At 44.6% G+C, this 243793-nt stretch overlaps 4 protein-coding genes and 1 long non-coding RNA gene across 14 annotated transcripts; 3 read left to right on the forward strand and 2 right to left on the reverse strand.

Moving 5' to 3' along the window:
• The first annotated feature begins 1708 nt into the window (after window positions 1–1708).
• Window positions 1709–26026, forward strand: MAP2K7 (mitogen-activated protein kinase kinase 7). 4 transcript variants are annotated; one of them, XM_033924123.1, is made up of 12 exons: window positions 1710–1881; window positions 8105–8152; window positions 13470–13617; window positions 14547–14613; window positions 16675–16788; window positions 17774–17893; window positions 19745–19852; window positions 20558–20737; window positions 21208–21288; window positions 21391–21533; window positions 23059–23104; window positions 23514–26026. In XM_033924123.1, the coding sequence occupies exons 1-12, from the start codon at window positions 1758–1760 to the stop codon at window positions 23649–23651; spliced, it is 1317 nt and encodes a 438-aa protein (XP_033780014.1). In that variant the 5' UTR covers window positions 1710–1757; the 3' UTR covers window positions 23652–26026. The 4 variants fall into 4 exon arrangements, with proteins under 4 accessions (XP_033780013.1, XP_033780014.1, XP_033780015.1 ...); XM_033924125.1 differs by lacking the exon at window positions 1710–1881 and adding an exon at window positions 6154–6217; XM_033924124.1 differs by lacking the exon at window positions 8105–8152 and having other exon boundaries at window positions 1712–1881.
• Window positions 26027–37617: 11591 nt separating this feature from the next.
• On the forward strand, window positions 37618–88448 carry TGFBR3L (transforming growth factor beta receptor 3 like). Of its 3 annotated transcripts, none has more exons than XM_033924980.1 (11): window positions 37618–37719; window positions 44356–44624; window positions 46225–46386; window positions 51499–51600; window positions 52826–52978; window positions 56472–56774; window positions 60611–60764; window positions 84160–84219; window positions 85441–85548; window positions 87511–87628; window positions 88038–88448. In XM_033924980.1, exons 2-11 carry the CDS (start codon window positions 44367–44369, stop codon window positions 88042–88044), a joined length of 1425 nt encoding a protein of 474 aa, XP_033780871.1. In that variant the 5' UTR covers window positions 37618–37719; window positions 44356–44366; the 3' UTR covers window positions 88045–88448. The 3 variants fall into 3 exon arrangements, with proteins under 3 accessions (XP_033780871.1, XP_033780873.1, XP_033780872.1); XM_033924981.1 differs by lacking the exon at window positions 37618–37719 and adding an exon at window positions 38538–38659; XM_033924982.1 differs by lacking the exon at window positions 46225–46386.
• Window positions 88449–101358: 12910 nt separating this feature from the next.
• Window positions 101359–110567, reverse strand: LOC117349823 (zinc finger protein Gfi-1b-like). Its single transcript, XM_033923418.1, has 6 exons — window positions 110429–110567; window positions 108266–108418; window positions 107489–107613; window positions 106958–107098; window positions 104672–104837; window positions 101359–101558 (listed from the first exon to the last, which is right to left on the reverse strand). The coding sequence occupies exons 1-6, from the start codon at window positions 110565–110567 to the stop codon at window positions 101359–101361; spliced, it is 924 nt and encodes a 307-aa protein (XP_033779309.1).
• Window positions 110568–144552: 33985 nt separating this feature from the next.
• Window positions 144553–243270, reverse strand: EVI5L (ecotropic viral integration site 5 like). Of its 3 annotated transcripts, none has more exons than XM_033924460.1 (20): window positions 243069–243270; window positions 209783–210013; window positions 209111–209300; window positions 208672–208896; window positions 207386–207460; window positions 201626–201751; window positions 197746–197889; window positions 195898–195987; window positions 193510–193607; window positions 192706–192766; window positions 191853–191906; window positions 190347–190379; window positions 183706–183846; window positions 171315–171443; window positions 161126–161266; window positions 160409–160570; window positions 157975–158121; window positions 157371–157466; window positions 156646–156741; window positions 144553–149601 (listed from the first exon to the last, which is right to left on the reverse strand). In XM_033924460.1, the coding sequence occupies exons 2-20, from the start codon at window positions 209959–209961 to the stop codon at window positions 149302–149304; spliced, it is 2487 nt and encodes an 828-aa protein (XP_033780351.1). In that variant the 5' UTR covers window positions 209962–210013; window positions 243069–243270; the 3' UTR covers window positions 144553–149301. The 3 variants fall into 3 exon arrangements, with proteins under 3 accessions (XP_033780351.1, XP_033780352.1, XP_033780353.1); XM_033924461.1 differs by lacking the exon at window positions 243069–243270 and adding an exon at window positions 215973–216197; XM_033924462.1 differs by lacking the exon at window positions 190347–190379.
• LOC117350265 lies at window positions 165441–178836 on the forward strand. 3 transcript variants are annotated; one of them, XR_004537263.1, is made up of 4 exons: window positions 165441–165493; window positions 171330–171469; window positions 172541–172710; window positions 178544–178836. It is a non-coding gene; the product is annotated as an uncharacterized LOC117350265 (long non-coding RNA). The 3 variants fall into 3 exon arrangements; XR_004537262.1 differs by having other exon boundaries at window positions 172544–172710; XR_004537264.1 differs by lacking the exon at window positions 172541–172710.
• Window positions 243271–243793: the final 523 nt, after the last annotated feature.

Genomic DNA, 243793 nt, shown 5'->3' on the forward strand with positions numbered 1-243793 from the left:
CATAGAGAGAGTAGAGAGGGACAGAGAGAAAGGGAGAGAGACAGAAATAGAGAGAGATAGATAGAGAAAGATTGGAGAAACTGGGACTCTTTTCCCTGGAGAAGAGGAGACTTAGAGGGGATATGATAGAGACTTACAAGATCATGAAGGGCATAGAGAGAGTAGAGAGGGACAGAAAGACAGAGAGAAAGGGAGAGAGACAGAAATAGAGAGAGATAGATAGAGAAAGATTGGAGAAACTGGGACTCTTTTCCCTGGAGAAGAGGAGACTTAGAGGGGATATGATAGAGACTTACAAGATCATGAAGGGCATAGAGAGAGTAGAGAGGGACAGAAAGACAGAGAGAAAGGGAGAGAGACAGAAATAGAGAGAGATAGATAGAGAAAGATTGGAGAAACTGGGACTCTTTTCCCTGGAGAAGAGGAGACTTAGAGGGGATATGATAGAGACTTACAAGATTATGAGGGGCATAGAGAGAGTAGAGAGGGACAGATTCTTCAAACTTTCAAAAAATAAAGAACAAGAGGTCATTTGGAAAAATTGAAAGGGGACAGATTCAAAATGAATGCTAGGAAGATCTTCTTTACCCAACGTGTGATGGACACCTGGAATGCTTCCAGAGGGCGTAATAGGACAGAGTACAGTATTGGGGTTCAAGAAAGGATTGGACAATTTCCTGCTGGAAAAGGGGATAGAGGGGTATAGATAGAGGATTACTGCACAGGTCCTGGACCTGTTGGGCCGCCACATGAGCAGACTGCTGGGCACGATGGACCTCAGGTCTGACCCAGCGGAGGCATTGCTTATGTTCTTAATATTGATGAGAGAGATTTGCATGCACTGCCTCCACTGCATGTAAATCTCTCTCACATATATTCATTGTGGATTTCCTGAAAACGTGACTGGCTTGGGTGACTCAGGACCAGATTTGGGAACCACTACAGGAGATGGTTGGACCACAGAAGGCTCCTATGTGTCAGTGGTTCCCAACCCTGTCCTGGAGGAGGACCACCAGCCAGTCAGGTTTTCAGGATAGCCCTAATGAATATGCATGGTGCAGATTTGCATGCCTGTCAGCTCCATTATATGCAAATCTCTTTCATGCATATTCATTAGGGTTACCCCAAAAAACAGTCTGGCTGGTTGTCCTCCAGGACAGGGTTGGGAAACACTGTGTTAGACCCTTCCTTCACATATGACTGGGGCTGGAAAAGGGAAGCGAAGGACAGTCCCTAAGAGAGCAACAAAAGTTACGGGTTTCTTTTTAAGGTGTAACTTAGCCTCCCTCCCTAAGCTGCAGGCAAGAGACCGGCTCTAGGGTCCTGTCAGGGGTGTAAACACCAAGCAAATGGAAGAACTTAGGATTAAAAAAAATGGAGACAACAAGCAGATATAAAATTAATCCTGTATAAAATCTGTTATGTTTGTTTGATAAATCTGACATAACAGGAAGCGATGTAAAGTCACTGATTATTCTTTTTCTCTAGCTGTCAGGATCTGCCGTGGAGGAGCGTGGGTTAGAGAAAGAATCGTAAGCTCGTTATCGACGTGCTGCGTAGACGCGCAGCGAGGACCACGGTGGTTGCTTTTTTTTTTTTTAACGTACGCAGGCGCACTCCAAGGAGCCCTTGATTGGTCCGGGCGCCCCGCGCGCAGGCGCTTCTCGGCGTCCTTTCCGGCCCCCGCGCGAGCGGGCTCGGCGTGCGCAGCCGCAGTGCTCTGTTTATTTATTATTAGTGCGGCGGCGGCGGCGAAGATGGCGGCGTCCTCGCTGGAGCAGAAACTCTCCCGCCTGGAGGCGAAACTGAAGCAGGAGAACCGCGAGGCTCGGCGCAGGATCGACCTCAACCTGGAGATCAGCCCGCAGCGACCCCGGCCTAGTAAGGAAGGAGGAGCCGGGAGGCCCCGGGGTGGGAGAGGGGGAAGAGGAAGGAACGTTGGGGGGCTTCGTTTACTTCCTGTTGCGGCGCAGAGGCGTCTGGGGGAGCTCGTAGTGCACCAAGCTGAGCGTTCAGAAGGCCCCTACGTTCTCCTCTCTGCAACTGGGGGGTTTGGGCCTTGCTATAGTCAGAGAAGTGTTTGAATATCTCAACCCCCCTCCCCCGTTGCAAAGATTTCAGAAAGGTGGCTGTATTTTTTTTTTTGGGGGGGGGGCTGGGGATGCTGATTGTGTGGGGTTGGTTTAGGGGTACAATGGGAGGAGGGGGTGCTGATGGGATGAAGTTGGTTTGGGGATGGGGTGCTGATGGGGTAGAGTTGGGTTTGGGTGCAGTGAGGGGGGGTGCTGGTGGGGTTGGTTTAGGGGTGCAGTGGGAGGAGGGGTACTTATGGGATGGGGTTGGTTTGGGGGTGCAGTGGGAGGAGGGGGTGCTGATGGGGTTGGTTTGGGGTGCAGTAGGAGGAGGGGGTGCTGATGGGGATGGTTAGGGGATGCCGGTGGGGTTGGTTTGGGGTGCAGTAGGAGGAGGGGGTGCTGATGGGGTTGGTTTGGGAGTGCAGTGGGAGGAGGAGGTGCTGATGGGTTGGTTAGGGGATGCCGATGGGGTTGGTTTGGGGTGCAGTAGGAGGAGGGGGTGCTGATGGGGATGGTTAGGGGATGCCGGTGGGGTTGGTTTGGGGTGCAGTAGGAGGAGGGGGTGCTGATGGGGTTGGTTTGGGAGTGCAGTGGGAGGAGGAGGTGCTGATGGGTTGGTTAGGGGATGCCGATGGGGTTGGTTTGGGGTGCAGTAGGAGGAGGGGGTGCTGATGGGGTTGGTTAGGGGGTGCAGTGGGAGGAGGGGGTGGGGTTGGGGAGGGGTGAGGGATAGTAGTTAATGGGGATGATGGCTCCTTCCTTTTTGGGACCACACACACACAAAATATTTCTGATGACTGGTGCGGTTCACTTTTGTATAGTGCGATGTCTGTTTTCTGCTCACTTTGATGGTTTTGTGTCTTTGCTTTGGTTATCAATAAAAATTGTTTTGAAGTAAAAAATCCCTTTCTGAAATACGGTCAGTGGGGTAGGTGGTTTCTGGCCATGGATATGTCTAACTGCCAGAAAGAACAGTACACTCAAATATACCTGTCAAATGTGAAACTTCTCCAAGTCCCTAAACATTCCATTCAAATAGCCATCTTGTGATCTTACTGGATAATACCAGAATGCCTCTTTTTGTAATTGCCTAGAATAATAATAATAATAATTTATTTTTTTTATATACCGCCAAAGCCGTGATAGTTCGAGGCGGTTTACAAGAGGTGCTGGACAATCAGCAAAGTAGTTACAATACAAAATCATCAAAGTAATTACAATACAATGTCGAAGAAGTTCCAATGCAAAGTCATCGGAAATAAGGTACAGGTTGGGAGGAGATATACACTAGATTCATAGGTTACAATCAGTTAAACAAATTCGTTTTTATTGATTTTCTAAAATAGAACCGTAAGGTATTGGCAGAATAAGACACCAATGTAATGTAACTGATATGGAAGGGAGCTGTGGAGGAAGAGCCTTATTGTGGGAATTTTAAGTAGTCCTGAGTGGGAATTGCCCTTTACTTTTGGGGTAGTGGTGTCTAGTTTTGTAGTCTTCTATATTTGCTAACCTGCATTTCTGTATTTTAAGAGTCAGTGGCTACTATGAAACTGATTTTGAGCTTTGGGTAGTAGAAGGGGAGATGCCTACTGTCATCAGGAGTTGCCTTATGAAAGCTGATCTCTTCAAGATGAGTCCACAATTTCAGTATGACAACTGATTTCTTACAAATGAGTCTTTCTCCACCCCCCCCCCACCCCCCTTAGATCTCAGCTTGATTTGTAGTGGTCTATATGATGGGATATTGGCATGGAATGTCCTTTAAGAAGGAAGTTGACAGAATGAGAGAACTGTAACCAAAAGCACTGCCCTCTGTATTTAAAATCTAGTTTGTGAGAAGATACTGCTGACTTTTGTGATTAAGCACATGGTATTCCATGTGTAGCAGAAATCTAATTTTAAAAAACTTCCAATTTTTACTTTAAATGTTTTGTGGCATGCTGGGTTTTATGGAGCTTTGTAGATTCACTTAATAGTATGCTTGAATAAATACAAGGTTTTCAGGTGGCATTAAGTAGTTTTTGAAACATGTTCTGAAAATTCATTGTGCTTTAAGTATTTATTTTAAGTCGGTATTTTTATTGAAAAATTCTTATGTATAGATAACAGTGAAGTAAAGGAAACAAGAAAGAAGCATGGATTCTTTATACAGTATCTGAAAAGATGATAAAAAGGACATTATCAAGTTAAATGCAATAAATCAGTTGGTCAAGTTCAAAATTAGGACATAAATTTCTTAAATGAAGTCAATTTTGGGGAATATTCATTGAAATATATACCCATTTGGTTAAGTAGGAATCATATCTGTTAAGATTGACCATGTTCCACCATTTGAAGTATTCAACCAAATGTAGATTCTTCCATGATATTAGAACATTTTTGATTGTGAGAGATAAAGGCCCGGATTCTGTAAACTGCGACCTACAGAGAAAAAAAAAAAAATGCTCCCCAGGCAGGCCGCCTATATTGAAGGAGCCTAGGGAGGCCTGCAAGCCTGTCTAAGCTCGCCTAAGGCTAGGCGGCAGCCTTAGGCGAACCTAGGCAGCCCTACGTGTCTCCCTAGTAGAGCGGGAGACGCTTACAATGTAGGCCAGCAAAATGCTCTTTTTTGAGATCTTTAAGAGACATATTACTTTCCTAGTCTCTGGTTTTATATTGAAAAGTCTGTTCTTGCATCTTAAATAAGTAACTACGAACTGAAAATTGTTCATCTTAAATTTTGAAATAAGAATTTATATCCAGTGGTGGAATTGTAAGATGTAATCAGATGTGTGGGGTGAGTGACTTTCCCCTCCCCCCTTCTACACCCATTGACTGGAGTACTGTTTGTCTTTTGTCTGTAATCTTAATCTTGCTGTATTTAGTGTTTGCTTTTGGATTTAGAGTTATTACCTTTTTTTAAGTAATGAGATTGGTTTCATGAGGGTTGGATCTTTGTCCAGGTTTACTAATCTTAGGTATGGATTTACTGTTAGGCCCTGATGTTTCTATAATAAGGAGCAAAATTATTGTGTTATGACTCTGAAAATTGCTTCATAGCTTATAAACACATTTTGCTAAAACTAGAATTTAAAAAGTGGTTATAGCAGTTTGTTTGTTTTGCTAATATTTTTGACATAGTATTTGTAAACTGAATAAATAATTACACTTTTGAATAATTCCTTCAAGCCATACAACCTTTGTTATGTAAGAATACATATTCCTTCCGCCCCTGTCCAAATTATAACCATCTGAGATATTTGATCTAAACTTTTGGTTTGGTTTGTTCTTGGTTCATGGTAAACTTCATTAAAGAAGAGGAAGTGAATGGCGAGGAAATCCAAGGAGAAGGCATCAGGATGTGAAATGCAGCCTGGAATATGTAGAGGAAACCTGAGAGAATTTCTTTCTTTACTGAAATGGTGGTTGATTTCCTGGAACAGCATACCGACAAAGGTTGCATCAACCAAACTGATGGAATCTGAAATTGCTAGGGAGAGGCGCAGAGCAAGGAAGTAAACTGAAAATATGAAAGAAATAGTAGGGACCTGAGAGGGTGGTAATGGAAGCAGCCTTGAGAGATTAGGGAGGAAGCTTGATGATGGATTACACTAATGGTCAGTTGTGTGCCCAAGCACTCAGGTAGTAGATAGCCAGAAAGAGAATGTCTCAATATGATAAACTGGCTGGGGCAGTTTGGGATTTATCTAATGCTTTATTATAATATACAAAAAAGCAGGTAAAGTGAAAGAAAACCAGGAATCAAGAGGCAAAAGCAGACTGTTTGTATTATAGGTAGTGGTTGACTGAACTTGGAGTCAGCACAGCTGTATCAGGAGTCTGCCTTTGGGCAGAAGGATTGCTGCTGGCAGATAGCAGGTGCCGTTTAATTATTTTCCTCTGGGGTGATGTAAAAATCTCCCAACTAAATTCTTGATTTTATGCACTGCCCTTTGATCATTGGAATAATTTCTAGCAGTAAACTACAGTATAAGGAAGCCAAGTACATAGTTGCATTTCTTAATATAGAAAGGAGGAGGGGAATGGACAGGGAAGTAGCGATCGTGAAGACATAAGCAGTCCAGTGTCTCGAGCTTCTACCCTGCACGTCATGAACAGGTCGAGAAGTAACAGGAACCAGAATAGATCTGCTCAGAAAAGTAAGTTTGAAGGTCTGGTTTAAATGCTGCCGTATCATGTAAACGCAAATCTCTCTGGTGCAGGCGGGAGTATGCTCTCAACAGATAAATGTATATGAAATCAAAGTCCTTGATAAGTATTCAGGGATGCCTCGATAATATACTGTATGCTGTATATTTTAAACTCAGCTGGGTTTGTCAATTAGAGGGCATCACATGGATCACATTTTTGAACTCCATATAATAATTTTGATAGCAGTGCTCAGCCTGGTCCATAAATGCTTCGAGAAGCCAGTTTGATAGCCATTGAGAAGTGAATTACTGTAGTCTAGTTTAGAAAGCCCGGTCAAATGGTGGCACATCTTCCTGGTGCGAGGATGGCCAAAGTTCACAAATATACCGAGGAAAGAGAGCATAATTTCACAATATGAGAACTCTGGGGATTAAAGGTTAACTGCTTATGCTTAGTACCTTTAGGAGTAATAAATGAAATGTGTCATGATGGGCAACCAATTAGGAACATTAGTTCTGAGAATTGAGTCTGGGTGAGTTTTGGGGCCCATGTTCTGTAGAACCCAATAGAGAAGAGAGGTCTCGGACTTATCCCTCCAAGGGCCAGTGTTCCAGGGAAAGAACCTCGTTAGCAATCGACCATTGACAGCAGGAGAGGTACTAGCTTTGAAAGTGAAAAGAAGGAGCCTGACCATCTTATTATGCTCATTTATCAAAAAGCTTGTGGTATCCTTAAGATGTGTTTGAACAGCAGCATTGATTGGGTTTCTTAAAATACGACTGACCTGATTCATCACTATGTTGTCACCTTTTCTAGTTTTAATCCTAGAAATGTGGGTCCCAGACCAGTTCTGACAGAGCCCCAGTTAGTTGGTTTTCAGGGCCTCCATGATGACATTGTATTTAAGGTTTTTTTATGCCAGTGAAAAATCATAAGATGATCTTGAGAACCTTCCTGTACTTGGTGGTAGGCAGGGGGTCCTCCTAGACAGACGTGAGAACTACTTTCTAGAAATGAAGTTGAGACATAGCTTTCTAATTGTCAGTAAAATTTCCCAGTATAATACTGTTTTGGTGTTTTCACCCATCTCCCGTCTATTGTGTGCATGATGATTTCTGCCAGCTATCGGCATTGTGACACTGAGCCAAGAGCACTGGCCCGCAGCCGCGTAACAAGGATAAACAACTTGGGCACGTGTAGAAGACTGGCTCATATGCCCAAGAGGTCGTAGCCAGCGCTTCCCAAAAAATGATTAAATATGGCCCTGTTTTTAGCAATCAAAAATGAATCGCATGCGAAGGGCCCCTTTTACAAAGCCCCAGCAAATGCAAAGCAGCCCAAAGGAATTGAATGAGCTGCATTGCATTTCCCATGGCTTTGTAAAAGTGGCCCGAAATGTCTTAAGAACGTAAGAGAGAGTGCATTCCCCCTGCTCTCAAAGAGAGGAAATAATGGCTGTGACAACATAAGCCAGCTCGGGAGGAAGGGGATGAGGAGACACTGATTTCTGTCCGGCTCAAGCCAATTAGGCCTTTTGTAGGCTGGAGTAGAAATCTGGAAGGGAGGGAGCTGATGGTGTTTCATGACCCCCAGTTTGGAACTGCTTTGCTAACGTGTTGGGTGAATGTATTTAGGAAGTGGGGGAATAAGCTGAGGTTTCCTGAGGTGCTTCAGCATCCTGTCCGTCTTTTCTCTTGTTCCCCTCATCTACCCCTGTTGACTTTCTCCATACTCGTCTTTCCCCTTCATTCCCCCCTCTACCCTTCCCCTCTTATCCTGGTGATATGATTTAAAATTTAAATTTTTTATGATGCAGAGGTTTATGTTATGATTTATCCTGTTCTATTTTCTTTTTGTTTTGTTGTTTTGTTTTTTTTTTTCTTTTCTCAATCCAGTTATTGTGATCACTCTAAGCCCTGCTCCCGCTCCATCTCAACGAGCAGGTACCAGAACATTTTTTTTCTTTTCTTTTGATATTTTTTTTTTAATCCCTGCTGCTTGCATTTCTGCTTCACCCAGTGCTTCCTTCCGTGCATAGTCTCACCACTTCTGTACGCTTTTCTCTTCCTCTTGCTTCTCCAAACCTCCCACCATCACTCTCAAAAGTCTTGTGTTATCCGTGTTGGGGGGCTACCTAACCACAAGAATCAAGGTTGCCATACGAATTGGAAATGTCTATAAAATATATATATAATTTTTTTTTTTTTTGTATCGAGTATTTTTCTTCTCTCCCTTTTCCAAGCGGAAGCAATTTTGCCATATGAAGAGGGAACATGAAAAAGACTCTCTAGATGTCATTAACATGTGTTGACTTGCTTTGAGTGGATCTGATTGACTCCTACTGCTTACGAGGTCACAGGTAACCTCGTGCCCTGATCTGTGTGTGGCAGTGGGTTCTTGGAGCTCCCTAGGATGCACCCTGAAGAGAACAGTTTTGGTTTCTTGATTTTATCTCTTGGTTGCACACTTGGCAGAATTTTTCCCAGTTGGGCTTTGACGTGGCTGCAGCCTGGCTCTTCCAGGTTTGCTGTGTCGTTGGTTCATCACCACTAACTCCTGTGTTTTGGCATTGTGGAAGTTTGGGTGGGGTAGCAGGATAGTGATGGTTTGAACTAGATAACAGATTTCCCACCCCTTTCTAAGTTTCTGCTGCCAAGGCACCTCATGTCCAGGAAGACCAGAAAAGCAGAGTAAATTGAAAATATTGCAGCAAATACAAGTTTGGGGGGGTTTGTTGTTGGAGATCTCGAGTCTTTTTGAGGGTCAGAAGCCTCCTTTTTGCTGTACTTCTTCACGAGACACCTAGTTCATTCTGAAGAGTGACTAGGCATTTCTCTCTCTGTAGGGATCCTTGGACATCCTGCCCTTACAGAAAGATTAGCTAGGATGTGCACTCTCCCCTCTATAACCTGATGACCCTGGGTTCTCCCTGCTTATCTGCTGTTTCAAGTTGGCGATATTGCTCTATGCTCGCCACATCTTTCTGGCTAAGTTCTTAGTGTGGTGCTGAAGGACTCTTCTCTCACATTTTAAAATCCCCATTTCAGTAGTTGAAAAGGGTGCCACTGCCAAACTTCAGTGCACTCCAAGCAAGAGTCGGCTATCTTTATTTGTGTTGGTGTGTGAAATCTCTGAGACCCCTGACGCACTGTGTTGAAAGGGTGGAAGATGTTCAATATTTGTTCCATTCTGATGGTAGAATATCAGGATTATATCATTCAACACCACATAGTTGCTTTAGAGAGGGGAAGTTAACCTAGAAACAGACTTTGCGGCTCTCCAGGTGTCTGAGTTCTTTTGCCTGCTATCTTCTCCTTAATGGTGGACACTTGTACCAGTACTGAATCTGCTGTGTCTACTCACTAAGTAACATTAGTTCTGGAGACTGTGCCTCACCACCAAGTCATGAAACTAGCTAAAGTCCTCTGGCAGTTTGCTTTTGCTGGAGATTTGTCCAAGCCCTGACTCGTGTGGCACTTCATGCTCCGAGATCTGGAAATTTGATTTATTTCATTCTCTGAGAGCAGAGGGCAGTTGGACTGCTTCTGGCATCCCAAGGTAACTTGGAGACTTGACAGCTTTTTCACCATTGAGCCCCACAGGTTGCTGAGGGCCTTTTTGGGGAGGGTCGACTTCTCCTTATCAGCTGATTTCTCCAACAGCGATCATGACATAGGATGGCCAAACTGAAACCTAAGAATAAACAGTTAGAAACATAGAAGATGACGGCAGATAAGGGCCATAGCCCATCAGGTCTGCCCACTCTACTGATCCACCCCCAAGTCTACTATCCTAGGGATCCCACTCCTGGTGACAGGTTCCCTTGGCTTAACCCTCTAAGGGATCCCACATGGGCATCCCATTTGCTCTTAAATTCTTGCACGCTGTTTGCCTCGATCACCTGCACCGGGTGCTCGTTCCAAGGATCAACCACTCTCTCGGTGAAGAAATATTTCCTGGTGGTTGATAGCAGTAACCCCAAAACAGCGGTTTATGGTTGAGAGGTTCACAGCAAAACTTTTTTTTAAAAACCCACTGATATAATGGACATTTGTAAATTCTGTAAGAAAAAACTGGAAAAATTTGTAGCTGGCAGCAAAGTGTGATAGCAGAAAATGTCTATATGTAAATCTGTGCCAAGATGGCATTTATGACCCAAGGAGATTCATGCAGAGTGAAGAGATTATGCTCACCCAGGAGGTCTCAATTCCAAAAGATAAAAATCTGAATGCAAGAAACTGAAACACCAGAACAGCATTAATCATAGAGACATCGGTCCCATGCAATTACTCTGAAATGCTCAGTCCCATGCAATTACTCTGTGAAATGCTTGGAGAGAGCTTGAGCTTCAAGTACCAAGAAATACAGACTGAGAACATGGCGAAAATATACAGAAATATTGCATTATTATGAGTGCCACATGCCTGATTAAAAAGAATTTCCAAGCACACCTACATAAATGTTCTCTCCAGGCTTCCATAGCTGGCTTCATGATTGTTGCAGTTATCTGGTACTTGATATGTCTTGAGTAGTGGAACTGGCATTTCAACTGTTGTGTTGTAGGTTTCTTCAGGTTATGCTGTGAGGTCTGCAGTTTGTCTATATATAGTGGATCCTTAAATCTGATTGGTTTGGGTTTGAGGAGGGTGGTTTCCTCAGGAAGGCAGGAGATATCGGCCAGAAAGTTTGTTGGTCACCAATTTGAATTTTAGAAGGAATTTCCTACTCAAATCTCCCATCTTAAACCCCAACCAAACTGCAGACCTTGCAGCATACCCTGAAGAAAGACCAAACACAATGGCTGAAACGTCGGTTCCAGTTACAGGCAGCGAGTCTTGGAGAACCACAAGTTGACTATACTATATATGAACACTAGATTGAAACTCTCTTTAACACGATGCTTGTGCCAAAAAGAGCTTTGGCTGTAAATTTGAGAGACCGAGATCATACGCCACGTACCTGGTTTAGAAGCGAGATTCATTATTGTCGTGGTATATTCAAAACTAACTTATTTGAGACTTATCCCCAATCATAATATATAAATTCAGGAAGAGAAATCATTGAAAACTGACCACTGCTCATAATCTGTTTTCTATATTGCCTTCCCTATAAAGGTTTCTGAACAGGCTTCCCAAACATATTCCCAGATATAGAACAATTGCAAGACATTTCCGGGAGAGAAAGATGTTAAAGGCACTAGGTTCCTCGATACAGCATGGTTTACGATGGAGGCTTCCAATGAGATTTCTCTCCCGCCTACCATACCCACAGTTTGGTAGAGAAATACATTGAGATGTTGGACATTGTACATGGTGTCAGATCATCGTGCTCAGAAGGGCTAGTCTTTTGGCTTCCACAACCAATTGCGAAGATTTGGAATTTGTGTTGGCTATTAGTGATGCCACTTCAAACCTGCAGATGGGAAGCCTGGGTACTGTGTAAGATGAATCTCAATGGATGTTGTCTTCACGTCAGCTGAGCCCACACAGTGCTCTCTTGCTCAGTTTTCTCATTGGCTTGTGTTGACTCTACCTTTTCTTTGCTCTCTCCTGCTGCCTTTATCATTTTTTTTTTTAATTTTAACGTTAACTCTTTGGTCATATGCTGGAGAAGCTGAGATCTTGCTGCAGCATGGTTTCTCAAATGGTGGTTCGACATGGTATATCGGGGCCGCCAGGTGCATGACCCAGCGTTTGGCTAAAACAGTAACATGCAGGCTTTAGAGTAGGGGTGTCAAAGTCCCTCCTCGAGGGCCGAAATCCAGTCGGGTTTTCAGGATTTCACTGCTTTCATTGTATGCTAATAGATCTCATGCATATTCATTGGGGAAATCCTGAAAAACCCGACTGGATTGCGGCCCTTGAGGAGGGACTTGACACCCCTGCTTTAGAGTGAAGGGACCCAGCGCATGGCTCGTATGTTTATGAAAAGACTAAGGTGGGTTTTTAACAGATCTGTAAGCAAACTTCTTGAATGCTGGTGATTTAAAATATTGCTATGCTTCCCCCCACCCCCTTGCTGACCTCTAGAAGCCTCAAAGAAAATGAGAGGCAACAGTAATGAGAAGGAGATCCCTCTGCAGATCCATGACCATAGGTTACTACTAGGCCATTACATAAACCCCTTAGACTTGGCACCTCTTGGGTGCACCTTTATTTTTCTTCCTCCTGCTACATTCCCAGGTGATCGAAGGTTCCTTTGCTGCCTGAGAGCTGGAAGCAAAGTCTCTCCTGTAATCTCAAGCCCCCATAGCAATAGTCTCGCTTGCCTTCCCCCCTGCCAGTCATCAATTTGCTGGTTATAGAGGTTAATCTCTGAACAATATTCCATTTTCATAGTCTAGTAATCTTTTTCTTTGGGTTTTCAGTTGTGATTCCAGTGAGTATAGTTTGATCAGTGGTCCCTTCTTGATTACTTGGGCTGGTTATACTATCTGAAAACTCTTAATTAGGGCCACTCTTCACTCACACCCAGGCGAATACCTGCGGTAGTTCATCCTTCCATGCACCCAGGCTAAGGTGCTGGGGATAACTCCTTAAGGCTGAAAAGTACGATTAAGCAGGGTGATTTGGGATTTTGCAATCCTTGCCATTGGAATTCTCATTTGCCCTGGAGCTCAGGTGAATGATGAAGAGACAGGGCCCCGTCATGGCCAGGATAGGGTGTAGTGGGACCAGTCCAGCCCCAGGCTGTACATAGATGAGAGAGCCGTGCAGGGCGGTTAGTCCAAATGTGGCCATGGGTCGGACTTTGCAGATGCCCCTAGGGAAAATTAAGAACATTTGCATGGATTTCAGTAAACGTAACTTGGCCAATCCAATTCTGTGCTAATAGGAAAAACCAGACCCATACCTAGTTTTGACGCACCACAGTTGCCAACCTCTTAGCCGATCCCTTCACAGGCCCAGCTGGCTTTCCTAAGGTCTAGTGTATTCCAAGGCTGCTCTTCTAATTAAATGGGCACAATTAACCAGAGCCTGATGTTTGGCAACATTCAGAAACTCACTGTTGCATGTATTTCCTCAACAGCCTTCCTAACTAACAGCAAAACCCGCTCTATATGGTTTGATAAGTTTTGTGCACTGCCCATGATTGTAGCATAACCTTTAATGCTAATGGACTTGACTACGGGCTAGAGGGGGAGGGGGCATTACAGTTTGGCTGCATTTGCAAGGGGCTCTGTGTGTGAAGGGGGGGTTATCCCTAACCTTTTGTATCTGTGGGGTTTTGTTTTGTTTTTTTTTCTTTTATCTTTCATAGCATTGCAGCTTCCATTGGTCAACGATGGTGGGAGCCGATTGCCATCGTTGGAGAACTCTCCCCCGCACCACATGCACCAATCCCGCCCCCGAAATATGCTCAGTCTTCCCCAGCCGCCATCCTTCCTGATGCAGAAAAGCATGGAGAGGTAAGACCCTGGTATCCTGCTCCGGCTGCCATCATCTGATGCAGAACAACTTGGCATGAGCTGAGACGATGCTGGGGAAATGTAAAAGCCCCCAAGTGATCCCCTCCCCAGTATAGCCCATTCCGCAGGCTTCCCTTTACGCACTAGGGAAGGAGGATTGTATTGTGGGTCCTTATGCCCCCCTCACTGCTTATTTTGTGGGCGTCCTTTCAAAAGATTTGAACAGACCTGAGCATGACAGCAAAAGGCCCTAAGCCAGTGGTTCTCGAATATCTCCGGGAATGGGGCAGCCACCAGCCAGTTGGGTTTTCAGGATATCCTCAATAAATATATACGTGTGAGAGAATGACATGGGGACAAATTTTTTCCCATCCCCGCAATTTCTTTTCCTGTCCCTGCCCCATTCCTGCTAGCTCCAGCCTCATCTGCACAATCATAAGTGTTTGAGGCTTGTGCGGTTAAGACAGAGCTTGTAGGAATGGGGCAGGGACAGGGAAAATTTTATCCCTCTGTCATTCTCTAAGCCATTCCCATAGTGGAGGTAGTAGGTATACAAGCCTCTCTCATGCCTACTACCTGAAAATCCAGCTGTCTGGTGGTCCCCCTAGAGTAGGGCTGCCCAAGTCCGGTCCTTGAGATCTACTGGCAGGCCAGGTTTTCTGGATCTCCACAGTGAATATGCATGAGAGAGATTTGCCTGCACTGCCTTCTTGGTATGCAAATCTCTCTCATGCATATTCACTGTGGAGATCCAGAAAACCTGGCCTGCCAGTAGATCTCGAGGACCGGACTTGGGCAGCCCTACCCTAAAGGTTTGAAAACCACTGCCATAGACACCTTGCTATTTTTCTGTGATTTGTGGGGCTGGGGCTTGGAGAAATCTCTAGCTTTTCTCCTCTCATGTTTTCCCTCTTCTTTTTGCTCTACAGTATAGAGATAGACCAGAAGTTACAGGAAATCATGAAGCAGACGGGTTACCTCACTATCGGAGGGCAGGTATGTGGCAGGGAGTTAACACGAAAACTTCTAATGGGGGATTGGGGTACTTGCCTTAATGGCTTCTCTTCGGAGCCACCTTGTCTTGGATTGTCCACCCAAAATGGCCCAGACTCTGGATTTTGAGCTTGTGTGTGGTAGTCAGATGACCTACAGGTTTCAGGTAAAGGGGCTCTCTATTTGGCTTTTTTGCCTCCAGGAGGGGGCAGGAGTCCAAGAGAGACAGATTCAGGTTCACAGCTGGCTAGAGCCCACTCATGGAGAACAACGGAGACTGCAAGCACTGTGGCCCCTTGTGCTAAAAGATGCCAGTACCCTGCAATGAGACCTGGGCTAGCATGTCATGGATAGTAAGCTCTTTTGAGCAGGGACTGTCTCTTGCATGTTTAATGTACAGCGCTGCAGAAATAAAGAATAGTTGCAGTAGATGGTACAGCCATGCCATCGGGATATTCAACAGCTTCTGACTGTGGGTCTGATCAGCATACTGCGGGCTAAATGAAGAAAAGAAGCTTTTGTCAAACACACAAGCCTCACTGACAAACTTCCAGGTGAGGGGAGAGGGGTTCAGAGGACCAGGATTTGACTGCAAGCTTCCTCTAGCACCTAAAAGCAGGTAGAGAAGAGGAAGAAGCCACGTTGAAGCTCTTTACACTAAGGGGGAAGTTATCAGGTCCTGGGAACCAGAGCTGATATTGTGATGTCATAACCTCATCAGTGACCTGGATTTCTGGAAACATTTTTTGTTTTCTTTATTTGAAGGGAGTGGCAATGTTATCAACGTGGGCTACCGTTGTTGGGTTATTTTGCACTGAACCCCAGTTATTAGTTGCATAAAAGGGACCTAGAGATGGTAAACTAACCCCCTCAATGTGGCTGTGGTAACCAGAGCTGATATTGTGATGTCACGATGCCTCATTCCACCAATGAGAGCCAATCTCATTAATGATGTCACAATGGTTGATTGTCTTTTTACTTGGCTCACTTTTATTACATAGAGCGGTGATTTTGAGTGCTAGAGACATTTCTTCTTTTTTTTTTTCTTTAAGGGGGGGGGGATGTTATCGGTGTGGTTGTGTACTAAGTCTCGCTGCATAAAACGGGACCTGTGGTAAAATAGCACATTTTAATGGTAGTCCACATTGATAACGAAGCCCATTAATGAAAAAGAATCTGGATGTATGGGGTTAACACACATTCCAATCCTGGAATCGGGGCTGTTTGTGGCAGTCTGCTAGCTCCTGAACGCAGATCATAGAAAATGAAAGGCGTTCCACCATAGTTCATGTCAATGTTTCTTCCTGGCTGGTTTCCCACACCTACACTAGAGGAAGCTGGGCTGCTATCCTCCAATTTGGAGATCATACCTGTGTTGTGCTTTCATGAGATCATCAAAGGGGGAGGAGAAGAGAAAGGAATAACTATTTATTTTCTTGCATACCACCTACAAGCCTAAAAGCTATAGAAGCATGTACATTCAGCTATAGCAGTGGTCTCAAACTCGAGGCCCAGGGGCCACATGCGGCCCGCCAGGTACTATTTTGAGGCCCTCGGTATGTTTATCATAATCACAAAAGTAAAATAAAACAGTTTCTTGATCATATGGCTCTTTAGCTATAAATTACAATATCATTATTAAGACTTAGCCAAAAGGAAAGATTTATAAACTAGAAAGAGTTTTACCTCATGCAAAATTGTCATTTCTTTAATAAGGCATTAACTATTTTTTTCTGCGGCCCTCCAAGTACCTAGAAATCCAAAATGTGGCCCTGCAAAGGGTTTGAGTTTGAGACCACTGAGCTATAGTGAGTATTTTTCTGTCCCTGAAAGACTCACAATTTGAGCTTACATCTGAGGTAATGAAAGATTAAAAGAGTTTTGCCCAAGATTACAAGGAGCTCCAGTAGGATTTAAATGAGGCTCCATTTTGTTTCTCAGCCAGCTCTTCTAACCCTTTTATTTTTAAAATATTTTACAGATGGGGGTGGGATGGGTTCTGTGGTAAAACGAGCTTGAATGGTCCTAGTAGCTATGGCTGATCTCCTGTGCACTTTTCCACAGCGGCACCAAGCAGAGATCGGCGACCTTGAAAACCTTGAGGAGATTGGTAGCGGCACGTGTGGCCAGGTCTGGAAGATGAGGTTCAAGAAGACCGGCCACGTCATTGCCGTGAAGGTGAGAAGAGCATGTGTGGGAAAGGGGGAGAACCTTTGACAAAGCATCATTCAAAACGAGAGCTGCCAAGCTACTATGGGGTGTTGTCTGTAGTGATAACTCCTTTCCAGGTGATGCAGTTATCAACACAGCTCTCAGGGAAGAGGAGGTTGTGGGGGGGGGGGGGTGAAGAACTTAGACTTTGAGCGCTAAAACCTTTCTGTAGTTAATTGTTCCCCCAAATATGTTTGTTAACTTGAATGTTTTTTATTGATTAATGTACACCGCCTATAAGCCTGATTAGGCAGTATAATACATTTTTAAATAAACTTGAAACTAGACCAGGGTTTCTCAACTTCTTCAAGCCAAGTATCCCCTAAGTCTAACAGTCATTCCCTTCAATCTGTTCCCTTTCCACCACCCTATCCAACATTTCAAGATCCTGAAAGGCATAGAGAAGGTAGAGAGGGACAGATTCTTCAGCCTATTGGGAACCACAAGAACAAGGGGGCACTCGGAGAAATTGAAAGGGGACAGGTTTAGAACCAATGCTAGGAAGTTCTTTTTTCACTCAGAGGGTGGTGGGCACCTGGAATGCGCTTCCGGAGGTTGTGACAGGACAGAGTACACTACGGGGTTTTAAAGAAGGATTGGATAAATTCCTGAAGGATGCGGGGATTGAGGGATACAGGTAGAGATAGGATTATGAAAGGGTATAGATAGAGGGATAAAGGATCACCTTGCAACTCATGGACCTGATGGACCGCCATGGGAGCGGAGGCAACTTCTTATGTTCTCCTTCTGTTCCCCATAGTCTGACATTAATCGTGTTAACCTTTCTGCGGAATGTGTGATTCTGAATGGGTTCTTTCCTGTTTATCTCAATAAATAGTCTGTACACCGCTTCGCCCCGCTCTGTCAACTAAAGCGGCCTAGTAAGTTCTGAGTAAACAAATGTGCTGCTGCACCACGCGGATTCTAAACAGCCTTTCTTGCTTTTCTGTAGCAAATGCGTCGCTCAGGGAACAAGGAGGAGAACAAGCGGATCCTGATGGACCTTGATGTGGTGCTGAAGAGCCACGACTGCCCTTACATCGTGCAGTGCTTCGGCACCTTCATCACAAATGTAAGGCGCTGCGGCGGTGGCTCGCTTTGGGCTCTATGGGTATCGGGCTGACGTGAGCATTTGCTAGAGCTGGTGTTTGTATGCGAGGTATAGAGTGACATGGGGGACAAAGTTGTCCCCATGAGTTTTCGCGCTGTCCCTGCCCCATTCCTGTGAGCTCTGCCTTAACCAATCAAGCCTCAAACACTTATGACTTTAAAGTGAAAAGCTTCAGCTTCTAAAAACCAGAGCTGGTATTGTGACATCATAATGCCTCATTCCACCAATAAGAGCCAACCTCATCAGTGATGTCACACACAAGGCTCGATTGTCCTTTACTTGGCTCACTTTTACTGCATCTTGATTCTAGAGTGCTGCAGTGTAGAGAAGGACGCGGGGACAAATTTAGCCCCATCCCCACAGGAACTCAATTTCCCAAGAAGCCCAAATGGAGTTTTCTCACGGTCCCTGTCCCTTTCCTGTAAGCTCTGCCTTTTTTTTTTATTTTATAATTTCTTTATTCATTTTTAAACTTACATCAAATGTACAGTAAATATCAACCAAATATAATACATTTGAAAAATTTTCAATATCATACACCAAGAAGATTTAACCCCCGCCCCCCTCCCAAATTCATATACCACATAAAAATAATATCTTACGACAATCATCTATATATTCTTAATGGAAAAAACAAGAAATCCCCCCCCCCCAAATCCACATGTGTATTAAGATTGGGAAAAGTGTAACTTATTCATTACTATAATTTAATAAAGGTCCCCACACATCCTTAAATTTATTATAATAACCTTTTTGAACAGCCAACGCTCTTTCCATTTTAAACACATGACAAACTGAAGACCACCAAAAACAATAATTCAGTCTTCTACAGTCCTTCCAATTATATGTTATTTGTTGGATGGCAACTCCTGTTAATATCATCAAAAGCTTGTTATTATTAGCAGATATTTGAGATTTAGCTCTCATAGACATGCCAAAAAAAATTGTGTCATATGACAGTGCTACATGGTTCTCTAACAAACAATTTATTTGATCCCAAATAGACTCCCAAAAAGCCTTAATGGATGGACAATAAAACAGTAAATGATCTAAAGTTCTGCCTTAACTGCACAAGCATCAAAACACTTAGGACTTTAAAGCGTTTGAGACTTATGCAGATGAGGACGGAACTTGCAGGAATGGGGCAGGGACAGGAAAAGAACTCACAGGGACGAGAAAAAATTTGTCCCCGTGTCATTCTCTAATGTGAAGTTCTAGGTCCATCTAGTGAATGTCACAAGAACCCCCCCCCCACCCCCCACCCCAATCTAAGGTTTCTTGTGGCATTGACTGGAGCGGGACTTAGTTGATCCAGAGGTACTGTTTGGAGTGGAGGGCATGGGCTGCCTGAATCCTTAATGGAGCGTAAGGGATTGTGTGTGTGCATGGGAGGAGGTGGGAGGAGGTAGCTGGAGGTAGAAAGGAGAATTTTGATCTGGCTGCTTCCAGGGATTCATGAGGATCAAGCAGCTCTATGGACAGTATATGTTATAGGCTTAAAAAATGAACCCCTGAGTGGGCATATATTGCCTTTCTAATAGATGGGCAGTAGTTACCTGAGGCCTTCACAATGTACAAGGGGGGCTTAATAAGTTAAATATAGAGGTGGTAAGTGTCTGTATCAAATCAATTAAAACAGCTTAATAGCCAGCGTAGGGGTAAGCAGAGGTGGAATTTAGACAGTTAAGAGTACAGGTGAAGTTAGGTCCCTGTGAACCACTGACTTGAGTTGGTGGTGTAATATTTGGGAAGAAGAGGTTCAGAAAGCACAGTCTGTAAAGGGTCTCTGAGCTGCTGCCTTGCCTTCAACAGACAGATGTGTTCATTGCCATGGAGCTGATGGGCACGTGCGCCGAGAAGCTGAAGAAGCGCATTCAGGGGCCTATTCCGGAGAGGATTCTGGGGAAAATGACTGTAGCGGTGAGTCTATTAGGGGGGGGGGGGGTTTCTGTTCATTATTGGAAGCCGATTAAGCTCCCTGACATGCTCACGGTCTCCCAGTAAAAAGGATAGGATCTAAGCACATAAGATACAAACCTTCTTTCTTATGTCGGTGCTTTTCAATCCAGTGCTTAGGGCACATAAAGCCGGTTGGGGTTTCGGGATATCTGTAAGGAATGTGCACAAGAGATTCCCTTGCCCTATCTTGATCATGCTGATCTGTCTGGTGCGTATTTCTTGTGGGTGTCCTGAAAACCCAACTGGCTGTGTGCACACTTAAGGACTGCATTGAGAAGCATTTATATGTGTCGGGTGTGATCTTTCACACACAGCCAGACGTATCGGGTAGCGGCAAGGATCGTTCTTGTTCTTCCACAGTTAAGTCAGCATCTAGACTCTCTCCAAATCTTAGCTCAAGCAGTTGACAGGTTTTTTCAGTCACATTAAGCAGCTTCCCCAGACAACTTACCATCTAAATGTGCACCTGAGGCAACGAGAGAGAAAGCGATGTCCAAAGTCATAAGGTTGGTAAGGACAGCGGGAACGGTACTCTAATGGGCCTGGAATTCAGCCCAGCGTTCTAGTTGCTAGGCCACATCTGCAGATTAGTTATTCCTGTGACGTAGATAAAAGATATTGTAGCATATTCACTTCACTCTCTGCTTTTTTTATGTTTGCTCCCAGATCGTCAAGGCGCTCTTTTACCTGAAAGAGAAACATGGTGTTATTCACCGAGACGTAAAACCATCCAACATCCTGCTGGACGAGAGGGGCCAGATCAAACTCTGCGACTTTGGCATCAGTGGGAGGCTGGTGGACTCCAAGGCCAAGACGCGGAGCGCGGGCTGTGCCGCATATATGGCGGTGAGGAAGAGGGGGGAGGGGTCAGGCTGGCAGTAGGGGGCGCTGGTAGGTGAAGATCACAAAATGAGGCCTGGTCATAAAGATTCATATCATCTATGGCATGATCCGCAGCCATTAAACATAGCATGAAAGGGCAGCTTAAATCTCAAGGGCACTTTCTCTTAGATCCCCCCCAGCTTCGGCTGAATCCAGCAGTAGGTTCGGATAGGATGTTGGTTTCACCTCCAGTGCGTCGTTCCTGTGCGGCTCTTCTTTTCCCTGCATGAATGCTAAACGCAGCCACTTTGTGTACTTGATGTGGTGGGTTTCTGATGGTGGATTCTGTGCCCTCCCAGCTTTTTTCTCTCCTTCTTCCAGTACTGTTTAACTAATCCCTAGTTGTTGTCTAAAACGCAGAATTTTTCTTTAACTTTATCAGTCTCTTTTCCCAAGCCACATTTTCTAACTTTCCGTTTCTTCTCCTCCTTCAGCCGGAAAGGATAGACCCTCCTGATCCAACAAAACCAGACTATGATATCCGAGCAGACGTATGGAGTTTGGGTATCTCGCTGGTAAGGCCAGTGTTTTGGCTCCGTCATGTAAATTCTTCGTTCAGCTTATGTTCATCTAATCTTTCCCCCCCCCCCCCCCCCTGTTTTCTGCTCATCGTCCAGGTGGAACTAGCCACGGGTCAGTTTCCTTACAAGAACTGTAAAACGGACTTTGAGGTGCTCACCAAGGTACTACAGGAAGAGCCGCCTCTCCTCCCAAATAACATGGGGTTCTCCATGCACTTTCAGTCCTTCGTGAAAGACTGGTGAGTACCAGTAGACATACCATGTCCTTCATCCCACAAAGCGGTAGCTTCACAGGTCATCATCTTGCACCATGCATCAGTCACCACCTCTTCACAATTTGGAGTTATATGTATTTAATTATATTTTATTAGCCACTGAGAATTGTAGATTTTGTGGGCTATAATTTTTTTAGAATAATACCGAGTTTTAGAATCTTCAGGAGACTTGTGGAAAAAATGGCTTAAGTCTGAAAGGGCTCGTGTAACTAAAAGTCCAGTGAACTGGGATTAGCCATACTGGATCAGACCGATTTGAGCCATCTAGCTCATTATCCTGCTTCCAACAGTGGCTATTTCAGTTTGGGGAGGGAGGTGCCCCTTAGGGCAGGATACTGGAGACTCTTGGTAAAGATGAAGAGAGCTGCCTGTGGAGCTGAGAGGTACTGTGACCTTGTAAAGGATTCATCCCTACTGTAGAGAATGACAAGGGGACGGGGACAAACCTGAGACTAGTATCGATATGTAAAAACTTAACACATCATAGACAATTGGCAACTGAATTCAATGATTAAAAACCAAACTGCAGAAGCTGCTTTTGGATTTCAGTGACATCATTTGTGTCTTGTCTGCCATCTGCAACGTCCTTCCATCATGTGCCCAGCTGCTCAAGCATCTTACTGTTACTGCAACAGATTCATCCCTCGGTGCTGGCATCAAGGACAATTCCAACATTTAATAGACACTTATTTTCCTGTTCATCCATTACACAGTTTAGGTTCTCTTCTACACCCATGTCTGAAAGACAATCCAATTACCTTCCCAGGGGATGTAAAATCAACTGAATCTTTGGGAAGGTTGTACCAAAAACAGATAGAAACGGAAGGCTCTGTTTTCGATTTATAAACAGTTGTACAGAATATTGTCCCTTTTTTACACTTTAAGAAAAAGATTAAAATATAAAATCGTAATTGTTCGTAGCTTGTGCAAATGAGGATAGAGTCTGCATGGACGGGATGGGGCAAACTTTGTCCCCTTGTCATTCTCTGTGCTATTCAGAGTTCGTGTCTGCTTGAAATGCTTGACCTTTGTTCGAGGTTAAATGAAGGCTGTCCCGCAGATATCTGTGCAGTTTTTTTGGGGTTTTTTAAATTCTTTATTCATTTTTAAAATCTTACAAGTGAATTACACATAATAAAACAATTTTCATATATCACTTGTATTTACATTCAAATATTCCTATATACTATAAAAAATACCCCCCTTTTTTCCAATAATCTTATTCCATATGATAAATATTTCCACCCCACATATACATTACCCATGTGCTAAGATATCTGATCATTAGAGTAATTAGTCAATGGCCCCCATATTTTCTGCATATTGATTCTGCATTGTACCTTTTTAGTGGATTGCATTTGTAGCAGGTACGCTGAGATCTTGGACTATTTCATAGGGCATAAACGCAGACAGCGGAGGCTTGAGTGTTTTGGCTAAATTCAGAATTACAAAGTAGGTTGTTTAAAGAATCTTTTTAATTTTTTTCCAGCCTTACTAAAGATCACAGGAAGAGACCAAAGTACAACAAATTACTTGTAAGTACATGTAAGGGAGGGCCTATGGCTCGGAGATGGAGAGAGGGAGCAAGGAGGGAACAGAGGCATGGGATATCGCTGGGTGGAGGGTGCAGCTTCTCTTTTGGATACTATAGTTAAAAGCAGAGCAGGGCAGGTTTTCTGCACCTTTGGCAAAAAAATTGGAGAATACTGAGCAAAGAGGAATGTGTGATTCGTTGAGGATTAGTAGGGAAAGGGGCTAGTGGCAGCTGCAGCACTTGAAGGAATGAGGCAACAAGCCCCTGCTCTGCCTTCACCCCTGTAGTGTGGGGGTTGCCTGTGCTGCTCAGGCCGGTTTCTATTTGAAGGATACATATTAAAGTGGAACGCACGATTTGCCTGTCCCTACCAGTCTGACCTGCAGTGTCCCTGTGCTTCTCTCCTCCAGGAACACACCTTCATCAGGCATTACGAGACACTGGACGTCGACGTGACCTCCTGGTTCAAGGACGTTATGGCAAAGACGGAGTCTCCACGGACAAGCAGCATCCTCAGCCAGCACCATCTGCCTTTCTTCAGCAGGTAGCCCGGTGGCTCAGAGCAAGAAGAGCCCCCTGTCCCTCCTCATTGCCCCAGGCACGACTGCCGCATCTGGAAAATCGGCTGCTTTTTTTTTTTTTTTTTTCCTCTCCGTGCTATGGCAAGGGAAGTCCAAAAGAAATCATTTTGCTTCATTCTGCATTCTCATTTCTGTACTGCCTCCCCTTCCAGTATTAACTTCTTTTCCACGGTTTCTACTATCGGACAGATTGTGTGGTGGGTTTTTTTTTCCTTTGTTTTGTTAACTTTCCGTTAATGTTGGGAGTCGTGCTGTGTTTTGCATGGGGGGGCAAGTGAAAAAAGGAGCACTGGAAAGGAAGCAGTGAAAACAAATCCACGCCTCGTTCATCAACATAATCAGCCTTGAGGGGTGGAGCCTGCCACGAAAAGCTGAGGAAGGGGCGGAGCCTGGGATAATAAAAACTGGGTCCCCGGCTTTCACTCCAGAAGTGTATAATTTTTGGGACTGCAGAGAGCACCCTCCTTCCTTTCTTCTGTTGTCTTTTTTTTCTCACTGGGGGGCCGATGTAACAGACTACAAGCACTGTGAGCAGAGACGCCGAGAGACATGAAAAGGGAAAACTCCATCTTATTTATTAAAAGTTTTTGGTGGGGTGTTTTCCTTGAACTTTTGAGGGGGTGACGTGCTGGTTTGAATTTCACAGTTGCTGATTTTAGTCAGGTTGGGTGGTGTATTTTTCTGGGGAGCAGGGGCATCCCTAGCCTGCTTGGTTTTCACCTACAACAGCAGTGGTAACAAGTTCTTCGGTATCGACGATCCTCTTTCTTGTTTGTTCCTGCATTTTGGGGTTTGAATTTCTGCTCTTCCCTCCCCCCCCCAAAAAAAAAAATCCTTCATTATCTATTTCTGTCTATAAAGCTTATACATTTTGGGTGCTTTGAGGTGCAGCAGCCTCACCTCTGAGGTCTCCATATGCTTATTGTTATAGCTCATGCTTATGCAGTAAGAGGTGTTGCCAGCTTGCATCTCCACTGCCAAACAGCACCACAGCACCCTGTGCCCATCAAAAGGAGCATAAAGCACCCCTTCTTTCCCCAAGGGCAGGTTAGCACCAGAAAAAGAATACGTTGATACTTTTAAGTCAGTCTGAGCAAACTGTTACAGAGAGACGGAGGTGGTTTCACTGTTGAAAACTTCAGATTTTTTTTCTTCACAGAAAGATGTTCGTCAAAGGGAAGGGTTGGTTTGAAGTGTGTTTTAGAACTCTTAAGAAGAAAAATCAACAACTTGCTTTGATTATCTCAGGGGTTTCTATTGTCTTTGTAGGTGAACTGGCCTTTCTACAGCTTTCTGGGGATTTTTTGTTTTTGTTACCAAAGTAATGTGGGCTGCTAATGTGATGGAAACGTAGGGATTTGGCGTTATTAGGAATCCTTTATTTTCTCTTCTCTGCACCCCTGTAGCAGATGGGGAGGCGGGTGGCATATTAACCCATTGGGCTGCTGGTTGTGTCAAAAGTGCAGCCCCTTATGGTGGGGAAGGGAAGATGTTTGCATTTTCAGCTCTGTTGGAGTCAAGCCTGGGATCTAGTGCCCTGAGCCTGCCTTCTCAGCTACTTGAGATTTTTCCCTTCTTGCATCCAGGCGCAACTCGCTCATCCCAGTCACCGACCTCTGCCTCTCTTAGTATCCCTGGCGCGGAAGGCCTTGCCAGGTCCCTGTTCCTTGGAGCGACAGGTTAAGAGCATTGAACACTTTGAATTGCATTTTGAGCTTCAAGATTTCAAATGCATTTGATGGCATTGCTTTCATACGTACTTTTTTTCTACCCGATTCCCTCCTTTCCTCTGTCCTTGAGGAACTCAATTACCAGCCATTTAGACAGATCACCTTCTCTTTCTGCGTGAGTTCTAATCCCCTGCTCTGCTGGCCTTGATAAGACATCATATATTTGTATCTCCCTGATACATGCAGCTCAAGCGTTAATCCTCTATTCTGCCATAGTCGACCTTGGGTAGCTCGCTTTATTTCTGAGCTGTAGCTGCATCTTGCCTGCTTACCTTCTCCGTTTGCCTTTGGAGGGTTATTTAGAGCAGAAGGTAAATGACTAGAACTGTGTTTTGATTGAAAGTTTGTTGTTTTTTTTAAAGCCCGATTAATCGCATAATTAGAGATATGTTTACTTTTTTCCCCACTGCAGCTCCTTGTGACTTTGGGCAAATAATTTAACCCTCAATTACTCCATCACCAGTTGCAATGGGGGAGAAAAATAAGACACCATTAATCGCGATTACAAATTTTGAATGAAACGCGGCCCTAAAAAAAAAAATCAAAGTATGAAAAGAAACACAAAATGCAAATTGAAAAATTACAAATGAAAATAGCTTTCACAGCCTACTTCACAATAGCAAGCCTGGCGGCGACATATCCCAAGTCATTGTATGTTGTCACCAAAGAAAAGTGAGCAGAAAACCCTCCCACATTACCTCTTTTCCTCATCCCTCACTGTGTTATGGGATGTGATTTGAGGGGTAGGAGAGATAAGACTGGCTGCCTTCCTGGGTCTCTTCCTGTTTGTCGTGGTACCAGCAAGCTTTGGCTCTTTCAAGAACTTGAGAGAGAGACATTCAGGGTGTGTTAACCTTCAAATCAGGTTAAGCAGAGGGGGCACAATTTGATGAGGCAGATGGAGATGTGCATTTCTGTACAAAATTCTACAGAGCCGGGGATCCTATCGGCAGTGGATGCTGTGCTTCTTTTGCCATCTTTTTCTCTCTCAGCACGCGGTTTGAGAGTACCAGGGGAGAGACATATTTCATTCATGATAGAATGGTGTGTAGTGAGGTGCTGTGGATACGAGGGTCTTAGTGATGAAATAGCAGGACTGATGTGCAGTGGGAACCGCATGCTAGAATGGCAGGAGGCGGCTGAGGTTCTGGAACTTCTGATCTCTGCTGGAAATCTGCTCCAGGCATTCACCTGCAAATATATTCCCCCCCCCCCCCCCACATGTGTTTTATGGTTGCCACCTTTCAGTTTCATACAGTGACCCCCACCCCTTTGCTATCTGTTCTTTGGGAAAAAAGCAGCTTTTCAGTGCTTTATTGAATCCTGCTGGATATATGTGTGAGATCTCTTTCGGTGGTAGGTTTTATGTATCAAAGGCCTCATTTGTTTTTGTTGTTTTATCAAAATCACAGTAGGCCCTGGTGTTCATTTGGATACAGCTGAACTGCTGTGAATTTGAGCAGAAGCTTGGAAAATAGATTTGATTGCTTTGTAATACTTTTCCAAGATCTGACCCCTACAGCCCTCAGTAAAGGGCAAAATCCCCGATCCTTCTGGCAACCATGCTAAGCAGTGATAATTCCATACTAAAGGAGTCCCCTTTTAGCCTAGGCCTGTCGAGGAATGTGTTTCCCAGCCGTTCCCAGAGTCAAGATTAAACTGGAACTGGTTAGAGTTTTGCGGGAGAGCTCTCCTCTGTAATGAAATTCTACTATTTGCTGCTGTTGGCTTGTCCACGAGCTTTTATTGGTAGCAGCCACCTCCCTTCAAAGCTGGGAACAGGATTTTTCTTCTGTGCTTCAGACTATTTCCAATGCGTGTGTGTAAGGTTTTTCCTTGGCTTCCAGTCCCGACAAATGGAGAGTTTCAATTGAGCCTAAGACAAAGGACAGACAGCTTTGTGGTAGATAGAATGCCCACCGTTACTTTACTGGTTGATGGCGAGCTTTAGGCAGCGATTATCATCGAAGGGATAAAACGACGACTTGTACCATTGAACATCGCTGGGAGCCAACGTGTTGGTACGTTTTTTGAACATAGCGTCCGCAAGGGGTCCTTTCATAAAAATGCTTGGAGCACAACTGTCCAGTGCCCTATTACTGCACTAGAGAACACTCAAAGGGCCTGGTAATACCAAGATAGCCCGTTTGGAAAGGCGCCCTGTCTAGTCACTGTTCAAAAGAAATTGCAAGCCAGAGATTTCAGGGCTGTCTGTGATCTCCAGTGGTTTAAGGACTCTGTACCAAAGGTCTGTCCTCGGTATCTTGCTAATCAGATTAATTTGTTAGATGGGTTTACACACCTAAAGCTTAAAAATGGATTATAGCATACACGTGACTTAGTGTATTCATAACACGGTTTCCTTTGAGTAGTCTGAAACATTTTGGGCTAAAACTATGAAACAATATCACTGTTCAGAGTTTGTGAGGGCACCAAAGACGATTTTTCAAGCTGCAGTTTTAAAGTGTATATTTTATTTATAAATGCCTTTTATACTGCAAATCTAAATGGTTTACAATATACATAGACTAGATATAACAAAACAAACCGCTTTTCAAGACATACAGAACAATGTCCTAAATTTCTGTCCTAATTCTTAAAAATGCCAGAGAAAACAGATTTCTCTTAAGTTTCTAATGAACTGAAGGACTTTGATCTTTCTCAAGTCCTTTGGAAGGGAGGTCCCCTGCCCCTAAAGCTCGAGTCCCTATACATCTCCAGTCTAATTTGCTTAAAATCTGGAACATCAAGTAGTGCCTCCAGTCTTAACGATCATATAGTGTCCATTTAGTGCGAGTTTACTAGAATTACCCATCGGTGTTGATGTGACCTGCATGGTGAAAGACGAAACTTTATTGAAGGAAGAATTAACGTGAACAGTGTCTGAGAAGATCTTTGACTCGTAACGAGTCCTCGAAAGATGTGGAAGGATTGTAGAGCTTGGAAGCTTATTAAATGAAGTGGGTGGTGTCCTATTCAGAAGGATGGATGTTGAGGAAAGCAAAGGAGCCTCTGGGGCTCGTGTTGACTTAAATACTCAGTGAAGATAAGAAAATGTGAAGATGGTAAGAGAAGGTAAGAAGGCGTGAGATGAGAATGGATATTGTGAAGGAAGAGGTTGCTACTGGCTGGAAAAATATCCCATGTAAGGGGTGTGGTCCATCTGAAATCCTTGCCTTTCTTATTGAGGCTGTTGAGTGTCCTGCATTTGTCCAAACTTAGATGGTAGATTTCCCATTGGGGCAAGGTGCATTGCAGTGAACACTTAGCGATGTGGATGAATTTTGGTGTCCTCCTTTTAAAAACAGAAATTTTGACACAGTAGTGATGTTTCTTTGAGGACTTCAGGCTCCTTAGAGTGAAGGAAAGTAGGTTTTGGTTGAACTGACCTTAAGGATGTTGAGTTCTTGTCTTCCTGAATACCTTGAACTGAAATCCAATGTCTGTAGTTTGTGGGCGTATATCCCACTGCATGCCGTATCCCTTTTCCAGTGGCTGAGAACCTGCACGCTAGAGGTCAGATAAAGACTGTTTAGTCTGGGCATTTAAAAAATAATTTATATTTTTGCTGGGATGTACCTAGATCCAAGGGGTTGAATGCATGATAATCGGAAGCTGAAGACGAGAGCCATGTCCTGTTAGCAAGCTGTGGATCAAACACAGAGGTCAGGCAAGCAGTTAAAAGGCAGCCCAGTATCTTGGTTCTTTGCAGGAATAGAGTGCGCACATAAGGCACAGAAAGTCCAGCTAGTTAAGGGGCTGGACCCACTAGTGTCTCGTGTGGGCAAGAATAGAATTGAAAAGGTAGGGATGAGTTTTTATTAAAAGTCAATAAAACAGTCTCTAAATCAAATATTGATTGCAGACCCGACACGGTCCGTGTTTTGGCTTTTTGAAAGCCTATCTCAGGGGTGGAAAGATATCTAAAAGAACATTCATACACATTGGTAATGTCAAACATGGCGAAATATATAGTATTGAAGCCAGCGATGTCATTAGTGAAATGCATGAGCTTATCCAGAAAAAATTGTGTTCAATTGCAGCCCCACCTTTTCATTCTTTGCAATTTCTTCATGGGTATCTTTCCTTGTTTGATTTTTGCCAAGAATAGAAGGAGTCATTTCATTATTCCAAGGCGATAATTCACGCCAGTAATCTGTGTGATGCCGTTGTCCTGTCGCTCTTTGGAACAGTTCCAGGAGGCTCCGTTACAGATCTGGGGAAACTGTGTTGCTGTCCCTCTTCGGGGGGGGGGGGGTGTCACTTATTGCCACCCATAGGAGCGCCACATTTGTAGACTCAGCCTCGCCATTGCCGCATATTTGCTTGGCTGTGTTCCGATTCACAGCATACCTCGCGCAGTGCCGTCGTCCTGCCACGGACCCTGAACACACAAGTACTTTGAATGTGCTTGAATGTTGTCATAACGCTTGGGAAGGATTGGAGACGGAAAATGCAGTTTAATGCATTTTATTTGTTATGGTTATGTTTTAATTTAGAACAAAATCTGTTAATATTTTTTAATCTCTGTGGTTATGCTCCGTTTTATAGTTTTGAAACTTTATGCTGGCTTTGATTCGTGTGTTCAACGAGAAAGCATTTTTATTTGGGGGGGGGGAAGCCAAATGTACGTGAAGAATAGATTCTTTGTTATTTTAAGACGTGTGTGTGTGTGTGTGTGTTTGTTGGGGGGAGGGGGGTAGCACTTCATTATATGCTATACATATTATATATATATTATATAATAATTATTGTTATTACATGTGTATGTATGTTAAATAGGGGAACCCTTTTATCTATACCGAACAAAGATTTAGCTCATCGCAGTTTGGCTGTGGTGTCCAGACACTTTTTACTGCTTGCTTTTTTTTTTTTTTTTTTTTTTTAATGATCCCCCTTCATCTGCTAGCGAGATTTTTCATTTGGGGAATGGAGTGGTAATCTGACAGAAATTTATTCTTCTCGTGAAATGGTTGAAGCAACGAAAAACAAGAGGACGCTTTTCAATTTGTATATTTCTGTATTTGCCTTGTGTCTGAACACCACCAACAGCTGTAACTAGAGAGACGCTTAGAGCGTGTACGTATGGACGCAGCACCTTTTCAGGGCAGGGGTGAGAGGGTGGGGAGAGTCGCAACTCTCCTGTAACTAATTCACCCTCTTTTTTTTTGTTGTTTTTTTTTTTAATTCAGCTGTACCGAGCTACTGAGGGAAAAACTAGAAGTATTTCCACATGCATGCTCAATGTAGTGCTGACTTCAAAGGGTTGGTAATCCGAAACAGAGGGAAATAGTGACTAGAGAATGACACGGGGACAAATTTTCCCCTGTCCCCGCCCCATACCTGCAAACGCCACCCTCATCTGCGCAACTCTCAAACACTTTAAAATTATAAGCGTTCGAGGCTTGTGCGGTTAAGGCAGAGCTTATAGGTATGGGGCAGGGACAAAACTTGCAAGGATGGGACTGGGACAAATTTATCCCTGTGTCATTCTCTAATAGTGACTTGCCCAGGGTTCCAGCAAATGTTTTTACCTGTCAGTGTGCTTCATTTGGGGCTCTTAACGGCAGTATCTACGACTGCTAAGCTCTCCTTAGCCAAGGTTTTGGTTTCATGTGTGTGTTTGGGTCTGGGTTCTTTTTATTTTTTTTTTTATTTATTTTGTTTTTCCAGATGCTAAGCACATCATGCACAGTTGACAGTATTCCGTTTGTAGAAGGTTCATTACTGGAGCTCAACGAACTAGAAGATGCAGGTTGAATGTTTCGAATGAGCATTTGAGATGCGAGTGGCTCCCTGCACAGCCCTGAGCAAGTCACACTATCCGGGTCTGCCTCTTTGTATACTGTTGGGACATCCAGCCCAGAGGTGGCTGCAATAGCAGAGCTGCAGAGGCTATTTAAATTTCCCTGTGGCACATGCAAAGCAGGAAAGAGCAATACCCAATTGTTGCGGATTTGTCACTTTGCTGCTTAATTTGTTTTTATTAATTATGGGAAAAGGGCCCAATGACCCGGCTGCATATTAGGTTTGGGGGGGTCTTATCTATCCATGCATGGAAGGGGGTAAGTTAAGCCCAAAACCTTCTATTGCTAAGGGTCATATATGCCAGGTAAACTTTTTAAAAAATGTATTTTTGAAGGTAGTCAAGATTTGTGGTTAAATTTTACATTATGACAGAGGATCTACTTATTTTAAAGCAAAAGACAAAATCTTCAGTGAAGATTCTAAACTGTTGTACTTTGGGGGGGGGAAGCTGCCAGCTTTTGAAAATTTAAGGTTCAATCAAGTGGGCGGTCAGGGAAGGTGAAAAACATTTTTATGCATAGCAGGGCACAAGTTATGTGAATATCCATCACCACCACCCCACCATCCTTGTTTATTGTAGCAGCCCAGTAGATATTAGGAAATTGAAGAGGATTTCCGAGACCTCAGTCCTCGCCAAAGCGCATAGCATATGCTGCGCGACTCCCCTCCAGTGGCAAAACTCATTTTGAGAGAACCAGGGTAAACATTTTGCACTGCATGTACCTGCCTTCCAATTTCAAGCAGGCTGACACACATAGGGCACTTGCCTCCCCTTAGTCCACTCAATTTTGATCAAAATTTCACTTGCTTCCTTTTGCCACTGGAGGGCAGTATAAAATAAAAAAGTCTGAAGTGAAAGATAACGTATGACAATGTAGTGCTGGAAATATTTTTGGAAGTAGCCATTTGCCCCTGCCTTCACTCTGATTGGTTGAGCTAATATACATTACGATGTCATAAAAGTTACCTTGACCACTAGCATGGTCTTCAACCTAATGTTAATGATTCTAAATGAGGCTACTTTGCAGTGCATGCTGGGAATGGTTTTCTTTCACAGAATGTGCAATGCTGACATGAGGTTTTCGGTTTTATTTTCTCATAGCAGTATTTTGGGGTGTTTTTCCAAGCACTGTGGTGCCTTTCTGCTTTATTGCTTTTATATAGACATCTATGTAGGTAATAGAGAATGAGACAGGAACAAATTGTCCCGCTGAGTTTTTTCACTGCCCCATTCCTGTAAGCTCTGCCTTAACCACACAAGCCTTGAACACTTATGATTATATAAAGTGTTTTGAGGCTTGTACAGATAAGGACAGAGTTTGCAGGAACAGGGTAAGGATGGGAAAATGAGTTCCCTTGGGGACGGAGAAAATTTTTTCTCCATGTCATTCTCTAGTAGTAAACTTGGGGGATGGATGGAAAAATGCCCCTACCTTGCCTGAGCCTGTTTATTAACCAGTCTGGGCTATGCTCAGGAAGGAGCTGGAGCCTTTTCTGACAGGTTACAACCTTGATCCACATAAGTCTAAATATTATATATTAGTTTTTTCCCGTACATGGTAGCAAAGTGGTCTGCACTTTTGGCAGTGGAAGAAAAGTGAAGCTAGGGATTGTTTTCCCCTTTTGAATGCAAAGGTAGGTTCTTCCAGGACCAAGTGTTAAGGCTGAAAATGTAACTTTCTGGTTATTACCACTATGTGAGTAACTGGAAGGAGTTGCTGGGCTTATTGTATCTAGAGAGCTTTCTTCCCACCCACCCTCCAACAAAAAAAATGAATTAAGGCCATAACTGGAAACAGGAGAACACCTTCAAATATATTTTAGTCCCTTAGTTTTCTGCATGGTAACATGCAGAATATAGAGCTTGAGGTGTAATGTGCCTGGCATGAGCCACAGAACACATCCCAAGCTTTCTATGTCACTTTCTCCCTGTGGTGAGAAGTGACTTTTTAAGAAGCAAAAGTAGAGCTGGGTATCTCAGAGAAGTCACCACAAAACCCTGGTGCCAGATTTCACCTTAACCAAAGGCCTTTACATTAAGTATTAAGGAGTGTGTATCCTGCCCTGTCAAAAAGGTTTTATGTGGACTCTGGTATTGTGGGAATCTCTGATGGCTGCTGCTATGGTTGTGCTTTTTTTGTTTTCATTTCAAATTTATTTGAACTTTTGCCTGTATGCATAAAACAAAATGTGACTTATTTATGTATTTGGATATATTTCAATTTTCCTCTGTCATATTTCCCCTGATAAAACAGAATTATGAACACATCTGAGATGTTGTTTTTATTGATGTGTGTATGGATAGGCTTAACTTCTCTTTTTATATATATAGTGATTTATTAATTCCATGTATAAAGTGGTGTACAACTTTGCACAAAACTTAATTTTGTTAACGGAATAGGAGCAAAATGCCAATGCGATAAACTTGGAGATGGCAAATTGAATCCTGATATAGTAACAGAAATGTGATTGAATTACTTTGCTGTTTACTGATCAACTAAAACAATAACTTAAGAACAGCAAATCACCTGAACCTGATGGTACAAATCCCAAGGTTCTGAAAGAAAGCAAATAAAATTGCATTAAAATCATCTTGAGTAACTGAAGATATAGAAGGTGGCCCTGGTTGGCGACGACACACCTTGGACCAATTTTTGACTGCAATCTTTTTGTTACTCTCTTTTTAGGTGACCAGTCAAATCTCTTCTGCAAAATTTAGCATACAGCTATAATTTTAGTGTATTTAGACTCAAATCGCAATTAATGAAAAACAGCTATTCAAATTTTGTCCTATTGCATAACGGGCCTCTAGACAGCACACAAGCTACGAGAACATCAGAGCAACAAAATGAAACATTCGAACAACAAAAATCTAAGCGATACGTATAATCAAACAAAACACAAACGATTGCTTAACTTTTGATATCAAATCACTAAAAGTCATTCCTAACCACAAAATTACTACACAAATATTAGCAGTAATGTTTATAAATAATCAATGAATGTTTCTAAATATCATACGTTGCAGGATTAAATAAGTAACTGGAGCAATGATTGACTAAGTGTTTCCCAAATTTTGACCACTAGTGTATACAGGCGGTAAAAAAAACAAAACCTCCGGTCCAGGCAATTCCACAAACTAGAATTCCTGAATTACACTTGTCCCCACCCTCAAGAGAAAAGATTTAACTATTGGCATCGTGGTAACATGGCCAGAGAATAATTTCCCTTGAATTAATCGTTTTTGCCATGATTACTTAGGGTTAGGGCATGAGCTCGAATGTTGCTGAAGATGGGATCACCAGCATGCAAATCTCTCATCAAAATCTGCATTATAGAGGTTAATGGAGGTACAAGCGACCTTGCACGAGTCTCGCGGTAAAGGAGGTTATTAATATTCAAGTAACTGTAATAGCAGAAGGGGCTGCAGTGAGGGTCTTGGTACTGGAGTAGCAGGTGCTGTTGCAAGGCAGGCATGAGGTGCATTCCTATGGGGGGAGGGGTAGTCCTGGCACTGCAGAGGGTTCTGCACGCTAGGAGTGAGGTGCATTCACAGAGGTGTGGATAGTGGGTCTCATTGGAATAGCAGGGTTTAAAAAAACAAAAACTTCAAATCTGAAAATCAGCACTTAACCTATAAACATTTTCTTGAAACTAGAATGCCCTATTTTAAATTTCATTACAGTCAAGATCTTGTTTCTCATTTAAAAATTGTATTCCCACCTCTTCCTGAGGCTGCTTACTCAGTTGACGCTATAAAAACCCATCCAGCTCTCAGCATATTCATTTCAGTTCTTTGCTGGTGGAGAGCGAGGTTGCAACACGCCATCGGTAGGTAAGTTTAGACGAGCTCTTGTCTTGCAGGCTGGGAGTGGGACCAGGCAGTGAAAAGAAGCAATGGCTACACAGAAGACCCAAAGCTGGCATGCTCTGGGCACTCAGGCCCCATCAATCCCCTGCAAGCTTGGCCCTCAGCCTGGAAAGTAAATTAACTCTAAAACCAGAAGGGAGGACTGAGTGCCTGTTGGTCCCATGTTTGGGGACCTGTCCCAAGCAATTGCCTGGTCCAGAGCTGGGTGTGATGTAGGAAGTATTGGGGGAGGGGGAGCGGAGACCAGATGTTTCTGTGCTGCTGTATCAGCACCGTTTCTATATAACTTATGGTACACATTATGCCTGTCTGATGGGATAACCCCTCACCTTTGGTTTCACTACTAGAGAAAGGTGACGTGACCTACCCCCCTGCCTTGGAAGGTCCCAGTCAGGATGCTGCTAATGTTGCTCCGCCTACTCCTGCCCCTGGCTGCAGCTTCTGAGACAGCAGGTAGGTGGTGCCAATGGGCCATGGGTGTTAAGGTCATTTTGAAGTGACCTCCCAATTTCTTTCAATTATATAAATACTAGTATTTTAGCCCGTTACATTAACGGGTGCTAGAATATATGTCTGTCCGTCTCTCTCTCTCTGTTCTGCTATCTTTCTGTCTGTCTTTCTCCCTGGCCCCCTTTGTCTGTCTGTCTTTCTGTGTGTCTCCCTGTCCCTTCTTTTCTTTTTGTCTCCCTCCAGCTGGTGGTAGAATATATGTCTGTCTTTCTGTTTCTATCCCTACCCCTGTCTTTTTCTTTCTGTCTCTTCCTCTTTCTATTTCTATCCCTACCCCAGTCTTTCTTTTTCTGTCTCTCTTCCTCTTTCTGTTTCTATCCCTACCCCTGTCTTTTTCTGTCTCTCTTCCTCTTTCTGTTTCTATCCCTACCCCTGTCTTTTTCTTTCTGTCTCTCTCCCTCCCTGGCCCCCTTTGTCTGTCTGCCTTTCTGTCTCTCTCCCTGCCCCTGTCCCTGTGTCTTTCTTCCTATCTCCTTCCCTGTCCAGCAGCCGCAGCATTCCCTCTCCCTCCATTTACCATGAGAGGAGCCTGCACGGACCTAATAGCCCAAGCCCCCAGCAGTGTAACTTCCCGGCGGCTCCTCTCACGATCGCCGCCTTCTCCGATGCAGGAGCGGCTCGTGAGAGGAGCTGCTGCAGTGTCTTTAAAGTTAAAAAATAAACTTTGGCCCGGCTCCATGCTCGGCCGCCGCAGCCTGCAGCTACCGACAGCCACCGTGGCCTACAGCTGCCGACAGCCACCGCAGCCGACATCCGCCTTGAAGAGAGAAAGAGAGATTTGCGTGCATGCGCACTCCTACCTGCGGTGCCCTACAGCGCACGGAAAACGGAACACGCGGTGAGAGTGCATGCGTGGCTTTTATTATATTAGATCATGTCTTCTCTCTCTCCAACTTAGTATTTGTTGAAATATCAATATTGTAATCCATTTAAAGTAGGGTTACCTTATAGCTCCAGAAAAAGGAGAACGGATTCAGACATCCGGGTTTTACTTCCACTGAAAGCCATATTTGGCTGGCTGGAGCCACAAGGTAACCCTAATAAAGTATCACAGAAAAGGTGGACCTGAACTATTTTTATTCAACTTAATCTCATGTTTGTTCCTCTTCCTGAACAGGACACTCAGCTCCCTCCATTCCCATTATCATTTTTTTTTTTTTTTTAATTATCTCTATGCATTTTGGGTCTTGGCTTGGAAGTACCAAATTATCAATCGTATTATGTTTAAACATTTTTAAAATTCAGAATAAAGTAAAAATACATTCATATAATACATAAAAATATTCCAAATGATTTTGCGTTTTAAAGTCCTGGCCATGGAATGAGTCAAATGCTTGTATTTTAGGCCAAGAAAACCCTGGTCTGATACTGGCACTAAGCTAGAGACTCAATTCTACAAACAGCGCGCCTAAGTTTGATTGACGTGCGATAGGCGCCGTTTATAGAATCGGGCCTTACGTGCCATCTGTGAACCTCAAAGATAACCGCTTTGGACATGTTTTCCACAATTACAGCAAGAAAAGAGGCAACTGAAATAAATCTCCAATTAACCTACGAAATACTCGCATTCCAAACAATCATTAAGTTAAAAAATAGGGTATTTATTTCAAGGATTTATAAACCACAGCTCTGAAAATAGTCACTCAAGGTCAACCTTGCAATAACTAACACGAGCCAGGATCAACTTAGAAAAAGGCAAATTAAAACCAGCAACACGAACCCACTCGAGAATATTACAAAAGAGAGAAATAATAGCCAGCGGTAACGATACAGCGTCAACAGCAGCAAAACGAAATGAAACGAATTCATCTATTTCGGAATCGGTTCTCGGCTTTTCCTAACACTTATTCAAGGCACAATGCGTCGTAGCGACCGCTCACCGGGGCAATTGGGCTATCAGTAGTTCAAGCAAAAGATGCATTTGCCTAGGATCCCAAACAGCCCCCGCGGGTCGGAATGCCCTCCCCTTTTCAATCGATTTTCTGGCGCCCCGCCTCTTCCGCGCCCCGCCCCCTCGCACTATTTCTGTCTCCGCTTGGGCGGACCGCGGAAATGTGGCAGAGAAATATTATGTAGAAGAGAAATTGGATTAGTCGCTGCTTTTTGTCTTAAAAAGGTTAGTGGAGAGTTTTTAATTACCAGAAAAGCACTTGGGGAAGATAGACATGAGGGGCTTTTTCCTTAATTTCTGCCCTGGGACTTGTTGTATTCAAATGTTGTATAGTCTAAATAATTGCGTGCCTTCTGCTTCTTCAAAGGCGGTGTGAGTCCAGTTGGAGACCACTTCAATCTCTCCCTAGCCATGTAGTCCTAGGTTCTGTAGGGGGTCTCCCAAAATCGGGTGGCCAAATTGATTGGTTAATGGACTCCAATGACTTAGATTACTTGGGCAGGTGAGTCCAGTTGGAGATCTCTTCAACCCCACCCTATCCACATAGTTCTGGGTTCTGTAGGGGTCTCCCAAAATCGGGTGGCCAAATTGATTGGTTAGTGGACTCCAATGACTTAAATTACTTGGGCTGGTGAGTCCAGTTGGAGACCTCTTCAACCCCACCCTATCAACATAGTTCTGGGTTCTGTAGGGGTCTCCCAAAATCAGGTAGCCAAATTGATTGGTTAATGGACTCCAATGACTTAAATTACTTGGGCAGGTGAGTCCAGTTGGAGACATCTTTAACCCCACCCTATCCACATAGTTCTGGGTTTTGTAGGGGTCTCCCAAAATCAGGTGGCCAAATTGATTGGTTAATGGACTCCAATGACTTAAATTACTTGGGCAGGTGAGTCCAGTTGGTGATCTCTTCAACCCCACCCTATCCACATAGTTTTGGGTTCTGTAGGGGTCTCACAAAATTGGGTGGTCAAATTGGTTAATGGACTCTAATGATTAAAGTTACTAGGGTACCAATCTGAATTGGTGGTATTTGGTAACGATGGGGGGGGGGGCCTAAATTAGATTATGTGGGACAGTTCTTAAGAGTAGCTGTATTGGGTCAGACTAAAGGGCCTCTGGCTCAATCCAGGTCATAAGATTCCAGGCTATTTACTCCCCACAGGTAAGCCGTGTTTTCCCCCAGGGCTTCCTTATAACAAATTATGGATTGTTTTTCTAGAAATGTGTCCACTTTTTTTAATGCTGCCATATTGACTGTCTTAATCCTCTAGGAGCAAGTTCCTGAGCTTATGTACCGAGCGAAATATATTTTCCATTTGTTTTCAATGTATTACTTTGTATCTTCTTGGCATTTCCTTTAATCCAGTACTTTGAACATGGCATCAAGGCTCCCCCTCCCCCCCCCCCCCAGTCAATCAGATAATTAGGAGATTGGCAATTAATATGCATGGAGGAGATCTGCATGTGGCTGGACGACTGGACACAAACACTGACCCTAGTCGCTTTACTTTTCAAAAGTGTAAACAAGTGATTCATCATCTGCCCATTCCACTCCATACCAGATTTTGTAGATCTCTTATCTCCAGTTCTTTAGCTTCCCTCAGATAAGCCTTTCTATCCCCTTCACCCCCCCCCCCCTTCCTAGTTCCCGCTGTCTTTTGGGAGAGGTTTATTTATTTTTATTTATCTAACAGGCTTTTCTATACCGCCTAAAACCTAAGTGGGTTATAAAGTATATACATTAAATGACATTTTAATATTAATGGCATATGCCATCTGCTGCTCGCACCGGCCTTGGCTCCCTTCTGACATCATGTCCAGGTCCTGCAACCAGGAAGTGATATCGGAAGGGAGCCAAGGCCGGTGAAAGAAGCAAGTGGGAGAAGCTGCTCATGCCGGCAAACATTTAAAAGATGTACGTGAGGGAGTGGAGAGGAGGTGAGCCACTAGCACCCCTTACCATGCCACCCTGCAGGGAAATACTTTTAAAACCAATAGGAGGGAATATTTGTTTCACTCGGAGAATAGGTAAGCTCTGGAACACGTTGCCAGATGTTGTGGTAAAAGCGGATAGCGTAACTGGTTTTAAGAAAGGTTTGGATAAATTCCTGGAGGAAAAGTCCATAGTCTGTGGTTAAGATCTGGGGAAGCCTCTGCTTGCTCTGGATTGGTAGCATGGCATGTTGCTACTCTTTGGTGGTCTAGAGTCTTGTTACCCTCTGGGGTTCTGGAATCCTCTTTGAGATTCTGGAATATCCCACTTTTGAGGGGGCGTCTCTGTCAAGATGGTGATCCGGCGGTGGCCATTGTTGCAATGCCTGTGTGCATGGAGCTTGTGCCAAAGTACTGCGGCTTGTTCTTTGAATTAAGCAAGTTTAAGTGTCTTGTGGCTTAAGCTAGTAAACATGTCTGCTTTTTAAATTATGTTCTAGTGCAGCCTTGGATGCCTTGACCCAGCTTAGGGAAACGCTGGCTGGCCACCGTCTGCTTGGGCTCCGCAGGCTTGCCACCTAGGAGCAGTGTGCAGTTGAATTAATAGGAGCTCGGAGGAAGAAAGTAGCTCAAATGTAGAGGAGCGACATTGAAAGATAAGTATTGAGGATGACTCTTCTGTAACATTTCAAACTGGCACGCACCTGTACGCAGTTCTTGTATACTAGCGAGAAGCGATTTTATGGTTGTTCCTGAACACCGCTGTTTAGAATTTTTGGGCTTGAGCAGACTTGCAGTAGTAGTTTAAAACTGGCACGCACCCATACGCACTTAAAAGCGTGCCGTTCTTGTTGTCATCTCCCTCGTGTAACAGTTAGGGTTAACCCTGGCCATTTAAATCCCTCAACTGGGGTTATCCAGCACTCTTAATAGCATGCAACTCTTGTTCTCGTCACTGCCGCTGTCCTCTTGCCAAAGTGATGTAAACAGTCGGGGGCGACGCCTGGCCATTTAGATCCCTCGTCTGGGGCTATCCAGATCACAAAGCATGCCGCTATTGTTCTCGCCTTCACCACCCTCTTGCCAAAGTGGTGTAACGTCAGGGGCGACTCCTGGCCATTTGTTTACATCACTTTGGCAAGAGGGCGGTGATGGTGACGACGAGAACGAGGGCTGCACGCTTTTAAGTGCGCTGGATAGCCCCAGAAGAGGATCTAAATGGCCAGGAGTCGAACCTGACTGTTTGCATCACTTTGGCAAGAGGGCGGTGATGGTGACGACGAGAACGAGGGCTGCACGCTTTTAAGTGCGCTGGATAGCCCCAGAAGAGGATCTAAATGGCGAGGAGTCGAACCTGACTGTTGGCATCACTTTGGCAAGAGGGCGGTGATGGTGACGACGAGAACGAGGGCTGCACGCTTTTAAGTGCGCTGGATAGCCCCAGAAGAGGATCTAAATGGCCAGGAGTCGAACCTGACTGTTTGCATCACTTTGGCAAGAGGGCGGTGATGGTGACGACAAGAACGAGGGCTGCACGCTTTTAAGTGCGCTGGATAGCCCCAGAAGAGGATCTAAATGGCGAGGAGTCGAACCTGACTGTTTGCATCACTTTGGCAAGAGGGCGGTGATGGTGACGACGAGAACGAGGGCTGCACGCTTTTAAGTGCGCTGGATAGCCCCAGAAGAGGATCTAAATGGCCAGGAGTCGAACCTGACTGTTTGCATCACTTTGGCAAGAGGGCGGTGATGGTGACGACGAGAACGAGGGCTGCACGCTTTTAAGTGCGCTGGATAGCCCCAGAAGAGGATCTAAATGGCCAGGAGTCGAACCTGACTGTTTGCATCACTTTGGCAAGAGGGCGGTGATGGTGACGACGAGAACGAGGGCTGCACGCTTTTAAGTGCGCTGGATAGCCCCAGAAGAGGATCTAAATGGCCAGGAGTCGAACCTGACTGTTTGCATCACTTTGGCAAGAGGGCGGTGATGGTGACGACGAGAACAAGAGCTGTGTGACTCTCGATAGCCCCGGCAAGAGATCTATAAGGCCAGGAGTTGTGAGTTTATGGTCGCACCCGAGCATGGCTGTTAGTTTAGAATATTTTGGCTGGGGCTGAGCAGACTTGCTGGAACATTTTCAAACTGGCACGCACCCGGACGCAGTTCTTGTACACCAACGGGAAGCAATTTTAGGGAAGGGGTAAAACGCGGACCTGACGGACCTCGCGGATCTAAACCCCGCACGTCCTTAAAAATCTGAGGTCTGTGCCGTTTGTAGTTAGTTTCTGGCTCCGACAGACCTCGGTGACAATTTAGCGCTGACGGATCCGTCTCGGCATAGGGAGGGAAAAGTATTAGGATCTGTCAGCGCTACAATGTCATTGAGGTCTCTCGGAGCCAATTTACTGGGGCTGCAGGAAACCGGTGACGGGACTAAATCGCGCAAGACAACGGCGCGCCGACAACTTGAGCGCAAGGTTGACGGTGCGCCGAAGAAAACCACTATTTTAAAGGGCTCCGATAGGGGGTGTGGGGGGGAGCCCCCCACTTTACTTAACAGACATTACGCTAGCGTTGTGGGGGGTTTGGGGGGTGGAACCCCCACATTATACTTAAAACTGAACTTTTTCCCTAAAAAACAGGCAAAGTTTGGTTTCAAGTATAATGAGGGGGGTTACAACCCCCCCAACCCCCCCCCCACAACGCCAGCGCGATGTCTGTTAAGTAAAATAGGGGGGTTCCCCACCAACACCCCCGTCAGAACCCTTTAAAATAGTGCTTTTCTTCGGCGCGCCATCAACCTTGCGCTCAGTTGTCTGCGCGATTTTTTCTACGAACCCGGGAAACCAGTTTAAAGGATTCGTTTTAGAGCCGCTCCAGCACTAGTCTCTGGCTCTGAAAGACTCGATGACATCTTAGTGCAGACGGATCCTATGCTGAGACGGATCCGTCGGCACTAAATTGTCACCGAGGTCTGTCGGAGCCAGAAACTAACTACAGATTTTTAAGGACGTGCCATGTTTAGATCCGCGAGGTCCGTGAGGTCCATGTTTTACCCCTTCCCGCAATTTTATGGTCGCTCCTGAAAAGGGCTGTTTAGAATTTTTTGTTTGGCTCGTAATGCACACGCAGTAGGGTTAGTCTGGCTCCTGTATTTATATCTTAAATTCATTAAGAAATTGAAAGAGATTAAATTATTGAAAAATGGGAACGGATGGAGGAGGGGCTTTTGCCCGTGAGGTGGCTGAGTTATACCTGCATGTCCACTAATGAGCAGGCTTGAGTCTGAGAGGCCTTTTTGTCCTCCTGTATAAGATCCTCAGCTTTTGCTGTACTTCTGATGCACTTTTGCATTCAAACACAGTGTTTGAGCCAAACATATATTCTAATAGTGAATAGAATGTATTCCTTTGTTTGGGAACAAGAGAATTTGGTTCAAGGGTATTGGCGTTTTGAATAAGTTGTCCCTTGAGTTTGAATGTGGCGTATTTCATGTGGGCAACTGGATTAAGTGACTTGGCCAGGGTCGCAAGGAGCAGCGTGGGATTTGAACCCACAACCTCAGGGTGCTGAGGCTGTAGTTCTAACCACTGCACCACACTTAAAATCATTCTAGAAGATTTACAGTCCGAATGTACCGTCTGAAAAATCTCACAGATTAGTATGGTGAATCTCACTCTTTGAAATAGTTCACCCTTCACATCTCTGCACGCTGTATTCCTGCTTTCTTTATGGGGCTCTGAAGATCTTCTCTTCTGCCGTCTCTACTATATTTGGATTAAGCTCGCCTCCTTTCTGTCGTATTTCCCGTCTTCCAGAGGGTTTACACACATTTTGTACTTGAGGTAGTGCAGGGTTAAGCGTTTCGCCAATGTCACAAGGCACAACAATGCTGTTTTCTCCCCCAGTTTCACGCCTTCTTACCTGCACATGGTGGACTCCAGGCTGGGCTGGCCTTTCTTTTCCTAACAGTTCCTTGCCTGACTGCAGAAAAAACAGCCTGGGCTTCGGATGCCATTTCTTTCTGCAGTAGCTTAAAAGATTTTTTTTTGGGGGGGAACAAGAGGTGTGACTTGAGCTAGGAATCGGGCATTATTCAGGAGATGAGGTCCCATTTTTGCATGATTGCCTCCCCTCTAAAATTTCGTACCCTGCTAGGGTGATCTCAATGTCTTGGCGTGCATCCATGCTAGAAGACATTTCTAGGAACAGATTTCCAGCTTGTGTGATTCAAGTGAAGTTCACTGAAGTGTGCAGAAAGCCTTCTATAATTACTTCTCAGCTAATCCCTGTATCCTTGGGGGTTGAGTTGGCAAAAAGGAAAGCTAACTCAACCTAGGGCAGGGTCACAGGAATAGTTCAGATTACATTGAGCAGGAGGTGGATGGATGAGTATAAACAAACCATAACAGGTTTATGTAAAGGCAATAGGGGTTTACCTTGCCCCATAAATGCAGAAATTTATGTCCTGTTCTAGAGCCAGAAATAATAGAAAGATGAGCCGAAAGAGCCTGGAAATCACTTAAGTTACAGATAAGGCTGGAAAAGGCAGTCTTGATGGTAGAGCTGAAAGGAAGCTTGGGAGTAAAGAATGACACAGGGACACATCTTTTCCCATCCCTTGGGGACTTGTTTTCCCGTTCCATGACTCCTTTTCCTGTCCCAGCCCTATTCCTGCAAGCTCTGTCCTCATCTGCAGAGTTTACAGGAACTGGACGAGAACAGTAACCAAGCCCAATAGCCCATCCTCATGGTGGCCAAAACCCAGAATAGCAACATTCCAGAATCTCAGAGTGTAAGCGAGATTCCTGAACCCCAAAGAGTAGCAACGAGAGCTATGGCCAGATTGAGGAGTTCAAGATCTTGCAGGCCTGTTTGTCGGATGTCTAACCTACTCTCCTTGAGGTTTTTAATGTTCCCTCTGGCAGGTCTAAAGAAGATGTCGGACTCGTTCCCACCAGTCGTGCACCAGTTCTCCCCCTCCCTCAACTGGCTGAAGCAAGTTGCGAGGCCCCAGTCAGCACCCCAGGACAATGCTGTAGGCTGGCTGGAGGAGGGATGGAGTGAAAGCCATGGGCTGTTGGCCAGCACAGGAAGCTGGGAGGAGCCAGCAGGGGGAAGTAGCCCAGAGAAGGTCATGTCTGTGTCATGTCTGGAGAAGAAGATGCTGGTCCAGGTCCGGAAGGATGTCCTCGAGGTCAGTAGCCCACTGCTGGCTTTAACCCTTTCAGGACCATAAGGATCGTAGGCCAATTTTTGTGGTTTTGATGACATTTTTATGGTAAAAAGGGCTTGCAGATGCCAAAAAATTGATTTTTTTTGTGAAATATCATTATTTTTTTTTTTTTAAATCACACTTCTGGCTTAAGGACAGTGTGGCAAGTGAATCTTCTCGTCAATCTGGCAACGACGCTAATGAATGAATGTCGGAACCAGTTTGTTTACATAAAGGCAGTATCCTATGGAATCCGTACATATCAAATTTAGAACTGTAGACTATCCCAATCAAAATGTATAGGATTTTAAAGTTATGGGACAAATATGTCCCTTGGTCCTGAAAGGGTTAACATCCATCCATCTCTTAACATGATTCTTGGGATCCTTAGCATCCTGGGTGGTTCTAGGTGATTTTCATATTCCCTCTTGTCTCTCCTGTGAACTTTGTGATGTCAGGATAGGGTTACCCTATTTTGAGACATTAAAAACCCAGACATGCCCCGCCCCCACAAACCCTCATCTCTTCTTCCCTGACCTTCAGCCCATGTCTGGAGGGCCTCAAGCATGTGCAGATGTGTGACATCCATGTAGGCTCACAGGCCCTCTAGATGCATCCAGAGATCGTCAGGGCTTTCCAAAACCCAGACAAACTGCTGGGTTTTGGAAAGTCCTTCTGGGCACCTGGACATTCCTCTTAAAAACAGAGCATGTCTGTTTTCCTGGACATCTGGTAACCCTATGTGAGGAGCTATGAAGATTGAGTGGGAGGGGGGCATATTCTAAATACATCCCATTGAGTCATTCTGAGAATGAGCTGATGGTGGTAAGGGGAGCATACAGTTTAGGACAAGGGTCTTGGTGTGAGGCTGAAGGAAGCCCCAGTGGTGAACTCGGAAGCATTTTCTAGACCCAGGGGTAGGCAATTCCGGTCCTCGAGCCACAGGAAGGTCAGGTTTTCAGGATATCCACAATGAATATGTATGAGATGGATTTGCATGCACTACCTCCAGGATATCCGCAAGATAGATTTGCATCTCAAGGAGGTAGTACATGCAAATCCATCTCTTACATATTCATTGTGGATATCCTGAAAACCTGACCTGCCTGTGGCTATTGAGAACTGGAATTGCCTACCCCTGATTTAGACGGAATACTGAATATATGGAAAGATCTGATGCCAGAAAGGAGCTGCCAGTTCTTCATTTATGCCTAAAAGTTACCTAAAGTTTGCAAAATACAAGTCATATTCCTTCAAAGCCCCATGCCAATGAAAGCAAGTGCTATATATTTAAATTAATACATTTCTTGACTTCTGTAATAGGGGGGAAAATGTTATCTGTAGGATAATCCAAGATGGCACATGAATGTGGATGAGTAATAATTCACACATGACAATATGCGAGGTCAGGAGATCCCCTGTGAGCCAGCCTGGGGTCACATTGTTACACAAGGGCTAAATAGGCCACCCAGGCAGGGATTTTAAAAAGATGAGCTGTAACTTTTTTCTCACTGTTTACAGAAAATATTTACGCTTCTTCCCCTCACCATCTTCTTCCCTTCCCACATTAACTGTGGTTTAGCCTCTTGGCTATTCCACTGCCCTTGTCACCTTGCAAGACCCCCAGTGTCGGGCAGAGTCCAATGGCAGCCACTTCCTGCTGGAATCCCCCCTCACTTCCTGTGGCACTCTGGTGGGGACGGATGAAGACTCTACTCCGGGCGCACTTCTCTACCGGAATGCAGTAAGTGGCTCTCTGCAATGGACGAAGACCAAGTAGGTTAGAATGTTTCTGGTTATCCTATTAACACCCAGGTGCATCCCCGAGTCTCGGCTATCTTGTGTTTCAAGGAAGCCTTTACTTCTGTCGTTCCTTCTGGATTCCCATCAAGTACTTGCACTTCCCAGTCAATCAGCGCAGTTTCCACTACCAGGTCCTTTTTTTTACAGCCTATCACTTCCTTTCACTGTCTGGACGGAGTATTTGCTTATAATGCCAGCGGCACTCCGATCTTGCGGTCTTCAGGTTTTTCTTTACCTGTACGACTAGTTTTTGTTTTTTCCTCAGGCATTGGTCCTGTAGAAGTTACAAATCTTTGGGCTTTTTTAAGAACATAAGAATTGCTGCTGCTGGGTCAGACCAGTGGTCCATCGTGCCCAGCAAGTCGGCTCACGCATGGCCCCAAGTCAAAGACCAGCGCTCTAAATAAGTCCAGCCTCACCTGCGTACATTCTTATGTTCTTATATTTTCAAGTCTTTGGGGTTTTTTCCTAGCCTCTACTCTACTGAGAGCATTTCTTCCTCCGGTTCGTCTGCTTGCTCTCCTTTGCCTCTGTATACACGTTTCAAATTCAAACCTTCTCTGCAAGGCACTGGAAGGTTCTAATAAGCCACATAGCATGGACTAGCAAAACTTCATCTTTGTACTCCTCAGTGGGCCCTTGCTTCTCAGCGACAGCATATTTTTCTACCATCCTCTACTCAGCAGTTGCTTAAATGCTGTATGACCTCCTCCATACTCTTCAGGGGTCTCTTTTACACTTCCCATCAAGGGGTGATGTTGATGACCCATCTCCTTATTCTTGGGAAGCACACCTGGATGTCCTAAAACAAGGTTTTTAGTCCATCAAGGATCACACCTTTTCTTAACTTACTGTGTTCAGAATGTCTTATGCTCTTAATGTTTTTTCAACATCTTTTGAACCCCAGAGTCCTCCTTTACATGGACAATCAACTACCCATGTACTCCGTACACATGCAAGGAGCCACAGGATCTCTTATGTCAAGAAGCTCAGAAAATCTGGCTTGGGGCATCTGCTTGCCTCCTTCTCATGACGATTGTCTGTTTTCCAGGGGAGCAGAATTCCCTGCCAGACAAACTCAGCTGAATTCTTCAGTTTGACGAATGGATTTCTAGCTTTGCAGCTCTCCATTCCATCTATGCTTAATGGGGCACTCAACAGGTGAACTTGTTGGCAACTTCCCCAATCACAAGTTGCCCCACTGCTGCTTCAGACTAGACTCATTGCAATGTCTGGGAAGCAGAGGCATTTCTTCTAGATTGGACGAGCATGTTTTTTCTATGCGTCTCCGTCCTCTCCTTTCATGTTGTCTTTTTCAAACTACAGTAGGAAACGGCCACCCTGCTTCTTATAGCTCCTTGGTGGCCCAGATAACATTGGTTCTCCCTTCTACTTCTCTTCAACATAAGGGAGCAAATACTTCTGCTGTTTTTTCCTACTCTGCTTACTCAGTAGCACAGATATCTTCTACAGTCCAACCTGACAAATTGGTTTCTCTCAGGCTGAACCCATCTGATATCGCATCTCTCACAGCCTGTCCACAATATTATTGATGCCTCCTGGAAACCAGCCATGCTTCAATGTAATCATCAAAAGTGGACTAGATTTTCTTCCTGGTGTTTACATGATCCAATTTCCTAGTCAGTCGAAATGGTGTTGGATTATCTACTCCATCTGTCTGACTCTGGACTTTACATCTATTAGAGTCCATCTCGGTGCTATTACAGCTTATCACCTGCCAGTCGAGGGAAAGCCTTTCATGAATCTGGAGATCAAAGGATGAGCAGTAAGAGGCTTTCCCTCTACTGGTAGGTGAAAAGCTGTAATAGCACCGAGATGGACTCTAATAGATATAGACTTGAGGCAAGAGTCGGACAGATGGGGTAGATAATCCAATACCAATTCCACTGACAAGGAAGTTGGATCATGATAATGGAGACACCAGGAAGAAAACCTAGTCCACTTTTGTTGATAACATTGAGTGGTTTCATGTAGGCATCAATATTGCATACAGGCTGAGATGTAATTCAGATGGATTCAGCCCGAGAGACACCAAGCTGTCAAGTGTAATGAGTACAGGTTGGGATGTAGAAAAGATCCCTGATGCTGAGTAAGAGTAGGAAAGAATTGCAGCGGTATTGGCTCCCTGGAGCTGAATTGAAGTAGAAGGGAGAACTAATTCCTGGGCCACCGAGGAGCAATTGGAATCATGGTGGCTGACTCTGAGTTTGAGCAGTTTTAATGAGTGGACAGAAATGCATAGAGAAACATGTTTTTCCAATCCAGAAGAAAGGCATCTGCTTCCAGACGGAGAGGAGAGTAAAGTCTGGAGCAAAACAGGGGTAACTTGTGATTGTGGGGAGCCACAAATAAGTCCACTTGTGGAGTGCCCCATTGAAGAAAGATGGGATGGAGAGCTGCAGAACAGAGTCCATTCATGAGGTTGAAGAATTCTTCTGAGGTTGTCTGCTAGGGAATTCTTTTTCTCTTGAATATAGACAGACTTTAAGAAAATGTGGCGAGCTGTCACCCAAATCCAAATTTTCTGGGCTTCCTGGTGTAACAGGAGAGATCCTGTATTCGCCTTGCTTGTTTGTGTAGTACATTGCTACTTGATTGTATGAAGGAGGACTTGAGGGCTTAAGCAATGCTGAAAAAGCCTTGAGGGCATAAACTTCTGCTCCCTTGCTGACCAATGACACTGGGTTTGAAGGCCATCCAGGTGCACTCCCCCAGGCGTAAGGAGATGCATCAGTCATTAGCACCCTTTGAGGCAAGTGGAAAGTAGACCTCTGGATAAATTGGAAGTTATCCACCATTGAAGCCACTGCTGAAGAGATGATGTAACAGATATGCTGTGATAGACTGCCACTTCAAACCACTGAGAAGCAAGAGTCCACTGAGTGCGAAGATGTAGCCTTGCCAGTGGTGTCACCTGCACTGTGGAAGCCATGTGGCCAAGAACATCATGCATCTCGCAGGGATGGTCTGAACAGTGAACATTTGACAGAGGCTGAAGAGAGCATGTAGGTGATCTGGAGGGAGAAATGCTCTCGTGAGAAGTGTCTAGGATAGTCCAAATGAACTAAAGGCGTTGAGACAGAATGAGGTTGGATTTTGGGGAAATTGACTTCGAATCACAAAGCTTGGAGAAAAGCAATGGTCTGAGATGTTGCCAGAGCCACATCCTGAGCTGAAGAAGCTTTGATCAACCAGTCCAGGTAAGGAAAGACTTTAAAGACCGTGGGATCGGAGAGATACGGCCACTGCAATCGGGCACTTCGTGAAGACTCTGTGAGAAGATTCCAGGCCAGAAGGAAGGACCTTGTAGTGATAATGCTGATTCACTTGAAAACAAGAGTTTTCCTGGAAGCCAGATGGATTGGAATGAGTATAGGCTTCCCTGGGACCCAGAGAGCATAGCCAGTCATTATTATTATTAGGTTTTTTTATATACCGCCTATCAAGGTTATCTAAGCGGTTTAACAATCAGGTACTCAAGCATTTTCCCTATGTCTCGGTGGGCTCACAATCTATCTAATCCAGAAGTAGATAAAGCAGGATAAGGGAGAGCATCTGAAATTTCTTTGACTGAGATCCAAGTTTCAAGTTTATTAATTTTTAATATACCGACCATCAACAGGTATCTAGCCGGTTTACAATAAAATATTAAAATAGGGATAAAAAGTTATGCTTATAAAAGTAAAGTTTAATTAGAGAGGGGAAGTGTACAATAAGGACATGGACAAGACAAACTTGAAAAGTGATGATTAAGAGGAAGGGGAGGGGTAAAGTTGCATAATTAGAAAAGGAAGAAAAAAAAGGGGGGGAGGGTTTGAAAGGAAATGGAGGGAGAAATACCATTGTGCTTCCCTAAAGCATGCATGATGTATTATAATCAAAATTTTGTACTCTAACAAAATTCAACAGACAACCAATGTAGTTTCAATACTGGGGATGAGGGGAGGTAGTGATTTTCGCCAAGCGAGAGAGAGAGACCTCGGAGCAATCCTATCCGATGACCCAGATGGTAGAAAGATGGTGCAAAATAGCAGTAACCAGAGTCAGAGGGTGCTCAGTGAGAGGCTAAGGGAGGTGATGTCTCGGTACAGGTCTTTGGTGCGATCTCACCTGGAGTGTTGTGCCCATTTCTAAGGGTTTACCTCCCCCCCAAAAAAAAAAAAAAATAGATGGGGATGGAGGTGTGTGGAAGCAATTGAAGTGACCAAAATGGTAATAGGGACTGTATGAAACTATGCTCGAGAGGGTAGCCAGGGGATGAGATGGAGGCAGTTGGTCACTTCCAAAATATATGAGGAACACGCAAGAAATGTATCTCCCATCAGTGGAAAGAGGGCTGTACAAGAGGATAAAATAAGATGAAGAGGTGACGGGTTTAATATTAGGAAATATTTCTTCACCGATAGGGTGGTGGAGGTAAAATCAGCACAGTGGCAATGTCTCGGTGGGGGCACAGTACCTCTCCACCCCCTCCGTATGCCACGCTAGCACCCTCCTTCCCCCTTCCCCCTTTAAATCTTTGCCAGTGACATGCAACTTCTCTGGCCTACGACTCTCGCCGGCCTAGCTCCCCTCTGAAATCACTTCTGGGTTGTGGGGCCAGGAAGTGACTGAGGGGAAAGCCAGAAGCTGTTGGCGCTGATGAAGATTTAAAGAGATACAGGGGGAAAGGAGAGTGCAAGTATCATGGGGGGGGGGGGGGTGCCTCCTACCCTCGCTACGCCACTACAACAGCACTAGAATTTAAGAAACCTCAGATCTTTAGTTGAGTATCTGTGGGGAGTTTGCCCATATTCTCTTGCTGTTTGAATAGCAAAGGCCGGGTAATGCTTTTGTGCTCTTAGTATATCAAGATTTACTATTCTGTGCTTCACCACCCCATCTGCTATTCGATGGATCCACCTTTCCTCTGAAATGGTCCTTTTATTAGTCTTCTAAACCTCCAGTCCAGGCTTCCATACTTTCTCAGTGTGTTCAATTGACAGATTAGAGTTATACAGTAGCATCCTGACTGTTTGCATCTTCCTTTCAGGTTCTGTTGAGGAGAGATCCTGGATTATCCATCTCCAGCAATGGATCAGAGACATCACTTGCCACTGGGGAACAGACTGAGCAGATCATGCAAAGGTTTGAGGTAAAAGATGGATAAAAGCGGGAAACACAAATATTCACTTTGGAACGCATTGTTGGGAGGATGCGCTAAGAGCAGATAGCGTAGCTGGTTTTAAGAAAGGTTTGGACAAGTTCCTGGAGGAAAAGTCCATAGTCTTCTTTATTGAAAAAGACATGGGGGAAGCCACTGCTTGCCCTGGATTGGTAGCATGGAATGTTGCTACTCTTTGGGGTTCCAGATTCTGCATGGAATCTTGTTGCTCTTTGGGGTTCTAGAACCTTTTTGTTCTTTGGGATTCTGGAATGTTGCTACTCCTTGGGCTTTGGCCAAGTACTAAGGATCTGGACTGGCCACCGTGAGAACAGACTGGGCTTGATGGACCTTAGGTCTGACCCAGTGAGGCTATTATCCTCTGGGTTCTCCACTGCTCTCCTCTTCTCTACCTAGTTCACGCATGCATTATTTTTGGATAACAGTTTTTTCAAAACACTACCTGTGTTAATCTGGTTATTTGAAAATTCCTTCCCTGCTATTCCTACCCCTAAAAATGGTTCCATTGGATGTCTAGCAGACATAATGGACATGCTAGGGTCAGGAGAGCAAATGTTTGATATTTCCTTAGACTTTTCCAAGTGCTATGCATTAGTAATCTAAAATCCCATTGATTTTAATAAGTTTGGCAGGCTTTTATCCCAATAAGGAAGAGTTAAACTGCATCCAAGAAATAAGCAGGTCCCTCTCTCAGTATTCATATAGATCAGTGGTTCCCAAACCTGTCCTGGGGGACCCCCAGCCAGTCAGGTTTTCAAAATATCCCTAATGAATATGCATGAGAGAGATTTGCATATAACCTGACTGGCTGGGGGTCCCACAGGACAGGTTTGGGAGACACTGATATAGATCTATCTCTAAGGCTCTGAAGTCGCAGTATCTCCTCGGGCTGCTTCATATATGCCCTCTCCCCCCCACTGATCAGCTGCTGCCCCCTCCCCTGGCACTAAAGGCTTTTTCCCCTTGGACGGCCCAGACTTCTGCAGCATCCCATGGTGCCAATTGAAGATAACTATTAGCAACTCAAAGACAGATGAGCCATTCACAGATCACGTAAATCTAGAATAACAGTGCAATAACTTTCATCCAAAAGATTAGTAATTGTTCCTAGTCCAAGTGTAAGAGAGATTCTAGTTGTAATGCTAATATTTCAAAACTTCTGCCTTTTTGACATCTCTTCTCTTCCTACTTGCAGTTTACTTGTATGTATGTAGCCCAACCCAGTCCTCTAAGAACACCACCAGCCTTTAACCGGGCCTTGGTTCGCCTCAAGGCCTACACCTCGGATAGCTTTCTACAGCAGTGCAGACCCTGCATTGTCCCTACCAACAGCTGGGTTTTCGTAGAGGTGAGTACCCCCCTGTTTCAGGTACACCACTAGGACGAGGTATATTTGAACCTAGTTCATCACTTAACAACTTTTTGCCCCCGATTTGAGACTAGGGAATCTTTCTCTGCAATATTTTCTCATAATTCTGACTTGGTGGTTAAATTTTCTTGTAACTTTTTCATATTACTTGTGATCAGGTAGTCACTATCTTACGTTAATCTTTTTCCTTTATACTCTCTATCCCAGTGTTTTTCAACCTTTTTTGGGCAAAGGCACACTTGTTTCATGAAAAAAATCACGAGGCACACCACCTTTAGAAAATGTTAAAAAATTTAACTCTGTGCCTATATTGACTATATATAAAGTAATTCTCTTGAATAGGAATCAAATAAACACCAAGAAAGTATTTTATAATTACTTTATTATGAAATATTAAGTAAACAGAATAGTGAAAAATTATAAAATACTTTATTCAGTGCGAAACCTGGGCCTGTTTGGCTGATATTCTGGCTGGAATCGAAGAAAGACACACACGTAGCTCTTCGTCAACAGCTCTCAGTCTCTCTCTGTATTTGGTTTTTATAGCATACAAAAATAGACAAATATACCCTCCATCCTTTTTATTAAACCACAATAGCAGTTTTTAGCGCAGGGAGCTGCGCTGAATGTCCAGCGCTGCTCTTGACGCTCATAGGCTCCCTGCGCTAAAAACCACTATTGCGGTTTAGTAAAAGGTGACCATATTGTAAAATATAGACAGCAGATATAAATTCAGAACTGTGCATAGTAAGTGAAGGGAAGTTTTCATCTCTGGGAATTTACCCAGTTAACTATTAAGTTATTTGGGCAAATTCCTTTGAAAACTGTGGTAATACTGCCTCCACTTTGCTAAATTTAAAATAAAATCATTTTTCCTACCTTGTCTGGTGATTTCTGGTTGCACTTTCTTCTTCTGACTGTGCATCCAATCTTTCTTCCCTTCTATCAGCCTGTATGCTTTCTCTCCTCCACACCTCACTCCCTCCCCCAACTTTTTCTTCCTCTCTCCCTGACCTTTCTTTTTTTCTGTTTCTCTTCTTTCCTTCTGTTTCCCTGCCTGCCCCCTTTCTTTCTTTCTCCCTGCCGTTCCCCAAGCCACTGCCGCTGCCATCGGGGAACAGGACCCACCAATGGATAGCAGGCCCCAAAGCCGACGCCGACGTCGACGCATGCTCTCCCTGCTTCGGGCCGATCAGTCTTCCTCTCCCCGATCTCAATTCTGCAATCGGAGAGGAAGTTCCGCCCAGCCAGGCAGCGATTGGCTGGCCCGAACTTCCTCTCCGACTGCAGAATTGACGTCGGGGAGAAGAAGACTTATCGGCTCGATAGATTAGATCGCCAAGACAAAGTGAGTCCTGGGTGATCGACTCACTTTGCCTTGGCGAGCTACTGGTGCCCCTGCCTTAGAACACTGCCTAGGACCCTGGGGGAGCCCGGGCCCCCTGTCAGCTCCGGGCCCCTGATTGCAGGACTGGTAGTACTGCCCTGATGGCGGCCCTGCGGCACACCAGGCAACATCTCGCGGCACACTAGACACTGCTCTATCCGACCCTCTTCCTATCCTGCTTTTCCTTAAGAGATTGTAAACCTTTCCTGCCCTTTTGTCCTTTCATGTCTAGTTTGGTTAATTTGTTTGTACTTCTATGTTTTTATTTTAAGTATTGCCCACTTTTTATTGTACACCGCTTTGATTTGACTCTTGTTAATGACGGTATATCAAATAAAATAATTGGAAGGCATGGGGTCGGTGGTGTAATGAGGCACCCCTCCCCATCCTCCTCTTCTCCATATATTAACCTATAAACTCTATAAATTAATCTTTAATGACCACATTAGTAGTATTGTTAAATAAACATTTTTCAGACTTCGTCAAATCCGTTCAGTTTCGAAATTTTTATGCCCAAAATCTCCTAACATTTTAATTCATTCCTTGGTAATTTCTAAAATTGATTATTGCAATGCTCTATTCAAGGGAATAGCCCAAAATGAAATCAGACGTTTACAGATGATCCAAAATGCTTCTATTAAACTGATAACGAAAGCTAAGAAATTCAATCACGTGACGCCTCTCCTTAAAGCGCAGTTCATAGACAACTCCGCGAAAGACAAAGGCGCGCGCCGACCACTGAGCGCAAGATGGAGGTGCGCGCTGAAGAAAATTAGTTAGGGGCTCCGGGGGTTGTTGTTGGGGAGCCTCCCCCCCAGTTTACTTAATAGAGATTGCGCCGGCGTTGTGGGGGCTTTGGGGGGTTGTAACCCTCCACATTTTACTGTAAACTTAACTTTTTCCCTAAAAACAGGGAAAAAGTGAAGTTTTCAGTAAAATGTGGGGGGTTACAACCCCCCAAACCCCCCACAACGCGGCGCGATCTCTAAGTAAAGTGGGGGGTTCCCTCCCACGCCCCCCCCCCCCGTCGGAGCCCTAAAAACAGTAACTTTCTGCAGCGCGCACCTCCGCGCTGTGCTCAATTGTCTGCGCGTGCCTTTGTCCCGGCGCACTTTTTGACCTGACACCGAAAGCGCATTGGCTCCCAGTATAAACTAAGTCTGCTTACTTTCAAATCTTTGCTATATGAAACTCCTGCTTTCATTTATAAATTACTGATTCCCTACACCTCAAATAGATTGAGATCTAACGATCAACATTTATTAATTCTCTCACTTAAAATTATAAATACACGGCGGCAATTCATTTTTTCTGTCACAGCCCCCCAAACACGGAACTCACTCCCTATCAATTTAAGGGAAGAGCGTGACTTGGGACAGATTTAAGAGCAAATTAATCCTCTCTTTTTAAGGATGCATTTGATAATTAGAAAACTAATATTAAACATATTAAAAAGAAAGTAAAGGTAAGAGAAATACAAGTTTGATAGTAAAGACATGGAAAACTACACTGGGAAGGGAGAGATCATGTACTTCAGAGAAGTAAAGAAATGCAATTGAAATAAGGCTTATGTCTTACAAGATTTAGTTTATCTGTTTTGTTCCCTAAATTTTGTTTTACTAATTTGTACATCGCTTAGAATTTTGATTAATATAAATTTGATCGCTTAAACTTGAAACTTGATCCACACACTCCTTCCCCACGTGTACACACTTCCCTTCTCCAATACCTCTGCAATGTTCCTGGTGAGAGCAGTAACCCCCCAACGTTGGCTTTACCTCTGACATCACTTCCTAGGTGTGCAGGTCCAGGAAGTGACAGGAAGAGCCGATGATGGGCACGACAAGCAGGTTGGGGGTTGCTGTTCGTGCCAGAAACGTTACTGAGGTAAAGGGAAGCAGTGAGCATATCTGATTAGGGGAGCACAGAGTAGGACAGGTGCCTGTGCCCTCACCAAGATGGTGCCCAGGGCAGACCCCCTCCCCCTAACTATACTACTGCATGGGGTTATCTCAGTTAATAGATACCCAACTCAAACACTTTCAGATATACTAATAATGTCTCTTTGGTCTTTCTCCTTTTTAGGCTGTTCTCCAACAATCCAATCCACAAATTAGTTTCTCCATCCAGCTCTGCCGTATTTCACCATCTTCGGACCCTATGGTGGAGTCTAACTTCATTGTGGTGCGTGATACCTGCCCAGTGGACCCCAGTGTGACTTTCTTTAGGAACCAGCTAATGGAAGACCACCAAGTGCAGGAGGTCCAGCGCTTCGCTTTCCAGCTGCGCCCGGCCTACAATGAGTCCATTCAGTTCCTACACTGCCAGTTAGCTCTCTGCTTTAAGGAGGGCCTTGGAACCCTCAAGAGACCCTGGGATGCACCCAAGGTGAGGCTGGTGCCGTATGTGGATATCTGAAAACGCAAGGCTTCCCTTCATGCTCCAGTTCTGCCCCGGAGAACATCTTTCTGTTCCAGTTCTGTGATGTTTTCCCCAATGTACACAATTCTCTTCAATTCGCCACAACCCTTCTGTTAGTTCTAACACCCCCACCCCCACCTGATTTCCAAGTGCAGGAGGCATGTAACCGATGCAGGTACTGGGTTACTGTGGACAATGGAGTAGGTTAGATGGGCAAACCAAAACGAAGAAAAAGGCAGGAGATGTCATATTAAACCAGAATGCAACCTTTAACGTCCCAACAAGGATCCAAGTTTTGGCAGCAAAAATGCCTTTATCAGGGGACGATGTAGAGTTTGTGGCAGACGAAAACATGATGTGCATAGAACCGGGTTTGATGGCTACCAACACCGGCAAAAGTTCCAGCTAAACTTGTTGGGACTTATTTATAATAAGGGTTGCATTCTGGTTGATTGGGACATCTTTTATTTACTTCAGTATTTAGGCTTGAGTATCTGAACCATTTAACATAAGAATATAAGAATTGCCACTGCTGGGTCAGACCAGTGGTCCATCATGTCCAGCAGTCCGCTCACGTGGCGGCCCTCTGGTCTAAGACCAGCGCCCTAACTGAGACTAGCCCTACCAGCGCACATTCTTGTTCAACAGGAACTTGTCTAACTTTGTCTTGAATCCTTGGAGCGTGTTTTCCCCTATAACAGCCTCTGGAAGGGTGTTCCAGCTTTCTACCACTCTCTGGGTGAAGAAGAACTTTCTTACGTTTGTACAGAATCTATCCCCTTTCAACTTTACAGAGTGCCCTCTCGTTCTCCCTACCTTGGAGAGGGTGAACAACCTGTCCTTATCTACTAAGTCTATCCCCTTCAGTACCTTGAATGTTTCGATCTTGTCCCCTCTCAATCTCCTCTGTTCGAGAGAGGAGACCCAGTTTCTCTATCTTTTGCTGTACGACAGCTCTTCCAGCCCCTTAATCATCTTAGTCGCTCTTCTCTGGACCCTTTCGAGTAGTACCATGTCCTTCTTCAGGTACGGCGACCAGTGCTGGACGCAATAGTCCAGGTGAGGGCGTACCATGGCCCCTGTACAGTGGCATGATAACCTTCTCTGATCTGTTCGTGATCCCCTTCTTTAGCATTCCTAGCATTCTGTTTGCCCTTTTTGCTGCTGCCGCACATTGTGTGGACGGCTTCATCAACTTGTCGATCAGAACTCCCAAGTCCCTTTCCTGGGAGGTCTCTCCAAGTACCGCCTCAGACATCCTGTATTCGTGCATGAGATTTTTGTTACTGACATGCATCACTTTACACTTATCCACGTTGAACCTCATCTGCCATGTCGATGCCCATTCCTCGAGCTTGATTATGTCACGTTGCAGATCTTCGCAATCCCCCTGCGTCTTTACTACTCTGAATAACTTCGTTATCATCCGCAAATTTAATCACCTATAAGAGGTATATAAATATTGACATCTCTTGCCTTTTTTCTTTGTTTTGGTTTTACTTGCCTTTCGCAAGGGCAAGTACTCTCTGCTTGTAGGTTAGATGGGGCCAGCGTCTACACCTCCCTGGTGAGGAGGTCCTATGAGGCTGAATGACTGGGTACTGGTTTCACTAGTTTTTAGAGCTGGTGTCTAGATTATGGGAAAGTGGGCTTGGATTTGAAATGTGTTTATTATACATCCATAGGATAATAGACTCCCACCTTCTTCCCGCCACACAGAAACTATCTGTTCTCAAATTCTCTTGAATTCACCAATGATCTTCCATCGTAACCCACTATTTATAACTTTTGTAATCCGCCTTGAACTGCGCAAGGTAATGATGGAATAGAAATCTCGTAATGTAACTCTAGAGAAATAACTACCGTATTTTCATGCATATATCGCGCATACGCGTATAGCGCGCAGGAACAAAGCATTGCTGTAAAAAAAATCTATATAGCACGCACGTGTATACCACTTATGCTGCTATAACCTCCTCCTGCCACCCCCGCTTACTCCCTCTTCTGGCCTGCGATCCTAAATCCCCCCCCCCCAGCACCGCAAAGACATTGCTTACCCGATTGGGCACCAGCACCAATGCACAGGACGTGCCAGTGCCCGAAGATCCTCCCTCGCCTGGGCTGGGCGGTGCGAGGGAGATCCTCCCTCTTCCCTGTGCTGGGCTGGTCTGGGCTTTGAGCATTTGCGCATGCTCAAAGCCTGGTCTCGCGCTCTCCGAGATTCTGAATCTGAGAATCTGGGAGAGAGCGAGATCAGAAGGCTTTGAGCATGCGCAAATGCTCAAAGCCCAGACCAGCCCAGCACAGGGAAGAGGGAGGATCTCCCTTGCACCGCCCAGCCCAGCCCAGGCGAGGGAGGATCTTCTGGCACTGGCACGTCCTGTGCATTGGTGCTGGTGCCGGTGCCCAATCGGGTAAGCGATGTCTTTGCGGTGCGGGGGGGAGGGAGGATGCCGGATCGCAATGAGAAAAAAATTGTATAACGCGCTCACACATAACGCACATGGTTATACTCAGTTTGTAAAATCGTGTATAACGCGCGTGTTATATGCGTGAAAATACGGTAAGCTTGGACTGTCTTGCAGACTAGTTTCAGTTAGACCTGGGGGGTCTCCAAACTTTTTGCCACAAGGGCCACATTGGGCACTTCAGCACATTTCAGCAGGCTGTAGTAAATTTTATTGAAAGCAGAAAATTTTATAAACTAGAGTATGAGATTAAATTATCGTATATTAAAGATTTAACCCTGGCAGCAAATTCTCAAATTTTCATCACAAATTAAAATTAAACCATTAATGTGAATGGTGGAACTGTTTTTGTGTTTAAAAATCTTAAACTGCGCTTTATATTTTGAAACTTTAAAATGTCCGTCAGATAAATTTGCCCCGTATTTCGACTTGATATATTTCATTTGGGAAAAAAGTTAGTTCGCAAAGACGCTGTCCCAAAAATAGAGAAATTTACAAGCAAATGTCTTCAAATTTGGAAAGTGCTTGGAGTTCAAAAATTTATAAAAATTGATCAAGTTTCCTTCCTTTTATATATCTTAAGTTTTATTTGCCTGACTTGGACGTCGGCAACATCACAGTCAAACGGATTTTGAAACAATCTAATTTCCCTAGCACTGGCATCCAAATCGGCAGAACTCCGTGCAAGCAAATATGTGAGTAAGTGAACACGCGCCGTTAAAATAAAAATTTCTGCACTTACAAATGGAGTATTACATTCACCGCTGCAAGTATTCTTATGGACAATTAACCATAATTAGTAACGAACTTCCAGATTAAATGTAAAGATAATTCACAGCATTGTAGGTAGGTCCAGCGTATGACTAGACGCTGTCGCTCGAGGCCGAACTAGAACGAAGAAATACTGCACAGTATACAATTACAATCCGTTATTATTCACAATGCGGAATATCAATATACTTTAAACACAATTTTAATTAATGAATTTGAAATCTATTAACACCCGGTGGTTAGGGTTTTTTTTGCAGATTCTCCTTGGAAAATTAGTCTCATTGGTGCATTTCCACACAATTCTTCCGTGGGCCATACTTTGGAGACCCCTGAGCTAGATGAAAGCAGATTAACTGGGCCTGATGGATGTCCTGTTTGGCTTTTTCTTTGTCCACACCGGTGCTGTCTGGATCATTCCTGTGGGGTTTAACTAAATCTCCCTTTAGGACCTGGGTCCTGGCAGCATGAGTAGGATGCCTTTATTGAGATTGACTTTTCTCTAATGGTCATATCTTTAGCAACATAGTCCAATATCTTGTTTTCCTCTCCTTCCCACCCATTTAGTGTCTCCCTCAGGATTCTGCATGCACCGGCAGTGCAGGTGGTATCGAGCCAGTGAACGGGAGCTTTCTCCGCATCATCTCCAAGCCAATGATAGTCACCATGGGAGGGGTGATGGAGTCTGTATCCCGCGTCCAGGACTCCAGTCTCATTACAGGTGAGAAGCCATCTGCTGGGATCTATTGGACACCCCCTTACTGTCCGTACTCCAGCACCCCCATGTACTTAAATGTGGTAGCTTTTCTGACATCTTTGTATTTCTCCAGCTAGGGTCAAGTCTGTAGAAATAAAAATAGTTTCTTCAGCCAGGCCCGGCACTTTGACATGAAAGATTTGCAAGGCAGGAAAGAAGTCTGTATGGTATGATAATTGATCCTGTGATGGAAAGCCAAATGAACCTTTATTTGGGGCTGTGGCAGGCCTTAATGTCTGGGGCATCATCGCTGACTGGTAAGTTAACCAGACACTGGCTGATTGGAGCCCAGTTAACTCATTGCATAAACCCCTCTTTTTGCAAAACCATGAGCAGTTATTAGCACCAGCCAGCGTGCTAAATGCTGCACCCCTGATGCTCACAGGAACTCATGAGTCGCAAGCAACGCGAATCATGCATCACCAGCTAAAAACCACCATTGCAGTTGCCTACCATCAGGCAAAGTTAGGACAACTGGTTTTGCAGTCGTTATAGCTGGTTAGCAGACTGTAGGATTAAATGGTCCATGTTCTCAATGGAGAAAGATAGTGGAGGGTGCTCATACCTCGGCTTATTAACATACTAGTCGGCAAATGTAATTCTCGCTAGTTATTTCCATTGCTAGATCACTGCTAAAGTTGCATCGCAAGAGGATTGTGAAAAATTGCATGAGCTCTATGCGAGACCGGGGCATCCTTGCAGTTGCTCACATTTTAAACTTCAACTGCCAAGTGATGTCTAGGGAGTGGGTGGGGAAGACACCCAAACTTTAGGTATATGATGCAAGGTTCCACATTAGGAGTCGCTACTCGCGCAAAAAGCACCTAGGTGTCGTTGATATTCTGCTTGCTATGCAGCGGCAGCTAAAAGCAAAAAGGTTTTCCATTCCTTCCCTAAATCCATAGAATTCCAAAATGAATGTTATGCCTTTGTATTGCTCCACAGTGGGACTGCGTCTCAAAAGAGTGCAAATAGAAGCGACCGGAATAGCGCATTTGCACTACTTAAAATGCAAAGATACGGCGAACAACAGAGTGACGAAAATGATCAAAAGGAAGGGACAACTTTCCTATTGAGGAAAGCTAAAGCAGCCAGTGCTCGACTGTTTACATCACTTTGGCAAGAGGGTGATGACAAGACCAAGAGCGGCACGCTTTAAAGAGTGCAGGATAGCACCAGACGAGGGATCTAAAGGACCAGTGTCAACCCTTACTGTTTACATCACATTTGCAAGAGTCAGTAACAAGATCTAAATGGTCAGCGCACTTAAAAGCGTGCAAATCTTTCTGGTGTCATCACCATCGCTGCCCTCTTCTAAAGTGATGTGAACAGGGTCGACCCTAGCTATTTAGATCCCTCATCTGGTGCTCTCCAGCGCTCACAAGTGTGCAGCTCTTGTTCTCGTAGGTACCGCTCTCTTGCCAAACTGATGTAAACAGTCAGGGTCAACCCTGGCCATATAGATCCCTCGTCTGGTGCTCTTCAGCGCTCACAAGCGTGCAGCTCTTGTTCTCGTAGGTACAGCTCTCTTGCTAAAGTGATATAAACAGTCAGGGTCAACCCTGGCCATTTAGATCCCTCGTCTGGTGCTCTCCAGCGCTCACAAGCGTGCAGCTCTTGTTCTCGTAGGTACCGCTCTCTTGCCAAAATGATGTAAACAGTCAGGGTCTACCCTGGCCATTTACGTGTCTAGTCTGGTGCTCTCCAGCGCTCACAAGCATACAGCTCTTGTTCTTCTCAATCTCTTGCCAAAGTGATGTAAACAGTCAGGGTCGACCCTAGCCATTTACGTGCCTCATCTGGTGCTTTCTAGTGCATTTAAAGCATGCAGCTCTTGTTCTTGTCAATTTCTTGCCAAAGTGATGTAAACTGTCAGGGTCGACCCTGGCCATTTAGATTCCTCATAGTGCTATCCAGTGCTTTTAAGGCATACAGCTCTTGTTCTTGTCAATTTCTTGCTAAAGTGATGTAAACAGTTAGGGTCGACTCTGGCCATTTACGTGTCTCGTCTGGTGCTCTCCAGCGCTTAGAAGCGTGCAGCTCTTGTTATCGTAGGTACTGCTCTCTTGCCAAAGTGATGTAAACAGTCAGGGTCAACCCTGGCAATATAGATCCCTCGTCTTGTGCTCTCCAGCGCTCACAAGCGTGCAGCTCTTGTTCTCGTAGGTACCGCTCTCTTGCCAAACTGATGTAAACAGTCAGGGTCAACCCTGGCCATATAGATCCCTCGTCTGGTGCTCTCCAGCGCTCACAAGCGTGCAGCTCTTGTTCTCGTAGGTACCGCTCTCTTGCCAAAATGATGTAAACAGTCAGGGTCTACCCTGGCCATTTACGTGTCTAGTCTGGTGCTCTCCAGCGCTCACAAGCATACAGCTCTTGTTCTTGTCAATCTCTTGCCAAAGTGATGTAAACAGTCAGGGTCGACCCTAGCCATTTACGTGCCTCATCTGGTGCTTTCTAGTGCATTTAAAGCATGCAGCTCTTGTTCTTGTCAATTTCTTGCCAAAGTGATGTAAACTGTCAGGGTCGACCCTGGCCATTTAGATTCCTCATAGTGCTATCCAGTGCTTTTAAGGCATACAGCTCTTGTTCTTGTCAATCTCTTGCCAAAGTGATGTAAACAGTTAGGGTCGACTCTGGCTATTTACGTGTCTCGTCTGGTGCTCTCCAGCGCTTAGAAGCGTGCAGCGCTTGTTATCGTAGGTACTGCTCTCTTGCCAAAGTGATGTAAACAGTCAGGGTCAACCCTGGCAATATAGATCCCTCGTCTGGTGCTCTCCAGCGCTCACAAGCGTGCAGCTCTTGTTCTCGTAGGTACCGCTCTCTTGCCAAAGTGATGTAAACAGTCAGGGTCAACCCTGGCCATATAGATCCCTCGTCTGGTGCTCTTCAGCGCTCACAAGCGTGCAGCTCTTGTTCTCGTAGGTACAGCTCTCTTGCTAAAGTGATATAAACAGTCAGGGTCAACCCTGGCCATTTAGATCCCTCGTCTGGTGCTCTCCAGCGCTCACAAGCGTGCAGCTCTTGTTCTCGTAGGTACCGCTCTCTTGCCAAAATGATGTAAACAGTCAGGGTCTACCCTGGCCATTTACGTGTCTAGTCTGGTGCTCTCCAGCGCTCACAAGCATACAGCTCTTGTTCTTGTCAATCTCTTGCCAAAGTGATGTAAACAGTGAGGGTCGACCCTAGCCATTTACGTGCCTCATCTGGTGCTTTCTAGTGCATTTAAAGCATGCAGCTCTTGTTCTTGTCAATTTCTTGCCAAAGTGATGTAAACTGTCAGGGTCGACCCTGGCCATTTAGATTCCTCATAGTGCTATCCAGTGCATTTAAGGCATACAGCTCTTGTTCTTGTCAATCTCTTGCCAAAGTGATGTAAACAGTTAGGGTCGACTCTGGCCATTTACGTGTCTCGTCTGGTGCTCTCCAGCGCTTAGAAGCGTGCAGCTCTTGTTATCGTAGGTACTGCTCTCTTGCCAAAGTGATGTAAACAGTCAGGGTCAATCCTGGCAATATAGATCCCTCGTCTGGTGCTCTCCAGCGCTCACAAGCGTGCAGCTCTTGTTCTCGTAGGTACCGCTCTCTTGCCAAACTGATGTAAACAGTCAGGGTCAACCCTGGCCATATAGATCCCTCGTCTGGTGCTCTTCAGCGCTCACAAGCGTGCAGCTCTTGTTCTCGTAGGTACAGCTCTCTTGCTAAATTGATATAAACAGTCAGGGTCAACCCTGGCCATTTAGATCCCTCGTCTGGTGCTCTCCAGCGCTCACAAGCGTGCAGCTCTTGTTCTCGTAGGTACCGCTCTCTTGCCAAAATGATGTAAACAGTCAGGGTCTACCCTGGCCATTTACGTGTCTAGTCTGGTGCTCTCCAGCGCTCACAAGCATACAGCTCTTGTTCTTGTCAATCTCTTGCCAAAGTGATGTAAACAGTGAGGGTCGACCCTAGCCATTTACGTGCCTCATCTGGTGCTTTCTAGTGCATTTAAAGCATGCAGCTCTTGTTCTTGTCAATTTCTTGCCAAAGTGATGTAAACTGTCAGGGTCGACCCTGGCCATTTAGATTCCTCATAGTGCTATCCAGTGCATTTAAGGCATACAGCTCTTGTTCTTGTCAATCTCTTGCCAAAGTGATGTAAACAGTTAGGGTCGACTCTGGCCATTTACGTGTCTCGTCTGGTGCTCTCCAGCGCTTAGAAGCGTGCAGCTCTTGTTATCGTAGGTACTGCTCTCTTGCCAAAGTGATGTAAACAGTCAGGGTCAATCCTGGCAATATAGATCCCTCGTCTGGTGCTCTCCAGCGCTCACAAGCGTGCAGCTCTTGTTCTCGTAGGTACCGCTCTCTTGCCAAACTGATGTAAACAGTCAGGGTCAACCCTGGCCATATAGATCCCTCGTCTGGTGCTCTTCAGCGCTCACAAGCGTGCAGCTCTTGTTCTCGTAGGTACAGCTCTCTTGCTAAATTGATATAAACAGTCAGGGTCAACCCTGGCCATTTAGATCCCTCGTCTGGTGCTCTCCAGCGCTCACAAGCGTGCAGCTCTTGTTCTCGTAGGTACCGCTCTCTTGCCAAAATGATGTAAACAGTCAGGGTCGACCCTAGCCATTTACGTGCCTCATCTGGTGCTTTCTAGTGCTTTTAAAGCATGTAGCTCTTGTTCTCATAGGTACCACTCTCTTGCCAAAGTGATATAAACAGTCAGGGTCGTCCCTGGCCATTTAGATCCCTCATCTGATGCTCTCCAGTGCATTTAAGGCATAAAGCTCTTGCTCTTGTCAATCTCTTGCCAAAGTGATATAAACGATAAGGGTGGACCCTGGCCATTTACATGCTGTATCTGGTGCATTTCAAGCATACAGCTCTTGTTCTCGTAGGTACCGCTCTCTTGCAAAAGTGATGTAAACAGTCGGGGTTGATCCTATCCATTTACGTGCTTCATCTGGTGCTTTCTAGTGCATTTAAAGCATGTAGCTTTTGTTCTCGTAGGTACCGCTCTCTTGTCAAAGTGATGTAAACAATCAGGGTCGACCCTGGCCATTTACATGTCTCGTCTGGTGCTCTCCAGAGCTCACATGCATAAAGCTCTTGTTCTCGTAGGTACCGCTCTCTTGCCAAAGTGATGTAAACAGTCAGGGTTGACCCTGGCCATTTACGTGCCTCGTCTGGTGCTCTACAGCGCTCACAAGCGTATAGCTCTTGTTCTCGTAGGTACCGCTCTCTTGCCAAAGTGTAAACAGTCAGGGTCGACCCTGGCCATTTAGAATCCTCATAGTGCTTTCTAGTGCATTTAAGGAATACAGCTCTTGTTCTTGTCAATCTTTTGCCAAAGTGATGTAAACAGTTAGGGTCAACCCAAGCGATTTACATGCCTCGTCTGGTGCTCTCCTGCACTCATAAGTGTGTAGCTCTTTGTTTCGTAGGTACCGCTCTCTTGCCAAAGTGATGTAAACAGTCAGGGTTGACCCTGGCCATTTACGTGCCTCGTCTGGTGCTCTACAGCGCTCACAAGCGTATAGCTCTTGTTCTCGTAGGTACCGCTCTCTTGCCAAAGTGATGTAAACAGTCGGGGTCGATCCTAGCCATTTACGTGCTTCATCTCGTGCTTTCTAATGCATTTAAAGCATGTAGCTTTTGTTCTCGTAGGTACCGCTCTCTTGCCAAAGTGATGTAAACAGTCAGGGTTGACCCTGGCCATTTACGTGCCTCGTCTGGTGCTCTACAGCGCTCACAAGTGTATAGCTCTTGTTCTCGTAGGTACCGCTCTCTTGCCAAAGTGATGTAAACTGTCAGGGTCGACCCTGGCCATTTAGAATCCTCATAGTGCTTTCCAGTGCATTTAAGGCATACAGCTCTTCTTGTCAATCTCTTGCTAAAGTGATGTAAACAGTCAGGGTCAACCCTGGCCATATAGATCCCTCGTCTGGTGCTCTTCAGCGCTCACAAGCGTGCAGCTCTTGTTCTCGTAGGTACAGCTCTCTTGCTAAAGTGATATAAACAGTCAGGGTCAACCCTGGCCATTTAGATCCCTCGTCTGGTGCTCTCCAGTGCTCACAAGCGTGCAGCTCTTGTTCTCGTAGGTACCGCTCTCTTGCCAAAATGATGTAAACAGTCAGGGTCTACCCTGGCCATTTACGTGTCTAGTCTGGTGCTCTCCAGCGCTCACAAGCGTACAGCTCTTGTTCTCGTAGGTACCGCTCTCTTGCCAAACTGATGTAAACAGTCAGGGTCAACCCTGGCCATATAGATCCCTCGTCTGGTGCTCTTCAGTGCTCACAAGCGTGCAGCTCTTGTTCTCGTTGGTACAGCTCTCTTGCCAAAGTGATATAAAGAGTCAGGGTCAACCCTGGCCATTTACGTGTCTCATCTGGTGCTCTCCAGCGCTTAGAAGCGTGCAGCTCTTGTTCTCGTAGGTACCGCTCTCTTGCCAAACTGATGTAAACAGTCAGGGTCATCCCTGGCAATAGAGATCCCTCGTCTGGTGCTCTCCAGCGCTCACAAGCGTGCAGCTCTTGTTCTCGTAGGTACAGCTCTCTTGCTAAAGTGATATAAACAGTCAGGGTCAACCCTGGCCATTTAGATCCCTCGTCTGGTGCTCTCCAGCGCTCACAAGCGTGCAGCTCTTGTTCTCGTAGGTACCGCTCTCTTGCCAAAATGATGTAAACAGTCAGGGTCTACCCTGGCCATTTACGTGTCTAGTCTGGTGCTCTCCAGCGCTCACAAGCATACAGCTCTTGTTCTTGTCAATCTCTTGCCAAAGTGATGTAAACAGTTAGGGTCGACTCTGGCCATTTACGTGTCTCGTCTGGTGCTCTCCAGCGCTTAGAAGCGTGCAGCTCTTGTTATCGTAGGTACTGCTCTCTTGCCAAAGTGATGTAAACAGTCAGGGTCAATCCTGGCAATATAGATCCCTCGTCTGGTGCTCTCCAGCGCTCACAAGCGTGCAGCTCTTGTTCTCGTAGGTACCGCTCTCTTGCCAAACTGATGTAAACAGTCAGGGTCAACCCTGGCCATATAGATCCCTCGTCTGGTGCTCTTCAGCGCTCACAAGCGTGCAGCTCTTGTTCTCGTAGGTACAGCTCTCTTGCTAAATTGATATAAACAGTCAGGGTCAACCCTGGCCATTTAGATCCCTCGTCTGGTGCTCTCCAGCGCTCACAAGCGTGCAGCTCTTGTTCTCGTAGGTACCGCTCTCTTGCCAAAATGATGTAAACAGTCAGGGTCTACCCTGGCCATTTACGTGTCTAGTCTGGTGCTCTCCAGCGCTCACAAGCATACAGCTCTTGTTCTTGTCAATCTCTTGCCAAAGTGATGTAAACAGTCAGGGTCGACCCTAGCCATTTACGTGCCTCATCTGGTGCTTTCTAGTGCTTTTAAAGCATGTAGCTCTTGTTCTCATAGGTACCACTCTCTTGCCAAAGTGATATAAACAGTCAGGGTCGTCCCTGGCCATTTAGATCCCTCATCTGATGCTCTCCAGCGCTCACAAGCGTGCAGTTCTTATAGGTAGCGCTCTCATGCTAAAGTGATGTAAACAGTCAGGGTCAACCCTGCCATTTAGATTCCTCATAGTGCTCTCCAGTGCATTTAAGGCATAAAGCTCTTGCTCTTGTCAATCTCTTGCCAAAGTGATATAAACGATAAGGGTGGACCCTGGCCATTTACATGCTGTATCTGGTGCATTTCAAGCATACAGCTCTTGTTCTCGTAGGTACCGCTCTCTTGAAAAAGTGATGTAAACAGTCGGGGTTGATCCTATCCATTTACTTGCTTCATCTGGTGCTTTCTAGTGCATTTAAAGCATGTAGCTTTTGTTCTCGTAGGTACCGCTCTCTTGTCAAAGTGATGTAAACAATCAGGGTCGACCCTGGCCATTTACATGTCTCGTCTGGTGCTCTCCAGAGCTCACATGCATAAAGCTCTTGTTCTCGTAGGTACCGCTCTCTTGCCAAAGTGATGTAAACAGTCAGGGTTGACCCTGGCCATTTACGTGCCTCGTCTGGTGCTCTACAGCGCTCACAAGCGTATAGCTCTTGTTCTCGTAGGTACCGCTCTCTTGCCAAAGTGTAAACAGTCAGGGTCGACCCTGGCCATTTAGAATCCTCATAGTGCTTTCTAGTGCATTTAAGGAATACAGCTCTTGTTCTTGTCAATCTTTTGCCAAAGTGATGTAAACAGTTAGGGTCAACCCAAGCGATTTACATGCCTCGTCTGGTGCTCTCCTGCACTCATAAGTGTGTAGCTCTTTGTTTCGTAGGTACCGCTCTCTTGCCAAAGTGATGTAAACAGTTAGGGTTGACCCTGGCCATTTACGTGCCTCGTCTGGTGCTCTACAGCGCTCACAAGCGTATAGCTCTTGTTCTCGTAGGTACCGCTCTCTTGCCAAAGTGATGTAAACACTCGGGGTCGATCCTAGCCATTTACGTGCTTCATCTCGTGCTTTCTAATGCATTTAAAGCATGTAGCTTTTGTTCTCGTAGGTACTGCTCTCTTGCCAAAGTGATGTAAACAGTCAGGGTCGACCCTGGCCATTTAGAATCCTCATAGTACTTTCCAGTGCATTTAAGTAATACAGCTCTTGTTCTTGTCAATCTTTTGCCAAAGTGATGTAAACAGTTAGGGTCGACCCAAGCGATTTACATGCCTCGTCTGGTGCTCTCCTGCACTCATAAGTGTGTAGCTCTTTGTTTCGTAGGTACCGCTCTCTTGCCAAAGTGATGTAAACAGTCAGGGTTGACCCTGGCCATTTACGTGCCTCGTCTGGTGCTCTACAGCGCTCACAAGCGTATAGCTCTTGTTCTCGTAGGTACCGCTCTCTTGCCAAAGTGATGTAAACAGTCAGGGTTGACCCTGGCCATTTACGTGCCTCGTCTGGTGCTCTACAGCGCTCACAAGCGTATAGCTCTTGTTCTCGTAGGTACCGCTCTCTTGCCAAAGTGATGTAAACTGTCAGGGTCGACCCTGGCCATTTAGAATCCTCATAGTGCTTTCCAGTGCATTTAAGGCATACAGCTCTTCTTGTCAATCTCTTGCTAAAGTGATGTAAACAGTCAGGGTCAACCCTGGCCATATAGATCCCTCGTCTGGTGCTCTTCAGCGCTCACAAGCGTGCAGCTCTTGTTCTCGTAGGTACAGCTCTCTTGCTAAAGTGATATAAACAGTCAGGGTCAACCCTGGCCATTTAGATCCCTCGTCTGGTGCTCTCCAGTGCTCACAAGCGTGCAGCTCTTGTTCTCGTAGGTACCGCTCTCTTGCCAAACTGATGTAAACAGTCAGGGTCAACCCTGGCCATATAGATCCCTCGTCTGGTGCTCTTCAGTGCTCACAAGCGTGCAGCTCTTGTTCTCGTTGGTACAGCTCTCTTGCCAAAGTGATATAAAGAGTCAGGGTCAACCCTGGCCATTTACGTGTCTCATCTGGTGCTCTCCAGCGCTTAGAAGCGTGCAGCTCTTGTTCTCGTAGGTACCGCTCTCTTGCCAAACTGATGTAAACAGTCAGGGTCATCCCTGGCAATAGAGATCCCTCGTCTGGTGCTCTCCAGCGCTCACAAGCGTGCAGCTCTTGTTCTCGTAGGTACAGCTCTCTTGCTAAAGTGATATAAACAGTCAGGGTCAACCCTGGCCATTTAGATCCCTCGTCTGGTGCTCTCCAGCGCTCACAAGCGTGCAGCTCTTGTTCTCGTAGGTACCGCTCTCTTGCCAAAATGATGTAAACAGTCAGGGTCTACCCTGGCCATTTACGTGACTAGTCTGGTGCTCTCCAGCGCTCACAAGCATACAGCTCTTGTTCTTGTCAATCTCTTGCCAAAGTGATGTAAACAGTCAGGGTCGACCCTAGCCATTTACGTGCCTCATCTGGTGCTTTCTAGTGCATTTAAAGCATGCAGCTCTTGTTCTTGTCAATTTCTTGCCAAAGTGATGTAAACTGTCAGGGTCGACCCTGGCCATTTAGATTCCTCATAGTGCTATCCAGTGCTTTTAAGGCATACAGCTCTTGTTCTTGTCAATCTCTTGCCAAAGTGATGTATACAGTTAGGGTCGACTCTGGCCATTTACGTGTCTCGTCTGGTGCTCTCCAGCGCTCACAAGCGTGCAGCTCTCTTGCCAAAGTGATGTATACAGTTAGGGTCGACCCTGGCTATTTACGTGTCTCATCTGGTGCTCTCCAGCACTCACATGCATAAAGCTTTTGTTCTCGTAGGTACCGCTCTCTTGCCAAAGTGATGTAAATAGTCACGGTTGACCCTGGCCATTTACGTGCCTAGTCTGGTGCTCTCCTGCGCTCACAAGCGTATAGCTCTTGTTCTCGTAGGTACCGCTCTCTTCCCAAAGTGATGTAAACAGTCAGGATTGACCATGGCCATTTACGTGTCTCGTCTGGTGATCTCCAGCGCTCACAAGCGTACCGCTCTCTTGCCAAAGTGATGTAAACAGTCAGGGTGGACCCTGGCCATTTACATGCCTCGTCTGGTGCTCTCCAGCTCTCACAAGCATACAGCTCTTGTTCTCGTAGGTACCGCTCTCCTGCCAAAGTGATGTAAACAGTCAGGGTCGACCCTGGCCATTTAGATTCCTCATAGTGCTATCCAGTGCATTTAAGGCATACAGCTCTTGATCTTGTCAATCTCTTGCCAAAGTGTTGTAAACAGTCAGGGTCGACCCTGGCCATTTACGTGTCTCTCTTGCCAAAGTAATGTAAACAGTCAGGGTGGACCCTGGAAATTTACATGCCTCAGTCTGGTGTATTTCAAGCATACAGTTCTTGTTCTCGTAGGTACCGCTCTCTTGCCAAAGTGATGTAAACATTCAGGGTCGACCCTAGCCATATAAATACCTCGACTGGTGCTCTCCAGCGCTCACATGCATACAGCTCTTGTTCTCGTAGGTACCGCTCTCTTGCCAAAGTGATGTAAACACTCAGGGTCGCCTCTGGCCATTTACGTTCCTCGTCTGGTGCTCTCCAGCGCTCAGAAGCATACAGTTCTTGTTTTCGTTGGTACCGCTCTCTTGCCAAAGTGATGTAAACAGGGTCGACCCAGGCCATTTATGTGCCTCATCTGGTGCTCTCCAGCACTCACAAGCGTACAGCTCTTGTTCTCGTAGGTACCGCTCTCTTGCCAAAGTGATGTAAACATTCAGGGTCGACCCTAGCCATATAAATACCTCGACTGGTGCTCTCCAGCGCTCACAAAATTGCAGCTCTTGTTCTCTTAGGTACTGCTCTCTTGCCAATGTGATGTAAAGAGTCAGAGTTGACCCTGGCCATTTAGATCCCTCGTCTGGTGCTCTCCAGTGCTCACAATTGTGCAGCTCCTGTTCACGTAGGTACCTCTCTCTTGACAAAGTGATGCAAACAGCCAGGGTCTACCCTGGCCTATTAGATTCATCATAGTGCTATCCAGTGCATTTAAGGCATACTGCTCTTGTTCTGGTCAATCTCTTACCAAAGTTTTAGTCCCGCCTATGAACTAACCACATCGTAAGCTTTAGAGAATTCAAGGGGCATTTGTTTTGAAAGTGATTTTAAACTTTTGAGAATGAATAAAAATAAATTGAGGCCTTAAGGGATTAAAGTAACTTATAAGTAATGTTATAACATGTAAATGGTGCAAGCTTTAAAACCTTTCATTTGATATTATCCATTAGGTACAGGCAAATAAGGCCACTGCAAAAGTCTTTGAACCCCTGAGGAAGAGTTCCTGTTGGATCAAGTTAAGTATTTTTGCTACATTATACTCAGTCAATGTAATTGTCAGCATTTGTTGAAAATATCAATAGCATATCGGAGTTCGTAGTCTTTGATGTTTCAATGGGGTATGAATGTAACCACATAAGTGATGGAGGTTTCGTGGTTTTGAAGTCCACGGTTTCCTTCATTAATATCAGTTTACCTGGTTTTTCTCCACACTTGTCTGAGTTTGTATGTTTGATTCAACTCTAGTTGAGCAAGTTTTCTGTTTCAAATTGATTGGATTTAAGATCACCCCTGACTGTTGATATCACTTTGGCAAGAGCATGTTGACAAGAACAAGAGCTGTAGCCCCCATACAAGGGATCTAAATGGCCTGGAGTTGCCCCTGACTGTTTACATCACTTTGGCAAGAGTATATTGGACAAGAACAAGAGCTGTAGCCCCCATGCAAGGGATTTAAATGGCCTGGAGTCGCCCCTGACTGTTTACATCACTTTGGCAAGAGTATGTTGATGAGAACAAGAGCTGTAGCCCCCCATAACAGGGATCTAAATGGCCAGGAGTCACCCATGACTGTTTACATCACTTTGGCAAGAGTATGTTGACAAGAACAAGAGCTGTAGCCCCCCATAACAGGGATCTAAATTACCAGGAATCACCCATGACTGTTTACATCACTTGGCAGGTAGACGGTGATGAAAAAGGGAATAAAGTAATGTTACATGTAAATGGTGTAGGCTTTAAAACCTTTCATTTGATATCCATTAGGTATAGGCAAATATTGCCACTGGAAAAGCCTTTGAACCCCTGAGGAAGCTACATTTGGTGAAACAGCTGAGCTCCCGTTGGATCAAGTTAAGTACTTTTGCTACATTATAGTCTGAGTCAATGTAATTGTCGGTATTTGTAAATATCAATAGCATATTTGGGAGTGCGTAGTCTTTGGTGTTTCAATGGGGTATGAATGTAACCACATAAGTGATGGGGGTTTGGTGGTTTTGAAGTCCACGGTTTCCTTCATTAATATCAATTTACCTGGTTTTTCTACACACTTGTCTGAGTTTGTATGTTTGATTCAACTCTAGTTGAGCAAGTTTTCTGTTTCAAATTGATTTGATTTAAGATCGCCCCTGACTGTTGACATCACTTTGGCAAGAGTATGTTGAGAAGAACAAGAGTTGTAGACCCCATACCAGGGATCTAAATGGCCTGGAGTCGCCCCTGACTGTTTACCTCACTTTGGCAAGAGAGCCATGACAAGAACAAGAGCTGTAGCCCCCCATACCAGGGATCTAAATGGCCTGGAGTCGCCCCTGACTATTTACATCACTTTGGCAAGAGTATGTTGAAAAGAACAAGAGCTGTAGCCCCCATACCAGGGATCTAAATGGCTTGGAGTCACCCCTGACGGTTTACCTCACTTTGGCAAGAGGGCAGTGACAAGAACAAGAGCTGTAGTCCCCCATACCAGGGATCTAAATGGCTTGGAGTCGCCCCTGACGGTTTACCTCACTTTGGCAAGAGGGCGGTGACAAGAACAAGAGCTGTAGCCCCCCATACCAGGGGTCTAATCACTTTGGCAAGAGTATGTTGAAAAGAACAAGAGCTGTACCCCCCATACCAGGGATCTAATCACTTTGGCAAGAGTATGTTGACAAGAACAAGAGCTGTAGCCCCCCATACCAGGGATCTAATCACTTTGGCAAGAGTATGTTGAAAAGAACAAGAGCTGTAGCCCCCCATACCAGGGATCTAATCACTTTGGCAAGAGTATGTTGACAAGAACAAGAGCTGTAGCCCCCATACCAGGGATCTAAATGGGCAGGAGTCACCCCTGACTGTTTACATCACTTTGGCAAGAGTATGTTGACAAGAACAAGAGCTGTAGCCCCCATACCAGAGATCTAAATGGCCTGGAGTCGCCTATGACTGTTTACATCACTTGGCAGGTAGACGGTGATGAAAAAGGGAATAAAGTAATTTTAAAAAGTAATATTGTTACATGTAAATGGTGTAGGCTTTAAAACCTTTCATTTGATATCCATTAGGTATAGTCAAATATTGCCACTGGAAAAGCCTTTGAACTCCTGAGGAAGCTACATTTGGTGAAACAGCTGAGCTCCCGTTGAATCAAGCTAAGTACTTTTGCTACATTATAGTCTGAGTCAATGTAATTGTCTGTATTTGTAAACATCAATAGCATATTTGGGAGTGCGTAGTCTTTGGTGTTTCAATGGTGTATGAATGTAACCACATAAGTGATGGGGGTTTGGTGGTTTTGAAGTCCACGGTTTCCTTCATTAATATCAATTTACCTGGTTATTCTCCTCACTTGTCTGAGTTTTTGTTTGATTCAACTCTAGTTGAGCAAGTTTTCTGTTCCAAGTTGCTTTGATTTGAGATCGCCCCTGACTGTTGACATCACTTTGGCAAGAGTATATTGACAAGAACAAGAGCTGTAGCCCCCATACCAGGGATCTAAATAGCCAGAGTTGCCCCTGACTGTTTACCTCACTTTGGCACGAGAGCCATGACAAGAACAAGAGCTGTAGCCCCCCATACCAGGGATCTAAATGGCCTAGAGTCGCCCCTGACTATTTACATCACTTTGGCAAGAGTATGTTGAAAAGAACAAGAGCTGTAGCCCCCATACCAGGGATCTAAATGGCTTGGAGTCGCCCCTGACTGTTTAACATCACTTTGGCAAGAGGACTGTGACAAGAACAAGAGTTTTAGCCCCCATACCAGGGATCTAAATGGCCTAGAGTCGCCCCTGACTATTTACATCACTTTGGCAAGAGTATGTTGACAAGAACAAGAGCTGTAGCCCCCATACTAGGGATCTAAATAGCCTGGAGTCGCCCCTGACTATTTACATCACTTTGGCAAGAGTATGTTGACAAGAACAAGAGCTGTAGCCCCCATACTAGGGATCTAAATAGCCTGGAGTCGCCCCTGACTATTTACATCACTTTGGCAAGAGTATGTTGACAAGAACAAGAGCTGTAGCCCCCATACTAGGGATCTAAATAGCCTGGAGTCGCCCCTGACTATTTACATCACTTTGGCAAGAGTATGTTGACAAGAACAAGAGCTGTAGCCCCCATACTAGGGATCTAAATAGCCTGGAGTCGCCCCTGACTATTTACATCACTTTGGCAAGAGGGCCATGACAAGAACAAGAGCTGTAGCCCCCCATACCAGGGATCTAATCACTTTGGCAAGAGTATGTTGACAAGAACAAGAGCTGTAGCCCCCATACCAGGGATCTAAATGGCCAGAGTTGCCCCTGACTGTTTACCTCACTTTGGCAAGAGAGCCATGACAAGAACAAGAGCTGTAGCCCCCCATACCAGGGATCTAAATGGCCTGGAGTCGCCCCTGACTATTTACATCACTTTGGCAAGAGGACTGTGACAAGAACAAGAGCTGTAGCACCCATACCAGAGATCTAAATGGTCAAGAGTTCTGCCTGACTGTTTACATCACTTTGGCAAGAGTATGTTGACAAGAACAAGAGCTGTAGCCCCCCATACCAGGGATCTAATCACTTTGGCAAGAGTATGTTGACAAGAACAAGAGCTGTAGCCCCCATACCAGGGATCTAAATGGGCAGGAGTCGCCCCTGACTGTTTACATCACTTTGGCAAGAGTATGTTGAAAAGAACAAGAGCTGTAGCCCCCATACCAGGGATCTAAATGGGCAGGAGTCGCCCCTGACTGTTTACATCACTTTGGCAAGAGTATGTTGACAAGAACAAGAGCTGTAGCCCCATACCAGGGAACTAAATAGCCAGGAGTCGCCCCTGACTGTTTACATCACTTTGGCAAGAATATGTTGACAGGAACAAGAGCTGTAGCCCCCATACTAGGGATCTAAATGGCCTGTAGTCGCCCCTGACTATTTACATCACTTTGGCAAGAGTATGTTGAAAAGAACAAGAGCTGTAGCCCCCATACTAGGGATCTAAATGGCCTGGAGTCGCCTATGACTGTTTACATCACTTGGCAGGTAGACGGTGATGAAAAAGGGAATAAAGTAATTTTAAAAAGTAATGTTACATGTAAATGGTGTAGGCTTTAAATCCTTTCATTTGATATCCATTAGGTATAGGCAAATATTGCCACTGGAAAAGCCTTTGAACTCCTGAGGAAGCTAAATTTGGTGAAACAGCTTGAAACCCTGAGGAAGCTACATTTGGTGAAACAGCTGAGCTCCCGTTGGATCAAGCTAAGTACTTTTGCTACATTATAGTCTGAGTCAATGTAATTTTCGGTATTTGTAAATATCAATAGCATATTTGGGAGTGCATAGTCATTGGTGTTTCAATGGGGTATGAATGTAACCACATAAGTGATGGGGGTATGGTGGTTCTGAAGTTCACGGTTTCCTTCATTAATATCAGCTTACTTGGTTTTTCTCCTCACTTGTCCGAGTTTTTATGTTTGATTCAACTCTAGTAGAGCAAGTTTTGTGTTCCAAGTTGATTTGATTTGAGCTCGCCCCTGACTGTTGACATCACTTTGGCAAGAGTATGTTGACAAGAACAAGAGCTGTAGCCTCCATACCAGGGATCTAAATGGCCAGGAATCGCCCCTTACTGTTTACCTCACTTTGGCAAGAGGGCCATGACAAGAACAAGAGCTGTAGCCCCCCATACCAGGGATCGAAATGGCCTGGAGTCGCCCCTGACGGTTTACCTCACTTTGGCAAGAGGGCCATGACAAGAACAAGAGCTGTAGCCCCCCATACCAGGGATCTAAATGGCCTGGAGTTGCTCCTGGCTGTTTACATCACTTGGCAAGAGTATGTTGAAAAGAAGAGCTGTAGCCCCCCATAACAGGGATCTAAATGGCCTGGAGTCGCCCCTGACTGTTTACATCACTTTGGCAAGAGTATATTGACAAGAACAAGAGCTGTAGCCCCATACCAGGGATCTAAATGGCCTGGAGTTGCCCCTGACTGTTTACATCACTTTGGCAAGAGTATGTTGACAAGAACAAGAGCTGTAGCACTCATACCAGAGATCTAAATGGGCAAGAGTTCTGCCTGACTGTTTACATCACTTTGGCAAGAGTATGTTGACAAGAACAAGAGCTGTAGCCCCCATACTAGGGATCTAAATGGCCTGGAGTCGCCCCTGACGGTTTACATCACTTTGGCAAGAGTATGTTGACAAGAACAAGAGCTGTAGCCCCCCATACCAGGGATCTAATCACTTTGGCAAGAGTATGTTGACAAGAACAAGAGCTGTAGCCCCCCATACCAGGGATCTAATCACTTTGGCAAGAGTATGTTGACAAGAACAAGAGCTGTAGCACCCATACCAGAGATCTAAATGGGCATGAGTTCTGCCTGACTGTTTACATCACTTTGGCAAGAGTATGTTGACAAGAACAAGAGCTGTAGCCCCCATACCAGGGATCTAAATGGGCAGGAGTCGCCCCTGACTGTTTACATCACTTTGGCAAGAGTATGTTGAAAAGAACAAGAGCTGTAGCCCCCATACCAGGGATCTAAATGGCTTAGAGTCGCCCTTGACTGTTTACATCACTTTGGCAAGAGGGCTGTGACGAGAACAAGAGTTGTAGCTCCCATACCAGGGATCTAAATGGCCTGGAGTCGCCCCTGACTGTTTACATCACTTTGGCAAGAGTATGTTGACAAGAACAAGAGCTGTAGCCCCCATACCAGGGATCTAAATGGGCAGGAGTCGCCTATGACTGTTTACATCACTTGGCAGGTAGACAGTGATGAAAAAGGGAATAAAGTAATTTTAAAAAGTAATGTTACATGTAAATGGTGTAGGCTTTAAATCCTTTCATTTGATATCCATTAGGTATAGGCAAATATTGCCACTGGAAAAGCCTTTGAACTCCTGAGGAAGCTACATTTGGTGAAACAGCTGAGCTCCCGTTGGATCAAGCTAAGTACTTTTGCTACATTATAGTCTGAGTCAATGTAATTTTCGGTATTTGTAAATATCAATAGCATATTTGGGAGTGCATAGTCATTGGTGTTTCAATGGGGTATGAATGTAACCACATAAGTGATGGGGGTATGGTGGTTCTGAAGTTCACGGTTTCCTTCATTAATATCAGCTTACTTGGTTTTTCTCCTCACTTGTCCGAGTTTTTATGTTTGATTCAACTCTAGTAGAGCAAGTTTTGTGTTCCAAGTTGATTTGATTTGAGCTCGCCCCTGACTGTTGACATCACTTTGGCAAGAGTATGTTGACAAGAACAAGAGCTGTAGCCTCCATACCAGGGATCTAAATGGCCAGGAATCGCCCCTGACTGTTTACCTCACTTTGGCAAGAGGGCCATGACAAGAACAAGAGCTGTAGCCCACCATACCAGGGATCTAAATGGCCTGAAGTTGCTCCTGGCTGTTTACATCACTTGGCAAGAGTATATTGACAAGAACAAGAGCTGTAGCCCCATACCAGGGATCTAAATAGCCAGGAGTCGCCCCTGACTGTTTACATCACTTTGGCAAGAGTATATTGACAAGAACAAGAGCTGTAGCCCCCATACCAGGGATCTAAATGGCCTGGAGTCGCCCCTGATGGATTACCTCACTTTGGCAAGAGAGCCATGACAAGAACAAGAGCTGTAGCCCCCCATACCAGGGATCTAAATGGCCTGGAGTCGCCCCTGACTGTTTACATCACTTTGGCAAGAGTATGTTGACAAGAACAAGAGCTGTAGCCCCCATACCAGGGATCTAAATGACCTGGAGTCGCCCCTGACTGTTTACATCACTTTGGCAACAGGGCAGTGACAAGAACAAGAGCTGTAGCCCCCATACCAGGGATCTAAATGACCTGGAGTCGCCCCTGACGGTTTACCTCACTTTGGCAAGAGGGCCATGACAAGAACAAGAGCTGTAGCCCCCCATACCAGGGATCTAAATGGCCTGGAGTTGCTCCTGGCTGTTTACATCACTTGGCAAGAGTATGTTGAAAAGAAGAAGAGCTGTAGCCCCATACCAGGGATCTAAATAGCCAGGAGTCGCCCCTGACTGTTTACATCACTTTGGCAAGAATATGTTGACAGGAACAAGAGCTGTAGCCCCCATACTAGGGATCTAAATGGCCTGTAGTCGCCCCTGACTATTTACATCACTTTGGCAAGAGTATGTTGAAAAGAACAAGAGCTGTAGCCCCCATACTAGGGATCTAAATGGCCTGGAGTCGCCTATGACTGTTTACATCACTTGGCAGGTAGACGGTGATGAAAAAGGGAATAAAGTAATTTTAAAAAGTAATGTTACATGTAAATGGTGTAGGCTTTAAATCCTTTCATTTGATATCCATTAGGTATAGGCAAATATTGCCACTGGAAAAGCCTTTGAACTCCTGAGGAAGCTACATTTGGTGAAACAGCTTGAAACCCTGAGGAAGCTACATTTGATGAAACAGCTGAGCTCCCGTTGCTACATTATAGTCTGAGTCAATGTAATTTTCGGTATTTGTAAATATCAATAGCATATTTGGGAGTGCATAGTCATTGGTGTTTCAATGGGGTATGAATGTAACCACATAAGTGATGGGGGTATGGTGGTTCTGAAGTTCACGGTTTCCTTCATTAATATCAGCTTACTTGGTTTTTCTCCTCACTTGTCCGAGTTTTTATGTTTGATTCAACTCTAGTAGAGCAAGTTTTGTATTCCAAGTTGATTGATTTGAGCTCGCCCCTGACTGTTGACATCACTTTGGCAAGAGTATGTTGACAAGAACAAGAGCTGTAGCCTCCCTTTGGCAAGAGGGCCATGACAAGAACAAAAGCTGTAGCCCCCCATACCAGGGATCTAAATGGCCTGGCGTCGCCCCTGACGGTTTACCTCACTTTGGCAAGAGAGCCATGACAAGAACAAGAGCTGTAGCACCCCATACCAGGGATCTAAATGGCCTGGAGTCCTGCCTGACGGTTTACCTCACTTTGGCAAGAGTATGTTGACAAGAACAAGAGCTGTAGTCCCCATACTAGGGATCTAAATGGCCTGGAGTCGCCCCTGACGGTTTACCTCACTTTGGCAAGAGGGCCATGACAAGAACAAAAGCTGTAGCCCCCCATACCAGGGATCTAAATGGCCTGGAGTCGCCCCTGACGGTTTACCTCACTTTGGCAATAGAGCCATGACAAGAACAAGAGCTGTAGCCCCCCATACCAGGGATCTAAATGGCCTGGAGTCCTGCCTGACGGTGGCCTGGAGTCCTGCCTGACGGTTTACCTCACTTTGGCAAGAGTATGTTGACAAGAACAAGAGCTGTAGCCCCCATACTAGGGATCTAAATGGCCTGGAGTCGCCCCTGACTGTTTACATCACTTTGGCAAGAGTATGTTGACAAGAACAAGAGCTGTAGCCCCCATACCAGGAATCTAAATGGGCAGGAGTCCTGCCTGACTGTTGACATCACTTTGGCAAGAGTATGTTGACAAGAACAAGAGCAGTAGCCCCCCATACCAGGGATCTAAATGGCTAGGAGTCACCCCTGACTGTTTACATCGCTTTGGCAAGAGTATATTGGACAAGAACAAGAGCTGTTGCCCCATTCCAGGGATATAAATGGCCAGGAGTTGCCCCTGACTATTTACATCACTTTGGCAAGAGTATATTGGACAAGAGCAAGAGCTGAAGCCCCCCATACCAGGGATCTAAATGGCTAGGAGTCGCCCCTGACTGTTTACATCGCTTTGGCAGGTAGATGGTGATGACAAAGGGATTGAAGTAACTTAAAAGTAATGTTATTACATGTAAATGGTGCAGGCTTTAAAACCTTTCATTTGATATCCATTAGGTACAGGCAAATATAACCACTGGAAAAGCCTTTGAACCCCTGAGGAAGCTACATTTTGTGAAACAGCTGAGCTCTCGTTGGATCAAGCTAAGTACTTTTGCTACATTATAGTCTGGGTCAATGTAATTGTCAGTATTTGTTGTAAATATCAATAGCATATTTGAGATTGCGTAGTCTTTGGTGTTTCAATGGGGTATGAATGTAACCACATCAGTGATGGGGGAGTTTGGGTGTTTTGAAGTTCACGGTTTCCTTTATTAATATCAGTTTAACTGGTTTTTCTCCACACTTGTCAGTTTGTATGTTTGATTCAACTCTAGTTGAGCAAGTTTATTTGGTTTGAGATCACTTTGGCAAGAGTGGTAACAACAAGAACAAGAGCTGTAGCCCTAGAGGAGGGATCTAAATGGCCAGGAGTCGCCCCTGACTGTTTACATCACTTTGGCAAGAGTATGTTGACAAGAACAAGAGCTGTAGCCCCCCATACCAGGGATCTAAATGGCCTGGAGTTGCCCCTGACTGTTTACATCACTTTGGCAAGAGTATATTGGACAAGAACAAGAGCTGTAGCCCCATACTAGGGATGTAAATGGCCAGGAGTCGCCCCTGACTTTTTACATCACTTTGGCAAGAGTATGTTGACAAGAACAAGAGCTGTAGCCCTAGATGAGGGATCTAAATGGCCAGGAGTAGCCCCTGACTGTTTACATCACTTTGGCAAGAGTATGTTGACAAGAACAAGAGCTGTAGCCCCATACTAGGTATGTAAATGGCCAGGAGTCGCTCCTGACTTTTTACATCACTTTGGCAAGAGTATGTTGACAAGAACAAGAGCTGTAGCCCCCCATACCAGGGATCTAAATGGCCTGGAGTTGCCCCTGACTGTTTACATCACTTTGGCAAGAGTATATTGGACAAGAACAAGAGCTGTAGCCCCATACTAGGGATGTAAATGGCCAGGAGTCGCCCCTGACTTTTTACATCACTTTGGCAAGAGTATATTGGGACAAGAACAAGAGCTGTAGCCCCATACTAGGGATGTAAATGGCCAGGAGTCGCCCCTGACTTTTTACATCACTTTGGCAAGAGGGCGTTGACGACAAAGGGATTAAAGTAACTTAAAAAGTAATGTTATTACATGTAAATGGTGCAGGCTTTAAAACCTTTCATTTGATATCCATTTGGTACAGGCAAATATAGCCACTGGAAAAGTCTTGGAACCCCTGAGGAAGATACAATTGGTGAAACAGCTGAGTTCCCGTTGGATCAAGCTAAGTACTTTTGCTACATTATAGTCTGGGTCGATGTAATTCAGTATTTGTTGTAAATATTAATAGCATCTTTGGGTGTGCGTAGTCTTTGTGTTTCAATGGTGTATAAATGTAACCACATCAGTGATGGGGATTTGGGGGTTTTGAAGTCCATGGTTTCCTTTATTAATATCAGTTTAACTGGTTTTTCTTCACACTTGTCAATTTGTATGTTTGATTCAACTCTAGTTAAGCAAGTTTTTATGTTCAAGTTTATTTGATTTGAGATCCCCCCTGACTGTTGACATCACTTTGGCAAGAGTATGTTGACAAGAACAAGAGCTGTAGCCCCCATACCAGGGATCTAAATAGCCTGGAATCGCTCCTGACTGTTGACATCACTTTGGCAAGAGTATGTTGACAAGAACAAGAGCTGGAGCCCTAGAGGAGGGATCTAAATGGCCATGTGTCGCCCCTAACTGTTTACATCACTTTAGCAGGAAGTTGGTGACAACAGGAACATGGCAGGAGAGCGGTAACTGATGACAAGAACAAGACTTGCACGCTTTTAAGTGTGCTTTATAGCCCCAGATGAGGGATCTAAAAGTCCAGGTGTCTACTGTGATTGTTATCACTTTGGCAAGAGAGTGGTGACAATGACAAGAACAAGAGCTGCACGCTTTTAAGCGCACTGGATAGCCTTAGACAAGGGATCTAAATGGCTGGGAGTCACCCTTGACTGTTTACATCACTTTGGCAAGAGTGTGGTGTTGAAATCAAGTGCGCTAGATAGCCTCAGATGAGGGATCTGGCCTGGAGTCGCCCTTGACAGCATCACTTTGGCAGTAGGGTGGTGACTGTCGACAGGAACAAGAGATTCACGCTTTTAAGTGCACTGGATAGCCCTTGAAAATGGATCTAAATGGCCTGGAGTCATCCCTGACTGTTTACATCACTTTGGCAAGAGGGCGGTGACGACACAAACAAGACCTGCACGCTTTTAAGTGCGCTTTATAGCCCCTTACGAGGCATCTAAAAGTTCAGTAGTCTCCCTTGACTGTTTACATCACTTTGGCAAGAGGGCAGTGAAGATAAGAAGCGTGAGGCTCTTGTTTTCAAGTGCGCTGGATAGCCCCAGATGAGGGTACTAAATGGCCAGGGTCTCCCTTGACTGTTTATCACTTTAAGAAGGCGGTGACAATGACAAGAACAAGAGCTGCACAATTAAGCGCACTGGATAGCCCTTGAAGAGGGATCTAAATGGGTGGGAGTCGCCCCTGACTGTTTATTACTTTGTCAGGAGGGCGGTGACTGTGACCACAGGAACAAGAGATTCATGCTTTTAAGTGCACTGGAGAGCCTCAAGACGAGTGATCTAAATGGCCAGGAGCAGCTGCTGGCCCATTACATGTTTCTAAATAGACTTGTATGTATCTCCCCGTGCCCAGAGTTTCTAATCTCCTGTTGTATTAGTAATTTTGCTTAGGTTCTATTGTCTGCTTGAGCCTCATGTCGATTCAGTGGCTGAATGGGAACTTTGTTGACCAGAGATCTGGGGTTAGTCTTGTATTGTGGGCAGGTTTTTTTTCTCAGTTTTGGACATGTTCTTTCCCACAGGTAGAAAAACAAAGCATCTACAGGAGCCCGCAAAGCTGGATTTGGATCGAACACATGCTGGTGAGTCATCTTCAAGGACTTATCCAGTGTATCACTTTGGATGAGCTTGGGTCTAAATCTTCTTTTTTCTAAGCCTTTACTCCACAAGAGCGTGGGAAGAATAGCTGTATTGTCTATCGTATCTTTGGCTTAGCTGCGTTTACTGACCAGTATGGCAAATGGCTACTAGAGGTTCTCCTGGTATCTTTCCTTTGAATGTGCTAGGGATATCTGATTTGCAGCTGCCACCAGATGGGGACTGGTGTCTGGGTTATGGTCCCTGGAGGGCCATGAATATTCATGAGATCTGCATACAATGGTCCGCCAATATACAGTATGCATATTTTTCATGCATATTCATTGTATAATCCTAAAACACCTGGCCAGCCAAGTGTGCTTCCAGGAGAAGGGCAGTGCTGTCTGCTGGCCAGTGCTGTGTCCTTAGGATTAGTATGATTCGGAGGACCTGTTGACCCTAAGAACATAAGACTAGTCTTACTGGGTCAGACTATGTCCATCAAGCCCATTAGCCCATCCTCACAGTGGCCACTAGTACCTGGCCAAAATCCAAAGAGTAGCAATATTCCAGAATCTCAGAGTAAGTGAGATTCTGGAACCCCAAAGAGTATCAAGATTCCATGCTTCCGATCCAGGACAAGAAGTGGCTTCTCCCATATCTTTCTCAATACGAGTGGTTTTAAGAAGGGTTTGGACCATTTCCTGGAGGAAAAGTCCGTAGTCTTTTTGGTCCAGTGAATTTATCCCTACTAAAGTTCATTTTATGGAGATTTCAAATTCTGCTTTTGTTCCACATCTGTTCTCTGACCCCCCACTACCACCTATCTGGAAAATTATGCTCTGCTCTGATTTCCTGAGTGCCAGTGATGGGTCAGGTGTTTTCAGATGCCTAGCAGTGGGCAAATAACCCAATTCCCAAACCACATACTCATATGCAAGGATAACTCTGTGGCCATGTGTCTTGGAAATCCAACTTATCACTAGCCCTTGAGAGAAAGAAGCTTGGCATCTGGGTTGTCTTGCAGTGCAACTGAGATAGGATTTTGCTTCATCCCCAGCTCAGCAGGACAGTATTGCTTGTTGCCCCATTGCATGCTGGGTGCTGTAGTTGTCATTACACACTGGGGTTTGGTCTTTTTCCTCTGCACATTGACTTCGCCTGAGTTGATTTTAAGGACTGGAATGAGGACATTAGACCAGGATCCCCTCTTTTCTCCTTTGCAGCCAGCCAGCAGGAAGTTGATATGGGAGCCGTAGTAGGAATCGCTGTTTCTGCCTTCATAATTGGGGCTTTCCTGATCAGTGGCCTATGGTTTATCTATTGCCAAACAGGTACGTAGTCTAGCTACACCCTTCATCTAAAGCATGGATACTGCTGCCTTTGAGTGCTTCCAGGTCTGATTTTGGGGTGCGCATAGTGTGTTCCATTTTTTTTTAGTAGGTGAAAGGTAGCAGCTGACTCTACTGTTGTTCCACAAGAGGTGATCAAGGAACGAAGGTCCACCCTATGAGTTTCAGAGGGTGAATGTGGAGGCTGAGCCACTGCAAACTATTTATACCAAGAAACGGTAGTCAATGAAAAGCAGTACAGCCAAAAAGATGTGTAGAAACCAATTTGAGTTTTATCTGTCTGCACAATAAAATTGACCATTGTGATCTGTGCGGGATCAGAGGTTAATGTCATCTAGGGATAGTATCTTTCATTGTATTGGCCCCAGGGAATGGTACAACCTCCTTGCGTAAGTTCGTCAACAACAGAATATACCAAACTAAGAAATTACTCAAAAGGCACTTGTTTTGTCTGAGATTGTTTGAACAGGAGTGGAGACAGTGGATTGTAGGGTGCTGGTCACTGATGTATTCTATGGTCTGATCTGTTAATGATTGGAGCGATATTTTGTCGTTATGTAACTTGTTAGATGTAATTTTATTTTGTATGTCCTATAAAATTATGTTGGGGGGAGAGTGTGGCGTAGTGGTTAAAGCTACAGCCTCAGCACCCTGAGGTTGTGGGTTCAAACCCCCGCTGCTCCTTGTGACCCTGGGCAAGTCACTTAATCCCCCCAGTGCCACAGGTACAATAAATAGATTGGGAGCCCACTGGGACAGAGAGGGAAAACTGCTTGAGTACCTGAATAAATCCATGTAAACCGTTCTCAGCTCCCCTGGGAGAACGGTATAGAAAACTGAATAAAATAATTAAAAATAAAATATAATACATGTGACAATACATATTTTATATGTAAGTGTGTAATTTGCCCTGGATAAGGGCAGGGATAAACAAATATAAAACCCAACACAGGCCATGTTACACCCACCTTGAGGGCTGCATCAGGGGTTAATAAAGCTAGGTGGTATATAAACTGAATCACTAACGGGTGAAAGCCACAACGTAAAAGGTGCGTCTCGGTGGAGACCAGCAGCATTAGATAACACTCTGAATTTCATTTAAATCTCTGCACAATAAAATTGATTGCATAAAGCCTGACACCAGCTGTGTTTCACCCACATTAACCCTTTCAGGACCAAGGGACATATTTGTCCCATAACTTTAAAATCCTATAAATTTTGATTGGGATAGTCTACAGTTCTAAATTTGATATGTACGGATTCCATATGATACTGCCTTTATGTAAACAAACTGGTTCCGACATTCATTCATTAGCGTCGTTGCCAGATTGACGAGAAGATTCACTTGCCACACTGTCCATAAGCCAGAAGTGTGATTTTTTTTTTTTTAAATAATATTTCACAAAAAAAATCAATTTTTTGGCATCTGCAAGCCCTTTTTACCATAAAAATGTCGTCAAAACCACAAAAATTGGCCTACGATCCTTATGGTCCTGAAAGGGTTAAGGGCTGCATTTTTGAGTTATCTAATGCTGCTGGTTTCCAATGAGATGCACTCGAGGGAGCGTTACCTTTTTCTTTGAATCGCCAACAGGTGAAAGCCACAGCGTATATACACAACCTAGTTTTATTAACCCCTGATGCAGCCTTTAATGTGGGCGAAACATAGGCCTGTGTCGGGTTTTATGTGGTTTTTTTTAATCTGATATCTGCACCAAAAAAATTGAACTTGGTTTCTACACCAACTTAAAATTTTCTGCACATTTACCTGGCTGTCTGCTCCTCCCTCATCCCTTAAATCTAATTGTGGACAGATAAAGGAGGGGATGTATGCAACTCTATTGAAAAACTATCTCATGCCTATTCATTTTGGATACCCTGAAAACCCAGGACAGGTTTGGGAATCCCTGACCTAAGCAGTTACTTACTCTTTCTCTTCCCTAGACCCACGGAGGACCTTTCGCCTGGCACCCCTGCTGCCTCTGACTGTTGAGAAACCGCAGAAAGATTCCTCAGATACGGGGTCTCCTCAGACTGAGATTCTCAGAGGAACCCTCAATAGGTAAGGCACCACCAGTGTGGCCTTCAGCTACCCTCTTTCTCCTCCTCCTGTTTAAGGATAACTTGTACTCTGCAGATTGGGCTTTTTGTCGCCTGCATGTTTCACTGGCAGAATGTTTGACTTCCCTCTTCCCCCCTTCTGCAAATTCCTGGGGTCCAATCCTTGCTGTGGTTGGCTCAGCCTGTCTAGTTCCGACATTCATGCTTGAAGTCATATCTTCTATTGTGTTGAATAAAAAAATCAGAAAAGTAATTTTATTTGTGCTTAAAGTTTCAAGACCAAACTCGTGTTTCAAATGTCTCTCCCTGAGTCCATGCCTCTCCCTTATTTGGACAAGACCCTCTTCTCCCCTCCCCCATTGCTATAAATTTGCAGTCTTTCACTGTGTGCCTTTCTTATTTCTCTACAGCCTGTAGGAGATGAATCGTTGGATGCAGGACCTAACCTGGAAACACAGTGGCCAGGAAAGCCCCTTCGAATTGCTATGAAGACCTTTCTCTCCAGCCGCAAACAATCCCCTCAACTCTCTCCCACCAACCTTCTGGCTCAATCTATTGCATTACCTCCCCAAGAATTTCCTATTAATGTCCCCACCCCAAACTGTGCTCAAGTTTCTGTACTTCTCAGCCTTGTCGTTACTGTATGGTATGATATTATTTTGTATTGCCAAACTTACTGTCCAATGTAACCTGCTATGAATGTTAGCTTGTAACCTATTCTGAAGACGGGTTGGCAATTGAATTAAATGGAGAGAAATGAACGTGTCCTGGAAATGTTGTAGCAAAGATCTTGTATAATAAAGTTTTTCATGTACTTTGCACATGGTGTCTCCTTTATTCCTCTGGAAGGTGAGAAATTCCAGCATTTACTATGCTTATAAATTGTGTTGTGTCCATGTAACGAGACTCTCTGCCCACACGAGCTTTGGAAGTTGGGGCTCTCGGAGGGCCATGGGAGATAAGAGCTGGTTAGTGCCTAACTGGCTCTGCTCTCTCTGGATATAACAGAGGCAGAGGGACTGTTGAGCAAGGCTTGAAGTGGGAGGTTTGGATAAGATCTTGAATGCTTCTCGTTTCCTCATATCAGCTGATACTCCAGAATGACTGGGATGAAGCCATTCTCTGAGGTTACTTCAACATCTTAAGTGCTGCTGGCACAATCTTTGTGACAAAAGAATTTTAAGGCCTCTCTCCCTGTTCTGATTTATAGCCATATTTAATAGGATAAAGAAATACACATGGAGAAACACCAGATGAGGAGGCTTCAGGAAATAAGTCAATCCCTTCTAAATTGAACTTGAATGCATTTTAACAACTATTCCATGCCATTTATGCCAAACTAGTTCAGAACAAATGGGTTATGTCCATCTTCCAGTGGATGGAGATGGAGAAAACAGTTCCAAGAGCTTACTTTTATCTTAACACATCCTCTGGCAAAGCTGTTAATGTAACTGATTTTAAAAAAAGGTTTGGACAAGTTCCTGCAGGAAAAGCCCAAAGTCTGCTGTCAAGACAGTATTGGCATTCCATCCTACTGACCCATGTCCATTTGGGTTTTTGCCAGGTTCTTGTGACTTGGATTGGCCTCTGTAAAGATGGGATATTGGGCTAGATGGACCACTGGTCTGACCTAGTAAGGCTGCTATGTTCAATCTATGCAACTACCGGCTCTACAGGGTTGCCTTGCAGACATGGACCCCCTACTGGGTAATGGTTCAATCTATGCAACTACCGGCTCTGCAGGGTTGCCTTGCAAACATGGCCCCCTACATGGTGCTGTGTGATTACTGAAGAGCTCACTGCCAAAGCCCTTCACAAGCTGACTCCAAAACCAACCCATGTGCAATGTATTACCCAAAACCATACATTAGTTTATTTAAGCAGAAAATGAAAATGTACAATTTATTTAGCAAAAGATTATCTCAATTGGTATTCATTGGAGGGATTGGTAAAGGTAGATGCCACAGCAAATATCTAGCTGTAAGTAATCATCCCCTAATTTACACAAAGGCATGCATTGATTTTTATAACCTTCTCTCATGTTACATCTTGTACTCTTATGCCAATCAAAACTTGTCATATTGCAAATTTGCTCCTATCATTTCCTGGTAACCATAGCTGCGCTTATCTATAAATGACCAATCTGTACACAAGTCCACAGTTTTGTTTTTTTTTTCTATAGTTCTGTCTTTTCCTTATTTGGCAAATTAAAGTTGTTTTCTGTTAACTGGTGTCAGGTCCAGCCTAGGTAAAAAGTTCAGTACTTTCCTAAGGCCTGACACCTATATCTTTACATACAGGCTTGTGTTTCTCTAACAGGAACCATACCTCCTTGCTCACATGATCCAAGGTCAAATACATGACAGGCTTGTATTCTTCAGCAAAGCCTTGTTGTCGAGCAGGGCCTCAGCCTGATTCTTTAATAAATGAAATTTAAGCAGGTTCAAAATGAAATGCAGGGCAGGCCTGCAGATAGTCTTTATCAGTTAATAAGAGTTCCACTTCATGTGGGATAGAGGGCCCTTCCAGAATCCCTTCTGGCAGGCGGGTCTGAGGCCTAGGGGCTGAAGTGTCTGCCACAATGGCATGAGTTATGGTGGCAGAAGTCTTTATAGTCAATTCCTTTGAGATGATAGTACACAGGCAGATAGAAAGAATCGGCTTTATATGGTCAACAAGGCAGCAAGTAATAGGCCTCCAAACCTAGGGCCTATCTTGGCAAACCAGGACATGATAAATGATCAAAGCCCTTCTAACTATAAATCTCTCTTGACAATCCTTAATTGGCAATGTAGAAAAGGTGTAGCATTATCAACCTATTGTCTAATACATTGTCACAGCCCTAGCCTTAAGGCTAGGCTTGTGACAGTCAAATCTCCTCCAAATCCTCCCCTTCTCTTGAAAAGGGCTGATCACTGCAGCAGGTTGAACTCTGATAGACAAACAGGGTTGGAGTTTCCTTGGAAACATCAGTCTACAGAATCCCAGGGAGTAGAAGAGGAGTGGGAGAATAGCCTGTTGCAGAGGGAGGGGACTTATCCAAAAGGACAGCCTAAGGATCAGTCTCGGAGAGCAACTAATGAGCCTCTGCTGGGGCCAATTAAGGCTAAACTGAGAGGCCAGCAGAAGCAGCAGGTTGGCCCTTCCCCTTTCAGGTCAGGGCTGGACAACTCAGAGCATTAGAGGCTGTGCTTAGGAAGAACAAGGCAGTCTTCCCTGGGTCAGCCCAGGAAGCAGTCTCGAGGGACTGGGCTCCTGACTTTCCACTGAATAAGGACGTTGATATGGCAGAGGTATCCACTGTCCCTGGGGTGAACCAGCCAGCTTGCCAGGAAGCCGTGGAACCTATGGATACTACACAAGAACCAGATGAAACACAGATGGACCAGAGCTAAGTTGAATTACCTTTTTGATTGTTTGCTTTTGGAATCTTGTTTGCTCTGAGTTTGTTTGGAAGCACCAGTCAAGTGCTGACAGCATGAGCAGTGCTGAGCTAACTGCTGCAGCTGTACCTTAGGCTGCTGACAGAGAGGAAAGTGTTGAGTTTTGGAAATTTTTTCCTTTTGTGTTTTTTTTGCCTATTTTGGGTGAATGAATGTATGGACAAGGAAGTAGTGGGGAGAATCCACATAATATCCTCGGGGAGGGATCGTGGGGCCAATTTTTTTGGCAAGCTTTTTTGCTAAAGTGGATTCAGCTGCTCCCCTCCCCCAGGTTGGCTGGGGAAGGCCTGTTAAGCCGGGCTTAGGCAACACATTCATTGGAGTTTGAAAGACCTGGGGAATAACCAGCAGAAACACTGGGTGTTCCGGTAGCCATATTACTTTGTGCCCTTTTTGGACTGTGAGACTGTGAGGGCAAGGCTACTATAGTATCAATCTAAATTTACCTGCCAGAAAGGTGTGTGGGCTTTGTTTTGCAAGCCCGGATTTTCTTTGTATTTTGTTTGAAATTTAAAGACTAAAACTGTAGCAGTTGCTACTCCAGAAATAAAGTTGGACACAAGTTCAGTTAAACCTTTATTGTTCCTGACGTTTTATCTTTTCTATTTTTGATGAGAACCAGCAGGACCTTCAACATCCTTTGAAGGCACGGCGAGTTCGGCGTTGGGTGAGCATTGGCCGGTGGCCTGTTGCAAAACCCGGCACCGGCAGGCTCACAACATATTAAAAGTCCCTTAAAACTAAACGTAATGATCATAGGATACCGAATTACTTTTGAGAATAGCACTCAGTGTCAACACCAAGATCATAGACTATATCATTGGCAAGATGCTTAGTAGGAATAGAATATACAAGGGATAGCATAAATTAACTGGTCATATGCTCAGTTGTAGATTTAAGAAGCTTAAAACAAGGCAAACAATATGGACTTAAGAGAACAATACTAGGATAGTAGAGTTGGGGGTGGGCAGACCTGATGGGCTATGGCCCTTATCTGCTGTCATCTTCTATGTTTCTAAACAGCTAAAAACAGTAAGTGGACTGAGGGCAAATCAAATCATTCGGTTACATTGAGATAATTCTAAATATAGGACACAAATATATGCATAATATGAAAAGGTAAACCATTTAACAATTAAGAAAACCATAAATGCACACCAGACACATTGTTCCCTTTCTTTTTCTGGGGGTGGTACGAGACAAGCTCTCAAAATAGAATTGAAGCATTAAACAAAACTAAAGATTTATTAGTAAATAATAAAAAGAGCACTTTCAAACTTGACAGGTCTATAACCTACTCTAGGCATCATCATATAGGAAATACAGTGGTACCGTGGATTACGAGCATAATCCGTTCCAGGAGCATGCTCGTAATCAAAATGCTCGTTTATCAAAGTGAGTTTCCCCATAGGAAATAATGGAAACTCGCTTTGATAGGTCCCCCCCCCCCCAGGCCAGCAGCGCTGAGCCTCCCGAAGGCTCACCCCTGCGAGCCGGCACCCCCCCCCGGCCGTCATCGGGCTCCCCCCCCCCCCCCCCCGCCGTGACCTGAGGTCCCCCAACCCACCCGAACCCTCTTCTTACTTCAGTGTAGCCTCCGCACCGGCACCAGCACGTCCTGCCGGTACCCAAAGATCTGCCTCCTGTGCTGGGCCTTGAGCATGCGCACATGCTCGAGGCAGATCTTCGGGCACCGGCAGGACGTGCTGGTGCCGGTGCGGAGGCTACACTGAAGTAAGAAGAGGGTTCGGGTGGGTTGGGGGACCTCAGGTCGTGGCGGGAGGTGCCGGATTGTGGGGGAGAGGGTGCCGGTTAGCGGGGAGGGCGCTTGCAAATTGAGGCGCGCTTGGGTTCCGAGGTGCCGATTTTGCAAATGTTTTGCTCGTCTTGCAAAACACTCGCAAACTGGTGCACTCGTAAACCGAGGTACCACTGTATGATGGGGGTACTGTAATAAACAGGATAAAACAAGCATTTGTTCTCATAGGGTAATGGAATGAGACAAAAATAAAGAAAATATAAAATCCTGGAGGTAAACAAAACAGAGTGTCCAAGAGAAAAAGTTCATGATGTAGCTTTTCATGTCTAGAAGTCTCTTTAAAGTGTGCACGAGGAGCACACATGGAATGAAATGAAGGCCACACATACGGGGAGGGATACATTGGCTTTGAAAAAGTCCAGGGATCATCCAGCAGCAGAATCCCAGTGAGATGATCCAAAGAGAGAGACCACGCTGCCTGTACTAAGTGGAAACATGTGACAATCCTAATGCATTTACTTGGTATTAGTCCAGTAAAAGAGAGACAATATTCAGACATTTATTGTACTTAATAAGACATCCAAAAAGATATGTTTTTGTGTGTTTCACACAACTATTAAGGCATTCAAGAGAGACCATAAATATGTACTAAGTGTTTTGCACAAAAATCATATCTAGTGAGCACCATGGAATAAACACTGCATAAAACCTTTTCTTAAAAATATAACCCCTAATTAAGCTGAATTTAGGCTATGAAAACAATAGCAAAAACATATTGTGCAGTTTTGATAGTAGAAAATAGGGATACAAGAACTGTAGAATGGCCAATGTTATGTTTTCAGGGGTACCCCACAAACCAAACAGACAGATAACACAGAGATTACATAACACAAACAAGTACAGAGCTCCAGTAGGCCTTACACTTTCTTCCCTCTGTCAAGGATTCAGGGCGGAACTTATATCTGCAAATAAACATACTGTTATACAAAAAAAAACAAACCATCATAGCACTAGGCATACATAGAACACATAGCAGAATAATCACAGAATCAGAAAAGGCACAATAAAATGGTGTGGGATAGTCACGTTTGAAGGCTAAATGTCTGCTCGAATTTCTGAAAGAAAAATCCAAAAATATAGTCCATTGGCTCCATTGCCCTGCTGGTTTCATTCACAAGGCATTCCTTCATACAGTCATAAGAGAGATTGCGAATAGGGACACAAATGGCTAGACCAGGGGTGCCCACAGGTTTTGGGCTTGCGAGCTACTTTTAAAATGACCAAGTCAAAATGATCTACCAACAATAAAAATTTTTTTAAAAAAACACAAAGCACACTGTACGCAGAGAAAATGTTAATTATCATTCCTATTCCGGGGGTTTTTTCAAAGAGGTCAAGGCAGATGACTCTATGCGCTGTCACCTCAGTAACAACCATACAAAAATAGACAAATATACCCCCCTCCCTTTTTACTAAACCGCAATAGCAGTTTTTAGCGCAGGGAGCTGCGCTGAATGCCCAACACTGCTCTCGACGCTCATAGGCTCCCTGCGCTAAAAACTGCTATTGCGGTTTAGTAAAAGGGGGGCCATAGTGTAAAATATAGACAGCAGATATAAATTCAGACACATTTTGATCACTAAATTGAAAATAAAATCATTTTTCCTAACTTTGTTGTCTGGTGATTTCATGAGTCTCTCGTTGCACTTTCTTCTTCTGACTGTGCATCCAATATTTCTTCCCTTCTTTCAGCCTCCTGTATGCTTCCTCTCCTCCAGACCTCATTCCCTCCCCCAACTTTTTCTTCCTCTGTCCCTGCCCTTTCTTTCTTTTTTTTCTCTCTTCATGCTCCCTTTCTTTCTTTCTGTTTCCCTTCTTTCCTTCTGTCTCCCTGCCTGCCCCCTTTCTTTCTTTCTTTCTTTCTCCCTGCCCTCCCCCAAGCCACCATTGCCCCAAGCTCTCCCTGCTTCCCTGCGTCAGGCCGACCAGCATTCCTCTCCCTGACGTCAATTCTGCCATTGGAGAGGAAGTTCCGGGCCAGCCAGGCAGCAATTGGCTGGCCCGGAAATTCCTCTCCGAAGGCAGAATTGACATCAGGGAGAGGAAGGCTGATCGGCCCGGTAGATTGTGAAGGCAACGCGAGTCTATCACGGAGCCCAAGATGGGCTCTGCGATCGACTCATTTTGCCTTGGCGATCTACCGGTCGATCGTGATCAACCTATTGGGCACCCCTGGGCTAGACTGTGCTCCAGTCTACAAAAATAAGTAGATTTATTAGTTAAAGCAAGATACAGTGTACAGTGTTAGTTACTAAGGTTTTTCGAAGTGTTGCATTATTAAAGCTGATAACAAAAAGAAAATGACAAGGTCATTTCAAGGTCAGTTGGAGCACAACTTCTTAGTTTATTTTATTTTTCAGCAAAAATTCTTCGTGCCAAACCTGGTCCAGGATATCTATTTTTGTATTCTAACTGACTGCTAAGAAAAAGAAGACACATTTTAAATCAACATCATAAGGAAACGCATACTCATTGTAAAGAAAAATCAAGTAATATAAAAAAATAAGCAGTGCCTCTGCTGGGTCAGACCAGAGGTCCATCATGTCCAGCAGTCCACTCACGCGGCGGCCCATCAGGTCCAGGACCTGCATATTAATCCTCTATCTATACCCTTCAATCCCCTTTTCCTTCAGGAAAACATCTAATCCTTTCTTGAAACCCAATACTGTATTCTGTCCTACCACGCCCTCTGGAAGCGCATTCCAGGTGTCCACCACCCGTTGGGTGAAGAAGAACTTCCTAGCATTGGTTCTGAATCTGTCCCCTCTTAATTTTTCCAAATGCCCTCTCGTTCTTGTAGTCTTCGAAGGTTTGAAGAATCTGTCCCTCTCCACTTTCTCTATGCCCTTCATGATCTTGTAAGTCTCTATCATGTCCCCTCTAAGTCTCCGCTTCTCCAGGGAAAAGAGCCCCAGTTTCTCCAATCTTTCAGCATATGAAAGGTTTTCCATACCTTTTATCAATCTCGTCGCTCTTTTCTGAACCCTCTTGAATATAGCCATATCCTTCTTAAGGTACAGCGACCAATATTAGATGCAGTACTCCAGATGCGGGTGCATCATTGCCCGATACAACGGCAGGATAACTTCTTTCATTCTGGCTGTAATACCTTTCTTGATGATACCTAGCATTCTGTTTGCCTTCTTAGAGGCCGCTGTGCACTGTGCCGACGGTTTCATTGTCTTGTCTACCAGTACCCCCAAGTCCTTCTCTAGGCTACTTTCTCCCATTACCAGCCCTCCCATCGTGCAGTTGTACCTCAGATTTCTGTTTCCTACATGCAAGACTTTACATTTCTCTACATTGCACTTCATCTGCCATCTCGTCGCCCACTCCCCTAGTTTGTTCAGGTCCCTTTGTAAATCTTTGCAGTCCTCTTTAGTCCTAGCACCATTAAATAGTTTGGTGTCATCTGCGAATTTTATTACTTTGCCCTTCGTCCCTGTTTCTAGATCATTTATAAATACATTGAATAGCAGCGGTCCAAGCACCGACCCCTGCGGAACACCACTCGTGACCTTCCTCCAGTCCGTGTAGTGACCCTTCACTCCTACCCTCTACTTCCTACCTGCCAACCAATTCCTGATCCATCTGAATATGTCTCCTTACACCCCATGGTTCTTCAGTCCTCGAGAGCTGTATTCCAGTTGGGTTTTCAGGATTTCCCCAATGAAGGAAGTCATCATGCCGCTGTATCGTGCAATGGTTCGCCCGCACCTGGAGTACTGTGTCCAGTATTGGTCACCGTATCTCAAAAAGGACATGGCGATACTTGAAAGGGTCCAGAGAAGAGCGACGAAAATGATAAAAGGTATGGAATACATTTCATACGCAGACAGGTTGGAGAGGCTGGGGTTCTTCTCCCTGGAGAGGCGGAGACTCAGAGGAGACATGATAGAGACTTACAAGATCATAAAGGGCATAGAGAAGGTGGAGAGGGACAGATTCTTCAACCTATCGGGAACCACAAGAACAAGGGGACAGGTTTAGAACCAATGCCAGGAAGTTTTTTTTTCACTCAGAGGGTGGTGGACACCTGGAATGCGCTGCCAGAGGTTGTGATAGGACAGAGCACACTACGGGGTTTTAAAGAAGGATTGGATAAATTCCTGACAGATAAAGGAATTGAGGGATACAGATAAGGGTAAAGATAGGATATAGAAAGGGTATCAAGGCGAATTTCAAGGGATCACATACAGGTCATGGACCTGATGGGCCGCCGCGGATGCTGTCTGCTGGGCGCGATGGACCACCGGTCTGACCCAGCAGAGGCGATTTCTTATGTTCTTAATATGCATTGAAAGCAGTGCATGCAAATGGATCTCATGCATATTCATATAGTATAGTGTATGCTTTCCCTACTACATCAAAATCTTATTTAAATAAAATTGGACTCGTATAACCAATACAAAAGGGTCTTCCAGTTGAAACCTGTGCTAAAGTCTCACACAGCTACATAAAATGTGAATATTTCCTAGCACCAAAAGATATCCTAAAATTAATTATTCAACTATTGTTCATGGGGACAGGCAGGCACCCGTCACGTGTAAAACCCAGACTGAGAAGCCAGCATTTCTTCTTTCGTTCCCAGCTCTAGGGAGAAACAGAAGGGAGTGGAGTTCGCCACAGGGCTCACTGCAGTAAAATCTGAATAGAAAGGCTGTGAACACCTACGTTCTGAGGGAGCCTTACTTGCACACACACTAGAAGGGACAAAAGTGCTATGAAGAAAAGTTACATTACATGACATTAGTGATTTTTATTCCGCCATTAGCTTGCGGTTCAAGGCGGATTACAGAAGAGGATTCCTGGACATGTCCAGAGGTGTTACAGAGTAGAGCGGGTTGCTTCAGAGGATTGAAATGTTTCATATGGTGTTAGTTAGTCTTCATGGATTTCTTGAATAGCAGGGTTTTTATTTCTTTTCTGAAAGTTTTGTAGTCTGGGGTCATGATTAGTAGATTTGGAGAGTTGGTGGTCTAGTTTTGCTGCCTGTGTGTCTAGAAGGCCATCGTACAGTTTTTCCCGTTTGACGTCTCTGATTGGAGGGTGCGTGAATGGTGTCTGGGTTCTCCTGTGTCTGGTTGTGGTAGTTTTGATTAGGCGGTTGTTCAAGTAGGCTGGGCTGTCACCATTTATGGATTTAAATAATAGACAGTAGAATTTAAATAGTATTCTTGCTTGAATTGGGAGCCAGTGGGAGTCGAGGTAGGCCTAGGTGATGTGGTCGTGTTTTCTTAGTGAATAGATTAGTCTCAGAGCTGTGTTTTGTACTGTTTGTAGTTATTTTATCATTATTGCGGAGCAGGGGAGATAGAGGATGTTGCAGTAGTCAAGGAGACCTAGGACTAGGGACTGGACCATGAGCTGGAATTGTTTTCTGTCAAATAATTGTCGAACTTGCCTTAGGTTTCTCATGACCGCGAATGATTTCTGTATTGTTTTGTTAAGTTAAGAGAAGAACTTTGCTTCTTGTTACTGTACTATTTTTTCTGATTTAGAAATCCTTGTCATAAGAGCGGGGAGAAATCCGAAAATCCCCTATATCAGCTTATCCTTTTTAGGGGCTTCAATGATGTTTGCATTTGTATCTGTTAGTTTGATTATGTGTTTACCCTTTGTCCGCCAGTAGAGGGTTGCAACCGTGCCGCGGTGGCGCTTTGATATTGGATGGGGTTCAGGGCGAAGCAGCGAAGTGTTGTTCGGGTTTAGTTGGGGTTTAGTAGGGCAGGAGCAGTTGCTGTGATGGGCAGCCAGTTTCCAGTTGGAGGGAATAGTTTCAGCTGTGAAGTATTTGTTTGGGTAGTCTCTGTCATCAGTCCCTATATATTCAAATATCGTTGCACAATTCCGTACGTCTGGGCAAGTATAAGGTATATATGGGAATATAAAGTATATATGGAAACGTCTGTGATTCATAGCATGGGAATATTTTGTGGAATCATGACACTTTGAATTCAAGTCCTCAGCTTTATCCTTATCTTTACAGTCTTGTGGAGAAGAGATTTGTAATTTTTCCTCTACTTTAACATCCCCTGCTATTAAAAATGAGTTGGTTCAGGAGGGAAGACTGTCCAGGGGTTCTTTTGTGAGGGAGAAGTGTCCATTGGACACTCTGGACAGTCACAGTCAGGTAGTCCATCTGCAGATGGTTTATATGGAGCGGGTTCATAGCCCACTGCAGGCTCTTCAAAATCTCTATTCTTAAGATTAGGATACATTTTAGGCTCTTTAGTATCCTCATAAGGTGGGGGTTCCAAACCTTCATCCTGAGTCTTATAGACCAAATTATTACATTTGGATGAGTCTTGACATAATTCCTTCTACAGAGTCCACATTTCTAAGTGGTCTGCTTGTGATTTACCTTTTTTTATCAGTTAAAATTTTAGTTCTTAAATTTAACAAATCATCCCAAACAAGGGATCCCTCTTTGGGCCAGGTCCAAGGACCAGCGTCCTTCATGGACTTGTTGGATGCAAATTTGACCCATTTATCATGATATTTTCCTATATCCTTCCCTGAATGTGAGGGATTAGCGGCTTTCACCGCTTCTAGGGGCAACATTTTATATACAAAATAATACAAATAACCCTAAGCATCCTCCTATTTAATATAATAAAGAGCTAGCCACGCATGCGCACTCCTATTTGCGTGTTCCGTGCGTGTAGGTCTGTGGCCGAAGGAGTGTGCATGCGCGCTAATACGTCACCAGCCGATCGCCTCCACAAGCCGGACCGCAGCCAGACGACGATTTCCGTTCCTCCTGCCGCCGCCGATCTCCGTTCCTCCTTTGCCGCCCACCCCCTTCTCTTCCCGCGGACAGGGGGGGGTGAAGAAAAAGGAACGGAGGACTAATGTTGGACAGGGGGAGAAGGAAAGAGGTGCTGCTGGACAGGGGGGAGGTAAAACAAAGGGAAGAGGGTTGCTGCTGCATAAGGAGAGCAGTGAAGGGGTGGTGGTGGACACAGGGGAGGTAAATGGAAGGGAAAATGGACAGGGGGAGCAGCCAAGGGGTGGTGATGGACAGCCAAGGAAAAAGAAATGCAGAAAGAAAGAAAGCGGCTAAGGAGAGAGAGAGAAAGAAAGAAAGAAAGACAGACACACACACATATGTTCTAGCACCCGTTAATGTAACGGGCTTAAAGACTAGTCTGTATATACAAGCCTTAAAAATGTGCAACCCTCCTTAACCAAACCTGTCATTAATATACTTGTTAGTACCGATAGAGTTATATACAAGGTTATATAAAATAAGAAGAAAACTACTTACACTACAGACACTGCAGGCGTGCAGGATTTCTTTCACCACACAGGTGAGATTTCTTTACCACACAGGTAAGGGGTTGGTCTCAGGCAAGTATTGTGTTTTAAATTCAATGCTGAAAAATAAAGTGGTCAGCAATTGCCAGCGCTCCTACGAACAGTCTAAGACTGAACTCAGAGAAAAAAGTAATCTAACATGCTCTGAGCAAAAACTGACATGCTCTGATCACACAAGGAGTCACCACTTGAAGAGCTCGCTGCCAAAGCCCTTCACAAGCTGACTCCAAAAAACCACGCACGTGCAATGTATTACCCAAAATCATACAATAATTTATTCAAGCAGAAAATGAAAATGTAACAGCACAAAATGTATTTAGCAAAAGATATTATCTCAATTGGTATTCATTGGAGGGATTGGTACAGGTAGATGCCAAGGCAAAAAATATCTAGCTGTAAGTAATCTTCCTTAGCTTACACCAAAGGCATGCATCGATTTTTATAACCTTCTCTCATGTTACACCTTGTACTCTTGTGCCAGTCAAAACTTGTCTTGTCATATTGCAAATTGCTCCTAACTACCATATCCTATCATTTCCCGGTAACCATAGCTGAGCTTATCTATAAATGACCAATCCATACACAAGTCCACAGTTTTTTCTATAGTTCTGTCTTTTCCTTATTTGGCAAATTAAAGTTGTTTTTTGTGTTAGCTGGTGTCAGGTCCAGCCTAGGTAAAAAGTTCAGTACATTCCTAAAGCCTGACACCTATATCTTTACATACAGGCTTGTGCTTCTCTGTAACAGGAACCATACCTCCTTGCTCACATGATCCAAGTTCAAATACATGACAGGCCTGTATTCTTCCAGCAAAGCCTTGTTGTCGAGCAGGGCCTCAGTCTGCTTCTTTAATAAATGAAACTTAAGCAGGTTGAAAATGAAATTCAGGGCAGGCCTGCATATAGTCTTGACATCATTTAATAAGAGTTCCACTTTATGTGGGACAGAGGGCCCTTCCTCATTACTCAGTGAGAGCAACCTTGGCAGTAGGTTTTTTTGGGGTTTTTTAAGGCACTATGGGAATGATGCAGGAGATGCCTTCTTGTAAGCCGATGTGACCGGTTGCCGCCTTAAAGGTGCTATGGGATGACTTGGCAGTTGTCCTATCTTGAAGGTGCTGTGGGATGATTCCTGTAAAGTAATCCCCCTTCAAGAGGGCATCTGCTGATTTGCTTTGAGGCTGTTGTGTGTCTCCTGGTGGCGCCGTACATCAACCCTGCGTTGGAAGCCCTTGCCACAGACACTACAGTTAAAGGGTTTGAGGCCTGTGTGCTTGCGACTGTGTGTGATGAGGTTGGAGCTCTGGCTGAAGGCCTTCCCACATATCTGACACTTATGGGGCTTCTCACCTGTTGGGGTGGGGGAGGATAAAAAGAGAAGCATGCAACAGTTAACATTGTTTATCCTGAGGGTTTCTAACCTACTTGTTTGGATGTTAATGGGAGCCCGAGACCCCAGTGTCAATGGGCGGAATGTAACACGGGGCTGGTAGAGCCCTCATGTCGCCCATCGTCTGAGGGAGCTAGGGGGTGAAATAGGAAGCAGGGATAGTGGTTGGGCGGTGGGCCTATCTGTAGGGAAATTGTAAAATAATTGGCTGAGGGCGGGAGGGGCAAGGATTTAAAGAAGGGACCCTGGAGGACTCAGCTCCTTCTGAGGTTCTCCAGGGTGGCGTTTGTGGCGTTTCTGTTTATGGCGCATCGGACATTAGCACCTGAGCGTGAGGCAGCATGTCAGAGACCGTGGCGGAGATCTCGCTGCTGGCGGGAGATTCGTTGGTGGAGGATCCGGAGGAGCAGGTGGGTGGCGGCAGCATTGGAGGAAGCAGCAGGCCTGAGCGGCGGTCCAAATATGAGGCACTGTCTGCCCTTGCGATCGCCGGCTCAGGTCTGAGTGTGCGGGGGCGGTCGGTTGATGGGGCCACCGAGTGGGATTTATCGAAGGGGAAAGGGAGGAGCAAGTTGAGCGGAAGGGGTTCTGCTCGGCCGGCAGGTCATAGCTCTAGCGCTCTATGTGCTATGGGTGATCAAGAGGGGACTATTGGTGGTACAGGGCTGATGTGTGTGGGCCCCAGTTGGATCCCAGCAAGGCTTGAGGCTGCCATGAGGTTTCCTTCTTCAGGGGTGGTGCCGGAAGGTGGAGTGAGGATTTGGCCTTCCTATGTAGAGAGTGAGGCGGGTGTTGGTGGTTTTGAAGTTTCAAGTTTCAAGTTTATTAGGATTTGATATACCACCTATCAAGGTTATCGAAGCGGTTTTTACAATCAGGTACTCAAGCATTTTCCCTCTCTGTCCCGGTGGGCTCACAATCTATCTAACGTACCTGGGGTTATGGAGGATTAAGTGACTTGCCCAGGGTCACAAGAAGCAGCGCGGGGTTTGAACCCACAACCCCAGGGTGCTGAGGCTGTAGATCCAACCACTGCGCCACACACTCCTCAGTGGTGCGGCCCCAGACCCCTATGGGTGGGGGGATGGGTCCCTGGCATGCCGGATTACTGGGTCAGTGGGTTGGAAGAGGAGGAGCAGATAAGTGGGTGGGTGGGTTGTGGGAGATAAGTGAATTGGGTGGAGGAGGAGGGGAGCAGATAAGTAGGTAAGTTGGAAGAAGAGGAGAAGAGTTGGTTGGTTGGAGGAGGGGAGCAGAGTAGGTGAGTGGGGCCAGAGGAGGTTGCATGGGTTGGAGGAGGAGGAGTGGATAAGTAGGTGGGTGGTTTGGGGGAGATAAGTGGGTGGGTTGGAGGAAGAGGAGCAGATAAGTGGGTGGGTGTGTTGGGGAGCAATTATGTGGATGGATTGGGGGAGGGAAGCAGAGTAGGAGGAGGGGAGCAGATAAGTGGGTGGGTAAGAAAAGAAGGAGAGAAGATAAGTGGGTGGGTTGGAGGTGTGGAGCAGATACATTGGTGGGTTTGGGGATAGAAGCAGATAACTGGGTGGGTTGAGGGAGGGGAGCCGAGCAGGTGAATGGGGTCAGAGGAGGAGGGGAACAGATACATGGGTGGGTAGTAGTAGGGGAGCAGGGGGTTGGATGAGAAGAGTAGATAAATGGATGGGTTGGAGGAAGAGAGGAGTAGGTGGATTGGAGGAGGGGAGCAGAGCAAGTGGGTGGGTGGGTTGGGAGCATATATATGGAATGGATTGGGGGAGGGAAGCAGAGCAGGAGGAGGGGAGCAGGAGTTGCGGAGGGGAGCAGATAAGTGGTTGGGTTGGGGAGGGAAGCAGTTTAGTGGGTGGGATGGGGGAGGGGAGCAGAGCAGGTGCATGGGGCCAGAGGAGGATGGGAGCATATACATGGGTGGGTTGGGGGAGGGGAGCAGAGCAGGTGGGTGAGGCTAGAGCAGGTTGTGTGGGTTGGAGGGGAAGCAGATATGTTGGTGGGTGGGTTGAGAGTGAGATAAGTGGGTGGGTTGGAGAAGGAGGAGAGCAGATAAATAGGTGGATTGTAGGAAGAGGAGAAGAGTTGGTGGGTTGGAGGAGAAGAGCAGGTGGGTGGGGCCGGAGCAGGTTATATGAGTTGGAGGAGGAGTAGATAAGTAGGTGAGTGAGTAAGGGGAGATAAGTGGGTGGATTGGAGGAAGAGGAGCAGATAAGTGGGTGGGTTGGAGGAGCAGATATGTGGATGGGTTGGAGAAGGGAAGCGGAGGAGGAGGAGGAGAGCAGGGGTTGGAGGAGGGGAGAAGATAAGTGGATGGGAGCAGAAACGTGGGTGTTGGGAGAGGGAAGCAGATAAGTGGGGAGGTTTGGGGAGGGGAGCAGAGCAGGTGGTTGGGGTCAGAGCAGGAAGAGGAGGGGAGCAAGTAAGTGGGTGAGGCTGGAGGAGCAGGGGAGTGGGTTGGAGGAAGAGGAGGAGAGCAGATAAGTGGGTGGAGCTGGAGGAGAAGAGTGGGTGGGTTGGAGGAGGGGAGCAGATAAGTGGGTGGGATGGAGAAGGGCCGGGGAGCAGGTGGCTTTTAGGTCATAGTTTTCAAAGTTACCACTAGATGCCACCATTGTATTACATTTTAAGAAATATGTTATGAAAGTGTGTTTTTAGGTTATAGTTCTCAAAGTTAGCTCTAGATGGCATAGAAACATAGAAACATAGAGTACGACGGCAGAAGAGGGCCGGCGGCCCAACAAGTCTGCCCACTTAAGAACCCTCCCCCCCTGGTGCCCCTCTTTCATGCATAACTTCGTGCATAACACCTGTTTGTCCCATCAGCTTTTGAAGTCAGGTGCACTACTGGCCTCGACCACCTGGCGTGGAAGTTTATTCCATCGATCAATCACCCGTTCGGTGAAGAAGTATTTCCTGGTGTCACTATGAAATCTTCCCCCCTTAAGTTTTAGCGGATGCCCAGTGTTGTATTATGCATTACAGGAGGGGCTCAGTCCTGAAGGAGCAGGGGGACAAGTGGACTGGGCCCATTGCATGGTATGGATTTCTTTATTCTTGTTTGGAGGGGGGGGGGGATATAGCTCACCTGTGTGGGTAAACGTGTGCTTCTTCATGTCGGATTTCTGGTGAAAGCGTTTGCCGCAGTAGTCGCACGGGTACGGCCGTGTGTCCGAATGGATCAGAAGGTGTGTGGACAGGGTCGACGAGCGTTTGAAACTCTTCCCGCAGATCCGACACAAGAAGATTCTGGCCTGCAACCACAGAGACGGTCAAGAAAACGGGGATTGGGGGACTGGCTGCTTGACGCATCTATTTTCATTGGCCAAATCATAGGTGCACACATTCTCCAGAACTCATGGTACTCGGTAGTATAGATAGGGTGAATATCGACCCTCGCATCTCCACACGCTCCTTTCCCACCCCTCCTGCCATGCGTGCATCACCTCCCTTTCCCCGTACCTCCGTAACATTCCTGGTGCGTGCAGCGACCCCCCCTCCCCACCAGGAATGTTACAGAGGTCTGAGGGAAGGGACATGGTACAGACATGTGGCCGTGGAGGGGTTGGGGTGGAGAGGAGAGGAGGACAGGTGCCTATACCCTCACCAATACTGCGCCTGGGTTAGACTGCCCCCTCCCCCCTTACTCTCCTACTGACTAAGATGGCTATTTATTGAGTGGTTTTATACTCTGCCCTTCTCTGGATATTACAGGTAGAGCAAACATCTACTCTCTTCCAATGATAGGGAAGGGAAAAAGGATGTGACTTCATTATGCTGGCAGGTGTCACCCTACTTGCTGGCGCACCTTGCATGAAATTGAACGCTGTGCATGGAAAGCTCGCCATTTTCTGCTACAGCCAGCATGGAGGACTTTTCTTACAGTTCCCCTGAAGATGTGAATAGCCAAGCGGGATACTTTCGTTGGGATTTGATAGAATCTGGACACAGTTTTGGATATCCAAATGAAGTTAAAATTCATATCCAACAACAATAATAATATATGGCCACTTTTTACTGTGCCTGTGATTTAAAAAAACAAAACAAAAAAAAAAAACACCTCTCCTGATATTCCCGATGTTTAGGGAGAAATTGATCAACGCTCTGCCGAATTAAGTGTGTGGAGTTTTTCTTGACCTACGACTGTTATGGGACCACTGGAGGCACATTCACAATTGGAGTGCTTGTGTTAGTGAATGACAAGGGAGACAAATTTGTCTCCATCCCTATAGGAACTCAAAACTCATGGGGACGGGATGGGAAAATTGTTGTCGTCCCTGTCCCATTCCTATAAGCTCTGCCTTAACCGCACATGCTTTGAACACTTATGATTTAAAGTTTTTTGGGGCTTGTGCAGAGGAGGACGGAGCTTAGGCATTGGTGGAATGAGGCATTATGACATCACAATCTCAGCTCTAGAATGTTGCTACTTAGGATTTTAAATGAGGCTTGTGCAGATGAGGACGGAGCTTAGGCATTGGTGGAATGAGGTATTATGACATCACAGTCTGAGCTCTAGAATGTTGCTACTTAGGACTTTAAATGATGCTTGTGCAGATGAGGATAGAGCTCAAGCATTGGTGGAATGAGGCATTATGACATCACAATCTGAGCTCTAGAATGTTGCTCTTATGATTTTAAAGTGTTTGAGGCTTGTGAAGATGAGGACGGAGCTTCTAGGAATGGGGCAGGGACAGGAAAAGAACTCACGGGGATGGGACAGGAAAATGAGTTCCCCAGCCAAGTGTGGTTTCAAGTGAGGTCTCTTTTCCTTCCCTGAGTATATTATCATAGAAGTGGAGAAAAAAGGATCAATCCCAATCATTGGAAGAGAGTAGACTTTGGCTTTCTTTCATTAGGAGCTGCACTCTGCTAAGAGTTAAAAAAACCCTTTCCGAGATCAGTAAAACCCATCTCTTTTGGATTATTGGTGCTTCAGACCTAGAACTTCCTTCCTTGAACAGCAAATGGGCCCAGAACAAAAAGTAACCTTTAGGCCTCGTACCTGAGATTACAGAAGCAGCATTTCCTATTCCCTCCCCCCCCCCCCCCCCCCCCCCCCCCCCCCCGATCCCACTTCTCCTCCAGCATTCAGCCAAGGTCCATTATACAAGGCACTCCAGGACCCTGCTAAGGTTGCCAAATACTGGATCACCTGAATGTAAAGAGAGACCATGGGTCGGCAGAACCGGAAAGAATCCGCATCCTGATCTGGAAACAGGATGCCAACAGAAGCCAACCTGGTTCCTTGAGCAAAAAAAATAATAATGATGATGGACCTAGAGGACCAGGTCTACACCCCTCCCATGAAGTGATAGCAGTGTTTAATGAGGGCTGCTCTAGCCCCTATGTATAATGCCACAAGGTCCCTCACTTTGGTCTGATATGGAATCTCCCGACGTGGTGAGCTTCTCCCTTGGTCATAACCCTTCCTGCAGCTTCCACAGGGAAACATCTGGCAGCTGTTGAGTGACTGGCTTAGGCGACTGTCCAGCTCTTGGGGAGGAGGGAAGGCCTGTGCAGAAGAAAGAGACAGAGGTTAATGGGGGAAGCGTGTTAAATAGTCTTCAACCTGCCTCTGTGCCCTTCCTTGGTTTGATTAAAAACATATGGCCAAGAGATTTTATCCATAAGTGTGACAGGAAGCTATTTGACCCATGTTTCCCTGCTGTGCAAATAAAAGTTGAGGTGGGGGATGTCGGCAGCTTGATAGTGTTATATTTTTAATTAATAAGGAAACCTACCCTGGAGTATAAATTTGAGATTTCTTAGACTTTCACTGAATACATGTATAGGAAGGTTTCAAGGTTCATAAACATGTTTATGCACACTCCCCAGATGGAAGAACAGCCCTCCCCATTCTTCCCTCCCTCCCTCCCTCTTCACCTACCCACCCCTTGCTCACCTCAAGAGGCTGAGGATCCAGGCCAGGATCTGGGAGGAGTTTGCAGACAAGTTGCTTCAGCCACGAGCTAGGGCGTACGCTCCAGGGATATGGACTGTAAAGTAGCCCCCGGGAGTTGGCCATAGCTAAAGGTATGAGAAAGACAAGGGTAAATGCTCCTGCTGTGGTCAATCCACATTCTAGGGCAGTGATCCATGCAGGAACGTCACCTCCAGGTGCCACCACAAAATCACCCCTAGGTAGTGTTAGCATGGCTAGGTACAGGGCTGGGGCTGCTGCCACCACCACTGCAACCCATAGCGGCAACCATCAGTAGAGGACACTGGTATGGGCCAAAAGTTTGTTGTCCCCAGTTTGACTCGCTTCTAAGCAGGGAGAATTCCGGGCAGCCATGGTGTTTTGGAATCTGGTTGGACGTGTCCTGAGGATTGGGTTGAGAACCCCTGCCATGAAGCATTGGAGATGCAAAGTGCATCAGGAGAGGAACATCATGAAATCAGAACTGGCTTATCTGTATGTTTTCCACTCAGGGACAATGTTCTCATATTCTTTCCCACCTATCATAAATTTGATTTGGAAACAACTTTGTGTTTGACAGAGCAACCTGGAGTGATGGACGGAGTGGAGGGAGCCCTTCGTCTGCGGAAACCTTCCTATCCCGCATCAAGGGACACCCCCTTTTTTGCCCGGTTCTAAGGTGGAGGCAGCACCCATGGCTTGCTCCTAGGCAGAGAGTGGTCTCCAGAGGTCTCAAGAAAGAACAGCCTTCTCACGTACCCTGCGGTTCTGGTGGTTTCCAAGGTTCTTGTTCTTCTTCTGAATTCCAACAGAGATGTCTGAACTCGGAGGACTCGGGTGGCTGTGTCACTTCGTTTACTTCTGGGTGGGAGGAGGGGCTGGTAGTCAACACCGATGCCCCCAAATCTGCCCCTGTAAAGGAAGAGCCAAAGCCTTTACCCCATCATAGCCTTTGGTACGGGAGCCTAAATCACATAACCCGTCCTCTTCTCGTATCGTTGATGCTCAGACAGACCTCCTAACCTCTAAAGTGCCCCTCTGAGGACCACTGTTGCAGTTGACCCATGTTTCCTGCTTGCAAATTAACCTTGGTGACTTGTCTACAGTCAGCAGCAGATGATTGAGTATCCAAACATGTACTGTGGGACCCCTGCTCAGTCGGTTTTGCCAGGCTGTGGATGAATCTCACACACTTTCAATTAATATTCATAAGTGCATGAGACAATCCCAAACCTGATTCTTTTCAGGGTTACTTGGAATCCACAGTAAAAAACTGAATCACTATATTTGGCAAAGTCTTCTTACAAAAAACAAAATCAACTATCCAAAATAGAAGACCAACTCAAACAAAATTCTTGTTCTTATTGTAATACCGCTCTCAGAAACCTGTGATGGTAGAACACAGCAGTGTTTTAAAACCACTCTAACAGGTAAATGGTATCTTTCATTGAGCCGGTATTGATCAATGCAGAAACTGCAAACTTTCTACAAGCTTTTATAAAGTGCTAAATGTAATAAATATTTAAAATGTATATCAAAAAATTCTTTGCACTTATCTTGTGAAAGCTGATTTGTAGTTAGCAAAGGTAGTAATGCATGGCTGAACGCCCTACGGGACCCGTTTCACCACATACAATGGCTTCTTCAGGGGTCATGTCATTGAAAACTACAAAAAACCAAAACAAAAAATCATTAATGAAAAAATACAATAACAAGATACAAGAACTTAAACTAAATGAAGAAACAGACATACTCACAGTGCGACTTAGTGTTCGTCTGCACATAAAAAATGGCGCTGGCAAACATTCAACGCCGCACATGCGCCCTTTATACTACTTCTTACACATGCGCATTTTAGTGCAGAAAATAAATATACTCAAAAAAACTAACGTGCTCAAAAAAATATGAATATCTCAAAAAAATGTGTGAAAAAAAGAATGTGTGAAAAAAAGAAAAGAAGAATTATATCACAGAAAAAATCATTATTGTTCTATAGAACACTTTTAGAAAAAAGAATACCAATCTATATTTGAATTTAGCCCTTGTGGTTTTAACGTGTTTAATCTGAAAATCCAACGGGATTCCCGTTGATGTAACAATAATGATTTTTTCTGTGATATAATTCTTCTTTTCTTTTTTTCACACATTCTTTTTTTCACACATTTTTTTGAGATATTCATATTTTTTTGAGCACGTTAGTTTTTTTGAGTATATTTATTTTCTGCACTAAAATGCGCATGTGTAAGAAGTAGTATAAAGGGCGCATGTGCGGCGTTGAATGTTTGCCAGCGCCATTTTTTATGTGCAGACGAACACTAAGTCGCACTGTGAGTATGTCTGTTTCTTCATTTAGTTTAAGTTCTTGTATCTTGTTATTGTATTTTTTCATTAATGATTTTTTGTTTTGGTTTTTTGTAGTTTTCAATGACATGACCCCTGAAGAAGCCATTGTATGTGGTGAAACGGGTCCCGTAGGGCGTTCAGCCATGCATTACTACCTTTGCTAACTACAAATCAGCTTTCACAAGATAAGTGCAAAGAATTTTTTGATATACATTTTAAATATTTATTACATTTAGCACTTTATAAAAGCTTGTAGAAAGTTTGCAGTTTCTGCATTGATCAATACCGGCTCAATGAAAGATACCATTTACCTGTTAGAGTGGTTTTAAAACACTGCTGTGTTCTACCATCACAGGTTTCTGAGAGCGGTATTACAATAAGAACAAGAATTTTGTTTGAGTTGGTCTTCTATTTTGGATAGTTGATTTACTTGGAATCCAGACAGTTATCCTACACCAAATACAGTTCAGTGTTGATAGCTGCTTCCCTCCCCTCCCAGGACAGTTGGTGTTGCATTAATAGGAGCTGGGAAAGTCTAACTTCTGTCTCTTAGCGTGTCTAATGGTGGATGCCTCTTACCTCCAGGGGGTACGGCCAGCTCTGAGATTTTCTCCTCAAATCTATGGCCCTGGTAGCCCAGCGCTCTCTTACTTCTGACCAGAAAAGATCGAGGCATCGCAGCTGCAGAGAAAACACCCATCATTAGTGCCGGAGGCATCTCCTTTGCCCTCCTTTCTCCCAAAATTTCACAAAGGCAAGGGAGAGCGAGAATGTGGGAATGTGAGATTTTTCCTTAGTACAGGATCTGTTTTTTTAAATGCTCCTTTTTATACACCTCATGGTGATTTGGAGGCAGTGCGGGGTGAATCTGCGTGGTCAGGCGTAGATTTGTAAGGAACAGACTGGTGTCCTACAGGCCGTCTGGATGTTTAAGGTGAAGCTGCGCTTTGATTTGGAGCAGGGTCTCCCAATCTTTTGTTGGGTTTGCAATTTTATAATGCGCTGCAAAAAACATTTGCTCTGTTTAGTGTGCCAGACCTAAAAATCTTTAACTAACGCGTAGTGCGGGTTTTAGCACCAGCAGTGGCGGTAACTGCTATGCATTAGTAAAGGAGTGGGTAAATTTGAGAGTTATTTATTTAAACGATAAAGGGCTCGATTCAATAACCTTCCGATCCGTGGGCGATTGGAGGCATGCCGAACGATTCACCATCCATCTTCATGCAAATGGAGGCGATCGGAGGCGCTTCCCCCTTCCGGGGACATGGATCACTGAGTAGCGATCCCGACACATGTGCAGACCATCTACATTGCCTGTAGATGGTCTGCACATGTGTTTGCTGTCTGCTGTTTTTTAAAAAAACTTTTTTTTTTACTGGCCCCGACTCTCCTGCTCTCTGCCGCCCTTCCCTGCAGTGCGAGGCAGTGGTTTTAACCTGCAGGTTTAAAGCGGGTTAAAACTACGGGCTCGCACTGCAGGGAAGGGTGGTAGAGAGTAGGAGAGTCGGGGGAGGCAGAGAGCAGGTTGTGGGAGAGAGCGGGAGAGCCGGGGAGGCAGAGAGTGAGTTGGGGAGGCAGAGAGCAGGAGAGCCGGGGAGGCAGAAACAGAGTCGGGGAGGCAGAGAGCAGGTTGCGGGAGAGAGCGGGAGAGCCAGGGAGGCAGAGAGCAGTTTGCAGGAGAGAGCGGGAGAGCCGAGGAGGCAGAGAGCTGGTCACGGGAGAGAGCGGGAGAGCCGAGGAGGCAGGCAGTGAGTCGGGGAGGCAGAGAGCAGGTCGCGGAAGAGAGCAGGAGAGCCGGGGAGGCAGAGAGTGAGTTGGGGAGGCAGAGATCAGGTCGTGGGAGAGAGCGGGAGAGCCGGGGAGGCAGAAAGAGAGTCGGGGAGGCAGAGAGCAGGTCGCGGGAGAGAGGGGGAGAGCCGGGGAGACAGAGAGTGAGTCGGGGAGGCAGAGAGCAGGTCGTGGGAGAGAGTGGGAGAGCCGGGGAAGCAGAGAGCTGGTCGCGGGAGAGAGCGGAAGAGCCGGGGAGGCAGAGAGTGAGTTGGGGAGGAAGAGAGCAGGTCATGGGAGAGAGTGGGAGAGCCATGGAAACAGAGAGCTGGTCGCGGGAGAGAGCGGGAGAGCCGGGGAGGCAGAAAGAGAGTCGGGGCGGCAGAGAGCAGGTCGCGGGAGAGAGGGGGAGAGCCGGGGAGGCAGAGAGTGAGTCGGGGAGGCAGAGAGCAGGTTGCAGGAGAGAGCTGGAGAGCCGAGAAGGCAGAGAGCGAGTCGGGGAGGCAGAGAGCAGGTCGTGGGAGAGAGTGGGAGAGCTGGGGAAGCAGAGAGCTGGTCGCGGGAGAGAGCAGGAGAGCCGGGGAGGCAGAGAGTGAGTTGGGGAGGCAGAGAGCAAGTCGTGGGAGAGAGCGGGAGAGCCGGGGAGGCAGAGAGCAGGTCGTGGGAGAGAGTGGGAGAGCCAGGGAAACAGAGAGCTGGTCGCAGGAGAGAGCGGGAGAGCCGGGGAGGCAGAGAGTGAGTTGGGGAGGCAGAGAGCAGGTCGTGGGAGAGAGCGGGAGAGCCGGGGAGGCAGAGAGCAGGTCGTGGGAGAGAGTGGGAGAGCCAGGGAAGCAGAGAGCTGGTCGCGGGAGAGCCGAGGAGGCAGGCAGCGAGTCGGGGAGGCAGAGAGCAGGTCGTGGGAGAGAGCGGGAGAGCCGGGGAGGCAGAGAGCTGGTCGCGGGAGAGCCGAGGAGGCAGGCAGCGAGTCGGGGAGGCAGAGAGCAGGTCACGGGAGAGAGCGGGAGAGCCGGGGAGACATAGAGCGAGTTGGGGAGGCAGAGAGCAAGTCACGGGAGAGAGCGGGAGAGCCGGGGAGGCAGAAAGAGAGTCGGGGAGGCAGAGAGCAGGTTGCGGGAGAGAGCGGGAGATCCGGGGAGGCAGAAAGCGAGTTGGGGAGGCAGAGAGCAGGTTTATTTCAGGGCTACAGGGCTGGCAGGACAGTCGGAAAGGACGTGAGCGACTGGTCCCCAGCAGTCGCTTCTTGTTGATCGGCCAGCCCAGTCGGTGTTCAAGATTGGAGAAGACGTGACAGCGTTGGAGCTCAAGTCATCTTTTCTAAACCTGAACTGTTCTGTGAGGGAGTTTTTTTGCCAGTGAAAGTATCAAAAGCAGTTTTGATTTGTACCTTTTGGTTCTATACGGCTACATTGGTCTGAGGTTTTTTTCTCCCTCCTTTTGGGTGCATGCTGGGTTTGAAGAGGGGGTAGTTCAGTGCCACGATCACACAACATTTTAAATCATTATATGAACATATTATATGTTGTGGTTCCTCGTATAATTTGTTAAACTATTTAATAATGGAATCCACAGTATTCATAAAAAATTAACCATATCAGAGCTTTGTTACATAGGTTGATATTCAAAAGTCATTAATACCACAGGGATAGGAGGAGACAGATCCAGAGTGATAGGAACATAAGAATAGCCCTACTGGGTCAGACCAATGATCCATCAAGCCCAGTAGCCCATTCTCATGGTGGCCAAAACCCAAGGAGTAGCAACATTCCATGCTACCGATCCAGGGCAAGCAGTGGCTTCCCCTGTGTCTTTCTCAATAACAACTATGGACTTTTCCTCCAGGAACTTGGCCAAACCTTTCTTAAAACCAGCTATGCTAACTGCTCTTACCACAACCTCTGGCAACTATTCTCCTGAGTGAAAAAGAAATTCCTCCTATTGGTTTTAAAAGTATTTCCCTGTAACTTCGAGTGTCCCCTAGTCTTTGTCATTTTTGACGGAGTGAAAAATTAATCCACCAGACCAGATTTTGTCCTCTTATGTACACTTTGACTTGAAACTTCAGAAGAACATATGAATTTACAATTAAACAAGATCTTTTATTTTCAGTTGCAAGATGTTGCTAAAATATTAAGTAGTATTATTTTAGGCTGCCTCTTTCCCATCCCTGTACCCAACCCCCATTTAAAAGTTGTTTTTTCTTGCATATTTGTCATACATTAACACGGTGTACAAGAAAACTGGGAGGGGGGAGATGGATAGTGAGGGGGATGGAAAATAATGGACTGGGGTTGGCGAGGGGATGGTAGGAATAGAGGAGTGCACGGAGACATAATCTGGTCCCCATCCCCACCCCATCTGCATCATATTGCTAACACACACACACACATTCACTCAAAATCTCCTAATGCAAATGACTACAAGGCGGCTGAGAAGGGCATCACTCACCAGCGGCGTCCACTATGAAGGCAGACGAAGGCAGCCGGTTATTTCTCCTAGTAAAGCCTTTGCGTGTCTTTGCCTCATCAATGTGAGCAAGCTTTGGTCTCCTCCTGCCTTGCAGGAGACTAGTTTTAACACTTAGAAAATCCTGTTAAAAACCACAAGATGTTTCCCCTCTGAACACATGGCAGACTCCCAGCTGCGCTGAAAACAGAAAGCCACTCACCGGGGCGGTGGGAGTGGTCGGGGGCTAGTGACAGGTGGAGGAGAGGGAGGAAAAGGTCGATACAGTTAATAACTTAATCATGAACTTTTTGGGACCAGTTTTAGGGGTGGGAGGAGGTTGGCCTAAAGCTCACACGTGAAAGGGGCACTGGGTAGATGTTGTCCTAGGGTGACCACACAAAGACCTGGAATCTTTAGCTTCGGCATTAACATGGCTATAGCATCCATTAAGCAGAAATTGGATAAAATTAAAACATGGTTAGACACAAATAAACTGTCCCTTAATATCAATAAATCAAAATTAATGACCTTTCCCTTCAAAGATGGACTAATCTTACAGGCCCCCTTAAAACTTGAGTCCTTATCAATTAAAACTGTGCCCAATTTGAAGTTGATAGGAGTCACCTTTGACAGTAATCATATTAGTACAGTCATGCAGAAATGTTTTCATCGTTTAAAAATGATCCGTTCTCTTTCAAAACTACTTGAACCTGCTTCCTTAAACACCTTAATCTTGTGTATAGATTACTGTAATGTCCTTTATGAGGGTATAACAGAAAAAAGGAAATACGACGCCTTCAAATTGTACAGAATACCGCTATTAAAATTATCCATAACGCAAAAAACAAAGATAATGTTTCACCTCTTTTATTCAAAGCACGCTGGTTACCTGTTGAACACAGAATCAGCTATAAAATCCTACGCTTAACCTTTAAAATCCGTTTCGGTAACCAGCCAGAGTTCATTGACACTCCGTTCCATGTCTCAGAATCTTCTTCCCGTACCATCTGTAAAGTTAATCAACACATTGAGATCTAATAATTTCGCTGTCACCGCACCCTCCCTTTGGAACTCGCTACCCAATTTCTTACATGAAGAGTCCGCCCTAAACCAATTTAAATCCAAGTTAAAAACCTTCTTGTTCCAGGATGCATTTGGACAATAATTGTCCTTTTAAGGACTAAATAATGCTTGTCTATTTTTTACCCCCACCTATCGTTTTTTTCCCTCCTCTGTGTTCTGTTCTCCAAAGATTGTAGTTCGTGCCATTTTCCCATTTGTTTGAAGTAAGTCTGTATGTCGTGTCTTTCTTGAACCAATATATCCTGGTATTGTTTAGTATAACTAATTTTTAGTTTGATTTTATGGCACTTTTACTGTATACCATCTAGAAGTCTGATTTAAATAAACTTGAAACTTGATTATAGGGTTACCATATGGCTCCAGAAAAAGGAGGACGGATTGAGACATTCGGATTTTATTTCCATTGTTTTCAATAGAAGTAAAGCCCGGAGGGATGTTTGAGAGCCTTTAACAAACTATTGTACAAAATGAATATTACTGTTTTCCCTTTGTTCATACACGTCCAGGGTGGAGTGGGGGGGGGAATATTTAATGATTTATTTTGCTTATGAATAATTGTTGGGTATAAGGGAGGGGGGTTATTTGATGTGAGTTATTAAGTGATGTTAAAGTAACATATAATAAAAATGATTGTATTTTATGTTACACTTATTGTGAGTTTTAAAAATGAATAAAGATTATTAAAAAAAAAAAAAAGTAAAGCCCGGATGTCTCCCAATCTGTCCTCCTTGTTCTGGAGCCATATGGTAACCCTAGCTATATATGTATAGTCAGGGCTAGGGTGACCGTATGGTTCCAGAGAAAGGAGATGGATTGAGACATCTGGGTTTTACTTCCACTGAAAGCAATCTGGCCTACTTACTTCCATTGCTTTCAGTGGAAGTAAAACCAGGATGTCTCAATCCGTTCTCCCATTTTTTGGAGCCATACAGTCACCCTAATCAGTGTAACATAGGCCCGTGCAAACAAGGCCAGTGATTCTTGGGGAACAGGTAACTTGAAAGTGCATGGGGCAACAGAGAGTGCTTTGTACTGCCGGTGCATTATGGGACCTGCGGCACTAGGTAAGGTCAGGAACTACAAACCCCACATCCCTGGAACCAAAATACCCAGTTCCAGGAGGGAGATTTTGGGTCAGTCCTGGATTTCTGAGCCTATCCTGGTGCATTATGGGACCTGCAGCACTGGGTAAGGTTCAGGAACTACAAACCCCACACTGCCTTGGGACATAAGTTGCCCAGTTCTAGGAAGAAGACTTGTTGAACTTTTCAGCTGCAGGAAGGTGGAGGAGCTGGCATTTTAGTCTCAGGAGAAAGGTGAGGAAATGCATTTCCCACTTCCTCCCATTAAAGCTGTTATCTCCCATCTGTTTGGGATATGGGTCTTGGGGGGGGGGGGCTCCCAAGTTTTCAGAGATGTGCTGTCCAGTCAAACTCATTAGCTGGAATGGGTTCAGGAATGGAGTAGAGATCAGGATATGGGGAGGTTTTTGTGTGAGGGGGGAAAATTAAAGAGACTTTACCATATACTCTTCTAACCAAGGGAGGTTTGGGACAGGGGGAGTTAGATTCTCCTTTAATCCCTCTAACAAGACAATATTCTAAGATTATATTCCACCCCCTGGAAGAGGAAGGTTTAATGGATGTCTCCTTCACACCCTCTACTATGTCCTGAAATGTTTTCTGGATTCAGTCTGAGTCTCTGACACAGGACAGATCATCAGAAAATAAGAAGGGAACCTGCACCAGAACCAGTCACCCAAAGCCCAACATTTGGACATAACTGAAGTTGGGCTTTATGAAGCTGGTGTAAGGGTAGCCAACCCTCTGCACTCCTACGTGTGGCTTCCCCTCCTACCCCCTTTTTAAAACAGTTCTTTTTGCTGTAGAGCAGTTTCCAGTGCCTGAGTCCAAGAAAGGGAGGTATAAGAAGAAGAACAGAAAAGGTCCTGGGTTCAAGTGCTCTACTTTCTTTCTTTAACATAGTAACATAGTAAATGAGGGCAGGTAAAGACCCGAATGATCCATCCAGTCTGCCCAACCTGCTTCAATCTAAAAAAAAAACATATTTTTTTCTTAGCTATTTCTGGGCAAGAATCAAAAGTTCTGCCCCGCACTGTGCTTAGCTTTCAACTACTGAAGTCTCCATCAAAGCCCATCTACACCATCCCAGCCATCGAAACCCTTCCCAACCTATCCTCAACCAAAAGATCATATACAGACACAGATCATGCAAGTCTGCCCAGTCTGCCCAGAGATTTCGGCAGTTGGAACCCAAGCACAGTACCGGGTAAAGCTTTGGATTCTCGCCCAGAAATAGCTAAGAAGAAAAAAAAAAAAAAAATTTAAATTGAATCAGGTTGGGCAGACTGGATGGACCATTCGGGTCTTTATCTGCCGTCATCTACTATGTTACTATGTTACTGGCCTTAATTCAATTTTTAATATTATTTTCTGATTCTAGATCCTCTGTGTACATCCCACGCTTCTTTGAACTCCGTCACCATTTTCCTCTCCATCACCTTTCTCGGGAGCGCATTCCAGGCATCCACCACCCTCTCCGTAAAGAAGAATTTCCTAACATTGCTCTTGAATTTACCACCCCTGAACCTCATATTATGTCCTCTGGTTTTATCATTTTCCTTTCTCTGGAAAAGATTTTGTTCTACGTTAATAACCTTCAAGTATTTGAATGTCTGAATCATATCTCCCCTGTCTCTCCTTTCCTCTAGGGTATACATATTCAGGGCTTCCAGTCTCTCCTCATACGTCTTCTGGCGCAAGCCTTCTATCATTTTCATTGTCCTCCTCTGGACCGCCTCAAGTCTTCTTACGTCCTTCGCCAGATACGGTCTCCAAAACTGAACACAATACTCCAAGTGGGGCCTGTACAGGGGCATCAACACCTTCTTCCTTCTACTGACTACGCCTCTCTTTATACAGCCCAGCATCCTTCTGGCAGCAGCCACCAACTTATCACACTGTTTTTTCACCTTTAGATCTTTGGACACGATCACCCCAAGGTTCCTCTCCCCGTCCGTGCATATCACCTTCTCTCCTCCCAGCATATACGGTTCCTTCTAATTATTAATCCCCAAATGTATTACTCTGCATTTCTTTGCATTGAATTTTAGTTGCCAGGCATTAGACCATTCCTCTAATTTTTGCAGATCCTTTTTCATATTTTCCACTCTCTCTTCGGTATCTACTCTGTTACAAATTTTGGTATCATCTGCAAAAAGGCACACTTTTCCTTCTAACCCTTCAGCAATGTCACTTACAAACATATTGAACAAGATTGGCCCCAGCACCAAACCCACTACTCACCTTTCCTTCCTCCAAGCGACTTCCATTAACCACCATCCTCTGGCGTCTGTCCGACAGCCAGTTTCTAACCCAGTTCACCACTTTGGGTCCTAACTTCAGCCCTTCAAGTTTGTTCAACAATCTCCTATGAGGAACTATATCAAAGGCTTTGCTGAAATCTAAGTAAATTACATCTAGCAAATGTCCTCGATCCAGCTCTCTGGTCATCCAATCCAAAAAATGCTATCTTTTGTTCATTGTTTGTAATTTTTGCATTCTTACTATGTTTTTTTTTGCTTTATGCTATTAATCATTTTGGTGTTTTTATACATATGTTCATTCTTTTATTTTATGCTGAAACTTGGATCCTTGTTGGGATATTTTCATAACAAAGGTTATGGTTATTGGTTGATTAGGACATCTCCTTTGCCTTTCTTCTTTGGTTTGTTCTTAAATGATATTTTAGCATGTTAAATGCACTTTAATGTTCTGGAAAGCACTGAACTGAGTTTTTCTGAATTTATGGAAAGATTTATGCAATAAATATTGAATGTATTTTGGGGAAAAAAATTCATTCAGGTTCGTTTGGCACAATTGTCCTTTGGTAAAGCCAAGTTGCCTCGGATCCTGTAATCCATTAGATCAGTGTCTCCAACTCAAACCCTTTGCAGGGCCACATTTTGAATTTGTCGATACTTGGAGGGCCTCAGAAAAAAATAGTTAATGTCGTATTAAAGAAATGACAATTTTGCATGAGGTAAAACTCTTTATAGTTCATAAATCTTTCCTTTTGGTTAAGTCTTAATAATAATATTGTCATTTATAGCTAAAGAGACCTATGATCAAGAAACTGTTTTATTTTACTTTTGTGATTAGGATAAACATACCGAGGGCCTCAAAATAGTACCTGACTCAAAATAGTGAGTTTGAGACCACTGAGTTAGATTCTAGGAAGTTCACTATCCTCTTTTTCCAGCAACGCCTCCATTATTTTTTACTGTCCTTCTTTGGTTTCCTATTTTTTTGATGGTGTTCTTTTCTGTTTTTATATTTTGTGCACCACTGTGCGGTTAAAACTTATAATAGGCTCTGCTGAGACACCTGGATATGTCCAGGCCCTCTTTTTATCTTTATCTTTATTAAAAGTCCACCAAGGGATAGCTTGCTTCTGTCTATTTTTCAACTGTGTCCAGGAAAAAGAGAGACAAGAGGGAGAAAAATGAAGCAAGTTTGCTAGCTGAGTGGTGGTGGCTCCGAGGAAAATGGCCTTCCCCCATGCGTTCAAATCCTCAATTATACCTGTTTTAAGGCTGAGTCCAGGAAGGAGAGGTATTAGGAGACAAAAAAGAAAACACTCAGTGACTAGTGGCTCAGAGGAAAGTGAGTAGCTCCATGCTGGAGAGGTTCTGGGTTTGAATCCAACACTTGCACCTTTGTTACGGCTGAGTCCAGGAAGGAGAAGTATAAGTGGATGAAAAAGAAAGCTCTCAGTAACTGTCTGAGTGGTTGCTCAGAGGAAAGTGAGTAGTCCCATTTTGGAGAGATCATGGGTTTGAATCCCACTTTGCACCTCTTTAACAGTTGAGTCCTCGAAGGAGAGGTATAAGGGGACGAAAAAGAAAATTCTTAGTAACTGCCTGAGTAGTTGCTCAGAGGAAAATGAGTAGCTCCATGGTGGAGAGGTACTAGGTTTAAATCCCACACTTGCTCCTGTTTTACAGTTGAGTCCAGGAAGGAGAGGTATAAAGGGAAGAAAAAGAAAGCTCTTAGCAACTGCCTGAGTGGTGGTTCAAAGAAAAGTGAGTAGCCCCATGGTGGGGAGGCCCTGGTTTGAATCCAACACTCACACCTGTTTTACTGTTGAGTCCCTGAAAGAGAGGTATAAGGGGACGAAAAAGAAAGCTCTCAGTAACTGCCTGAGTGGTGGTTCAAAGGAAAGTGGGTAGCTCCATGGTGGAGTGGTCCTGTGTCCAACATAGAGAATGACACAGTGACAAAATTCATCACCGTTCCCGTCCCCGCGGATAACCGTGGGAAATAATCCGTCATTTTCTAGTGTCTATTTCAACCTCGGTCCTTCTACACCAGCATTCTTCAAAGCAAAGCTTGTGGGTCAGTGGTTGAGGCCATTCATACTCTGATTCTTCCCTCTCTCCTTAAAGAATGACATGAAGATGGTTTCCCGCGGATATCCGCGGGGACGGGAACGGTGATGAATTTTGTCACCGTGTCATTCTCTAATCCAACACTTGCTCCAGTTTTACAGTTGAGTCCCGAAAGGAGAGGTATAAGGGGACGAAAAGGAAAGCTCTCACTAACTCCCTGAGTGGTGGCTCAGAGAAAAGTGAGTAGCCCCATGGTTGAGAAATCCTGTGTTTGAATCCAACACTTGCACCTTTGAAACAAGGAAGGAGAAATATAAGTGGGAGAAAAAGTGAACCAACCTTTGTCAGTCCAGTGGTGGACTAGAGAAAAGGGTTGTTAATTTTAACCAAAGAGTTCTGGGTTCAACTCCCATGGCTGGCTAATTGATTTTTTAAACCCAAATCAAGGAAGGAGAAGTATAAGGGGGAGAAAAAGTGAACCCACCTTCATCAGTCCAGTGGTGAAGTAGAGGAAAGGTTTGTTACCTTTCACCAAAGAGTCCTGGGCAATTCCCCTGACTGTTTTTGAATTTTAAATCCAATAAAGGAAGGAGAAGTATAAGGGGGAGAAAAAGGGAGCCACACTTTCATTAGCCCATTTGTGGACTAGAGGAATGGTTTGTTGCTTTTAACCAAAGAGTCTAGGTTCAACTTCCATGACTGGCTTTTTGAATTTTTAAACCCAACTCAAGGACGGAGAAGTATAAGAGGGAGAAAAAGTGGGCCAACCTTCATTAGTTCAGTGGTGGACTAGAGGAAAAGTTTGTTACCTTGCACCAAAGAGTATTGGGTTCAACTACCATAACCAGCTTCTTGAATTTTAAATCCAAATCAAGGCATGAAAATTATAAAGGGGTGAAAAAGTGGATGCATCTTCATTAGTTCAGTGGTGGACTAGAGGAAAAGTTTGTTACCTTTAACCAAAGTGTCCTGGGTTCAACTCCCATGACCGGCTTTTTGAATTTTAAATCCAAATCAAGGCATGAAAGTTATAAAGGGGTGAAAAAGTGGATCCATCTTCATTAGTTCAGTGGTGGACTAGAGGAATGGTTTGTTGCTTTTAACCAAAGAGTCTAAGTTCAACTTCCATGACTGGCTTTTTGAATTTTTAAATCCAAATCAAGGAAGGAGAAGTATAAGAGAGAGAAAAAGTGGGCCAACCTTCATTAGTTCAATGGTGGACTAGAGGAAAAGTTTGTTACTTTGTACCAAAGAGTCCTGGGTTTAACTCCCATAACCAGCTTTTTGAATTTTAAATCCAAATCAAAGCATGAAAGTTATAAAGGAGTGAAAAAGTGGACCCATCTTTATTAGTTAAGTGGTGGACAAGAGGAAAAGTTTGTTACCTTGCACCAAAGAGTCCTGGGTTCAACTCCCATGAATGTCTTTTTGAATTTTAAATCCAAATCAAGGAAGGAGAAGTATAAGAGAGAGAAAAAGTGGGCTAACCTTCATTAGCTCAATGGTGGACTAGAGGAAAAGTTTGTTACCTTGTACCAAAGAGTCGTGGGTTCAACTCCCATAACCAGCTTTTTGAATTTTAAATCCAAATCAAGGCATGAAAGTTTATAACGGATGAAAAAGTGGACCAATCTTCATTAGTTCAATGGTGGACTAGAGGAAAAGTTTGTTACCTTGCACCAAAGAGTCCTGGATTCAACTCCCATGACCAGTTTTTTGAATTTTAAATCCAAATCAAGGAAGGAGAAGTATAAGAGGGAGAAAAAGTGGACCAACCTTCATTAGTTCAGTGGTGGACTAGAGGAAAAGATTGTTACCTTGCACCAAAGAGTCCTGGATTAAACTCCCATGACCAGCTTTTTGAATTTTAAATCCAAATCAAGGAAGGAGAAGTATAAGAGGGAGAAAAAGTGGGCCAACCTTCATTAGTTCAGTGGTGGACTAGAGGAAAAGATTGTTACCTTGCACCAAAGAGTCCTGGATTAAACTCCCATGACTGGCTTTTTGAATTTTAAATCCAAATCAAGGAAGGAGAAGTATAAGAGGGAGAAAAAGTGGGACAACCTTCATTAGTTGAGTGGTGGACTAGAGGAAAAGTTTGTTACCTTACACCAAAGAATCCTGGATTCAACACCCATGACCAGTTTTTTGAATTTTAAATCCAAATCAAGGAAGGAGAAGTATAAGAGGGAGAAAAAGTGGGCCAACCTTCATTAGTTCAATGGTGGACTAGAGGAAAAGATTGTTACCTTGCACCAAAGAATCCTGGGTTCAACTCACATGACCAGCTTTTTGAATTTTAAATCCAAATCAAGGAAGGAGAAGTATAAGAGGGAGAAAAAGTGAGCCAACCTTCATTAGTTCAGTGGTGGACTAGAGAAAAAGTTTATTACCTTGCACCAAAGAGTCCTGGGTTCAACTCCCATGAATGTCTTTTTGAATTTTAAATCCAAATAAAGGAAGGAGAAGTATAAGAGAGAGAAAAAGTGGACCAACCTTCATTAGTTCAGTGGTGGACTAGAGGAAAAGTTTGTTACTTTGCACCAAAGAGTCCTGGGTTCAACTCCCATGAATGTCATTTTGAATTTTAAATCCAAATAAAGGAAGGAGATGTATAAGAGAGTGAAAAAGTGGGCCAGCCTTCATTAGTTCAATGGTGGACTAGAGGAAAAGTTTGTTACCTTGTACCAAAGAGTCCTGGATTCAACTCCCATGACTGGCTTTTTGAATTTTAAATCCAAATAAAGGAAGGAGAAGTATAAGAGAGAGAAAAAGTGGTTTAGCCTTCATTAGTTCAGTGGTGGACTAGAGGAAAAGTTTGTTACCTTGCACCAAAGAGTTCTGGGTTCAACTCCCATGATTGTCTTTTTAAATTTAAATCCAAATAAAGGAAGGAGAGGTATAAGGGGGAGAAAAAGTGGACCCACCTTCATTAGTTCAGTGGTGGACTAGACGAAAAGTTTGTTACCTTGCACCAAAGAGTCCTGGGTTCAACTCCCATGAATGTCTTTTTGAATTTTAAATCCAAATAAAGGAAGGAGAAGTATAAGAGAGAGAAAAAGTGGACCAAACTTCATTAGTTCAATGGTGGACTAGAGGAAATGTTTGTTACCTTGTACCAAAGAGTCCTGGATTCAACTCCCATGACTGGCTTTTTGAATTTTAAATCCAAATAAAGGAAGGAGAAGTATAAGAGAGAGAAAAAGTGGTTCAGCCTTCATTAGTTCAGTGGTGGACTAGAGGAAAAGTTTGTTACCTTGTACCAAAGAGTTCTGGGTTCAACTCCCATGAATGTCTTTTTGAATTTTAAATCCAAATAAAGGAAGGAGAATTATAAGAGAGAGAAAATGTGGGCCAACCTTAATTAGTTCAATGGTGGACTAGAGGAAAAGTTTGTTACCTTGCACCAAAGAGTCCTGAATTCAACACCCATGACCAGTTTTTTGAATTTTAAATCCAAATCAAGGAAGGAGAAGTATAAGAGGGAGAAAAAGTGAACCAACCTTCATTAGTTCAGTGGTGGACTAGAGGAAAAGATTGTTACCTTGCACCAAAGAGTCCTGGGTTCAACTCCCATGACTGGCTTTCTGAATTTTAAATCCAAATCAAGGAAGGAGAAGTATAAGAGGGAGAAAAAGTGGGCCAACCTTCATTAGTTCAATGGTGGACTAGAGGAAAAGATTGTTACCTTGCACCAACGAGTCCTGGGTTCAACTCCCATGACCTGCTTTTTGAATTTTAAATCCAAATCAAGGAAGGAGAAGTATAAGAGGGAGAAAAAGTGGGCCAACCTTCATTAGTTCAGTGGTGGACTAGAGGAAAAGATTGTTATCTTGCACCAAAGAGTCCTGGGCTCAACTCCCATGAATGTCTTTTTGAATTTTAAATCCAAATAAAGGAAGGAGAATTATAAGAGAGAGAAAATGTGGGCCAACCTTAATTAGTTCAATGGTGGACTAGAGGAAAAGTTTGTTACCTTGCACCAAAGAGTCCTGGATTCAACTCCCATGACTAGTTTTTTGAATTTTAAATCCAAATCAAGGAAGGAGAAGTATAAGAGGGAGAAAAAGTGGGCCAACCTTCATTAGTTCAGTGGTGGACTAGAGGAAAAGATTGTTACCTTGCACCAAAGAGTCCTGGATTAAACTCCCATGACTGGCTTTTTGAATTTTAAATCCAAATCAAGGAAGAAGAAATATAAGAGGGAGAAAAAATGGGCCAACCTTCATGAGTTCAGTGGTAGACTAGAGGAAAAGTTTGTTACCTTACACCAAAGAATCCTGAATTCAACTCCCATGACCAGCTTTTTGAATTTTAAATCCAAATCAAGGAAGGAGAAGTATAAGAGGGAGAAAAAGTGGGCCAACCTTCATTAGTTCAATGGTGGACTAGAGGAAAAGATTGTTACCTTGCACCAAAGAATCCTGTGTTCAACTCCCATGACCAGCTTTTTGAATTTTAAATCCAAATCAAGGAAGGAGAAGTATAAGAGGGAGAAAAAGTGAATCAACCTTCATTAGTTCAGTGGTGGACTAGAGGAAAAGTTTATTACCTTGCACCAAAGAGTCCTGGGTTCAACTCCCATGACTGACTTTTTGAATTTTAAATCCAAATCAAGGAAGGAGAAGTATAAGAGGGAGAAAAAGTTTACTAACCTTCATTAGTTCAGTGGTGGACTAGAGGAAAAGATTGTTACCTTGCACCAAAGAGACCTGGGTTCAACTCCCATGAGTTGCTTTTTGAATTTTAAATCCAAATCAAGGAAGGAGAAGTATAAGAGGGAGAAAAAGTGGGCCAACCTTCATTAGTTCAGTGGTGGACTAGAGGAAAAGATTGTTACCTTGCACCAAAGAGTCCTCGGTTCAACTCCCATGAGTTGCTTTTTGAATTTTAAATCCAAATCATGGAAGGAGAAGTATAAGAGGGAGAAAAAGTGGGCAAACCTTCATTAGTTCAGTGGTGGACTACAGGAAAAGATTATTACCTTGCACCAAAGAGTCCTGGATTAAACTCCCATGACTGGCTTTTTGAATTTTAAATCCAAATCAAGGAAGGAGAAGTATAAGAGGGAGAAAAAGTGGGCCTACCTTCATTAGTTCAGTGGTGGACTAGAGGAAAAGATTGTTACCTTGCACCAAAGAGTTCTGGGTTCAACTCCCATGACTGGCTTTTTGAATTTTAAATCCAAATCAAGGAAGGAGAAGTATAAGAGGGAGAAAAAGTGGGACAACCTTCATTAGTTCAATGGTGGACTAGTGGAAAAGATTGTTACCTTGCACCAAAGAGTCCTGGGTTCAACTCCCATGACTGGCTTTTTGAATTTTAAATCCAAATCAAGGAAGGAGAAGTATAAGAGGGAGAAAAAGTTGGCCAACCTTCATGAGTTCAGTGGTGGACTAGAGGAAAAGTTTGTTACCTTACACCAAAGAATCCTGGATTCAACTCCCATGACCAGCTTTTTGAATTTTAAATCCAAATCAAGGAAGGAGAAGTATAAGAGGGAGAAAAAGTGGGACAACCTTCATTAGTTCAATGGTGGACTAGAGGAAAAGATTGTTACCTTGCACCAAAGAGTCCTTGGTTCAACTCCCATGACTGGCTTTTTGAATTTTAAATCCAAATCAAGGAAGGAGAAGTATAAGAGGGAGAAAAAGTGGGCCAACCTTCATTAGTTCAGTGGTGGACTAGAGGAAAAGATTGTTACCTTGCACCAAAGAGTCCTGGGTTCAACTCCCCTGAGTTGCTTTTTGAATTTTAAATCCAAATCAAGGAAGGAGAAGTATAAGAGGGAGAAAAAGTGGGCCAACCTTCATTAGTTCAGTGGTGGACTAGAGGAAAAGATTGTTACCTTGCACCAAAGAGTCCTCGGTTCAACTCACATGAGTTGCTTTTTGAATTTTAAATCCAAATCAAGGAAGGAGAAGTATAAGAGGGAGAAAAAGTGAATCAACTTTCATTAGTTCAGTGGTGGACTAGAGGAAAAGTTTATTACCTTGCACCAAAGAGTCCTGGGTTCAACTCCCATGACTGACTTTTTGAATTTTAAATCCAAATCAAGGAAGGAGAAGTATAAGAGGGAGAAAAAGTGGGCCAACCTTCATTAGTTCAGTGGTGGACTAGAGGAAAAGATTGTTACCTTGCACCAAAGAGTCCTGGGTTCAACTCCCATGAGTTGCTTTTTGAATTTTAAATCCAAATCAAGGAAGGAGAAGTATAAGAGGGAGAAAAAGTGGGCCAACCTTCATTAGTTCAGTGGTGGACTAGAGGAAAAGTTTATTACCTTGCACCAAAGAGTCCTGGGTTCAACTCCCATGACTGACTTTTTGAATTTTAAATCCAAATCAAGGAAGGAGAAGTATAAAGGGGTGAAAAAGTGGATCCATCTTCATTAGTTCAGTGGTGGACTAGAGGAAAAGATTGTTACCTTGCACCAAAGAGTCCTGGGTTCAACTCCCATGAATGGCTTTTTGAATTTTAAATCCAAATCAAGGAAGGAGAAATATAAGAGGGAGAAAAAGTAGAACAGCCTTCATTAGTTCAGTGGTAGACTAGAGGAAAAGTTTGTTATCTTGCACCAAAGAGTCCTGGGTTCAACTCCTATGACTGGCTTTTTGAATTTTAAATCCAAATCAAGGAAGGAGAAGTATAAGAGGGAGAAAAAGTGGGCAAACCTTCATTAGTTCAGTGGTGGACTAGAGGAAAAGATTGTTACCTTGCACCAAAGAGTCCTCGGTTCAACTCCCATGAGTTGCTTTTTGAATTTTAAATCCAAATCAAGGAAGGAGAAGTATAAGAGGGAGAAAAAGTGGGCCAACCTTCATTAGTTCAGTGGTGGACTAGAGGAAAAGATTGTTACCTTGCACCAAAGAGTCCTGGGTTCAACTCCCATGAATGGCTTTTTGAATTTTAAATCCAAATCAAGGAAGGAGAAATATAAGAGGGAGAAAAAGTAGAACACCTTCCATAGTTCAGTGGTAGACTAGAGGAAAAGTTTGTTACCTTGCACCAAAGAGTTTTGGGTTCAACTCCCATGACTGGATTTTTGAATTTTAAATCCAAATCAAGGAAGGAGAAATATAAGAGGTAGAAAAAGTAGAACAGCCTTCATTAGTTCAGTGGTGGACTAGAGGAAAAGTTTATTACCTTGCACCAAAGAGTCCTGGGTTCAACTTCCATGACCGTCTTTTTGAATTTTAAATCCAAATCAAGGAAGGAGAAGTATAAGAGGGAGAAAAAGTGGGCTAACCTTCATTAGTTCAGTGGTGGACTAGAGGAAAAGATTGTTACCTTGCACCAAAGAGTCCTGGGTTCAACTCCCATGACTGGCTTTTTGAATTTTAAATCCAAATCAAGGAAGGAGAAGTATAAGAGGGAGAAAAAGTGGGCCAACCTTCATTAGTTCAATGGTGGACTAGAGGAAAAGATTGTTACCTTGCACCAAAGAGTCCTGGGTTCAACTCCCATGACTGGCTTTTTGAATTTTAAATCCAAATCAAGGAAGGAGAAGTATAAGAGGGAGAAAAAGTGGACAAACCTTCATTAGTTCAGTGGTGGACTAGAGGAAAAGATTGTTACCTTGCACCAAAGAGTTCTGGGTTCAACTCCCATGAGTTGCTTTTTGAATTTTAAATCCAAATCAAGGAAGGAGAAGTATAAGATGGAGAAAAGTGGGCAAACCTTCATTAGTTCAGTGGTGGACTAGAGGAAAAGATTGTTACCTTGCACCAAAGAGTCCTTGGTTCAACTCCCATGAGTTGCTTTTTGAATTTTAAATCCAAATCAAGGAAGGAGAAGTATAAGAGGGAGAAAAAGTGGACAAACCTTCATTAGTTCAGTGGTGGACTAGAGGAAAAGATTGTTACTTTGCACCAAAGAGTCCTGGGTTCAACTCCCATGACCATCTTTTTGAATTTTAAATCCAAATCAAGGAAGGAGAAGTATAAGAGGGAGAAAAAGTGGGCTAACCTTCATTAGTTCAGTGGTGGACTAGAGGAAAAGATTGTTACCTTGCACCAAAGAGTCCTGGGTTCAACTCCCATGACTGGCTTTTTGAATTTTAAATCCAAATCAAGGAAGGAGAAGTATAAGAGGGAGAAAAAGTGGGCCAACCTTCATTAGTTCAATGGTGGACTAGAGGAAAAGATTGTTACCTTGCACCAAAGAGTCCTGGGTTCAACTCCCATGACTGGCTTTTTGAATTTTAAATCCAAATCAAGGAAGGAGAAGTATAAGAGGGAGAAAAAGTGGACAAACCTTCATTAGTTCAGTGGTGGACTAGAGGAAAAGATTGTTACCTTGCACCAAAGAGTTCTGGGTTCAACTCCCATGAGTTGCTTTTTGAATTTTAAATCCAAATCAAGGAAGGAGAAGTATAAGAGGGAGAAAAGTGGGCAAACCTTCATTAGTTCAGTGGTGGACTAGAGGAAAAGATTGTTACCTTGCACCAAAGAGTCCTCGGTTCAACTCCCATGAGTTGCTTTTTGAATTTTAAATCCAAATCAAGGAAGGAGAAGTATAAGAGGGAGAAAAAGTGGACAAACCTTCATTAGTTCAGTGGTGGACTAGAGGAAAAGATTGTTACTTTGCACCAAAGAGTCCTGGGTTCAACTCCCATGACCATCTTTTTGAATTTTAAATCCAAATCAAGGAAGGAGAAGTATAAGAGGGAGAAAAAGTGGGCAAACTTTCATTAGTTCAGTGGTGGACTAGAGGAAAAGATTGTTACCTTGCACCAAAGAGTCCTGGGTTCAACTCCCATGACTGGCTTTTTGAATTTTAAATCCAAATCAAGGAAGGAGAAATATAAGAGGGAGAAAAAGTAGAACAGCCTTCATTAGTTCAGTGGTGGACTAGAGGAAAAGTTTATTACCTTGCACCAAAGAGTTCTGGCTTCAACTCCCATGACCGTCTTTTTGAATTTTAAATCCAAATCAAGGAAGGAGAAGTATAAGAGGGAGAAAAAGTGGGCCCACCTTCATTAGTTCAGTGGTGGACTAGAGGAAAAGTTTGTTACCTTGCACTGAAGATTCTTGGGTTCAACTCCCATGACTGGCTGTTTGATTTTTAAATCCAAATCAAGGCCTGAAAGTTATAAGTGGGAGAATAAATGAGCCATCCTTTGTCAGTCCAGTGTGGATTAGAGGAAAACCTCAACTAAGGAGTAGGAGCAAAGTTTTTTGCATCAACTACTAGGATTTGAGCTCAGAAAAGGATAAATATAAGTTCCGAAAAATTCTTGCTGTGAAAACTTGGCTGGCTCAAGGGTTGAGTGCTGGGTTAGTAACTGGAGGCTGAGGGTTCAAGTCTCAGCTAAGGAGTAGGACTTAAATGTTTTCTTGCTTCAACTACTAGGATTTGAGCTCAGAAAAGGATAAATATAAGTTCCGAACAGTTCTTAGTGTGAAAGCCTGGCTGGCTCAAGGGTTGAGTGCTGGGTTAGTAACTGGAGGCTGAGGGTTCAACCCTCAGCTAGGGCAGAGTGCAGATGGGAACTGCAGAGGTGAGTATGGTGGTTGGATGAAAGAGGAGAGGCTGCGCAGTAGCGGAGAGATGGTGGATTGGAGGGAAAGAAAAAAAAGGGTTATGCTCTTCTATTTTGAAAAGGAGTATATGATTTTTTAGAAAAACTAGGTTCACTTTTTTCTGCTCCCTTTTCACCCTCTCTCTCCCTCTACCTCGCCCACCTCCCTTTCCACTGTTGCAGTCCTCTCACTGCTCAGGTCCTCTCTTCCAACCAATCTGCACTCTTCCCTAGCTGAGAGTTGAACCCTCAGCCTCCAGTTACTAACCCAGCACTCAACCCTTGAGCCAGCCAGGTTTTCACACCAAGAGCTTTTCGGAACTTATATTTATCCTTTTCAGCTCAAATCCTAATAGAATAAGAAGTTTTCTATAATCTACTTTAATCCTGTCAGGTGTTACAACTCAGGTGAAGTCCTTGATCTTCTCCAGTGTCTGTCTTTCTTTCCCCCCCCAGTACAGAGCCATGTCTCATGTCTGGTTTCTGTTGAATGCATTCAGAGGAAAAGATTGGTGGGATCCCAGTAGGTTGCCAGCTTTTCACAGGGCAGTAAATCCTTCAGGTCTCATCCATTCAGACCCAGCCCTGAGCAGATAGGAGAGATGGATCATATCACCTCTTTCAGCAGAGTCACGGACGATGCCGACTGCTTCAAATACTGGTAGTTTGCAGATTTTTTACCAGAAATTGTTGAGCCTCTTCTTGGCCATTTGCGTCAAGAACACCAAAGACATAAGTTCTCCTTGTTATTCGCCGCTGCCAAATTTCCAAGCCCTTGAACACGGCCAGATGAGCTGCCTTTTTGTCAGGGTGTACGACCGTCATCACTCGAAGAACATTCCCGTTGGTTGGAAGATATGAACGGGACGGTTCATCGGGGCCTTCCCTAGCAGCCATACTTCAGCCCTCGGAAATGGCATCAACTCAGTTTTCAATGGCTTATTTATCACACCAAGTTGTCAATAACAAAGAAGAGCTATTTAGTATCCAACAACTATTAAGGAAGTAACAGTTTCTAACCACATGGCTACATTGTTACGAAAAGCCAGCCACATTAGGAGGATATTGTAGGACCATGAGCGACCTCTAAATTTGCCCCAAACTACAGGTACTTCAAATTGTAACCATATCTTATCTACCTCAGGTAGAACATATTCAGACTTTTAGAGGCATGTTTTGGGAAGGTTACATTTTTACCAGCAACATTCCCCTTGGGCCACCCAAAACTATTACAAAATGAATCAAATGTATTCTAACTCACAACTGTGTCTGTTTAAATAATGATACCTATCTGGAAATCATGGGCATGGCACCACAATATGCAAACCTTATCATGGCAGAACTGCCTTTGTCCCTTTCAGACTAAACCCCTGAGGAGTAGTCAATTTTGAAGTTGATTGAAGGATGGTATGTATTGAAAGCTGTAAAATTGTTTGACTTTTTAATGATTTGGACTGAAGGAGAAGAGACTCAATTTTCTGGCAGTGGCGTAGTCATGGGTGGGCCCTGGTGGGCTCAGGCCCACCCAGTAGCAACTTTTCTACGATGTGACTGATGAGTATTCCCAAGCCCCGCCGGCTGAAGACTCCCACCACCTCTCCCTCCTGTGTAACATTTGAAGAGCAGATCTTCGCCAGCAGTGAACAGAATGACGGATCCAGTACACACTGCTCACACCATCCCCTCAGCCTTCCTTCTGATGTAACTTCCTGTTTCCGGGTAGGCAGAGCACATCAGAAGGAAGGCTGTGGGGCCAGTGTGAGTAGTGTGTATCTGTTGTGCTCTTTGCTGCGTGTGAAGATCTGGTCTTTAAAAGGTAAGCGTTGGGGAGGGGGAGGGAGTTGAGATAGCAGATTGCCTCTGGGTTGGCAGGAGAGGAAGAGACTGGACTACCTGTGGGGCACCTGGGCCCACCCAAAATTGAGTGTCTGTCTGTGCACCTGCTTTCTAGACACCATAGTCTCTCTGAACAACAGCTACATACAAACTATAGAAAATCAACTGAAAGATGCAGTTACTCCACAACTCCAGCTTCCACCTTTCACATCCCATAAAAATCCATTACACAGCCAAGTCACACAATACCACTTCATCTGCTCTGACCCAAGAGACAAACACCTCAAAATCCTTACTGAATCCTTCAAACAACAAGAACACAACCCAAAACACCCAGGAAAAAGAAACCCACAGAGGGAGTGTCCCTTACAGAGTTGGAAAGACTGAGAAGAATCATAAAATTTCTTCAGCTACTACTCCAGGAGGGGCCGATTCTCACTCGGTGCTATAGCAAATAGTGTTGGATCCATAATGCATGAATATCACAGAAAAATAGCTCCCCAATACTCAATACTAATGGCATGCAAATTATATGTGCGCTGTGAGACCAAAAGCAAGGGGGAGACATGGCCAGACAAATCTGGAAGTGAGGCACACATCATCATCATCATCATAATAATAACAGTTTATATACTGCAATACCGTGAAGTTCTATGCGGTTTACAAAAGATTACAAGAGGTACAAAATGAGTGACCTGAAGAGAGAAGAGAGTGAGAAATAGAGTGGAGAGCGGGTCAGTTGTTTAGGGACTTCAGGAATAGGTATGTTTTTAGGCGCTTCCTGAATTCCTCGTAAGTGGAGGGCGAGAGCAATTGTTTTAGGTCTTTGCCCCATAATGCTGGTGTCATTCTGCACCCTTAAATATAAGCCTTTCAAATTGTTCTCACTTGAAAGACATATTTAAGCGCTGAAAACAGGCGCCAATGTTGCCAGACCAGGGCACTGCATGAATGACTTTATGGGAAGAATTCTAAAAGGAAACTTCCAAACCATCCAGGAACTAGAACCTTTGACGTTAAAATGATGAACCCACCCGACAGGACTTAACAAAGATCTGGCTTCCCTTTCACATCATAAACCATAAAATTATACTGTTGTCACCCTTCCCACCTCCCCGGATTGTCCTTTCATCTCTCCCCCAATTCACCTCTGACTTTCCCCTTGAGCCTGTCACTAGCGCACATTTGTGTTTCAAATATATGACACATATCATCATTTGCTCATGTCTGAATATCCAATAAAAGACTTTCCCTTTAACCCTCCAGCAAGACAGTTTCCTTCACATCTCTAACAAGATAGTGTCCTGACCCCCTGAGCTTATATTCTACCCTCTGGAAGAGGATGGTTTAATGGAAAAGTCTCTTTCTTATTCCCCCCCTCACAAGAAAACCTCCCCAGTATCCTGATCTTTACTCCATTTCCAAACTCACTTCAAGTTTCCAGGGCTGTGTTGTCCAGTCAAACTCATTAACTGGAGTCTCAGTCCCAGGTCCTGAACAGATGGAAGATTTTGAAGTAGAGGAGTTGGAATTAAAGGAGAAGAAATGCACTTCCTGCCTTTATAAAATAGCTGTCAACTTACCCAATTCTGGTTCTGAATTTATGTCCTAAGGCAGTAGTTCCTGTTTCCTACCCAATGAAATCAGTGTTGTGGGTCCCATAATGCACCATGATAGGGTTAGAAATCCAGGACCAGCCCCAATTTTCCCTCCTGGAACTGGGTAGTTTGGAAGCTGTCTTATGAGGAGTTTGGTTCCAGGGGTGTCAAACTGCAATAATGGAGGGCTGCAAAACAGTCAGGTTTTCAAGATATCTTCAGTGAATATGCACTAATATATTTGCTTACAAATAGATCACCTGAGTAATCATTAGGGATGTCCTGAAAACCTGGCTAGTTTGTGGCCTTCCAGGACTGCAGTTTGGCTAGGAAGGGGTGAAGGGGATTGAAAAGGATTTCTGACAGGGAGAATTATGCTGTGAAAGGCTGGAAGAGAGGCTGGTTGATGGAGACAGGCTGAGAGTGGAGTTGTAGGGAGAGGAAGAGGAAGGAGTCACTGCCTGGGCGAGAGAATGCTAGAAGAAACAGAAAGGCACTGTAAGGGGGAGAAGAATGGGTGAACAAGACAGGCTCTGGTCGTGGAGCTGTGAAGAGAGGAGCTAGGAAGGGGTAAAGGGAGTCAAAAGAGAGAGAATATTTCTGTAAAGAGTTGGACGTGTCTGAAAGCTCTAAGGGAAGAGAGGTTGAGTGATGGAGTCAACAATGGGAACTGTGTGAGTGAAGAAGTAGCCTGTGAGAGTGAGAGGAAGAGACTATGGGCTATGATGGAGGAAGAGACATGAGTTGGGAGAAAGGAAGAAGAGCAGGCAGATGAAAGAGGAGCAGGGTGGAGTGTATCTTGGTGGGATTGGGAAAAGAGGAAAGAGGGAAGAGACATGAAGGAAGTGAGATGATATGGTAGAGAGACAAACTATGGAGAGTTAAACACATGGAGTAAAGAGAAATGAAAGAATGGAAAAGAAAGAACATGAAGGCAGAGAGGAAGCAAAAGAGAAGATGCAATAAACAGAGACTGAGGATATGACAAACCTACAGACGCTGCTCTCCCGCTGCCCTCTTCAGGCTCCCCCATGAAAAACCGTATTCGCGTTTTTTTAAGATTCGCGGGGGTTCCTGTTCGGTCTTTCCCAGAGTTACACCTGACATACTATACTTGTGATCTTTATTTTTTTCTGCCTAAATGCATCACTTTGCATTTTTCCACATTAAAATTCATCTGCCATTTATCTGCCCACTTCTCCAATTGATTCAAGTTGCTTTGGAGTTCCTCGCTGTCCTGCGATCTGATTGCCCGGCATAGCTTTGTGTCGTCTGCAAACTTGATGATTTCACTGGATGTTCCTTCTTCCAGGTCATTTATGAAAATATTAAATAAGATGGGTCCAAGTACTGAGCCCTGGGGTACACCGCTAGTCACTTTTTCCCATTTTGAGAACTTCCCGTTTATGCCCACTCTCTGTTTTCTGTTCTCTAGCTATTTGCCTATCCATCTTAGTATATCTCCCTCTATTCCATGGCCTTGTAATTTCCTGAGAAGTCTTACATGTGGAACCTTGTCGAACGCTTTCTGAAAGTCCAAGTATACAATATCCACCGGTTCTCCACTATCAATTTGTCTGTTCACTGTCTCAAAAAATTGAAGTAGGTTCGTCAAACATGATTTCCCTTTCCTGAACCCATGTTGACTGGCTTTCATCAGGTCGTGTGTGTCTAGGTGCCGGACTATGCTATCTTTGATCAGCGCCTCAACCATCTTTCCAGGGATAGACGTGAGACTCACAGGTCTGTAGTTGCCTGGCACTCCTCTCGATCCTTTTTTAAATATTGGTGTGACGTTCGCTATCTTCCAGTCGTCCGGTATCTGTCCTGTTTTGATTGACAGGTTGGCAAGTTTTTGCAATAGTTCTCAGATTTCAAATTTCAGTTCTTTTAGGACTCTCGGATGAATTCCGTCCGGTCCAGGAGATTTATCACTTTTAAGTTTGTCGATCTGGTGGTAAATCTGGTCCAAGTCCACTTCTACTGTGGTGAAGCTGTCCTGTATGACTCCCTTGAGTGTGTGTATATAAATGTAAATCACTTTGATTGTAACCATGGCAAGGTGGTATATCAAATCACTCCCTGTGGTGCTTTTTTCCCTCATTTTAGAAAGGGAAAACTGATATGTTTAGGCCTTTCATTCCAAGGGTGATAATTACTGGGCCACTATTTGGAGATACCAGAGTGGCTGGGGTCTCAACTCCGTAGCAAAAACGGTCTCTTGCTTTATTTTTATTCTTCTTTTTCCTAATCTTGTACAGGGTCTGTAATGGACCACCATAAGCCTGCTCAATGGCTAACCCATAAACAGACTATCAAAATCACGAAGCTCAGTTGTTTAAATAATCTGCCTTCCTCTTGGGCTTCTCACCGCTGACTGTTTGTCTAACAAACTGTTCAGGATATCTGCCTTATTTCTGGATCAAGTTGCATAATTGTCGTTTTTATGCCTTTAACCCTTTCAGGACCATAAGGATCGTAGGCCAATTTTTGTGGTTTTGATGACATTTTTATGGTAAAAAGGGCTTGCAGATGCCAAAAAATTGATTTTTTTTGTGAAATATCATTATTTTTAAAAAAAAAAAAAATCAAACTTCTGGCTTATGGACAGTGTGGCAAGTGAATCTTCTCGTCAATCTGGCAACGACGCTAATGAATGAATGTCGGAACCAGTTTGTTTACATAAAGGCAGTATCATATGGAATCCGTACATATCAAATTTAGAACCGTAGACTATCCCAATCAAAATTTATAGGATTTTAAAGTTATGGGACAAATAGGTCCCTTGGTCCTGAAAGGGTTAACTGATGGTCAAAAAGAAATGGCTACGTCGTGTGATGGCTTTCCAAATTCAAGGTGAGTTACAGTTGGAAAAGTAGGTACTTCATTGTTTCAGATACGTAGGGCTGCTTTTACTAAGCTGCATTAGCGGTTTTAGCACGCGCTAAACCCACGCTATACAGCTAGAACTAATGCCAGCTCAATGCTGGCGTTAGCGTCTAACGCACAGCAATTTAGCGTGCGTTAATGGCGGCTTAGTAAAAGCCCTTAATCTATGTTTTGTGACTTTCCCAAGTAACAGAGCAACAACCTGAGATCTAGGGAAGCTTAGGAGTTGAAATCTCGTTTCTAACCGCAAGACTATTCCTCCGTTGACTGCAGCAGAATTGGATGGTTATGTCCAGGCTGAGAAGCTTAAGTTTTGCTACCGGTAAGCATTTTTCTTGCTGCATCTTGCGTGTAAGCCTTTTTCACACTTCTGAATTATGATTTTCACACCTTCGTAGTAGATGGAGGGCGAGAGCTGTGTGAAAATCCAACTGCGGCAGATTCTGCTTTCTAAAACCCAGCTTTTTACTGATGATTAGACTATAAAGTGGTAACAAATTGGATTGGAAAATGAACTCTCTCTTTCTATCCACTGTCGTGGCTGACCTTTGGATATTCTGTAGGCCAGTCCTCGCCATGCTTCCCTGTTTTCCACAGCTCTTTCACTTGCTCGATGTTCATTCCCGTGTCATTCTTGATGGTATCCAGCCAACGGGCCTTTGGTCTTCCCTGCGTCCTTTGACCACTGACCATTCTGAGCACCTCCTTTTCTAATGAATTTGCCCTCATCACATGTCCAAAATAGGTCAGTTTTGGTCTGGTAATCTTGCCTTCCTGGGACAACTCTGGGTTTCTATGATCAAGAACATCTTTGGTGGTGACCCTAGCTGTCCATGGGATTTGTTGTTGGCGACCCTAGCTGTCCACGGGATTTGTAGAAATCTTCTTCAGTACCACAGCCTAATTTTTCTTCTATCTGCTTTCCTGAGTGTCCATGTCTCGATTGGGAACACAATGGCAGTGACCAGTCTTTGTTCATTAAATATGGAAATGCAAGGACGTCTCATTCACTAGTTTTATACTGTGACAGCCTAAGCTTTTTCCATGGACAGAACAGCAAATGTTTCCTTACACCCAACATCATAATTCCGAATCAAAGCCACAGCAGCTCCTGGTTTCACACAGGCTCAATTCAACCTGTGATTTGCCATCCTCCTCACCAGTCCATCATGTCAAACAAATAATATAAGGACTTATTTCAACTTCAACTGAGGTCCCGCTGCCAAATTCACATGAAGTTACTTCACACGGGCTAATTGATACCTGAGTCACCACTGAGGTCCAGTTTCATTTCTGAGCTGTGGCTTTATTTATTTTTTTTAAAATAGAAATTATGAGTGTTGGACATGTGGAATCATTTGGCTGAGTCTCCCACTACATGAAATAATTTGATTATTAACTATAAAGTGATAAAACATATCAAAACAGCAAATTAACACTAATATTTGCTGTTTTGCTATAACTCTCTAAAAGTAGAATGCACTTTTTTTTGTCTACTGCAATCAGTTTGATCCCAAACCCAGGCTGACCTTCCAAGACTTATATCAAAGCCTTCTCCAGACCCAAAGATAAGTCTCTTCACTCATTAGATCATTCCCCATCTAAGCAATGCCCCAACATCTTAAGAGAATTAGCAGAATGTGAAATACAGGTTTAGTAAGACAGTGTGAATGTTTTATTGTATCAACGTTTGAAGTACAGATGGTTGGGTTTTGTTTTTTTTTTGTACAATGCATTTATGTTTTAAAATGGACGCAGGCCACAGTGAAGGACACACAGCCAAGTTCATTGATACATAAGTACACCAGTGACATGGAAAGTACTTCTAATGACAGTACAGTATCTTTCATTCTCCGTGCGTCATTATCGCAGTCTCTCTGCGGCCTGTGGCCAGAACAAGGAATGCAGAAATGTTTCTGGTGGGCTTCCTGGAGCTTTGGACCAAAGGCAGGACCCAGAAGTATTCTGGGCAAACTAAACTCTCTAGAGACCACTAGAAATTCACTTTGGAGAAACAAGACCTGCATAGATTAACACACAGCTTTTAAGGGTGTTTCTAGGTTAGTACTTGGCGAGAGTGATATAGGACTGCTCTATGTCGGTTCCTGCTGTGGAGCGCAATTTGAGGAGCAAGTGGGAAAAGACTGGCCTTCACAATCCATTTGCACCAAGCACTAAGGGCCTGATTCTTGTAAACACAGTTGTCAATCAACCACTAGGCACCACTTACAGAAGTAAGCTTAGCGGTGCCTAGGAGATTCCTGGTAGAGAATGACATGGGGACAAATTTTGCCCCATTCCTGCAAGCTCCGTCCTCATTTGCACAAGCCTCAAACACTTTAAAATCATAAGAGTTCGAGGCTTGTGCAGTTAAGGCAGAGCTTATAGGAACGGGGCAGGGACAGCGACAACACTCGCGGGGATGGGACGAGGAAATTGAATTCCTACGGGGACAAATTTGTTCCCGTATCATTCTCTAGTTCCTGGCCTGTCAACCACACCTACTTTTCAGGTAGACATTGCTTGGCACTGCTAGGTAATTCTGTGCACAACTTATTGTTTTAATTTGTTTCATTGGTGTTTGATGGCATGGCCAATGGCCTTGTCATTTAAACCAATTCAAAACAATTAAATTGTTCTTGGATTTCAGTTAAGCATCCTCGATGAATGCGTCTTCCAGCACCTAACTTCTACGCCATTTGTAGAATTTATCCCTGTATGACTGTTTTACATTCGGTAAAACTATCTAGTCACATACCTCTACGTATCGAAAGACTTTACTATACCATAATACAGACATAGGGAGTCGGCACCTGAGCAGGACATCAAGCTGAGCCAGGTCCCATTTCACATCACTGCCATGTGGAAACAGGCCTACATATCTCTTTGTTTGGGAGGGAACCAGGTTGGCTTAACCCAGGGGTGTCAAAGTCCCTCCTTGAGGGCCGCAATCCAGTCGGGTTTTCAGGATTTCCCCAATGAATAGGCATGAGATCTATTTGTATGCACTACTTTCATTGTATGCTAATAGATCTCATGCCTATTCATTGGGGAAATCCTGAAAACCCGACTGGATTGCGGCCCTCAAGGAGGGACTTTGACACCCTTTCCTCGACTGTGTAGATGTTCACAAATCGTGTCAAGGGCACTGCAGAAACAACTCCTGGGTATGCTGTAACACACGGCCCAAGGGAGCAGGTGCTTTTCTCTAAACCAGGAGTCTCCAAATCCAGTCAGGTTTTCGGGATTTCCCCAATGAATATGCATGAGATCTATGTGCATGTACTGCTTTTAAAGCATATTCATTGGGGAAATCCCAAAATCCTGACTGGATTTGGCCCTCGAGGAGGAACTTTGGAGACCCTGCTCTAAACTGACTAAACCCTGGACTCACTTCCCAAATGAATATGGAAGGAGGGCTGGAATGTATTATACAGAACAGGGGGGGGGGGGGGGGTTCATTTTGGCACTTTATTTGGTCCAAGAGAACAGTAATAATTTAAAAATAAAATGTTTTAAATATAGCCAGTAGAAAAACAAATAAGGAAAACATTTTATTCTCTAAATCCTTCTTGAAAGTAGAGAGAGTGAGGTAGAGGCCTTGAATGCTTTTATTGGAGGTGGTTTTGAAAACGCCCAAAGAAGCCAATACCCCATGCTTCACAGCCCTAGCACCTAAGGAGAGGTATGGCAGATGTTTGCTTAAGACTTCTCTTTCAAAGCAAAGGCAAAAGGGAGGAAGAACAAGAACGGAAGAGCTCACAAGAAAGCAACCGAAGGATATCATTCTGTAAACAAGGCATTTCCTAAAAGATCACAAGCAACAGCTCCAGTACAACCCTTGTCATGCCATCTAATGTAAGGGTTTGTAGCCCAGTGAAGTCAAGATTATCTAAGCGGTTTTACAATCAGGTACTCAAGCATTTTCCCCTGTCTGTCCCGGTGGGCTCACAATCTATCTGACGTACCTAGGGCTATGGAGGACTGAGTGACTTGCCCAGGGTCACAAGGAGCAGCACAGGGTTTGAACCCACAACCCCAGGGTGCTGAGGCTGTAGCTCCAACCATTGCGCCATACACTCCGCCACAACGAACATGCATGAGATATTTGCATCCAATCATTGGCATAGTAAAAGGGGGGGAAAGGGGTGATCTGCTCCAGGCGCCATCTTGGTGGAGATGCCAGCATCTCTCCTCTCCAACCCCTTGCTGCGCACGTGCCTTCCCTCTGACACCAAGCACCTCCCCTGCCTTCCGATCTCCCTGACCCCTCCCACAAAATCCTGGTGGTCTAGTGGGCTTCAGATCATACCCCTCCCCCCCAAGCTCGAGAATTCTCCATCCCCATCGCTGCCCCTCCTTCATACCTGTCATTGAAAATCAGGCAGAAGGGATGCCTACTCCCTCCTGCCTCGAAGGGCCATTTCATAATGGCAGCCCTTCCCCCCCCCCCCTCAGGGTGCATCCTGGAAGGGGCCTAAGGTCCTTAGTGTATGCCAGTGATGCACTAGTATGACCTGCGAGGGGGGAGGGCCACCATTATGAAGTGGCCCTTTGAGGCAGGAGGGAGTGGGTGGAGGGTTCTTGAGCTGGGGAGTCTGATCCGAACCCCACCCCCAACCAACTAGACCACCAGGATTTTATGGGAGGGTAAGGGGTGATCGGAAGGCAGGGGGCACTTGGTGTCAGGGGGTCCCGGTTTGGGCGGCCGGGGAGGAGGGGTGTGCCGGAGTAAACCTTCGCCACAGGTGCCCCCTAGCCTCGCTATGCCACTGCATCCAATAGGAGTGCAGGCAAATTTCTCTCAGGTATATTCATTGTGGAGATCCTAAAAATCTAGTAGCAAAAGGACATCTTAGTCTTCCCCTATGGGGAAACTGGTGATGTGAACACCATGCAGGGCCTCCTGGAGAGGAGAGTCTCAGCCAGTGCAATAGTGAACAGTCCTGGGCTTTCACATGCCCAGAATTCTAGAGGGAAAGATGCTGTGTGTCCCTTTGCAAAAGATAGGTGGGCACTGCAACTGTTGGGAAGGAGATGTTAAAAACAGACGACAGGCCTTAGCAGATGCCATCTCTGATTGAATTGGAAGCCCCAGAGCAGGCTGCTAAGTGATGGTGTAACAAATGCTTTTAAAGTGCTAAGGGAACCCCCCCCCCCCCCCCATAGTTCTACCTCCTGCTAGCTCGACTTTTAGACCAAGGCTGACTTTCTTGCACACTCAGCTCTCCCCTACCCGTTCCCTCTTGCCTCTGAAGTTGTGCGTATTTGTATGGAATTTGTCTAGGTCAGAGGCTCTCTATCCAGTCCTCGGGACACACCCAACCAGATGCATGAGCTACAATGTGGATGTGGCCCAAGGACTGGGTCGAGAACATCTATATACACAATAAATGAAATGAAACATTCCTTTCAGGGTAATTCTATACTTTGGCCCCAGCACTTATTTGTATCAGAGGCACAAAATTAGCAGGTAAGAGCAGACTTGACGTAGACTGCAATTCAGTTTAGGATGGGCTTGGGGGGGGGGCGTCCCTAGATTAATGCAGCACAACAGTGTCAGTGCGATGAATCCCATTCAGCATTTGTGGGGGTGATGCCTCCCCTACCCTCTCTTGTGCTGCCCCCTGGAGCAGCAGGGTGAGGCCGGGAAGCAGGTGGTGGTGGTGGTTGGCAGGGAGCTCAGGCCCCGGGGAAGGAGGGGGGGTAGCTGCCACCAGAGCTTTTAGCTGCTAATTGGATGGCTTGCTGCTTGAAGTCTCCCTACAATAAAACAGCCATGATGAATCGTTCCATTCGTCCTTGGGACGGCTTCAGGAGCCCTAGCAATTTAGAACATGAGGTCGGTGCTGGGCCCACTTTCAGTCTGAATCCCATAAAAGTTTGAGATGGTTTGGATATGTGGAGTGAGTTTATTTATCTAAAATATTTATCTGTCTAAATCCTAGATGGCTTACTTCAGAAACTTTTCAAATTCAACCTTACCCTCCTTGCCGGGGTGCATAACCAGCCACAAATTATTTGCAAACTTCTGACATTCCTACAACCTTCACTGCCATACTCAAGATGTACCACATATTCAATCCATACCAATAGAAATCGATTTATAGGACAAAAAAGAAAAACCCCCAAGAGCGGGAGACAGACTGAACTCTTGCATGTGATCTATTTCTCTTCTCTCTTGTCACTTTCATGTAAGAACAGACAGTCATCCTATGAGCTGGGAGGGAATTCTACAGAATGCAAGGAAACCCCTTTTAGCGAAAGAGGGACCGACCTCTGCACTAGACATCCCAGAAAAACAGGGCCCAAGAGGAGAACAGTGGCAATGGGTGGGTTAAGTGCCACGCCCCCTTACCCCTTTCCCATTGTATACGACAGAAACCAGTTCATTCTCTCTACTAGTCTTTCAAAAAGGACAACAAAACACCCGCCACCTGACAGATACGTGGAAGGACTCTCAAATTGAAATGTATTACCACCCCCATCTGTATAGCACACTCCTTGGTTCCGCCTCCATGGTCCACTTAAGCATCCTACGATGTATATTATAAAACGTAGTTGTCATTTGCTCAATGCATTCAGGTCTCTGTAAAAGGTGTAATTTAGAAGGGTTTGGCAACAGAAACGCAGCATAGATGAATATACAGTATATATATATATGTATTTTTTTTATATATTAAAATATACAATTATAAATACCAACAGGCCTCACTTGGGCATCTTAATATAGGTTCACAGTAACATTGGAATTCAAGGAAAATAAGGTAACATTAGTGTCCTTGCCCTGGGACTGAGATAGGATAGAGGTGGAGTGCCCTTGAACATTAGAGATACTGTTGTGTATAACCACCTTTCCCTCTGCAACCCCTGTGGGGGTGGGGAGGGGATACAAAACAAAGCGGAAAAAAAAGGAACAGAGAATATCCAGGAGCGCAGTCTGCTCCAGTTGCCTCCCTTAAGTTTCTTTTGCTGCGTCTACCTTGCAGCCTTCAAAGAATCGGGCGACTAGTCCTCCCAGAATTTGATCACCTGCACTGGAGCAACTGAAAGCCCAGTTGTCATCTGCAGCAGTCCATCATGGAAGTTTGTCACCAGTGGATGTCGCTCGGCTAGACTGTTGCAAAGCCCAAAGACGTCTAAACTTCCCACTTGGTTGATGTGGTGTCATTCGCTCAAAAAAAGTGTTTCTCAATCTAGTCCCACTGGACTCCTAGAACGCCTAAGGTTAGACTGCACAAAGGACATATTTTTCCTGTATCAACCCCACCCAAAGCACACAAACAGATTTTGAGCATATTGATCATCGATACAGGAAAAATTTGGAGGCCACCGGCTGCACCGTCCGTGAGGAACGGCATTCATACACAACTCCCCTTTGTCATAAAAACCTTACACATAGGACAGCTGGTCAGATTTGGCACTAGGGCAAAGCACCAGCATCAGACCTGATAACGGTAAGTTAACAAGACGCCAGAATTAGTGTTGACCAGAACATCATTACCATCAACATATGAATTGAAAAAAATATTTCCTGTTTCCAGAGTCTTCTGTACCACTTCCACAAAAGAGCTTATGGAGAGAACATCATTTTGCGTAATGGTAATGTCATGAATGCTATACAAAGTCTCACGTCACCACACGCCCAACCACAAACCATCTGACTTACTTTCTGAACTTTTCTGGGTATTTATCATTCCGAGGGAGCAATGAGAGAGCAAGAATCAAAACAGCTTTATTTGAACAATACAGACCCAAAGGATCCCAGAATGACACAGGGACAGAATTTGTCCCCCGTCCCCATGGTTAACCATGAGAAACCATCCCTATGTTATTCTTTAAGGAGAGAGGGAAGACTCAGAGTATGAATAGTCCCAGCCACTGACCCTCAAGCCTTGCATTGAAGAATGCTGGTGTAGAAGGACCAAGGTTGAGATGGACACTAAAGAATGACACGAGATGGTTTCCAGCCACTTACCCTCAAGCCTTGCATTGAAGAATGCTGGTGTAGAAGGACCAAGGTTGAGATGGACACTAAAGAATGACGCGGGATGGTTTCCAGCCACTGACCCTCAAGCCTTACATTGAAGAATGCTGGTGTAGAAGGACTGAGATTGAGAGAGACGCTAAAGAATGACGCGGGATGGTTTCCAGCCACTGACCCTCAAGCCTTGCATTGAAGAATGCTGATGTAGAAGGACCAAGGTTGAGATGGACACTAAAGAATGACGCGGGATGGTTTCCTGCATTTATCCACGGGGATGGGAACAAATTTGCAACAGAGATCGACTGGACCAGGAATGAAACTGGGCAGATTAAGTGGACTCTAGTTAATTTCTTTATCTATATTAAAGGAAAGGGTTGGAGACTACCATTGACTTATTCAGTGGGATCTTGAGAATAAAGTGACAATGTAACAAAAAGCAGGGGGTTTTAAGACAAAAATATTTACAAGAATTTAGGCTACTTAATCATTATCTCTAGATCTTGTGTAAAAAAAGAGAGAGATTCCATCTCTCTGATCATTGGAGTAATTTGAGCTATGAAATGATTTTAGGTCATGAGGGTCAGCCTCAGCTGCTCCTGTCTCACTCAAGAAAGCGTAGGCCTGAGTGGGCACAGGCCCGCCAAGACACCTGAGTGCTGGTACCTCACTTCCCTTTTTCCCTCTCCTCCAGAGGCCTGTGGCCCATATCTGCCCATCTCTCTCTGAAGCAACCCCCTCCTGATATACCTAAGAGCCATCGCTGGTGGTGTCGTACAGGGCAACCCATGCTGGCCCTCCAGGCTTCCTTCTACCGCATTCCCTTCCTGTTTCTTTTCACTGGTGGGGACATGGTAGAGGGAAGTCAGAAGGGCCAGCAAGATGCCTGTAAGAATTGCTGCCAGCGACAGCTCTGAGGTAGACTGGGGTGGGGAGAGATGGGCAGATGCCAGGCTATGGCCCCTGGGAGGGGGGCAGATGCTGGCTTGGGTTGGAGAAGAGGAGAATGATAAAGATGTGTGTAGGAGCAGAGGGGATGGATGTGGCGACAGGTTTTGTTGTATTTTTTTAATGCTATATATGTACATGGGCAGATCTTGCTATGCTCCTTCTACTCAAAAAAGTCCAAATTTAAACTGAGGTAGTCCATCTCTGAATGACCTGGAACAGGGTTGCAGTATGGTTCCAGGGGACAAATATTGCCCTGTCCCCGTGGGAACTCATTTTCCCGTCCCAGCGAGTTCTTTTCCTGCAATCTCCATCCTCATCAGCAGAGCTTACAGAAATGGGGCAGGGGCAGCGACAAAACTCACGGGGACGGGAAAATTGAGTTCCTGCGGGGACAGGGAAGCATTTGTCCCCATGTCATTCTCTACTCAGTAGTATAAGCAGGGTCATAAGAATACTTTCAAAGCTCTAAGAAGAAGCAACATGATAAACCATCACAGCCCATGCGTCTCTCCTGGCATACTTTTTGGTGTTTATTTCACCGTTAATCCTGTTGATGTTTTCTCACTTAGAAGAGGCCTTACCCTTTGGGTTGGAGCCTTCAATGTTTACTAGAGGATTTTCGCCAGTATTTTGAATGTGTAAGCATTCAAAAGACAAGAAGAGGAAGGCCGCCATAGGGTTGGACAATCTGTAAAAAGGAAACAGGGGATGTTTACTTTAAGCAGCAAGAGAAATCCAAACGATCAAATCTGGATTTTCTGTATTCTGTTCAGTTGAGCTATTTTATTCCCGCCCACAAAACTGGAACTGATCTGGGGTATAAAACAACTCAATTTGAAGAGCTACTTAGTCAACTGATTAACGGGAAGAGTTTGAGCTATGAGATATACAGTGCCTTGCTGTCATATTTGTATCCTACCTCCACTTCCACGGTGGCCTGGGAACAGGATTTTTAACTCTAATGGAGCCTGAAAAATCGCTCAGATATAACACAGGGAAGAGTAAACTTGGGAGGGGCTGTAGACATAGGGGGATTGTTACTGTATGTGGTAGGGATCCATGAATATGTAAATAGACTGGGAGGCAGTGAAGATCTTGTAGCAGGCATACTGGGGAGGGAGGTCAACACTGGTTCCACCTGCTGGCTCTTCAGTGCACAATGGAAGGCACAGACTCATGTACGGGGAGGTTCATTAATGTTCCGCAACTTGATGGCAAGGTATACGATTGAAAGTTATTAGAAGCATACTGCATGGCAGCCCACTACATTGGTACTGGGATACCTCTACTCTAAAACAGTTAAAAATGCAAAAAGGGACACTCATTAGAGCTAAAATGTTTTGCTGCTCCTGGAGCCATCCCTACAATATTCACTTTGGAAGGTTCCAGTGTGTCACCACAAGTACGAGACCTAGTTCCACAGTAACTATGATATTTACCCATTTGGGAGGGGGGAGGGACATTTCAAAATAGAAAATGCCTTAGCGTTAAGTACAGTAATGGGTTGGAAAAGTTTGCTAAGGGGAAGGAGAGAAACAGATCTAATGATGCCCTGCCCAGCTGGTCCGTGTCATTAAGGAAACCAAAGCGGCCAGTGCAACATTGCAAAACCTTCCAGAGGCGATTCAGCAATGGTAGCATTAAAAAATCATCGGTTACTGGTATCTGCTTTTGGCTTTTGCTCTATATTGCACTTCTCACATCGCTCTTCCTCACAAGCCAGTGGACATCATCTCCATAATCTTCTGAAAGGAGTAGGAGCAGTCCTCCTTCCCCTATTCTCTGCTCATCATTCTGTAACAGGTTATCCAAGGGGTTCACCCATGCCAGTCTTCACATTAAGGTGTAATTCCGAGGGTTGGCCACAAGGCTTGTTGCCTCTTGCACACGCCTTGTTCAGGTCAATATTCAAGCTTTTACGGCAAATAATCTACAACATAGTAGTAGCGGGGGATTAGTCCAGTTCGGCTGCCCTACATCTAAATATAGGTTAATCAAGTGGGAGGAACCGGACTACCTCCAGGAACCAGGTTCAGAGGGTGCACTCCGAGTTGTTATTTTCACCAACGAAGTGAACAAACTTTCATCAAAGCGCAGTGTAAGGCCTAGCCTCTAACACCCCAGCGGGAAGGGGAACTTCAGGCCCCTTTGCCTCCACCTGTCTCTGGCTCCCGCCTGCTGGATTGATGTGCTGAAGTCCCAAAGCTGTGCGTTTCAAATCATCATGCAAGAAGTGACAGCACAGCTCTTGTCAGTTTGATGCTCACAAAATTTGTCAGGAAGTGTGTGTGTAAAAAAACATAAAAGCCATACGATTCAGAGATTGCAGGTTGAGGGGAAGGTATTGCCTAGTCTTTGGTCAATAGATAGGATCTCTTAAAGGACTTCCCCCCATGTTGTACACATTGGCACTTTTAAAAGAGAAAAGGAGCTAAGTTAAAAACACCCTGGTGCCACTTCCATCCAAGCAGTACATGCTGTCCTCAAGTTACTGTTTAAAAGATATGTTTGGACAAATCTTCATTTCAGTGCACTCTGTCAATGTTGGGGAAAAAAAGGAACGAACCTATAAAAAAGGGAACCAGAGAAGTTAAAACTTGATTTTAAAAAAGTGAAATGAAAGAAAATTATAATCCAAAATGTATGTTCCAAAAAGAACACAATAAAAAGGTATTCCACTGAGCAGGAGGTTGAAATATGAATGGTCCGAACTGTAGCTAGCAGGCTTTGGCCTGGATGTTCTTATGTGGACAGACAGACACACACACATTTCTTCTCAGAACCTGGGTGTGCTGCTGATCTTCAGCAAGCATCCACTCCATCTTAGCCTTCCACGCCACGTTTCCTGCAGAGCTCTGAACATCCCACACTGGGAGTCCATTTCCTCCCACGTGAAAAAAAGAACGCAGCTCAGTCTTCCTTAGCTAGGCTGATCCTGCAATATCTGAAAATGGATAGAGCAGAAGGAATGGGTTTTTCCACTGGGGATGGGGCCGAGAGAAGCACTCACTTTTCCAGTAATATCCTGGTGGGGCGGATTTGGGTTATGGGGAAGAAGGGAAGGAGCCTGGCCAGGAATCCACAGTAGCATAGTTTTTCTCAGCCCATTCTGGATTCGGTTCTCCAGTCTCCTAATTATCGGGTCTGCTTCAAAGATCAAAAACAGTAGCGATAAATAACGTTTGAAACACATTTCCACATTCTCAGTTTCCATTTGGATTTCTAATGATGGCACAGGATGGGGTTTTGGGTAATGAGGGCAGGGAGTAACTGACAGACTTGGAGGCTATGTTAGTGGACAATGCTTGGGCATACCCTTGATGTACTGGGCAGGCTCAAGCTGGTCCCAGTGGTGGAGGTTTTCTGTCCAATAATCCTGGATAGCAAATGCCCATGACTGTTACAAGAATGGCTGGTCTTACTTATTTTTGGTTTTACCTGGAAATGAACCGCATGACTGGATGGGTGGGGGAGGGAAAGTTGGCAGTTTAATCAGTTTGTCAGCAGAGAGACTGCTTCATGATCTCGCGTGTCTCAAAGCTTCAAGTGCAAAACCTTCACAACATCCTTAAAGGATACCCTCCACAACTCTACGTTTTAATACTGGAGATACTGTGGTTTGAAACGTTAAAAAAAGGAGGAAAAAAAAATCCAGCAGTGCAAAAAAACCAAACTAAAACAGTATCTTTCCCTCAAAGTCAGAAGGTCCTGCGAGATGGAAGTTGCTGTCCTGTACACAAGACCTCAGACAGGTCAAACCCTCAAAAGTTGCCTGTTTAGGATCGAGACTTCCAGTCAACAGAAAAAAGCGCTGGGCGCCACCCTCGTTGAACGAAAGGCTGCGCAGTAGGAAGAGCAGCCCTGATCATCCTGCACGTAAGCATGTTTCTCAGAGTGTCGCAGCCTCCCGTCGCTTGCATTGATAGTTGGAAAGGGAAGAGGGAACAGGCTTTTGTGCATGCCAGTTGCTCACTCTCTTGAGACATTCAGACTCTCGACAGGGAGAGGATCTTCCGGCTCATCGCTCTCGCTGCTGCCCTCGCTGTCCTTAGCTGGATGATCCACCGAACGCAGGAAGCTGGAATTGCGGGGCGAAAGGGGATACAGTACATCCTGCAAGGTCCCTACCACCATGGGGCAGGAGAGCAACTCATCATCCGAAGAGTGCAGGGAGTCCTCGTCCTCCTCCTCCGCCATGTGGTTTACAATGTGAATGTTGTCAAATGCCCGAGGACCTTCGTATGGATTCTGCCCTTTCAGGAGCCTGATCTGAGGGAAGAAAAGACAGGGAGACATGAGTTAATGTGAATCAATGTTGTATGTGAAATGGCTTCTGAGCCTGCTTAAAGATGAAAAGTGACGGAAGCTTAGAACCAAAACAAATTTTATGGACAGAGTTGGTCATTAGGGCCTAGTTATCCATGGCTGAGCAGGCTGAAATGATCATCACCAAAAACATGGCCTTGTGGGAACACATCTGAGTTTACAAGGCATTTTAAAGGCCTACATTTAAGGTGTCTGTCTCGCAGCTATGGAGGCTCATAGGGACGCTTATGGATGCTCAAGGCCACTTCCAGTGGAGACCACACCCACGCCATAGGCGTCTGTAAGCGTCTCTAGGTGTCCTTCCCTGCCTGCACTTTTTTTGGCTGTGAGATGGTGGTAGGATGCATTTTAACGTGCATTTGGAGAATCACGTCCAATATCTTTTGCTATCTGTTGCATTGGATATGAATTTAGGCAGAGACCCACAGTCCTCACCTGTCGTCATATTAAATCTAACAACAGTCTCACAAGCCAGCGAGGCGCATCCATGGAGAGAGATAACTAGGCCAAGGCATATTTAGGGCTTCTATTTTTACCAAGGTTCACCCTGCTCACATGAAGGTTAGGGTTTTGCTGATATTACAGTGGGGTCTTTTTAAATTTATGGTTCTGCTTCCAATCCTCTTACTTTATTTTTATGGCCATAAAGTGCTTAAATGTTTCTTACCTCAGGGCATCATATCCACTACTTGATAAATTTGGAAATTTGAAATGACTGGGGGGAGGCAATTTCTCCAAGTGGGTTAATTTTGCGCATACCATAACATAAGCCAGGGTGTGGGGAGTATGATCTCAGTCTTTCAAATGTACTGTTATCGCTCGCCTTAGTACCTGCACTGTGCCAAAGAAAGCTTCTTTGTGGAATTCATAAGATGAGACACGTACAGCCAACTTATCCAGGCGCACTTGGAAGTTCTTTTAATCAAGCCTGTGGCACCCAAAATGATGGGGAAAATGTATAGCTTTCCGCCACATTTTCTTAGTTTTGGATTACATTTCAAAGTACATGACTGGAGAACTCAGGTTCTATCGAAGTTGAGACCTCTAGCACAGCTGGGTCAAGAGATTGTGGGGAGTAGTGGAGTTGCTTCCAGTTTTAATCACAGCTGGGCTTGAACTCTCATTGCTTAATAATCATAGCTTTGTTTAGACTATAATGACTAGAGGTGCTGGCTCTTTATGAGCTAAGGTAACGAGTTAGAAACATAGAAAATGACGGCAGAAAAGGGCCAAAGCCCATCAAGTCTGCCCACTCCAGTGACCCTTCCCCCATGAGTTTGCTCACCAACCTTCTGCCCTTACCTCATTAGAGATCCCACATGAATATCCCATTTATTTTTGAAATCTGCCACGCTGTTGGCCTCAATCACCTGCCTTGGGAGTTCATTCCAATGATCGACTACCCTCTCAGTGAAGAAATACTTTCTGGAGTCACCATGAAATTTCCCTCCCCTGATTTTCAGCGGATGCCCTCTGGTGGACGAAGGTCCCATAAGACGGAAGATATCCTCTTCCACCTCGATACGACCCGTGATATATTGAAATGTCTCAATCATGTCCCCTCTCTCTCTTCGTTCTTCAAGTGAGTACAGCTGCAATTTATTCAGCCTTACTTCATATGGGAGATCCTTGAGCCCCGAGACTATCCTGGTGGCCATCCGCTGAACTGACTCAACTCTCAGCACATCCTTCCGGTAATGTGGTCTCCAGAATTGAACACAATACTCCAAATGAGGTCTCACCATGGACCTGTACAGTGGCATTATGACCTGTTCTCTTAGGGTTTCCGTAGCTGGCATCACTCTTGCTGCAGGTTTCCAGGTCTCGCTAATCTAATCTAATCCTTAGGTTTGTATACCGCATCATCTCTACATTCGTAAAGCTCGACACGGTTAACAAGAGTTAGGGTAGAAAGGAACTCCAGTGGAGGGAAGAGGCAAAATGAAGAGAAAATTTAGAGGACTAGAATAACCAGAGAGGGAGGAGGAGTTACATTTTTGAGAATAACCAGGTTTTCAGATGTTTACGGAAGAGTTGGAGGGAGCTCAGATTCCTAAGAGGGGAGGTAAGGTTGTTCCAGAGCTGAGTGATTCTGAAAGGGAGGGAATCACTCGCTGCGTCTTGTCAGGAAGAAACCGACATTTCAGCCATCATGCTGTGGCTTTCTTCAGGGTATGCTGCGAGGTCTGCAGTTTGTTTTTATATGTAGTGGGACCACTGACCTGATTGAGAACAGGGAGGTCCGTTGGTCATGAATTAGAATTTTGGAAAGATCCGTAAACCTGCAAGAAGCACGAGGAAACCCTGAGCTTCATGGGGAGACCATCTTTAAACTCACCAGAGATTTTTCCATTCTATAGGAAACCAACGAACTTTCCCGCCAAAATTCAAATTCATGACCAACGGACTTCTTTGTTCTCAATCAGGTCAGAGGTTCCACTATAAAAACAAACTGCGGACCTCACAGCATACCCTGAAGGCCACAGCATGATGGCATAAACGTTGGTTTCTACCTGACAAGACGCAGGGAGACACGGAAACCTGCAACAAGCGTAATGAGTTGAGATTCTAGTGTGGTTTAATCTGGATTCTATCAAGGCTATTGTATCACCACCCAAAAATGCCCTGGTGTCTTTTTTGTTTGGAGGGGGACAGGGAGAAATCTGTCAAAATGTTCAAAACACCACAGGCACTGCTGCTGCTGCTACTACTGGCAACCCTCTCATCTTAGCACACCCATGTCAAACTCGCATGCACACTTCACCACTGAAACCATTTTTCAAAGCAGCTTGAAGAGCAGATTTCTCGCCACAGTTGCTGAGAAACCACACTGGCATGGCTGGGCTGAGTTCTGTGAACACATCAGATTATGGAGAAAACAAAAACACATTTCTTTCCTAGGGTGGTTAGAAGCTGCCCCCACGCCCCCAAGAAATCATTCCCGTCTCTCTTTCTCCAGTCAAGATGAGAACCCGAGGCTGTCTGCGCACAGAGGCAATCTCGCTATGACTGTCCAATTTTACTGCCCCTCTGATTCTCAGGTCTCTCTGTATTTACTACTTTCTTACCACCTTCTCATGCCAGGAATCATTAAGCTGACAGTGGATCCTCCACTCGCTAAAGGGTTTTGGCGCCCATCTCTATCCATGTCTTTTCCCCTCTCCTATCGATGATTAGACACCTTGGACACCTTTTTATTACATAGGACTATATTTAATGTGGGGATGGGGAGGTTTGTTATGTGATTTAATGGGTTTATTCCTGATGAATGGGATGGGTGGGGGAGGGGTCTTTTTTATATGCATTTGACAATAATTGTTAGAATGTCAAGTGATTTGTACGAATTATCTGATTGAATTTTGTACACTTGTTGCAAGAGTTAAAACTGAATAAAGAATTTAAAAAAAAAGAATTATTGGGTGTCCAAGACGAACCTCAACTTTAAGCCGCTACCCCTCCCAATTAACTTTTAATCTTGCAATAAGTCCCCTTCCCTCCAAGACATCTTAGACTGCGCACCCTCCCTACAGGAAGGAATTCACATGCTGAATTGGTGGGGCTGTCAGGATCTATTGTTTTGCTGTGACCAAAGCTGCCTTTTTTTTTCTCCCAAAAATTGTTTATTCAATACAACAATATCATAAAAGCATACAATTGCAGATACAGATCTTTTCAAATTATCAAAGAATACTTTCAAAATTTAAGACAATACAAAAGGTAAAAAGAGAACCCAGATCTGGACTCAAGGAACCAAATAATACCCCTACCGTGAACCACCAAACCCCTCCCCCCTTGACCATAGCTGCTTTTTGCTGTCCCAAAGCAACCACTGAAAGATTAGGTTTCTTACCTCTGCTAATCTTCCTTCTTGTAAATCTCCTCTGGAGGCTGAACTCATGGTGAAGTTGCTATGGTTGGCAACGGCACTTAGCTGTATGGTGTGGTGCTTGATCCTGTTTACTCTGTACAGAGGGCTCCCTCTGCGCGTTTTGGACTGGGTGACCCTGGCAACGGATGCGAATCTCTCCGGTTGGGGAGCAGTTTGCCAGTCTATGCCTGTCCAGTGTTGGTGGACTGCGTTGGAGAGCAGATGGTTGATCAATAGGCTAGAGATGCTAATGATCTGTCTGGCTCTGCTGCGATTTCAAGGGAATCTCCGCGTGTTCTCGGACATTGCGACGGCGGTTGCCTATGTCAACTGTCAGGGAAGCATGAGGAGTCCCCTGCTGAGCCTGGAGGCTCGGATGCTCGTTGCCTAGGCGGAGAAGCATCTAATGGCCTTGTCCTCGGCTCATGTGGCAGGAATGGACGATGTGAGGAATGGATGATGTGCCAGTAGACTCCCTCAGTTGTCAGATTCTGGACCCGGGGAAATGGTCCCTGTCCGGGCTAGAACAGGAAAGCTGACAGACGGGAGGCCAGCAGCGAAGGACTCATTGCTCTGGTTCAACCTTGGCCCACAGGGGAACTTCTGTACATCTTTCCCCCATGGCCCATGATAGGGCGCGTGCTACGCCGGGTGTCCTCTCACAAGGGTCCGGTGATCCTTGTGGCTCAGGAATGGCCCAGATGACCTTGGTATGCAGACCTTGTGAGGTTGAGCTCGGAGAGAGGTCTGCATCTTCCATGCCATCGGAGGTTGCTCACGCAGGGCTCGATTGCACTTCAAGATCTGGACCACTTTGGTCTTACGGCCTGGTGCTTGAGCAAGTGGCCTTAACGTCCAAGTGTTATCACCATGCTCCTCCAAAGCAAGCGGAAATCAACTGTATCGGCCTATACGAAAGCCTGGAGGTGCTTGGTGTGCGGGGGGTTCTGGTGGACCCTTTCGTACTGTCGGTGGCTCATGTTCTGGTCTTCCTGCAGCAGGGCCTCAGGAAGGGTGTGGCAGTCTCTTCTCTCCGTGTCCAGATTGCGGCACTTTCCTGTTTAGGTCTCTCTTCGTTCAGGGGTTCTCTGGCATCTCACCCGGACGTTGTCCAGTTTTTGAGGGGGGCAAGGATGCTGCAGCTTTCCTTATGACTGCCTTGCCCGACCTGGAACCTGAATTTGGTCCTACGTTCCCTAACTTGTCCGTGCTATAAACCCCTGGATGGGATCTCTCTGAAGGATCTTCCTTGTGGCGGTCACATTAACGCGGAGAGTGTCGGACCTTCAGGCTTTGTTGTGCAGAGATCCTTTTCTTCGCATCACAGAGTCTGCGGTGATTGAGGATTGTGCCTTCTTTTCTTCTTTCCATGTCAACCAGTTTGGCTGCTAGCCTTTGTTCCTTCGGGTTCCAAGTCTAAGGACCGTGTTTTGAGGTCTCTAGATGTGCGGCGTCTCCTTTTGAGATACCTAGAGGCCACTAACGGCGTCCATCTGCCGGACAATCTGTTTGTCCAGAGGTCAGCCTGCTTCCGAGGCTACCATCTCACAGTGGAAACGTGCGGCCATTTCTGGGGCCTATGTGGCGGTGGGGAAGAAGCCTCCCCTTAGGGTGAAGGCTTACTCTACTAGAGGAATGGCTTCCTCGTGGGCTGAATCTCATGTGGTCTCATCTGAGGAGATTTGTCGGGCAGCCACTTGGACTTCCCTTCATACTTCTTCCAGGTTTTATGTATCAAAGCGGTCCCAAATCTCATGGGGGGCCTGATGAGCCCACCACCAGAACAGAAGAGCCAAAGGCCGTATCAACCTTAGCTGCCACATCAAGCCGGTAAAACCTGGAAAAAGTATGAAGGGAAGCCCACGTGGCTGCGCGACAAATCTCCTCAGGTGAGACCACATGAGATTTAGCCCACGAGGAAGCCATTCCTTCGGTATGGTGAGCCTTCACCCTAAGGGGAGGCTTCTTCTCTGCCACCACATAGGCCGCGGAAATGCCCACAGGTATCCAACGTGAGATGGTAGCCTCGGAAGCAGGCCGACCCCAGTGTGTGGAGCCCGCCAGGACAAACAGATGGTTTGACAGACGCAAGGTATGTCAAAAGGAGACGCCGCACATCCAGAGACCGCAAAACATGGTTCTTAGACTTGGAACCCAACAGAAGAAAAGTGGATAGCCGAACTACCTGGTTGACATGGATTGCGGAAACCACATGCAGAAGAAAAGAAGACAGTCCTCAAAACAACCGCAGACTCCATGATGCAGAGAAAAGGATCCCTGCACAATATAGTCTGAAGCTCCAACAGATCCTGTGCAGAATTGACCACAACGAGGAAAGCGGTCTCGACGGTTAACATCTCTCACAGAAATCCCATCCAGGGGTTCATAGATCAGATGAGCCAGCGAGTGGAGAACCAGACTCAGATCCCACAGATCAACCACCACACCATACAGCTGCATGCCGTCGCCAACCACGGCAACTTCACCACGAGTTCAGCCTCCAGAGGGATTGTACAAGAACTAGTCTTGCCCAATGGTTGGCCAGCCCTGTCCAAGAGTATTTATTTGCATATGGAACAGAAGTTTGTGGACCAACTGATCCCTTTCTACAAAACCAGAAAAAAAGGGATTAGGTACATGATGAAGAATGGGACTACAATTTCTTATATTCTTACTGAAAAAAGCGCAGCACGGAACCGTATTCAGGTTGGGTTCTAGGCACCGTGGCACGTTTAGCGATTTCTTCAGATTTTTTTTTTTTTTTAGTTTACATGATATTTATACAATTTTTTTGTTTGTTTACTGTTAAATTTATAATGCGTTTATCTTTTACATTGCTTATAAGCAGGCCAACTACATTTGAATAAATAACCCATTTGCCTTAGTGCATTCATCCGTCCCCCAGACCATGATGCTAAAGCAGAGGATTGATTCCAAGCCACCATTGCCTGGTTGTGACGGGGGCATTGCAATGTCAACAAGGTCTCAGACTCCTGAACCCAAGAGTCACAGGGCACAAAGGTGCACTCCCAGGATACAAGAAAGTGAGCAAAAGAGGAGGGAAACATGCAAAAGGCGAGGGAAGATGCGCCTTTTTCTTCTAATCTCTCCACACTCACCTCTGTTTTCAGCTCTTCAATCTGATCCTTCAGCTCTCGGATGTACTGAGAAGAGTCGGAATTGTTCAGCTCTCCCTGTATCATGCCTTCTTCTTTCTATAAAAACAGCCATACTGGGTCAGACCAATGGCCCATTTAGCCCAGCATCCCGTTTCAGCAGTGGTCAATCCAGGTCACAAGTACCTGGCAGAAACCCAAATACCATGCCACAGATCCAGGGCAAGCAATAGCTACCCCCATGTCTGTCTCAATAGCAGACTGAAAGGACATGTCCAGGAAAGGAAAGGGTTCAGAAACCAAAGCAGCAACTACCCAAACAGGGTGGTAAAAGGATACAGCCCTCTCTTTACTGACACAGCACTGCTGGAGAAACGGTCATTTTTAATTCTGTTTTTTTCAGTATCTCTTTCACAGCTATTCTAGGGATTTTCCCTCTTTATTCTCAACGTCAACCCAGATTAGATACAAATATCCCGCTTCTTTCCAGAACCCACAGGAGTGGCATGCTCTCTCCCACAGCCTTCCCAACTGGAGATAAGGCAGTGCGCCTTCAATTCCCGCCTGAACAGGCCCAGCAAGTAGGAGTCAGCTAGAGATCCAAAACCAGTCTTACTGTGCAAGATGCCACTGCTGGAACACTGAAGCAGGGCCCAGGTCACTTATCCTTAAACAGAAAACCGTCCGATTGTTTCCCTCTGATGCCGCATTGACCCAGCTCCTCTCACCTGAATCTCCAACTCTGCTATCCGCTGCCGCATTTCTGCCACGGCAGCCATGCTGTCTGCTTCACGCAGCCGCACCGCCATCACTTCCTCCTTGCTCTGACGTCAAAAAGATAAAGTTAGCAGGGTGAAAAAACAGAGGTCCTGGGATGCAGGCGGCTCATTTACATTTTCACAGTATAGTGTGATTGTATCAAATGGGCGTAAAGATGCAAGTTTGACTTTACCCTTTCAATCATGTTAAAGAAAGGCATTCCTGTGAGCGTCTTTGGGTTGGGAGAAGGAAGAGCTATTCTGCCATTACTTCCCCACCCAATCTGCTGCCTGTGCAAATAGGTGGTATAAAGATCACAAAGCATTTACACCTAAGTACCCTGAAGCTGCTAATATTCACCCGGAAACAATCTATGTGGTTTCCTTTTGAAAATCAGCTGCGATCTGTACAGGCCGTGTCCTCTCACTCTGCCCCCTCCCCATACCGAGTGTACACCTGGCACCGTGTCCTTGTCCTCCCCCTCCCTGGGGCCATATATACACCTGGCACCTGCCTCATCCCTCCCTTCAAAGCCCTGCATATGTCTGTTCCTCCCACTAAGGCTCCACACACCTTGCACTCTGAAACTGCGTGCTTGCGCTTGGTCTCGCTGAGCTGCGTCTGGAGCCCCTTATTCTGGGCCGCGACACTCTCTAGCTTCTCTTGCAGTCCGGCGCACTCCTGCTCTCTCCGATTCAAGAGGTTGCTGTTTATTTGGTTCTGTTTGGGGGAAAAGGGAACAGAGTGGAGAGAAAGAATTATCAGAATGAGCAAAAAAGGTCATGAACTTCCAACAGCTTTTTCGGGTTCATCCTACCTCAAATCCCTATTTCTGCAAACCCAATTCCTGCAGGGAAGAAGTGGAATTCAAAGCACAGAAAGTGTTCTTCCTGCAGCGCATGAGAGGATAGCAATTCTCCAGAATATGTGATCTATCTTTCTCCCATCACAGGGGCCCTGGAAAATGCCATAAGCAGGCTTCCAGGCTGTTTCGGGCTTTCGTCCTGAAGTAGGGAATTAATACCCGTTGTCTTTCACAACTACAAAATGCCACAGAGTTACATGATTCTGAATTTCATCCCAAGAAGAAATACAGTTCCTGTGAACCGACTTGTTTGTCCCCGGGATCTGGTTACCTGCAATCTTTATAAGCAAAAGACACGGGGGCCCAGGGATCCCAACTCATGTCTCGCTTCCACAGCTGTTACGTCCCTTCCTTCTAACAAGATGAGTATTGAAAGGATCCAAGCCATCATTTAGGTTCTTCTGCCCCCACAGGGGGATCTTCTGTACCTAATCCATCCCAACCAGATGTGTGTCCACCCACCGCTGCACCATACCCGATAACTTATTCCAGCGGTCTAATTCCTCTCCTAGTGCATTTAAATCTAGCTCTTCTGGTCTTTGCTCACTGCTGACAGAACAGTCGCTCGTGTTCATCTCTCTTTGGCCACTGTCGGAGACTAGATCAGTGTGCCGCAAACTTTTTAAAGCCGGGGCATACTAAACGTGGGGCTGTGGCTGGAGGGCGAGGACACTGATGTGATGATATCATGTGCATGTATGATGTCATCATGATGACGTCCGCACATGCGTGGATGTGCTCCAGCCGTGACCCTGAGACTCCTATTTCCGCCAGTGGTGGGGTTTTGGAGAGGGAGAGGTACCGATAGAAGAAGGAAAGGCACCGGCTGACTGCCTATAGGACAGGGATCTCAAAGTCCCTCCTTGAGGGCCGCAATCTAGTCAGGTTTTCAGGATTTCCCTAATGAATATGCATTGAAAGCAGTGCATGCACATAGATCTCATGTATATTCATTGGAGAAATCCTGAAAACCCAACTGGATTGCGGCCCTCAAGGAGGGACTTTGAGACCCCCTGTTATAGGATATGCCTCTCGCCACGAGTCAGCCTCTCCTCCTTGGGCACCTGGAATCTGCTGCAGCACACGGTTTGCGATACACTGGACCATATGGACCTTATTCTGCTTCAGCATGGCATATCCTATGTTCTTACATTCTTTTTTTTCAAATTCTTTATTCATTTGTTCATCTTCCATCAAGTACACAATATTACATCATTTGAAACTTTTACACATCACTTGAAATTCATTCAATTGTCATTTTACATACATACCCACCCTTCCCACAAATATTTTAATTCAAAATATCATATAAATATAGTATTCTTATCTATTGATTAAACCTTTAAAAGAACTTTCTACCCTCCCCCCTCCCCCCTACTTATAAATGTACTTTCAGTGGAAAAAGATGTCTATTCATTACAATAATTTGTCAATGGCCCCCCAAATCTTTTTAAAATTATTATAGTTCCCTTTTTGTATGGCAATTGTTCTTTCCATTTTATAAATATGACATAACGAATTCCACCAGAATGTATAGTTAAGCCTATTGTAATTTTTCCAATTATTGGTGATATGTTATAAGGCGACTCCTGTCATAATTAATAAAAGCTTGTTATTATTTGATGAAATTTGACTTTTTGCTCTCATTGACATCCCAAACAGAATTGTATCATATGATAAAGCAACATGGTTTTATAGTAAACAATTAATTTGAGACCAAATTGATTTCCAAAAAACCATAATACAGGGACAATAAAATATTAAATGATCCAAAGTCCCTGCTTCCAGATTACAATACCAGCATCTATTAGACCTAGAGCTATCTAACTTTTGGAATCGAACAGGGGTCCAAAAAGCTCTATGAAACAAAAAGAACCAAGTTTGTCTCATAGATGCGGACACTGTACATCTCATTCTCCAAGACCAAATTTGTGTTCTTACATTCTTAAGTGCGTTTATAACCAATTATAATTGTGGTTCAGAGAAATATAGGCAAGCCAGATCTAGAAAGGACACTTTAGCAATACACATTCACAGCATGAAAGAAATGAGGTGTGAGGAGAAGGGAAATATATGGCTGGGTGATACAGCAGAACAGCGGTCTGCAGAAGGAGAGCTCTGGTGCTTCCTGCAACCTCTCACCTGGCTCTCTAGCTCCACAATTCGCTGCCGTAGCTCTCTGAGCTCTACCTGGCCCTGGGCCTCTCTCAGGCGTACTGTCATCAGCTCGTCCTGCAGCTCGTTCAGTGTATTCTTCCGAGGGGAGTCCTTCCAGCGGCCTCCACCACCTCGAGAAGTGTGAGCCTGTAGGAACCAGATCCACATTTTATACGAAGCAAATGGAAACCTTGAATGCTGCTGGGGGAGGAGAGCTGTTTGTGCACGGTACGAGAAGGAACGATGTGGTGGTGGACAGGGTGTATGCATACGGACTAGGATAGATAATACATGTGCTGTGAAGAGAGGGGCTTCATTTCTGTGGTGTGAGTGGAGCCTGTGTGCTACGTATGGTGTGAAACAGTGGTGCGTGGGTTATAGAGGCATGTGTGAGGGTGAATGTGCACAATGCGCTGGAGGAGGGGGTGGGACTGTGTGCGATGGGGGAGTAGTACTGATGAACTTTCTAACTTTGCTTCCTTTGCCCCAGGCTCCAACTTCTGGAAAGTCAAGATGTCGCTGGTGCAAATTTAGTACTTTAAAATATTTTTACATTACTGCTGGAGAGAGAGCTATGCAGGTGTGCATTCAAGAGGGAGGGAGAGAAAGGTGAACGCTGGTGCACATATCCTAACTCTATTACCTGCCAGCACTCTTGGAGGAGCTATAGGGGAGCAGGGTGCGCACGTCTCCATGACTCACCTGCCAGCACTCATTCAGTTCCTTCACCTGCTGCTGCTGCTCCTTCATGGCCCTCACCGCCTCGGCCTCTCGCACTATCAGCGCCTTCAGCTCCTCTTGCAGCCGGATCATGTTGTTCTCGTCGGGCAGCGAGCTGTTTCTCTATGCCAGGAGACATAACATAGCAATGGTGAGAGCTGCCAGTTGGAAGGAAGCCCCGGGCATCAAAGTCTCTACCCCGCTGTACAGGGCAACTTCCAAGAGACTGGGATCTGGTGCTGTGGGCCTTCACTCAGCTACCCAGAGATTTTGTGTCCTCTATTTTTTGTGCTCGTCATAACTTACCCAGTCCAGTCACTGAGCTGGGACAGGGGTAGCACAGAGAGCAAACCTCTTTCCTAAATCCTGCACTGAAGAAAGGGCCCTCTATTCAGTCACAGGGTACCATGGTTGCTTAAGAGCCGAAACCCCCGCCCTGTGGGGCCTGTGAACGCTGCTTGCACGATTCCAGCCCTGCAAGTGGAAGAGCTGTCTTGGGATAATTTGTGGGGAGGTACAAGGTGAGGTAAAAGTCCTCTAATTCCTCAAGCAAGCTCCTTCCACCTCACCCAGAGAAGTAAAGAAATACATTTTATTGTATCCCACTTTCAGTGCTACTGTTCACAAAAGCGCTATTTTATTTTTAATTCTTTATTCATTTTTTAAACTTTTTTTTTTTTTCCAAAGGAGTCCGCCCGATGCTCCGGACCCAAACACTGCAAACACCAATTGTGTGGGTCAGTGAGGGAGATCGGGCGTGCACACCGCTGGCACTTTTTAAAACCGACCTGCGGGGGCATGAAGGGGAAAACGGCCTCCGCAAAATCGAACCCCGAGGCCTGTATAATGGCAACAGGCCCCGCCGGGGCAAAACGAAAAAAGGGGAAAAAAAGCAAAGTTTTTTGTTTTTTTTTTTTTACAAAGCAAAGAAAAAAGAAACCCGAAGGCAAAGGAAGTAAAAAATTGGAAAAAAGCGCGAGCGGGAAGGCAAAAAGTGGTTTCAACGGCCGTCGAAAAAACACACGCGTCTTCTTCGCTCCGCGGAAACGAAGAAACTGGGGACCACGCACTCCTCCGTCGGGCGGGAAGGCACTCGCGCACGCGTGGTGCGGCCAACTAGAAACTTCTAGTTAAAAAGGTCCGTACCGAGGGCTCCGTCGGTGACGTCACCCATGTGTTAAGAATATGCTGCCTGCTTGTCCTGGGATAAAAGATAAATCATTTTACACTTTAACTACTTAATATTCTACCAAAGTCTAATTCACTTCAAATATCCCTCCACCCCCACATAGCCAACAATTGTCCTTAAGCATAAGAAAACAAAGTACCCCCCCCCCCCCCCGACTTGGACGTGTATGTTCAAAGGGAAAACGTAATATTCATTCTTTACAATATTTTGTTAATGGCTCCCAAACATCCTTAAATTTCTTAAAATGCCCCTGCTGTATGGCTATTACACGCTCCATTTTAAAGATGTGGCATAAAGAATTCCACCCAAAATGATAATTCAGCCGGTCCCAATTTTTCATAATATGCTGTATGGCAACCCCTGTCATAATGAGTAAAAGTTTATTATTATTAGAAGATATTTACGCTTTCAGCTCTGCAGAGGGCTTCCTACAGGCAGCATTGCTACCGAGTCACTAGAATAAGAACATAAGAAACGCCTTCACCGAATCAGACCCTTGGTCCATCTAGTCCGGTGACCCGCACACGAGGAGGCCAAGCTAGGTGTTCCCTGAGGAAGACCCTGTTTACCTGTATCCCTCGATGTGATTTGCAAGAAGGTGTGCATCCAACTTGCCCTTGAAACCAAGAATGGTGGTCTCCATCACAACCTCCTCCGGGAGTGCGTTCCAAGCGTCCACCACTCGCTGTGTGAAACAGAATTTCCTGGCGTTTGTCCTGGGCCTGTTGGCCTCTCAACTTCAGTCCACGGCCTCTCGTCCGAGTCACATTTGACAATGTGAATAACAACGTTTCTTGCTCTATTTTGTCGAATCCTTTTAGTATTTTAAAGGTCTCTATCATATCCCCTCACAGTCTTCTCTTCTGGAGGGTGAACAATCCCAGTTTTCCGAGGTGTTCCTTGTAGCTCATATTTTCCATGCCTTTTACTAGTTTCGTGGATCGCCTCTGCACCCTCTCCAGCAGGGTTATATCCTTCTTAAGGTAGGGAGACCAGTGCTGGACACAGTACTCCAAGTGTGGTCTGACCATTGCATATAAAGATCATAATAAGCTAAAAAACAGTATATCGCAAACCAGTAGAAAAGAACACATTGTTGAGCTTTCACAGCCACCATCCACAAAAACTGAAGCTCAACCTCCCTGTGGGACAATTTCTCCGCCTGAGATGTTTGCGTACTGATGAAGACAAATTCTTAAACCAGTCTAAGATATTGGAGAATAGAACAGCTTGCAGAGGCTACCCTAAGAAATGTGTGAAAAAAAGCTTTTATCAGAGCAAAATACGCTAACCACGAATTACTTCTCCAGGATCGACCTCAGGCGGCAGAAGATAAGATGGGATGTGTACTTCCATACTATCATTTATCTTAATTAAAAGCTTGCGACAACATTGGCATATACTCCAATTGATACCTACCAGTACTTTTGAGGAAGAATTTCCTATGATCGTCTTCAACAGAGGACAGAATTTAGGGGAGCGCCTCTCCAAGTATAGGTATGAGGAAGCCAGTTACGATCGAGAGGACGGCAATCATGTCAGATGCGGCCGTTGTCAATGGGTGCACAAAAACTATTGAGGGTCATATGTGGAATCCTCACAACAGAGACATCAAAATCAAAGCTCATATGCTAACTACAGTGGTACCTCGGTTTACGAGTGCACCGGTTTGCGAGTGTTTTGCAAGACGAACAAAACATTCGCAAAATCGGCGCCTCAGAAACCGAACGCACCTCGATTTGCGAGCACCCCCCCCGAACTGGCACCCTCCCCCTGTGATCCGGCAGCCCCCCGCCGCCATCGGGCACCCTCCCCCCCGCCGCCATTGGGAACCCCCCCCGCCATGATCGGGCACCCCTCCGCTGCCATAGGGCACCCCCGGCCGCAACCTGAAGTCCCCCAGAGCCCTTTTCTTACTTTAATGTAGCACCGGCATGTCGGCCTCCTCTTCTGTGCTGGCCTTGAGCATGTGCGCATGCTCAAGGCCTGCGAGTTCACGTTGTCTCCGAGAATCTCGGAGAACCTCGGCCCGCCAAGTACTATTTTGAGGCCCTTGGTATTATAAAGAATGATTCTTTATGAAAAACTTGTGCCTTAAGTGTCCGGCGGTCGCGTTCTGCAACATTGCCCGCCTGACTGCTGTAACCTCACGCAAGCGCTTTCCTGCGTCTGTATGCGACTGTCCTCTCCACTCCACCTCACAATCGCGTGCAGACGCAGGAAAGCGCTTGTGTGAGGTTACAGCAGTCAGGCGGGCAACGTTCCAGAAAGTAAGGTAACCACTGGAGGCAGTGCAGCTTGTGCGTGTGTCCGGTGCTGGAGGAGGCGAGAGCTGAAGGCGGTTGCGGAGGCCAGACACTTAAGGCACCAAGTTTTCCATAAAGAATCATTCTTTATAATACCAAGGGCCTCAAAATAGTTGGTCCAAAATCTTGTCTCTTGCAGTTGATACTTTGATAGTTTTTCACCACTGCTTCTGGCTGTGTATAGCTGAAATTATCAGAAGCAATTAAGGAAAGATTTATAAACTGTAACGATTATAGTTTATAAATCTTCCCTTAAATGCTTCTGATAATTTCAGATAATCCACATTTTGGATTTGTAGGTACTTACCTCATGCATAGTTGGCATTTTTTTCATAAGACATTAACTATTTTTTTCTGAGGCCCTCCAAGTACCTACAAATCCAAATTTTGGCCCTGCAAAGGGTTTGAGTTTGAGACCTCTGCCATAGATGATTTAAGATGGAGGGTCATAGATTGTATAAAAGAAGGGTGGGAGGGTGGTTACATTGAGAACAGATTAAATTTCAAAGAATGCTGGATATATACTCTGAATACGGTGCATCCAGGAGGATTCAATTTAGAAATAGAATGGTTTCTTTTATACTTTAAGGATTATAAGATTGTCAAGTGATTTGTTAAAATTTTTTGTGATAATTATTTTACACTTCATGTAAGATATGAAAATGAATAAAGATTAAAAAAAAAAAAAAAAAAAGAAATAGCATGGATGACACTAGTTTAGGCTCCTCCTACTGAACTGATGTCATCAGTGAGGTAGTTAATGAGTCACCTGATTTAAACAGAACCAAAAAATGCCGCGGCCATCTTTACATAGAAGAACACACGTCGGGATGCTGTGGAGCAAAACAAAAGGGGGTAATTTTACTTCTAAAACTAGAACTGCTAAGATATTGAGGGATTAGTTTAAAGTTTTAGAACAATGAAACTGATGCATTTACCAACTCTTGCCTCTTGAAAAAGCCTTCGGGTGAAACTGGTTGAACCTTAAGGTCCTTCCCGAGGTTTAATAAAAAGAATGAAGAAATAGCTAAAGCTAAGTACAAAAGTTTTAAAGTTGTATAAGAAAAGTTTATTGATTTGCACAAAACATAGAATATAGAGCACAAGCACTTTAAAAAAAACTAAGGTCTGATGTTGAATAAAAGCCAGAAAGAGAAACAAGTCTTCAAATAATTTGGCTGGTGGTTGGCTGGAACTGAAGACCATAGAGTTACTTAGAAATATATTATCTGAAAAAAAGATAATTTAGAAATTAGGCACTTTGAAGTTCATTATATGCCGTTGTGGATTGATGGCGTATTTTCAAATTTTAGGCATGTTTTTCTAACAAAAATCTGCTTGCAAGTGACTACATCACTCTGTTTCCTGTGGCAAGTTTCAATGCAAAAGTATAAGGTGAAAAATGTTCTCCAATTACTAAACGTATCTCATAGCCTTATTGGAATGAGAGAGCATAGGATGAACTTAAGAGGTGATAGGCTCAGAAGTAATCTAAGGGAATGCTATTTTACAGAAAGGGTGGGAGATTTGTGGAACGGTCTCCCGGAAGAGGTGGTGGAGACGGAGACTGTGTCTGAATTCAAAAGGGCCTGGGATAGGCACGTGGGATCTCTAAGAGAGGAAGAGATAATAGTTACTGCGGATGGGCCATTTGGCCTTTATCTGCCATCATGTTTCCAAATTTCTATGACTAAAGCATACCCTCCTCATACTATAATTTCTATTGAAATTTTAAGCAAACTGAAAATGGTTTCCACAATGCACTAATGATCCTGTGAGGAGTCCATCTGTTGCTTTACGGATAAGATCTCAGAACCTTTGGGGGCTGTGAGGCTGAGACCCTATTCTCTTTCAGATCTGTAGAGGAGGCAGCCGAAGATGTGATGAAGCCCCTCAGAAGTGAGTAGAGTGCTGCAAGAGACAACTCATTTTTTTGTCCTCCCTGGGCAATGATAAACCTTGGATCCGTTTTTCACTTTTACTCCCCAAATCTGGGGTTTTCGAGCCATGAGCTGGAAGAATCAGTTACAAAATGCAAAAGCAACTGAGAGATGGCAGAGTATTTCATGTGGTGGGATTTATTTAAAAAAAAAAAAAAAAAAAAAGCAAAACCTAAGAAGAGAGAGAAATGAACACCACCCACCCACTTGGCTGTTTGCCGGGCAGGAGGAAACACTGAGCTGTCGTGCCCTTCAGGGCAGCAGGGATTGCCAGACATCAACAGGTATATTTTTAGCAGCTTCATTTAAAATTCATTAATTGTACAATAAACAAGTGAAAACATTTTTTTAAAATTAAATACAATAATGATAAATAACTTAAAAGTCAAATGCATACAGCCTGGCTTTGACCATAATTTTGAACTCTATGCTCATTATACTACCCACAAACTCAAACTCCATGCTAGGAGCAATATCAAACCATTCCCCACTGTTATATATGTCCATGTCCAGGATTTAACATAACATGGAAAGGGAAGGATTTGGGATTTAGATCCTACCTTCATTTGTAGCTCAGGGTGTGTTACAGTTGGGATTTCCCTGGCCTAGCTGGTTGCAATCTGTGCACCTGAGGCAATGCCCAAGGATTAGAAGACGCCACGGTGGATCTCAGCCTGCTACACCTCACTCCAGCATGCACAGTATAATCTGACGTTCAATTCCAAGGTGTTTGAATATTGGTGCGCTATGTGTTTGGGTTTTACTAGTTCTGTACAAATCCTCTCTTTGCTAACTAGTAGCATGTCTACCTCTCTGCCCAATGCACTCCTGCCTTCTAATGATCGCCCCATTTCAAACCTTTTTCCAGTTAACACTGAGCCAAATATTTGTTCACTAGTCTGTCTCCAACTGTTAGTTGAGAGAACAACCTGCAGATACGGGACTGGTCTGCTGAGGACGCTAAGGGAGCTTAAATGCTTTATAAAATAGTGACAGTCTGCAACTCTCTGAAAAGGAGACTTTGGTCTTTGGCCTTCTGCTTAGCCATCTCGCTCCCCTCCAATCTGTTCAGAATTCAGCTGCACGACTCGTATTCCGTGAGAGCCGTTATACTCACGTTACCCCTCTTCTAAAGTCACTTCTTTGGCTTCCCATCCATTTCAAACTGCTCTTACTGACCTACAAATGCACTCACTCAGCTGCCCCTCACTCTCTCTCGTCACTTATCTCCCCCTATGTTCCCCTTCCATAAGCTCCGCTCAGCTTGTAAGTCCCTCCTATCTGCGCCCTTCTCTTCCTCTGTCAACTCCGTCCACCTTGCTACACCGTATGCTTGGAGTTATATCAAAACAAGGAATAAGAATCAGGCAGAAAACCAGGAAACTGACAAGAGCGACAAGAATACCGACGCCCTCGTCCTTGCTCAAATTACAGCTCTGCTCCATTTTGGCACGGCCATTTCGGTGCACTGCGGACCACATTCTGCTTTTACTACATGATAATTTGATCACTTCCTGGTATTTACGCCTTCTCCCTGTGATGCATTTTTTGGCCATGCAGGCCAGATGGGAAATAAGACAGCAGCCAGGAAAGGGTAACAGGCATCTATTATCCACCTTCTGATAAAGGGCAAGAGGCTGCACTGGTAGAGAAAGAGTCTGGACCCCTATTGCAGAGCCAGTGAGCTGGGTGGTCTCTTCTGAGTGAACACCATTTTCCTGGCCGGGGAGGGAGGGATGCTGCAAACTTGGTGTGGTGAGATTTTGTGACAAACATACCTCAGGCACAGACTGTGCTTTCAGTAAACCCTACAGGAAGGATATGGTTACACTGGGCCTCAATCATCCAGCCTTAGCTGCTGCTACTGAAGGAACTCAGATTGAGACAAGTTATCTTCTGAGCCGGGATTAGATTTGAAAAAACCTCTGACCACATTAAACAAATCAGAAAATGTCTTTTTTTTCCAGTCCAGATAGGTAAAGAAATGAGCACAGAGACGACCCCAAATCACACAATGAGTAAGACAGTGTGGGCCTAGCTTCCGCACGGTCTGTGGGCGCTTTTTACCTGTGATTCTTGCACCAGGGATTTGTAGTGAAATTACTGTGTACGCTGACTTTGAAAACGGGCAGGAAAATGCAGGTAAGTACAGTTACTCTTTCTGCAGATTCCCTTTGAATGGAAAAGGCAATCGACCCGTGCTATTTCTATGCCTCAAGTGCCCTCTCCCAACCTCAGGGAACACCTTCTAATGCAAGCTGCTATTTACAGGGTAAATGGATTTGATTATTGCCCTGGGTAGAAAGAAGGAACAGATGCCAAAGTGTGCCCATCTCGTTCCTTTTGTTTCTCCATTTCTTCTTACACTCAGTAGTTTTTCTCTTTGACCCTTTTCAAGAGTGTTTAAAAAAAACAACAACTTTTTTTATACTACGCATCTTCCCCTACCTGGAAACTGAATTAAATGTTACTAGATTTATGGGGAATCATTGCTAATAAGGTGTCGGGTCTTAATGCGGAAACCCCAATACCTCATCCTCTCGCTGCTTCCCCAAATCAAACTCCTCCAGCAAACCTTTCACCTTCTAGGGGTAAGCAACCTTGAAAGAGACCTGGGGGTGATGGTGGACACAACATTGAAAGCATCAACTCAGTGCGCAACGGCCTCAAAGAAAGCGAACAGAATGTTGGGTATCACGACCAGGACGAAGGAAGTCATCATGCCGCTGTATCGTGCAATGGTGCGCCCACATCTGGAATACTGTGTCCAATACTGGTCGCCGTACCTCAAGAAGGACATGGCAGTACTCGAGGGGGTCCAGAGGAGAGCAACTAAATTGATAAAAGGTATGGAAAACTATTCGTATGCTGACAGGTTGAAGATGCTGGGGCTCTTCTCCCTGGAAAAGCGGAGACTTAGAGGAGACATGATAGAAACCTTCAAAATCCTGAGGGGCATAGAGAAAGTGGACAGGGACAGATTTTTCAGACTGTGGGGAACCACTAACACAAGGGGTCACTCAGAGAAATTGAGAGGGGACAGGTTTAGAACAAATGCTAGGAGGTTCTTTTTTACCCAGAGGGTGGTGGACACATGAAACGCGCTTCTGGAGGTTGTGATAGCCCAGAGCACATTGCAGGGTTTCAAGGAAGGTTTAGACAAGTTCCTAAAAGAAAAGGGGATTGAGGGTTACAGATAAAAAAGAAGAGGTAGGTTACAGAAACGGACAGGAACCACATTACAGGTCATAGACCTGACGGGCCGCCGTGAGAGCGGACCGCTGGGCGCGATGGACCAATGGTCTGACCCAGTGGTGGCAACTTCTTATGGCATTTCTAGTATTCTTCCACCTTCATATCGGATGCCACCATCCCTTTTGTCAAGATACTAAAATGCTCTTGATTACCGAGGTCACGCTGTGCAATGCTCTTTCGGGGCATTTAAGCCTATGCAAGGACAAACTCAGCTATTGGTTGACGCCTTCATGGAATCTGTAGCAGAGGTTTTATACATAATGGCTAGGCAACTATATGGCATGCAATATACAGTATGTTGGTGGGAATGAGAAGAAAATGTCTAAGTTGGTCTGACTTATATTATGTTTGCTTTGTGAACCACTTAGATTTAGGTGGTATATAATTTTTTTTTTTTTAGTTCTTTATTCATTTATAATTTACAACAAGTGTACAATAAATAACAAACACGTAAGATACAGCATCACTTGAAAATCAGCAATCTTTCAACAAGAAAATTTAACCCTCCCCCCTCCCGTATCACTTTTCCAACAAAATAGATATATCACATAAATATAATATCTTATCATTACAATATATTAATAAAACCCATCCCCCCATACCACAATAAAAAATTAAAACTTGGGAAAAGTGTAAATTATTCTTTATAATAACTTATAAATGGCCCCCACACATCCTTAAATTTATGATAATAGCCTTTTCGTACTGCCAACGCTCTCTCCATTTTAAATATATGACATACTGAGTTCCACCAATCTTTCCAGTTATGTTATTTGTTGAATGGCAACAGTTAAAATCATTAAAAGCTTATTATTATTAGCCGATATTTGAGGCTTAGCTCTCACCAGTATGCCAAACAAAATTGTATCATAAGATAATGCTACATAATTTTCAAGCAATTGATTTATTTGATCCCAAATTGACAACCAAAAACTTTTAATTAATGGACAATAAAACAATAAATGATCTAAAGTACCAGCTTCCAAGTGACAATGCCAACATCTATTAATTTTTAAAAAAATAAATAATCCCTACTTCAATACCCAATCCCCCTAAACACACACATATCCTTTACCATCCCCGCCACACACAAACCCAATTTTCTTTCCAATCCATAAAGTCTAGCACCGATTCCCAAATCCCACGCCGGAACTCCCTTTTTCAAGTTATAACATATCCACCTAAACCAGGGGTGTCCAATGTCGGTCCTCGAGGGCCGCAATCCAGTCGGGTTTTCAGGATTTCCCCAATGAATATGCATGAGATCTATTTGCATGCACTGCTTTCAATGCATATTCATTGGGGAAATCCTGAAAACCCGACGGGATTGCGGCCCTCGAGGACCGACATTGGACACCCCTGACCTAAACGTTTTGAGGGCATATTTGGAAACCACCTTTTCAAATCCCCTCTTGTGCATCCCTTCTCTGCAAAGCATGTGCTCTGGACCACTCTGGCTCTATAAAGTTATCAACACTGACCTTTTCCATTTCCAGAACCTTGTCTTGCATGTCCTTCAGTGCCGCCAGCGTCTCGGCCTCCTGCAGCCGCGACTGCTCCAGCTGCATTTCTAGGTGCGAGATAAACTCTTCTGTGAAGCGGGGGCTATTCTACAAGGCAGAAAGAAACATGGCAGGTTGGTTTTACATGCAAAGTGTTTGTGTGTGGGGAGGGGAGCGGGGAGAAAAACACAGTACAAGAAATCTGCAAATTGGTCATCCCAAACCACTTAGGAGCAGCAATATTTTCCTCTGGAATTTCTCTCTTTAACGAAACTGAAGTCTTGGGCAACAGATTAAACGGTTCAAAAGCTGAGCAAGCAAACTGGATCACCGGTGTTTGTAGAGCCAATTTAAAGGAAGATGACTGAAGTCCATCAAGCCCAATATCCTGTTTCCTCTCCTGTGGCCAAGAGAGGTCATAACTACCTGGCAAGAAGATTTTATGCTGCTTAGTCTAGGAATAAGCATTGTATTTTCCCAAGTCCATCTTAATAACGACTTATGGACTCCTCTTTTAGGAAATTATCCAAAACCTTTTTTAAACCCTGCTAAGCTAGCTGCTTTCACCACATTCTCTGGCAATGAATTCCAGAGTTTAATTGTACATTGAATGAAAAAATATTTTCTCCAGTTAGTTTTAAATTTACTACGTACTAGCTCCTACTTGGTTGTTATCTCATGCTGAATCGGCTTTAGTTAGATAAATCAGTAGCACTTATTTAGACAAAATTCTGGATAGACTATCCAGTTGATGCCAGGGTGGTCTAGGGACATAGCCGGGAGCTACCCAGTTAATAGCAATTTTCAGTTTGCAAACTGGGTAAGTGGTCCTATAAAGCCAGGACGGCAAAATGTCTGGATAACTTCCAGCAGCGATGATCTTGTTCAATGCCAGTGGCCGGTTTATGATGCAGTAATTCAGATACAGGAATGCAACCCATTTTCAGGATGTTGGGGAAGGGGAGAAGATACAGCCACATATTTTTATGTGTTTTAATCCCTACTGAAAACTTATCCTGCTAGAGGAACGATCCTAGTGGGCTAGCCACGACACATCTCTAAAATTTTGCTATTTGACTGGGATGCGTGGACTTTACGTAGTGATGCCACGGTGTAGTGTCAGGCAACAATTCTAGCTGGCAGACAGTGCTGTGGGAGTGCTTCACTGCTGTTGCCAATTGGGTCAATTCCTTCTTTATGTTCAGCAGGTGGTCCTGGACTGTCGGGAGGCTCCACAACTGTGAAGGGCACTGGGAAGTGCAAATGGAATACAAATAACAGTGTGTTTTTCCCAGGACCAATGATGTTAACCAATAAGACTGGGGGAAAGTGCTCTGAATATCAGCCAACCGTTTGGTGATATCTTAAAAGAGAGGTATCTCACCTTTTGTAGCCTTTTTTCAATGAACAGGTACTGATGGGATGGTAAGGGTGAAAGGGCAGGATTTCTGATGGTGCACTGCTAGTCTTTGGCAATGGTCCATCCATCGTAGTCTTGACAGTATATAAAGAAGGCACAGGCCAGAAACAGGGAGACCCCAGGGCTCAAAACTATTAATGGAAGGCTTATTCAATCTACTTAAACTCCCCTTCCTCATATCCCCTCTATCTTTCCCAAATATAGTCCACTCCCTGGTACCATCGTCTCATCATCCCAAAAAGCAACCAGTAACCCAAACAATCATCCTGACTCCTAACATCTCCTATGAAATCCATCTACCAAAAATAGTTAGAAAACTAGATAATTCTCTCTGTAACGTAACCAGAAATAATTTCCTACGTATTGTAATCCAAATTTAATTTATTCACTGAATACTTGTTGGGATGTTAGTACCTTGTCTCTATCTTTGTTTTTATCTTTTCTTTCTTTGCCATTTTAATAATTGTTTTCTCAGGTTCTTTAGCTAGATTGTGAGCCTTCGGGACAGTTAGAGAACTTCCAAATACCTATCTTATTTATTTTTATTTTATTTTGTATCTTTAATGCATCTTTACTGTAAACCGCTTTGAACCTCATGGTATAGCGGTATACAAGAAATAAAATTAAATTATTCTGGGGCTGATACTGCAAACCTAAAGATTAACAGATCAAACATCTCTAGCTGAAGTTAAAAAGGTACGGGGGAGGGTCACCCTCGCTACGCCACTGTGTAACCCTTATTGTCTTTCTGCGTAGGAGTCTCCCTCATTATTTTAAATTGTTTGTGTTAGTTCTCCTTTAAATATATTTTAGCTCAATTTTATGGAAACTGCTTAAGCTGTACATTAAGCGGTTTATCAAAATCAAAATAAACTTGAAACTCTCAATTCAATTTCATTTTTTCCAATTATGAACTTGTTGAAGCCGATTTACTAACTTACCCCCCCAGCTTTTACAAAACCATGATGGGGTTTTTTAGCGCAGACTGGCACGTTGAATGCTCTGCTCTCGACACTCAGAGTTCCTACGAGTGTCGGGGGCAGGGTAGGGCGTTCACCATAGGGGCAGGGTAGGGTAGCACTAAAAACCGCTATCACGGTTTTGTAAAGGGGAGGGTAAGTTAGACGCCAAACTTTAGCCACCTTTTATAGAACATAAGAATTGTCGCTGCTGGGTCAGTCCAGTGGTCCATCATGCCCAGCAGTCCGCTCACGCGGTAGCCCTTAGGTCAAAGACCAGTGCCCTATTTGAGTCTTAGCCTTACCTGCGTACGTTCTGGTCCAGCAGGAGCTTATCTAACCTTTTCTTGAATCCCTGAAGGGTGCTTTCCCTTATAACAGCCTCCGGGAGAGCGTTCCAGATTTCTAACACTCTCTGGGTGAAGAACATAAGCAATGCCTCCGCTGGGTCAGACCTGAGGTCCATCGTGCCCAGCTGCCCGCTCATGCAGCGGCCCAACAGGTCCAGGACCTGTGCAGTAATCCTCTATCTATACCCCTCTATCCCCTTTTCCAGCAGGAAATTGTCCAATCCTTTCTTGAACCCCAGTACCGTATTCTGCCCTATTACACCCTCTGGAAGCACATTCCAGGTGTCCACCACATGTTGGGTAAAGAAGAACTTCCTGGCATTCGTTTTGAATCTGTCCCCTTTCAACTTTTCCGAATGCCCTCTTGTTCTTTTATTTTTCGAGAGTTTGAAGAATCTGTCCCTCTTTACTCTCTCTATGCCCTTCATGATCTTGTAGGTCTCTATCATATCCCCTCTAAGTCTCCTCTTCTCCAGGGAAAAGAGACCCAGTTTCTCCAATCTCTCAGCATATGAAAGGTTTTCCATCCCTTTTATCAGACGTGTCGCTCTCCTCTGAACCCTCTCGAGTAACGTCATGTCCTTCTTAAGGTACGGCGACCAATATTGGACGCAATACTCCAGATGTGGACACACCATCGCCCGATACAATGGCAGGATAACTTCTTTCGTTCTGGTTGTAATACCCTTCTTGATTATGCCTAGCATTCTGTTTGCCTTCTTAGCAGCCGCTGCGCACTGTGCCGTCGGCTTCCATTGTCATGTCCACCATTACCCCAAGAACTTCCTCACGTTTGTACGGAATCTATTCCCTTTTAACTTTAGCGATTGCCCTCTCGTTATCTCCACCTTGGAGAGGGTGAACAATCTCTCTTTCTCTACTAAGTCAATTCCCTTCAATATCTTGAATGTTTCGATCATGTCCCCTCTGTCTCCTCTTTTCAAGGGAGAAGAGACCCAGTTTCTCTAGCCTCTCATTGTACGGCAACTCCTGCAGTCCCTTAACCATTTTTGTCACTCTTCTCTGGACCCTTTCTAGTAATACTATGTCCTTTGTCGTGTACGGCGACAAGTGTTGGATGCAGTACTCCAGGTGGGGGCGTGCCTTGGCCCGGTACAGCGGCACGATAACTTTCTCAGAACTGTTTGTGATCCCCTTCTTAATCATTCCTAGCATTCTGTTTGCCCTTTTTGCCACCGCCGCACATTGCACAGACGGTTTCATTGACTTGTCTACAAGACAGGTCTCTTTCCTGGGGGCTCTCTAATCTAATCTAAACCTTAAGTTTATATACTGCATCATCTCCATGAGAATGGAGCTCGACACGGTTTACAAGAACTTAAAATAGTGGGTAGAGAAGAAGAAAAAGGATTACATGAACTTATGTGTAGAAGGGGGGAGAGAAAGGGGGGAAGGATAGAGCTACAATTTGCTGAAAATCCAGGTTTTCAGTTGTTTGTGGAATAACTGAAGGGAGCTCAGGTTCCGCAGCGGGGTGGTGAGGTCGTTCCAAAGACCTGTGATTTTGAAGAGAAGGGATTTTCCCCAGTTTGCCTGAATAGTGGATGCCACGTGGAGAGGGGAAGGCTAGTTTAAGCCTTTGGGCAGTTCTGGAGGAGTCGGGACTGGAGGAGTTGAAAGACAGTGGGATAAGAGGAGGCAGGATTCCGTGAATGATCTTGAAAGCCAGGCAGGAACATTTGAAATGGATTCTGGAGATTATTGGGAGCCAATGAAGTTTGGCAAGGAGTGGGGAGGCATGGTCAGACTTGCGTTTTGAGAAGATCAGTTTGGCTGCAGTATTCTGGATTAGCTGGAGTCTTAGAATACTTTTTTTTTTGATAGATTTAAGTAGATGGCGTTGCAGTAATCTAGTTTGGAGAGGATGATGGATTGGACAAGGATGGCAAAGTGTTGTTGGCTGAAGTAGGATCTAGCTTTCCTCAGCATGTGAAGGCTGAAAAAGCATGATTTTGCCAAGGAGTTGAGGTGGTCATTGAGGGATAGAGAGGAATCGATAGTGATACCAAGGACCTTGCATGAGAACAGCATCCTGTATTCGTACATATGATTTTTGTTACCGACATGCATCACCTTGCACTTATCCACGTTGAACCTCATATGCCATTTCGCAGCCCATTCCTCAAGTGTGTTTATGTCTCGTTGGTCTTCGCAGTCCTTCTGTGCCCTCACTACTCTGAATCTTTGTATCGTCAAATTTCATCACCTCACTCGTCGTGCCAATTTCTAGCTCGTTTATAAAAATAAATAAATGCCTAAAGTTTGGCGTATAACTGGATAATTATGTTAGTATTCTATAACAGATTTGGAGTGCAAACGTGCCATTATAGAATACTAGTTCACGCTTAAGTTTTAACATTGTTTATTAACCACACAGCAATTATGTTCATTAGACACTGGTGAGAATCAGGCCAACAATTTTTTTAATCCAATGCAAGCACCTATGACATCACAGCCAGAATGGACCAATCAGACCTGCACACACTGGTAATCCAATGCATGCAGCTGTGACATCACAGCCAGCATGGACCAGCGTGTGCAGGTCTGATTGGTCCAGACTGGCTGTGATGTCACAGTTGCATGCATCAGATTAGCAATCAAATCTGCCTTGTCTGGCTGTGCCCATCTGTCAGCAGTGTGATTCGTCGCACAGAGGCTCCTTTTTTGAATACTTCACAGCTGCTGCAAGAAAATACCAGGACTTTGCTAGTGTATGCCATTCACGTCCCACCCCCTTAACACAAACTGAGTGAAGTGGCACTTCTTTTAGAGCAAATCAACCACAGGAGAGCTGGCTACAGTTGCTTCCACCAAAAAACCGTTGCTCCCTCTCACCACCCCCAACCTGCCACAGCTGCTTGCAGTTCATCAGATAAAAATACTCCTGTGTTTTCTGGGGTGGCAAAGGCCACACATTTGGCTGTGAAACCCCCAAGAACAGCTTTTTTTACACATTTGGGGTTCCTAGTAAGAGAAAGGTGTTTTTCTTCTCCACACCACATATTAACTTCTAGTCACGTTCAGAACAGGCCAGTTAGGAGCTGCGACTATGAATGCCACTGAAAACACTGCCTGCCTTATGACAGTATATATCCAACAGAGCAAAATCAATAAATATTTGTTGTAACATAGGAACAAATTATAACTATACAAGTATTTCTATACTGGGTGAGCCTGCATCTACCTATAGCTGAGGTAGAAACTGGGGGTTCTCTCCCACCCAGTAAGGCTTTCAGGATATCTACAATTCATATGCATGAAATAGATTTACATACCACCAAGGAAACAGTGCATGCAAATCTCTCTCATGCATAAGCATTATGGATATCCTGAAAGCCCGACTGAATAGGTGTGCCCTGAGAACTGAGTTGAAAAGGACTGCATTTGGAATCCAGCAGCATGATTGAAGAATTGCCTAGTGCAGGGGTGTTGAAGTCCTTCCTCGAGAGCTGCAATCCAGTCAGGATTTCCCCAATGAATATGCATGAGATATATTTATATGCTAATAGATCTCATGCATATTCACTGAGGAAAACCTAACTGGATTGCGGCCCTCGAAAAGGGACTTTGACACCCTGGCCTAATAGTAAAGTCCTCCACTGCTTCAGGTACAAAATAAATATCTGTCTATATGTAAACCATTTTGCATGTGTAACCACAAAAAGGCAGTAAATAAGGCCCATTCCCTTTTGTGAAAGGATTTGAGGGAAGGGGATCCCTGGTACTAAGAAGGTCCCCTTCACATGACTACCGTATTTTCACTCATATACCGCGCACACGTATACCGCGCATGCCGCCCCAACTCTCCCATCGTCCGCCCCGACTCTCCCATCGCCCGCCCCGACTCTCCCATCGCCCGCCCCGACTCTCCTTTCGCATGCCCCGACTCTCCTCTCCCCCTTGAAGTCCTGTCCCCACCCTGAAAGCCTGATGCCCCCCCGACGTCAGATTTACCCCCCGCAGGACCGCTCGCACCCCCACCCTGAAGGACTGCTCGCACTCGCACCCCCACCCCGAAGGACCGCTCGCACCCCCACAGCCTCCTCACCCCCCCCCCACATCAAGGAGAAGCTGCCTACTGTTGTCCTGCTGCTTCCTCTGCCGGCTGTCCCGCCCCTTCTCTGAGCCCTGCGTCTGCGCTGCTTCCTCTTCCGGCGGTCCCGCCCTTTCTCTGACGTCTTTCGGGGTGGGGGTGCGAGTGGTCCTGCGGGGTGAATCGGACGTCGGGGGGGGGGGAACTATGTAAAAAAAAATGTGTACAACGCGCTCACGCATATAGCATGCATGGTTATGCACGGTTTGTAAAATTGTGTATAACACGCGCGTTATATGCATGAAAATACGGTAACCCACTGGGTAGTGGCAGAAGGGGTTTTTTTAGCAATGTTTCTGACAGTTGAACATGCTAGCTGGAAGCAATTACAGTAGGATTTTAATAACCTTTCCTTGCTTCAAAAGATTGAATATCTTCACTCTCAAAAACAGAGACAGCTGCTTAGAGGAGCCCATACTTGCTGAAAGCAGACAAAGCAACAGAAATGTCAGAACCATGGAATGATCATCGTCTGACAAACTGAAGCGCTAAAACTTTTGCGCCTTATTAACAGTAAAAAAAAATGCAAATGAATCAATTGGCTGTCCAAACTTCTGCATCAGGTCTTATTTGCTTTTATCATTTCTTATCTGTTCAAATCAGCAGAAAGATATCAGGGATTTACTGAAATGTACAATTTGACCAATTCTATAATTTTCTCTCAATTCACAATAAAGATGATTTTATGTATTATTGAATTGGGAGGGAGGGAGGGATGGGGGATTATTATATTCAATAAGAATGATATAAACTTAGATTTCTTACATAATATTTTAACATTATAGAATACTACTTTTCTAATGAAATGTTAAATTTGATGCTAATATGTGAGTTAATCAAGTGTGTATCTTTAAGTTTTATATGAGTTTACTTGATACACTTGTTGTAACATACAAAAATGAATAAAGAATTATTAAAAAAAAAAAAAAATTTTCTCTCAGCGTTTTTCACATGAGGAACATACAGTAGGCCTAAGAGTTGGACCTGCAAAAATGTGACTGTATTTACCCTAACTCTAAACAAAAACTAAATCCGATATATCTTTTACAAAGTTTATTTCACTTTGTTTGACCATTTTCTATGAATACATCAGCCATTAGATACTGGATTGAAAGAGCAATGCCGAGTAGCTCAGCTAATTAAGACTAAAAGCAATGTCACAACATCAGAAATTAACTCTGCTGTATATTAATTCCTGCTAATTTCCATGGGGATCCTGAATCGGACAAGGAAACAAAGTAAAAACTTCTCCAAGAAGCATTTTTTCATTCATGTATCAGTGCCTATAAGGCAGGGGTCTCGAAGTCCCCCCTTGAGGGCTGCAATCCAGTCAGGTTTTCAGGATTTCCTCAATGAATATGCATGAGATCTATGTGCATGCACTGCTTTCAATGCATATTCATTGGGGAAATCCTGAAAACCCGACCGGATTGCGGCCCGCGAGGAGGGACTTTGAGATCCTTGCTATAAGGGAAATGATTTGCCAGTTGGACTAGGCCAAGGGTAGGCAATTCCGGTCCTCGAGAGCTGGAGCCAGGTCAGGTTTTCAGAATATCCACAAAAAATATGCATGAGATGGTTTTGCATGCACTGCCTCCTTGAGATGCAAATCTATCTCATGCATATTCATTGTGGATATCCTGAAAACCTGGCTCCGGCTCTCGAGGACTGGAATTTCCTACCCCTGGACTAGGCAAATGACTGATACCCTGAGAGAGAACTGCTATGAATGAGATGCCCTGCAGTGGATATGGCCAGGTGTGGGTGGAAAATCGAATTGAGTACAAGCACCACTCTAGCATCGGGAAATTGTGTCAACTTTTCTCTACCCTGGCCAGTTTCAGTATTGCCATAATGAAGGTGGAGTCCCTCTGTATGCAAATCTCTCTCGTACATATTCATTGTGGTAACCGGCTGGCGAGGTATGCCTCCAGGAGATGGTTCTGAAGCACCAGTCCAAAATGTTTCATACAAGATGGTCTGCTTGGTCTCACATTCTCCGCCATGGTTCTGGTACTAGGTATATTTGTTGTAAAAAAAAAAAAAAATAGATCTACTCATGGAATCTGGTGGAAAGATATAATTACTCCACTGATTTTAAACTCTTCACGCTTCTGTCTTAACAATTACTTGGCAACAGGGATCCTCAGTCATGAATGTTCTTTGGATGAATAAAATCCCTTCCCTGCCCCTGTGGTGCAATCAGACGATGTCCCTGGACCAAAATCTCATTCTTCCTCCCTCGTGCCAAGTCCCACATAACTGATCTGCCACACCTGGCTGGTGCAAACTATCACCAGTCAACAATCTTTCCTAGCGCCAACACCAAGATTCGCAGATAAACATTGGATCTCGCCCTGAGCCTCCAGACACCTGCAGATTTCAGGGGGCTGGGGAAGCCCCTCCTCCCCCAAGGAGCGGCTACATCATCATGAGAGCAGGTGGGAGTTGGGGCAGCCAAGCTTTGCTTTGCCTAACGTACTTGCATGCTTTTATGCATGCTACACAGCCGTCACCTGCTCAGATTTGCTTTGGAGGTTACCATAGCTAACCTCAGCTTGGTGGCTAACCCGTCGTCTTTGCTGATCCAAATGCCAGGGGCTGCAGCTGCAAAGAATCTGACCCATAAAATACCGGTTTATTCCCTCCCCCCCCCCCATCGCCGCTTTCTCCGGCTCTGCTACAGTACTGTCACCTCAGTATTTTCAGGTGTTACAGTGCCAATCCTGAGGGTAAAGTCTCAAAGGAGCCCCAGTCAACTTCAGACCTTACTGCTATTACAAGCCTGCCAAGTCCGAATGGCAATGTGTCCGTCTTAAAAACCAGAACAAACAAATGAAGAAATCGGAGGCGCTGGCCTCTACTAAGCATCTTCAGCGGTCTTGAGGAGGGGCCTTTCTGTTGAAATGGGCTGAGCCATCCTTTCGCTACTTGGGAATCCAATTATCCATGGATGTTCAGGGGCTTTACCGGTTGAATGTCAATCGCTTGCTTTCCACTACTGGCTCTGTCCTGGCTACTTGGTGTGATTTGTCACTTTCTTTTTTTTTTTTTTTAATCTTTATTCATTTTCAGAAATTACAAGTGTACAATAATCACTCAGAAATCTATTAATTAATCACTTGACAATCTTATTTGTAATCCTCCAAATATATAAATATAAAAGAATCCCATCCCTCCCACCCATATATTAATAAGTAACAATTAACAATTATTATCATTCATAATCCCCCCCCTATATCTTATCCAATACTAAGGTGTTTTAAGATGTCTGATCATTAGAATAAACAATCAATGGCCCCCAAATCTTTTTAAACTTATGATAATTTCCTTGTTGCATAGCAAGCTCCCTTTCCATTTTATAAATATGGCATACTGAATTCCACCAAAAAGTATAATTTAGTTTAGTGTAATCTTTCCAATTTCCTGTAATCTGCTGAATGGCAACCCCTGTTAATATTAATAAAAGTTTATTATTTGCAGAAATTGGGCTTTTAAATCTCATTGATGTACCAAATAATACAGTATCATATGAAAGGCCAACATGATTTTCTAACAATGAATTAATTTGGGGCCAAATTAACTTCCAAAAGGCATTTATATAGGGATTTGTCACCTTCATTGATGGGGAGAGTGCATCTCTTTAGAATGGTGTTGCTCCCTAAGTGGCTTTACGTTCTGCAGACACTTCCTTTGTGTCTCTTGCACAAAGATGTCCAGGCCTTCTACTCTTTGCTATTGAAGCTTTGTTGTGGGGGAGTGGGGGTGGGGGGCAGGAAGCCTAAGTTGCGGTGACAGTTGCTGGTGGGCTCTTGGGACCGGGGAGGCTTCGGTGTGCCGAATATTGTTCTTTATAATCAGGCTTGTCTTTTCCGACATGTCCGGGATTGGGTTTTGGGTACTGCTCTCTATACTGGCACCTCCCTGGAATGAGATTATTTTTATCCTACTCACCTCCTCTCTTCTCCACGCCCAGCTGGCGGAGGTGCCTGCTCCTAGAGACGTAGTGTCTTGTTTAGACCGCTTTGGGAGGTGTGGCAGCGGCTGCTTCCCCTGTGACGTCAGGATCTCCATGTTAGTGTTTTGTTGCCTCTGAACGGTAATCTCTCCTTTCCCCTGGGGCTGGTCCCTTCGGTTTTTGGTAGATGGCGGGCTAGGGGCTTTGAACTTCTTTCCCATATTTGCGGGACGACAGGGGGCTTTTGTCCTGCAATGAGTTGTTGCAGTATGGCTTTGCCTATGCTCATTATCAATTGCTACATTATGTGCAATCTCTTCCTAGGGGGTCCCTATCTTTGTGTTTTGTGTCTTTCTGGAGGGGGGAGAGGATCCTGAGCCTCGGGTCTCGGTCTCCTCTTTCATAAGCAGCTTGGAGCCCTTGGGCCTCCTTGGGATTTCTCCTCTGTTTGGGAGGCTTGGCGATGGGATTTGGGGAGGGAGCTTGGGGCGGATTTTTTGCTCCGAGCTCTTAAACGAATCCCAGCTCTAGTACATAATGCTGAGCTCCATTGAGCACCACTATAGAACCCTGTTGAGAGCATATACCTCCCAGAGTCGGGCCTACCACATGGGCTGTGTGGACACCCAACACTGTCTTACTTGCCTAACTGAAGTGAATTCTTACTTTCATGGCATTTGGAGTTGTGAGAGTATTCAGGGCTTTTGGGGAGCTCTGGCTTCCTTCCTTCAGGGCCTGTTGCATGTTCCTGTCCCTCTCTCTGTGTTTCATATGCTGTTTGCTCACTTCTCTGTGTTTTCTGCTGAGTAAATGTTATATCCTGGGGGAAAAGTGTATTCTGAATTAGTGGTTGGCTGATGCTCCTCCCTTCTTCTGGTATTAGAGGAATTACACGAACTTATGGGATGGGAGGCCAGAATGGCTTACTCCTCTCGCCACAGAAGCAGAGTCTTTGTCCGAACTTGGTCTCCTTATTTGGACATTTTGCCTCCAAGGAGTCATAGTCGCATTTTGAACAGAATGCAGTTGTACCCTACCCCACCTGTATGACCTTTGTTCTTGGAATGGGGGAGAAGGGAGAGGGAGGGGGTTGGGGCAAGGGTCTGTTGGGTGAGGGTCTTCTGGGGGGGATTTAGGGGGAAAGGGTGCCTTTGTAACCCAGGAGGACATCAGGGTCCAGCCCTCTTGGGGGGGGGGGCCCCTTTCTTGTATCATTTCAAATTCATGTCTGCTATTTTGTATTTGTTGGTTTCTGGTTCTTTCCAATTAATAAAAACAGATTTCAAATAGAACAAATATTGAAATGTGGCCATGGATGTTATTATGAGATCACAATTTACACTGTCACTTTCATGTGCTATGCTAAATGACATTCCTTTGGGCTTCCTCTTTGAGGACAGGTGCAACCTCCCGTCTTCCCAAGGCCTCTATCTCAGGATACGTGCCACCTTGAGACCAGCATCTGTCTTCCTCCCCCCTCCCCAGCTCACACACTTTTCCTTCCCTCCTACCAGACTTGGAGGTTAACCCTGGCCTCCCTTCTTGCCTGTTCCTGGCTCCCTCCTTTACCTTCTGCTCTTGCAGCTGGCGAATGGTGCTCTGGGCTTTCTGAAGGTTCTCGGTGGCCGAATTGTGCTGCTGCCTCACCACAGCTAGCTCGCGCTTGATCACGTAATTCTCCTCAGCTTCCTGGGCTCGGGTAACCTGGCCCTGCAGGGAGGCAGGGTTGGGGAGGAAAGATCCATGTCACCTTCTGAAACACACGACTTTTAATGCATTTTCTTTAAAAGATGAAAAGAATTCTGGGCTAATTAAAAGAAAATAGATTTCTTTTTCTATACATGTCCCTGGAAGGCTGAGTATAAATTGATACAAAAGCTCATCTGGACATGGAGCCATTTGGATTATTAAGGTAAATATATCCTCCAGATTCACTCTCTCTCTCTCTCTCCAAATGCTATCTTTGAACAAAGGACACCATAAAGATAGAGTTTCCTGCACAGGATAGTATTTAAAAACCACAAGCACTATGTCCCTTCACTTGGGTATGTAGAAGAGTTTTTGCGACGGATAAAACCCTTTAACTGGGGTAAATCCCACTATCCACTCATTATACCACTCTCGTACCAAACGTTTAGAAAGTCAATAAAAACCTCTCTCTTTGACCCCACCTCAACCTGATGCACTTTCAATACACTTCCAGATAAACCTGACTAAACTTAACAAGCCAATGTAAATTCAAAAGTTCGCTGTAATGTCGCAGTCTGTATACAGTCTCTTCCCTTGTAAACCGCTTAGAACGGTTTGTGGTATGGCGGTATATAAAAATAAAGTTGTTATTATTATTATTATTTCCTCCAACAAATGAGTATGCAGCTGAAAATAAAGCAAACACCAGGGACCTTATCTTCAAAAGTGCCTCTTCATCTTTTGAAAATACGGCCCAGCAGTTTGACGAGTGGTCTAAAGTCTCAAGCTCGTGGGTTCACGTCAGATTTACAATGGAAACGGTGCTGACGAATGAGAAGGTGTACACCTCATAGCACCCCCCCACCCCACCCCACCCCACACACACATCAGTATTTTGTAAACTGGAGTTTCTGCCTTTACAGTACAGACAGAACCGAATGGTGTAAGGCACCTTCAAAAGACCACTGCTAAGCGCTGGGCATCTCTAGCGTCGGGCAGAGATTGCTCAGTTTATGGTGCAGGTGACGGGTGAAAGGGAGAGACAATTCATGTGAGAGCCTTAAGTGGCAGTTCAGAAAAGCCACATCCTAACCTCAAGTGTACCATTCCTTCTGCTTCACCAAGTGCAAGAAAATATTTAGCTTGGAGCAGGGGTTCCCACCCAGTCTGGTTTTTGAGATTTATGTATGCATATTCATTGTGGATTTCCTGAAAACCTGACTGGCTGGGTGTGTTTTGAGGTTTGGTTTGAGAGCCACTGTTTCACAGAGTAAGGGCCCTTTTTTTTTTTTTTTTTCCCATTATTTTTTATTTTCTAATTTTTCATAAAGTGTACATAATAATAAAATACAATTGATAAATGCATATTATCACTTTTATATCTAATACATTATATATCTGAATTTGATTTTCCCCCTCACCCTCCCCCCTCCCTTTCATTACTTTAATATAATATTTTAATTTTCAAATTTTTATAAACAGTATACAACATAATAGAATACAATTGATATATATTCTATAACTTTTTATATCTAATACAATATAATCTAAACAAATTTTGTCCCATTTCCCTCCCCCCACCCTTTTATTACCTTTTATTCATACGTTACATTTTGTATAATATATTATAACATACTATGTATAAATTAATTTTTCTTACCCCCCCTCTATGTGTGTCATAAAAAGATCCTTAAAAGAAGAAAAGAAGAAGAAAACATCATATTATTTATTCATTACAGTATTTTGTCAATGGCCCCCATATTTTTATAAATTTAGTATATGTCCCTTTTTGTATTGCTATTGTTCTTTCCATTTTAAAAATATGACATATTGTATTCCACCAAAATGTGTAATTTAGGTTGTTGTAATTTTTCCAATTGTTAGTTATATGTTGAATGGCAACCCCTGTCATAATTAATAAAAGCTTATTATTTTCTGGTGAAATTTGACTTTTTATTCTCATCATTGTTCCAAATAAAATTGTATCATATGATATTGCAATATGATTTTCCATTAATTTATTAATTTGTGGCCAAATTGAATTCCAAAAAATTTTAATATAAGGACAATGATATAATAAATGATCTAATGTCCCTGGTTCTAGATTACAGTGCCAGCATCTATTAGACTTAGAACTGTCTAATTTTTGTAAACGAGTAGGGGTCCAAAAAGCTCTATGTAATAAAAAGAACCATGTTTGTCTCATAGATGCTGACACTGTACATCCCATTCTCCAAGACCAAATTAGTGGCCATTGAGATGCATTAATTTGATGTCCAATCTCAATGCTCCAAATGTCTCTTAGACCATTTTTTGGTTTTTTATTTAAATATCCAGATATTAATTTATACCACAATGCGGCTTGATGTCCTAGGAAGTCTGCTTTAAAGCATAAGAACTTTAAACTATATTGATTGTTTAATGATTTCCATTCAGGGAACCCAACCTGAATGGCCTGCTTCAATTGCAACCATTTAAAACTTTGTGTTTTATTGAGACCAAATCTATGTTGCAATTGTGGAAAATCCAGCAGTTTACCTTCTGAAATAATATCATCTAGAGATCTAATGCCTGCATTAATCCAGTTCTTCCAAAGGATTTGAGCTCCGCCAATTTTGATCTTGGAGTTTATCCATATGGATTGATTAGTTGATTTGTATATTGGGATGGGTGTTAATTTATCAGTAAATCTCAATGTTTTCCAAGTATCCATTATTATTTTATTTTCTTTGTATCTTTTAGGTATATTAATACTTGGTAGATGAACTAAATTTAGGGGAAACATAAGGCGCCATTCCAAATATAACCAATCTGGTGCATTATCTATAAGTTCTGGGAGGATCCAATACATACCCTGACGTAGAATATAGGCTTGATGGTACCTATAAAAATTTGGAAAATTTACCCCTCCCTCCTTAATTGATTTTTGTAAGGTTACTAAAGCTATTCTAGATGTTTTACCAAGCCAAAGAAATTTTGTTAAAATTCTATTAAGCTTTTTATAAAAGGACCCCTGAAAATAAATAGGTATCATACTCATTTGGTAGCAAACTACAGGCAACATCATCATTTTAATAGTTTGAACTCTTCCCCACCAAGAAATATGTAATGGGTTCCATTGCTCACATAACTCCGTAACTTTTTTTAATACATATTTTTCATTTTCTTTTACAGTATCTTCAATTGTTTTTTTAACTTGAATGCCTAGATATTTAAATCCTTCTTCTTTCCATATGAATGGAAAAGTATCAAATAATCCTTTTACACAGTGAACATTCAAGGGTATAATTTCAGATTTATTCCAATTAATTTTATAACCTGAAAATTTGCCAAACTTATCAATTAATTCCAATAAAGAAGATAAGGTAGACTCTGGATTTCTCAAATAAAGCAAAATATCATCAGCATAAGCCGAAATTTTATATTCCATATCTGAATATGGAATACCTTGTATCTCCCTCGTTTGTTGTATTGCTAACAATAAGGGTTCTAATACAACATCAAATAACAAAGGAGATAAAGGACAGCCTTGTCTAACTCCCCTCTGCAATTGAAAACCATCAGATATCATATTATTAATATTTAATCTTGCAATCGGGAAGCTATACAATGTTTTTACCATTTGTATAAATCCAGAACCTATACCAAACCATTCTAAAGCCTGATACATAAAATTCCATTCTACCCTATCAAATGCTTTCTCAGCATCTAATGAAACTGTGAAAGCCGGTTCATCCATTTTTTTTGACAAGTTTAGCATGTGAAATAATAGTCTAGAGTTATTGGAGGAATGTCTTTTAGCAACGAAACCCGTTTGGTGCATATCTATAATATGTGGGAGAGCTTTGGCTAATCTCAAAGCCAAAATTTTTGCCAAAAGTTTATTATCAACATTTATCAAAGATATAGGCCTGTAGTCTGAAACCAAAGTAGGATCTTTATTTGGCTTAGGCAAAACAATTATTATTGATTCAGCCATAGTACCTTTTATATTACCTTTTATAAGTTGTGTCTGATATAATTTTAATAAATGTGGGGAGAGGATATTTTGAAATGTTTTATAAAATTCTACTGTGTAACCATCACCACCTGGAGCGGATCCAACTCTAAGAGATCTCAATGCTGTTTCTAATTCTTTTAATGATATAGGTTCTTCTAAACTTCGTTTTATATGATCAGGAATCTTAGGTCCATTAATTAAATCTAAAAATTTTTTTCCATCTTTTTGTTTCTCCAAATAAGGTTCGGAGGAATATAGATCCTTATAAAAGTTTAAAAATTGTTTTAATATTATATTTGTTTGATTTGTTATTATACCTTTATCATCTCTTATTCCATTAATATTAGTTCTCCTTTTTTTTGCCTTAAGATAATTTGCCAATAATTTTCCCGCCTTATTAGAACTTCCATAATACACTGTTTGCTTGGAAAACAAATCTTTTCTTATCATTTTTGAAGTTAATTCATTATATTTACCTTTTGCTTTCAAAAGAGCTTGCAAAACTTCATATTCCCATTTACTTATCAATTTAGCTTCTAATATTTTTATTTCTTTTTCTAATTCTATATATTGTTTTTTAATTTGTTTCCTAATAAAAGCTGAATATGATATAATATTACCCCTCATAGTTGCTTTAAATGCATCCCATACATTCTCTATAGATGTATCTTCCACTAAATTTGTTTGAAAAAATTCATTAATTTGTGTTTTAAAATTTTCCAAAAATTTGTCATCCACAAGTAATGCATTATCAAATCTCCAAAGAGGTCTATTATTTTCTAATTGATCTAATTGTAATTCTATCCATATTCCCGCATGATCCGAAATAATAATAGGATCAATGGAGGCTTTAATCACTTGTTGCACTTTATTTGTTGAAACAAAAATATAATCTATTCTTGAAAATGATTTATGAACCTGTGAACAAAATGAATATTCCTGATCATTAAAATGAAGAATACGCCATATATCTTTCAAATCGCATGATCGAACTAAATTATCTAGACCTAAAGATTTAATATTTTTACCTGGTTTTTTATCCAATAATGGATCCATTACAGCATTAAAATCTCCAGCTACCACTAAATTAGAGGCAGCCAGTGGTAATAACATATTTTGTAGCTTTTTGAAAAATTCTGATTGATTCGAATTAGGGGCATATATATTAAATAACGTCAGGGTATCATTTCCCATACCTATATCGATATGTATCCATCTTCCATGTGGATCTGAACATTTTACCTTTATATTGACCATACATTTTTTATTTATAAGAATTGCAACCCCTGCTTTTTTACCCACTGCTGGAGCAAAAAAACATTCCTTTATCCATCCACCTGTTAATTTCTGTGATTCCTTCATATTAAGATGTGTCTCTTGCAGACAGTAAATATCCGCATTTTGCTTTTTTAAAAATGTTAATATTTTTTTCCTTTTAATTACATGATTCAGGCCATTGACATTAATAGAATAAATTTTAAAAGACATTATACATTTTAATACTTTTCATTATCTTATTCTTCCTCTCCTCTTTCATATTTAATATCCAAAAAATTTTCTTCATGACACACATATTTAACCCTAATGTATCTCCCTTAATTATTCTAATAAATATTCTCCTTGTCCCTCCCTTTCCCACCCAGTACATTGGCTGCTTAAGGATACACATTGGAACTGTAATCCAAACATTCTCCCCATTCCAGGCAATCAATATTCAATATTTAAACAAATTTCCCTTCTATCTATCTATATTGATCTTTTATATCTTTAATCATTTTCCATAACATTTCATTAATGTATCATTATCCATTTAACAATATGTTAATTTGTATTTCCTTAGTATTATAAATTCAACATATAATTATTTTTATCATATATGTAGTGTATTATTTAATAATTTTCCTATATTTTGTTCTTTCTTTCTTATAATTACAGAGTAAGGGCCCTTATGCGCTCTGCTGAGCAGCCAAGTTGTTTTCACCTGGGCCTCCGTACACTCACTGCCACTTGGTCAAACTAGGAAGAAACTGGTAAGCAGGTTGGACTAGTACACACTCCCCAGGTGAAGGGTTCACCTCTTGCATTGCTCCAGGCCACATGTATGCGAGTGCTGTTCTGAAGTCCACACCAGCATTAAGTGTGAACTTTAGAGGGCTCGCACACTAACCCTGGAGTAGTTCCTCAATGCGAATACAGCAGGGAGTGAGACCAAATTAACTACTTCAGAATGGAACAATGGCATAATTGATGGAGCCTATGAGGAACTCATGGATTTCCCCACACTGAGTCAGTATATTAGTAGCTGGGCCAGCAATCCAGGAATGACATGGGGTGGCCAAATAAAGTAAGTCAGACTTTTTCACCAGATCACCTGCTACGGCCAAGCAGATCGCGTAAAGACTGGGTGGTCTCTCAAACCGCGTTTCACTGCGGTCCTCGGTCTGTTCTACCTAATGGACTTTAGACCACTCGTGCACAGAATGAATCAAAGGATGGAAAGATGAAAACGTTGCTACAGTACCTGGATTAATCTATCTGCCAAAGCAGCGCTCTCCTAGGGGAGGCAGGAGGGAGGATCCAGACAGAAAGAGAGAGAGGACAAGAACAAGGTAATCACCACAGCACTAGAATGACTGCTAGAAGCACAGAGACAGAGCCGAGGATGGCTCAAGGAGTCAGAAGGTCAAAGCAACCCAAGCACCGAGCAGCCTAAGAAGCATACTGCTGGCCACTTTTCAAAATGTGACCTTTATCTGCTTTGCAAGTTTAATTCCTTAAAGATTTCAGGCTATTTTCAGGGTGGCTTGCAGAGTGTACACTGGTCTACAGGCACAAGGAGATCAAGTATTTTTGCCCAAAGTCACAGGCAGAGTCAGTGAAACTAGTGGCATAGCAAGGATGACCGGCGCCCCTCTGCCACGAGCGTTCGCCCTTTCCCTGTACCTTTTTAACTTCGGCGAAAAACTCGCTGCCTGCGTCAGCTTCGGCACTCTCCGACATCACTTCCTCCCGGAAGTGACGTCAGAGAAAGCGCCAAAGCCGACGCAGGCTGCACGCGCCGAAGTTAAAAAGGTACGGGGAAGGGTGGAGAAGCAGCAGGGGGAGGAGCGGGAAGTGGGGGCAGTGAGGAGGAGGGGTGCCGGCACCCCGAGGAAGACCGCCCCACCTCCCCTCCTTACTACGCCACTGAGTTAAACAACTAAGGATTTGAACACACACAGCAGCTGGCTCTAGATCTGTGTGAGACTTTACCTCCCTGAGCCTGTTCTAATCCCCAACCTCAGAGTAAGTCAGGGGTCTCAAAGTCCCTCCTTGAGGGCCGCAATCCAGTCGGGTTTTCAGGTTTTCCCCAATGAATATGCATGAGATCTATGTGCATGCACTGCTTTCAATGCATATTCATTGGGGAAATCCTGAAAACCCGACTGGATTGCAGCCCTCAAGGAGGGACTTTGAGATCCCTGGAGTAAGTCATTGTATCTCCCTGTGCCCGAGCCTTAAACTCTCACTGTGTCTCCTTGCACTTTTTCCTCCTGAGTTTTAGTTCGGGGGGATACTTTATCTTCCTGTGTTCTAGCTTTCATTTCCACTCTAACACAAAACTTGCATTTCTCCCCCTTATCTCAATTCAAAAGTCAAGGAGGGGAGGGATAACATTCAAGTCAAATGCTCCTAACCCAAGTCCCTCCTCGAGGGCCACAATCCAGTCGGGTTTTCAGGATTTCCCTATTGAATATGCATGAGATCTATTAGCATGCACTGCTTTCAATGTATGCTAATAGATCTCATGCATATTCATTGGGGAAATCCTGAAAACCCAACTGGATTCCGGCCCTCGAGGAGGGACTTTGAGACCCCTGTCCTAACCTGTAATTATTTCCTGGAAACATGTTCACTGGAAAAGTGTAATTTGGGAGACCTGGCCATACCAGCGTGCTTGAGATATTTGGTACAGGTGTTCCACCACCTATGTTCTCTATCATAGTTCCACCCACTTCAAACACTCTTAAGGACTGGAGCATTTTACCTTTTCCAGGGTCTCAATGCGCTGTTTCAGCAAGCGGTTCTCAGTGCGCAGTCTCTATGGGTATGAGAAGAGGTGAGTGAGCAGAGCAGCGTCCAGGTGAAAAGAGGGCCAAGTGTGCCCCCTAGTGGAAGTCAAATGGAGGCACAACGGCTGACTACAGCAAGCAATGTATTATTCCTATTCCATAGACTATCACTCACATATTCTTTCAATGCAGCTGCCACACAGTCAGCAATGAAAGACATATAATGGTATGCATCTGAATTGGAAATGCATTTTAGACCAGCAGAGATTCCTAGAAGATCTAAACTCTAAGCTGACAGCCCTATAAAGGAACAGACTTTCTACATTTCAGAAAATATGGTCAGACTATAAAGGAATGGTTGGATTGAATCAACCCACCATGCTAAAGATTAGTTTTGCAACTGGTTCCTCTTTTCTTTGATGTCTGCTGTTTTAATGGGGGGAGGGGGAAGGCAGAGGAAGATCTGGGGGTGGGGAGCGTTAATGACTTGTCATGATCCTGTACTGAAGACTTACAGTATGTCTTATGTAATAGAGACGGTTTATCTCTTGCTAAGGTTTATTGTTAATAAAAAAAGGAAATGGATTTTAGAGTGATGTGTGGGATGGGTACTTGTTCTGTCCTGCCACAGCTTGTGAAGTAGGTAGTGTGGCTCCCAGCAGGGAGATTAGAGGTACAGAGACCAGATAATAGACTTTGAAGGGGTGAGAACAGGGGGTGCAAGCAGAAGTGGCATCATCCAGACTCTGTACACCGTACTGTATTAACAGGGGCCTCATGCACATGGTGCCACAGGCAAAGCTACCAGCTAGGGCGGCCCTTTAATACCTTGATCTCAATCTGCTCCTCCATTTCTTTGCTCTTCAGCGTGGCATACTCCTTCTCCAACCTTGAAATAAAAAACAGAAGCGAGTCTGGAAAGCGACTAGAACCGCATGGTGAAATGACATGAAATGTTGCTCTGTTCAATATCCTTCTTTCTGAGTCAAAACAGTAGAAACTGAAGCTCAGGGCTTTGATCAATCAAGGTATTAAAGGGAGGGGGGGCTGACGTTTTAACAGTAGGGACCGAGAGCCATTCTAGTCCTGGAGAAAACTGGAATTTTAGTAGATTGTGCTAAGTTACAATATTGGTACCTGTGCTCACAGGGCCGGCTTAACCTATGGACCAGGTGAGGCTCTGGCCAAGGGCACCAAACTCCCATAAGTTAAGCTACACTGCAGCTTGAACCCTTCCCTTCTCCTCCCTCTTCTGATGCTGCTGCCCTGTCTGGCAGAGTGTGGCTTCATACTATGTTACTTTTAAGAAATTATCCAAACCTTTTTTAAACCTTGCTAAGCAAACTGCTTTCACCACTTTCTCTGGCAACAAATTCCAGAGTTTACACATTGAGTGAAGAAATATTTTGTGTAATTAAACTCTGGAATTTGTTACCAGAGGCTACAGCATTCTCTGGTATGAGAAAGACTAAGATAAACTTGATTTAAAAATTCATTCTGCCGATTTGCACCCCCCCCTGAAAAAACTCCAAATTCCAGGGTGTCATGGGGCAAAATGATTACTGGTCCAGCTTGGAGCCATAAAAGTACTCTGCATTCCCTCCCCCAAGTCCCTAAAAGCAAGCCACTTACCGCTTCATCTTCTTGGGGTTGTACTTGACCTGATATGCCTTCAGGATGAGTTTGTCGGGACAGCTGTCAAACTGATTGGGGATCACCTTCTGAAAGTACTGTTGGAGTGGGGGTGGGGAAGGAGGAGACGTACCAGATATCAGAGAACCCACTTACCAAGTGCAATCACTTTAACCCTAATGGTATCATGGAGGGCACAACAGCAGATCTACATAACGGGAAGGGGGGGGGGGGCGAGTGGAGAGGAAGGAGAGCCTGCAGTAAGACAAACTATTTCTAGAACCCAAATTTGCTGGCAAGGAGAAGTCTGTAAATGAGAATAGCTGACACTTGCTTACGAGAGTGGTAAAGCAGCAAAGATATGCAAATCAAGGCAATAGGATAGGACATTCCTGAATGGGTCCTGCAATCAGTCTGTTACACTGTTTGAATCTATAACTCAGTGGGAAAAAAAAAAGGATGTCATAAAGCGATTGCCCAGTTGCTCAGACAGGCTATGGCTAGGAGATTGCTTACCACGAGGGAGAATCTTCAGCTAAGACCTGGAGCTGGAGCAGAGTGATATCGATCTACAGCAGGGATGTCCAACCTTTTGGCTTCCCTGGGCCGCATTGGATGAAAAAAATATGTCTAGGGCCGCACAAACAGTAACGCTAGCTGATGAGCGAAAATAAAGGTCAAGCAGAGAAGGCTTCCGGCTCAGCCACGGCTTTGTGCAGAGAAACGACTGCAGCAGGGAGGAGGGAGCCGTCCAGAAGGTAAACACCTAGGGGCGGCAATGAGCAAAACTCCGCAACGCCCTCAAGCCGGGTCAAGGGTTGGACATCCCTGATCTACAGTGAAACCTGCCCACTAAGAGCTCGGCAGCGCCCCCACCTTGATAATGAAGAAAGAGTGTCAAGCCGCCCTAAATGATGGAACACATTTGCTCCTTCTCAGCCGAAGCAGTGTTAAGAGCCCGTACATACAAACAATGGCGTAGCAAGGGTGAGAAGCACCCGGGTGGTGGTGCCCTTCCCCTGCCCCCCACCCCCACCCTCATCCACTCCTTCTCCGCTTCCTCCTGATGCGCGCACATGCCTCTTCCTGTCCCCTGTACCTCTAACGTTCTAGGCGCAAACAGCAACCCAACTTGTTGTTCACACTGCAAATGTTGAACACCTGTAACAGGTGTCCTCCGTGGACAGCAGGATACAACAGCCATACATGTGGGTGACGTCAAAGCTGAGGTTGCCGATCGGCCCTTGTCAAAGTTCCCTACCCACACGAACACTCGCTATAGCTTCAGTTAAATGTCATAGCTTAAAATTGAAAGAAATAGTAATAGGGCAGGGATGGGAGGGATTGTGTGGCTGTTGTATCCTGCTCTCGGCATTTGCTTTCTCCATGGACAAGCAGGATATCAACATCCACACATGTGGAGATTCCCAAGCTGAGGGTTGGATTGAGACCAGATCTAACGAAGGAGGAGGCTAGCGGAATTCAATTTGTTCTTTCGTAACTACAACAGGCAAATAATCCTGATTCAATGGTTGGTCCAAACAGTAATGTTTAACAAATGTACAAGGATCACTCCCAAGTTGCCACCCTACATACATCTCGTAATGGTACATTTCTTAACTAGGCAACAGTAAGAGATTTTGCTCTGAGTTTATGAGCAGTTACTCGAGGGTTAATGGTCGATTCCCATAACAATATGATATGCAATCTGCCAACCAATTGGACATCGTCCTCTTGGAAACTGCTTTACCCAAAGTTGAATGGCTATATGATATGAACAATTGTGAAGGACGATTTTGTGAAGATGTTCTATGAAGGTAAGTTTGAAGAACTTTACCACAGTCCGATTCATGAGGAGTCGCATTATCATTGTTTGTAAAAAATGTAGGAAGTCCTATCGGTTGGTTGCTATGAAAGGATGACCTTCCTACATTTTTTACAAACAAGGATACAACAGCCACACAATCCCTCCCATCCCTGCCCTCGCTGAATTCATTACTATTTATTTCAATTTTAAGCTATGACATTTAACTGAAGCTATAGCGAGTGTTTCTTGTGGGTAGGGAACTTTGACAAGGGCCAATCGGCAACCTCAGCTTTGATGTCACCCACTTGTGTGGCTGTTGTATCCTGCTGTCCACGGAGAACACCTGTTACAGTTGTGCAACATTTGCTTTGTGGCTGCTGATTGTGCCCAGAACGTTACAGAGGTACCGAGAAAGGAAAGGGATGTGTGCGCATGCATGGTGGCGGAGGGGGGGGGGGGACACAGAGAGGAGGACGGGTGCCGGTGCCCCCACCAAGACAGTGCCTGGAGCGAAGTGGCCCCCCCGTTACTATGCCATAGCATATAAAGTGACACCCAAACACAGCAACAGGGGCTCCAACCTGAGACATGCCCTCCATGTCCAGCTGCATCAGCTCCATCTGATTGAACTGCAGGAGCGCCATCCCCACTCGGAAAATGATCTCCAGTCCCTGGAAAGGAGGAGAAAGACACCAGGTTCCTGAGCCTAGCAGAGTCTCTTTCCCAAGTAAGTGCATCAACAGAACGGATTCAGCTTCTGTCTAGGGCAGGCAATTCTCTGAATCTGAAGAGGAGGGGGGTCAGGATGGGCCTTTGGCGGAACAATCAAAGAGGGCATTTGCTAACCTCTTTTGTTCTCTACCCTCCTGGCCAAATGAGCTTATAGGGAGCATGTGTGAAATTCAGTGCCCAACCAAACACCCCTCTGTCTCACCCCCTAGCCTGGCAATCTAGCGAGGTTATTGTCTCTTGAAATGGCCACAACTAATCTGCCAGGGCTGAACCAGTTGGTTCTGGGGATGGGTAGTCTCTTTGGTCCTCTGGGCAGTAATGGCCACAACTAATCTGCCAGGGCTGAACCAGTTGGTTCTGGGGATGGGTAGTCTCTTTGGTCCTCTGGGCAGTAATGGCCACAACTAATCTGCCAGGGCTGAACCAGTTGGTTCTGGGGATGGGTAGTCTCTTTGGTCCTCTGGGCAGTAATGGCCACAACTAATCTGCCAAGGCTGAACCAGTTGGTTCTGGGGATGGGTAGTCTCTTTGGTCCTCTGGGCAGTAATGGCCACAACTAATCTGCCAGGGCTGAACCAGTTGGTTCTGGGGATGGGTAGTCTCTTTGGTCCTCTGGGCAGTAATGGCCACAACTAATCTGCCAGGGCTGAACCAGTTGGTTCTGGGGATGGGTAGTCTCTTTGGTCCTCTGGGCAGTAATGGCCACAACTAATCTGCCAGGGCTGAACCAGTTGGTTCTGGGGATGGGTAGTCTCTTTGGTCCTCTGGGCAGTAATGGCCACAACTAATCTGCCAGGGCTGAACCAGTTGGTTCTGGGGATGGGTAGTCTCTTTGGTCCTCTGGGCAGTAATGGCCACAACTAATCTGCCAGGGCTGAACCAGTTGGTTCTGGGGATGGGTAGTCTCTTTGGTCCTCTGGGCAGTAATGGCCACAACTAATCTGCCAGGGCTGAACCAGTTGGTTCTGGGGATGGGTAGTCTCTTTGGTCCTCTGGGCAGTAATGGCCACAACTAATCTGCCAGGGCTGAACCAGTTGGTTCTGGGGATGGGTAGTCTCTTTGGTCCTCTGGGCAGTAATGGCCACAACTAATCTGCCAGGGCTGAACCAGTTGGTTCTGGGGATCGGTAGTCTGTTCATACCTAACTGGCCTTTGTTTTTTCCTTCTCACCTCTGCCCTCGATTCTGCTCTCCAGGGCCCAGCCCTGTTCTTGCCACTGTCTTCTGTATCTGGCCCCAAAACATGCTTTAATTCCCTTCTGGCAGGTTATTCCAGGCACCCTGTAACAAAGTAGTTTCTCATGTTTCCTCTGACCCTCCCCCCCCCAACCCATTTTGTTTTATGCCTCTTCATCTTGGAAATTCATTTCCTATGTAAAATGTCCCCTTCCTGATATTAATGGAAATCTGTCACAGACTTTCATGTTTCCATCACGCCTGCCCCCTTTTCATTTCTTCCCCCTCAGCAAGAACATTCCGAGTATCTCAGCCCTTCTCTAAGCAAATTCCACCCTTTCCATCCTCTTACGAAGGTTCAGTCTCCAGAAGGGGACAAGACAAGGTCACCATCTTTATCCTTTTCTGGCAGCTGAATGAGGATCCGTCCCCTTCCCTGATTTTTCAGACTCAGTTTGCTACGAGGTGCAGTTATTTCTTCTCCCTGTTCTTCACACTTTGCAGCTGGCCGGGACTCTTACCTCATAGATGAAGATGTCAAAGACTCTGGTGGCCACGGGCAGAGGGAAGGTGGTGAGGAAAAGCGTGAGGAACCAGGATGACGCATACATGGAGGTGTGGAAACTTTGCGAGCGGAAGTGGATGTTCAGCTCTGGTAACTGATCCTGGGAGAAAGGAAAAAGTCGGAGGAGAAAAAGGAAAGTTATGTCCCTGAGAATATCATAAGGCATTCTAATTTATTTGAAACATCTTGGCCCTTAGAGCACTGTTAGGTGATGGTCAATGCTCGAATAATGGCTTCTTTTTCCTGAAATGGGCAAGTGATTTTATGTCTCTGTGACTTATAGTTTGTTTGTTTTGTTTTTAAAAGTCTTTATGTTTTTATAATGTAATTGACTCGCATGAAATCCGCTCCAGTTGACGTAGTAGCAGGAAGCAATATGTAAAATGTAATAGCTCCACTTCTGGGAGGAGGTTTATTTGAAAATTTGATGTTCATTGATGCCATTGAAGAACGATATGTTGGGAGAGAAAGGGGGGGAGGGAGGCATTTTTAGGAAGGCTGTATTGTTCTTGGGTTTGTTATTGGAGGTTATATAACACTATTTGATTTGTCTTGTTATCCATGAAAATATTAATAAAAATCTATCAATACAAAAAAGTTTTAGATCCTAAATGTATCGCTAAGGAAGAAAAGGAGACTACCATGGAACTTTTATTTGTTTTGATGTTACAAATGTTTCACACAGCAGGAGCACAAGAGTGGGAAGGAAGGACAACCCCATGGTGGTATCTGACAGCATGGAAGGGTGAGTTAGTCCCTGGTATTAAAGGATCAAGGGTCATAGCTTCTCTGTGGGAATAATCAAAGTGGTTTATAAATACTATATGGAAGTACTTTTATCTTAAGATTACTTTCCCCAGGACTGAATAGCCCCCTAAATGCAGCAAGAGGAGACTTTACAAAAGATCTTTTTTTTTTTTTTTTTTAATTCTTTATTCATTTTTTAATCTTACAACAAGTGTACAAATAATAAAACATTTAAAATTAAATACATCACTTGAATTTATTTCTAGTATAACATCAAATAAATCAATTTATTCCCTTCCCACCCACCCTTTCCTTTAGCGTTCAATCAAAAAAATACAAATATAAATATTCTTTACTATTAATTAAACCAATAGTAAAACTTTAATTCACCCTCCTCCCCCCATTTGCAAATATATTTTCAATAGAAAATGGTGTCTACTCGTCAATGGCCCCCAGATCTTTTTAAATTTATTATAATACCCTTTTTGAATAGCAATTATGCTTTCCATTTTATAAATGTGACCTAACGAATTCCACCAGAAGGTATAATTTAATCTACCGCAGTTTCTCCAATTACTTGTGATATTTTGAATGGCGACCCCTGTCATAATCAATAAAAGTTTATTGTTGTTTGATGAAATCTGACTTTTTGTTCTCATTGATGTACCGAATAGAATCGTATCATATGATAATGCTACATGATTCTCTAATAAACAATTAATTTGGGACCAAATTGATTTCCAAAAGGCCATGATAAAGGGACAATAAAATAATAAATGATCTAGAGTCCCTGCTTCAAGTTTACAATGCCAGCATCTCTCAGACGTAGAGCTGTCTAACTTTTGGAATCGAACTGAGGTCCAAAATGCTCTATGCAACAGAAAGAACCAAGTTTGTCTCATAGATGCAGACACTGTACATCTCATCCTCCAAGACCAAATTCGTGGCCATTGAGACGCAGAAATTTGATGCTTAATCTCAATGCTCCAAATATCTTTGAGGCCAGTCTTTGGTTTTTTATTTATAAATCCTGTTATTAATTTATACCACTGTGATTTTTGGAATGTGTACGAGGGCCAAAAGTCAGATATCTGCAGCAAACAACAAATTATTGATGATTCTTACTGGAGTGGGAATTCAACAAATAACGACTAATTGGAAAGACTGTTCTAGATTGAATTGTAGTTTTTGGTGGAACTCAGTTTGTCATTTATATAAGATGGAAAGATTTCTTGCCGTACAGAGAGGATATTTTAAAAGGTTTAAGGAGGTGTGGAGGCCATTAATTGAATAATGTAATGATTAAGGGTTATTCTTTTTCCTTAGGGGATAATTTGTAAAAATGGGGGGGAGGGAGAGTCTAAATATGTATATGTTTGGATAAAATATTTTGTTGATAGGGGAGGGGATGGGAGGTGGGTGGAGGGAATTAAAACATGTGTAATAATATTGCTTAAGAATGTCAAGTGAGTGATGTGAATTACTTGTAATAATATTGTACACTTGTTGAAAGAAATAAAAAGGAATAAAGATGAAAAAAAAAAAAAATTTATACCACTGTGCGGCTTGGTGTCCCAAGAAATCCGCCTGAAAGCACAAGAATTCCAGACTATATTGATTATTAAGATTCTTCCATTCAGGGATCCCCTCCTGAATAGCCTGCTTCATTTAAAACTTTGTGTTTTATTATTTTTGCTGCAACTGTGAAAAATCAAGCAGTTTACCATTTAAAATAACATCGTTTAAAACCCCTATGCCTGCAATAATCCAATGCTTCCAGACGACTTTAAATCCGCCAATTTGAATCTTGGAGTTAAGCCATATAGATTGATTTGTTGATTTTAGTATTGGGTTAAGTGTTAAATTACTGACATATCGTAATGTTTTCCACGTGTCCATTAATATTCTATTATCTTTATATAATCTAGGCATCTTAATACTGAGAACATGACATAAATGTAAAGGGAACATGAGTCGCCATTCTAAATATAACCAATCTGGGACATTTTCCATGAGCTCATTAAAAGCAGCCCTTCAAGACGTATGTCTAATGAGAACGGGGTCCGTTTGGCTATCACCCAGCAAAGCCAACAAACCTCTGCCCATATCGCCAAAGACTTTTCAGGCTTCTCTTGGCAGTCAAGGTTAGCAGGGCTTCTGATTCTGGATTTAGCTCACGTCATTTTTAAGTGAGTTTTGTTCAAATTCAGTAGGTATTTTTCACTTAGGCAGACTGAATAGACCAGTCAGGTCTTTATCTGCCATCACCTACTATGTTATCATGTTCTTGTCCCCAGAGGGCTTCCAGTCTAAGTCTTCACCTGAAGCAATAAAGGGTTAAGGGACTTGCCCAAGAAGCCACAGTGGGATTTGAACCCCTGCTTCCCTGGTTCTCAGCCTGCCACTTTAATTATTAGGCTACTCCTTCTAAGGGGGCTCAGTTGCATCAGAAACAAGGTTCACAGGAAGTCACCTGGCACTTGGAAAATACTGGAGGAGATGAAGGATGAACCCCTGAGGAGCAAGAGATAGGTCAGAGAAAAGAGAGAGAGGGGACGCTAAGGATTGCAGAAGACAAAGCATTAGAAGGCAGAAAGAGCAGGTGCACATCAGAAGGGGAAGTTGTGAATGACAGCTCCCTGATGAGAGCCAAATGTGGGAAATTAAGGAATGTCTGATGCAATTGGACTATTATTTACTGATACCAACATGGGATGACAAACTACAGAAAAAAACCACAAGATCTAATGAACCCTCCACGCCCTCCCATCTGCTTTAACCATAAACCAGTGGAGTGAGTACGTGGCTCAGAGAATCTAACTCCTGCACCCTACAGGCAAAAGCAGCTTTTCAAAATCAGACTTCACATACTCTAAAATCACCCCACCCTTTATTATATCCATAACCAGGGGTGTAGAACAGAGCTAGCCCACACACACACACCCACCCCACTCTCTCTCGCTCTCTCCCCATTACCAGCACCACATGAATCATTCAGATGCTGGTGTGCACCTTCAGAAACCCTAACCAAACCCTGAACGGCGAAAACAGTCTTCCTGCACCCCAGCCCTCCCTTTCATTGCCCTTACCTGCAGCAGGTACTCAAACTGGTAGATACAGAGACCCAGCTCTGCCATGCTTGGTTTGAAGAGCTCCCGCAGGCGGTACTCCTGCATGAGGCGGACAAACACACAGAAGGCCTCCTCCTCCGGCATCTGGAGAGGGGTTGGAAACAGAAGGGTCACTTGGCAAAGCCCGGCCGAGTGAAGCCTCACAACACACGTAATACAGGACAGAGCTGCCGCTGGGAAACCAGGCAAACACTTCAAATAAAGTACTGGAAATGCACATTTTGATACTAGCATCTAAAAATGACAAAGTGCAGCTGGGTTATGGAACTACATAACGGTAAAAACGCCAGACCGCGCTACATGACATGTCTAATCTAATCTTTGATTTTTGATTTTTTTTTTTATTTCTTTATTCATTTTTTCATATTACAACAAGTGTTTCTGAAAAATACATATATTCTTATAAACACACACTTGATTTTCCTTCATGAATACTTTAAGTACAATATATCATATTTATATTTTTATAATGTTTTAGATAATATGTAAATCATTTAATATGTATGACAAATATAAAGAAAATAAACACCCCCCCAGCCCTCCCTTCCTATTTCAGAAAATCTAACCTAATATTTCAAAATGCATTAATTAATTCATACATATTGTGAGGTAAATAAAATAATACCCACCCACATCCCCACTTAACAAATCTCTTATTATGGGAAAATGTTATTAATCATTACAAAAATCTGCTAATAGCCTCCAAATCTTCAGAAATTTACCAAAATAACCTTTCTGTGTTGCTATTGTGCGCTCCATTTTATATATATATATATGGCATACTGAATTCCACCAAAAGTTATAACTTAATCTGTCATAATTTTTCCAGTTACATGTTATTTGTTGGATTGCTACTCCAGTTAATATGAATAAAAGTTTATTATTATGTGACGAAATTTGACTTTTTGCTCTCATTGTTGTACCAAATAAAATAGTATCATAAGTCATAATCTTTGATTTTTTTTATACCGATTCATCCCAACAGGAGGGCTCGACTCGGCTAACAAAATATTAATAAAATTATACAGTAGATCAGAACAGAAACTATATCTTTTAGGCCAGGATTTTATTACATTACATTACATTACATTACATTAGGGATTTCTATTCCGCCTGTGCCTTGCGGTTCTAGGCGGATTACAATAAAGATGATATCTGGACATTTCCAGTAGAATTACATTACAGGAGAAGAGTAGATTACAAGTAACAGTGAAGAGTTACAATACGTTCAATATCGTAGCAGATAGACATAGCCACGGATTTACAATAAGGAAGATTTCTGGGCATTTCCCGTAGAATTACATTACAGGAGAAGTGTTAATTACAGGTAATAGTGAAGAATTACAGTACATTCAATATCACAGGAGATGTTACCTAGCAACTGAGTCAATTTACAACTGGTGGAGAATAAGAATTACAATATATTCTAGATTACAAAAGATGTTCCATGAGATGAGTCAAGTTTCTTCGGATGTAGAGTAGCATCATATGCCTATAAGTGGAGGTGTATTTATTGTTTTGATGATTGCATGATGTTGGTTAATTAATGTTGATGATATGGACAGTAGGGGTGTTTAGTTTGGGTTGGATAAAGAGATTCTGTTCCCAATGGAATTGGTTGGGAACTCATTGATTGATGGGAGATATTTTTTGAATAGTAGTGTTTTTATTTATTTTCGGAACTCTTTTATGTCTGTAATGATTGATGATTTGAAAAAGAAGGATCATTAGTACATTTCTGAAATAAATATATATTCAGTACTTAACGAAAGTGGGTAAGATGAGAGAGAACGCTGCAAATTTAAAAACGCATCCAGCCCTTCTCTCCTGGGTAACACTCCAGGACAGAAATTAATTTGCATCCTTTCTTAAACTTGGAATTGATCTTTGGGGCAGAGTGATGCTCATTAAAAACTGCCACCTTTTATCACCATTATCTCCTGTTCTCCCTTAGATCTGCTTCTTCCCAGAGGAATGCCCAGCTGACCGAAGCAAGCCTGAAAAGAGCACTGGACCTCAAAGAAAATGTCATTCCTCTCTACAAAAGCTCTCCAGTGGCGGTATCAATATTCTCACTCTTGAATTTTCCTATACCAAAACTCATGACTACAAGAGAGATCTTTAAAAATGTTTTGACTTCCATATTGAAAATTCCAGCGTCTAATATCCCTCCTATACAAAAACTTTATTTCCTTAAAAGAACTATGATGGAAAAGAAAGAAGAGGAAGAACAAGCACAGTTAGGAATTTCCGAGCTACTGGAATCATTTGAAATTGAAATTCTGGGTTGTGCTACTTTGATAGTATCTTTTGTTTTTCTTCAAGATAAGGACATGATTTTGAAACTATACTTTAATTTGAAGCAGATTTTCTATCTGGGTGGAAAAATTTATATTTTTCCTGATGTCTCACGATGGACTCAGATCCGAAGGAAGGAATTTATTCAATATAGATCTAAGGTTACTTCTTTGGGAGCTTCCTTTCAGTTGAGGTTTCCCTGTAAATGTCTTATAAACTACCAACAAAATAAGTATATTTTCTTTGAACCAGAACAGCTGCGTTTTTTCTTAGAAGGGAAAGGGATTTTCGATGCTCCTTAGGAAGCACAGGTTTATTCATGTCTGTTAATATTAGCCGAGGTTAACTGCTCTATTCTTTAATACATTTGTATTTGTTCCCCTTTTTCCTGGAAGGGATTATTTACTTACTTTGTTCTCCCAGTTGTGGACTATATATTAAGTTTGTGAAAAGTTTGTGTTTCAATGATATTGATGGTATTTTTTCTAATTTTCTTCTCAAAGTTAATTCTTTGTCTGTAATTAATTGATAATAAATAAAAAAAAATAAAAAAAATATTCTCACTCTTGCATTACGAGAGTATTATTTTCTCAGCTTACGAAGCAGAATTTCTAAGATTGGGAGCAAGCCGAGGTCAGATATCAAGATGTTCTTTAATTCTATTATCTGCCGACAGCGATAGAAAGCGTCAGTGTCAATTAGAAACAAACCTGCAGCTCTCTCTCCTCTCTTTAAGACACAACGATCACGGCATGGACAAGCGCACACCATATTTCTGAATACAATTTTACTTCAGCCCAGCTACATTAAACACATTAGCGACCCAGAGAGGATATTTTGGTCAATTTCAGGAGGTGTCGGGACCATGAACAGATTTCTGTAATGAGTGATGAACATTTTCCCAAAGATAAAATAATGGTAATGATGGGATGGGTGTGGGGTGGGTAATATTTTAGAAAATCGTATAATGTACAAATAATACATGAATATTTTTGGAGTATTAGGGTTGGAATTATGTAAGGGGAAGGTTGGGAGGGGAGGGATCTCAGATCTGGTATTAAGGGATGTAATTAGGAATATTTTTAGTATATTGAATTTTATATAATTATATAATTTAGGTATTAAAAGGGTTGGGAGGGGGGTTTTATTCATTATATTTTTGTGGTACATGAAAGTTAATCAAGTGCTGTTGTATAAGTTCAACTGTGTTTCTATGTTACACTTGTTATAATATGTAAAAATGAATAAAGAATTATAAAAAAAAATTTTTTACCAAATACGCTCAATACATGCTGAAGGGGTGGGAGCGTGTTGAGAGATTCTGAGGTACTGGAAACCAAGACCCTCTGGTTGCTGACTGGATGTAGCTTGAAGCATGATGACATTGCTTTAAGGAGCCATTTGGTTTGGGAGGGAAGGTTGGCCCCAGCTGACCCCCAAGTCTATGATGGACACTAGAATCTGTGACATTTTGATGCATTTTATTCTGTTCTGTCTTTTTTTTTTTTTAATAATCTTTATTCATTTTCTTTTGTTACAACAAGTGTTTCAGATATACTTATTAGAAACTTAAACATATACACTTGATAAATACACTTATTATTATCAAGTTTAACATTTTTTAGAAAATTAATTTTATACAAAATTTATAATATTATGCAGTAAATCTAAATTTATATAATTTCTTTTGAATGTATTAATCCCCCCTCCCTCCTTCCCATTCAATCAATAATATTTAAAAACAACTTTATTGTAAATTCATTCAACATTGATATAGTGTGTTAAAATCAAAAATAAAATCCCACCCCATTCCCCTCTAATTAAATTTCTATCTTGGGAAAAGTTAATCATTCATTACAAAAATCTGTTAATGGTTTCCATATTTTTTGAAATTTATTAATATATCCTTTTTGTTTTGCTATGGTAAGCTCCATTTTATATATATGACAAACAGAATTCCACCAGAAAGTGTAATTTAACCTGTCATGTCTTTTCCAATTAAATGTGATTTGTTGTATTGCTATTCCAGTTAAAATAAACAAAAGTTTATTGTTACTTGATGATATTTGACTTTTTGTTCTCATTGTTGTTCCAAATAATATAGTATCATATGTCAAGGCTACTGGGTTTTCTAACATCCTATTAATTTGAGGCCAAATTGATTTCCAGAATGTTAAGATGAGTGGACAAAAGAATAAAAGATGGTCTAATGTCCCAATTTCAACATGACAGTGCCAGCATCTATTAGATTTAGAGCTATCAATTCTATGTAAACGTGTAGGGGTCCATAAAGCTCTATGTAAAAGAAAAAACCAAGTTTGTTTCATAGATGCTGACATCGTACATTTTAACCTCCAAGACCAAAGTCGTGGCCATTGAGATGCACTAATTTGGTGCTTTATCTCAATGCTCCAAATGTCTCTAAGACCATTTTTTGGTTTTTTATTTATATATCCGGATATTAATTTATACCACTGTGCAGCTTCATGTCCTATTGAGTTTATCTGGAAACACAAGAATTCCAAGCTGTGATAATTAGTAAGATTTTTCCATTCAGGGAACCCTACTTGAATGGATTGCTTCAATTGCAACCATCTAAAATATTGTGTTTTATTAAGATCAAATTTATGTTGCAATTGTGAAAACTCCAGCATTTTACCATTTTTTATTATGTCGTCTAAAATACGAATACCTGCTGTCATCCAGTTTTTCCAGATTATTTTGAAACCACCTATTTTGATCTTGGGGTTTAACCAAATTGTTTGAGTTGTTGATTTACTAATTGGAATAGGAGTTAGATTACTTATGTATCTTAAAGTTTTCCATGTATCCATGAATATTTTATGTTCTTTGTATAGCCTTTTTTTTATTGTCTTTAATTTGGTATGAAGTTTTGGAACCCGCTTAGTTTAGGTGGGGGGAAATAAGCCTTTTAAACAAATAAGTTATCTCTCTTCTTTTAAATTAATTTGGTCTTCTTTTCAAACTTTGCAGGACAAAATCTACTTAATATAATCAGCACATAACAAGCTGTCTATATTGATCTTAGGTCACATTTGAATTTAACCCTTTCTTATCCTGCCAAGATTGAAGATGCCTACACTTACAAAGGATCTATTTGTAGTTTTTTTAATATCTGCCTGTGACTTTGCATTATGTTTTAATTTAGATAAAAAAAGAAAAGCGTCCAGCAGTACTTACACTAGCTGGACACTGAAGGGTTCAACATGGTAGAACAAAATGAATATGCAGAGACTAACACAGCCAAGGAGAGTCTAGTAAAATGCAGAGAGCACAGGGGCATCAACAAAATGCAGGAGCCTTCACACTGGACTGTAAACATCTTCTTCCTCAGCTATCAAACTTCTATTGCTCCCACATTGTCAAGCGCCCAACGAGGGGCCGAAAGCCAGCATGTACCTGCATGAGCAGCAATCCCACGATGAAGGCACTGCCCTGGCAATACCCAACCTCCCGGTCCACTAGGGAGTAAGCCTGCAAAAGAAAGAAGGTGCAGTTTAGGGGCTTAGCTGAAAGTAGGTTACGCGTCAATCTCTGCTAGGATCCACTGACTTATGCACCATGATCACCGGCTTCTCTTGCCAGAAAGATGCAAGTTGGAAATGTCCCTTCAGATTGGTAGAAGAAGATCTCTTAGAGAGACTCCTTCATTACTTTTAAGTGCGATCTACCCCATTCTCTGCCTTAAGTCCAACTCAGACTCAATCAGTGGGCATCATAAGAGATGAACCCCACTGCCTCCCAGGCTGGTCGGCCATTAAAACTTTTTAAAACTTTCTCCTAATTGTGCATGATTAAATAGTCATTAAATTACTCCTTTAGGAGCAGCTTTAAAAACTCTGCACAAATTTTTCCCTACAAATACATGAAAACTTTCCAGAAAGGGAAAGAACCAGTGGAGATCTGTCCCTACAGTTTCTGGGATACGATTTCCCTGACAAAACAAAATGCAAATCTGCACGCCACCGCTTCTGAGCCCCTGTGCTTTTCCTGAGGGTAAAACTAGCCATGTGGTCGATCCCCATGCACACTTTTATTGGCTCATAGGATGGACAATTTCAGAAGTCATGTTACCCTAGGAACTTGCTTTTGAAAGCTGTGCTCTAAAAAGTGCTCAAGACAAATCCAAGAGCTGAACATTTTAAAGCCCCACAAATTTCTTCTGCAGGGTGTCAAGAGAACAACATTTCAAGCCTGGAAACCGCTCACCCCTAACAGTGATAGTATGCCGACTCATTCTGCTTGAATTTTAAGAATAGTGACAAACACAGTCGTGTTCTCCCACTCTATCTAAACATGACTGACAAACATGGAACACATTGTTATACCAAGAAAAGTCCCCAAATCTTAACCTGTGCTTGTGATAGCTTAAAGCAGAATGGGTTTCTGCTTCTGCTTTCCTGACATCATCTTCACTGTGGTCATGTCTGGAGTTTTTACCCTGAATATTTTTATAACAGAGAATGTCACAAAATACAAAATGTATATTTCTTCAGGACAATTTCAGAGGCTTTAGCAAAAGGTGGGGGGGAGGGGAAATTCTTGTAGAAATCCATAGTCCAATGCTTTGGAACTAAATAGAGCAATCCCATTTAGAGTAGAGAGCATGCTGCAGGTCTGTGAGTGGGGGCAAAGGGGGGGAGGGAGAGATGGTGTGGTGTGATAAGGTGACTGCAGCTGTTTACCTTCATGACATTGAAGAGAACCTCCTGGCCCAGGCTATCCTGTCCTTTGAAGAACTCGTGCTCAGGGTAGGTGCGGGCAATGTCTCTTCGGATCAGCTTCTCACAGGGAGAGGACATTTTCAGCAGCTCCGAATACTGGTTCTTGACCGGCATGTCGGTCGCACTGCAAAGCAGCTGCCATACGATGGCTCGGAAGTGGTGAGGGATGCCTTTCCGGATCAGCTCCTGAAGGAGGGAGAGAACATACAATGCACAGGCTGCAAGAATGACTGAAGCAGGAAAGAGGCACTCAGGTCCATTGTGGGTTTGTTCTAATGGGCATGATGGAAAGCGCTGGAGACCTGGGCTAGGTGAAGGCTACTAGGTACCAATCTCAAAATGTCTGTGTACATGTATGCAGTGTGTGGGCACAAACTACCAAGCCTGTACCCTTCCTCACCCTCAGCAGTTTCTCTTTCTTTTTCCTCCACTCTTCCCATTCGTTCACGATCCGTCCCCACAGGATCCAGGTGTCCTCCTCCAGGTGGCTCAGGTTGGAGGAGGCTGAGGAGCTGGAGACCAACGAAGAACCGCTATTTCTGCGGGATCCATTCATAGATCGCATTGACTTGGAGTCTGCTTCCAGCAGCCTAAGGAGACACCACTGTGAGAATTCTGGCAGCGAAGTTACACGAAAGACTTCCAACTCTCTTCCCCCTTTCTCCCAAACCCAGCAGCAATTATTACACAGACAGCGGGTATTAAATGAGTGAATGGTAAGTCCCCCTTTTCTAGCAAGCCTGCATAACATGTCAAGTTACACAACTAAAATAGTTCCTGAAAACCTAAGCTAGATAAAAAAGGCATTACTAAAATCACAAGGCGAAGTGCATTTGGATATTCAAGTGTGTCATTCCGCAGAGCTGTGCAGCATTAAATGACACTTCTTTGGGCCCAATAGAACCGAGAGACTTCACAAAAGCTGAGAAATCACCAACACAGAGAATCGTGATGTTTAACTGCAAGTAGCACAGTGAGGCATGCATTCTCAGACTGTGTGGCCAATGCTTTGGAGAAGGATTAACAAGCTGTGTCACTTTGAGGCTCTTGAAGAACAATCTTGGGCTCTCACCTGTTCTGCTCCTCCAGCTTGGCCAGAAGCTCCAGCTCATCCGGGCTCAGGTTCTCAGAGTCCGAGGGGGAGCAGGCCGGCACAGAGGCGATGGAAGAAGCAGCCTCGTGGGAGGAATCGTCGGGACTGGCGGCAGGGCTTGCCATCTCAGGAAGAATCAGGGCAGCTTGGGTATTCATCTTTTCAAATTAGGGGCCTGGTATTCATTGACCAGAGGTGTATCCCTATCCCCTAAAAGAAAGCAGGGAGATAGCTTAGCACCAGATTAAAAATAATCCCAGTTCTAGTAAAACACTTAGGGAAAATTCAAGGCTAACAGCTGGAGCCCAGTTAGATACTGCTGCAAATCTCTCTCCTTCTACCACTCACTTATCCATCCTTTCTATAATTGGTTGCCGAAATGTAAGCATCACTTGCATGCATAAATTTAAAGAATATAATTAAATTATAGTATGAATAAGTTACACTTTTCCCAATTTTAATACACATGTGGATTTGGGGGGGGGGGGGGTTTTGGTGTCAGGTCAAAAGCGCGCCGGGACAAAGGTGTGCCCAGACAATTGAGCGCAGCGTGGAGACGCGCGCCACTCAAAATTACTGTTTTTAGGGCTCCGACGTGGGGGGAACCCCCCACTTTACTTAATAGACATCGTGCCGCGTTGTGGGGGGTGTGGGGGGTTGTAACCCCCCACATTTTACTGAAAACTTAACTTTTTCCCTGTTTTTAGGGAAAAAGTTAAGTTTACTGTAAAATGTGGAGGGTTACAACCCCCCAAACCCCCCCATAACGCCGGCGTGATGTCTATTAAGTAAAGTGGGGGGGGGGGTTCCCCAACAAAACCCCCCATCGGAGCCCCTAAAAACTGTAATTTTCTTCGGCGCACACCTCCATCTTGCGCTCAGTTGTCGGCGTGCGCCTTTGTCTTTCGTGCTGTTGTCTATGAACCATTTTTTTCATTAAGAATATATATCTGAATGTCATAAGATATTATTTTCAAGTAGTATATTTTAATTATATATGAATCTGGGAAGGGGGTGGGGGTTAAATCTTTCTTGGTGTATGATATTGAAGATTTTTCAAGTGATGTTGCATTATAATGGTTTGATACTTACTGTGCAGTTGATGAAAGTTTTAAAATGAATTAAAAAAAAAAAAGAATATTGCCTTCGCGTGGGCAAGTGTACACTGACCATCGTAATGCCTAAACGCTTTAATTAGGTGCTATGAGACGCAGCGAGTTTTCTGCTTAGTTTCCTACTTGTGCTGAACAGGCAATAAAGTTATTTAAAAGCAAAGATGAGACCTGACCAGAATCAACAGCATGGACTTCTTTAAAGGGAGAGAAAAGAGAGGGGCTAATTTAGTGGATGCAGATGTTTGGCCAATCCAGTCCTTTAGCAAAACAAACTTGACCATCTGGACTGTTTCATAACTGTGTAGAAAGAAAACAGGACGCCATACCAATAAATTCTACGCCCTTTATTGTGAAGAGCAAAGATTACTTGACATGGCTTCGCATTTCGCCCTGCGGCTGCTTCAGGGGTACCGACACAGACTTCATCCAGCTGGAAAGTCCAGTTACGTGACGATGGGACTCTCCGACTTTTTAAGACGGAACTGCGTAAGGATTTCAACTTTATGAAGTAGGCCGCTGTCGGAGCCTACACCGAGATAGAGATCTCACACTCTATATACTAGAGACCTCACACTCTATATACTGGTATCAATCAATAACAGCTTACAAGAATAAATCATTCAGCATATAGAGTAACAGAATGTGATCTTCAGGCCTGAGGATCCTCTGATGTCTGTTCTGCTTACTTCCTCTTAAGTGTAGGCTCCGACAGCAACGTGATGCTGACCACTTAGAAAAGTATAAAAACAGGCATTTAAGAGGAAGTAAGCAGAACAGACATCAGAGGATCCTCTATATGCTGAATGATTTATTCTTGTAAGCTGTTACTGATTTGCTAATAAATATCCTTATTGATTGATACCAGTATATGCTGAATGATTTATTCTTGTAAGCTGTTACTGATTTGCTAATAAATATCCTTATTGATTGATACCAGTATATAGAGTGTGAGGTCTCTATCTCGGTGTAGGCTCCGACAGCGGCCTACTTCATTTATTAAGTGAAGCCCGAGAACATTTCTTCTTGTGTCTGAATCCCAGAAGCAGCGAGAGGGTGACACGTGGAACCATGTCAAGTAATAGATGCTCTTCGAAGTAAATGACGGCAGATAAAGACCTGAACGGTCCATCCAGTCTGCCCATTACTTATTCTCCTTAAAAATACATGATTAAATTAACTTGTCTCTTCTTTGATCTTTCTGGGTCATAGACTGGAATTGTCCTGGGTTCCAACTGCTGAAGTTGCCATCTAAGCTCGCTCCAGCCTATCCAACCATCCTGATTGCAGGAAATCTGCCATGAAGTCTGGCCAGTAACGTCCTCATGTTCCACGTTAATGGAGTTCCCATTGATGCCCTCCCCAGCCCATCCTACACTGAATCACCACATTTATTCAATTTTCTATATCGTTAGAAAGATGACGGCAGAAAAGGGCCACAGCCCATCAAGTCTGCCCACTCCATTGACCCACCCCATTGAGTCTGAGTGCTAGTGACCTAGTTCCTTAACTCGACCCTCGTAGGGATCCCACGTGGATGTCCCATTTATTCTTAAAATCGAGCACGCTGGTGGCCTTGATCACCTGCACCGGAAGTTTGTTCCAGTGATCTACCACTCTTTCCGTGAAGAAATACTTCCTGGTGATCACCACTAAATTTCCCTCCTCTGAGTTTGAGCGGGTGCCCCCTTGTGACCGAGAGTCCCTTGGGAAAGAATATATCGTTTTCTACCTCGACACGACCTGTGACATATTTAAATGTCTCAATCATGTCACCCCTTTCCCTGCGCTCCTCCAGGCTATAGAGCTGCAGTTTGCCCAGTCTTTCTTCGTATGAGAGACCCTTGAGTCCGGAGACCATCCTAGTGGCCATCCGCTGGACCGACTCAGCTCAAAGCACATCTTTCCGGTAATGTGGCCTCCAGAATTGCACACAGTATTCCTACAGGAGCTCAGAACAGTTTACATGAATTTATTCAGGTACTCAAGCATTTTTTCCCTCTGTGTTCTGGCAGGCTCCCAATCTATCTAATATACCTGGGGCAATGGGGGGATTAAGTGACTTGCCCAGGATTTGAACCCACAACCTCAGGGTGCTGAGGCTGTAGCTTTAACCACTGCACCACACTCTCCCCAGACTGTGCACGTCTGCCCAGTACCAGCCTTAGTTTTTTTAATTTATACCATTTGTTTTCTGTGTTTAACCCATGCTCTTTTGAATTTTATCACTGTTCGAGAGGGCATTCCAGGCATCCACTATCCTCTCTGTGAAAAATAATTTCCGAACATTACTCCTAAGTCTTGCTCCCCGCAACTTCAATTCATGTCCTCTAGTTTTACTATATTAATACCTTTCAAGTATTTAAACGTCTGTATCATATCTCCCTTGTCCCTCCCCTCCTCCAGAGTGGACATATTTAGGTCTTCCAGTCTCTTCTCGTACTTCTTTTGGTGCAAACCTCCTACCATTTTGTCGCCTTCCTCTGGATCGCTTCAAGTTTTTTTAAATACTTCGCCAGATACAGCCCCAAAGACTAAAGCACAATACTCCAAGTGTGGCCTCACCACAGGGTTTTCAAGGCCTACACTCGCGAATCGCGGCTACAAAGGCGCTTTAAGACGTCTAATGCCATTTCGGGCATTAGCCGCGCCTACAGTGGTGTTGGGCGCTAATAAAGCGCCTCTGTAGCTGTGATGCCGGTGCTGGTTTTTTTTGGCATCTATTTTTTTAATGGTATTTTCCACTTAAGTTAGGCGCCTAACCTAAGGCGTCGTCATTCTCAGCAGCGTGACCCACTATGTCCAGCTATATTTATACAACAAACGCCAAAACTAAGGTCTCCTTTTACAAAGGTGCGCTAGCGTAATTAGCATGCACTAGCCGAAAAACTATCGCCTGCTCAAGAGGCGCACCTTGGTAAAAGGAGCCCTTAGCTCTTCACAACCGAGCCTTTCTAAGGGATCAATCCAACAGGCCTATACCACTAAAACAGTGGTTGACGTTTGGCAGTGTCTAGCCAAGCAGCAGCAATCAGAAAGGAGGCCTGCTCGCCTCTGCAAGGCTAACATTAGACACGTCATTATCTCCTAACTACTTGGTTAATAATTCTTTTACTGCTCTTAGCAGACGGTTCCATCATGGCATCCTTCATTAACTGCATCTATGAAGAAATTCCCCTGAGGCTGTGTACAGCAAGAATAACCCAAACAGACAATTACAGGAGTAAACAGATTCAAACAACAGTACAGAGTCTGGAATGGCATGCTATTTACATTGCAAACACAATACACATTCAAACATCTTAATGACATGGAGAGGGAACATACAGACAGATAAGAGAGAGTATCAGGAGTCATAGACAGATAAGAGAGCATAACAGGAATTAAAGACAGATAAGAGAGAGTAACAGGAGTTACAGACAGATAAGAGAGAGTAACAGGAGTTATAGACAGATAAGAGAGCGTAACAGGAGTTATAGACAGATAAGAGAGAGTAACAGGAGTTACAGACAGATAAGAGAGCGTAACAGGAGTTATAGACAGATAAGAGAGCGTAACAGGAGTTATAGACAGATAAGAGAGCGTAACAGGAGTTATAGACAGATAAGAGCATAACAGGAGTTATAGACAGATAAGAGCATAACAGGAGTTACAGACAGATAAGAGAGCGTAACAGGAGTCACAGACAGATAAGAGAGAGTAACAGGAGTTATAGACAGATAAGAGAGAGTAACAGGAGTTATAGACAGATAAGAGAGCGTAACAGGAGTTATAGACAGATAAGAGAGAGTAACAGGAGTTACAGACAGATAAGAGAGCGTAACAGGAGTTATAGACAGATAAGAGAGCGTAACAGGAGTTATAGACAGATAAGAGAGAGTAACAGGAGTTACAGACAGATAAGAGAGAGTAACAGGAGTTACAGACAGATAAGAGAGCGTAACAGGAGTTATAGACAGATAAGAGAGCGTAACAGGAGTTATAGACAGATAAGAGAGAGTAACAGGAGTTATAGACAGATAAGAGAGCGTAACAGGAGTTATAGACAGATAAGAGAGAGTAACATGAGTTACAGACAGATAAGAGAGCGTAACAGGAGTTATAGACAGATAAGAGAGCGTAACAGGAGTTATAGACAGATAAGAGAGAGTAACAGGAGTTACAGACAGATAAGAGAGCGTAACAGGAGTTATAGACAGATAAGAGAGAGTAACAGGAGTTATAGACAGATAAGAGAGAGTAACAGGAGTTACAGACAGATAAGAGAGAGTAACAGGAGTTACAGACAGATAAGAGAGAGTAACAGGAGTTACAGACAGATAAGAGAGTGTAACAGGAGTTATAGACAGATAAGAGAGCGTAACAGGAGTTATAGACAGATAAGAGCATAACAGGAGTTATAGACAGATAAGAGCATAACAGGAGTTATAGACAGATAAGAGAGCGTAACAGGAGTTATAGACAGATAAGAGAGAGTAACAGGAGTTATAGACAGATAAGAGAGCGTAACAGGAGTTATAGACAGATAAGAGAGAGTAACAGGAGTTACAGACAGATAAGAGAGAGTAACAGGAGTTATAGACAGATAAGAGAGCGTAACAGGAGTTACAGACAGATAAGAGAGCGTAACAGGAGTTACAGACAGATAAGAGAGCGTAACAGGAGTTATAGACAGATAAGAGAGCGTAACAGTTGTTATAGACAGATAAGAGAGCGTAACAGGAGTTAGAGAGAAACAAAGGTGACGGACTCAAGGAAACATTGCAGTGAAGTTAGAAAATGCAGGAAAAAATTAATTTCAGTTAGAGTAGGACTGGAGAAACAAGTCCTGCTACAGTATTGCAGCCTGTGTGTGTGTGACTAGCAGGGGATAAGAATGATCTCAGCTGGGGGAGGAATAGATAACCCAGGACAACCAGCATTAGTCCTTGTGTGCGAGAGGAGCCAAACGTTCATCTCCTAGTCATGTGTTAAGCAAAGCCTTTCTGGGAGCATGTTCCCGAGGGGGGGGGGGGTTCTGGTTTCTTATCCACTTTGTGAAGAGTACCATGACCTACCTGCGAGTTAAACTGGCTGTATTGTCACCCAAAAACCCAGACATAAAACTTCATTTTCTTCCTAATGCTTTGAGCGTTCCTGGTCCTCAGCAGAGAAGAATCAAACCTGAAACTCCATGGCGGTAGTGGGAATAGCCCCCCAAATGATCAACAGCGATCATTCCCAATAGTACCATACTTTATATCAGAACGACCCAATCCCAGTCTCATATAATAAACCTTGAAAATGTGGTGCTGCAAAAATACTAAAGGTTTGGCTTGATAGCTACAAGTTCTACAGACCACATAATACATATTAACATGTGTTTGAGTTAATAATTTTAAAAGCAAGCAAAAGCTTAATCCAATTGGTAATTTCAAAAACAAGTCTAAAGTGCAGGAGGACTTTTTTTTTTTTTTCTAAGCATCAGTTTGTGGTTGAAATTCTGCAAAAGGTAAACCATGCATCTCAAAACAGTGGTTCCCAACCCTGTCCTGGGGGACCACCAGCCATTCGGGGTTTCAAGATATCCCTAATGAATATGCATGAGAGTGATTTGCATATAATGGCAGTGACAGGTATGCATATTCATTAGGGATATCTTGAAAACTTGACTGGCTGCTGGTCCCCCCAGGACAGGGTTGGGAATCAGGGTCTTAAAATGTCTATGAAAACATTAGAGCAGTGGTTCTTAACCCTGTCCTGGGACCCCCCCAGCCAGTCAGGTTTTCAAGATATCACTAATGAATATGCATGAGAGAAATTTGCATATAATAGAAGTGACAGGTATGCATATTCATTAGGGATATCTTGAAAACCGGGACAGGGTTGAGAACCACTGCATTAGAGGGATGTGGAAGCAAAACAAAAAAACACCCACAACTTATTTCCATAAAAGTTAAGTTGAAAATAATTCAATAAAAAGTTTGAACTGAAAAGTTAAGGCAGACAACTCTACACAAGGAGCAGGGATCCATTCTGAACTTGGTGTCACAAGGAGCCAAGGAACTAGCAAGATTGGGATAGGCGCGTGGGATCTCTTAGAGAGGAAGAGGTAATGGTTACTGCGATGGGCCATTTGGCCTTTATCTGCCATCACGTTTCTAGGAGGAAACGTCTCTCTTAGGAATTCTATTTCAGCCATCATTGCTTTTTATGAAATCACTCAAAATTACGCCAGGTGTACACCTGGCAGGGCCTCTGCGTGTGCGGATTGCCGGACTTGATGGACCGAAGGTCTGCTCCAGAGATGGCGCTTCTTATGTTCACAGCACGAGAACCTTGGCCTCCTCAGAGAGGATCAATTATTAAACTAAATTAAACTAAACTTTAAGTTTGTATACCGCATCATCTCCATAAAGATAGAGCTTGGCACGGTTTACAGGTAAATTCAATAAATGAGGGAAGGACATAATAAGAAATTAGAGGTTATGAAGAGGAGAGCTAGCTTTACGTTTTAAATAGATAGCTTTACGTTTTGGAGAAAAGCCAGGTTTTCAGATGCTTTCGGAATCATTGGAATGAGCCTAGGTTCCGCAGCGGGGCAGGGAGGTTGTTCCAAAGCTCAGTGAATTGGAAGAAAAGGGATTTCCCTAATTTACCTGCATACATGATGCCTTTTAATGAGAAAGAGAAAAAGAGAGAGAGAGAAAAAAAGAGAGAGAGAGAGGGAGAAAAAAAGAGAGACAAAGAGAGAGAAAAAAAGAGAGAGGGAGAAAGAAGAGAGAGAGGAAGAGAGAGAGAGAGAGAAAAAAGGGGAGAGAGAGAGGAAAAAAAGAGAGAGGAAGAGAAACGAAATGAAATCTTAAGTTTGCATACCGCATCATCTCCATAAAGATAGAGCTTGGCACGGTTTACAGGTAATTCAATAAATGAGGGAAGGACATAATAAGAAATTAGAGGTTAAGAAGAGGATAGCTAGCTTTACGTTTTAAATAGATAGCTTTACGTTTTGGAGAAAAGCCAGGTTTTCAGATGCTTTCGGAATCATTGGAATGAGCCTAGGTTCCGCAGCGGGGCAGGGAGGTTATTCTAAAGCTCAGTGAATTTGAAGAAAAGGGATTTCCCTAATTTACCTGCATACAAGACGCCTTTTAACGAGGGGAAAGATAGTTTGAGTATGTGGGCGGATCTGGTAGTGTCAGGTCTCGAAGAATTCCAGGATAGTGGGATTAGGGGAGGAAGAATGCCATGTAGGATCTTGAAAATTAGGCAGGTACATTTAAAGTGAATCCTAGAAATCGCCGGAAGCCAGTGAAGTTTTGACAGAAGAGGGGAAACATGATCAGTTTTGAGTTATATGGCTGACCTAAATTGACACATGATGTGGAGGGGTGTTTGATACGACGTCAAAATCTGAAGTTTGGATGTTTTGCAGAACACGCGTAAAAATCCAGTAGCAAACATGACCATTTTCAAAACAGAAAAACATTTTATCTTTTTTGCTTTGAAAATGGACATTTCTCAGTTGTACTCGTCCTCAGTGCGTCAGTCTTTTTGAACCATTTTCGGAAAAAAAAAACACAGCCAAAAGAAAAATGCACAAAATAAGTCATTGGGATATAGAATGGCCACCGACACATCACAGCAGAGCAATGGGACAAGGTAGGAGGCTGTGCAGGCAACATCACATAAAAAAAGCCCAGGTCCACTTCTCACCGTAATCTAATCTAATCCACAATTTATACTCTTCAAGAAATTCCTGAAACAGTCCTAACATCACACTTACCGTCCTACCTCCTTCTTCCCGCCACACTAAAACTACCGGACTTCTCTTTACCTCTCTAGAAATGACAAATAATCTTCCATTGTAACCCACCATCTATAATTCTTTTGTACACTTTGAACCGCAAGGTAATGGCGGAATAGAAATCTCTAATGTAATTTATTAATCACACTATACCCAGAGGGACCACATCTCCAATCCTGTGGAACCATCTTTAACGATTTATTAAATGAATTTTTAAGATAATCTCCCAAAACCTCTCAGGAGCTCCCTTAATATCTTGGGATGGATCCTGTCCAGTCCTTTGATTTCATGCACCTTCAGGTTTTCAAGTTGTGAATGGTGTTATAACTATACCAATCTCAGCTGACCAGCAACTTCTCCAGGATTTTTTCTGTAAATTTCAGAAGTATTTACTTCCTGAGGCATAAAACATACTGGTGGAAAGCTGAGGGAGATCTGCTTCTTCTGTGGAACAAATTTATGACACGTCCAAATCCAATAAAACTACTTCCTCATTTTGTGATTCAACACAATGGTGCAATAGTATTTTGTCCTATTATCCTGTTCATTCCTCCTGCTTATTTCTGTTCTGGACACAGATCCCTACACTCCTTGAGCCAGAGATAGCCAAAGAACCTCTGAAACGAGCCCGAGTAGGGTGTCCATCTACAAACCACTCCCAGGAAGCTGTATAAACTTGATCATTCACCCACCTGTAGGAATCATATGTGACTGTGGAAAATAATCAGAGGCAAACTAAAGCCATGTATTAGCTTACACATACCTTTCAACAGAGCAGAGCCTCTTACTCATAGCAAGGTTCTGATTTCCTGCAAGTAGAAGACAGTTCTTTTTATAGTACGGGTGAAGATCCCCCAAGAGACATTTTCTCTTCTCAAAAAGGAGGTCTGTGTTAGGAAAAACACAGTTCCTCTTATGCTAGTCTTTCACTTCTTCATACTCCGACAACCACCTTGTGGTCTGTGGCAGGGCAAAGAAGGGGCAACAGACCTATCAACAATTTTTCTGAATTAGCAGCAGATGGTTTTAAAGCAGGGCCATTTTACATAACTATGATGGGGTGTATGTCCCATCACAGGAGAGAGTACCGTCCCGAGGGCCGGCTACCTCAGAAAGACTCCTACCCAGAATACCCATGGACAATACTCAACCAAGGGGTAAAGAGGGAGTAGCTGGGTTCAGCTAGTTCCTAAGTAGGGTGGTTCTAGTCATAGTGGAAGACTAGGTGGGTGGTGTTAGGAACCAGCTACCCCTATTACTCCAGAGTATACTGTTGTTCCATAGTAAAGACTGAATTATCTTGCCATGGGACTTGTATAGCTAATTTGCATCCTAATTTGCATAAGAACCGAGTAGCAGACTGAAAGTGGGGATTGGTAAAGAAAATAGACTCCTAGAACCTTAAACTGGACTCCTGATGGGGAAAGGAGCTCTGGGTTGGACCCCCTCAATCCTGGGGGGGGACATTTTGAGGGATCAAGAGGGACCTCACCCTGAACTGACAGGGGGGATTCATTAATGGACTCCCAGCAGGTCGAAGCATAGGGGGAGTTCTTGAAAGCAAGAGCTCCTGGGCAACCCTCAAGGGGAGGAATGCGGGCCTAGTGCCTAACCCTTGGTAAGCCCAACTGCTCATAAGAGCGCTGGTGGAACGGACACTCGGCCTAACCCTTTGGGTAGGTGGTACAGGGATTGTGACAGAGCTTTGGTGGAATTGACACTCGGCCTAACCCTTTGGATGGGTGGCACCAGGATCATGAAACAACCCAATATTCTGTAGGATCTTCACTGGTCTACAGGAATGACTGATCTCTGACCTTGAGGCATCTTGATATGAGGAAAAGGTGCTGTACTGAGAACTTGGACCGATGTTTGGTCTGATTATTACAACCTCTGAGCACAGTTTAAAGAGCGCATTAACATAGCATAATTATCATATGCCAGATTTCTTTATTGCTTTGCCACCTGCAGCGTTTCTGGCAGCACATTTAAAACTTATTCCCAGTATGGTTTTTGGGCTCTCTCTTGTAAGTCATCTGCCTTGCTGGGGGCTACATGGCTCCACCGTGACGAAAATCCCCAATTCAAAATATTAGGCGAGCACTGCACCCAATGTTTTTCTAAGACATGGATCTACATTAAACTACAAAACCAAGACACTTCTAAAGACAACTATGTGGCACGTTTATCAAGGTACATAAAAAATGACAACTGTGCTCTACAACTACTGCATATCTATAGTGATGCTAGACGTACGTAGTGTTGTACATTAAAACATTCAAGAGAGAGACCCTGCTCAGTAGAGCTTACAATCTAATCAAACACACGAACTTTGGGTGGTGCCCTGCAACTAATCAAAGTACCCTTCCCTCTTTTACTTCAGGCTCAAGAATCAGTCCAATTTACAGGCTGAAGGGATGATTCTAGGTGATGCAGCAACAAAATTATGCAGACTGAAGTAACAAAGAGATTTAGCACCTCCGCTCCTGAACCACAAATGGGTTTCAGAACTTTAGCCAAGACCCCTAAATTCTTTTTTTTTGCACTTTCAGTTCTCCCAAACAGAAAATGGGCATCGAGGCTCAGCATGTGTTCTGCTCGAGTCAGCTGTTGACAAGATTTTCATAGAAAGAATCTCTCTCTAAGCTTCCTTCCCATTTTTTCCCTAGGTCTTAAATAAATATTTTAAAAAAGGATTTACTCAACTAAACAGACCTCTGCTGCAAGTTAGAAGCACCAACCCTAAATCCCCATTCAGAGGTGGAAATTTATCCAAATATTGGCACCTGTTGTCATCCTGGGTCCGAAGAAAGCCGAGGTTGGGTCAGGCCCAAGTGCAGCCTGGCACAGCTGCTGGTCTGCAGAGAAGGAGCGAGAGACTGGGTAGAGGAAAAATGGGAGGAAAGAGGCTGGACAGAGTATACAGCAAGCTGAACGGAGGGGGAAAGAAAAAAAGGCTGGAAGTGGTGGGAGAAGAAAACAGCAAAGAGAGAAAAAAACCAACCCCAAATCTACAAAGCAGGCAAAATATTTAAGGAAAACCTTTTCTGTTAGTTCTAAACATTTTGGTAGCTGCTCAAGTTCTCTAAAATATTTTTCTATCCCTTTCACAGGCAGGCTCGATACCAGGCACCTGAAAGGACAACCACAGCACATTAATATTGTGAAAAACAATCTGAGGAAAAGCCTGACCACTTGCCATGGGAGGCTATAATCTCAGAAGTTGTCTTGGTTTGAAAAAGGACAGGGATGCAAGCTGAAGACTCTCTGGCCTCAGTCCCTGTATCTCTTGATGATCGAGGACTCAGCTGAAGGCAATATGATTTTGTTGGTATTCAGGAAGGGCACCTTTTCAGTCTATCACATGGATCCCGCTACTAGAATGACCTCCACCCAAAGACAAACCCGATTTAACTTTTGCAAAACCAGAGCCCCCCCTCTTATGGTACACCCTCTTAAACCTACAAAAGGATCCAACAGGAAAAACCTCCCGATGCTACCGGGCGAAGCTGAAGCGGTTTTCAACACATCCTCCTCTCCTTGCCACGAGCAAAGACATACGAGCGACGTCACGGAGCGAGCGAAGGGAGGACGTCTTCCTCTGATAACCTCCTCGTCTTCCAGGCCGAATAAATGGTCCAGTGTGACAGGAAGCTCCTCGGGTCACCTTGTACTGAGAAACACAATAACGTTTTGCTTTCCCACATACAAAAGGCTACTGTTTGCCTGAGAAAAGTGGAGGACCGAGGCTGTTTCCATTTCTGTCCTTACAAGATAGCAATGTGCTGCTCTTTGGCCTCTGTTAATACAGTTGTTACATCCAATGTTGCTAGAACAGTTTATGTCGAAATTTAGTTATTAGGATTTATTTACTGTCTTTTCAGAGAGGTTCACCCAAGACAGCGTACAGCAAGAAAAATCTGAACGTAGGCAACAGACAATGACAGCCGTAAAAATACTCAAACATTAGCCCACATTCTGGCTTAGTATAATAAATACAATGTCAACCATGTACACACTAAAAACATGTTAATAGACAGCTGAGAGGAGGAGCGGAGGTGGAATATAGAGACAGACAAGATAGAGTAACAGGAGCTAGACAGAGAAAACGGGGAGAAACCAAAGGGAAAATTGCACCTGGAGTTAGAAAAGAGGCAGGGAAACAAATACGGTACATAGGTTCATAGACAACTCGGCGAAAGACAAAGGCGCGCGCCGACAACTGAGCGCAAGACGGAGGCGCGCGCCGAAGAAAATTACAGTTTTTAGGGGCTCCGACGGGGGGTTTTGTTGGGGAGCCCCCCCCCAGTTTACTTAATAGAGATCGCGCCGGCGTTGGGGGGGGTTTGGGGGAAAAAGTGAAGTTTTCAGTAAAATGTGGGGGGTTACAACCCCCCACAACCCCCACAACGCCCCCACAACGTGGCGCGATCTCTATTAAGTAAAGTGGGGGGGTTCCCCCCACGCTCCCCCCCGTCAGAGCCGTAAAAACTGTAATTTTCTGCGGCGCACGCCTCCGCGCTGCGCTCAATTGTCTGCGCGCGCCTTGGTCCTGACACCGGTACATAGATGAATATTAAAGGAGATCATCTTTTTATTGGACTGTGTGTTTATATCAAATACATTTCTTCACTGCGTTTCAAAACCCCTAGCAAGCAGGTTGAATTTAAGTTATGCTGTTCTCTTATATGGAGAGTTTCCCCAGATTTACTGAACTGCGAGAAAGAAGTGGGTTCAAATCCCACGCTGCTCTATGTGACCCTAGGCAAGTCACTTAATGCCCCCATTGCCCCCAGGTACATTACGCAGATTGTGAGCCCACTGGGACAGACAGGGGAAAATGCTTGAGTACCTGAAGAAATCCATGTAAACCGTTCTCAGCTTCTCTGGGAGGACAGTAGAGAAAATTGAATAAATAAATAGTGTGAAAAATATCAGCTTCTGATAACCAGAGCTAGTATTGTGACATCACAGTGCCTCACTCCACCAATAAGAGCCAACCTCATCAGTGATGTCACAATGGCTTGATTGTCCTAGACTTGGCTCACTTCTATATTTTGATTTCTAGAGTGGTGCAGTGGTTAGAGCTACAACTAGAGAATGACACGGGGAAAAAAATCTGTCCCCGTCACCGGCCCACCATCCTCTGCACCGCCCCGTCACCGCTGATCCCTTCACCGCCCCGTCACCGTCACCGCCATCCCTTTCACCGCCCCGTCACCGCCACTGCCATCCCATTCACCGCCCCGTCACCGTCCCCGCTGCATCCATATAAGCCTTTTTCCTTTCACTCCCTCCTTCCAATTTGAGCCGGGAACACTAGCGATCGCACGGTCCCCGCGGCCACTACCTGCCTGCCCGGTCGATCCTGGTGTTTGGCCGGCTCTCTCCCTTCTCCTCACCTTGGTTTGTGGGTTTTCTTTTTCGGCAACCTGCGCGCTTTCCCAGGGAGCCGCACGCGCGCGGCTGCTCAGTGTTCGATCTTCTGCTCTGCTGCAACTTCCTGTTTCCGGTTGCGTCAGAGCAGAAGATCGAGGCTGAGCAGCGGCGGGTGTGCGCGGCTCTCTGGTAGCGTGCGGGTCGCCGAGGAGGAGGATCTGCGGACTGGGGTGAGGAGAGGGGAGAGAGCTGGCTGGACACTGGAATCGATTGGGCGGGCGGGTGTGAGCTGCGGGGACCGCGCGATCCTTCATGCCTCACTGCGGGGGACAAGACCATTCACCGCCCCGCGGGCGGTGAATGGCCTTGTCCCCGTCGCCGCAGCGACTGCTAGTTTTCTTCCCCGTTTTCGGCGGGTGACCCGCGGCTAAAATGCGGTGGCCGCGGGTAAACCGCCACCGTGTCATTCTCTAGCTTACAACCTCAGCACCCTAAGGTTGTGGGTTCAAACCCACATAGCTCCTTGTGACCATGGGGAAGTCACTTAATCCCCCCATTGCCCCGGGTACATTAGAAAGTGAGCCTGCTGGGACAGACAGGGAAAAATGCTTGAGTTCCTGAAGAAATCCATGTAAACCGTTCTCAGCTCCTCTGGGAAGACGGTAGAGAAAATTGCTCGATATTATCTTTTCCATCTCTGAAAGGTGTAAAACATAAGACGATTCACTGCAACTCAGTTAAAAGCTACAAAAGTTTGGAATTTACTACCCATAGAGATTCGTACTATCACTACATATGCTCTGTTTTGCAAAAAAACAAAAACCTGAAAACGTGGCTCTTCCAGAAAGCACAGTTACTTACCATAACAGGTGTTATCCAGGGACAGCACTGATGAACGACGGAGCCCCGGTACGGACCACTTTAAAAGTGCATCGCCACTTTAAGAATTCAAAAAGTTCCCGATCGTCCGAACCGCGCACACGTGAGTGCCTTCCCGCCCGATGAGGTCAGGAGTTTAGCTTGACTCTGATTTTGCACTGTATGACCACCACTGTGAAGTGAAAATGCTTTTTGTAACTCACTGTATCAGAAGTCTACGTTTTGCTCAGCTATGGAACCGACTACCCACACAGATCAGGTCGCTAGACTCACTAATGCCCTTCCGCAGAGCAGTAAAGACCCTCCTCTTCCGCCAAACTACCTCCTCAATAGACTTCTCCTAGTACTCTTCGCTATGACCAGTGTGGTCTCTAGAATAAGCTCTGTTATTGTCTACTGTAACCTATTTGTTGTCATGACTAGTCTGTTTTCAAACGATTATGAATGTCTACTTGTAACCCGTTCTGAGCTTCTGGGAGAACGGGATAGAAATCAAAATAAATAAATCAAAATAAATGAGTACTACCACTACTTATTATTTCTATAGCGACACAAGAGATGGTCCCTGCTCGAAAGAGCTTACAATCTAATTATGAAGACACGCTGGACAAAAAAATGGTTAATCAATTTACCGTATGCTGCTCATGTGGGAAAATGCAAAGGGCAGGGGGCTAGAGAGGCAATGACAAAGAAAAGTGGTAGAGTTCAGATTTCTCTTCTGGAAATTGCAGCCCATGTGGAAGAGAGGAGACCCAGGGCCAGTCCGAAGGCAGCATAATCCGACTCTATCTTGCATTGTTTGTTGTTTCTGTGTTGCAATAATGGCTGTTGTAACCCACCTCAGAGGATTTGGCAGGATATAAGACAGCACAGATCCTGAAATGGAGTCGAGAAACAGAAAGGTCATCACCTTAGACTTTTCTTTGCTGGCCTTTATTTCTTTGCGCTCAAGTGGACTAATGGGGCGACCACGAGACTTCATCCTGGGACAGTTTATCGATGGTGAACTGGAGCTAAAACACAACTTATTTTATGGGGTTCCAACGTGGAGTGCTGAGGGCAACCCTTCTTGCTGATTCACTTAAATAATCTCGATTCACCTCTTGGACTCTACCGCAGTGTTCTTCAACCACCGGTCCATGGACCAGTGCCGGTCCACAGAAACTTCCTGCCGGTCCACAAGGCCAGCGCGTGCATCAGGCCCAAAATAGTGTTCTTCAACTGCCAGTCGGTGCGATCGATGCGGCGTTATCTTCGAGCCAGCTCCCTCTTCCTAACTGATTCAGTGCACAAAGCCACGGGCAGCGGCTCCTACGGGCGTCCTGCGCCTGAACCGGGAGCCTTCTCTCTGACGTTGCAACGTCAGAGGGAAGGCTTCCAGATGAGGCAAGGGACGTGCAAGGTGCAATTAGTACTATTATGGGGGTGAGGTCTGGGGTGGAGATTGGGTAGAGATGGGCAGGGTCTGGCCTGCGACTTAGCCCAGTGTTCTTCAACTGCCGGTCCACAGAATAATTCTTTTATTTCTGCTGGTCCATAGGTGTACAAAGGTTGAAAAACACTGCTCTACCGTACTCGCAAAGGAACCCTGTTAGCAGGATCTCTGCATACCCTCGGCATTACAGCACGATCCTGGCTTTCAGAACCCAGCAGCACGCTCTCTGACAGCCATACCCTACACAAGAACACAGGCTAGGCCAGATCAGGGCCCAACTTTACTTCCTAGAGCAGGGGTAGGGAACTCCGGTCCTCGAGAGCCGTATTCCAGTCGGGTTTTCAGGATTTCCCCAATGAATATGCATTGAAAGCAGGGCATGCAAATAGATCTGATGATTATTCACTGGGGAAAGCCTGAAAACCCAACTGGAATACGACTCTCGAGGACCGGAGTTCCCTACCCCTGCCCTGGAGCAATGCTGTAGACTGGGGAGGAGACACATGTAGAATTATGGGTACCAACCCAATTTTTGGAGCCACAGAAATTGCTTTTCTCTGCCCTTTCCTTCCGCTTCATCTATATGGCACGATTACCCAATACCTCTTCTGGGTTCCATCAATAGTGGTACCGACAGCAATCGAGTCTACCCTAGGTTTGGGCCTCATCATCCGTATTACCAAAAAAAAATCAAATCAATGAAACTAGGTGACCTGATATTCAGCCCATGGGAGATAGCAGGTTTTAAGTTGCTGATGGCCATGGGTTGAATTAAGACCACATTGTCTGGACACTGGAATCAACTATCCGGTCACAGACCAGTGACCAGTTAACTTGGCAGATAAAGATAAGACAAACTTTTTGCATCTTAACTTTGTGTGCTTAGGAGGTGAATGGACTAAGAACATAAGAACATAAGAAGTTGCCTCCACTGGGTCAGACCGAGGTCCATCTCGCCCAGCGGTCCGCTCCCGCAGCGGCCCATCAGGTCTGCGACCTGTGAAGTGGTTTCTGACCACTTTTATAACCTACCTCAAGTTCTATCTGTACCCCTCTATCCCTTTATCCTCCAGGAACCTATCCAAACCCTTCTTGAACCCCTGTACAGAGTTCTGGCCTATCACTTCCTCCGGAAGCGCGTTCCATGTGTCCACCACCCTCTGCGTAAAAAAGAATTTTCTAGCATTTGTTCTAAACCTGTCCCCTTTCAATTTCTCCGAGTGACCCCTAGTGCTTGTGGCTCCCCTCAGTTTGAAGAATCTGTCCTTATTTACTCTCTCTATGCCCTTAAGGATTTTGAAGGTTTCTATCATGTCCCCTCTAAGTCTCCTCTTCTCCAGGGAGAACAGCCCCAATATCACTGCTAATTGTTACGTTCCAGCTCTGCCCTCCAGACTGTACCTGGATACTAACAGGTATTATTCGGCAGCACTAACCGCTTAAAAGCTACTTGAGTATTACCAGCAGGCCAGCTCAGTTGGGTTTAACTGGGGAGGAACATCTTCCTTTTGAACATAAACCCCTAGCTGAATGATAACTAGCAAAACTGAAGGGACGCAAACCTATTGTCTCGCCTCTGCTAATGCATGCCAGGCTGTGAAATGTGTCAGGTTAAGACAAGTTATGGTTCGGTAGGGCCTGCGTGAAGTTCACTCTGCCACCGATCTGGCAACCTCGGAAGGCTCTGGCCTTTTCTTACCAGTCTCTTCCTGGTGTGGCCAGGATCCCGTGCTTGCTTTCTTCGAGGGAGCCAATTCATCCTGACACAGACAGCATCTTCCTACATGCTAGGAGGAAAGCAAGCCGCTGGATGGGAGGCTCCTTTTCTCTTCTTTGGAGTCCTTTCCCACACTGTTTACCTTCAGCCTCCAGGTATGTGAGTCAGACAGCATTACAGGAGAATTTTCGTGACATACCACCCTCCCAGAATGCACCTGTTTTCAGATGAACAGGTCAGCGGAACAGCTAGCAAGGAAACTGGGGCACTGAGAGAGATGTTAGAAGGACCATGGCAGCAACTCAACATGCTTTTTCGGTAACTTTTTTTTTTTTTCAACATTTGGATGCGCTTTGAGAGGCTGGATCCCCAAAATGCAGCCAAATAACTCCGGGAGATGGGTCCGATCCTTGAGCCCTAATTCTGCTTCTCAGGACAGGCAGGAATACAGCAGAGGCAGCAGTCTAGGAGAGGAGGGACTCAAGGATCTACCATATGAAAAACGGCTTGACAAATTACAGCTATACTCGCTCGAGGAGCGCAGAGAGAGGGGGGACATGATCGAGACGTTCAAGTATCTTACGGGCCACATCGAGGCGAAGGAAGATATAGCAATGTTACTTACCGTAACAGTTGTTATCCAGGGACAGCAGGCAGCTATTCTCACTAGTGGGTGATGTCATCCGACAGAGCCCCGATACGGACATCTTGCAAGCATGTCTTGCTTGAAGAAACTCAGAAGTTTCGAGATGCCCGCACCGCGCATGCGCCAGTGCCTTCCCGCCCGATGTACCGGGCGCGTCTCCTCAGTTCAGGTAGCTAGCCTGAGAAGCCAACCCAGGGGAGGTGGGTGGGACGTGAGAATAGCTGCCTGCTGTCCCTGGATAACAACTGTTACGGTAAGTAACATTGCTTTATCCCAGGACAAGCAGGCAGGTATTCTCACTAGTGGGTGACCTCCAAGCTAACCCCAATGGGATGGTGGGAGAGTTGGCAACTTAAGAGAACAAATTTTGTAACACTGTTTGGCCAAACTGTCCATCCCGTCTGGAGAAAGTATCCAGACAATAATGAGAGGTGAATGTATGAACCGAGGACCAAGTGGCAGCCTTACAAATCTCCTCAATCGGTGTCGATCTGAGGAAGGCTACAGAGGCTGCCATTGCTCTGACCTTATGGGCTGTGACCTTACAGGGAAGGGATAATCCAGCCTGGGCATAGCAGGAAGAGATACAAGCCGCCATCCAGTTGGAGATGGTGCGCTTCGATACCGGTCGTCCCAACTTGTTTGGATCAAAGGAGACGAAAAGTTGAGGAGCAGTTCTGTGTGGCTTTGTGCGATCCAAGTAGAAAGCTAGAGCACGTTTACAGTCCAGAGTGTGCAAAGCAGATTCCCCAGGATGAGAATGAGGCTTTGGAAAGAACACCGGAAGCACGATGGATTGGTTGATGTGAAATTCAGAGACCACTTTAGGTAAGAATTTTGGATGAGTACGGAGAACCACCTTGTCATGATGGAATACGGTGAACGGTGGATCCGCCACTAGGGCCTGAAGCTCACTGACTCGACGAGCTGACGTGAGGGCCACTAGAAAAACCACCTTCCAGGTGAGATACTTGAGTGGAGCCGTGTTGAGAGGTTCAAACGGAGGCTTCATAAGATGAGACAGGACAACATTGAGATCCCAAACCACAGGAGGAGGTTTGAGAGGAGGGTTGACATGAAAAAGTCCTTTCATAAATTTGGAAACCACAGGATGAGCAGACAAAGGTTTCCCTTGTAGAGGCTGATGGAAAGCCGCAATAGCACTCAGGTGGACTCGTATAGAGGTAGACTTGAGGCCAGACTGGGACAGGTGTAGAAGATAATCCAATACAGAAGATAGGGAAGCTCGCTGAGGTTCCGTGGCATTGGAAATACACCAGGAAGAGAATCTAGTCCATTTTTGGGAATAGCATTGTCGAGTAGCAGGCTTCCTGGAAGCCTCCAAGACCTCCCTCACTGCTTGAGAGAACTGGTGAGGAGTTATGTTGAAAGGAACCAAGCTGTCAGGTGGAGGGACTGCAGATTGGGATGAAGTAGTGAACCTTGATGTTGAGTGAGTAGTGAAGGAAACACTGGAAGAAGTACTGGCTCCCTGCTGCTGAGTTGAAGTAGAAGGGAGAACCAAGGTTGTCTGGGCCACCGAGGAGCAATCAGAATCATGGTGGCATGGTCTAATCTCAATTTGACTAGAGTCTTTTGAATGAGAGGAAAAGGAGGAAACGCATATAGGAAACGTTTGCTCCAATCCAGCAGAAAAGCATCTGCCTCTAGGCGATGAGGAGTGTAGATCCTGGAGCAAAATTGAGGCAGCTTGAAGTTGTGGGGGGCTGCAAAGAGGTCTATCTGAGGTGTCCCCCACTGAGCAAAGATCTGATGAAGGGGGTCGGAGTGGAGCGTCCATTCGTGAGGCTGAAGTAGACGACTCAATTTGTCTGCCAAGACGTTGTCCTTCCCCTGAATGTAGACTGCTCTGAGGAAGGTGTTGTGGCGAACCGCCCAATCCCAGACTCGAAGAGCTTCCTGACAAAGAGGGGCCGAGCCCGTGCCCCCTTGTTTGTTGACATAATACATGGCGACCTGATTGTCTGTGCGAATAAGGACCACCATGTCGTGAAGCAGATGTTGAAAAGCTTGGAGAGCATTGAAGATGGCCCTGAGCTCCAGAAGATTGATTTGATGGAGTCGTTCCGCACTGGTCCAGAACCCCTGAGTGCGAAGACCATCCAGATGGGCCCCCCATGCATAGTTCGATGAATCGGTCGTTAGAACTTTCTGATGGGGAGGAGAATGAAACAGCAAACCTCTGGATAGATTCGAAGAGGTCATCCACCAGAGAAGAGACTGCCGTAGAGCAGGAGTGACCACAATGTGACGAGATAACGGGTCGGACACCTGAGTCCACTGAGATGCCAGAGTCCATTGAGGGATCCTGAGATGTAGCCTGGCAAAAGGGGTCACATGAACTGTAGATGCCATGTGGCCTAAAAGGACCATCATGTGTCTCGCTGAGATGGATTGGCGAGAAGACACTGACTGGCAGAGTAGAAGGAGAGCATGTAAGCGTGGAGGAGGAAGGAATGCTCGAAGTTGAATGGTATCCAGGACAGCCCCTATGAAGAGGAGAGACTGGGTGGGCTGAAGATGGGACTTTGGAAAGTTGATCTCGAAGCCCAAGCTCTGCAGAAAACAAATGGTAGTCAAGGTCGCCGAAATGACCTTGGGAGCGGACGGGGCCTTGATGAGCCAGTCGTCGAGGTATGGGAACACCTGGAGACCCATGTTCCGGAGTGCAGCGGCCACCACTACCAGACACTTCGTGAAGACTCTGGGCGACGAAGATAGGCCGAAGGGAAGCACTCGATACTGCAGATGCAGATGTCCCACCCGGAATCTGAGGAACTTGCGGGAGGCCGGATGAATCGGGATGTGAGTGTAGGCCTCCTTGAGGTCCAGAGAGCATAACCAATCGTTCTGCTCGATGAGGGGATAAAGAGAGGCAAGGGTCAGCATGCGGAACCGTTCCCTGACCAAAAACTTGTTGAGGACCCGAAGGTCCAAAATGGGACGCAGATCGCCCGTCTTCTTCGGGACCAGAAAGTACCGGGAGTAAAACCCCTGGTTTTGTTGATCCACCGGTACCGGCTCGACTGCCCGAAGCCGGAGCAAAGCCTGAGCTTCCTGGAGAAGAAGAGCGGTCTGTGTGGAGTTGGAAGGATACTCTCTTGGAGGATGGTCCGGGGGGACCCGTTGGAAATGAAGAGAGTATCCCTCTCTTACGATGGAGAGGACCCAGAGGTCCGTGGTGATCGCCTCCCATCGATGACAAAAATGATGGAGACGACCCCCTATGGGAAAATATGGGGTAGGCAGAACGAGATCGGTTATGCTCCCTGGAGGAGAGTCAAAAAGGCTGAGTAGCCTTGGGAGCAGCCGGCATTTGAGGCTTTTGCTGAGTCTTCTGGGGCGGCTGTCGCTTTGCAGGCTGTCTCGCAGGAGGGGCCTGCCTCGGTTGATAACGCCTTTGGTAGATTATAGGCGGTCTAGAAGGACGAGACTGTTGTGGTTTAGGCTTAGGCCTCATGATAGACTGGAAAGATTTTTCGTGGTCTGACAGTTTTTTAGTAACAGTCTCGACAGACTCATCGAACAGATCCGCTCCCGCACAAGGCACATTTGCAAGTCTGTCTTGGAGATTCGGATCCATATCAATGGTGCGAAGCCAAGCCAGTCGACGCATGGCGACCGAGCAGGCCGCAGCACGAGCCGAGAGCTCGAAAGCATCATAGGAGGATTGCATCAATTGGAGGCGCAACTGGGACAGGGTCGCCACCACCTCCTCAAACTCAAACCGAGCCTCAGCATCGATGAAAGGTGTGAACTTGCGGAGTACCGGCAAGAAAAAATCCAAATAGGACGAGAAGAAAAAATTGTAATTGAGCACTCGAGTCGCCATCATTGAATTTTGATAGATACGTCTACCAAACTTATCCATCGTTCTCCCTTCCCTGCCAGGAGGCACGGAAGCGTAGACTTGGGAGGGGTGCGAACGTTTAAGGGAAGACTCGACTAGGAGGGACTGATGAGAGAGTTGAGCTCCCTCAAACCCCTTGTGGTGCACGATGCGGTATCGAGCATCCAACTTGCTAGGTACCGCAGGTATGGAATACGGTGTCTCCAAACACCGCATGAGAGTCTGGTCAAGTAACTTATGCAGGGGAAGCCGAAGTGTCTCCGCCGGAGGATGAGGTAAATGCATGGTGTCCAGATACTCCTTAGAGTACTTCGACCCAGTATCTAAGGTCACATCCAAGTCATCCGCCATCTGTCTGAGAAAGGATGAAAAGGAAAGTTGATCCGCCAAGGCCGGCCGGCGAGACGGACTAGAAGACGTGGAAGCCTCCGGTTCCAGGGAGAGCTGGGAGCGGCATGGAGAGTATGAGGTAGATGGTTCTTCATACTCCGGTCCCTCTGGCTGGGATAAATCTGAGGATGAGTATCCCATACGCTGCATTTTCTTCTGTGGAGACACCTCCGAATGACGCGAGGAGTGTCTAGAAGAATGTCGAGATCGATGCCCCTCCCGATGCCGGGATGGGGAACGTGAACTTCGATGCATCGATCGATCCCTTGAAGCCTCGAAGGAATGGATTGGACTCGATGCAGTGGAGCGCATGGGAGGCAACGATGCCGACTCACGCAGTGCCACCCAAGTCTGGTATGGAGTGCGAAAGAACTCCTCCTGCGATGCAGTATGCCCAGGACTCCGATTATCAGGGGCCGAAGTAGTACCCTGGTGACGTGGAGGTGTAATGGGCTCTAAAGGCGGCATGTCAGAAAGGGAAGCCCGCCTAGTGGGTTCCGCCGCCCTCCGCCGCTCCCCCTCGTCGAGCAGGGAAATCGAACGACGAGGAGGAGGAGGAGGGGGCGGACCGCTCTCCGGGACCGGGACCGTAGTATCGCCCTGAATATTAGCGATAAGCCTCGGTCCCATCGTCCGCATGAGCTCAACAAATTGAGCTTCGAGCAGGGATTTAAGCGATGCCGATATGGAGGGATCCGCACCGAAAGGGGGTCCTCCTGCACGGTCATCGCGTTCCTTCGTGGTCGAGTGCTTCTGCTTGGTAGCTTTGGGCACTTTTATGACCACGGGGGGAACAGTGGAAGGCGGTACCTGAACCGAGGAGACGGGAGCAGGAACCGATGCTGAACTCGATGCAGAAGCCGGTGTGAACGATGCTGGCTTCACGATGCTCGATGCATGAGTCGCAGATGCAGGCTTCGAACAGACCGGTGAAACATCTGTCGAAGTCGAAGCAGATGGCTCCTTAGAAGATTCCATCTTAAACATGGACTCCCAAAGTAAGCAGCGCCGTTTAAAAGAGCGCGCTGTGAGCGTGGAACAAGGCCGGCACGATTTCGGAACGTGTTCTGGACCAAGACACTGAAGACAGCGCCGGTGTGGGTCCGTCAACGAAATCGCACGCTGGCACTTGCTGCACTTTTTAAAACCGGTGATAGGCCGGGACATAGGCCGGAAAAGTGACGTTGCTAGGTCGAAGGAGCTAGGTCGCAGCCACGAGGCCGGCCCGGCCGAACCGCCGGACGAAATAATTGTAACTTTTTTTTTTTTTTTTTTTTAAATAGAAATAAAAGTCAAAGAAAGTAAGTAAAACAATAAAACGCGGGGAAAGAAGGCAAAATACTGAAATTTCAGTCAGCGCAGAATTGAAGAGAACTTCTCAGCTCCGCGGAAAGAAAAGAACTGAGGAGACGCGCCCGGTACATCGGGCGGGAAGGCACTGGCGCATGCGCGGTGCGGGCATCTCGAAACTTCTGAGTTTCTTCAAGCAAGACATGCTTGCAAGATGTCCGTATCGGGGCTCTGTCGGATGACATCACCCACTAGTGAGAATACCTGCCTGCTTGTCCTGGGATAACTTCTTTTTCAAGGGTCCCACAACAAGAGGACATCCGTGGAAAATCAGAGGCGGGAAACTGCGTGGTGACACCAGGAAATTCTTTTTCACTGAAAGAGTGGTTGATCGCTGGAATAGTCTTCCACTACAGGTGATTGAGGCCAGCAGCGTGCCTGATTTTAAGGCCAAATGGGATCGGCACATGGGATCTATTCACAGGGCAAAGGTAGGGGAGGGACATTAAGGTGGGCAGACTAGATGGGCCGTGGGCCCTTATCTGCCGTCTATTTCTATGTTTCTATGTTTCTATGGAGGCAGAGTGTCTCAGCACCAGTGATACCTTACTGGCCAGGCTCATTGGTACCTATGTAGCTGGTTTCAATGACCTGTAAATTAAGACACCAAGTATCAGTTACTGCCGCTTGGCTTTAGATGACGGCACTCAACGGAGCATCGTCAATATTCGATCGCGCTCTCTCTCCAGCCCTTTGCCCAGGCTGTTTCTCTCTCATGACCCAGCTCAATGCTGAAAGTAAAAATGGCAAGAGCTCTGCTTATTCCTTCCCTTAGATCCCCCAATGGAGCCATTCATCATGAGACTGCACAAGCAGCTTGTACTGTTTTAATATTATTTGGACTGCATTAACTGCAAATTACAGCTCGCAAGCATCAGTGTCTACATAGAACGATGTGAGTGAGAACAATGAATGAGAAAAAAAAAAAGACAAATAAAACGCCCTCTGCCCGCCAGCCATGGGGTTAACCACCCTGCTTCTGACTCAGCGACAGCCTCACTTAAAGCATAGTTCAGTACAGAAATCTCTGATCCCGTGCATCAGAAATCCAACCTGTTGCCACCATGTGTGCTCATCACAGGACAGAATCACCAAAGGAAATAAGAACATAAGAAGTTGCCTCCGCTTGGGCAGACCAGAGGTCCATCCTGCCCAGCGGTCCGCTCCCGCGGCGGCCCATCAGGCCCACTGTCTGAACAGTGGTCTCTGACTAATTTTATAATTTACCTCTAATCCTGTCCCTATAACCTTACCTCTACTCCTATCTGTACCCCTCAATCCCTTTGTCCTCTAGGTACCTGTCCAGACAAAGGGATTGAGGGGTACAGATAGAAGTAGAGGTAAGGTTCCCTCAGAGCCTCAGGTTCCCTCAGAGCCTCATCAACGCCAAGGTGGTCCTTGGGTAAAACTGGGTAGCGCCATCCACAGAGGATTCTGAAATGTCTATCCTTGGTTTCAGAGCTCACCAAGGGGCCCTTTTATAAGTCTGCAGCAAATGTGGCATAGCCCATAGGAACTGAATGGGCTGCGTTGCATTTGCCACGCAGGAATCACTATGGCAGCTTTGCAAAAAGGGCCCTACGTTTACTCCATGCCAAATTGACTTGCCTATCTGCATATTTATCTTAGACAAACTCAAAAGTTCAATAAACCTAGGCTCTAGAAACGAGTCCCCTGTTTTCCACAGAGACATGGAACAACTAAACAGAAACTTCCAGTGTAAAGCCCCATTTCCCTATCTCTAGAGACACTTAAAAACTGAGGGACACCACAGGCTCCATTTTTGGTCTTCAACCTCCAAAGGCTTTTCTGGCTCAGAGCTGGCCATCTAACCATTGTTATCTAGAGCAAATTATTCTTAACGCAACTATAGGAAACCTGAGTTGTTCCATCACAGGCACAAAGACCACACATGGCATTCCCTGGATCAAAAAGTCCATTTCAGGGGAAATCCAAAGCCCACCTGCCGTTTTTACATACCACTCCATCAAGGCCTTAAGCTGGGTGATATAATACTATGCCAAGAAGTTAGCGTATTCCTTTCTCTTGCTCCCTATAAGAGCCACACTACCTGGTGACCAGAAATGTCAACAGTCAAATGCCTTTCAAATATCAAGGCATAGAGGAATAGTTTCCTGGCTTCCCTTCTTGGCAACGTGGTTCTCTCACCATGTTCTTATCCCAAGCCACTAATGAGGTGTGCATCAAAACATACTGGAATCTAACAGGAGCTATGATCTAAGTGCGTCTTGTGACCGGGCGTGGCCCTAGCTAGGGCCTATCCTGGAGCACATGGGCTTCGGCCGAGAGGTAAGTCAAGGCTTGGAGTAAGTGGAGTGGAGTGAAGGCAGCCAACACCCAGGTGCTTAAGGTGGAAAAAGAAAATGTGCTTTATTGGTTTACACCAGGGGTATCAAAGTCGGTCCTCGAGGGCCGCAATCCAGTTGGGTTTTCAGGATTTCCCCAATGACTATGCATGAGATCTATTTGCATGCACTGCTTTCATTGTATGCTAATAGATCTCATGCATATTCATTGGGGAAATCCTGAAAACCTGGCTGGATTGTGGTCCTTGAGGATCGACTTTGACACCTGTGGTTTACACAGTTCAGAACTTATTACCGTTTCATAAGCTTTCCATAATGTTGCACAAAACATGTATAATATTCATTCTTTCTGTTGCTTCTGCCTTGTCCCAAAGTATGAAGACCAGGTAAATCATGAGCAATAAGAAAACAAAACGTACATGGCTTGTAATTCAGCTGTTGTGCCCAGTGTTCAATTAGCAGTGCTTGGGGGAAAAACATGAAAAGGAAAACTCTTCCCCAAGCCTGAAATTTCAAAACAGAAGAAAACAAAACCCACAGTTCAAAACGAAAACTCTAGCTGGGGCTTAATCAGCTCTCATAAACAATTTCAGCAGAGAAATCCAACAAAACTTATTTCTCTTTTCAGCCAGCTCTGTTCCAGCAATGGCAGCATTTCCATGACCTCCATATCTTCTAGGTCCACCCTTCTCCCACACTCTGCAAACTCCATACTGCAAGGCTCTGGGGCTTCCCCAACTTCAGGCTCCATTATAACATCCTCATAACACATAATTAAAGGACTGTGCCTGAACCTTTGGTGAGGCGACTGCTTGCTGCTGTCCAGCCTTATGCTGGAGACTTCCTAAAGGAACATTCAGTCTGTAGTTGGGAGCTAGGGTGAGCTAACCACTCCCTTTTCAGTTCACCTGAGCTCCCCTGGCTCAAGTCATCAACTCTCTGGGTTGTTCTGAGCTGATTGAGCTCCCCATTCCAGCTCTGGTTTGCCTTGCTCCCACCCTGAGGCATGCTGGGACTGGGACGTCCTGCCTTTTCCCTATTGACTGCTGTTTAGGGAAAACACTTGAGCTAAGCTCTGGTTTGCCTGGCTCCAACCCTGGGGCATTCTGGGACTGGTAGTCCATGCTCCTTTTTAGGGAGATTAGAACAGGCTTTGACCAACTTACCAGTTTTAGAACTGGTGGGTAAAGGATCCTCTGGACCTAACTCTGGGGACAGATATTGCATCTCCTACAGTCCAGTCCGTGCCTCCATCCCCGTTTCTTGGGCACTGCAGGGTTTCCTTTACCAGCACAGGGGTGACACTGTGACAGTCTGCAATGGTTCCCGGAACTGCATTTCACACAGACCACTTGAACTAGGATTTGACGTGGAGACCCAGAAGAGAAAGGCTCTAACACTGGGACCATTCCCCCGAGCTGCCCAGTTCACAAAGTAATACAGTTAAGACTAACAGCACTCCTAGATCATATCGGAGCTTCTTTTATCCGTTATGAAGCAGACTCTAGCATGAAGGTCGCCTGGCAAAGACCTCAGCCAGTCCTTGAACATCACTACCCAACTGAGGCTGGTGCTGTTGGTTTTCCTCTTGGCCTGGTTTATATGTCACAAATCTCTGCGCTCAGAATTTTAGTTCAGCCTTTGTCCAATCAGGACAGGTACTATCACTCCTTCAACCAGGTCCTAACCATCCCCCAAATGACATTGGTCTACCTAGCCACCTACAACTTCAAAAGCGCTATTTCATGACATGTTTTCATGACTCAGTGGATCAAACTTGCAGGTCTTCCTTCACACTAACTCAGAGAACCTTGCACCACAAGCACAGTTAGCCAATCTCAATTCAGAAGGTTTCACACGGACAGCTCCAAATCGCCCACCTCCTTAGCAGCGTTCGCACCTCTGTGATGCAGAGGAGCTACTTCTCTACTGTAGAGCAAGCACCACATCAGCCAGCCCAACACCGTGATAGGAGCAGCAGCAGACGGAGCGCAAACAATTCTTCCATTCAGAGATTACATAAGCACATAAGCACTGCCTCTGCTGAGTCAGACCATAGGTCCATCACGTCCAGCAGTCTGCTTCCGCGGTGGCCCCCCAGGTCAATGACCTGTGGTGATCTATTACTCTACTACTCTGTACTGTATAGTAACCCTCTAATTGTACCCATGGATCCCCTTTTCCTTCATGAACTCGTCCAATCTCCTTTTGAACCCCAAAGTCGTACTCTGCTCTACCACCTCCTCTGGAAGCATATTCCAGGTGTCCACCACCCTCTGCGTGAAGAAGAACTTCCTAGCATTTGTTCTGAACCTATCTCCCTTCAATTTTTTTGAGTGCCCTCTAGTTTTTGCTGCCCCTGCTAGTCTGAAGAATCTGTCCCTCTCTACCTTCACTATACCCTTCATGATCTTATGAGTTTCTATCATTTCCCCTCTAAGTCTCCGCTTTTCCAGGGAAAAGAGCCCCAGCTTCTCCAGCCTCTCAGCATACGAGAGGTTTTCCATGCCCTTTATCATTTTTGTCGCTCTCCTCTGGACCCTCTCGAGAATCGCCATATCCTTCTTAAGGTACGGCGACTAGTACTGAACGCAGGTCCTAGATGAGTTACGGTAACTCTGCAAATTAGGTTTTTGGGCCCAGGACATTTGTAAGTGTACACCATGGATATAGAGAGAACCAAAATAATTCCTATATCTCCTACAAAAAAAAGATGCCGGCCGCGTGTCAACCACACTTAGGCGCCGTTAACAGAATCGTGGCTAACGACACCTAAGAAAAATCTTAGACGCCTGCAATGGAGGACAGCGTTTTACTATCTTATGTTGTAGGCATCTAAGCTCTTTAGTGAATCGCGCCTAACAGCACCTAAGTCCAACTCCGCCCCTAACCGCACCTACATAGATGTAAGGCGCCATTAGGCGTCCTGCTGTAGACGCGTTACCAGAGTCTACTTTTATTTAACAAGCTTTTAATCGGTTTTAAATGACGTGGTCAAGTACCGCGTCGATTAGAACAATTAAGTTAGGCAGGTGTAAGACACTTACCGCCGCCATTTATAGAATATGGGCCTCACTGCCCAGCATCCTTACTGAAACAGTATTGTCTACATTTCTGCCGTCAAGCACTTTACCCATCATGTCACAGCCGTGGAACCTTTCCCTTAACTCCAATTTTGGCCACACGATCAACTCGGCTGCCGAGTCCCTCCTCCCCATAATTATCAACACAAGCAAGAAAATAGTTTCATGTGCTTCATGCTTGGACAGAAGAATGAGCAGCAAATCTTGCAGAGGGGCAAGTCAACTTTTCCTCAGACCATGGCAGAAATTTCTGCACCGCAGCCTTCAAGACTTCTGCCCGTTTTTTGCATTTCGGTATAACAACTAATACCGTCATTATCATTAGATTTACATGTGCAGTGCATTAATGTCTACAGAAATCTTTTACAGTTTTCTAAACTCCTTTCTGCGGAGGGCTGCCAAAATAATGCAAGAAAATGCAGAAGTGCTAAGTATCCACACACACTCTGTTATACTGCTCTCATAGCGTTTACCGGGCTGTATCTCATGCTCCACATAATAATAATAATAATAACAACAGCTTATATACCGCAATACCGTGAAGTTCTATGCGGTTTACAGAAGATTAAGGAAAGGTAACAAATTGAATTGACTTTAAGAGGGGAGGAAGAAAGAAAATTAATAGGCCATCAGTGCAACGGAAGCTAGTTTATTTTTATTTCTTTTTTTAATGGAAGGAATCCCACCAGTGCAAAGACACAATTACAAAATCATTATTACTATTTATAATTATCATATTCTTGACAGAATTGACATAGCTGCAACGGGCTAGTGTCAGTATCACTGCCCAACAGCTCCCAGTCTCTCCCAGAAAAAGGAGTGCTATGAATTCCAAGAGACGCAGAGGGTCAAAAACTAGGTTGCTGTTTGTTGAAATCTCCTACAGAACAATAGAGCATTGTGCAAAAAAAAAAAAATGCGGCCATTGTCTCAGACAGATCCACTACAGCAGAAGCCCTACAGATCCATTGGCAGAAGCTGCAGTGATATGAGCATCGCTGAGCTTTTCATATAGCTTCTCTTTATAAAAAAGAGACTGAGATTTGGAGAGCAGGAATGGGGAAACAAGTGATAAGCCCTGCATGACTTAGCCAGTCTGGTTTCTGATGGGAAAACAGCTGTCAGAGAGGTGGAAGCACTGGACAGAGCCAGATTAGGGAACAGAAGAGAATACTGAATACAAACCCCAATCCCCAGCCACGGTGAAGAGAAAAGTCACATCTGAGGGTTTAGCTTAGGTCAAGTTCATCAGATGGTACTACTGAGGTTTAACACAGCAATTAGAGAGAGGAATAAAATGCAAAAAGAGATCAACCCGGGCTTCGGAAGAGAGATATACAGAGATCTCGTCCTGGGAGTTTTGTAAAATAGCTCAATAAAATGACAGCAAACCTTTCACAACCTGTCTCTCCTCCATCGGTGAAAAAGAAATATCGTAGATCACACACAGGCCATGCAAATGCCATGACAACTCAGGAGAATGCCAGCAAGCCAGCCGGGGTAGAGGTTCATCCTATACAACAGGTGTTTCGGCTATTGCTTGAGAAAGGCAATATGAAAAGCATGGGGGCAAAGTGGTAATGATGGCAGGAGGGGGCTTTCCTTTCCATTCAAGACTAATTACTGAGAAACTGTTAGGAGGAGGAGGCGGGGAAGAAGGACGGAGGGTATCTCTCTCCCTGTCTTCTTGTGGGTTCATCCAGGGTCCATGGTGAAGCCATGAGACAGAGAGAGGGATAAAGAGTGAAGTGGGGAGGGGAAGAGGATGTTCATCAGAGGGTCTGAACCCACCAGACCTCCTATATATGGAGAAAGTGTGCATGTGATGCCCCCGACAGTGGACAATACAGATGATGACAGTAATATATGAGGGGAGGGTTGAAAATGAAGAAGGTGGCAGAAGAGAGGAAAATAGAGGAGGTAAAATGGAAGACCTTACATCACCCCCCCTCCTCCTCCTCCCGAAGATAGACATAATGGAGGAGGGGGAGTTAAACATGACACAAAGAAGGGGAGGGAGGAGGACAAACTGCTCAGCCTCACCTCATGGGGGGGGGAGGAACAGAGAGAATGATGAGGGGGAAGGGGATCAACTGAGCAGCCTCATTTCACCCTGTTTACAATGGTGGATCTGATGGGAAGGGGGACTAGACAGGAGGGGGGATAAATTGATCAGCCTTATCCCCCCCCCTTGATCACAGAGCTGTTGGTGGATCTGATGGGGGAGGGGGATAAATTGATCAGCCTTATCCCCCCCCCCTTGATCACAGAGCTGTTGGTGGATCTGATGGGGGAGGGGGTATAAATTGATCAGCCTTATCCCCCCCCTTGATCACAGAGCTGTTGGTGGATCTGATGGGGGAGGGGGTATAAATTGATCAGCCTTATCCCCCCCCCTTGATCACAGAGCTGTTGGTGGATCTCATGGGGGAGGGGGATTAATTGATCAGCCTTATCCCCCCCCCTTGCTCACAGAGCTGTTGGTGGATCTGATGGGGGAGGGGGTATAAATTGATCAGCCTTATCCCCCCCCTTGATCACAGAGCTGTTGGTGGATCTCATGGGGGAGGGGGATTAATTGATCAGCCTTATCCCCCCCCCTTGCTCACAGAGCTGTTGGTGGATCTGATGGGGGAGGGGGTATAAATTGATCAGCCTTATCCCCCCCCTTGATCACAGAGCTGTTGGTGGATCTGATGGGGGAGGGGGATTAATTGATCAGCCTTATCCCCCCCTTGTTGGTGGATCTGATGGGGGAGGGGGGATTAATTCATCAGCCTTATCCCCCCCCCCTTGATCACAGAGCTGTTGGTGGATCTGATGGGGGAGGGGGTATAAATTGATCAGCCTTATCCCCCCCCTTGATCACAGAGCTGTTGGTGGATCTGATGGGGGAGGGGGTATAAATTGATCAGCCTTATCCCCCCCCCTTGATCACAGAGCTGTTGGTGGATCTGATGGGGGAGGGGGATTAATTGATCAGCCTTATCCCCCCCTTGTTGGTGGATCTGATGGGGGAGGGGGGATTAATTCATCAGCCTTATCCCCCCCCCCTTGATCACAGAGCTGTTGGTGGATCTCATGGGGGAGGGGGGATTAATTGATCAGCCTTATCCCCCCCCCCTTGTTGGTGGATCTGATGGGGGAGGATAGATGGAAAATGGAAGGGGGAGGGATCAACTCAGCAGCCTCATTTCACCCCCGTTTACAATGGTGGATGATGGGGGGGGGAGACAGCGCCCCTCTCCCCAGTAACCGCAGTGCCCCCCACCCCTCCCCCCCCTCCTTACCTGACTGACCGCCGGCGGCGCTGCCATGGCTCCCGGCGGAGGACGGGGGGAGGGTCCCCGCGCCCCGCCCTCACCGCATGCCGCACCCCCACCGGAGCTCAGACGACGACAGAGAGAGAGACAAGGGGGGAAAGGGGGGCCAGCACCGGCCGGCGACCCCGCGCCCCTCACCGACGCCCGCCAACCAGCCAACCGCCCGCCCACCGCGGCGCGCCGCGTCAACGCCGGACTCCGCCCACCCACCCTCCCCGCTCTCCGCGGCCAATCGCGGGCGCCGGCGCGCGAGACGGACGCGGCGGGGCGCCAATGGCAGAGGCGGAGAGGGCGAGGGAGCCGCGCCCATGCCCGCCCCTCGCTCGCGCTGACGTCGGCGGGAGGCGGGGCCGGGGCGCGCGCGGGAGCGTGCGTCGGCGCCCCCTCGGCAGCGCGCGGGACGGGACCCGAGAGGGGACGTAAAAGATGGGCCTCTGGTTCCCGGAGCCTTTAGGCCCCGCCCCGCCGTCTCTTGCGCCCTGTCAAAGAGCTACAGATCATTGACCCGTCAAGTTGGCTCATGTTTCTGCTGCTCCTCTCATTTCTTCCACATTTTAATGACCACAACCTTGTTGGCTCGCATGAACTTCAATGGTATCACCCTCTTCCATACTGTATCTCTACGCCCCCCCCCCACAATCATCCACCCCATAAAATTCAATGGTATCACCTTCTTCCATAGCTCTACACCC

This window comes from Geotrypetes seraphini, chromosome 16, assembly GCF_902459505.1.
Source record: "Geotrypetes seraphini chromosome 16, aGeoSer1.1, whole genome shotgun sequence".
In the NCBI taxonomy this organism is placed as follows: domain Eukaryota; kingdom Metazoa; phylum Chordata; class Amphibia; order Gymnophiona; family Dermophiidae; genus Geotrypetes; species Geotrypetes seraphini.

What these genes read in the sequence shown, in the direction of transcription:
- MAP2K7 (XM_033924122.1), top strand. Translation starts at nt 1,758, where the DNA reads ATGGCGGCGTCCTCGCTGGAGCAGAAACTCTCCCGCCTGGAGGCGAAA. An exon ending in ACCTCACTATCGGAGGGCAG is followed by an intron (nt 14,614 to 16,674) that starts GTATGTGGCAGG and finishes ACTTTTCCACAG; the next exon opens with CGGCACCAAGCAGAGATCGG. An exon ending in GCCACGTCATTGCCGTGAAG is followed by an intron (nt 16,789 to 17,773) that starts GTGAGAAGAGCA and finishes GCTTTTCTGTAG; the next exon opens with CAAATGCGTCGCTCAGGGAA.
- LOC117349823 (XM_033923418.1), bottom strand. Translation starts at nt 110,567, where the DNA reads ATGCCTCCGGCACTAATGATGGGTGTTTTCTCTGCAGCTGCGATGCCT. An exon ending in GAAACCACCAGAACCGCAGG is followed by an intron (nt 107,614 to 108,265) that starts GTACGTGAGAAG and finishes TCATACCTTTAG; the next exon opens with CTATGGCCAACTCCCGGGGG. An exon ending in GCACACGTTTACCCACACAG is followed by an intron (nt 101,559 to 104,671) that starts GTGAGCTATATC and finishes CCACCCCAACAG; the next exon opens with GTGAGAAGCCCCATAAGTGT.
- TGFBR3L (XM_033924980.1), top strand. Translation starts at nt 44,367, where the DNA reads ATGTCGGACTCGTTCCCACCAGTCGTGCACCAGTTCTCCCCCTCCCTC. An exon ending in AGATCATGCAAAGGTTTGAG is followed by an intron (nt 51,601 to 52,825) that starts GTAAAAGATGGA and finishes TCCTACTTGCAG; the next exon opens with TTTACTTGTATGTATGTAGC. An exon ending in GTTTATCTATTGCCAAACAG is followed by an intron (nt 85,549 to 87,510) that starts GTACGTAGTCTA and finishes TCTCTTCCCTAG; the next exon opens with ACCCACGGAGGACCTTTCGC.
- EVI5L (XM_033924460.1), bottom strand. Translation starts at nt 209,961, where the DNA reads ATGAATACCCAAGCTGCCCTGATTCTTCCTGAGATGGCAAGCCCTGCC. An exon ending in TTCTCTTCAATGTCATGAAG is followed by an intron (nt 207,461 to 208,671) that starts GTAAACAGCTGC and finishes TTTCTTTTGCAG; the next exon opens with GCTTACTCCCTAGTGGACCG. An exon ending in AGGAGCAGATTGAGATCAAG is followed by an intron (nt 191,907 to 192,705) that starts GTATTAAAGGGC and finishes TCATACCCATAG; the next exon opens with AGACTGCGCACTGAGAACCG.